We start from the raw sequence: 260,244 nt of genomic DNA, 5'->3' as shown, positions 1-260,244 counted from the left end.
TACCAATTAATTACCTATGAGTGCCATGGTGAGAGAAGATAGCTATGTCCTGTTCATGCAAAAGCTAGTATGAAGAGGTGAGTTTTTAAATATTTCTTAAAAATTGAGAGAGTCTCAGCATTACAGATGTGGGGAGGGAGTGTTTGTGTGCTGCACAGTAGAAAGCCTGATCACCAAGAGTGGAGTGGCAGGATGGAGGGACAATTAAAAGTCTTGCAGAGGAGGAGTGGAGTGAGTGAGTGGGTGTGTAGTCCAGGAGAAATTCATTAAGAGAGGCTGGAGCTAAACCATGGAGTGCACTGAAGGTTACTAGGAGGGTTTTGAATTCTATTTGGTATTTTACTGGCAGCGAATGTAGTTTGTACAGGATTGGAAGGTGTGATCATATGAATTTGTGTGGGTCAGTATTTGTGCTGCAGCATTTTGGATTGAATTTTGCTGATTGATCTGATTGGGATGCCAGTGAGAATGGAGTTGCAGTAATCCAGCTGAGTTGTTACTTAGGCATGGGTTAGAGTTTCTGTTGTGGAATAGGACAAGGCGGGCCTGAGCTTTGATATGTTGTAGAAATGGAAAAAGGCAGATCTGGTGACGTGTTTGTCATGAGTGGAGTCAAGAATGACACCAAGGCTCTTCACATGAGTGAAAGGTGGGATAGGGAAACCATCAATAGAGATGGTAAAGTTTGCAGTTTTTAATAATGTGGATTTAGACCCTATTAGCATGACTTCAGATCTTAATGCTGATGTCACTTTAGTCACACACTAGCCAACTGAGCAGTCTTTGTGACTGAAGCCCCTGCCATCCATGTCCCAATAATGAACCCTCTTTCAAAGTATCTTAGAGCTTTTCCTCTTGCAATCTCGATCAAAATCGAGGTCAAATGGGCCATGCAACAGAGACTTATAGGATGGTAATTGCATAATTGTATCATGCAGTACCCATTAAAATTATTTTAAATGTTTTTTCTGTACTTATTGTTTAGCAAAGCCTGCTCAATGCACATGATTGAACAATTTTAAAAAAAGTTTTTGCCCCTGTAGCTCCATAAAAAATCTATTACCACATGGCTATCACCATTCCAGTAAAACTATTAAAATAATTCACCATACCTTATTTTTTATTACCTTTATTATTGTTAATAAAATAAAATGTAAGATAAACATTCATTAATTATATTCACAAATATAATTTCCTGAATATTGTTACAAAATGAAACAAATCATTCATTTTCATTGGATGTAGGAATAGTAATTAGATTATCAAGCAAAATAGCAGCGTACAGTTCTACAAATAACCAAATAGCCGCACACAGGTGGATAAGCACAGAATTTAAAATTCCGTAAATGTAACGTGCAGCATCAGCTGTCAGGGTTATAGCCGCTCGTCTAAAATTACGTAGCAAGAGCAACACTTACTCTGGTAGAAAATGAAAACCCGGCAGCCGAAAACCGGAAGTCGTTTTGCGGAGTAGGTTAAAGGACTGCCATTCTCCATGAAGCTCGCAAACTCCAGTGGTTACTCGAGGTATTGCAGTTTAGTAAGCCTTCGGTGCCGAAAACCAACATTTCATTAAAAACTACGAATTTATACCCTCGCCAAATTAAATTATTTTGAACAGTACTTTTAAATTTATTCACTTTTAAATTCTACTCTTCAGCCACCAATTTTTCCTCTGAGTTCCACAGAAGAAGATATAAGATTTATTTCATTCCAATTTGGTCCGCATGGTTTTACGTCACATATGGCAAGCCCTTTTAGCATTTAATAGCCTGTCTGGATTCACATTGCAGACATCTATAATTCATTTATACCTGGACAAAACGCTAATTTAAGATATCTCAAATTACATTTTGACTAGTAAGACTGAAGTTACTTTCGCCATTCTGTCGTATGGAACGTCCAATTAAAGATAAACGATTTAGTTTTGACTATCCAAAACGTAAATTCCAGTTATGCCTGTTGAAATCACGACTAGTCCTAACTTAAATTCGAGATATCGCCACATTAGTTCTGACTAGTCATAATTTCAATTAAAGATATATTAAATTCCCAAAGCCTTCCAGAACCGTCAGTAAATGTAGAATTTATTATCAATGATTTTCTGGTTAATTTGCTAGTTCCACCTATTCTTTGTAATGAGACAGGAATATGATAATTTCACACTGCTGTTGGTAACCAGAATGATCAGTGTAAAATCATACTTTTTATAGAAAGAGAACAATTTTCAATCTGTGTAGATTCATACACTTGGTTAGAGTTGAAATAACACTGAAGATTGTAAGCCAGTAGAAAGGATGACACAATAGAGATGCTGCATGTGCACTAAGGGACTTCTTAATGGAAGCCTGCTGTAATTAAGATGTGTTCCCATGATCGTTACAAGCAGATGTGCTGAGTTCCCTTCTCATTTCCCCTTTCTTTGTTTCCTGCCATTCACTCTTAGCTACTGTGGTGTGTGAATTTCCTCAAGTCTTTGTGATTTGATACACTCCCAGTTTGTTGTGGATTACTTAATTTCCATAAATAGGGTGTTAAAGAAGATTTACATCACAATGTTATTTCCCCATACAGGGATGGATTATTTGACTGTGTCAGTCCATCTCTGAACCTCTTCATACATTTCAAGATACAAAATTGCTCAGTGTTTTATGTGATCACTTGTGTGTTGAAAGATGATTGTGTGTATGTTGTATGTGTTTTAACAGAGGTAATGCAAAGTGAAACAAAATATATATCAAAGTGTGTACTCATATAAAATACTCACAGAAGGTACAGGGAAATGCACAAGCCTTATATTTCGAAAACAAACTGGTTGTGATAACCAGGGGAAACACAGACGTGACAACATTTGCTGCACCAAATACAAAAAACAAAAACAGCTGTGGGCAAGGAGCAACTTCAACACATGGACACTGGTGATTTCAACGTTTCAACGCTTTAAACAGGACGTAGACACCAAGCCACCCATGTAATATTTTATACCATTTGCAGAATTCACATTTATGTTGGTCTGCGAACATCTCGGCTAGTTTGGCCAGCAGGGATGTGTACACAATGAGGATTTTTATTTTCTCATTTTACATCATTCAGTTCATGTGGTGGAAAATCGCCACTCCCTGTTTAGGGCTGTAAGCCAGGGCCTCTTTATTACATGCAGCACATAAAAGATGCTCTACACGTAGGAGTGCAAAACATTTCTTGGGGAGGGAGGCAATACAGGTTTTTTTAATGGTATTACTTCATATCTGAAAAAAATCCCCCCAAGTTTGGATAGTAGAAAAACAAAGAATGTTATAGACTGTTCAAGGGCAGGCAGAGCACTATTGTTTCATTGTCAGGAAAAAACACAACTTATTCACATGTCTAAAGTCACGCACACCCCAGTTCATATGAAGAACCGTGCTTTTTCTATTCTTCTTTCAGTTTTCAGTAGGTTATGCAACCAACAAAAGAATATATTCATATTAACTTCTATATTCTTAATTGTTACAAACCAAAAAATGGTCTGGAGGATGTGGGCCATAACATAAGGTAAAAAAAGTGTGTGAAGTGGTTACATCTGGCAGGGGAACAGAAAAACAGGACATTAGCAAAAAATGCAGGTTATTTACAGAAAGAAAATACTGGTGCTGAATTGGTGTTACTAAGTGTTAGTAACTATTTAAAAGTGTACACACAACAATCAAAGACACACAGAAAAGAGGAAAAGGAATGAGAGTGGTACCAAAGAAATGAACTAAGGAAAACAAAATGCAGCTTCTGGTTGGCTGGCTGTAAGAAGCTCTTGTGTAGAAGTAATAGTGACAAACCAATGAGAGGGGGAACTGCATAGAAGGATAGTGAGAGGGGAGTGGAACCAAGTAAAAGGCCATACCTAAGAGCAAAATGGTGCATGGACGTAACAATAATGATCAGAACACGCTACCCAGCGAACTTTAGTGCCGTTTTCCATTAATGTGACATAAATAAGTTTGTTGTGCTGTCGCACACGGTTTTAATTTGCTATTTCAGGATAATGGTACACGACAAAAACTGGAAGCTTTGTTTCATTGTTGTCAATCATTGTGAAAAGCTGGTGTAAGTGTTGCTATGGTATTATTTGTAAATTTCTTGGTTGGCAGCACTTGGCCTATGTTCAATCTGAACACTGTCACAGAGCCAAAAATAGGCCCGACAAAGCCTGACAAATGCAAATACCTGACAAAGCATACCTTTCAGCCCCACTGAGATCGGATGCAGACCTCTAAAGACAAGTAAGCCAGTTTCAGGGTCAGCCATACATGCCAAAGCCATAGCCCTACTTCCATCACGTTTCATAGATGCTGTGGTATGCTTTGGAACATGAGAAGTTCCTCTTTCCTCTTTCTATCAGGTTAATACTTGCCTTATCTGTCCATAAGTTTTTTTTATGTACTTTTTAGCAAAGTCTATTCTTCTGTTCTTGGGGCTTACCAGTGGTTTGCATTTTGTGATGATCTCTCCGAGGTTTTGTTGGTGTAGGACGGTGTAGGATGGAGTGTGGCACAGTGGGTAAGGAACTGGGCTTGTAACCGAAAGGTCGTAGGTTCGATTCCCGGGTAAGGACACTGCTGTTGTACCCTTGAGCAAGGTACTTAACCTGCATTGCTTCAGTATATATCCAGCTGTATAAATGGATACAATGTAAAGTGCTATGTAAAAAAGTTGTGTAAGTCGCTCTGGATAAGAGCGTCTGCTAAATGCCTGTAATGTAATGCAATAGTCTTTTCTTTATGGTAGTAGTCTTTGACATACAGTAACTATGATGACATCCATCATGGAGAGTGTTTTTTATCTGTTCGACAGTTGAAAAGGGGTTTTTCTTCACAAATGAAAATATTCTTTGGTCATTCATCACTGTGGTCTTTCATGGTCTACCAGGTAATTTGCTATTGCTCTACCAGTTAACCAGTCCATTCTTACTTCTTAACAATGTATCAAACAGTTGATTTTGACACACCCAATCTTTTGGCTAGTCAGTTTATTCAAATTTCTTTTGAATAAACTGACTAGCTGAAAGATGAACTGCTTCACTGGTCCTCTTTTTTGGTCCTGAAATTGAGAGACAACATGTGTACTTCGTGACCGTTTATTAGGTACAGTTGAGGCCAAAAGTTTGCATACAGTACACCTAGGCTAAAGATATTCAAACTCAGTTTTTCACAACTCCACACATTTCATGTTACCATACATTTCTTTTCACAGGTCAATTAGGGCATCTACTTTGTTCACATGGTAATTGGTAACATTGGTAATTTTAAAACAATCGATTAGAAACAGATTTATTTCAGCTTTAATTAATTATATCAGAATTCCAGTGGGTCAGAAATTTATATACACCAAGTTGACTGTCTCTTTAAATTGCTGACATTCACCAATGTTTTCTTATTTGGGATTTGTGCTTAGGTAAGAACAGAATGTATGCACACTCAAGAGCACACTTGAGTGCTGACATGTTTGTGCAAAATAATTGGTTATTGCATTTTCTTCAGTTCTACAGATGTATAATATTATAGGATTTAAATTACAATAATATTTTTATCATTTATATTTTTTAGCCATTATTATTAACTGCTATTGTGATGACTTTTGACCGTATATATGCCTAATTCTTCAGTTAACAGTGTACATCAGAAAGCTGATTAATACCACTTTGGATGCAAATTATTTGCAACCAAAGCAAATTCAAGTCATTGTTTGTCATTCAACAAAATAACAAATAAAAGCTACAGAGCAATGGTAAACTGAATTGTCCGTAATTTCATTGTTTCAGTCTCTTAAATTACAATGTTGTTCTTGAAACAAGAGAAGAAAAATAAAACAGGAGAAAATGAATTCAATGCAAATACCTGTAACGCACAATTGTTTAAATGATAATGGGATTACTGTTCACCAAGTAGTATAGTTTTTAAAATACAAATTAATTGAAAATTAGTTCTAAATTTAACCATGGGCAGCAATTTTGGAGACACGGACAATAACACCATATATGGTGTATTTATTATTTGTGTTCAATGCAACAAATTTATTTATTTATTTTTGTGAACTGCACGTGTCTGAAATCAACGTGGATGAAGTAGGATATACAGAGCTGTGAATTTAGATTATCTTTTCTGTATGGATAGCCCTTAGTCTCTTGGAAAACCTGGTCAGCAGCAGGTTTATGCAGTATGCAACCTTAGTATCGTCTGGGTGGTGTTTAAAGCAAGCTGCAATCAAGATTAGCATGGGACTATATCTGGGAAATAAGAAAAATCTTGAAAATCCTGAGCTATTCCCCAACTTGAAGGCACAGTGCAGTTGACCCATTGCTGAATGTCACTTACTGAAGCTCACTAACGGAGACAGACAGACACGTAACAGATTAGTTGCTGAACATCCCAAAACTATACGCTCAAAAATGACAACAGAAAGAAAACACCGCCCATGGTGAGCTTCACAAAGCTGGTACTAATGGCACGGCCTGTACTGTATTTCAAAACAGGCTGTATCCAAGGATAATGCGCAAAGATACATAACCAGGCATAATAAGGTTTATTCATTCTAAAAAGTTTTCAGTGACAACTTCTCCATTCTGCAGTCATGTAAACAATGCAAAATTCCGCTGCTCGTTATTACAATGCAATTTACAATAATTTCCCCTTTTCAGCCAATTTCCTGTTAAAGGTAACTTCATCATTGCGATGGAAACATATACCGCAACGGCCAGCAAGACTGAGGGTTTGTGTAGTGGTGGCTTTTCACTGGGGGAATGTGGAAGGAAGGGAAAAAACAGAAGTGCATATGTTCTGCATTGTCCTGCTCATAAGAAACTGCCTATAAATGAAACTGGATAAAGGTGATGTGGACTACAGTGCAGTGAACTCAGACCTCACAATGGATGCCAAGGTGCTGTACAGTTTGTTTCACATTTTACATTAATTTATTGCATTTATTTGCATTGACCATGAACTAGCTTGTTATAGGTAATAGGGTTGAATTGCTACAGTATGTATGTATGCATGTATGTAGTACACACACACATACAAACACGTGTGTGTGTATGTGGTCCATTTTCTTTTCATTTTAATCTTGTTTCAGTACAATGACTAAAATGTTTTTTCCATCCATTTGTCCAGGTTAATTCAGTCAATGGAGGTGTTTCCATACTTCATAAGGTTGTACAGGGGAAACATCACTATGAAGTGGATCGTGTGGTTAAAATAGATCATGTGGCTGAACCTTATCTAAGGTAATCCAAAAGTATGGATGCGTTCAGAAATACCAAAACTGCCTAATCTTATTATTTAAAGTAATAATCTCGAAGATTTTCATTAAAATAAATGGCTTTTAAGTCACTATCTATCGCTGCATTGGGTAACACAATGGTGATTGAGCCTATTTTTATACGAATTTATACTATTGTTATTATAATAATAATAATCAATAACATGATTAAAAAACTTGGTGTCTGTGGCGACATTCCCGGGAAAAAATCACAAGTGGCGCACAGTTAGTGACGCATTTTTCATCAGTGGTTGGTCTGCCAGAGAGGGTAGGCGGAACTAACGCAACAGGCTCGCTCTTCAACTCACTTGTGTGTGAACGGCGTACTGTTTTTTCCGGTGTCTGCTTGGGGAGTTATGGAACCCTAAAAAGTTTTTGTGTAACATGAGAGATCATATTATTTGTTGATGTAGATTTCGTATTACATTTAATGACAATGTAACTTTACTAAATTACATAGCTATTTGCACAGCTAACGCTAGCTACCGGACCATGTCAAGAAAGACAACATTAGTTTAGACAATGTTGCGCACAGTATCCATCTCTCATATCAGGTAACGTTGCGTTAGCTAGCTAGCTAATGTAATTAACACAATCTAATGTTGGCTAACAATTAGAAAAAAGCACTAGCTAACGCTACCGACCGGTACCGACCTCGCAAACCATCTCTCGAATGCAATGCTACCTTGTTGCAACGTTGCAGTGTAGCTAACTTAAGGCTAGTTCAGATCAATGATTCGCAACGAGACTGGGTGCAACTTGCAAAATTCCAAGACGTCTGATTGTAAACGTTCTAAAACTGCACTTGCCTCAGGGCAGGCAACAGCTCTGCTACTAGCCAGTTCACACCGCTGCAATTTTCTCTGCAACATTCTAAAACTGTTTTGCCTCGTTGCGAATCATTGATCTGAACTGGCCTTAACGTGACCGTTATTTACATTGCCATCGAGTTCATCAACGTATTATAATGATTGGAATAAAGCCAGGGTATGTGGAGCAGAGCCGGGTCTGATTTCTGAAGACGTCATGCAGGAGAAAACTAAATAAAAGAATACGGCAGTATGGATTAGCATTATTATTTTATTACGCTTCCTCATATGTTCCTTCAGCCTTTATACCCTTTTTGATGAAATCTCCTTTGTTTTTGTTTTATTCTTCTTCTTCTGATTGCTAACACCCAACTCAGCTTTATTCTCAAACAGTTTAGCTAGCAAAACCAGAAACACCAGGTTTAACATTTTGCAAGGCAGTTGTTTCAAAAATACCGCACAACAATCATTCACGGAAAAGACTGCTTATTGTGCACGAGATACATAATTGCACAAGCCACAGCGAATCCCACAAATTCTTCTCTGCAGGGTAAAGATGTTCATACCAGGCAAAAGGTGGATAAAGAACGTTTGCAGAAATTGATCATCACTAATTCTACCCCAGGTTTGCTACAGCATTTTAACCCGGCTCGGCAGTGTAAAGACATCTTGAGTTAGCCTAATGTTAGACAATGAATGAGTATGTACATAACGTTACTTTTATAACAACCGTTTTTTATTCAGTAAATAGTAAGTGTTATAGTTAGCGTGCCAACTGACTGACGTCACACAGGCGACACTGGTTGGATCCGGTTGGATCTATGGGAAGTGAGGTCCAAGAACACACCTGCAATTACCGCTTCTCGCCATTGGCACCGCCATAGAGAACGAAACTGAAATCTTCGAGATTGTCACTTTAAAAATAGGGGTGGACACCAGGGGTTACTTTGCCAGTTTGGTTACAGGAATTATGATATGCACATAATATTTTTTTTCTGATTGGTGCAGGTTTATATTCATTTGCAGTATTTAAAAGGAAAGAATCATCTTCATCTTAGAAATGATATGCAGTCATTATCTAAATATTTTGGATGAAAATTATGAAATATTCATATTATAGATAATGGGGATTGGTGTGCCTTTATGCTCTCCCAGAAACAGAGATAAACTGCTGAAGATCAATGGACAAGACTTGGAGAATCTGAGTCCAGAAACTTTTGCAGAGCTGCTGACAAAAGGTTCACCAATGTTGGTGAGTGTGTTTTAGGTTACTATTATTAGTTAAATGATAAAGGAATTTACAGGAATAAATAATAAAGACATGTTTTTCTTGATTTGGTTGGATCTTCGCCAGTTCTCTGCCGGGTGCTGACTTGGGCCAGAATCGGTGCAGATCCAGCCTGGAGTCACAGGCTTTCTGGGTAGATACAACTGTATACAAATGCCTTATAAACACAAAAAGTGGATCTCAGATGAGAAAAATGAAAACGAGCCAGGAGAGAAGGTAGTCAAGTTTCCAGAGTTGGATGACTTTTTACAAAAGCATTTGTCAAACCTGCAACATAACCATGTAAAACAGGAACAACAGAGCATGGTTCAAATGAATGAATCATTTTTAAGGAGAGACTGAATGGCTATAAGATACTTTCTGCGTGATTTTGTAAATGTAGGCTTGTCGGATGCCCTTCAAAAGTGTCATTAGATAAAGTGCTTTTCAAGGGGATTGGTGTTAGATTTATGATGTTGCCAGCCTGTTAGCTATAGTTTGAATTGACCATCGCCGTGTGTCTCAACAATTGTTTTTTTTATTATATATTTGTAGCTAGCTAGTTAAGCAGCAGTACTACAGAGTAAACCTTGATCGTAAAATTTCTGATATGGATAACTGTAATCCACATGTGTTTCTTAAAGGAATAGTTCACAATTTTAGACCCAGGCTCACTGAGCTACTCGCCATGAATTATGTGATGAATTGAGGGGCTAACTCGTGCATGCATAGCTCACTGTTTGCCCTTAGCTTTGTTAGCCAAATAACCCTGATTTAATGGTTGAGAACCTGACAGCTATTTAACAGTTTAAAAACAAACTTTATATGTTTTTTTTTTTTTTTTTTGCTTACATGAATACGTATATTGTAATCCAAGGTGCCAGCATACCCAAAACAAAAAGCAACAGTATTTTAGTTAGTTTTAGACCACCTTTGGACCTTTCATGTAAAATACAGACATCATAATGTCCTGTGTTCCGAAAATGCAGTATTCCATGGGCTAACATGGGCATGCTATCATAGATTGGAGATATTCATTACGCATTCCCATGTGGCTTTTGAGATTTTGAGGAGTGCAGCAATGTCAAGGTGGTAACTGGTGGATTTTATTGTAAGGTATTTCTTTTTATTTAGCAAGTTAGAATGGGTTAACTTTGTGCAGGTTATGGCTGTAGCAATACTTGCTACCTAGCTAGCCAGCAGGCAAACTCGTAGCCCAGTGATGAGCTGGAAAATATGCAAATTAATAATACATGTATTGTAGGCTTACTTAGCCTAGCCTACTATAAGTGAGCCACTGTGTCCAATTTTGGTCTGATGTGCTATGTAGAGAGTGTGACATGTCATTTTTCAATTTGCATTGAAATTAAGTGCTTTCTCTTTGAATCTCACAATGCTACCAATGGCTGTGTAAATATTATTAATGAATTGATTGAAAACAACACAAATGTCAGGCCAATATCTGCATAGAACATTTTTTTGAAAGTTCAATTTTTTACATTTTTTAAGGTTAGACTGATGAAATAGAATTCAGCCATGCATATTCACTACCAATTAATAATGGAAATTGGTACAATTTGACTGGGGCTATCAGCAGTTACTTGACGCCTTCTCATCAAAATATTGTCCTCTAATTAGACAAATGTATTGGACGTATTTGAAAGTACTGTAATTGCAAATGCTTCCAATACATGTAATTTAAATACTCAGTATTTGTAAATGCTGTATTTCAAATATTTTCCTTTAAAAAAAGCAGTCTGGTACTGATGTTTTGTTGTAATTGTGTTCCTTGGATTTGAACAGTCGGCTGCCTTATTATTATTTTATTTTCCAGTCATTTAATTCAGCATTTTAGCTTCTCCTTTTCTTTTTTTTTCTACAGCTTCAACTGCGTATCTCTCAACTTTGACCTGTAATTGTCTTGTTTATTTTTCTTCCTGGTGGAACTTTGAGCAGGGCCTGATAGCGACACAGGATGATTTGGCATTTGGTGTCCATTTTCAGTTATTCCGAAAGCATTTAGTTAGATCCACATCTGAATTACATCAAAAACAGCCTGTTGTTTCATCTTTTTGTAGTATCTTGCTGAAATATTTCCCTATTATTTTTTTCATCTTCATTGATGCAAATTCTTTGTTGAAACATTAACATGTTCTCTTGGAGTGCTCTTTATTGCACCAAAATTTTAATCAACACATTTAAATAATGCTTTGTACACAAAAGAATGAAATATTATCTTTTATTTAATTATTTATAAAATCATATTTTTAGCATTCAAATGATCACTGTCATTGGTGGACTTTGGTTTCATGAATACTATACTCATATTATCATATAGAAGAATACAATATATTGTATATTTCAAGTAACATATTGTACATTTCATATTTCACCAGTAAACTAATACCATGTCTTGAAAATATTACCAGAGCAGCCTAATGTTGTATTTACATTAATGGGCAAGTATAATTTTCTTTGCATAGGATAAACTGTAATGTGTGAGAGGGATTAATGCTCCATTGACCTACAGACAGTGCACCAATCCAGTCAGGACACTCCTCAGGAGAAATGTGAGGTACAGCAAGGAATGTATCCCTTCAGCAAGGAGGAGACTGTCATGCACCTGAGCCTGGAGATGAGGCAGGAGGAGGAGCTGGAGGAGGAGCATGAGGAGAAGGGAGGGGAAAATGACAGGAGGCATCCCAATGGCAAGAAGGAGCGCCCCGAGGAAGGCAACGAGTCCCACTCGAGTGAACTGGATGGCATACTGCTGGTTTCCATGACGAACACCAGCATTTCCATCATAGAAGGACGAGGCTGTACTGCTGAGAGCCCCTGTCATGACTGCGGTGGAACAGAGTGCAACTTCAGTGATGTAGTGGTGGTGGCCCAATCCACCAAATTGACTTTGGGTAAGGCCTGATTCTTTCTGAAAGTAATGTAAACTTGCACACACTGTTATTTAACCATGTGGCAATTATCATTTTGGCCCATACATTCTGATAAAGACTTTGTCTCTGGCATATGTTGACTCTGCACCTACAGTATGTTTATTCTCAGCACTCCACAGATCACTCCTTAAGATCCTGTTTACAGCAGGGTTGAAGCAGCCTATTTGTGGAAGGCAGTATCTGTTTCTCAGTCTCATGCCAAATTCTGCTCTTTGTTATTTAATTGGTCAAATTCACTGTGATTTAATCTATGAGTGAACAACCATTGGTGTATCCTGCTTTAATTAGATTTTTGTTGAGGTTATGTAAGGGATAATCCTCTGCTTCATGTTGGGTGGTTCTTTGCCTCAGCATTATGCATTAAAACCCATATAAACACATACCCTGTCATGGATTATCCTGTTTATATCATAGCCTCTTGACAAAAATATTTAATAAAAGTGTTCACTTATTTTTGATGAATGTTTCACATTCAAAATGAAAGATTTTCAAGAGACTTAGAGAGGTGCTGTTTCCCTGCACAGACATGAGGTTCAGACTAATATATGGAAAACAACCACTGCTATCCCATAATAAACATTAGTTTATAATGCAATGGAAACTTTATGATTCTTGCAAATAACCCAAATAAATCACAGTTCAGTAATTCTAATGCTTCCTCATGCATTTGACATCACATGTCCAAATACTGAAGTGAGTATGTAATACTGTTCTGCAAAAAACAGCTCTCACTTTTGCCAGAGACAAGAACTTGTCTTCTTGTCTTCTGCATAGGGGTCAGTTCCACAAATGACTTTTTCTGTGGGCTAAAGTTTTTATCTGATTTGTCTCCTTGTACAAACACGCCAGGAATATCAACCTCCCATACACTGTAACCTCTATTTTACCTTAATCATTTAAATCAGTGGTTCCTGAACTATGGCCCAGGGACCACTGGGGGGTTATGGATGTGAAGGGTTCAGGTAGGTGACATTCAAATTAAACATTGTGCACTTTATATGCACATCACAAGCGACAGTGTACATGCATTTGTTTTGATGTTAATAATTATGTTAATATTTGAAATCCATATTTTTTTTTTATTTTAAGCTACCTTTTAAGAAGCGGTGGATCACAAAAAAATTTTATTATGCAGTGGGTCATAGGTGCGTAGGTCTGTGAACCACTGCTTTAAATAAACCACAGCTCAAAGGCATATTCATAATATCATTGGCAATCCTGCCTTGTGACATACCCATTTTAAGTATCCACTACCTGAAGGTGATGTCATTCTTATTTTGTCATGATGTGAAGTTTTGCATTGTTTGTTTGAAACTCAATGAGTTACTGTCAATTAATACCAATAAATGTGCAAATTTTAGCATAGAAGGTTGCTCTCTTTTTTTATTTAAAAACTGTTCTACACCGTTGAAAGCTTTCTTTCTACCATCATTTCCCTGGCTGATTATGGAAAATGTATAAAATGGTCTTTATGTTTCAATTATCATTTAATTTTCTTTGTGTGTCTTTCTCTTATTTTTTTCAGTGTCCAGAGAAATTGCTAATTTCCTTCAAGAGAGAGTACGGGATAGCATTCTCATTCGAGGTTTAGTGCATGACATGTACATCAACAACAGAGACAAGACAGCAGCCATGTCAAGTCCACCCAGCTCCGATGCAGGTCTGTGACTAAGAATACCTAAAAACGGGACATGGGATAATTATGTGCTTCTAGGGTTTTTTGCATTTTAAAAAAATATTTGCATATTGCATGTGTGAATAAAAATGAGGCAAAATAGAAATGTCAAAAAGGTCCTTACATTGTAGTAGCAATAATTAAGATAAAACATTCATTCAATACATCCATTCAGTGCATGTATGTTATCTCTGTTTGTAAAATGAATGCCACCGATAATTCCTTTCTAGTGAGACGCTGCTCATCAGAAAAAATCCGTATTCCTGAAATCTCTTTTTTTGTCAGAAATTTCGATCTATTTCTACAAATCTGATTCTGTGGGTGGGGAGTATCCGGGTTGTCCCGTTGTGTTGAATTTCACTCGCACAGACAACTTCCTCAAATGCAACAAGCAGGATGACAAAGCTGTACTTAGTATAGAGGTAAGTTCACAGAGTCACTCTAATGTTTTGAATGACTTTGTTATCTGGTTATCTGGTTATCTGGTTATTTTAGTTGCCTACTGTCCACCCAGCCAATAGAGGGCATTGGAGTGTTGTTCTGGGGTGGTAAGGGGTAGAAAGGAAATTTTGCTATGTTGGTCTATGGAGCACGAAACGATGGTGGAAATTAAGCTTAATTAAAAATGCACACCACTTGCGTTATGAAATACAGTCACAAATAATCTTCCTCAAACTTGAAGATGTAAACTTGATGGCTGTCTGTTCACCTTGTGCTCGCTGTCTCAAACTTCAACAAAGCAAAATATCCACTGTAAAATCACCCCTGACAGAATCATTTTTAGTATGTTGAATGTATATAAACACCATTAGCGCTGATATGCTGTAACACCATCAGAGTTGAGTTTAACACAATACATTTTTCTGTGTACTATTGTCCATAAATTACCCAGATAAAGACCTCCATTCAAACATCCGAAAATGAGCACATACAAGAACCTGAAAAGGCTGCATGGTCAGTGATGCTTGTGTAGTCATTTTCTTCCTTGTGCTGTTGTTTCATCCAACTTTACCCGCAGAGTTGTGATAAGAGGAAGCTGAAACATATCATTCGCGGAGACAAAGAAACCTGGCCTTTTGTTTTCTACATGAAAGCCAACAGAGACAACACACGCCGATTTGAATCTGCTAACTGTCGAGGATGGTTTATACACTCCCAGAATGAAAATGTTGGAGTGAAATGCCAAGAGTCAAAAGATGAGACATTCCTCTTTATAATCCAAAAAAAATTATTTTAGTTAGGGAGAGGACTGTCCACACAAAATGTTAAAATGTTAAAAAATAAAAATAATTGGGCATGATTATTGTGGCAAATAATGCAGCCTTAATAATACACGGTCAATCTGTGTGATGTTCATTATCACGTTCCAAATGAATTTGTGTGTGCTCTGTTCCAAACTGTGTCCAAACTGTGAATTATCTATTTGATGATGAATCTTCTCTGAAAGTGCACATCTGCAAATTTGTCTGTGTGATTTGTGCATATGCCACACATAGTAAAATTGTCAGACAGTTTTACTGCCTATAAGCAACTTGAATTTGCGTTACGATTAAATGCAAATATCACCTTTTTTTGCAAGCGTAATTCACAGTTTAGTGATGACCACATTGAATTGTGAAACTGTGAAGAAAAAATAAAACAATTGCATTTATTTTTAAGAGAAATATAAGAACAGATGTTTTACGGATTACTGTAATAATTACTCTTTCATATATTTTCATGTTTGCAAAAAATCTGTATTCAATAACACTGGAATGTAATATATTTTGATGTTTATGGGGGGTTATGGGTCAAGCTACTTTTACTATGTTGTCATATTGTAGTTTTAACAATTTTTTTCTGTTTAAATTTTACCTGGCATAGATATTAAACACAAATTAAAAGATCTCATATATATAATAGAAAAAGTCAATAAAATGGATTTATAGATAACTGAATGTAAACTATAGAAATGTATCATTCATTTGTTGTTTTACACCCTTCTCTTCAGGTAGTTACAGAATTGCATTTATGTTCTCTTTTTCTGGCATATCCATTTTCATGAGTTATTGCTAGAAAATGAAATAAGCTTCAGAAATATTTTCTGTTTTGACTGTATACTTATATGTGGTGAAAAGGCAACCAGACTGACATTTCAAATGCTGTATGCATTTATTAAATGCATTTTTTTGCAATCCAAAAAATGAATCTTTGATGAGACTTTAATTTTAACTGTGAAATCCGTATGATAGATAAAATTATTTCACAGCAATCTCATAATTTCAAAATTACTTTAACTCATCTTAAAAAAAAAAAATTGTCAAAAAATGTTTCAGTCAATATCAGGTTTCAAATGCAGGCAATGTTTTCAGTTTGAAGGAGTTACAACAGGATGGAGATTAGGACCGCCCTCTACAGTATATGTCCAGCTCTCTCTCGCTGTTTGTAAAAGAGAGGCTAAACAATTAGATTAATTTCACAAATATCACATTTCTACTGTTGCCACACAAACAAAATTACCTCAAAGCTAAAAAACATAGACATAAGCACTATGTGCTTTCTACCAGCCGCAACATTAAAACCACCTGCCTAATATTGTGTAGGTCCCCCTCGTGCCGCCAAAACAGATCATAATATATTCATATATTAATTACCAATTTCAGAACTTTTAACTTTTGTAATAGTTTAACCAAATAGAATGTAACCCCCACAAGTCCAGGGCTTATTTTATGATGGACTACACCACTCTCATATTTGGGGGAGAGACCCACTAACTGAGACTGATAATAGTGTGGCTCAGGATATGAACAGTTCCCCACTACAGAGCATCCAACTGAATTAATTGATACAAAGACTAAATATAAAAATAGATGCACTTATAACTGTTTATTTATTTATTTATTTATTTATTTATTTATTTATTTATTTATTTATATTAAGCTTAAAAAGTAGATGGCAACCACCAGTACAAACGGATTATAGCCAAATTAACCTGGGACAGGACAATGAGTTGGGACAGAAGACAATAAATCAAAACAATAAACCAAAATAAATAAGGTGGAAGCCGTCAGCTGTGGGATGGACTGTTCCAAAAGGGACTCAATGTGTTTCATGCAGCAAGGTGAGGTAAACAGTATGTAATAAAACCCATAGTACTAAAAAAGTGGAACTCAATATTTCACTACACATCCAAACATGGGTCACAATGAGTTATTCACAACACACTATAAGGTGAGTCAGAATGTCACCCCACAGCCACCCCCAAAGACCCAGACCTCTGAATAAACTTTGACTCCAGGTGAAAAGATACCCACTACGTATTTATATGGAGGTGGTTTAACATGAAACATAAGCTCCATATGGGGTAGCAGCAGCCGTACTGCCATCAGTTGGAAAAGCAGTATTTACACACAAAAATTCCTGAAACAAAAGACAAAGAGATGCTCAGCTGTATGCCTTGCATCAAAAAAAATTCTGAAGAAACAAGTCCCACAGAACCACACAGGCACGGAGCTGTTTACGTCTGGGCACCCCAAAATTTCTCCTGCTCATGGGCCACGGTACTGAGAGGCTAAAATTAAAACCCATCGTCAGTTGTACAGTGCTCACCCGGTGGTTGCTGCACATAATTAAAAACATAAGCTCACCCTTCACCTTCTACTTGTAGTAATCTTCACATCACTGAACAGATCGCTGCCAGGTTGCACTTGACTAGGGGAATGCTAAAATATAAATCAATATGTGTGTTGTTGTACTGATACAGGTTTTAATCTGGTCCATTTAAATGTACATTGGCTGAACTGTTTGACAACCAGCAACATGCCGCACATTGGATTTGCAATTAAACAATGAATATGAGGGTAATGTGCAGACTGTCAGCTTTAATTTTAATTTGACGGTATTTACATCCACAGTGGTTGCACCGTGTAGGAATTATTGCCCCTTTTAGTCATAGTTCCCCCCTTTTTAGGGGACCAAAAGTATTGCACAACTGACTGCAAAGTATATACAGGCTACCCACATGGGCAGCTTTGAATAATTAATATGGAAGCTTGGTCTACAGTTGAGTCTGAAACATTCAAATTTGGTGCATCTAATGAATATGCATGAAGCTGTGTAACAATGACAGTACTGCATCTAATGATATTCTGTCCTTGGGCATGCCTCTCCAGAATATTCATGAACAGTAATGTAGCATTAGGAACCCCTGAGAGAGACCAGAATCTCTTATAGTCAGGCAGTAGAGAGGATGGAACTACTGCAGAAGCTGACCATTTGGTGTCTCTATAGTTTTGTATTTTTTATTTCCTGTGTATAGACTAAGAGCAGGCCAAGCCCAGTTAGCCTCCAGTTCATCAAAGGCTGCAAAACCTCTCCTCCTCGTGTTTCAAAGAGACAGGGGATTATCTGGATTAAAACTTTTATTAATTCATTTTCATGGTTGCCTAAATTCACAAAGCACAAACAGATTTGGTTACACTTCCAATGATCAGCTGCTTTGTATCAGTCAAAAACCCATCTAGCCTGCCACTGTAAAATATTTTATTTGAATTTGAAGTTTGATTGGTACAGCCGAAATGGAATATTGTATAGAAGTGCTGTATTGTAGTGTTCTTGGGTGAAGATGTGATTGTCTGATAATTAAAATGTATCTAGAGGGCACCAATGAGTTGCGTGTTCTTCTCTGATCTTTATAAAATTTTAAGATTGCTCATTTTATCTATTACATTCCTGGTCATAAAGCAAGCTTGGTACATTTTTTTTAAATGCACAGAAACATTTTAATGTAAATTCAAATACAGCAGACTTTATCTGACTAGTAAGGATCACACAATGTACTCCGTCGGGAATTGATTTAGCACTATCACTAAACAACTTTCTGTGTATATGTAAGCATCTACTGCTAGGCTTCTGCAGATACCGAACTGGTCTACTGTGAGGGGAAACAGTATTTCTATTTTCCACATAATATGAACTGAGTCTTTAGTATTATTTCATTTGTGTGAAACAAGAAAAATGCAACCTAGCTCTTTGTGTGCTGTACCAAAGCCGTAATAATAACACCAGGATAACCATGGTCTCTAGGAACCATCAAGGCAAGAGGAAAGTGACTGTTGGCCTCAACATGTAAAACTAAATGTTATGTGATTCTGAGACACATTATGCCCACAGCATAAAAATGGTGTGGTGACAGTTCAGGACATTTTGTTATTTTTTGCAGTGCTAATGCATTATATATTCATTTTACTTTCTCTAACAAATTTTTATTTCCAGTTATATGAAATATGAAATAGAACCTCAAACATTTTGATCAGTTTTAATTATTTTTAAAATATCTTGGCTTATCTTATCTTGGCTTGGAATTCCTTGTGTGAACAAAATTGTCGAAGGAAAGACGCACTTATCGCACCACTTCTCAGACTGGCATATCACAGCGCGGTGACTGCAGGCAGTTTCCTTAACCCTCCTAATAGGTTCAAATTAACTAACAACTTTCATGCTTGGGGTCAATTTGACCCCAGCAATATAAACCTGCAGAAAATGATTGTAGCTGAAAGTGTTACCCAAGTTTCTCTCAGCTACTTTAGGCCTTTCTACTGACCATCTTAATAGCCAAGTAAATAAAACATGACTCCCCCCATCCTCCCCTTATACGTCAAGTATTGATTTTATATGACTATGTCAGGGTGGGCGCGGGAATGGACCCAAGCGCAGAGTGCGGGGAAAAACGCAAAACTCCAAAATCGGTAGAACAAAAGACTCTACTCAAATGCAGGGAAAAGGGAACAGAAAGCCTCGCAGGGCGGCTATAACAAACAAAGAAAAAACTCCAAAAAGCGGGGAACGAGAAAAATACAAAAAACCGAAAACACGTAAAGAACAGGGGCAGAAACACTCAGGCAGAAACTCGGTCGGAACCACGATTACACAAACTAACAAACTCCAAAAGCAGACCACAAGCAGGCAGGCAGGCAAGCACACGGGCAACGGGCAACGGGCAACGGGCAACGGGCAACGGGCAACGGGCAACGGGCAACGGGCAACGGACGGGCAACGGGCAACGGGCAACGGGCAACAGGCTACAGGCAACGGGCAACGGGCAGGCAACAGGCAAGGAGCATAAGGCAAGGATCCAGCACCTGAGTCAGGGAGAAGGGAGACTTAAATAGACACGACGCAGACGAGACACAGGAGGTCACAATGAACAATCAGGCCACAGAGAGGGAAGGGAACGTGAGACAATCAGCAACTAATAATAGGGTAATTGAAAACAATAAAACAATTAAACAAGACAAAGCAGAGGTGCCGCCATCTGGCGGCCCAACCAGGAATAACAGGGGGGAAGACACAGAACCCTGACAGACTATTGCGAAATATGCAAATGACTGTACAATCTCATTCATTGACCTAAAATGGAAAACAAAGTATGTTTTGGTGTTTGCAGGGCTTTATGTTTGTATTAAGTGCTCATTAAAAAAAAAAAAAACATTTGGAAAGAAACACACCTATTATTATCAAGCATAGTAACATTTTATGTTCGGGGTCAATTTGACCCGAGGAAAAAATATTAAAAATGTCAAACATTTCAAATGTTTAGGTTCAGAAACATCAAAAAGTAATATATGACAGTTATTCAATAATGAAGAAACACCAATAAAAAGTAAATTAATCACCAGAATTGAGTTTTGATAAAAAATGAACATAACAGCTCAACTAGGTACCCGTGGGTATTAATTCTTCATTTAGACGAGATAGGTGCAAGTTTGTCATGCTCCTGTCGACCCTGCCTTGTTTCCCTGTCATCAAAGCGTATAATGTGGGAGAAAACATGAAATGTCTCCAGAGACATTGTGGCTGGAAAAATTGCCCTACCAGTGTTAGCATTCCAAAGGCTTGCTGTTGCTTCACCTTTTGACTTGTACACACCTGCCAAAATAAGCAACCCAATATGGGATTGCTAGTGGGTCACATCCAGCTCTTTCCAATTGTCACCATACACACGTCTCCCCTCTAAGTTTGTCATCTCAAGAATATCCTTTTGCATTGATGGTGTTATGAAGAGTTCAAATGCAGACTTTATGTTTTGTACATGACTGCTAGCATATCTGGTGGGGCCTGGAACCACTTTGATGACCTTAGCAGCACTAAGTCTACCCTGTCTTTCAACTGGGGATCCAGACCATAGTATTTCTCCATTTTTGGAAGTGAACATGTCAGTTCTTGGTGGTTGAGAGATGACAGGGGGGTTTCTTGGGGGTTGAGAGATGACAGGAGGGTTTCTTGGTGGTTGAGAGATGACAGGAGGGTCTTTTGGTGGTTGAGAGATGAGAGGACAGTTTATTGGTGGTTGAGAAAAAAAAGGAGGGCCAGAATGTGGTATCTCAAAGGCTTCATTCTCATCATCAGAGGAGGATGCCACATAGTCAGGGTCCTCCTCTACATTATCCTCAGTCTCAGACATATCCTCATCTAAATCACTTTCACCCTTCAAGATCTGTGACAGAACCTCAGTGGCAGAAAATATATAGGCCTCTGTCTGATGGTCATTTTAAAAATCTTTAGTTGAGGCACAAATGCAAAGAGAAATGGTTTAGAGCGCTGTGTGTGCAGCCCTTATTATAAGTTTGCCTCGCCCCCATGTTGCGAGAATGATCAGAGATCTTGTGGGAACTATGTTTTCTCCTCACACACATGTACACACACGCATGCTCTCTCTCTCTCTCTCTCTCTCTCTCTCTCTCTCTCACACCCACACACACACACACACACACACACAAACTAATGTGAGAGTGCCCTCAGCCAACACAACAAAAACAAGAGATCAAAATGATGGTCTTATATAACAATAGAGCTTGGGGTCAAAATGACCCCAACAACACCGATGTGTATAACGTGTACAGGACATTGAAAATAATTTTTTCATGTTTGCCATGTTTTCCCCATAAAGTTAGAAAAAGTCATTAAATATCTAGCTGAAAAAAGTATGGTAACCATATTTTTAGAGTCAGTAAACATTGAATGGGGTCAAATTGACCCAAACGTAATAGGATGGTTAAAGGAAATGGAAACGTGTCATTCACTCATAGCATTCCATGCTTTGACAGCTTGACGATGTGTAACACCCGGATGACTGGCCTGCAGAACAGAACATTTACTGAGATAAACAACTAAATCAAATGTCATTCTTATGTCACAACTTATGGCAAGGAGGACATCTTGTGTATCAGCTTTACATTACTGCAGGTCATCATAGTGGAAAAAAACATATTTAGTCAACGAGAGCTTTTTCATCAAAGTAAAGCACAACTAGGGGAACAGCCTGGCTGAGCTATGCATGAGCCGTGTTTGCGGTCATTAATCACGTCCTGTCTGGGCTTCAGTTCCTCTATGGGAAGTACACATCCACAACCTAACCCCTGTTGCTGACAGCTATCATTTGGTGCCATCTCTTCTGCTCCAACTGTCAGCATGTCACACGCACAGCTGTATTGCCCCAAATTGCTACACGCTTGATCACATATCACCAACCTGCAGGCTAGCCTCAACTCAAGGCCGGCCATTTTGAAGAAGAAAACAGTTCAGTGGCAACCATGTTAACATATGCCCTACTACTTTTCTGGTCATTTTCACACTCATATTGGACTGGCTCTTCCCAAATTTCTTGCTTTTTGAAGAAAGAATTTTAAAAAATGCATTTTGGGCCATAAGGATCAAACCTATCACTTCTGTTTTGTAGCTGATTCAAATTTGCATGTAAACAATACCCTTTTGTGCTGCTCTGTTTAATCCCAGGTTTAATCACATTTATCCCTTTCTATGACTCATTCATGAGTCTTGTTTCAAATTCTAGTATCAATGAATTTGGATACCAGAACATGATACCCCTGACCAATGCATTCAGCACTGTCATGGTTGTACAGGACACATCCAAAGCAGATTGCATATTTCTTTAGTATGTGGCCAATCCTTCACCATGAGAACTGGGAAGGCACTTTTCTGCTTTTTAGTTGTTTATTTTATCAGAAAAGAGAGAGGTAAAAATGATGTGATGGTGTGTATAAATATATTTTCTTACCATGAGATCTGCCATTCATCAAAGAGCTGTTTGCAGCAGTAGATCTTGGCCTTGCTGCATTATCTATAGCCTAAGTCTCTTTTCTTGAAATAGAAGTCAAGGTAGTCTTGGTGTAAGGTGCAGGATAAATAAAACTTGTATACTTATTTATGCAAATGATCACTATTTTTTGCCTAAAACAGTCAATAATGTGGTGCCTTGTTTATTTATTCTCTGATAGTTTCCTCGTACGAGTTCTCTTATTCGTGACCTTATTTTCATTGTATTATTAAAATATGGTCACTAATACAATTAATAACATCATTATTTAATTTGAAATTAACATCCCGGTAATCGGTGTAGATGTGAAAAAGAAAGTTTTTAGAGAAGACTTTTGACTTGAGTTAACCCCTTCATGCAATCCCTCTAGTGATCTCTGTCTCTAAGATTTTATAATATTGCGGTTTTATACGTTTTTTTTTTAATTGAGTGTCTTTAAATAAGTTAGTGGTATTTTATAATGAGGATATTTCACATTGTAACATAAGAATTCGTTGGTAGCTTAGTCGGTAGCTCAGTCGTGTTTGTGTTTCATGCTGTCACGGTTTTGACGGGTTGGACCCAAGCGCAAAGTAAAAAAAGAGACTCAAATGTAAATGAATCAAAGACTTTACTTATTACAAAAAAAACAAACAAACGGGAACAAACAAAAGGCCACGAGGGGCAATAACAAATGAAAACTAAAAAAAAAACCAGGAAACACGTAAAGGAACTCAAAACACTCAAAGGGTAGCAGACACAGGGAACAGAAACAGGGCAGAACACAGGCAGGTTCAAAAGCAGTTAGGAACACAGTCAGAAACAAAAAATAATGCATACAAGTCAGGAACAAACACAAAGAACCAGCACCCGAGTCAAGGAGAAAAAGAACTTAAATAGACTGAAAACCAACATGACACAGGAGGGCACAATTAACAATCAAACCAGGACAGGGTGGGAACAACGAGACACAATCAGAAACAATAATAAAATAATTGAAAGCAATAATACAATAAACAGGGGAACCAGCAGGACACAAAACCGAAGTGCCGCCATCTGGCGGCCCAACAAGGAAAAACAGAGACAGAAACACAGAACCATGACGCATGCATTGGAACTGTCGTGAAGCTGGAACATCGCCAAAACATGTTAAACAGTTGAATATTGTTTTAATGTCGTTCCATCCCCATACAAGAAAACATTACATACTGTAGAGTACAGAAAAACATACAAGAGTTAATCATTTCACATTTTCAATGTTCTTCACTGTTTTTGCATTTTTAAAAATCTGATATCAATGTTTCATTTTAAACATCATAAGAGGCAAATTTATATGCTTTATAGTAGACAGAAAGCATTTTATTCATTTTTGGAGAGATTTTGTATATGTTTCTAGACCCCTAGATATTTTAGACCCCTGTACTGATGGAGAGCTTGTAATTCCCCACTTGAAAATTAGGCAAAACAGTTACATTACATTTATTTGGCAGACACTTTTATCCAAAGCGACATACAAAAGTGCATTTCATGGTCATGGACAACTACAAAACACAGGTTCAATAAGATACAATACTTATTTTGTACAGCTATTTCTAGCCAAGACTTCTAACAAATCACTGCACAACAGATCACATTTACACTGTATGCTCCCTAATTGAGCAACGTTACCCAACACACACAAAAAAATGTTTTAATGGGCTTAGAAATGCATTCTATTTGGCATCAAGGATAATTCTACCAAGTTATTGAAAGTGGTCCAGGGGGTCTCTGCATAAATGCGGCATAAAAATTGTCAACAAAAGAATACATTTCTTCTCAGGAGGATGGGGTGACATATGGTTGCAACTTAAGCCGAACTCTACTCAATATCTATATTAATGAATTCACAAACATAATATGAACATATGCAGTGCCTGGTCCTATTCAATGCAACTCAAAGATCAGGTGGCTGTTGTATGCAGATGAGCTTGTTCTGCTATCCCCCACTGAACAGGGTATACAGCAAAGGCTATATCTGCTAAAACAGTTGTGCCAGCCCTGGGCCCTGGCAGTAAACCCAAATATACAGTAACTATAATTATGACTAAAACACATACAAATCTCTTTGAAGCTATAATTTAACCAATTGTTCAATTGCAGTGATGTGTGGGGTCCAGTCATCAGTCAGGACTTCAGCAAATGGGACATCTGATTGAAACATCCAACTCAAACCCTGCATGCAGAATTCTTAAACATATCTTAAAGGTACATGAAACACTACAGACAGTGCATGCAGGGCAGACTTAGGCCAATACACCCTCAAAAAGGATGTGATAATATCCACCACACTTTTTGTGTTACTACTTTTGTGTGACTTTCAACACATTTTGTGTCAAAATCAACTTGTTATCCTTAACTATACATAAGGTGTGTTAAAATGAGACTATGTGTTTTTTAACATTATGTTTTGAGTGTACCCGTCATGTATCAAAATACAAAAAAGGGCAATGAAATTTTAGAAGCAATTAGTAGTGACCCCCGTTCACATGAATACAAAGCCCTAAAATAGTTGATCAAAGAAAACAGCTGGTCCTGAACCTTTATTCTCTATGCATAAACATATACTAACAACTCACTGACTCAGGATTAGAACTAAAACCTAATTAGAATCAACACAATAACAACACAACTGAATCAAAATGATCAAACTATCTGACCACCATCACTGACATAAAACTGAGAACTGTCTTAATGAGGTAGATTCAGTCAGCACCACTTTGCCATACAGACTAGTAGGCAGAAAAAATCATTGCTGCCAGAGGAAAGAAGATTGTGTCAGCAATGTAAAGACAATAAAATTGAAGCATTTCCATTCATCTATCATGTGGTCTTCTTTCCTAAGCTATTCTGTAATTGGTGGTAGAATGTCAATTTGCAAAATGCTGACATGCTGACAGCATGCTACCAGGGACCAATGTGTTCTTGCTAGTTGGAAATACCTAAAAGTAAAATGCAAATGTACACAAGACCAGCAGTATGGTTAGCCCATTTGCAAATGTTATGCATATGAGCGAATGTGCCAAATTTGAACAAATTCACAATAAATTTGCAGATAAGCCATCCTAGCCATACTCTGAACAATGAACAATGCCCCAAATCCTTACTAACCCCTCCAGGTTGCATGTCAACTTATAATAAGCATGTTCTACTCTTATCGAGAGCACAGCCTCAGCGTATCTGTCAGAGAGAGGAGAAGAGAGAGAGGAGAGAGGGAGAAGGGCAGAGGAGGGAGGGAGGGAGGGGGTAGACAGAACACTGCATGTTACAATGACCTGGTTTTGGAAGAGGAGTTCAGGGCATCCTTGACACCTTTTGCAGCTTGACACCTAACCAAAACGCTGGACATGCATGTGTTTATTGTTCTTCACATTGTTTGCATCCCCATAAAACTGCAAGAACACTGCAGCTTTGTTGGCTGTATTATTGCTTTTACAGACATTAATAAAGCTTGTGCTGCAAGACTTATTTGTGGCAACCATAATTTACACCTTATGGGGAATCCCAGTCCCATGGAACATCTGCATAATGACCTGAAGATTTAATAAATGTGTGCCAGGGCAGGAAAGAGATTAGTATGAGCTTTTGGTTCTTAGTTCAAATGCGTTAGTTTTGCCCAAATTTAATCTAGGAGACAAGATGCGTCATATTTCTGAGCAGTTCTCTGCATAACATTTGCAAATGGTTTAACCATACTGCTGGTCTTGTGTACATTTGCATTTTACTTTTAGGTATTTCCAGCTAGCAAGAACACATTGGTCCCTGGTAGCATGCTGTCAGCATGTCAGCATTTTGCAAATTGACATTCTACCACCAATTACAGAATAGCTTAGGAAAGAAGACCACATGATAGATGAATGATCCTGCAGCTTGTGGACTTCTACACATTGTTTCAGTGTTTTTAATGAACAGTGGACATGATGTCATTGTTCCTAGAAAACCTTCAGTGCATTGAATGTTTTGTTTACAGGTTAGCTAGCTAACTGATACAGATACCCTGTGAAGAATTTTCAGGCAGTGTTATACATAAAAATATCTATTTAATCAACATTGGGGCCATGCTTAACATATCCACAGCTTCTTTGCATTAGCTGGCTTGACAAAACCTTACTACTACAATTGGGGTTAGCCGGTGCCATGGATAACCATGATACCAACACAGGCTTTGTTAATGAAGCACTGTACACATTTTGCTAAATGTGGTGGCTTCTGGTACCAATATTTGCTTATATTTATTCAGTGTTTTAATGGGATTGTGTATGGTAATTAGGTTTTTTAAAATGTATTTTAAAATTCCCATATTAGGGCCTTTAAAATGCATGTGAAGTAAATCTAACTTTTTTTTAAGTGGTTTGTTGACGTCTCACTTTCTCCCATCACGCTCAGCTCAGCTCTTGAAGCACATAATGGCCTTTGCAAATGTTCAAGCAAGACCATGAAAGCATAAATAATGCAACCAATATAGACCGGTAATTTCAATTGGGGGCCAACTTCATCATCATTATTTTGTGGGACTCTATAAGTACTCTTGTCACCTGAGAAGGTAGGCCTTTAATCTCTCGTGTCACATTAACATCTGACCATATAGATCAGCTAAGTATTAATTAAATTAGGTTATCTACTGCTTCCAAACAGGCCACTCTACATGACTGTGAAAAAGTATTTCCCCCTGCCTGGTTTCCTTTGTTGCATATTTGTCACACAGAATAGTTTCAGATTATTTCGATACACATTGGACCACCTTTAGCAGCAATAACTGCAACCAAACACTTCCTATAATTTAATATTAGTCTTTCTATCACTGTGGAAGAATTTTAGCCTACTCTTCTGTATTTAAGGTCCTGCCACAGCATCTCATAAAGGTTCAGGTCAGGACTTTGAATAGGTCACTCCAGAACTTTCATTATGTTTCTTTTCAGCCATTTCAATGTGGGCTTTTGTGTGTTGGATCATTGTCTTGTTGCATAACCAAATTATGCTTCAGCTCATGGACAGATGACTGGACATTCTCCTTAAGACTTTTCTGGTACATGGCAAAATTCCTGGTTTCTTCAGTAATGGCCGAGCATCTAGGTCCCAAGGCACCAAAGCATCCCCACACCATCACACTACTACCACCATGTTTGACTGTTAGTTAGGAACATCATCCCAAAAGGTTTGGGGACCATCCAGGTGCTTCCTTTTTCTGCAAATGTGACACAAGCAATGATGTTTCTCTTGGTTAGCTGTGGTTCTCGCCTTGCTACTCTCCCATAAATCGCATTTTTACTCAGTCTCTTTCTTATTGTGGAGTCATGAACACCTACCTTTGCTGAGGCTAGAGAGGCCTGCAGTTCTTTGGATGTTCTTCTGCGATCTTTTGTGACTTCCTGGATGAGTTCTTGCTGTGCCCTTGAAGAAATTTTGGTAGGCTGGCCACTCCTGGAAACCACTGTCCCAAGTGTTCTTCATTTAGAGATAATGGCTCTTGTTGTGGTTTGTTGGAGTCCCAGGCTGCATCCGAATAGTCAAAAAAATTACGTCCTATGTCTTTTCCTAACCACTTTTCCTTGACCTTGATGGAAAACGTCATGAGGTTAAGGAAATATGTGAAGGAGAATTCATAAGGACTTAGGATAAGACAACCACGGTGCTAAGAGAATCCAACTGCACTTACACTAGGCTACGTAATTATGTGACGGCAGATGTTATTGACGTGCGTCTGCCGTGGTAAAACTACAATACTACTAAAACTACTACTAAAAGCGCATCTTAGATACTTCGCCCAGTGCGTTCTTACCGTGTTGTTTCATGCAGGCTATATAAACGTGGACAACCCGGTGAAAAATATTACTTCATTACCAAGGTTGAAATTGAAATAAAGAAGGAATATAGGCTACCAGTCACAAAAATGAAACATAATGGTTGTCACGTGGAGAATGGTTGCTCACACTTACCCTCCTGTCCACTCATATTTATCAACATGAATCCCAATTAGTATGATTGTATGAAAAGAATTCATTAAATTTAATGCAAGATAGGCATAACATGTTAGGCCTACAAATTTACTACTGTACATATCATCATTCAAGTTTCAAACATGTTGAATTGAAAACATAATTTGGCTAAAAACGTCTCATCCCTTTTTCTTGAAACACAGTGTTATGGTTAATATGCTGATTGTGATCTGAATATAAGCCTATGCATATAATAGCTTAAGAACCACCACACAACTCAGGCATGTTGATCGTTTGTTTTCGTGAACGGCCGAATGGTGCTTCGCTTTAAATGTTGCTGTCACAAGGAATTGTGGGATGGCATTATCTCCTTTCCTTTCGTAAAGGACAGTCCAGTGTGCCCTATGCTAAAGGAGATAAGATAGGAAGCATTGAAGCACCTTTCCTTAGCATTTAGAGAATTCGACCAGTTCTTATCATGGCTGACACTTAGAGACTTCCGGGTCATTTCACTCAGTTAGGAACCTTTCTAAGCAAAAAATACTATTCGCACGCAGCCCCAGAGCCTTAAAAATGGCTTTGTAACCTTTTCCAGATTGATATACTTACACAGCTTTTTTTTCTTATCTCATCTCTGATGGAAAGGTTCAATATAAGTGTGGTTTAAATTTAACAGTGTTGGTTGCAGTCAAGCCTGGCTGTGTTCAATCAGTTTAATCTAATTATCCATTAAATGTGGTTAATTGGTTGATTGAGTTACTAAGGGGGCAATTACTTTTTCACATGGGCAATATGGGTATTTGATAACTTAAATATGTAGTGAGGTTTAACTGTTCAACATCCAATCAGACTTCTGGTACGTCAGTAGAGCCCAAATTATAGAAATAATACATACGCAACAACGGTTTGTAAATAAAGGATATACATTTATTGGTTATGATAATGTATTTGTAAATGGGCTATTTGAAAACAATAAATTGTATAATATAATGATTTATATTATGCGATTCTAATAAGAGGAAATTATAATTTTGCGATGGCTGAACATAAGAGGTTGACTGTACTACCATTTAACAAAGTGTTATTGGTTAGTGACATGCTACTCTGTTACGTGGTTAATTTATTATATCAGTCTCATAAAATAAAGTTATAATAACATAAAACTACAAGGTCAAGGAATTTGCTATTCCCGACCAACATAAGCACAACAAACAGCAGTAAAATAACCTAATCAGGTTTTTCTAATATTACGCTATACTATAGCTTGATGTCAGTATTGAATAAAATGCGTTTCTGTGTTAAATAGAATGCGTTTCAATACTTAACGGTGATATTAAGAGAGGCCAGTCCGGGTCCGTGGCAGGTGTGCAGAGACTTGGGCGCTTCTTCTGTGAAGTGGGTGTCGCAACGGGTTCCAGTCAAGATGACGGATGTGCACAGATCTTTCACTTGGGCCTGGTCGCAAGGGAGATATTGAGGGAAAGTATGTAGATTTGTGTTCCTCAAGCAGCTGTAGATGGGAAATAAACTGGCTTGGTTTATTTCACAGACGGTGGCAGGTCAACTCAGGCAGGTCTCCAGCGAGGTACGAGTTTGGAAGCACGGCAAAGTCCGACAGTGTACTTAAGGAGATGCGCGTCTGGTCGTTTAGGCCAGAAATTCTCAAACTCGGTCCTGGGGGACCCCTGTGTTTGTTGGTTTTCATTTCAACCTCAACAGCAATCCCGGAATTTTACCAAGCTGTTAAGCTTTCTTAATTAGGTGCTCTTCATGTTTTAGAGCTGGGGTTCCAGAAAGGCCCAGTGTGGGTCCACTACTAATCAATCACTAGAGTCATTGCTAAGCACCTTGATTAGTAGAATCAGGATCAGGTGTGTGCACCCACAACTGGCCCTTTCTGTTGAAGACTGGGGACCCCAGCTCTAAAACATGAAAAGCACCTAATTAAGAAAAATGAACAGCTTGTTAAAATTCTGGGATTGCTGTTGAGGTTGGAATGAAAACCAGCATACACAGGGGTCCCCAGGACCGAGTTTGAGAACCACTGGTTTAGGCAATGCATTACCTCAGAGAAAAGTTAAGTTTTTTGATTAATTCTATGCTCAAAAGTCACTGATGCGACGGAACCCCACGTGTGAGCTCTGTAATGTGATTGGTTTATTATTTTGGCCTCACAAACATTTGATTGGCTTGTGGAATTGGAGCAGTCAATCGAACTTGGATAGATATGCCTTTGATAACTGCATTAATGTTTAAGCTTGTTAAATCGGGCTCCCCATTCCACCAAAAAGGGGGTGTTCCTTGCCTCAAGCTGATGCTTAATTGAACAAGCAGGGAGTTTATCGCAGGGTTACATCATTTTTTAAAAATTATGTATTTTGTGTTTTGTGATTACTCCCTTTGTCTAATATTACATTTTGTCAAAAGATTGGGAAAGCACCCGTTATGACAAATCTGGACAAATAAAGAAAATCAGGGAGGGGGCCAGTACTTATTCATGGCAACGTATGTGATTACTGCTTGTTGTCCTTGAAATTGACACCACAGGGTTAGAACATATCTCAGAAGCAACAAAATGCCGACTGTCTGTGCTATTGGAAGCTCAACATGTGGATGGGATCACATCTCATGTGCTAGCATATCACTTTGAACGGTCATTATGCTTTAACTTGCTAAAGCTCATTCACTCACAGATGTTTTGTCAAGCTGATGTGATTGGTGACAAACTGGGAGCAAAGCAGGTGACACTTTTGAAAGTATGCATGCTTAGCTATTACTCATTGTCTAATAATCTTTTGTCAAAGATTGAGCAATGCACTGTTCTGACAAGGACTCATGGCAATTGGCATCAGGGGTGCCATGACTATTACTATTGGCACATGATGATTACATGCTTTGTTTTCCTTATGGGGGGTACACACACAGTTAGAACATCATCCTCAGAAGCAACCAAATTAGCCACTGTCTGCTCCTTTAGAAGTAACATGAGAATACGGACACTGTCCTGTGCTATGGGCAAACACGGTTTTTGCATTTCTTGGCCTGTATATTCTCAGCAGCATGTTTGTGTCAGAGGGCTGTGTGGCGTGACTGGATGCCCAAAGTAGGTGACATTTGGAGGATGCAGCTCAAGGCAACTGCATTAGCATCTTACATGTGTTTTGTTCATAGGCCTCCTCAGCCCATAGGCTATAATTGGCACAGCGTGCATTGTTCTCTTTCGCCACCAAAAAATAGAAAAGGACCATGTCAGGAAAACATTAAACAAGCAAATGCAATACAAGGTGAAAGTAGGAAGCAGATATCAATCAGAGACCTATCATATTTTCTATTAATTAACAAGTATTTACAAACAGCACTTCGCTATAATAGCATCTAAAAAAGGAATTATAAAAATGCATGAATTTCTTTCACACTGTTGCAGGTGTGATTTTGTAGGTGCGATGGATGCAATGTTTGATTAAAGACAGAGGTGTGGTGATTGGCTCATTAGACAGACACATTCCAGGGCTTTGTTCAAGAGGATGTCTGGGTCTGGGAGAATGTACCACTCAGTTAAACTGTAGTGATATCTCCCCTCTCACCCCAGCTAACTGTGCCTTGAGAGGGTCCAGCCAAATTCTCCAACTCCTGGGGACCTGGATCACTGTGGCCACGAGTACAGAATCAATATTATTTTATTCCAGCAGAGATGCACGCCCCCCTCTATTATGACCATGAAAAAAGAATGGAGAAAAGTCTGTGCAGCCGGTAAAATCACGAGTACTGCATTATGATCTCTATATGGGCCTGTAAATATACTACAGCAGTGTTACATGGTGACAGTAGCAAAAACACACAGCACTGCTTTTTCATGTGCGGTTGTTTCTCTTTAACAAAATGAATCAAGATCGAAGAACTACTTCATATAATGTGCTATCAAATGTCCCCAACATGAAACAGTGCTTCATATTTAATAATCACATCTTTTAATAATGACTGCTATTCTCTAATCCCCCAACTCCGGTTCATGAGCAGGAGAATTTATTGAAGAATAGTTGTGGATCACATGGTCAGGCACGCGCACACTTCTCTGCCAGCTTTTCGTAAGCAAGCACCAATATCTCGGGTTCATTCTCAGTTCAGCTTATTTCTGCCAGACTAAGCTATTTCACTAAAGATAATCTTCAAGGATACAAATATCAAGACGAAAAATTCTCCTGGGTATAAATTTCCTGCACAGCTATTTGTTAGCATGCTTATTTGCATTTATGTGCATCTGATTATTATAATTACTGATTCTATTGTAATATTACCCCCCCCCCCCCGACTATGAATACCTAAAGTAGACTAATGCAGTGAGTGCTGTTTAAGTGCATGAAACACCCAAACATTTACGTTTTTACTTTGGGTGATTCTTTCTTGCCTGTATTTCATTCATACAAAGTGTCTCCCGTCCTGGAGAATGTGCAGATATAGCATCTACATATAACATGTGTGTGTGTGTGTGTGTACATATGTGTGTGCGCTAGTGTGTGTGTGTGTGTGTGTGTGTGTGTTTGTGTGTGTGTATGCATTGAAGGTCTTGGAAGGTAAGAGTAGAGTTCCCTCTAGAGGCTCTGTCCAACCTCCATCCAGAGTGTGCATTGCACTCACATGCCTCTTCACACTCATGCTTCACAATAACCGTGGATGAACATCTCGTTACTACAACTGTCACTTTCATGGGCCAATGGCATGCATAGTGTGGCACTATGGATTTATTACTACCTTTGGTTTCAACCTGGTTGGTCTTTGCATTCATTTTTTTTAATGCTTTATACTGTTTTGTGTACATTTACAATGCAATTTAATTTCAGTCCTCCAAGAATTGGTTTTCAGAATCGATGAACCTCAAGACAAAGATGGTCTTGATAGTGGAAAGCACATATCCTGTATATCTCATTAAGGTTGATCAGTGTAAGTATGGATTCTCCCATTGCTCTTGATTTCTCACTGCTGATCGAGTTAAGCATGACAAGTCCTAGGTTTTGTGCTTTTCGAGCTGTGTGCTTTACAGAAACCCTCAAGAGATCTATCTAAAAATAAATCCAAAAAATGACAAAAGAAGATGTTCTATATTTTTAGACTCCCCCAATTGCTTCCTTTGGCTACAGACATGCATTTTAACCACGGACAGGAGAATCGTGTCATTTGTCTGGTCTGAGATCAGGAGCACCTGGTTACCTTGGTGAAGGAAGACGGGACAGGATTCAAGCAGGCAAGACACATCCATTCAAGGCCCTCTTCCTGGCACAGTACAGGCCCAGACCTGTTTTATCCCCATGTCTACCCCTGCAGTAATCACCAGCCAACTGTCTGAGTCTAATTACCATTCACTCACCCAGGCACTCATCTCTGAGCTCTAATTCTATAGATAACAAGGTAGCCTTGCGTATTTATAAAATTAGACGGTTTAGTAAGGGGAGTCCTGATTGAAATATAAATACCCCCTGAACAGTGTGTGGTTTGGTTTCTTGATGACAGCTGCACAGGGTGGGCGACAGTGTGTCTCAGATATGGCACATTTAAACATGGAAGGTTTTTGTTCACTCTATGAAGTAAACAAAATTATAACAGGATGGTGGAATTTGGCATGTAACCATATTTTAGAAAACGATCTGTGGAGTCAAGATTCTTGCAATTAAAAAGTGCCCTAGTACTATATTTTAGCAATGTTGAATTTTGTCTCAGCCTGTCCATTGGAGAATATGGCAAACACTATTCTCCACTGTTCTCATTGTAAACCCCAAAACCCCATAACACAAGGAAACTCTTGAGCTTGAGGCAGCTGTGTATTCACCTATTCTATTTGTCACACAATTTGCAATTCCTGGGAATAAAACCATCTACTATGTTGTCAAAAGATAGTCAGGTCAGAAATTCTAATTGAAGTTGGTATATTATCCACTAGATGGAGCTCTTGAATCTCAAACAACTGAATAAAAACAATCTAATTCTCACAGCAAAATCATGTATATTTCTGAAAATGTAAACTATGCAACTAAATGTAATTTCCCCAAGGTTTATATGTGTAAGCAACCAAGCTGGTTCACATTCAGTAGATGTTGCATTGGCATCATAAATGAATGTATTTATGATAATTATTTACATTACAGGCATTTAGCAGACGCTCTTATCCAGAGCGACTTACATTGCATCCATTTATACAGCTGGATATATACAGGTTAAATACCTTGCTCAAAGGTAGTGTCCTACTCAGGAATCAAACCTATGACCTTTCAGTTACAAGCCCACTTCCTTATCCACTACGCTACACTGCCGCGCTTCACTATTTTTTTCATAACAATTACCAAATTCAATATTTACGTACTGAAACTTTTTCACAAGGTGTTTTACATTGGCTGCCTTTGATATAAGCATATATTTGATATTGTATATGAAAATAGCATTTTTGTATGTGTTCACCGTACATTTTCAAAGCAATGGGTTTTGGAAGTTACCAGTTCCCCTTCCAAAACATACAAACCAGTGTCATGTGATATTGGGCCATCCAAAAGGAATGTATCTCTTTCATTGTCTTCCCACTTATCCCAATAACAAATAATGAACAGGGGATTGAGATACAGGAGCAACTTCTCACCTTACATTTAATCCCTTTCAACTTCAAACTCTACTGGCTGTGTAACGAGCACATGCTGAATACAGAGCTGTGGCATTTTTTGTGGACTGCATCTCAGAAAGGTTTCGATTGATTTTTCACTTTACTCCTAATTTCTGGTTTGACAATTTGCCACTTTGCAGAATTCTACATTTGTAAGCAATATCTTATTGTCCGTGTATGGTTTTTAGGGGAGCATTCCACAACAAAACTGTTATGTTCTCTCATACTTAAAACAAGTACAAATAGACACTGATTTCCTCATTTTTGCTCGCCTCATCGAGAAATGTTAATTTTCATCACACAAATTGAGTTTCTGAGGCAAGGCATTGTATAATTAGTAATCCGGTTTTTCAAGTTTTCAATCCTGTATATTGCATTTGAGGCAGTTTACAGTTTAAAAAAAATATATATGTAAACAAAAAATAATGAAATAACAAGTGATCGCTTGTTCCCTAAACAGCACTGTTGGCTTGTAAGTATATTTGATTATACAGTAGTATGAGGCGATAATGTTCATAAGCTTCCTATACTTATATAGAGGGCTGGATTGATAGGGATACTGAGGGACAAAGGCAATTTATTGGTGAAGTTATATCTTAGTGATGAGTTCTGAGATCAGAAATATTCCCATTGCTTCTGCAGCATAATTAGATACAGTATGTTTGGCTCTCTTCCTCACATGGCTTATACTGTAAATAAAGCCATATTGCCTGAGAGTCAGTTTGAATCAAACATGCCAGTTATGTTTTTTTTTTTAGAAATGGTTGATGGCTGAATTGAATCTTTTTTACATAATGTGCTCATACACTAAATATAATTTCTGAATTTTGATAGACAATAGATTAACGTTATGAGTAAATCCAAGTTAACTGTAGTGCAATAGAATGAGATGAATGAATAAATGTCTGAACCAATAAACCAACAAACTAATGAATAAATGAATGTATGATGTCATGCTCAGTACTGGAAGTGGAGTGGATCAGGAATTAGGGCGACCAGATTGGGGGTGGGGGGTGCAGTAACAGCCCAAGAAAAACCTATAAAAATGTATAAGTCCCGATAAGGTGCTGTGGTCCATTCTGACCTACTTTGCGCAGTGGTCTTGCTGATGCAACAGGGGTAAACAAAATTCTTTGCCCAAATGAGCAGTATGACCAGCCCCAGTCCAGTCCACACACAAACCACTGAATGACACGATCACCTGACCTTTCATTAACCCCTCTTGGTTGAAAGCTTCACTATGCAACTGTTGCAGTTCTGATGCAGACACTGGTAAAACCGCAGGAAGAGCTTTAGACTACCCTGTCACCCCTGCCAATTCTTCCCGCGTCAGCTGGGATTTAGCGAACCCCTCATTCAGCGGATGTGAACGCAGATGCACACCGGCGCTCTGTTAGCCAGCGAAGGCACGCTTACGCAGAAACATGTTCAGTATGAAATCAGAAATCAGTGTTTTCGACCCTCTTGGCCTCAGAAATTCTATAAGGGGCAATTAACACTCAGGAATTTTCTTTCATTCAAAACAGGTGGCAAAGTTAAAGGCTCGGAGGTAGATTACAAAAGGTTTTTTTTGGGGGGGGGGGGGGGGGTTCTTCTGCAAAATGGTCAATTACCCCCATTCTCTTTCAGCATTCTTAAGACATAGGCCCAATATCTGTGAGATGAAAGTTGAGGTGTGCACAGCCTACCTTTAAGGCTATACAGAGTCTATTAATTCACTTTTTCACACATCCCCGTGTTATTTCAGTTACTGAGCTATTTTTATTTTCAAAGAAGACCATTTGGCAACATAAATAACCACTGAGTGAATTTTATGGACAAATAGGAAATATTTACGATATGAGACGATTATCAACACACGGTTTTAAATAGCCGTAAAACCAGTTCGATTTCCTTTTCAGCGCTGACTGATCGTGTTTAGACAGAATGCTTGTGTATATGCCTATTAAGCGTAAAATATTTGTCAGTGTTTTCCAGATATTTCTGTAAGCATATTGCTCTGCAACTTGTTTTTGACAACCACACGAACAATGCGTTTTTACTGACTCCATGCGGTTACTTGGGAGAATCGCTGCCATTCCAGATCCCAGGATGTGCGTTTGGAGTTTCTCTCCGGGTTTTGCAGAAATCTTTTTCAAACGCACCTCTCTTAGAAGCATTGAAAAAATAGCAACGATGGGCAACTGATGATCAGAGGACCAGCGAAGATCCAGCTCCGAAGGAAGGCTGCGCTACTCTCTATCTGTGTGTGATCTTAACCGTAAGAGAGGGAAAGGATGGAGAATTTTAAGCTGTTTTGGGGAAATTTGGATTGAGGGGGACAAGAACCTATGCGATTGTGCTCTTGGATCTGACTATTTTTGGGGACCTATTTTGACTTGCAAAATGCCATTCGCCAAAAGGATCGTCGAACCTCAGTTACTGTGCAGGCACGCGATTCCGAATGATGAGGGCTTGCTTTTTGAGGATCTGTGTTCAATCAACAATGTGGCTCTTTCTCGGACCTTGCGGCAGCTCTCCGACCTGGCCAAGCACGCCTGCTCGCTGTTTCAGGAGCTGGAGAACGAGATAATCTCCACGAACCAGCGGGTTTGGGTTCTGCAGAACAAAATAGGCAGAATTCAGCAGACCGCCAGCGGACTAGATCCTAAACAGGAGGCAGTGCGTGAGTACCTGATTTACAGAATAGCCTACGTCAGTCTGTTCAGTGATGTTCATTAAACCTACAAGTACAACCATTCTCATACAGTAGGTATGGTTCTGGAATTTGAAAAAAATTCAATCACCCAGAATGGTCTTGCGGTGAATGGTTGTTGCTGTACATGGGGGCCACACGTCTGAATGTATCTCCTCCACCACCGTGCCCTCGCGTATACGGGTTGATGAAATTACAAGTCAGCAAGTCAATTCCGGTTGTAGGCTACAGCAGGCTACCTTACTGACTCTTAATGTAAAAATCAAGTCATGGTATTTGGTTGTGTACTAGAGTAGCCTAATGTGAAAGCTTTTGATATTTTGGATGGAGGGGTGTATCCTGCGTGTGCAGCGGTGAAGGCGCCGGCATCTTCATCAGCATCTCTGAGCTTATCGATGTGGGGAGAACAGCTATCGGTGCAGGTGAAGAACGCTGTTCGCAGATTCGAATTCATGGCAATATTTGTCATTGGCTGACCGTTTCTTCTCTGCGATGGTGCAACCCACTTCACCGAAACCACATATTATTATTATTATTATTATTATTATTATTGGAATTTACGTTCTTTTCAATTAATTAATACTTTTTTAAAAACAAAGATTAAATGTGGTCTCTCAAAACGAGGCTGATGACTACGGTGATGCAAATCTCAGTCATTCATAGTTTGATGAAAAGATGGATATGAGACACATTTATAAAGGCCAGGGCTGAGATATATCCCCATGCTACCCAGCTGAACGAGTGATCTTAGTGTATGCCTCCCTTCCGACATATAACCCGAAAAAACTGTCTGACATAGCACATCATGACATTGTCGAAAGAAATGTAATAGACAGGCTGCACACTGTTTTAATTGCTATCTTTCAATCGGCATGATATGTAAACAAGTATGCTATCCTTTGCCTGCGACGCCTGTCATTGCTATGCCGATGAACCGAACCCCGCTTGAAAACAGGCTAGAAACTGTGAACACGTTAGGGTAGCCTGATATGATCAGTGTAATAAACGGGCAGAAGGACAGGTTAAAACTGAAATGCTGTGCCTAAGAAATAATGGGTATGTATTTATGGTATCCAATGGAAATGTATGAAATTTAGCAAGATTTAAATACAAATGTGAATGACCACATTTTGACTTGGTATGACTACACTGCTTAACATCCTGGAGAAAATATACTTCCCATACTCACAGCTATAAGACTGATTCAGATATATCGTTGTGAAATGGAAACGCCACACGTGCTAGTGAGTAAGAAAACTGACACCATTTTTAAAAGGGATTTCAGATACCTCTCTCTCTCTCTCTCTCTCTCTCTCTCTCTCTCTCTCTCTCTCTGACATTCAGTAATGTTGTGGTAATATTAGTCCTGGTTTTCTTACACTAAAAACAGATGTCCTGATACAGATGTGCTTCATCAATTTGCATTTGTAGAAATCAGAAGCTGTGCAGATGTTGGTATAATGTTAGACACAGACTCGCTGCAGTCTGGGCTGAATTGCATGGGAATATAAGGCTGCAGTCTGTGCCTGAACCAGTGAGGGTGGATTTGCATTTTTGTTTTTTATTTAACTGAGATGAGATTCATATTTTACTATAATAATTTTGGTGAAATGTAATTGTACGTGGCAAGTAATTATATTTAACTTCTAAAATTCAATTCCACATACAGTAACTCTTCAGTTGCATGTGAACTAAATCAATAAACTGCCTTGACTGAAAATGTTAAGCCAGGTTGGCAGCCTAATGCCTAATGCATGTTGAGATGTGCCCTTGCAAATCTATATGGCATAATTTCCTTCATTTAGGATTCTTCCAATTAGGAAGCCCATCAGTAGATGTATGCCTAGCTGGTGTTCCTTATTGGCTGTTTGTCTGCCTGAAGTGACTTACTGACAGTGTGTCTACATGAGATTTTCCTAGTCGCTGTTTGTCATCCCTTTTTCCCCCTGAAGGCTTTCTCTAAGTGAAGTTCCTCATTGGCTGTGTGTCTCTCTCATGCTCCTCATTGGCTCTGTCTACTTCAGGTCTCTTATTGGCTGTATGTCTCCCTGAGGTTTCTTGTTGACTGTGTATTCCTTGCATTCTGCCTCTCCAAGGACACAGAGGGGAAGTGGTGCTGAAATTGTCTGTGTCAGGTTATCCTAGCAAAGTGCTCCACACAGCCACAGGCCTGAGAATGGCAGTGACACAAATACATCTGATATGGTCAGTGCTGGGGGTGAACACACAAGCAGGTAGGACAGTTTTGAGGGTGCTAATGGCTGGAAAGTTCAAGTTACAGGCTTAGGAAGGCTGGTTTTCCATAACCATAGTTTGTCATGGAGCAGCAGCAATCACCAACCATGTCATTGTCAAATGGGATGTGCTGTTTCCTGTCCTTCTCAGAAATGGTCTTGATGATTTCCCCTGGTTTCTCAGTATGCAGATGGAGTCTCATTTGCTGTCTGTCTTGATGGTTATAGATGCCCAACCTACCTTCCTGTTTTGGTCAAGGCTATGCTTCCTTAGAGGCTAGACAGGTATGGATTTTCCCTACAGTTGAAATTGTGCTATGCTTTTAGGGAAGGCAAATCCTCAAGACAGAATTCTTCACGGATCAGCTGAACCCTTAACAGCCCAGTTTGTTCTCACCTTTAAGTGCTTTGGTCTGAAAATGCTCATAGTGAACACTGCCAAATGTGATGCTGGTCGAATCTAACCCAAACTATATCCAAACACAATTCAGATCTGATTTGGCCAAATCCAATTCTTGTTCAGACCACCATTAAATGTGACACATCCAGAATATCAAACAAACAAATACATTACTTATTTCCCTGAATATTTTTGCCCCAAATACAACATTATTATTACAATGCCATACAATACGTCTTGAAGAAATAATTTGTATACATGTTGTGAAATATATCACTGTATTTAATGACTATGTTCTTGGAAGCGTCTTGTGTACCCTGTAAACAAAACCACTTGAAAAGATTATTAAAAATTCCCGGTTAACTTGTGGTTCAAATTCTGCAGCTGTTGAGAACCCCTGACAGTCAGAAGTTTCCACAAAAGATCCCTCATCTGATAATTGTCCTCAATTGTATTTTTGAATGAGTGTTTTCTAAAGTGTATCTAGACAATAGCACACTAATCTGAATGAGAAGTAGTGTAAATGTAACTTTGGTGACCCCCTGTAGTGATTGGGGGTAGAGGGATGGGGGTCTTTTTTTTACAAGGGGATAGCAAATCATCCTGAAGATGACCATCACTGATAGAGAGAGCAGAGCTATTGGTGTCCTGCTGTGGAATGGTGACTCTGCAGGGTTAGGAGTGGTTCAGCCTTTCAATGGCAGAAGACATTAAGATGTCCGGAATGACTTGTCCATATGAAATGGAATATACTGCAATGAACAATATATTTGTGGGTTTATAAATATAAAATTATGAATTTGTTTTATAGCAGTGCATTTTAAAAATACAAATATTTCAATGTTGGAAACTTGAAATAATTTGTATATATGTATTGTGAAGTGTTGCAGTATCTTTTCTGATCTTGATAACACATTTATGTTAAATTCAATTTCATTTGTTTAGCACTTTTTACAGAGAACTGTCACAAAGACACTTTTACAGAGTAGCAAGACATGGGGCAGAGCCAAAAGAGCAAACAGTGCAAACACCAGGCCTGAACCCCCAAATAGCATATGTTCATATATTTCTTTTATTCCTTTTCTGTAAAGGCACATGCATGCCTTGTGCATAAGGTGTACATACTAATAGCATTAATTCCCTCACAAAATTAGCATTTCATGGATTTGTTCTCATGCATAAGGTTTTATTGCTCAGGTCCTCCAAATAAATCACTGTGTGATGTGTCTCATATGTTAGGAGTATACATGCACTGAAACAGTAATGGGTTTCGTAAAATCAATTGATTCAGATTAAAATACCTTTCCATCCAGGCGTTGTACCTCCTGATATTTACGGTTATAAAACAGTTACAGGTCCAACAGATTTACTACCGGTTTATTCCCTGCAGAGATGTGTTTATACTCCAAATCTCACTCATGCCAAGCAGGACGCTGACACAATTAGGTCAAATGTTGTACACTCAATTACAAAGTCTCCCGACAGCCAGGCTGTCGGGAAAGGCGTGGTATCTTTGAGAGTTTCAGTTTCGCTGTGCTTTTACTATGACAAACCATGTGAGGCTCATCAACAACACACCATTTCTCACTGTGGAGTTTGAATTTTGGGTCGGTTTATACAGTACTGTTTTTGTTCCCATTTAAAGAAATGCCGTTATGCACACAGAGTGAGGCGCTGCAGCCTCTCCTGCCCTTGTGATGGCCCGTGTGCGTTTCCTAGTTCCACTGAAATGTTTCTTGGATTAGCTCCAGAGATTTTATTGTTCTTTTTTAAGGTCTCGGCTCTTCCTTAGATTGATGCTATTCTGTGAATGTTGTTTGAAGTGTATCCCAGAATGTGGGGTCTGGGAGTAGCCAAAAAGCAGGTGAAGCAGAGGAGTCTGTGTGTGATGGAATATATGGGTGACTTTTAAATGACTGGAAAGCAGTTAAGTGCATTGGGGCATTTGGATTACCATCACAGAGAGAGTGCAGTGAGCAATCTCAAATCAAGTGGCACCAGGGCCAGGCCCATGCTGGGTCATTGGTTTATAAAAAAAGGTCAAGGCTTAATTCCCTATAGATTTTATGCCTTTTAAATACTTGTGTAAAAATCTGTCTCTTCTTTCCAGCATTTGTGGAAGCTCACAACACAACCAATGATAAACTTTTATTCATTAAGCCTAAAACTCCATCAGTTACTCACCACTCTATGAGAGAAAAAAGGCTGCATTTTCGTAGTTTTTTTCTGTTTGGATCCTGCACGTGAAAGGCACGTTATTATATTTTTTGATCAGTATAGATCCATAATGTTTGCCACTAATGTATTTAATTTGGTATACATTTAGCTGAAATTGAATAAATAGAAACATTTCTTAATTTCATTTTGTTGGGTTGAATTAGAATAAAACTCAATAATAAAAAAATAACACTTTGAGCATGCTTCAAACTGATTGGTAACCACATCAAAGTGAGCTGATTGGTTAAAATCAGAGTGCATGTTAGCTTAACTTGCTGATACAATGTGGATTGCCTGAGGTGTTTTGCGAAGCCCTAAAATGTAACGACCATGGCTGCCCCCGAAAGTAAGGCATCCATAGTTACTCCTTAAATGGAAATGAGCATGAGCATGTCCCCCCTAAGCTTCAGAACACACCCTTCCTTCGGGGGGGGGGAGGGCTGTCAAGGTTCCCAGTCCACTCTGTTTAGACAGGTCTCTTCCTCTGACACACCATTAACCGCAAAACCCAGACCACTGCTTGACCTGTCCCACCCCGAGTCCTACCCAATGCCAGTGGGACCGGAGCGCTTTGTGCCAGTTTATTTTGGTTTGACATGTACCCCTGGTTTTTACTAATCAATCTGTGGCCCTTCTTCGCAAGGAGGCTAGAATTACCCTCATGGGTCATTGCTCAAGTGGAAAACAGCTTTTTGAAGGAACTAATTCTATGCACTTCCTTTGTAGCAATGGAATATACTGAAAATGTACAAATATAAAGTATATTATCAAGATATTGCAGGACATGAAATATAGGGGCAAATGATAACAAATTCTGGGCTGTAAAATATATTTGTCCTTGTTCAAAAGTCTACATATTTACAGTATAGCAGTATATTCCATTTCCGTGAGGGTACTTCTGGGTGGTGCAAATTAATCCATCATCCTTTTAGGGATGAGAGAGTGTAGCGCTACCCAGAGTTACTATGATTGATTGCTTTAGGTGAAAAAAATAAACATTTTGAGGAAAGTTATCCCATACCTTTCCCATTCTGACTGCATGTGGCTGCCAGCATACCTGCCCCTGCCAGGCCAGACACCCAGGCCATAGAGGACCCAGGAGAAAAAAGCACATTTAGAAATGTATGGAAAGTGAAATATTTACATTCTAGGCATTTAGCAGACACTTTTATTCACAGCAACTGCAACCTCTAGTTCAAGTCTAGTTCACTTACCATTATACTACACTGTCACCTCAACAGGTCCTGAGTGCAACCACCCACCCAATCACCCCCCACCGCTCCTTCCTTCCTCCCCACCTCCACTTTTGACTTGGGGGATGGCATTGTTTCCCCTCTGCATGCTCTTTCAACCACAGCTCTTTTCAAGCAAGCAAGGTGTACCGCACGCCCACAGGCAGGCACAGTGGAGATTAACAGCGCTATAGTATGCTGACCGGTAATGACCGGATACTCCAAATTGTGTTGGGAATTGGATGTACTCAGCCCATGCTGGGTGCCAAGTTTATAAAAAACGAAAAAAGAAAGAATGCTTAGTTATGAAAATGGCATGATGCATCACACAACATCAAATATGCCAGGTACCATGTTTGTCCCTAAAAAATGTCTCCTAAAATTTCTCCTATGTGCGTGTAAAGTTTGTGAAAAGTGAAACATGATTTGTTTTAAGCCTTTCCAGATATTCATTGTGACTACCCAAATTGTATAACCTCTTGAATCTGTAGCGTGCAAGGGGAACTCATTCGTTTTAAATGGAGTTTCTGTGTGTCTGGCAATAGACGGACGAGGTGTGATATCTGGTAGGGAGACTGACGGTGTTTCAGGGTCATGTCTGAGGCTTGGACTGGGACTGGGTTCCAGCACAGCAGGTGCAGTGTGGCTGTTGCATTATGGACAGTAGGGGGGAAAGAATGTGAAATATCTGCCTAGGAGCTTCTTTGCCATTGCTGCGGTGTGCTGCATGTTGAGTATCCCTTATGGAAACGGAATACACAAAACATATATTGCAATTTTAATATATTAAGATATTTTAAAAATAACACTTCACAATAAAAGGGCAAATATCAAAATGATTGCCATTTTCAGATATTGAAATATATTTTTGAAATACACATCACACATTTCCCTAAGGTGAGCCGTATGGAGCGACATAGCTCAGGAGGTAAGAGCGGTTGTCTGGCAGTCGGAGGGTTGCTGGTTCGATCCCCGCTCTGGGCGTGTCAAAGTGTCCCTGAGCAAGACACTGAACCCCTGACTGCTCTGGTGAATGAGAGGCATCAATTGTAAAGCGCTTTGGATAAAAGCGCTATATAAATGCAGTCCATTTACCATCCTTTGTGAAAAATTAGAGAGTTGTATCATAACATTGCTGTTACATTTTAAATATTATTTTAGCATGTGTTGCTTTGAGTCCTTCTTAAAGGTAGTGATGGGATATTACAGTTTCAGGGAGCTCGTATTAGGTCCCTCTACAATGAGCTGTCCGTCACTGTCTTGTTTGAACCAGTAAAAACACTTTGCTCCCCCACAGGAAAACACAATGATTGGCTCAAATCAGTGCGTCACTGATATAGCAGCCCTGCCCATTTCTGAGCCCATGCAACCTCTGCCTCACATCATTACAATAAACCTGCCCTTCTTCAGCCATTCTGTGGCGTGCAATCTCATGGAAACTCAGCATAAGGAAGTTCTTGAAGTCAGGAGACTTGTTCCCAGGAGAGTGGTCGTAAGCATCCTCTGTGTGGAGATTGTGATGAGACCAGAGCTGAGTGACACTAATGGTCTCTGTACTGTATAATCGCAGGAAGGAGCAGGGCGCGGTGGGGCCTTTTTTTCCCACAGAGATGATCTCACATGTAGAAGTCTGTAGGAATGTGAGTCCCTGCAATTATTTTGGAAACAGGCGCTTACCTTTACTTGGGGGGCGGGGTTTCATTTTCAAGAAAGTAGAAATGTGCGGTGTGTGCTTTACCTGAGGGAGGCGTGCCTGTGATCTTCGACCCCCGTGCATGGACGAGCTGGTCCGCCCGAGGAGATTAGTACAGCTGCCACTCGTCGTCCTGAAGAACAGTGGGCCCGTGGCACATGGTAGCCATTACAGGTGTCTAATTAGGAGGGAGGATTTGATGTATGCATGTTCTCTAGGGCGGCTGGCTTTGCTTCCGCAGCTTTGGTTATGAGGTGGAGAAGTTTTACACGTTTGTGCTGAGATTGATGTCATCAATTTTAAAATCAGACCTTTCATACTGCTGTTCTTTCATGACCACAAATCTATAGTTATAAACAGCCCCTCTAAGTTGGATGTTTATTAATGCAGGTTTAGTTATTGCTTTTGCAAATTCTTGGGAATGAAATATGGACCAGTTTTTAAATATGACATTGTCTGTCACTACATTATATTTTGCGGATTGCAGTTTTTTTCACACTGGCAAATTCATATTCTGTTTGTATCTATATCATTTTAGTTACAGTTAGTTTCGTTATTATACCCGGAAGAGAGAAGCATCTTTCTGTAGGAGTAAGAGAATAACCTTTATCCTGTGAAACTGGAATAATGTGTTCTAATATAGTCCTGGCTGGTTTTTAACTTGATGTTGTTTGCTGGCATAAGCTTGGTAAATCCATCTCTCAAATAGAACAATGATTATGTTTTTACTGTGAAATAATGAATAATTTATAGTCAGTCTAATTAATTCAGTGGTACTGTTATTAACCTGTTATTTTGTACGTAACTCAAGATTCTAAATACATAATGTATAAAGTGCGTTTAATTTTGAAATTATAAGTGCCTATCAGAGGGTCATGTGTGCATTTGTTTTCCTGAATTGTGCATATTAAAACAATGTGGAAATGGAATTTAGCCACACTTGTTGTTTTTTCATCATGATATGAATTTTTAACTGCTTGTAAAAAAGAGAATAATGTTTTCAATGAATTCTCCATCTTGAGAGAGACTGAAAATTAATATTATTGTTTGCTTTCCATGTTTTTATGGTCATGGGATGGTTTTTTTATGGTATGGGATTTTTAAAAATATCAATCTTCTCTCTTTGTCTACCCGTCTCTTGTTCTCCGTCCACGTGTTTCTTCATCTCTCTCCTTTTTTCTCTCTCTCTCCTTTCCCTCCCCTCTGTGTCTCTGTTTCTCCTTCACTCTCTCTCACTGGCTCTCCCTCTCTCTCACTAGCTCTCCTTCTCTCTGTTTCTCCCCCCTGTCTCTGAGGATGAACCTGTATTGGATGCTGTTGTGCTTGTGTGAAGTCTGCATAGTAACAGTGGTCAAGGGAGGCACAGCCTAGCCTTCTGCATGGTTCCTCTGTGCTAAATTTCCCCCCGGTCTATAAGCCCCTGGAGCAAAAATGGGTGTCGTGTTCATCTCTCCTCTTTATCAGTGACTTTGAGGCAAGGCGGTGAGATGGCAGAAGGGTAGCGTTGCTAATCGGATCGTTGTAATGATGCACACGTGGGTACCTATGGAACAGAAATATGAATGCTGCGGACGGTCTGAGTCTGATTGTTTCTCTCCTCCGTGTAGCACTATGTCTTTCTTTTTCTTGCTCTTTTTTCTCTGTTGCAGTCTTCCTCCCTGCAGCGTGCTTATACAGCAGTTAGTAATGAGAACCTCAGAAAGTCTGTGAGCCACACCCTACAGTGCTCCAGAGTGATGAAACACACAATAACCTACGTTGGTGGGGGGGTGGGGGGATATTGGAGAGAGAGAGAGGGGGGGGGGGAGGAGATGGTGTGTGTGTGTTCTCATATAGCAGCAGACACATCAGATGAATCCCTGTTGTTTAATCCTGTTTGACTGATGCTAGGTTTTGAGTTGTGACGCTCTCTTAAATGGGAATATTCTTGCTGGCATGAGCACTGGTAATAAAGAGTCTGTGTTTGTCCTGCATGTTTGTTTATTGGCAGGTTGAGTTTGCAAGGCTCTGTGCTCCATCGCACCAGTTTGTGTTTCCAAACTATACAGTATACAGCACAATAATTAGCAGTGTCTGATTTTTAGGGGTCTGAAGCTGGGATATTGTAGTCATTGTAATGTGCACCTTAAACTTTATAATTAATTTTTCTGTAGAGCACTTTTCTAGCCACAGGTTCAAAGTGCTTCGTAAGAGCTCAATCAAATGTAATAACGCAGTACACATAATAAAACTACACATAGAAAAGAGGACATTGAAATAAATAATGTACATTTTGAAAAGCTGAAAATTTAAAAACTACATCAATAAAAATAAAAATAAGGAAATAATCATGCATTTCACAAATACCAGTTGTGATTTGTGTGTTAATTAATTGTTAAAAAGTGGTTAGTTAGAGTCCATCATTCAGGATGGCAAACATCCTTCATGGTAAAACATCACTGTCGTTATTTTACTTTTGTGCAAATATTAACTACGGAGAGCCAATGAACTCAGATGTCTGCATGTGACATTGTGCTAATCCAGCTATTACGGGAGGTGAGATGATGGCATTAAAACAAATACACCATACCAAAATTATCTCCTTTATAGGTTTGCTGGTTTTCTATGATAGTGTTTGATATACAGTATCAACAACTAGAATTACTACATGTACAAAACATTTCTATGCTGCAGTCTGCATTATGTCAGGGGATTTTAAATTCTGTATAAAATGAATGTATACGCCTTTATTTAACTTATTTAACACAGCTTATCTCTGTTGAGATAATTTTATCATGTGCATCTCTATTGTCGTTCAAAGGCTGTTCAGGGCTGCAGCTATGAATTCTTAGGCCTGGGATAAAATATATTAGAAGGGCGTCCCCCAGATTTTTAAAATTTATTTTTGTTTACACCCCATATCCCGGGACCCCTTCGGGCCTGCCAGCCCCCACCACCCCCCACCCCCCACGCCCCTCGCCCCCCATCTGCAGTCGTGCCTGCATTTGTGAGAGATGTTTAAGGCTTGTGTCAAGGCATTGTCTGCATGTCTGCCAAAACATGTGCATTTTCTGGGGTCCAATCAGAAGTAAGGCTTAAAGGAATGGTCCAATCAGAGGTGAGGCTCGACGGTGTTCCACAGGGCAGGATCTGTGCATATGGTGCATATGCTGCACACCAGTCCTGAAAAGACCGCCTGATGCAACACACAGAGATTAACCCAATTTTAGAACACATGTTGTTATAATCTGTCACTCTCTCTCTCTCTCTCTCTCTCTCTCTCTCACACACACACACATGCACAAGCACACACACGCACAACACAAACTTGCACTGGGGTGAGTGGGTATGCATTGATGAAGAGTTGCCCCTAATTATAGAGCCATTTCAGGGACGACCCACTCTCATCCTCACCCCCCCCCCCCCCCCTTAGTCCCCACCTCCATTGCCCAACTTTCAAAACAATACTTACAATGTACAGAACAATGATCTCAGGCAGGGATGATGATCGGATTTTTGTTTTGGAGTGAGACCTCTGGAGTGTAGGGGTGCCGATTATCCTTCAGAGCTTCTCTCCCGCACTGGAGCTGCTTGTGCTATGCCTGAAACAATTGGGAAGGCCACCACACCTTATTTTTATTTGGCTGGTTCCTCTCACTTCCAATTCATGTGGTTTCCAGTGAGCTGTTCAGTCAGGTCAAAAGAAGTCCAGAAAGCCAGTGAAATTACATTTGGAAAACCACAAAATGCCTACACCCCTAGGAGCAGTGAGCCACGCTCTCCACACATGCTTTGGAAATGGGCCCAGTGGTTGGAATAATTAGGGAGAGTGGCAAAGGTGGTGTGTGGAATAGCGGGTGGGAATGTGTGTGCTTGTTTGTAAAAGGGATGGGGTGGAAAAGAAAGTTTGGGTTGTCTTGCTGATGAATGGCTAAGCTAAGAAGAGAAGACGTGTGTGAGCCATTTGAGTTCCAGTGGGAACTGCAGGCAACGGAAAGCAAGTGCATTCACATGCAGTTGTATTTCTGCTCAGGGCTGTGGAGAGGCATGTCTGGACCAGTGAACCACAGTGCAGCCACTAATGAATCTGTGTCCCTTGAAGATATGGCTATGACACACCTGGACTTATAATGTACATATATAATGGAATTGTGTTCCAAATCCTTTGTGAGAAGCCTATTAGAGTCCCATTGCAGGCTTTTAAGAAAGTTAGAAATTGTACATTTTTGTAGATAGCGGAACCTGATAATAAGCATGGTGACAATTATTCGGTATGTCCTATGGATGTCCTTCATCAATTTTCTTGACTGGAATTAGCAGTTTCTGTGTCTGAACTCTTCTAATTTAAGACATCATTGCTACTGTATATCTGGAACTTTGGGTCTAGGAAACCTCTACTTCTTGTTTGTTCAAAGGTTAGATGAGAGGTCTTTGAGCACAGGATTGTTGATGCAAAGGTTAAATTCTGTTTTTGTAAAACCACTGAGAGCCTTGATTAAGGCACGAATGGTTAAGGCTCCATGCTGTGGCGCATGGATGATTGAACCCGGACCGTGCCAGTGCCGACTGTGACTGGTAGCTCCATAGGGTGATGCACAATTGCCGATTGCATCACCCAGGGTATGGGAGGTTTGTTTGGATAGGGGTCCACATTTCACCGCTCTGTAGCAACTCCAGGTGGTTGATGTGAGCTTAGCTGTAGTATGCAATGTGAAAACAACTGGCAACACCATGTGTTTTGGAGTACAACTGCAGTTGTCTACTCTCTCCAGGACCAGCAGCCCAGGCTTAGATGGCCCAACCTCACATTATTCCCCCCAAAAAGGAAAAAAGCAGGACCCCTACCATGAAGACTACTCAGGGCCTATGTTCTTAGAGCACCAGACCTAAACTGATCTAGGATCAAGTTAGGCTTTTAGCTCATAATGGATAAGGCTCAGATATGGACAGAGGAAGTTTTATGCTAAGTTAGTGGTCCTGCTATGAGATGCCTAATGAATATGGGCCCAGGTCTGCATTCTCCCAGGGTTTGTTTACTTGCACTCATTTATCATGGGAAATCTCCATCGAGACGTAGAACCAAGATGGCTACCAACTTAATCATTTCGTCAATCCGTTTAAGGCAAGAAGTGGGACTGTCATCAACCACTCTAGCCTTTGCTTTTGTTCCCTCTGTTGGAGTCTATTAAATCCACATAAATGCCAGACCATATCCCGCAAGTCTTTGCAAGGCTTAGAATGTCCTCTAAATTTTGGTCAGAGCTGCATATGTCAAAATAGACAACAGTCGATTTACTATACCACAATGAGAGAGAAAATGCATGAAATACTTTATTAATGAATAAAAATGCACTAGCCTTTGATGTGCTGGGTTCCAATTTAATTAAATGACTATTTCACATGACAGTTTATACACAAAATCTTGGTAGCCTGCAAACAACCTTTTCCTATATTTAGCAGCTAAATACTGCCTCCATGGTTAGTCTTTATAATCATCACTGTGTTGTAGAACTCCTGATGTTCCACTCTTTAGAAGTGGGAAGACTTAGGAAGTGCTCACTCGTGGGATGTCTGTGTTCCCTTGTCTGAGGTATTTGTTCTGAATGGTGGGATAAAGGGAAGCATGTGACATTGAATGGATTAGAGCAGGGGCCTTAACCTAGGATAAAGCTAGTTAATGAAGGAGAAAGAAATAATTGACCTTGCGGGGATGCAAGACCCCTGGAAGCTGGTTTCAGATCAGACATAATGGAGGTTCCTGGTGGTCGCTTGGAGAAAGCAATAAAAGAATCCATTAGCCTCCCTGACTGGTCTCTAGGAGGGCTTTATTGGTCTTCCTTTCAAGACTAGTTTTATTTACTGACTGCAGTATATTGCTGGTTTTCCAGAAGAAGAGACTTGATCTTCAGTTAGCTATTGCTTGGAGTGGTTTGCAGTGGTACATCTGCTGATTGCTCACCTGTTTTTTCACAGTGCTGTTTTAAACTAGTTATGTTATGTAACACACCTGAAAAATTTGTTTTCTTTGTGTTGATTTTATCCTGATTGTCAGGCCATTATTTTACCAAGTCACCTGGCAGTTCTTTCTTTGGTTACACCCAAGCCCAGGAATGTAAAACCCAAAGCTTGATTTTATATAAATGCTTGTTATGAAGAAGACCATGAGCAGGTCTACCATACTACCATCTAATTTCCTCCAAAAAAATCACTGTTATGGCTTCACATCAAAGATTTTCTTCCTGTTTGGTGCCCATCAGCAGAGGCCTTTTGACTCCCACAAATTTCAGTGCTAAAATGGGAAGTATATAAAAACCTGTGATTATATGCTCTCTTCTTTCTCTATGCTATTATTAAATCCTTTACCTTTCAGCTTCAAATATCTTTGCACGCCCAGAACCTCCCCCCACCCACCTCCACCACCACACCTTTTTTAATGTCTTATTCAGTCTTTCAGTTTAGTGACTAGATTGATTTTCTTGGAGAGCTCAGCATCTTCTTTATTTGGATCTTGGATCACAGAGCAGGAGGTCAAGATAGTTGCATGGCTGAGAGGAGTCAGGTTTAATGGAGTTTGGAGCTCTAAAACCCTTTTCCACCCGGCCTTGTGAGTTCTTGCCCAGTCCACCTGCAGTAAGTCTACCCAGTACCTCAGCTCCCCTCTGACAAATCCCTAATTCATGAGATCTTATAATTAACTTTACCTCTACACTCTTATCTTCTCTAAAACCATTTACTTTGCCCGTGGAGTTTACAGAAATGACATTACATGGGATGAAAAAATGACTTTTTCCACCGAAAAAACCTGATGCATGCATATGAATCCTTGGAAAACAACTGGTAGGGGTGACATATTCTGACATGGTCAAAACATTCTTGCTGAGAATTTCCATCTCCATTTGTGCCATTCCAAGGAGTGCCATTAAACATGAGCATTGCAATCATTGACTGTTATCAACCTGGATGGCTGTGAGAGGACTGATCAGTTAAAGAGTTCACAATTTAGGCAGGCAGACTGAGACACTGGTGGATGTGAGGAAGTTCAGGGTTTCTCATTGTAGTGGCCTCCCATGTAGTTGGCAGGAAACTATTTTTATGCCTCCGGCCATTACGTTTTCGAGTTGTCCGTCTGTCCGTCCGTCCCAATTCTCGTGAACGCGATGTCTCAGGAACGCCTTGAGGGAATTTCTTCAAATTTGGCACAAACGTCCACTTGGACTCAAGGATGAACTAATTACATTTTGGTGGTCAAAGGTCAAGGTCACTGTAACCTCACAAAACACGTTGTTTTACCCAAGAATTAATACGCTAATTATGACAAAGTTTCACACAAATGTTTAATAGGATAAAATGATAAAGTGATGACATTTTATATCCAAACTGGCTACTGGTTGGCGGAGGCATACAACTGCGAGGCGGTATTTCTAGTTTTAAGTGAGTTATAATTCCAGCTTCCTCAGAAGGATTGTGGTAGGAATCTGTGCAGAAGACATTATGGAAAAAAAATTCACAGCAAAAAGACAAGAGTGATGTGGGAAGGAATGAGTGAATTGTTCCAGAGTGAATTATAAAAAAGAGGTAAAAGGAAAAAAGGAAACAAATAAGCAGTATGCGATGAGGTAGTCTGCTTTTGTGCTGTTTTGACAAAGAAATGGACAAGTTAAAATATAATGTAACTGTATCACTCCCTGTTGTGATTAAAAATATATGTCTTAAAGACAAAAGTGACAACACAATGTAGCATTTTATCACCCCACTCCTTCTCCAGCTGTGCGAGTCCTCCAGCCAGATAGTGTACACAGTCTGTGGACATCAGGTGTGGCCAGGTTTGGTTTTCTGGTTCACTTCAGGTTTACTTCATCTCCTTATTATCCACCAATGCTTTCATTCCAGCAGTCTTCCATTGCTCTGCCAAGACCATTGACCAATGATTTTCATTCTTCTGATTCTGCTGATCCTCATCTTGACTACTTCACCTTCATCTGTACTGTCTGCTAGTGGACTGCTGCAGTGCCAATTCACAATATACTGGTGGGCAGGTGGCAAGTGGGTGCTCAGGGTTTGCTGGCTGGGACATTGACTTTATGAAGCACGTAAGTGTTCTACTTTCATAATGCTAGCCTGTGAGGTGGCTCTGTGACTGTGACCCACATCCCAAAAGGAGGAGAAGATGCAAGGAGAACAGAAGCACCTGCAACATATACAACTAAAATATTCACCAGCTAGTTTTTATACAGCATCCAGGCCAGTATAACATTCCTAAGCTTTGACGGAAGTTTAGAAAATTCCCCCAAATGCAGGAAGTTTTTAAAGTGAGTACATGATTTGTTCGGTCAGAATTATGCGTACCTTAGCTCCTAACTCCACCTGCACTGAACTGTCACATTCTGCATACCTGAACCCAGCAGGAATACACTCTGTCCATCTTCTGGGAGAGTTCACGTGAACTCTCTGTACCTTCATTCGATCCAACGGTATAACCCGAATTGCTTCTGAAAATTATAAAAGTAAGATAAGAAGATCTATTAAATGTAACTAAATGTGCCATCTCAAATACTTGTATGGGAGTCAATTAAAGATGGGGACTTTGGGGAAAATCTGGCAGTTTGGCGGCCGCCCCTCAGAAGCCAGTTGTTGTCACCCTTGATGTTAGGTTCTGCTTAACCTCCTTGCCTCACAAACATAGGCCAAATACCCACACTTTTCAGATTATGTAGTTTTGAAAAGAAGCCATGCTGTGAAAAACATAATTTGCCTAAGCCTGTGTAGCTGACAGATTCCTGCTTCTTAACGGTGTGCCCTACTTTCTCCTTTACAGTCAGTCTTCTTCTACAGTACTTTTAATGTTTAATGCACTTTGATTTTCACAGCAAGACCCGTACGTCCAAGTAATGCGCTGCGAGATGGGGGAGGTGGGGGGCTAGTAACCAAATTCTCCTTACTGCCGTACTTTTTAAATGCTACACGGTGAGCAGGTGGAAGGGTGCAGTTATAATTGACTTTCGGACAGGAGGATCTGTAATGTTGGCCATGCTGCTAAACTTTAATTCTTTTATTTGTGATGTTGCATTTTGTTTCTTTCATTCATGATTTAGCATTATGTTTAATGCTGGCCTTCCACTAGATGATATTTTAAGCGATTTCTTAGGAGTCATGGTAAATCTTTCCAGTTTTACCTCAGTCGATGCGCGCCCCCCGTCACAATTCACGATTTGTGTGAGATTGTATTGAGACTGCTCTGGCTGAGTTTGTGACAGTCTTTTTCTCGTCTTTACTGTTATGACAAAATCAAACATGTTTAATATTGCCTTGAGTCGTTAGCCTTAGTTCAAAAGGTTTGTGATGGTCAACGACACAATTTATAATTATACACTACCAACAGCCAATAGGTGCGTTGTCTTTAGCACTGTCCAGGCGGCATTTATATTGCAGGACAGCATCGGTAATGTACCTATTTGTATCATTGCACATCAGCGATTTCAATGGCCGATCTGCACAAAAACGCCTTTGCCTTTATTACTAGGTGTGTTCTTCCTGAAATTAAAAAAAAAAAAAACTGAACACACACATCCATAACATTATAATGAAACAAAATAAGTTTTTATGAGACATGCTGAACAATACAAATACTCTCCACAAAGCCAGAAATGGGACATATTATAAAAATGTACCCAAAATGGTTGTAATTCACATCAAATATTGGCATGTTGGCCCAGACAGTAATAGAATTATCATAGAATCTTGGAGTTTTTCTTTTTTGGAATCTCAGTAGGTTTTTCAGCTGGAATTATTCTTTGCGTGCCCAGTAAAATTCACTGACATGGTTGTTCCAGATGTGAATTACACTGGTGAAAATTACAGCATCTGACCTCCCCTAATTAAACTAATCCAGTCCGGACAGGGCTTTTGTCTGGCATCAGCACAAGGGTAGCGAGTTTCCGACAGGAAGAGGAGGACTAGGATTAAAAATCTCAAAAATAATCCTGTTGGAATCTTATAAATGTGTGAAACTGCAAGATTCCCAGTCTTTGCAGTATCTTAAGATGTGTGGACCTCTAGGACTGAAAACCCACGATTTAGGACAGATTGTTGTTAAATGTGAAAGTGCGTAAAATTTTACTTAGAAGTCATCTAGAAGTCGTATGGGAGGCATTAGAGTTCAATTAATTCTGAGAACTTCACTGTGTATGCTGTTACTCACAATGCCCTATTTTCCTACTCATGTTTTCACAGCTGTAAGACCAGACATGGCTGTGTACACTTACACTTTTGATTTACGCACAGTTTGCCAGGATGTTCAATGTTATGAAGATTACCAGATTGCAGGAACACCAGACTGCATCACTGTGTGCCTAATTGTTTGGACACTGCTTTCCATCTCTGTTACTTGGCAGGAGAGACACTGCTTCCTCTTCTGTCTTTGCTCTTCTTCCTGATTCTTCTCTATTAGCATCAGACTGGTTCTGGCCTCAAGCCTGTCCTCTGAACTGATGTAGTGAACAGAATTTATACTGCTGGTTTGTAGGCCTGTTTCTTCATAATTGTCAGTGATTTTGAAATCTATTAGCCAGTTCTGAACTGGGAGGGTTTCAGTCTCCGGCCACACAATATACCCAGTGGCATGCACTGCACATCTTTCCATTTCTGTGAAATTACTAGCTGCAAGCATCTGTATGAACATGAGACAGTGAAACAGCGGTCATTCATACCCTGGTAGTTTGACCGCGCTTAGCAGTAGAAGGTGTTTGACCCCACGAGCTAGTGGTCTCCTTCTGATGCCTTGCCCAGCCGTCGGCTCTCCTGGGCCAACCAGCAACCAGAGACTGATTTAGGAATCCAATCCCAGAGAAATCCTGGATTTCCTCCAGTTTTGGACAGGCTCCCACCACCTGCAGTTGTCTTACACAACCTGATCAGGGCTTTGCTTTTTTCATGTTACTGCTGTTGGAACTGGAGGCAGGGAGGGAAGAAGGGGGAGGGGGGTGTGTGAGGCTCGCTCTGCAGACGGGATATTTGTGCTCATCGGCAGTACACAAGATGACATTTAAGAATCCTCTGGGAGAACCGCAATGACGCGTCAGTTTAATGACTCCTGCAGGCTGCCAAAACCACACCGGACTTCTGAGCCCACCTGCTGAGCTCCAGCAAGCAAACATCCTATAGGAGCTAACCTGGCGAAGTACAGCGGCACATACAGCTGGGGCATCTGCTTAAAATTCTTTCTCAAATTTTCTATATAGCAGACCCCCTTATCCGGAGCAAAAGCTGTGAAAGAGTGAAAGAACCCTGCGTTTATATAAACTCCCTCACAGAAACGCCTTAAATAAATGGAATATACTGCAATATATTGAAATAAAATAAAATTAAGACGTTACAACTTGCTTTCAGATATTGCAGCATGTAGATAAATAGATCCTCATTGTTGTTCTGTAGATTATTATTTAGATTATTTAACTTTGTACAGTTTTAACAGTTTCTCAAATTTATGAATAGCTTCCCATACATATTTAATACATAGAGTAATGCCATTGAGAATATTTTGCTGTGAAATATATTGTTCATTATGCATTACTTGGATTCAATATAAACAAGGAGAAGATAATTTCATTTATCACAGATGCCACCCAACACCCCTCCCCCTCTGTGGTTCAGATCCTGCTGATGTCATAGGCCAGAAATTCTGGGATGGCTGTAAAGGCTGTGGATCTGCGCCGGCAGGATAGAGGTCTTTTTGTTGTGCCAGCGGTGCCTGATGAGGCGTCTCCTGTCTCCACGGCCAGCGTCAGGCCCCCCGATTGTTCAGACAGTGAGGGAAGATGGGATATGGCAGTCTCTGCCTTCAGAAGCAAATAACTCATAACTCAGCCATCTCCTGTGCTGGCCTTTACTATGGAAGACTCAGGTTTGTAACATAAGTCTCTGGCACTATATGACAGTACATAACATCCCTGTTTCGTCCTTGCCCACACCCCTTAATACATTTTCAGAACATGCTTCACATTGGAATGTTTTGGTCAACAGCAGCAACCTAGAACATTCAAGGTTAAGAAGACTGAGCTGTGTACTGGGTGGAACTCTTTTTGACCAGACTCTCAGAGAATTCTTGCTCCTGAGCAGAATGTTCTTTAACAACATACGTCATAGCAAAAAGACGCGGTAGACTATGTAAGATTTACAACGCTCGTTTTTAGCAGGTTTTTAGACAATGGCTCTCAGTTCTTTCCTCAAAGATCGTGTCACCGAACCATCGGCTTTCATCTTAAACACAGCCCTAGTTTCTCTCATTAGAATGGCTTTGTATATTTTCAATTTCTCTTCTGAGAGTAGAAGATGAAAGTCTTGGCCCTGGCTGTGATGTCAGCATGATCAAAGTATTGCACAGTACTATGCAGTCAAGTACATAAATCAACCAATCCGCATTTGATTTATCAGGCTGTTCTGTGAGGAAAGAACATGTCCGTTTACTGCGTCATTATCATTGAATGTGTAAATTAACTGGAGCTTGAAATAAGTGTTAAGTTTTCTAGGCAGTGACGGTATGTATTTGAAAAATGAACCAGACTAATTCTCCTGGTTAATTTATTCAGCCAAACACTCCCCCCCTCCCTCCCCCGAAGTTCTCATAGCACCACCTTTTAAATTTTAAATGCATTTCTTCAGTCTTGGCAGTGTATATTGACAATGCAATTCATTACTGGTTGAAGCAGTTACCCCCAAAGTGCTATATGTTTTTAAGCGCAATTCCTGTGTGCAGCCAAAATGTTGTTTTTTTCTGGTCTGATATGATTTTTATGCTCAAAATATTATGAGACAGTTACATTGCTGCAGTTGATATCCCCAGGCTTGCCTGGGCTGAAGTGCCAAGGTCAGTGTGCCAGCGACTTAAGGTCCTTCCATCTGTCTGTCTGTCCCTCAGCTTCTTCCTCTGTCTCATATTTTAAAGCCCTTATGCACCTTGTCTTATTCTAATTCAGCCTTGCACTTACCTCGCCCACAGCCTCAGTTGTGGGGAGAGTGCGTCCCAAAGCAGACGGCATGGTAAAAAACAGCTCGCAATAAAAAATGCATGACTGCTTCTCCACTGCACTTCACTGCAGTGATCTCAGTCGTTAGGCAGTTCATGGTTTGCTGATTTTCATGTAATTCTTTTTTGCTAATTATTAACTGAATGTCATGATTCCTCGTTCTGTGATATGCCGTTGACTACAACTTGTGCTGTGTTTTTGTATATAGTACCTGTCTGGGAGGGGGGGGGGATATAAAAAATAATCCGACTGATAGACTGACTTACTCCCCTGTAGGTCCACAGGCTGAAACAAACAGTCCCACAGCACAGTAGACAACCTTAGGCACGCCTTCCATCAGAATATTTTATATGTAATGTAATATGAGTATGTAATACTTCTTTGTGTGATTGGGTACCTGGGTATTCGATTATCACAACTGCCAGAATCCCTCCCACCAATTGCTTCTGGGTCTGGCAGCAGTGTAGTATAATAATTAGGGCACTGGCCTTGAAACATATATTCTGAGGTGGGCTACTGTTATTGTACTCTTCAGCAAAGCAAGGTTACCTGAAATCTGAATTGCTTTAGTATATATCCAGCTGTATGTATTGATTGTTTGTAAATAAATAAAAGGGCATTTTAAAAGAAAAGGAAGCTGCGTATGTCAATCTGGATTAGGTCATCTGCTAAAGCCTCCAATCTTTTGCAAAGTACCAGATTTATTATCCTGTAAATATTTTAATTTGCAGTGTGTGGTGTATCCTTTACTATCCACAATGCAGGTAAATAAACCAGAGATGGTCTAAAATTGTGGTGTGGTCAATTGTCTGTAACAAATATAGGACTGTGATGATGTCATCTGCAGACTTTCAGTTCAGTCAAGAGGGTGGCGTTGGTGTTTTCAGATGCTAGGCCCCCCTTTTGCTACCCACGCAGTCATATCATTCGTACCAAAGAATGGTTGGGTGTGTGTTCTGCATCTGCTACACCAGCTGTTTTGGAGTTTGTGGAGTTTTGTGGCAGTTACCACCAAACCAGTATACATAATAAGTTCCTGAATTTTACCCTTTGACATTTAAGTAGACTTACAAATTTAAAGCAGATTTTTTTCTGCTCTTGGTTTTGGACCTCTGCTGAGACTCAATGTCCTTAATATTCAAGAGAATGAAGGGACACTCAGCAGGAAAGGATTTTGTTTCCTTACTGAGAGTCACACGAATCTGGCCGTTGTCAGCAGAAACCACCCCTGACATCCTAGGAAAATCCAGTAAAACACAATTGCAATCATAACAATGGAGAGAATTTTTCAGTGTGTCAGTTATGTGGAAGCTTTAGCAGATGTAGCCATTAAAGTATGTAGCCAGGGCAAAGGGACCCATAAAATGGCCCGCTAGCGGCCTGCCGTCAGTACAGCTGTCAATCCATTGGCATTTTGCAAATTGACTCTGTAGCTGTTCACTAATTGACAGTTGAGGCAAAGCAGGCAAGGTAAGGATCAACCATTAAAAGAATGTAAAATACAGACTGCAGTACTGATTTGCCAAACACTGGCTTGCCGACAGTGGTCTGACAGGTGCTTGCATGGTAGGAAAGGTTAACTACTGTACAGTGCCTTACTTACGATTCAAACCTAAAATCAAAGTCCAGTACTTAATTACTGGTGCCAAGTTGAAAGTCATCAAATTATTTTGCTGAATCAGTATGGATGCTTTTTCTGGTAAATCTGTCAGACCTGTTTTTTATATCCACATCCAAATATTTTACTGTTTGTCTGAATTGAATTGTCATAAATCCAGTACACAATGTGAACAATTTCATCGCAGTTCAGTTGAGTTGAATTTTGAGCTTTTCATGTTATTTTTAAAAGCCATATCAAATTGTCTAATAAGTATGCAGATGACAGTAGATTAAGTCCACAATATAAACAATTTCATGGACCTGGTTTCCTTTTTTCATCATGTTGAACCAGTTCTGTGGGCGCTGTTTGTTTGGTTAAATAGTGCTTTTTTTGATGACTTTCAGTTGTTTTAGGCTCTTAGAGAGAGTTTGTGGTCAATAAGCCTCCATAGCAGTCTGTATGTTTTTAAGGGGATTACCCTCAAATGAGATGAGAAGTCAGTGTGGTTTCCGTGCGAGGGAGTCGCGGCGGACTGGCGCATGTTTCCTGTGGAGGAGCCCGGGATCTGGGCTAGCTTTTTTCCCAGGCAACCAACCATTGTGCAACAGAGAAGAGATCAAAGTGGATAAGGATAGGGCAGGAAAAAAACCCTTTTGCCGCATCCAGATTATTAAGTCATTAAGAGTACAGCAGTGTGATCAGATGTGGTGGCAAATTCACTGTGGGAGCTTTCCTGGAAAAGGAATTCTTTTGAAAATTGTATATGATTGCAAATGTTATAATGGTTCAAAAAGAAAGAGGGAATAAGAGAGGAAAGGTAACTGGCATAGAGGCACTGCTTGTTTTGTAGACAATAAGAAGTCCAGCAGTCATGTTGATGTGGTTTCATTTCAAGGAACCATCGGTAGGAGAACCTCCCCTCCCACGTCCAACTTGATCTCAACACTTTAAGCTAATGGCGTCTTCAGCGAATAGGAAATTGTATTCTGGAGTTTTCCAATATTGAAAGAAGACGACTTACAGCTTAGTAGTCCTAGATTTGAACTGCAATATCCTCAATATATGTACATGTCATTATAGCAATTGCCTATTATAAGTTAACCAAATCTGTCAGAATAGGAAACCTGCTGTATGTGAAATACATTAAAATGTCACCTTCTCTGTGCTACTCCCTCTGAGCCCTACTCTGAGAGGAAGAGTGAGAAAACTGAATATTTATTGATGTCAAACAGTAATTAAACACCCAACCTTCAGGAGACACACTGGATAGTCAGAATAATCAGGAGTTCCTTTCACAGGCAAGCTGATACAGAGTTGAGTCGGAGGAAGACCTTTAACATAAGGCTTTAACATACCGTCTATGGGCGAGCGAGGCGTCGCTGGATAGCAATGAAACGCAGACCCCTAGCTGACTGAACCTTGGGCAATGCAATTGTCACTGTGCATCACTCTATGGTTGGAACTGCCATTGTCCAGATTTGATCCGAGACCTTATCCACGCACCACAGCATCGTGTCTTAACCATGTGAGCTACCCAGCAGCCCCCGAATCAGTAGGTCTTAAATGTGAATTAATGCATGCAGTGCCCTCCAAAAGTATGGTAACTGCAGAGTGAAATTTGTTTTTTTTGTTATATATTTAAGGCATTTGGATTTGAGATCAAAAGATGAATGAGCTAAAAGTACAATCAGCTTATTTCATGGTATTTACATGCATATGTTTTACCATTTTACTGAAACAGATGTTTTTGTGTTGGGCCCCCCATTTCCAGCTGTGCAAAAGTAAGTTAATGGATGACTGACAAGTGTTAACTGTTGTCCCGGTGTTTCTTTTTGCATGGATTGTTCACACATAAGAGTAGTGAGTGTCTAGTCTTGGTTTTAGTTTTAGTTTTAATCTGTGGAGATTGCATTTGGAGTCAGAGCATACACCATCATGAAGGCCAGAGGACTAACTATGGCTGTAAAGCAACTAATCTGTAAACTGAGAGAAGAGAAATGTTCATTAAGAAGAATACCACAGGAACTGGGTATATCAAGCACAGAGTTTCATGCCCATCCTAGGTTGGGAAATGCCCAAACAGCATTTCACGTTCGACTGTCAAGGTAAAAAGTGAGTTTTTGCTTCCGGAAACTAAGCCCTATTTTCCCACTCTATCGTACTGTTCAGAAAATAAATTATTAGGTGACTTTTACAGTTTGATGATGGAATCCTGTTTGCTTTGATCTCCATTGATACCACAGCCAAGAATGCATTCCAGGAAGATGAAGGCAAAATGAAAGCCTGTCTCTTTTGTCATTTTGACTCTTAAGCTGGCTGTATAATTTGTGCGGAATTTATCTTTGGCTAGTTTGTACTACCTAAATGACCCAAAATGATGCATTTGCAGAGAAAGCAAACCTTTGTTTCGACCGCCGCTGTGTGCACAGCTGCACAGGGATATAGGCCTACAAAGTGTACAAGACCAAAAAACTCATGATAGAAGGGTGTCCTAAATTATTTTTGTCTAAAATACGAGATGTCTCAGCTAATACAGGGCAGTTTGTAACCTTATTGCTTGTCCCAGGTTCCACAACTGTAATCTCTTCCTCCAATGATGAAGGAACACCCAGCAGAGCTGGCCTAACCTGTGTGCATCAAAAACGTCAGGATAGGCCTTTTTCATTGGTTTTCTAGTGTTGCAGTAGGCTTATTGGTTGATATACTGTATAGATCTATCTGTGTGCCCGTGTTCCCGTGTTTCATGAATGATTCACTTCACCATGCACCAGTCAGTCTACAAGTGGCTTCTGCTGCATACTGGGGATAATCAGGGGTGTGGTTATTTTGGGTTACCAATGAAGCATGTCCTCCCATGCAGATCTGTGGTAGTGTGCTTTCAACAGCACAGTTAGACCTCCCCTATGTAGAAGGTACTCATGGCCATTATTGTCCCTCAAGAGCTTCTTTCCCTGAAGTTTGTCTGTGCTTCTTCTGGCAAACGTCTCACTCTGTGTGCGTCCCGTGAGCAGTCAGAAAGGTGTTTACCAACAATTTCCACTTCCTCCTCCTGTGAGCTTCTGCACCATTGCCAGACCTATAAACGGGCCCAGTGCTAAGTTGTGTGCACATGTGAATTTGTGTGTGTGTGTGTGTGTGTGTGTGTGTGTTCACGTGTATGTGCATGCATGAGTGTGTCCGTGTGTGTGTTTGTGTGTGTGTTTGCATGTATGTGCATGCATGAGTGTGTACGTGTGTGTGTGTGTGTGTGCATGTATTCACATTTGTTTCATCATTATGTGAAGCAGTAACAGCTTTTCTGTGTACTTTCTGCTTGTGCCAAACCTGCAGTACTTCTTGGCCAGACATCCCAGAATTATTTTGTAATTGTTACACTCCACCCTTGCAGCAGTCCAATCTCCCAGAGGTGAGGAAAAAGGGGGCAAAATTCTGCAATTCATATTTTTGTTTAAAAAGGAGAAACATTTCAGTAAAGTGGAGTGCTTGCTATCGTCTTTACCTGTGTACATTTTCATTGCTCCCACTATTTATACGTGCAGAATGTTCAGGAATATATAAATGTGTTCATTTGTAGCAGTTCCTTCTCTGGATTCGATTGTCGTGACCTGTACTATACAAGGTGATGTGCTTCCAGAAGGGTATGAAGTTGATAGAAGATACTTTTTTCTTCCTTTTATCCAACTTTCTCAAATTCAGGATTTCACAGTAATTGTCCTCTCTAAAAGCAGAAGGGCCTGATACCAGTGAGGCCTAGAGGTCAGCCAAGCAGCCTCTTTCCTTTGGCATGTTTTGTTAGGAGACCTTTCCAGAAAAAAATTGAGACGCAACAGACCCTTGCGTCTCAATTTTAAAACATTCACCAAATCCAAATATAGCTGCAATGCTATTGTGCTCCTCAGTAATTATTCACACAGTCTTGTGAAAATCTAATGGATTTTTTTTTCTTTTTTTCAAAGCATAGCTATCACAGTTTATAAATGTTTGTAATATGACCTGTAACCAAACAAATGTTTCCACCCAAGCTGAAAACTGCGGCCCAGCCAAGGTGGCTGTTTAGATTTGTAACAACCATGAAAAAAATTGGCACCACCAGGATCTGTGACTATGGCACAACGGCTTCACACATATGATGCATAATGCTCCGCACAATTTCACAGTTTTGGGGAAACCCCGCCTCTCACTCCCCCATTGCTGTCAGGAAAACAGAGCTGTTTGTTTATGTTTAACTGCTAATGTTTTTTTTGTTTTTTTTTCAAAAGGCGAGGGTGGGTGGGGTGGGGGGTGGGGGGGGGGGGGGGGGGGGTGGAAGCTGTGGCTGGGATGACAAATGGAAAATTGACTAGTCTGGACCATGTGCGTGAATAGCAGGCACGAATGATGTGTGGAAAAAAAAACAAGCTTTCGTGCAAAAAGCTGAGGCTCGTTATGTTATGCAATAATTCCCCCCTTACTGAAGAATTTGTTTTCCTGTCATTACCTGGCGCCTCCAGCGTACCATCACAAAAGAAACCGAAAAACATGCACGACTTTCCCAAATCATGGCTCTGTTCCATGGTCAGCGGTCATCAGTTCCCAGCTCCAGTGGCATTAGATTTCTTAAAGTGGCAGGCCTGAGCAAGCAGATCAGCTTAGGTTTCCCCCAATCAACATATCCAGTAAAAACCCACATCAATCTCTCAGGTGAGAGAGGTTTACAATAACAGTCGAAACATTCTGAATTCGGTGAGTGGGAGTGGGGGTGGCGGGGTCGGTTAAGGGGTAACAATTCATTCTGCATTTAAGCTGCATTTTGATTGTTTTTTTGAATAACAATTAAAAAATTGATCACAGTTAAAGATATTCCATTGATGGCAGGAAGGATGCGTGTCCTTTTTCCATTGTTCTTTTTTCAAGATCCAGCAGTTAAACACTTGTGTTACACATAAGGTTTTAACATGAAAAGGCTTTTCTCACACAAAAAAAGCATTTTGGGGGTATTATCTGTTATCTGTGGAAACCATTGATAACAACACATAAAATTGGCGTATTTGTGAAATGAGGAACTGAAATGCATAATATACATTTAAAAAATATTTTGGAAAATATGCCTAAGTTTGTCAGTTTTGTTTCACTGGGATATATATACTGAAATAATTAACACATAATAGTATATATATATATATATATATATATAGGCATGTATTGAAAATGTATTTGTAGTGCCTCCATTCAAATGTACTAACCAATGTGTCACAATGTATTGACATTGACACAGTATATGACAGCAGTATTTCATGCCATAAGGGAATGGGGGAGGAATAATTTTATAGGAAATGGCATGCTGACCATGACAACAATGGAACAAGATCAGGGTCATCTGCTGCTGGGGGGTGGGGCTATTCCAGGCTTACACCGCCCCCCCCCATGGAGGAGGTGTCTGGTGAAAGTGGCCATAGGCAAACAGGGACACGGAGACTGGGGATCATAACAAGGGCAACAGCTCCCATCCCATTCAACCTAAAGTCACCAGTCCCTGATTATCAAAGACCAATGATGCGGAAGAGTCCATGGCTTTGAGTTTGTCTCTGATTGATTATGCCAGAATGCTGTATGATATGGTCATGTGGCAGCTTTTAAAAATGGATTTTCAAAGATGTCTTTTCATTTTAGTTTTACTCTGGAATGAAAGTATGCATGGGATCTGAGAATGCACTTATCATGTGGACTTTCGGATGAAGGTTACAGCTAGATGATATCAGGTTAACCCGTAATTGAAAGTGTGTATGCACTCTTTAGCCGGGGACCCAAACATCCTGAGCCATCTGTAGACCTGCAGATGGCCCAGCAGGGCCACCAAGCCAATGTTAAATGCATCATCTTTGAGGACAGCTCAAGGGGGATTATACATGTCTGATCTCTTGGAGGTTTAAGCCTGCGACCCTGCAGGGTACATTGTTGCTGCTTTTTTGTGAACCTGACCTGTATATGATAGGACTCTTCAGATCAGCAGATATAAACCATGTGACCAATTGTCCATACTGTGATTTGGTCTTGAACTAAATCCTAAAATGATATGGCTCCCAAAATGAAAATTTGCATTCTGTCATATTTATCAATGGGCACTCATGCATTTTGTGCATATGCAATACTATTGCAGGTATTTGAGGGCTTATGGGTAGGGTTGTGTGACAGGATTCTCTAAGGATTTGTACCTTAGATGGGCAGAACTTGTCAACCGATGTGTGATACATAGCAAGAGAGGTGGGGGCTGAAAAACACTGGAAATAATAGTGTTACTTTATTTTTGAACTCAATGGAAAGCACTTATTTGCATGGAGACCCTACATATAGTGTAATTGCTATTGATCTCTTTTTTTTACACAGACTAAACCATCCAATCAACTCTGAGAAAGGAGATTTCTCTCTTGTTCGCTTTTGGACTTTGAGTAAATAATTATTTGAATAAATAAGTAAAAAAGGTTTGCTATCAGAACCGGGGAGAGTAGGTAGGGTTTGGATCCCTCAAACAATTTGTCTTGTCGACCTACAAGGCTGACGTCGAGTCATGACGGAACCACTTTTCTACCTGTGATAGCTCAGTGTTTTGTACTCATCAAAAAGTTCATTTCTGCCCCACTGATCAAGGTCATATGGACCTCCATGACGTTGATTAGACATCTAACCAATGGCAAAATATTTGGCGGGGAGGAAGAAATGTAACGGTGGAGACGGAAATTCATCACAAACTAGTGGTCAAAATTCAATCAGTTATTCAGACCGGTCATTCCTATTGCCTGACCCGGACCACAGATCGGCCCCGTAACCAACAAATAATTTGAAAACTGGTCATTCTGCTCCAAAACCAGGTATCGGGCAGTCCTAATACTAATGTTGGAGCTCACCCGCGTTGCACCTTGTTTCGCCAATGCTGCCAGAATTTTGGTTGGGGTGTTTATGAAAATCACACTCCAGTACATTTGTCCGCTCACACTCACACTCTCCCATCTCCTGTTCACTTTTTATTGGCATCTTGTGATTTACAAATTAAGTAGACTGTAAATAACTTAACATGAATTTGTTTTATAGCATTCGGGCATCGCATTGGGCATTACAGTGACTATTGAGGAAAGATTTTTTTAATGATCTTCTTACACTGCAACACTGACAGAAAAGTGGTGATTTGCTCAGGGAGTGCTGATTTTAGCTATTCCCATCAACTGCAAATAGAAACAAATTTTATGCGCAACATTGTGTAACAGTGTTACTGGAAAAACTTGCATGTAGGCGAGAATGTTGCGAATATCAGAGAAATTAACTCCCTGTTCATTCCCTTCCCAGAAATTGTTGCCGGGGATTTCTGCCAAGTGTGAAATAGCCCCAAGGGCTTTCGGGTTGCACACACAGGTTGCAATTGCAAATCCTTAATTCTGGTACTTCTAGCATTTATGCGTATCCACATATATATTTGCCAGGCCAGTTGTTTTAGTGAATCTCATGTTTGCGTCATGAAGTGCCTTAGTCTAATATACATCTGCTATAGGCTACTGTATATATACAGACTTGCCCTGAGGCAAGGCTATATTGTCTCAAATCACTTGTGTAAATTTGCCTTGTCTCAACGATCACATAATTTAATTACATGCTATATAAAGGTGGATTATTTGAAAGAGGTCAAAAACAAGTGAGCAATGGGAATGGATGCTGTCTTGTGGTATAGCTATTAGAGCACTAGAGTTGACTATCCTTGAGTAATGTATTCTAACAAGTAGCTGGGATAAATACGGAAATATTCCACCTGAACAAATGGGTACAGGCTGTACACGCCTGCACTCAATATGAGTCACCTGGAAGTGTGTGTGTGCGTGTGTGTGTGTGTGCATGCGTGTGTGTGTGTGTGTGTGTGTGTGTGTTTATTTATTTGTTTGCTAAGCAAATGAATAATGTAAAAAACATTTAAAAGATGATATCCATTTAGGATAAACAACCAAGGAGCAGTGAGTGAATAATAATGCTCATTAGAGCAGATATTCTGTGTTTTATTTAATTATGACAATGCAAATTTGATGCAAATTAGACCAATTTCATTTTGGGTCTGTGAAAGCTCAGGCAGGACCGGTGATGCTGCGTGATTAGCCGTCTCTGTCAATATCGATCCTTTCACTCTGTGGGGTTTCTCTTCCTGCTCCTCTCCTTCTCAGGACCTACCATTAAATCGGGGAGGGGTGGGGGGGAGGTTTGTTCATTTTCCTTGGGTTGATGAGCACGCTGACGTGCCTAGTACCGACAGCTCGGAGATGTGCTCCCGGGCCTCGTGTGAGTGCAGCTGCTCCGCTGGACATTGCGATGGAGAGAGGGGGTGATGCGCATGCTCTGGCTGCACCAGCCCCTGTGACGCAGATACCAACAGTCTTACACTGCCAATCAGGCCGGCTGTGTCCTCACACAATTGGGGGGTTGGGATGTGAGGGCCTTTAGGGTAAGATACTGAAGATTCTATCACAGTCCCATATGTGAAGAAATCTCTTGCTGCCTTAGCAGTGCCTCCTATCCTTATGTTGGGTTTGGTAAACATTTTCTCCCATGAAGTCTCAGTGAAAAATGTAGGTAATTTATTGAAAACAAGCAAAATAAAAAGGACGAACAAAACCTCTCACTGAAGCTTAAACTATTGGAAGTCATTTGAATCTTAATTCAGTGCATATATATAGCATAAAAACAGACATTTTATACATTATTCATTTCCTGCCAGAATTAAACAAAACAAAAGATTATTTCCATGTAATTGCAATTATATAATTCAACAATTAAACTGCATTGTGTTTCCCTGGAATCTGCTTGATGGGTCTCATGGAATAAGCCAATTAGAGTGTGTCCTTCAAGATGGGGTGCTCAGATGCATGATTATTAAATCTAAAATGTGATGTGACAATCATAAATAATTTGAATATACTGTACATTTGGTAGGGATGAAGCTGGTACAGGAAAAGACCCACAATTTCTCACTGTGGTTTCTGTCATTTTTTAACTGTGGTCATTGATGTTTTATTATTAATGAAGGCAAGTCAAGTGTGACAAGTGTGATCTGAGGAAAAGGGTTGGGTCATGGGTGGAGTTAGTTAGGGCTCTTGCCAACCCCCATGACCTCATCAACCCATCCTGCCCCCCGTAATCTGACAGATCAACAAAAAAAGTCCAGCAGATACTGCAGATGAATACCTCCTTTTTTTAAGTTTCAAATTCTTTATCCTTGTGCTAGATTAGATAGTTGATATGCTGAGGCCCTTATTAAAGCCCTTGATATTCAAAATAATAATCATTATTGTAGTCAGTACTTAAGTGTTAAGCTATTAAAGACTTTTCATGCTATGGTGCTCCAAAATGCCTAAGGGCAGTACCCTTTTTAAGTGTTTCAGGAAATCTAAGCAGGATTAAGAGAATAATACAGATACAGCATGCTTTTTAAGTTTCTGTGAGTCACTTCCACTTGGAACCTTCATCATACAGTAAAGTTACAGTTCATTAAGTGGTTTACTGGGACATCTGTGCCAATGATGAGCTTCTGTTTTTAAGACAAAGACGGTTTTGTTATAGTCCTGGCCTAGATTTAGATAATAAAACGTTGGGTTTATTTATAGGCCTAGGCCTCTGTCATTGCTTCCTGTCTGTGGGCCCAAACTGTAGATATTAGCCTCCCACAGTCAACAGTCTGGATCTCTCCACATGACAGTGATGGAGGAGGCTACTGTAGACTTGGCATTATGACATGCTTTTTTCCCATGACTGGGCATGCAAACTGTACAGATAACACATTCTGTGTGCATGCTTGAACTGAATAATTGACATACTTTGGGTCATCAGCAAATATGTTTGGATTAAGCAAAGCCAGAAAATTGTGAGTTGAGCCTTTTTGGTACTTCCTGATTTTCAGTGCATATAACAGACTCATTTAATATGTAGATGCTTACCTGCTTGACTGTTTATCAAGACACTAAGCAGCAGGTTTGATTTTGCTAAGTCTGGCTTGTGATAGATTTGAATTAGCATTTTGGATTGAATGACAATTGTTATTTGCTTCCTGAACTCTGGCATTCAAAGGTATTGGTTATGTTATCGTGCATTGATTTAGCTGGCTTCATCATGCAATATATGGACCAGCGGATGTGTTTTAATACTTGCACAGCGTGTTAGACAGCATTTGTTCTGGCTGTGTAGCATTCCATCTGAAGCGGGCTGCTGAAACAGCGCTCAAAAAGCATTGTGTTCCCTCATAAAGTAACGTATGGAAGACCTCGTAATAAGGATATATTAGACCTTCCCGTGCATGATGATATTGGTAATCAATTGCGGAGCAGAGGGGGCAAACCCCGAGCGGGATGAACGTAAAGGATATTGAAGGGAAGAAGCTCTTCTCATCGCACACTTTGGAAATCTGACAAGTTAACCTTCTGTTCAGCGCGCTCTCCTCGCTGCTGTGGATGGTCTTCGGAGCCGTTCGCCGCAGGGTGTAAATATGTTGTATCACTTATTTAGTTACTCTGCTGACAGCTCCCACCCTCTCAAGTCTGGCAAGAAGCAAAAGAAGGAAGTCACCCCCACCAAAACACCCCCTCCCCCCACCAAGGCACCTGCAATTGTTTAGTAGAGTTCTACACATCATCGCCATTTGCGCATGATCTTATTTTAAAGTCATATCTGCTTCATATAAAGCCTGAAGCTACAAGAGGCCCACATACTTAAAATGAAATGTGATTCTGTTGTGCCAGTTGAAGGCTAACCCATCAATTACGGCGTAGATATACCAATGTAAATGTACAGCTTCTGTGCATTTTGTACAGTTTGTCATATAATTGTTTCTATGCGTTTTGAGGTAATATTGTAAGTATTACAGAAGTGGATTCTCCTGACTTTACGTCTGCTGAAAATGAACAGGCCAGTGTAATTCAAGGAAGGATGTTGAAGAATGAACCATGTAATACACTTGTGTATTAAAATCTATGTAACGATGTGCATTAGAATGTAGATTTATTTTAAGTTTACAATGCAGTCTAAAAAATTACCCATATGCTGGAGAAACTATAAATTCAGCAAAGGAGTATGGTTGTTATGTTGGAGAACATATTCATACAATAATGAATGCAATGGTTATAAATACTTTAAACACAATGGGCCTCATTCACGAAACATGCGTACAATCATATTTGATTGTAAACCGTGTGTGAAAACCTTTCCGCAAACAATTCAGCATTCATCATTTTTTTTCTTATCTGTATTTGTTCATGGCTGTTTCCTTATACTAATCACATGAACAGGATTATGCATAAAATTTACAAACAGTCAGCGTTCATCATCTCATACACCTGGGATGTGCACAAAAACAAAGGTCTGCACATGAATCCGTTATTGGTTTTTCATAGGAACATTTTTTAAAACAGATGTAAGAATAATTTAAGAAAGGTTTTGTGAATGAGGCCCAATGACATGATTTTTTTTTCTATCAATAAACCTTTCATGGTGTCAGAAATATGACTGTGCATAAGAATTCTCATTTTGATTCATGCTAGTTGAGTCTAGTTTCAGTTGTAACAGCAAATTAAACTGTGCTTGGTAACTTGGTGCTGCACATTAATAAGTAATGCTACACATTTGGTCTTGAGAAGGTAACCAAGCTCTCTGTGGAGCCCACCGCAGAGTTCCATCAATAAATGATAAAGAAACAAACAGCTCACTGTGTGAAAGAGCCAGCAACATGGGAAACACACATCATCACTGCAACAACTGGTCTGCAATCAGCCTGCTCACTCTGACATATTTTGAGTCATAAATAGAACTTTAATACTCAATAAAAATCATATACTTTATCTGAATGTACCATATACTGTTTATTCCAACTTCACTGCAATCCGCAGCGCATTTTCAGCTGATAGGGCCACACCAATGGGCGAGTTACAGAATGCCATTGTTGCATATTTGGTTTGGAACCTATTCAAAGAAATTCAGAGCTTTAATTACAAATTACCAAAACAACAACAACAACACAAAGAAAAAAACTCGAGTCGTTGCTAGGAGTCACAGTGGTGGGCTAAAATAGAAGGGGGCTAATGAACACTTGTTGTTGGAGTGTCCGTAGGTTTACGGTGACGCTGAGCCCATTTAAGTTGTGACTCTGGTCTGTAAATCTTAGGAGATCAGAAGGCCTGAGTGTTGCAGCTTGTCTGTGATCTGTCTGTGGTGCAGTAAGAAAACATCCCCTGCCCATGCCACCAAGCAGTTAGCTTTAGCATGTGTCAACCCTTTTCTTAGTCTCGTTCTGTACTGCTGCACAGATTCATGGAGGCGCTGAAGGAAAATCATTATTCTGTTAAGTGGGAGACACTAATGGGTTTATTGCTGGTTTTACTGCTGCAGTGCTTGTTTATGTTCTTTGCAGAAAAGGAGATAGGGGATTGCTCTGTATCTGGCCTGTAGAATGGTGGATCTTGCAACTTGCCAAACTGAGTAGTGATTTGGAATCCTGGTATTTAAATATAAATTTATTTGGGTTTAACAGTTTCTGATTTTACAGCACTCTGGTTTTTAATCTCTGGTGGTGTCAAATCACCCAGGGTATGGGAGTATTTTGCATGACACATTTCTATTTAAAAACATGTCAGTTTTGCCCCATAATTAGCTTGAGGCCTATGCTGTATCTATGTGAATTCTAACTGGAAACTAGATTGGGCTTTTGACTGAATACTTTGTGGGGGTTGGTACTATAAATAATTTTGACAAATAAGTAGACACTTGATTCCATAGTTGGGAGTTGTTTGATTGGGCCGTATTTTTATGAGAAAGCAGCAGTCAACGTTTTTATATAAATGCTGTCTGAATTGCTGATGGCTTTGCCTCCGGTCTCTCATTAAGGAGATATATGCAGGGGAAGCACAAGATTTTGCTAAGCTTGTTGGGTTACTGTGGCTTTTTTGGTTTGCTTGCTTGCCATTTATACAAATGTATTGTCTTTGTGTAACCATTACATTAATCTTCACTGCACTGTATTTTGTATAAACACAGAAGCTGTAAATAAAGCAAGGCATGAACAGCCAGGAGATGGTTATCAAAGATCATTTTGGTGGTGAAATTAAATCTTAACAAAAAGGAGAAGGCACATGCCAAAATATGACAGTAGACTTTTGGACAGGGCTTTTTTAGTGGTTTTGCAGTTATTTTGCTGTCAGTCAGTCAGGACAGAAGCAAATGATCTTGTTTGTGTGATTATTACTTTTCCTTGTGTTTGTGCTGAGAGTTATATTGCTGTTGGGGTCATAGTTGAGAGGTAGATCGCCTGTCAGTTTATATAGTCTATTTACTCTTTTTTCTCTCTCTCACTCTCTCTTTTTCTCTCACACTCTCACCCGCTCTCTCTCTCTCTGTCCTTCTCTCTCCCTCTCCCTCTCTCTCTCACTCACACACACTCTCCCTCTCTCTCTCTCTCTCTCTCAGAGCACATGGCTTGTGTTGGTCACGGGCTTCAGTGACAGGCCAGAGGTGGGAGGGGGAGGTCCTGGGAGCACTGAGGAGGGCTGTTTGTTTGAGTGATGGGTGGGAGGATGGGTTTGGGAGGGTGCTGCCGGGTGTCTCATACCAGGCCTCCTCGTGAGAAAATCCAGGCCCTACATAATGCCACTAAAAACGTAAAGGGGTCCGGTTTTCATGGGGTCACTGCAGTGACAAGTGTGACCAATTAATACAGCAAGGGCAAAATCCTGTCTCCATCTTGCTCATATGTACTTGTGCGTGTACGTGCAATCGAGCATGCATGCATGTGTGTGCATTCATGAATGCAAGGACCAAGTAATCATATAGATTGATGTAAATTTCAAAGTGACAAAAAGGGAGACAAATCTGCTGTCAGTGTGATTGTTTTTCCCCTCAAAGGCTTTGATGTCGTATTTTATGTTCCTAGTTTTCCTTTTTGGACACGAGCCTGTCAAATCGCTAATTCCTTTTAGATTTTTTATCCTTTTGAAAACAAACTGCATCATCCCCACCAAGGTGGTGGTGACTCATATCCACAAACAGTAAGACGCGTGTGTCCAGCACCACAAAACAAATGAGGAGTCAGTCAATGGTTGGCTTTGCTCCAGCCCGGCTAGATGGTGAGCGAAACACTGGATCTTGCGCACTAGTTTGCAGTGCCATAAATGACACATTTAGCTTTCAGCTGACACACATTTTGAAAATAATGAATCTTGGAGTGAAACCCGCTACAACAACTAGGGTCGTCCGCAATAGGTGGTGTGTATGTCAGAGATATTCAGGAAATCATTCAAAAACACACAGGCACCATTCTGCGCATTTCCTGTAAGCTGAAATCAGCCCTAGGAAATCTCTACCCACAAACATATTGTTTAAGTGCATGTAGTTTAGTAACTTTGGACAAAATACAACATTTTTCATCTGCAGTTATAACCTTTTATCAGTCTTTTTTAATCCAAACAGTATCGCTCACTGTTCCAGCTCAACTCCTCGCTCGCTTTCTGGGTTGAGTGCGCCAATTTCACCGAGATCTTATTCTCCGCCCGAGATAGAAGTGCTGACACCAGATTGGACAGGGCCCTTGGAGACACTGTTAAGGAGCATGCACGTTCTCCCTGGCCAGTAGCATGTCCTTCAGCTGCCTGGCCCTGCTACCCCTCCATTTCTCCCTCCCGTCCCTCTCTCTCCCATGACCCTGCCATTCCTCTCTCCTCTCTGTGCTGCCTGACGCCCAGGTGTTCCGGGCCAGGCCATACAGAGCCAGACACTCACCCCTCACCATTCTTCTGCATTATGACTTTTCGCTCTCAAATCCATAGTTAACAGTTTTTTGGGTGATCTGCTGTGCACCAGGTCCATCTTCAACACATTTGGCAACAATCTGCCACATCCGCATCATTCACATGCTTTGCTTTACTTGTGTTTTTACCATGGAAATTGCAATTAATGCAATGTATATATGTATATATGTGAGTAATGTGAATCTGGGTGTGTATATATGTATACACGAACACATGCACACGCACACAAACACACACACACACAAACACACACACACACATATATATATATATATATATATATATATATATATATATATATATTTAAATACATACATACATACATACATAATGGAAAAGCTCATAGTAACACATGATCCAGGATTTCCCAGTTTCAAATCTTGGGTAAACATTACCCTTATATCTTGAAGCAACTTGGTGGAATCGCTAAAATAACATTGTTTGCAATCAGATCCTTAGATATGTGCTTACTTAAGACAGCTTTAGAGGGTTAGGAAAGGAATCAGGCCCCAGTGAGAGTCTGGGTAAAATATGTTGTTCTGTTATGTCCGCACTTTGCCAAAAACCTTCAGGTGAGACTTTGTTCTATAAACAAACATTTCCTGGAATTTTCCAAGACATTTGAATTATAGGGTTTCTGCATGATGTAAGGCAAGATATAATTATAGCAAATATTTTTCTTACAGCTATATATTTTCTAATTTATTAGAAAACCCGCTTTGCTTTTTAAATGCTTATATGCTAGGAATGCAGTTAAGAGATGTAAATATTAGTCATTACCCTTTTTCTAAAAAAAAATAAAAAGTGAAACTTTATGTAAAAAATCTCAGAAAGTCTGTGCCTTCTGCACCTATGGCAGAGCTCATATTGGGCTCTTTATAATGAGCCATAAGCAGTCCATATTTTTATGTGTTCAGCTGCTCAATACTAACTTAAATCCTAGGCTACATTATGAGAAAGGCTGCACCATCATAACTCTGTGCCCCATGTCTTACTCAACACAGTTTGATTTCGATTATGGGCTTGTGGTGTGTGATAAATGAAGTGTTCGGAGTGATGTCACCAACCCATAAATGAACAGGATGTGATTACTATTACAGAATTCTCTGTCGGTGCACGGGAATGAAGCTGCCAGGCTTGCCCTTCGCTCACTCTCTTTTTCTCCTGTCCCTCTCTTTCTCTGTCTCTCTGTCCTCTTCTTGTTCTCTTTCTTTCTTTGTTCTTGCTCTTTCTTTCTCACTGTCTCTTCACTGTCTCACTGTCTGTCTCTCTCTCTCTATCACTTTCTCACTCTCTTACACACACACACCCTGACCAATGTCTTCTTTCTTCCCCCTCTCTTACCTTCCCCCTCTTCTCTTCTTTTCTTTCCCTTCCTCTCCCTTTCTCTCCTTCTATCTTTTTTATTCTATCACATAATTTCTCTCATACACTCTTTGTCTCATACACATCCTGGGCCATGTTTTTTCTCTCTCTTTTTGTCTTCTTCTCTCCCTCCCTCTCATCTCTCTCCCTGCCTCTCACTAACCCTGCTGTGATGTCATACGCTGTGGAGCCAGGCTAACCACACTTCATTTCCACCAACTGTTCCCACGACATTTTTGATTGTGGTTTTGGCCTTGCATAAAGAAAACAAAACATTGCACTATATGCAGAAAGAGACTCAGGCAGCACTATGTGCAGTCAAGCTAACACGCCCACAGCCAGGGATGCAGGGATATTTTCCAGAGAGTCCTGCACACTGCCTTTCTTGGTGCATCTCTGTTTGGTTTTACCCAAGTCGTGACTCGGTTAAACGCATTGCCTAATGGGATGGAACTCCCACCAGGGGTTGGTAAGATTGAGGATGGACACATTTTAGTGACAGGGTGACTTATCTTATTGCATGCCCTCAATAAAGAAATGTGTTGTACTTAAGGAATCTTTAATTCAACCAATACACCGAACACATTTTTCCCCTTTAAATGCATTATTGGCTTCAATAGGCACATCAATTCCAAAAACACCACTGTTCCAGAACACTGGGCACACATGCACCATTCAGAGGGGAAACCGACAAAACAGCACTGCAGAAAGTATTTATCACGCACCAATCAGCTGATAGAACATTCTAGCACTTCTGCCTTGTTCTTGCACACCAGTGATTGATAAGAAACAAAGCACAGTGCTGGTCAACAGCATTAGGAGAAATATTAGACTTCGTAAAAAGAAAAAGTCTGAAAGTTTCTAGGAGTGTTCCCTTTGACTGCTTGTGTGAGCTGGTGTAGGAGCAGCAGAAGTGAGATCAGCATATTTGACTTTGGCCCTGGCTCTGCTGCTCACCTCCCAGCCAGCCCTGAAAATGGTCCTCGGCCCATCTTCGACGTGGCTGTCAGGTGCTCTCAAAATCTCACCTTAGAGGCTGGTACATCTTACACCTGAAAGCAAACTCAGTATCATTGAGGAGCCTTATAGCCAAGGGTGAAACTGCAGGGTCTGCTGTGGAGATATTGCATCCCAGAATCTTAAGCCTCTTCCACCGCAAATGTTCTGCTCTTTCTTAAACCACTATCTGCTATTTGACTACCAAAGTATCTGCCCCCTTTCTGATTTCCTCTATTATTGCATATTCGTCACACTGATTGGTTTCAGATCTTTAGACAAAATGTAATATTAGACAAAGGGAGCCTGAATAATCTCACATTTTTTAAATTATCGTTTAATTTATTTAATGAAAAAAGTTATCAAACACTCATGCTTTTTCATGGCACTACGCACAGATCACATCTGTTTGCTGTGATAATTAATATAATGTATGTCATTTCTGTATCACCAAATTTCAGTGATATCGCTCCATTAAAAAATGAGAGGTGTATTTGAATGTTACATATAGCTTTGGATTGAAAGCTGGTTGTTCTGAGAAATATTTGTCATAGATTTTGTGAAAATATGTTAAGACTTTACTCTTGTTTTTCCCATGACCTGGAGCCATACTATTCTGTGTCACCCTTCTTGTGTAAAACTTCTGAAGCTAGGTAGGTCTGAACTAGTACTTGGTGAACACTTGAATGGAAAACTTGTGTTGACTAACTTTCTGCTGAAAGAGGTGTTGGTGGGACTCTTCCCTCTGGACAAAAAATCCAATGATTTATGGGGGTATCACTGTGATCATTACAGATAGCCTACATGTTTTGAAAGAGTACTAGTATTAACACTGGTGTCCTGGTAAAATTTCCCCAAAGCTCTCGACATCTGGTCACCTACTCATCCGTTACATCTGACTGGCTATCCCAGTAGTGGGTAGTTCCTACCCACATTGATTGCCCACATTGTCACTGTGTAAGTGAATTGAGCTCTCCGTTATAATAAAGGTAAAATAATAAATTAATGATATTACGTCGAAGGTTATTTTGTGTTTGAACAATTTCCTACACAACTGGACAAACTTTGGCATGACTTACAACATTACTGCTCAGTTCTTCGGGAGTGAACAGCTTGTACCGCTTGAGAACTGAGTAGGAAAGAAGATATTTGTGAATCGATGCTATATCACTGATCTGCAGGAATAGCCTCTGTACTCTACAAACTGTTTTTTAGTAACTTCATGCATATTTTCTTGCTGTGTACTACAAACCCCCAAATGCCATTAAAGATCTGGTCATCAGTATCTAAAATATCCCTTTTACTGGTCTAATGCATGTAGTTCACTAATACCAACACAATGATGAGCTGTGATTTCATTCATCTTCATCCATCTTAAAAGGGTGATGCTAGATTTTTCAGCCTCTAAATCATGCCAACAATTTTTTTTTAAATGAGTTAATTTTCAGTTAATATCAAGTGTAACTTTGATTTGATTCTATCTCTGTCAAGTCAGTACAACCTGCAACATTTTTTGTGCATGTTACGCCCTTTAGCCAATCTGCAGGGCTGGTGATAAGGGAAGGCTGGATGAAAACTGTGGTCTGGATTACATCAGATTCTGGACTGATATCGTCCACCAACAAGTCTGCTGCTGAAGCCGGGTTGTTGCCAGGCAAGCTGGCCTCTGCTGCCAGCTCAGATTTAAATTACACTGGTTGGTGGGTGAGCTACTTTAAAGATTTAGCATTGTTAAATGGTCTGCCACATGTAGAAGGCTGCATGATGGTAGCTGTACAGGACCTCCCTGCTTTCGTTTGAATGATACACTCTTCATTTAGGTGAAATCAAAGCAAAATGTGTTACAGGATATATTTTTTCTTTTTTCTTTTTCAACCAGAAAAACAATGTGATTTACTGATAATATTCCTGGATTTGCACCCCAAGGGTCTGGCATTCTGGCGGGAGTTCTAGTCAACATCAGGATGGAGGGCAGGACAGGGCAGGGCAAGGGGTAGTGTGGCTGAGGTGGGTGGAGGCGGAGGGGTGGGTGTGGTTTAGGAGCGGTGGATCAGGGGGTGGGAGTGGGAGGGAGGGGGTCAGTGGTGATGAGTGTATTGTTTTCTGGGTTAATTTGGAATGCTTCTATGGAGATTGATTGGTTAATAAGTAGGAGAGCTGTAATGTCTAATGAGCAGACTGAAGAGTGAGAACAATGAAATCATTTTGCTTGGCTTCACCATAGTGTTTGAATGCTTGATTGCCCCTGCTAGGCCTGCAATTCCCAGCCTCCTGCCCAGACTGAGACAGCAGAAGAGAGCAGAGGGCTGGAGGAGCAGGAGGGGGAATAGTAAACAGTAAGCTCACCCAATCTGTGCAGTCTGGTGCAGTCTGGGGAGAACACTAGCACAGAAACAATGCAAAGCCTGCCCATTGGCTGAAAGACAACACGCTTTTATCCTATCACAGTAGGCCTATGTTATGTCCAGGAAGTGTCTGCATAGAAAACACATGCAGATGTTCAATTATTGTCCATTATTATGCTCAAACTTGTCCATTTTCCAATTCTGGTGATGTAATTTAAATGCCTCGTTGCACAAGATTAAATTAGCACAAATTAAATTTACACGACGATGTCTTTCGTTTCATAATGGATAGTTGAAGTGCCAAATAAAATAACAAAAAAAAATGGCAATGCATCTGAGAATTTTCAATCTCTGTGTCCTTCAGATCAAATTCTGTTCTCTTCAACACAATAATACAGTCAGGATGCATCAACAGTAAACAATGAGTCAGCCTGAAGCAAGCGTGTGCTGTAATGGTGGCAGGAACGTAAAGTCATGTGTTAAAACAATGTCATCTTATAGCGGAATACTGGCGCCCCAGATTCCTGATGACAATGGAGCGTACAACAGCTGTGACATGAGGGAGCAGCAGGGCATCATGGGTCAGGGAGGAAGGGGAAGTACAGGCTGCTATGACAACAGTAGGCATGGCAAGATGCAGGACATTCTGGAAACAACAAGCATGTACGGCAACAGCCTGAGACAGAAAAGGTTCTGCAAAGACAAGGGATTGGACAGGCTAATGTCCTCTTCTCCAGTCGAATGCACTTGCTGTTGTGGGCCTAAAATTCTGCTTCTCCAAAAACCAGATGCATGTGTGTGGTGTGTATGCGTGTGCATCCCTGTGCCCAAAATAATCTTATCGATTGAGATAAATTTCAAAGTTACGAAAGGAGACAAATCTTTTAAGGACATATTTTGGGACCTTCTTCTCCTGTGCTCTAGCTCTGTAACTCCCTGCCAGAATTTTATCTGAAAAAGATGGGCAATGCCACCCTGAGTGTTGTCACTCTGATCAGGATGGGCTGTGGCATGGTTGAGCACTCTCTCCTTGGAGAGGTTTTAAGAGTAAATGAACTTCTACTGAAGGTTGAGAGTGCTCCCTGCACTCCCAACTGCAATAAAAAAAACTATGTGATTTGAATGACCTTCCATTCTGTGGTGGAGAGTGGACCCCACTCCCTTCTCACACAGGCGGCTCCATCGCCTCACCACTCTGAAGCAGCCAGGCAGAGTCAATGGCAACAAGCACGGAGGCCTGGGGATCTGGGTTCTGACCTCTTCACTTCTGGATATGCTGGAAGATATGTTCCATTCCGGTCGAGCAATCAGTTTTTATTTTCTTGTGATTTGTAGATCTTAGTGATTTGGACTTTGTCCAGTATACAGAGAAGTGTGAGTGAAATACATCTCCCAATACATATTCCATGTCCCCTCATCCTGCCCAGTCTGCAATTATACAGAATAAACTGAACAGCATCAAGTCACTTCACCCAATAGGACTCCTTTCACTAGCATGGGTCCTGAACTGAGTGTTTGTGAGTGGATAACAACTACAAAAATACACACAAGAATACAAACATCTGAAATAGCAGAGAGGTGTCAAACAGAGCACTGAATAAGGATGAGTCCACACTTTGCAGTTATTCAACAGCGTGATTATTTTCACCAAATAAGTAATATTTCAAGCCGTTGTGGCTTCAAGCCATTGTGGCAAAATCCTGCATAATTTTGTGATGGTTACTGTTCTTGCTCTACGTTGGGTCAAACTTGGTCAGGGAAGGAGCTATTGCTAAGGCTAAAATGGTGAGACAATAATCCGAACAAGCTGAACAATCTGAACAATAATGTAGGAAGGAATGGTTTCCATGGTGGACATTTCTTTAACCAAGGATAAACCTACTGGGTAGTCTTCTGTACTGTTTGACTATTCCTCCATATAGAATCATACAGAATCCTTTGGTCTGCACTTGCAGAATGCCCTCTTCAAATGAAACCACAAATTTTCAAATGGTTCAAGTCAGGACACTGTGATGACAACAGTAATTTTGTGGTCAGTTAATAAGTTATTGGTTGATTTTGAAGTATGTGTGGGATCATTGTTTCGTGAATCAATCAGTTTGCAGCCAAGTACTTCTTGAGGGGTGGGGGAGACTAGGTTTTGGCCCAAAATAGGTTGGTTCTTGAAGTAGGTCATGATTTGATTGACCTTAACGAGACTCCAAGGACCCGTAGATGTGAAACAACTCAATAACAAAAAAGATCCACCACCTTATTTCACCATGGGTATGGCACATTTCAGTACTGGAACTTTGATTGTAATTGAATGTTAAGGTCAGATGAGACCAACATTTTGCAGTAGGTTTGGTTGCTTATCTGTAACCCTAACCGTATGCTAATGCTTGGTGAACATTTTTTTTGGTCATTATCAAGGGTGCCAATAATTTTGCAACTGTAACTGGACACAAGTGTTGTCCAGCAAATATTTTCAATGTCCATGGTGTTCAGAGCTGCAAATTATAAGCAGAAGTGCAAAAATCCTGCTGGATTTGGCTGGTCACCAAATGGTTTTCGTAAGTTAATTATTTGGCCATACTTGGTCACCACAAGCCCGGCCCACGAGGAATAATCTGTATTTCTCATTTGCGTGAGGAGTGATGTCATCGGGTTGGCCCCTGGACTGCGCAGGTCTGAGCTCCCCAGGTGTTTTCTGAGAAACTTTGCATTTACAGGAAACTTGAAACTAGCGGGGAGGAAGAACTCATTATTACGGGAAAAATGGCTGAAAGCCCTGTTCTGCCTTTCATTCATTATCAATGGATATCCACACTGGCTTTCAAACTTTTCCCCAATTTATGTAAATCTTGTTACAGTTATTTAGATTTTCAAATCACACTGTTATGGCATTAATACACGTATACGTAATTAAACTGTAGTTTATTTTTTTAAATGCTTTTTCAGCATATTCTGTGAATCTGATGAAACAGTATAAATCAGGTGATAACCACTCAATTAAGACCTGTCCAAATACAAATAACGAATTGAAGGTGAACACCCCCATTTTGCCTTTGAGGAATGAATCTCTTTTCTCCCTTAGGGCCTTTTATGGGCCACATCACGTCAAAAGCAGATGGGGAGGGTGGGACTTCAAAGCCCCCCCTATAATAGGTACTGGGTAGTGCCAGGTAAACTTAGGAAAGTGCCAGTTTACTGATTTATTTCATTCTGCCTCCTCCCCCACCCCTTTTAAAGTTGAAAGAACAGCCCAGTTTCCCCCTCCTAGCACACCCTGTTTTCAGTGAGTTCACCTCATGCTTTTCAAGTACCAGTTTCATTGCTATAGCAGCATTATGTTTTGATTGCATTAGTTTGTGTAGAGTAAATCATATCATACCAGGCCTTTGCTGTCATAAAAAAATAATAAGTCAACAATGCCTGTAAATTGGAGCATACCTTTGCTGCTGAAGGTAATGGTTAAGGGAGTGCTGGCGCTGTGGTGGTGGGGTGGGGGGAGTAGTGGTGCTGCCAGACACCAGTCACCTCCTGAATGGATATTTAGAGGAGCAGGAGGAGAGAGGCAGATAACTAGTGCCTGCAGGACACTCCCACAGGAACATTGATCAGAACACCATCATACCCACATCACTGAGGACTGCTGTGTTCATCACTCTCTCTGTCCCTTTGTCTCTCTGAATCTCTGAATTCATGTTTGGACATTTTATTTGCATGACAATTGAAATTGTGTTTCTAAAGCATTAAGACATTAAGATATACAGATGGCATTAACAGCAACCCCCCCACACCGCCCAAGCAAGGAGAAGAGCAAAAAACATGAACAACCCCCCACTTTGTCTGTTCGTCTCACTCTCTCTTGTCCTCTCACTCTCGCTCTTTTTCTATCCATCCATTGGAATTCTTTTTTTTGTGCGTGTGTGTGTGTGTGTGTGTGTGTGTGCGTATGTTTGGGTGTGTGTGTGTGTGTGTTGGCATCATCATTGTTGGTATAATATGCAAGTGAATTGAGTACTGGTTACTGTAAACAAATGCTGTGGGATTTGCCTCACAGTCTTTACCTAAATATGGGTATATGGTTTCAAGACTGATATTTAAGACTGATATTTTCTTTACCGTTTATTCTCTGGAAGCAGCACTCCCACATGCACAAGACATGCCCATGCACTTTTCTCAGTGCCCTCTTGCTTGCTTGAAGACCTGGAGTGCTAAGATAATGTTACTCGCTGCCATGGTAGTGCTACCTGACCGTGAATGCTCCAAGCTTGATAGCCTTGATGTTTGCCCTGTTGTTACATGTTTACTTAGTAAAATTACCTGCTGCTAGTGTTGTCATCATTTGCGACAAAGTGCTTGCAGCTGTAAAATCATATGAAATCTGTATGCTCTGGATGCTTTCAACCATATTAAGCTAGCTGGATTTAACCCACTTTTTTACCTACCCCCACTCCTCCAAAAATAAATGAATAATAAATACAAATGAAAAAAGCTGTCAGGTTGAGGGGGATCTATATGTATATTCAGTAGACATAAATAGTATCTAGTGGGAAGAAATGGTGACATTTTGCTAAGCAGAGGTTAAACCCTAGTGTTAGGATTAAGGGAGAGTTGTCACTTTTTACTCATGTACGTGTGTTCTTTGTTTTATCCTGTGACCATAGACAGGAGATTAACCATTAGGAAGCTGAACCGCTATTGGTCCTGTCTAAGAGACAGTGTTTGCAGTGTCCAATCAAAAATAGGGTTTGAGAGAGATTTTTAACCATGTGTGTCCCAAGCAGGCAGGGATCATTGTTGGAACTGCTCATAGTTGGAGCAAGGAACACACACACATGCACACACACATGCACACATACACACACACACGCATACACACAAACACACACACACAAAGGGAGTGAATAGAACAGAGGGAAACTTGTGTGGTCTGTCACCCTCTGTCACCGTTATCTTTATTTAAAGCTGTGTTACCACAGTACTGGCCTTGTTTTTCCCTTAACAGTGTCCTTAAGCTTTTTGTTTTTAAGGCTTTGTGTGCTTATAAATAGTATATGTGTGTGAGAGAAGGGCTTGTGGGAAGCAGGTGGACATTGCTGGTTTCTAGAATCTACTCTTCCTGGCCTGAGGGGGCCTCTCTGAATCGCCCCATAGATGAGTGGGGTACATATTATTCAGTGTTTCTTGTTTCCCATTCATTTGTGCCTATCATAAGTCACTCTACGACAGTGACTGCAGGCTGGAACATTTAAAGGGAGTGAGGGGAGGAGTCTGGGGAGACAAGTGCCTTCTGTAAAGTCACATTAGATGGATTTTTTCCAGTAGCTTTCTGATAACTAGAGCACTGATTGGTTCCAAAGAATGGGTGGGAATAATGGGGGAAAAAATCACTCCTCGGAAAATAATGAGTGGATGTTTAAGATGAAAAACACCTTATGAGTCAATTCTTTGGGTGTGTGAACAGTGGCACTGAATACTGCGAGTTTCAAATTAGATCAGTTTTAGTTCTTCTGTCAGTAACCCCTACTTGCCCAGCTTGCTTCTGTGTCTGCTTTGGCCCAGGGTAAAACTAATTTTGATGGAGTATATTTTACATTGACAGAGTACTTTTTATACTTTTTATCCATTGTGGACTGAGTTTCAGACATCAGGTTGGAGTGTGTAGAACAGCTACCAGAAAACAACAGTGGAGGAGAGAACACTGAGTCTCTCTCTCTCTCTCTCTCTCTCTCTCTCTCTCTCTCTCTCTCTCTCTCTCTCTCCCTGCATGTCTTTCGGATGGCCCCACACAGCTGGTTTATGTTGGGTCCTGAATGGAGGGATGGAGAGTACACTGAGGGAACTCTTCCAAGTTTCCCTCAAATGACATAATAATTCAGGAGTGGGAGAGGCATGTTTATCTACATAAGGTAAAAGTGTTTTCAGTTGAAGCCGTAGGTCAATCAGAAGATAACAGAAAACAGAAACAAACCCAGAGTATATGCTCCAGGCGCACCTTGAGATGCAGACTTTTTTTCAGCCATCTGTTGACTTCTGTTGGCCTGCAGAGCACACGGCACATTAACAGTACGGTAGTAACTCTGTTCTCTTCCTCTTCCGTGATTTTGATTTGTTTATTGATATTGATCTATTTTTTGGTTTCCATTGTCCACAAATCATCCATAACTCCTGCATAAAAACAACCTGAAGTTTAATCACTTAAGCACCATGTAGTAATATAAGATGAAAACACAAGTCTCCTCTGAAATATTATTTCTGAAATAAAAAATAAACTACACTACTCCTAAACAATTTTTTAAGTCCTGGAATGTTATATTTCCACAAAATATTTCATTCACTTATTCAGTTAGAATTCCACAGTTTCCATCCAGTTATATTTCCTGTGAATGATGCTGCTCTTGTGGCATTTTGTTTTAATGGTTAAACCTGTGCTGTCAGGTTGTTTTTATGTTCGTTTTATGGATGTTTCAGGGAAGGAGAACAAAAAAGATATTTGGTTCTGGAGCAATATTTACAGTAATCCCCACCATAATATATATTGCATTAGGACAACAAAGCTGCACTCCCAATAAATAGGTCACTGTATGATGGTAATGGCAGCTTGGGGATGTAGAAACGTCTTACAGGAGTGTTTGGTTTGGCTAACAGCCCACTGTATGACAAAACATGGCTTCTACTGTACTACACAGCTAAAGACATGTCAGTCTTGGGGATATGAAGTAGTGTGCCTTCCATAGCTTGATGACAGGGCATTAACTCTGCAAACAAAAGAAAGGAAACGTCAAACCCGCAAAGCAACACTATCCCAATGAGAATAAAAACTTCGGGACATTCCATGCTCTTGCCCTATAAAGCACAATGAGTGCAGTGACTGAAGAAACCTTGTCTGCCGTCTGCCGCCCCCTGTGACTTTTTGGCTGAGCCTCAGGGAGAACAAGGAGATCATAGGGGCCATATTGGGAAAGCGTGGGACCAACCAGGTGCAACCAGCCACACCCCAAACCCCAATAACTGACATGATTAGGCAAATTTTCGCTGCACTGTGGAAATCCATCCCACTGGGCATAGGGGAGCGCATGGTGCAATGTCAGATTCGATGTCATATCAGAATTTTTAATTCCACAAAGTTTGAAGACAAATTTGAACAAGGCTTTAATGAATGCCACATGTGAATGCTACATTTTTTGGGGTGCATTATGGAAGCATTGCTTGTCCTGATCGAGCAAAACCACGTAAAAATTATGAATAGGAAACAAGGTAATATCTACGCTCTAATCAAAAGCAGATTTTCTTGGTTCTGTTTTCCAGTGCCGTCTTCCAGTCTCTCTGTTAGAGAGGCAGGGGAGAGGCAGAACATGCGTGTAGAAATAAAAAGAAAAACATTTATCATGATGTTTGGTTTAGCTATATTTGTTTTAGTGTAAACACTGGCTAAAATTCAATGTATCACAGTACTGTACCAAACAACAAGCATAAAACAAAGAATCTTAACCTTTAGATGCATGGCTTGCCAATCATGAACATTTACGCACATAGGGTCACGAGTGACTCCAAGCAGAAAACCTGTCCTTTTCCTTTATTAATGTTATGATATGTACTTAAATATCTAACTCAATGCTCAAGGTAAGTTTAAAATTAAAATAAGACAGCCTACTAAAAATGATACGCATAATACTTTGTATGAACAATACAGAACAAAATATGAAAATACAATTTAAGTCAATGCATCTGATCTAACCAGTGAAGTAGTCTACATGAACTTATTATGATACCAAATCAGCAATATGAGTATGATCATGAACACAGCTGTAATTAGTCTAGCAGTTGTCAACGTAATTGTCACACAGGGCTTACACATTTCATACATGTGTGATATGTGTGACTGATAAACTGTGCACAGTAGATCAATTCCTGACAGTAACAAGGTAGGAATCAAAAGTTCCACAACAATTTCCACCAGAAATTACTGGGTAAATTACACATGGTGACCCTAAAACACCATTATATCAAAATGCAAGAAAGGTAATCACAAAATTAAAATTGCTGTGCAGAACATTATTGTTGTGGAATATATTATTTACAGGTGGTCAAATGCATTTTTGATATATGCATTTTTAATATAAACAAGATAGGAATTAATGATTTGAAAAGAATTCTCATTGGAATGAATTTGGGTCAAAAAAGACCCCACAATTGTAAACTAAGGGTCATAACTAAAACACAATTATCACAAAAGGCATTCTTTATTTTATTTTATTTTTTAAATAGAAATTTTAAAAAATCATCACACACTTCAAATCGGTGATTGTTCAATTGAATTGCATTCTATTTTATTTGTATAGCGCTTTTTACAGAGAACTGTCACAAAGACACTTTACAGAGTAGCAAGGCAAGAGACAGAGCAAACAGAACAAACACCAGGCCTGAAGCCCCAAATCGCAAGTTCATAAGGTAAAAAAATCCCAGTGGGGAGAAAACCCTCAAACGGTGGCAAGAAAAAAGTCCCCAATGGGAAGAAATCTTGAGAGGAACCAGGCTATGGAGGGAGAGCCCATCCTCCACTGGCCAGCCTGGTGTAAAGTAGCAGTAGAATGGAATAACAAGGGTTAAGCAGTGCTCTGGGTCAGAAATGACCGCACCCGTGCAGCTAAGGGTTAATGACTTTACAGGTCTCCCGGAGGCTGCTTGCCTTCCTTTCTCACGAGGGCCAGCATTCTGGCCTCATTTGACGTGGTCCAGTTGGGTTTCGGGTTGGATGGGTGCTCTTCAGTATAGGCAAAGACAAAATCCTGAAACAAGCCCTGGATAACTGACCTTGAAGTGACAATTTCACCCCCAGTAAACCCTGCAGGGACAGGTCACTGCACAGGCACAACTCTGTTTTTATGCTCTCTGGCGGGTATTTCACGAAGCTGGCTGAGAAAATCCGGGTTTCCTATAATAAAGTTGACTTGAAATGGCCAGGTTACATAGCCTGGATCAGTTCTGTTTCACAAAGCCAGAGGGCAGCTCAAGAGATAAAGCTAATTCAAGCCTCATGAAAGTTTCGGGCAATGAAGTTGCATGTACATTCATGGACTATTGAAACAGCCCGAGTTAGAGAATGTCGATTGAAACATTCAATCATAGTAAAATGGCAAAATTACATGCAGAGTCGTTTACAGCAGAAGAGCAAGAACTCAATATGGAGTTTTATAAAGATTACAAGTCTATAATTACGAAAAAGGCAATACCACAGTAATTAATCAAGCAAGGGATGCAGCCTGGGAATCGATTGCTGAATGCATAAATGCATAAGGGTCCTATTGTGCAGTCAGTGCTGTGTGCTTTGCACCTCCTCAATTTAAAAAATGCATTTTAATCATATTTTTGTTGTTTATTTAGGAGCAAATACAGTAAGTCAAGCTTGAACCACATTAGCCTGCTCGCGCCCAGGCTAGCTTGAATGCATATGTTGCCTTAGCGACATAACTGGCATCGGTTCAAGCTTGCTTTGTGAAATGGAGCTATCCAATAACCTTTCCAGACTAACTGAAATAAGCCTGTTTTACAGCTTAATCGTGCTTCATGATATGCCCCCCAGGTGCCCCCTCCTGCATCATTACAGCAGTGGCAGAGCTCTCAGAATCAGAGGCTTTCATGTTGTATTGCTAGGCTGTGTATGTGCGTGTGTGTGTGTGATGTTTTCCACTATCCGACATCCCTGTTCGGAAAATAATTCTGAATTGTTGGTTCTCCAGTTCCTGTTCCACGGTCTCAAGGGATGCATTTTGGGCAGGTGCTTTAGTGCTTTAAAAACAATATTGTTTTTTCCTCTGTCTGTTTTTTTGCTGCATATTTGAGATTTGTCTGAGCAAAACAACCATAGGAGCTGCACTCTCACCCATGTTCCATGACAGAGGGCATACATGTTCCCCTGTATCCCTGTACAAAGTTGCCTGATCTAAACAATCTCTGTGCAAACAAGGTATTATAACAACCGTTACCGACCAAATGGCAATTATTTGCTGACTCCGCTTTTGTGCTGTGATGTGGTCACGTGTTTTGAGACATATTTCTGCAACTGTCAAGAGATGGAGACAGCAGAGGCTGTGACTGGAGCTTGTGAAATCTTCAGCTGAACCGATGGCAGTTTTCATTTTGTGTGAAACGCAGGCTGGCAGCGTGTGGAGATCTGCCTGGGAATGGCTGATGAGGTGCTTCACATATAATGCACTGAGGGGGAGCTGATCTTAATATTGTAGTTTGAACTTTTTTAGAGGAACCTGAAGTCAAGGATTTGTTTGGTAGGTCTTGAGATTTCTTATTTGTGTTATTATTTTCTTGTTTTTTCTTTCTTTCTATGTGGTTTCGTTGCAGTGGCACCACTGTTTAATGTTTGTGAATGTCAGAAACATGTTTTATGAATGAATCACAACATTCCCTCTCTCACCTTCTCAGACACTTTGTGGCCACTGCTGGGGCCTTATACAAACAAGGGAGGGTATTCAAGCCTCTCAAGCCATGGCGATGTTTCACATGTGCTTCAAAAAAAAGTTAAAAAAGCTAACTGGACGAAAATAAAATTTTAGAGAGGGAACACCACAGCACTGGCTCCTAAAACCCTAAAGGAATACTGTGGGAACTGGAGTTCACAAAGGCTTCTCAGGCTGAATGAGGCGGTGACTGCTCAATGTGTGTGTGTGTGTGTGTGCATGCACTTGTGTGTATGTGTGTGTTTGTGTTTGTTTTTCACAGGTATTTAATGTAATCCTCTTTCCATTCTTCAGTGATAGCATGAGTGCTAAAGCCCAGAACAATTGGACACACCCTAATTTTTGTACCCTTTCATACACTCAGTTTTCCTTTAAAAGGCCCTGGATAAATAGTGTGTGACAGTAGCTGTATAATAATGCATTGCAGCAGCAGCAGCAGCAGCATACTGGATACACGGTTCATGTTTTGAGTTATATTTTGTCCTGGCACATATGAATGTATATAATTCCTACTCTCAAAAGTATTTGCTTCAGTTTTCACCTGAAGTGATATGCGGTACAGGGTCGATGGCTATATGACACAAAGTGTCTTTAGATAAAGATGCCCCTTGAGAAGGATGCAGCAGACATTTGAGGCAGTGGCAGTCAAAGCCAGTTAGTTGACTGCAATTTTCTACAGCTATAATTCATTACATACAATTGTAAAAAAAAAAATTTTTTTTTAAAAGGACATTTCTTTATGCATTTATGCTTTCAAGTTTTTTTTCTTCCTTCATTCCTCCAGTCTGTTTCTGCCGTGGGGGAAATTTCCTTTAGCAGGAAGAATGGTGACTTACATTCTCTGGGGCTCTGAGCAGTGTAGAGCCCCCTCACGCTAATGCTACATGGTAGCGTGCCTCACCCAGCACTGCGCCACTGGCTGCTCTGCCTCAGTCTCTGCCACAGAGTAACAACAGGAGCCGTCATCACAGAGGCACTGCTGCTGCACTTCAATGGCTGCAGGGGTGAGAGAGAGAGAGAAAGAGGGGGTGGAGAGAGAGAGAGGCAGGGAGAAATAGGGAGGAAGTAAAAGGACAGAGGTGGATCCATCTTTTCCTTTCTATTTCAGCGATTAGCATCCTGGAAGGCCTTTTTCTGCAGGCCAGTGGTGTTTTTAAAGAAGGGATTGATGGTGTTGAGATTGACATTTGCAGTCATGTGCTGGCGGGTCAGGTTCGGGGGAAAGAGGATTTGAGTACCTGCAAATAACGGTCTCACTTAAAAAATGAAATCTCTTTTCAGAAGTCAGGGCCAATAATATTACTGTTTGATGTTGTAATCTTTAAGTTGTTTCCATAGAAACCTCTGGAGGTTATGGTTGAATGGATGACTGGTACATTGTTTTTCTCCTGGCCTTATTTCTGTAATCTCTGAATTTAAGGAACTTGAATGAATTTTTCCCCCCAATTTTTTCCATTTTCTATTGACACAGAATGCAGTCTATATATTTCCTTTCAAAATGTTGCTTAAGTGCCATAAATGTAGATGTAAATCATAGAACAACAGAAATTGTAAATATTGTGCATTGGACTGTATAGTTCTGTTAGAGACACAGCAGTGTTAATTCATCTCTGATAGAATGGATTTTACTCTGGTATAAGCTCTGCTAGAGGTAAAATAAGACTGAACATTTTGCTGTGTACTTCCAGCCATGTCGAAGGAAAAGGGATGAGTTGTCCTTTGGCGATAGTGTAATGACAGACATGAAAGCAGGCCCCAGGTTGCAGATATAAGAGTGTATTGTTATTCTTGCTTCTGCTCACTCTGAGTAAAACAGGACAGCCAGTCAGAAGAGATGAGGCTCATTGAGCTCAGCCAAATCATCCTTTAAAATAATAAAAAGGCTGTACATTTCTCTCTCTCTCTCTCTCTCTCTCTCTCTCTCTCTTTCTGTCTCTCTGTCTCTCTCTCTCCTTTTATCACATGTACACGCACATGCACGCTACCTCTGTCTTTCTGTCTTTTGTTGCACAGTACACTCAGAAAAGAGACTTACTGGGTATTTCCCTATTTTCCATTTTGAGTATATGCCATTGGTTTCTTGGTTAGCTCAGAAATGCTATGTTTTTATAGCGGCTTCTGAAATGCGATGTTAGTGCAGTGGCTTTTGTCTCACCAAGGCTTATTAGTGGAATCTCTGTGCCAAAGACATGCATGTGAGGTTCCCTCAAAGTGAAACCTTCACTGGGAGTGGAGATGATGTGCAAAAGGTCAACAGAGCTATTTTTTCATATGACCATAAAATGAATTATGGCTCTCAATCAAAACAAAGTTCGGAGACTCTCCACATGCAGCTTGGTTGAGAGGTTAATTTATAGTTGATGCACAGAATAGAGGCTTATGTAAACCCATCCATGCTTCCGTTTCCACATTGAGTACATCTTCCTTAAACTTAATTTATGATGGCATTTTAATGCACATAGCATATGCATAGCATTCAAACCCTTATTTGGTTTAACACCAAGTGGTCATGGCCGAGCAGCATATCATTTGGGAGGGTGGTGAAAGAGCTCCTTGTGGCATCATTGTGTGAAGCCATAAAGTTTGCATTAATTCTATGCTTTTACTCTTTTTAGTGCCGCTGCTTGTCATGGATTGCAGGTCAGAAAGGCAGAAAACATAGTAATGGTTCTGGTCAGAATGGCTGAACATTGCCTTGTGAGCATAGGCACTTAAGAGCATAGAGTTCCATATGCTTCCACCCTCTGTCCAGTCCTCACACTCCAGTGGTTAATAATAAAAACATGCATTTAGCCAGTGGGTGGTTCATTCAGTGTAGACGCTGTTCCAGAGTGTGAATGGGCCCCACAGCTTGGTGTTGTGCCCAGGCTGTGCCCCTGTACTGACTGTGGCTGCTGCATCTTTTCACTCTCCAGTCCACTTGTTACGCTTGGACTGACAGTCAGTCAGATGAAGACACTGTGTGAGCCCAGCTGACCTGCGGGTGTCACCGTGAGTGAGTGGACACAGTCAGCCTCTCCAGATCATTGCCACAGTCCCTGGGTGGTGTTATGGCCGATTGTGCATTACCCCGTTGTCCCGCGTGTCACTGTCTGCACAGGCGCAGTTCAGGTTCAATACCAGATTATGGGGCCCATCCACACACTGGAACAGGATGTGCCACCCAGCTGCCCCTGATGCATTATATTGCATTACAGTTATTTAGCAGATGCTTTTATCAAAAGTGACGTACAAAAGTGCATATCAAGGTCATTGGAACAACTACAAAACACAGGTTCGATAAGGTACAATACTCATTTTATGATGCGTATATTTAATATGAAAACGTATAATTCCAAAGGCACTAAAATTATAATATTTTAGTTTAGAGTGAATAAATTATTATTTTATCACCAAGGTGAAAAAAGATACTATATTTATTTTAATATTGTGTTTTTGGTTTTATGATGTCCACAGGAACTGATTTTTTCTCCTCGTCTTTTTCATGTCTTCCTCTGGACCTGTGCTATCATTTGGACCCCAAAACATGATACCCATACTGCAGGTAAGTACACTCTATTTTATTGGGCACTCATGGGTCTGACAGTTGGTTTTGCTCCCCGAACTAATTTTTAAATAATTTGCTGTGTGCTTTGAGAATACGTTTGCCTGTCCTTTTTTCAGAGTTGTCATTGACTTCCGTGTAGTCGGCTAGCTGTTGAAGGGTAAAACTGAATGCAATTCTCTGCGTGCAGTGTTATTGTGGAAGAGTGTTTCCGTGTGGGAGGAAACATTACAGCTGTGGAATCGTCTGCCAGACCCAACAATATGGTTTTATCTTCCGATTTGAGAGAAGCCAGACAGTGATTCATGCGGTTTGTGTGGTGTTTGTCCTTCACCTGAGAAGCTCTCACAGTGCCGACATTTATTATTAGGCCTATTAAGTAGGTTGCAAATTTTGTGTTTTTAAAAATTATTTCTGTGTTTATTTGCTCAGGTTTATTGGCAGGAACATTTAGAGGGTTAAGTAGGATAACCTGTGAATTTAACTGGGTAGCAGAATCATACCATGAGTTGCTTAATCTCGTGCTCATTGTCAAACTGTAGCTGGAAACTCGATTGCGGGGATTGATGTAATATTTAGCGGCTGTGCTGCTAGTATATTGTATTTCATGCTCCACACCGCTGCTCCAGGGTACTGAACATAGTTTGTGTAAAATCCGTTGTGGGTTCTGCAGCATTGTCTGGTGATTTACTGCAGTGAACATATTATTACGTATTCGCGCAGTGAGGGGAGGCTGTGAACACATTCACGTCTGTTTCTTTAGCCGGAGGACCGCTCCCCTTATTGCAGAGACGGAGCTTCGAGTTCGGGTCATACGTGATGACTGCGAGCGGCGGGTGTTTCGTTCAGATCCGTGCCCGTTTTCCGTATCTGGTTGCCTGGCGCCACTCCCCACGCTCCGTTCGCCGCGAGCCGCCGGAGAGACTGCGACGCGCATCTCGACGACGGAGCGGGAGCGCCGCGCGAGATTTCCCTCCTTTCCCCCCCCCTCCTCCTCTCGCTCCTCCCGGACGGGGAGGATGAGTCCCTGAATCCGCTCCTCGCGCTCGCTGGAGGAACAGCAGTGAGCCGCACGGCCCCAGTTTCCATGGAGACAACCGAGTTAAAAATAACACCGGCAGTGGCTTTCTTGTGCTATTCCCTGACACATGCTCCGAGTGTACGTCACACGACCCCGCCCCCAACCAGCCCCGCCCCTACACTTACACACAGCCTGCACATACTGCCCCCCCCCCTACACTTACACACAGGCTGCACATACTGCCCCTACACTTACACGCGCACATACCCCCTACACTTACACACAGGCTGCACATACTGCCCCACCCCCTACACTTACACACAGGCTGCACATACTGCCCCACCCCTACACTTACACACAGGCTGCACATACTGCCCCCCACCCCTACACTTACACACAGGCTGCACATACTGCCCCCCCCTACACTTACACACAGGCTGCACATACTGCCCCACCCCTAACTTACACACAGGCTGCACATACTGCCCCCACCCCTACACTTACACACAGGCTGCACATACGCCCCCCACCCCTACACTTACACACAGGCTGCACATACAGCCCCCCCCTACACTTACACACAGGCTGCACATACTGCCCCACCCCTACACTTACACACAGGCTGCACATACTGCCCCCCCCTACACTTACACACAGGCTGCACATACTGCCCCACCCCTACACTTACACACAGGCTGCACATACTGCCCCCCACCCCTACACTTACACACAGGCTGCACATACTGCCCCACCCCTACACTTACACACAGGCTGCACATACTGCCCCACCCCTACACTTACACACAGGCTGCACATACTGCCCCCCCCACCCCTACACTTACACACAGGCTGCACATACTGCCCCACCCCTACACTTACACACAGGCTGCACATACTGCCCCCCCCCTACACTTACACACAGGCTGCACATACTGCCCTCCCCTACACTTACACACAGGCTGCACATACTGCCCCACCCCTACACTTACACACAGGCTGCACATACTGCCCCACCCCTACACTTACACACAGGCTGCACATACTGCCCCACCCCTACACTTACACACAGGCTGCACATACTGCCCCACCCCTACACTTACACACAGGCTGCACATACTGCCCCACCCCTACACTTACACACAGGCTGCACATACTGCCCCCCCACCTCCAACCAGCACCCCACCCCTACACTTACACACAGGCTGCACATACAGCCCCCCCCCTACACTTACACACAGGCTGCACATACTGCCCCCCCCCCACCCCCAACCAGCCCCACCCCTACACTTACACACAGGCTGCACATACTGCCCCCCACCCCCACCCGCACCCCACCACCCCTCCGCGATGTAATGCCAGATGACGTCTCAAGGTATAATAATCAGAAAGGAAAACACCAGGAAGATCTCCCCTCCTCACCCTTTGGGTTCTGCAGTCTCTGTCTCCTGAATGAGGCAGTGTTTCTGCCAGTTGCAGTGCCACCGATCCCAGAGACAAAACAGCCAGGCCCAACCAAATAAAGCACAAACTAATAAAACTGTGCTGTGTTTCTGTCTGCCATCTGGTCCAATTTAAGAGATTTGTTTGCCCCTTGTTCAGGCCACAGTGTGTTTATACCCACCTGAATTTTGATAGCTATAAGGATTTCTCTGTGGAGTTTATTTTTGAACCATGGAAAAGCTATGAATTATGGGACATAGAAAGGCACATTTTTAGTGTAGCCTATATGCACATATGTAATCTAATCTCTTGATTGATTTCAATTTCATTTTTACTTTTTTTTTTGCTTCTCATGACCTAAATATGTACCATAAAATCACAAATCTATAGGCTTAGGTTTTGGCCCTCTGGCTAGTGTCCACTCAAATCCAGCCATCCAAGGCAGGGTCATGGGAAGTGGTTTGGCTGTCTTGCTCTCCTGCATTGCTGGATTTAGACCAGGTGGAGTTTTTAGTTTTAGAGCAGAGGTCGAGTTATATTACCTCTTTGTATTTGGTGAGTTACCTTTCCAAACTCATTCTAACCCCCCAAAAAATATTTATTTAAAAAAAATATTTTTTCAAAATACGTTTCAAAATGACCTCTAAGTGTCAGGTTAATGCTGTCTTGAAAGTGGCTTTCATTGGTGCTTTTCAAGTAGCTCACTAGAGTCTCAAAGGAGGTAAGCTAAGGTTAGTCCCACAACCACCCCCTTGGTACCCTTCTTGACAATAAAGTCCTCAGAGGTTCATGAATGCATTTTACTATATAGCCTGTGGTACAATGAGCTTTCATCTCAGCTGTTCAACTATCGCACTATTCAGAGAATTTGAAATTCCATTTTCCACATATTTGTCCCATATTTCATCAATACAAAAGTGAGAGAGGAAATCATATGTTGGCACTTCTGCATGCTCACTTTATTTCTGAAAATAAGTGTGCAAATTTTAAATCAGAACTTTGGCTGTTTCCATGGATTTTAAGGGGTTACACTGGTTCTGCTGCATGCTGTATAGAGTCAAACCTCAACATTATCACATTTCTTTCAAAAACAGAAATAACAAGATTAATTTATCTGATATCCTCTTTGGAAAAGAATCGGATGTGGATAATTTACGCAGATGAAGAATAAAGCGTTAGAGGCAGAGATCGCATCACATCTGAGTCTGCTACAGAGAGAGTGCTGTGCTGATAAGAACACATCAAAGAGACAGGAAGGGGCGGGGCTACAGGTGTCTGCCTGGAATTCTGGAGTGTTTTGTCTGTCTCTTTGGCAGCTAGCAATGTTTTGTAGGATGTGTGTGTGTGCGTGCGTGCGTGCGTGCCTGCATGTGTGCATGCGTGCCATGCACATGAATGTGTGTGTCTGTGTGCGTATGTCTATGTGCGTGTGTGTGTGTGGAGAGAGAGTGAGAAAAACAGAGAGTGGAAGAGTGTGCTTCTCCAAATCCGGTGCTTTTTTATTTCATCTTAGCTTCATTACCTGTTTTAGACATATCATTTTCTGAATGCCACTGGAAATCTGCATAACTGATTTTTTGTAACGTTTATTTTTAATTAAGCGTTAGAAAAAATGTGTGCATCTTGCATACAGATACCTGTGGTTTGCAAGGTCTGTGGCTGATTCCTTCCTGCTAAGTATATGAAGCAGTTTGCATGTTGGCACAACCTAATCTCCTTATCACTTTCCATGTTGATATCTACAGGCTATTTACTCTCTCCCCCTGTGTCTTCATGCTTCTCCCCATAGACATGTGCCACTTCCTGTGTAGACAAATCTTAGACAAATCTAAAGCTATGTCAAACAGTCTTTGACTTAAACATTTTGACCATTTGCACCTTCAGAATCAAGTAGGCCAATCAAGGCCAATTTTGGGACATGCCTGATGACACATATATTGTGTGTGTATTGTCATTCAATCAAAAACCCATGTAAAATCACACTATAGCCTAATAGAGAGGACATTCGAAGCACTGAAAATGCTTGCATAAGTCAGGTAGAACATTACTGTACAGCCATCAGGTGGCCTGAATATTCTTTGTGGCATGTTGTGCGTCATGGATGTCTGGAACACACTATAATGGGAGCACATTATAGGACTTTAGAAGGCATGGTGGTGAACTGCAGGTCCAATTAATGAACTGAAATAACCCACACCAGCAGCATGGCCAAAGAAGAATCAGCTGGCAGGAGCGCTGCTACCTATAGCCTGGTAAACAGACTGGAGGGTGTGTTTGATTGCATAAAGTCCAAAAGTTACTTATTTGGCATTTAAAATTACTTAATGCTTTGCAACATTTCAGCATGGTCATGGGGATTCATTGTGCTTGAGGTTTTTTAACATCTGGATACTTTTCGAAAAATAAATACAAATTTACATAAATCACCATTTTAACAAAATTATCCTTTTCTTTATTTACTTTTTAATACTGTCAGATTTACAGTTAAACCCTTTGGCAGTTAAATCCTTTCTGATTCACATTTTACTCCATAACGGAACAAATGAATCTGAGAAAGTAAAGTTTAATTAAGAAATAAACCTTAAAAAATCAGTAACAACTACAAATTTGCACGCATACACATTAATTCAACAGTTTTAATGGGCTGGCACATGAACAGGTCTTTTTCCTCAGAGGTAAATCTGTCTTTTAGAAGTCTTGCTAAATCCACCGTTATATTAGCAATCCGCCAAGGTGGCTTTAATAGAAGACAGAAGGAACAGAAGATGACAGTCTTCATGCTTCTCCCCATAGACATGTGCCACTTCCTGTGTAGACAAATCTTAGACAAATCTAAAGCTATGTCAAACAGTCTTTGATTTAAACATTTTGACCATTTGCACCTTCAGAATCAAGTAGGCCAATCAAGGCCAATTTTGGGACATGCCTGATGACACGTATATTGTATGTGAATTGTCATCCAATCAAAAACTCATGTAAAAGCACACTATAGCCTAATAGAGAGGACATTCGAAGCACTGAAAATGCTTGCATAAGTCAGGTAGAACATTACAGTACAGCCATCGGGTGGCCTGAATATTCTTTGTGGCATGTTGTGCATCATGGATGTCTGGAACACACTATAATGGGAGCACATTATAGGACTTTAGAAGGCATGGTGGTGAACTGCAGGTCCAATTAATGAACTGAAATAACCCACACCAGCAGCATGGCCACAGAAGAATCAGCTGGCAGGAGCGCTGCTACCTATAGCCTGGTAAACAGACTGGAGGGTGTGTTTGATTGCATAAAGTCCAAAAGTTACTTATTTGGCATTTAAAATTACCTTAATGCATTGCAACATTTTTCAAACATGGTCCTGGGGATTCATTGTGCTTGAGGTTTTTTTTAAACATCTGGATACGTTTCAAAAAAAATAATACAAATTTTACATTAAATCACCATTTTAACAAAAATTTTATCCTGTTCTTTATTCGTTACATTTTTTTAATTACAGTGTCCAGATTTACAGTTAAAACCCTTCTGGCAGTTAAATCCCTTCTGATTTCACATTTTACTCCATAACGGAACAAAATGAATCTGAAGAAAGTAAAAGTTTAATTAAGAAAAATAAACCTTGAAAAAAATCAGTAACAACTACAAATTTGCACGACATTACACAATTAATTCAGACAGTTTTAATGGGCTGGCACATGAACAGGTCTTTTTCCTCAGAGGTAAATCTGTCTTTTCAAAGTCTTGCTGAATCCACTGTTATATTAGCAATCCGCTAAGGTGGCTTTAATAGAAGACAGAAGGAACAGAAGATGACTGATTGGTCTGATTGGTCTATCACGTTACGCCCAAGACACATCTATTAATTAATTAAGCCTCCAAGTCCAGCCCTTTAGAACCTTGCGCCCTACTTTGCGCTTGCTTTCCGTCGTCAAACTAGCAAAAGTGGGTCTGGCCACACCCTAAATGCACTGCGTTGCGCTTTAGACTATGCGTTAAGACTGTTAAAATAGAGGCCTTTGATTGCTGGAGGCAGTAGTGTTGTCCGCTGTGCCACTAAATGTGCAGTATTTCAAAAAAAGTGAGGCTATCCTCTAGTGCCCTGTCTTTCATGTTTTTGCCAAGGCACTGATTGGTCTGGATGCATGGTGCTGTGTTGTAAAAGTGCTGGAAACTGCACTGTGTCCTCTGTGTAGCTGATCCCTCTTTTGTGCCTTCTGAATGAGTGGTGGGTTACCTTCCTGGCTGCTCTTCCTGCCAGCGCCAATTTGTGTTGAGCCAGCTGGATGGATGATAGGATGCCATTGTGTTTTATGTGTGTGCATTGCATCACCTCCACTCTCAGGGGTTACTAGGGGGCCACACCCCCACTCCTCCATCCCCCACCTCACGTAGCTTGGCCACTCACTGCCTGTCATAGCTTAGCACTGACCAGGGGAGGGCACTCAAGGTCCTTAGAATCTGAGAGTGATGATCTAGGATCAGGTTTCCTATGTCCATATCCTGATCTTATGCATCATGAGTTAAAAGACAAAACTGATTCTAGATCAGCACTCAAAGAGACTGTGAGTATGGGCTGTGGACTTAGAACTTTCAAACTTTTATAAGTGCTTCATATCTTTATCACAACCTCAATGCAATGATATGCACACAGTGTTCTTGGACAGAAAAAAAAACAGAATTCCCTTGTGATCAGCAAACAAACACAGGACATGATTTCTGACAGATACGCCCTGGTGCATTTATATTTATGCTGTCCTTTTTTGACTTCTGTCAAGAAAATAGCCTCCATTTAGGAGAAAGAGGGAAGGGGGTGAGAAACAGCAAAGTATTTATTTATTTATTTATTTATTCATTCATTCATTCATTCATTCATTCAACCTGTTGATTTAGCTGTACTAGAATGACAAGCTGACATATCTTTTGTAGAAGTCAAGCAGAGCCCTCGCCTTGGCTGCGTTCAGGTCTTGTTTCACAAAGCCTGGACGTTTTTTCCCTTTGTTCTCTTACTCTATTCATCCTCTGGATGATGTGTCATTGGTGCAGGATGAAGGATGGGGGTCCTGCCGGTTGGACAGATGTGTCCCATGTCTGCAGCCTTTCACGACCCGGAAACCACGAAAAAGCTCACAATACTCCGCCAAGACAGTTATAACAGCTAGCGTGCTATTAGTTGACTTTGGCAGGGGTTTTAGATGTGAAACAGGTCAAGAGGGGGGTTTCACCAGACTATATTTGCTCCTTTTTCAGTCTTTATGACAGTCTGTCTTATACCTTAAGTCTACAGAGCAAGTTTAAATTTTCTGTTCTTTTGTGGTTTGCCCTTTTGTCTTAGAGTTAGACTTGTGCAGGTCATGAGGCTCAATGGGTTATAAATAAGACATCTCCACTCTCAGCTCTCCACTCGGCCAATTAAATGACTACGTTTATACTATTTATTAGAAGGTCATAAAAAGAGATTTAAGCCGTTTGGCTTTTATTCACTATGAAGGACTATCCAAGTAATGCTTTGGTAGAGATTTCTGCCTGGGCCAGTGCAGACAGAAGTATAGATGATTTATCTTCAAAATAATAATCAAAATCATAAGTTGAAATGATACATCAAACTTAATCAAACAAAAATATCATGTGCTGCCAATCACATGCCGGTTTTGGATATGATGATGGTACTGTGGCAGATCCAGAGGTTGGCAGGTTGTGTACCCCAGTGTGTGCAAAAGATTGCAAGATTCGGAGCAAAAATTGCTGTTCCCTTTATTATTTGGAGTTCCAGTGGGTACACAAAAAATGCTAACAGAAAAAAGGCCTTTAAAGAGAAAAACTTAGCTCCCTTATTAGAGCCTACCCACTACAGCTCTTGCAGTCCCTCCCAGGTTTCCGTATGCCCGGGCAGCTAGTCTGCTTACCGGTTCCAATAAATAAAATAACAGCAACAAAGTTTGCTGTCAAAAAGATTCAAATGAAGAAAATAAGCAAATAAAAACAACCTGATCCTTCAAAACAGTATTTTACAACCCTGTTTCTAGAGATCTACTGTCCTGTAGGTTTTTATTCCAACCCTAACAAAGCATGTCTCATTCAACAGCTGGAGATCTTGTTGAGCTGCTAATTAGTAGAATCAGGTCTGCCAAACGGTTCAAATGAAAACCTGCAGGATGGTAGACCTCCAGAAACAGAGTTGGGAGCCACTGCTCCAAACATCTCTATGGTCTCATTATGATCTCAATACAAATTAATGAATACATTTTAAAAATGAATAAATAATGCTCAACAGAGAGGTCAAACCAGCAGCTGAAAGGAATGAAATTGTCTTGTCAGATCACCCTCATGGTTTTAATAGAAATGGCATTTGTGGGACAGTCAGACATGAGAACTGGGAAGGGAGGGTGCTAAATCATCTACATTTGGACAGTCACTATTGTCTCCATGGATAATGTTGTCCCTGTCATACATGGACGGTCCCGCAGGGGGTGCTGGGAGTGTGATGTCACAGAGCTGCCATGAGGGAGTAGCGTGGGCGGTGTTCTCGTCTGCGGACGGCCCCCAGCGTTTCCTCTCGGGCCCTTTTCACTTCTCCGCTGTGCTTCTGTATGGAACTAAATCTCCATTCTATTTGTCGCACATTTTTTAAAAATGTGTGCGTAAAAAAATCATTGTAAAGATTAAATAAAAAATAATACATAGCATAATTTAAACCCTACCTGCACAGAGGGAATCACCTCCCCTATGGACTACACCATAGGTCTCACCCAGGTTATTCATCGTTTTTAACGATGTGACAGATGCCCGTGGTATGCTTAATTAATTATTATTAGAAATAATTTTTAAGTCACATTAAAACGTCTTTAAGACAAGCAACTGTGATGCATTTCTTACCCCATCTTCAATGAGAAATGGATTTCCCAGGTAATACGGTATTGTTTGTCCCATATTCCATCAATGGAGAGTCTTAACAGTTATCACATCTGCAAAATTATTAAATTGCATATCTGATCTATCACCATACAAACAGATTCATAATGCACTTGATGATCAAACTGGCAATCTATTTAATGAGGGCACGGTTATGGGTGACAAAAGTGTATTATGAGATATCTATTGAGTGTCTTGTTACATCTTTTTAAGATGCACAATGTGAAGGCAGCGAATGGATAGAATTTTACCATTTTCCACACTTGGTCAATACCCAGTATGAATAAAGGAAAGGATTACGTGTTTGTCAGAATTCTTGACAGTTATTGTTATAATAGCAGAATTCATGTCTTAATCCATGATGGAAGGATCATCCTCTGTCAGAGGGAAACCAATTGTGTGTGTGTGTGTGTGTGTGTGTGTGTGTGTGCACGTGTGTGTGTGTGTTTGTAGTTTATGGATCATCCATATCAGAAGCGGGACTTTTTAGCTGATTTTTATAGCACACCAATATCTAGTTTAAACACTAAATGCAAAAAGAAAAGGATATTTCATCATTACCTTAATTTGAGTGGCCAGGCTAGAGAATTACATTGTTCACAGTGCATGTGCACATATAAAGTTAACATCAGTTTCCTCCAGTACTTTATAAGAGTGAATGTGGGGTTGAGTGAGGTCAAACATACTTCCATGTTGAACGCAGTAGACCTCTAGTACATTATTTCACACTGGCAGTCTCCTTGTAACAGTCTTGCAGTATTTATTATCTTTCTGTGACATCAGGGAACAAAAAAATCATTGCAAGGAACAAAGTCTTGGCAAAGTAACAGATGCAATGAAAGATTAATCTCTTTTGCTGTTATTTTTGTGTTGTCCTTGGCTGTGTTCACAGGAGCGGAAGCATGTCACTAGCATTTTTTTTTTTCACAGGACGTATCCAAAGAAATTTCATTTGTACTTTTAAGTGTGTGACTGTATATGTTTATGTTGTTTTCACAGAACAAAAGACTAACAGAATTAACAGTCTAATTAACGGTCTTTGGGTTTTGAGTTGTTGTTGGCCTATATTTTCAGACTGGCAAAAATAGCCCAAGCACACAAAGTGCAAGCCTCCTGAATTCTTAATGAGTTTTCTTAAGCTAATGCTGCTTTGAAATCTGCATGTATTCTTGTGTGTATGTTTTGGCAGGGCAGAGGGAAGTTTTCTCCTGGTTAGTAAAGAGACAGACACTGTTCTGTCTGTTAAGCTTCTTGCTTGAATTCCTTTGTGTCACTCATTTTTATAGCCCCTCCCAGGGGCCCTGTCTTGTAAGTGCCTCACTTAGAATTGGTTGAAGAACAGAGGTGTAGGAGGAACAAAGAAGCAAGGGTCAAAGGTTGCAGAGACTCATTTGTGAAGCTAATAGCTCAGGTGTGCCTGAGAAGTGCGGGAGAGGGCTGTGTGATTCATCGGACACTACTGCTTCAGGAGTGGCTGGTCTCGACGCTTCCTGCTTCTCAGCCGGGCATGCAGACTTCAAAGGCCTTGCATGAGCAGGGACCTGCGCCAGACTCTGCACGAGACCCATTCGATCTGAGCATGGCCGGCTGCGTCCTCAGAGCCAGAAACTGATGGGGAAAAGGGGGGAAGATGGGGCATAAAGGGTTTCTGAAAGGGGTCTGAGAAGGTGTATGCTGTATATTAATCCCTGCAATGGACTTAAAAAGTGTGTGTGTGTGTGTGCGTGTGTGTGTGGAGGTGTTATTTTTAAGGATATTTTTAGGGATGCAAACCTTTTGCCCTTTTTCTTTGCTTTGTTTGGCTTTCTCTGTGCATTGCAAGTTTGTTAAAAAAAGATCACTTGATGCTTTTGCTTGTTTCAAAAGAAAGGTTTGACATGTTTTGTAGTCAGTCATGGATAGTGAAATAACATTGCATGCAGTATAGATAGGTATTACTCCTACCTTGAACATAGGCTTCTGTTTTTATTTTATAGTGTTGTGACTGCATCAGACTTTTTATCCCATGTAGCAAGTCCCATGTAAGTCCCATGTCCCACTTAAGTTTGATTTTAGTGAAGGTTATCTTTGTCTATAAGTCAACTGCCACTAAATGCCACTAAAGTGTAAGTATTGTAGATCATAGAAGGAAAAATGACGTTTATTCCGGTGCATAACTAAGCAGAATTCTTGAGTGGTGCAATTTGATTGGGTGATAGAGATGAGAGAATTCACTCTCCAAGTTTACTCTTTCATTTATTTGTTTTCATATATTTATTCATTTATTTATATGTTACAATTGTGAAATTTTTATATGCCATTTACCAGCACTGGTCACAGAGAAGGGCAGTAATGGATAGTAAATAACCTAGGTTTATTTTACCTCCTAGATTTCAAGCGGGTAATTAGCTGAACTCCTCTAAATGGCATTTACAAACTTAACACAGCTTCATCGTAATGAACGGGGTGGGGCTGTTTTTCAGATCAACCTGTATCTATTTCACTTCTTTATGAACATCCATCAAACATTAATAATAGCAGTATTATTATTTTCCTTGTATGGCTGCACAGCCATTCCACCATTCTGAAGATTACAGGCAAACGGGTTTTCCCAGCTTATTCTGTTTCGACCAGTTTCTCCTTAAGCATCATCCCAGGTGTATCAAGCACAGACATTTTCAAAGCGTTCCCATCTCTGTGAGAATGAAGTCATTCTCAGAAGTTTAAAACAAAATACTGTTTGTGGTATAGCTGACCTACCAAATGAGCACCTATTGGATTGTACAAATGGACTCTGCAGCAGTAGTGTCAACCATTTACCAACTGTTTTGCATTCTCTTAACAGTTAAATCTCTTCTTGACTGCCTAACCTTGACCGCGCTGGTGACCACTGTAGTTGCATTGTAGTTGTGTAAAAAAGTGTCGGTTTGACAGCAGGGTGCTAGAGGGCCATTGTATGCTTGCTGACTGCTAAACTCCCTTTGAGTTTAGGACCACATGCCACAAATAGAATGTGATTCAGAAGCTGAGCTGATTAAATACCTTCCCCTCTCTACCAGCCACCATCCATTCGTTTGGAATTGTGCTGACTCCTTCAGGTGCCAGCAAACAACAGAGCTGGCAGGTGCACGGTGCCAGGTACAAGGCCAGTTTTCTTTAAATGCCCCCCTTGAATTTAAAAAGTGGCTGGTGTGGGGAGAGCTCTGGGTGCGAGTTGACTGTAGCAGTGGCTCACTGTCGAGCGCAGGCCCTGCTGTGGGCCACCTTTTTCCCCAGCAGGCTCCATCGACCTGGACCACTTCCTGCCGTCAATAGGGGCTCCACCACCTGCATGGATCCTACATGGTGGAGGAGCCAGGGTGAAAGGACCAACATTGCACCAATAAGCTTAATAAGGCTGTTACATGACGTTAGACTACATTTATTTGACACATTTATCTAGAAGGGCTTACAGTCTTTGAGAACATATGTGAATTCACCAGAACTATTTGAGCAACAGTGCCAGACCTGGTTAACAACATTTCCAGATGAGAGAGTGTATATGCAGCAATAGTGTGCATTGTTAAAGCACTAAAGCACTTTGCCCACACAAAGCCATGACACAAATTGTCCACATTGAGCTTAAGGCTGTTGAATTATCCAGCTAATAAGGTTATGGTCAATTTTATTTAAATGTAGGAAATCCTATCCATTTCCAGAATTATGACTGAATGTGAATGAAACTGACCCTAAATCTGATAGATAAAACCATTGACGCTAGCGTGTGATGCTAGCAAGCAAGCTGTCTCTTAATGTTAGGGGATACATTGCTAGTTTGGTAGTGTACAGGCTCGCTCACACCTTTGGACGTTGAGTTGGCAGCAGAGCACGCTGTACAGCACACACACTTCTCATGATCTCTTTTGGTTTTGGTACTAGGATGAATCAACCACATTTTAGCCTTTATAAGAATACCTACTGTGTAAATCAGGGGCCCCTAGATAGTCCCTTTTGTTACAAATTTAGGTGGTAATTTACTGAATGTGTCAAAGGTTGACTGCTGGCTGAATGTATTCCAATAGAGATTTTGAGGCTGAACATAATACTTCTTGGTAAGTTGAGAACCATTAACATAGACAGTTCAAAACTATTTACAATTTTCTAATTGGTTGAAACACTGAAATTTAATATCTTAAATATATAAGTATATAAGTCCTTAATTGGTATTTGATTCCTGTGTTCATTTTGGTTCCCTTTTCTGAAACCAGAACAAAAAATAGGTGTGCTCTCATGTGTTCAGAACAAGACAATCCAAATAATGTTTTTGATTTTATAAGTTGATTGTTTTGTTTCCATCTTGAACAGAAATTGGTGATGAAAGGAATTGGTCTTTTAAATCCCATATTTCCATAATAATGAGACGATCTGAAATTAGAACATGGAGAGGAACGACAGTTGTGGGCCTATTAGGGGGGTGGGGGTGGGGGGGTTGTCATTTAATTAACACTGTGCCTAAAAGTCTCTCTCCGTGGTTTTTAGCATCTCATGTTGAGTGTGTAGTATACTGTACCTGATTACGATTTGTGCTTTGATACCTGTGATGCAGTACTCACAAATATGAAGAGTAGTGTATTTTCAAGGCCTGTCAAAGTATACATTAGGAGTTTGACCTATTTTTACCTACATGGGGATTGGATGGAACTACAGATTAATACTGACAAAGATAAATCTTTTCTTTCTGTGGCTCTGTAAGCAACAATAATATGTACTATTTTTAATACCATGCACCTACAAATTATGCCATCCCCAATTTTTGTCTACCCCTCAATTAAACATTTGTGGCGCCAAGCCTGGCTGCTGGATGAGAATGTGCTGGTGCACCCAGTCTGCTGCCCTGCCGATGATCCCCACAAAGCCCTCAGTCAACAGGACATTCCGCTTGGTTCAGTACTTTTCACCTTGGCCTGCGACACACAACTGGGAGCCAACCAGAAAAACAGCACTCCTAGGGCGCAGACCCAGGGCCCAAGACAAACCGCTCTCTTCTGAGTAGAGCCTGTCCTGGGCCCTGGTATCTTCCGGAACCATGTCTTCTTATGTTTGGCTGCTCCCTTATAATTCAGTTAATTTAATTGGGGCATCAGCAGGAGTGATTGTCATGAACCAGTGCCTATATCCTGTCTACATCTGTCCTTTACTTGGAGTCATGCTTAAAATAACATTTTTTTATAGTTTTTTCTTTTTAAACAGTTCAGTGAAATTTACTAGTTGAACTGTGCTTACAAAAACGAATGTGTGCGTTTGTTTGTTACTGAATGTTAAGGGCAGATGATCAAATCCATGAACTGGTGCCTGCCACCTTCCGTTCCATGAAAATATTGTTTTAATTGTGCATCTATGAATATGTAAATATTCTGTTTTAAATATTAGTCCCTGATGAAATATATTTGCTGTACATTCAATACTTTATTAATATCCTGCTGAGACACTGTAAGCTTTTTTGGCCCAAGCTATCCAACACCAGGGGGCAGCGTTTCTAAGGTTTTAGGGAAATGGGGGAACCAGGCATGTTAGAGAAACAGATACTGTAGATGTTTGTACCATTTGAACATTTGAACATTTTCCTTAGTCACATATTGTTACTGTTTGACTGCAAAAGCAGAAGATAGAATACTTAGCTCATGCCTCTTATTGCGGAATTGTTCCCTGTGCACCAGCAGCACTTGTGTTCAAATTTTACTAAATAGGCTAATTTGTTTCCGTTGTTGCCCAAGTGTAGACACTAGCCACATCCTTGTCCCGGAAAAGACTGTTTGTGCCGTACTCTTCAACCTTGTAAGTGTAAAATATTTCGAAATCAACTGCCAGCCTGCTGCTGGGAGTCTGCACCCGCAATCACAGGCAGCTGAGAAAACAACCCTCTTTTGAACCCTACCCAAAGGACCCCTGCTCCTGGAGCTCTGCACGGTCTGCTGGCTTTAGTTTTTATTTCAAAATCAGAAACTTCAGGCCCCAGAAACCAGGCAAGGTGACCTAACTATGTAACCACCTGCCTTAATTGATCAATTGAGTGCTGAATAACGAAGAAAACCAGCTCTTCCTGCAGCTCTCCAGAACCAGCAGTTGCAGACCTCTTCCTTGTGTAGGGTCTCCAGTAATGAGGGGCAGGGGAAACCAGCACGCAAACACCTATCACACCGCCACCCGTGCCAGCGGTTGGCCTGCCAGCGTTTTCCAAATCCGCACTACAACGGTCCACTGGTGTCGGGACCATTCACCAACTATTTTGCATTGTTTTAACTGCTGGTTCTCATCTTGACTGCCTCAGCTCACCTGTCTGCTAAAGCATGGCTGCAGTGCAGATTTGCAGGACATTGGCTGAGTGGACTGCAGGCCACTATTGGGCCAGTGTATTCTTTCTTACTGGGGACGTACCAGTCCTGCACCCCCCTCAGCCGGGGCCCACACTGCGACAGCAGGGTTCCCCTCCGGCGCTCTGGCTCCATCCGTGTCTGAAGCAGCATGTCTCTGCGCTCCCACGGCACCCTGCTCACACACAGGCAGACGGTTTGGAGGTCTAGGCTCCAGAATGTGCGATGGGAAGCAATCAATGTGTCATTGGACAATTATTTAATTCAGTAACGCAAACAAGCAGTGTGTGGGTGGGCTCACTGCATCTCCTGGCTCGGCACTGAGTGTACTGTGTGTGTGTGTGTGTGTGTGTGTACTGTATACTGTGCGCATGTGTGTGTGTCTGTGTGTGTGTGTGTGTGTGTGTGTACTGTATACTGTGTGCATGTGTGTGTGTGCTGTGTACGTGTGTGTGTGTGTACTGTGTATGTGTGTGTACTGTGTGTGTGTGTGTCTGTGTGCGTGTGCACGTGTGTGTGTGTACTGTGTACTGCGTGCGTGTGTGTGTGTGTCTCTGCGTGTGTGTGTTCTGTGTATGTGTGTGAGTGCGTGTGTGTGTGTGTGTGTGTGCATGTGTGTTTCTTGGAAACAGGGTGTGATGTGTTCCAGCAAGTCCCACCAGACAGGCACACCTGCAACGCAGTAGTCTTAACACAGTGAAATGTTTAGTGTTAAATCAATTATTTTACACTCAAAGGCTACTTTTCATCCCACTTGTATTCTGTTAGAGATTAGTTAACACTGGACATTTTGCTGTGTATAAAGCAGAAAACTGCTCACTCTGGAGTACCCTGGCTAGCTTGTAAATTATTGCAGCATAGCACTGTACTGTATGTCAGTTCGGGTGCTAAAAGGTGTTCTTCTAGAGGTCTGTACTGCTCCTTTCCCTGAAGTCCACCTGTCCAAGTGTGTGGTTCACCTTGTGTCTTATGCCTGATGGGTCTCCACCTCACATAGTTTCTCCAACAATTACTTTTCTGATCACCTCCTGGGCCTTGCCCCAGTGCTAGATAAGAATCAGATGAGAGGTATATTTGAAAAGATCCTATTTGATCTCTAGGGGAGCGCTGTCCATTTTTAGGACAGTATGAGCGGTCAGTACAGTCAGGTGACTGCACAGTGGCTAAATAAAGATAAAGCAGCCCCAGAAAACACAGTCTCTGTCAGTGTCTTTTTCCCCTCAGAACTGAGTCTGCAGTTAGTCAGCTGGAGTGAAAAACAGTGAATGACATGTGTTTTCATGAATAAATAATGACAGGTGATTAAACGCCATGAAGAAGTATCCTAAATGTTTAATTATAGCTCAGCGGGCCTTTATTTCCATACCTGGAGGGCGCAGGAAACAGCAGCGGCGTCAAAAAAGGCTCGTTCCTCAAGTAGACAGCGCCCGCGTCTTCCCGACAGGCCCCTGGGCTTGCCCCACCCCGCCCTGCCCCACCCCCTCTACTCCACCTCTGAGATCATAGAGCCCTGCTGGGCACTTCCTGCTCTGCTTTGATGCGAGCTGGGAAGCAGAACCAGGAGAGGGCTGAAAGATAGAGGGGACAGTGGAACAGCTGGTCCAGGAGTAGAGTTTGACACTTTACTTTGATCACCCACTTTTAATGGCTTTCGACAATATATCACTCTGAATAATATGCATTGATTAAAACATTTGTACATCATAGCCAATATATGTATGTTCCCCACATTTGGGACAAATATGTTTTTGTTGCACAAATGTGGAGAGTATGGGGGTTTTAAACTCTTAGTGTTCTAGTAAAGTAATGTGTTTCTGATGTTGTCTTTCTATATTCTAAACATTTTCCCCTCCCACCCTGGTCCCGTTGTTTCTTCATTCAGTAAAAGCCACTGCAGTGCCATGGCTGGCAGTCTGCCCTGCCATCCTTCCCTCTGAGAGACGCTTCCTCCATCACACTCCTCTTTTATTATTCATTTTCCTTATTCACCATGTCAAATTTAACGACCCTTAGGTCTACAGCTTATAGCACTGCAACTGCTGAAATTTACATGACAAAAATGTATGTACCCTATATATGGAGTATGAAGAACCATATATTCAAATGTTTCATTCCATGTATTACAATGCAGTGTATTGCTCTATATGTGCCAATGCATTTGTGGTGTGTAAGTTGGTTGGGTGGTCAGTGGGTTCAGTGTACCCAATGCAGGGTCTGTGATTGGTGTAACTGCAATGTGTGTGGAATGCTAAAAGGAAACTTCACTTTCATTCAATGTTACTGCATTTTATTGTTAAAAAAACTTGTATTTTTCAAAGTTATGGTTGTCTAGATGTCTCACTTACTCGCATCTGAAACATGCCTAGAGTGCCATTCCCTTTAAAGCGAAGGTTCTGCAGTGGAAATGTAGCTGAGATTAATATGAGAGAATGGTGCATAAAGCAAGGACAGGCATTCAGGGACTCCAGGGCAAAGCCCTGCCTCCTTTAAAGAGCTGAAAAACAGTCGATCCTGGCAATGTTTTTAAAATATATTGTACCATGTTCAATGAATGCAGTCCAGATGAGGAGGGGGAAAAACGTAAGATACTAAAAAAAAGAGGATTTGAAAAAGCAAATAGGGCTGACAAGGAAGTGTGACAGCATCTGCCCTACACCGAAAGCGGTTTATCTCGATGTGTTTAGCGAACACGCTGCATTATCAGGAGGCAGGGCGGTGCCTCGCCCTCTGTGAGGTGAACGATCCTGTCATGCCGTTTCTCCCAAGAAATGCCCTCCGCTCGGCGCTCTGCCCGTACCGAGACGCTTCTGGCTGCGCTGCGCGACGAGAACATTTTTAGCAAAACGTCGGCGAACAGCACAGCGCCGGCTGAAAATGAATCATTTCTGTGCACTGCAGACTCTGACGTACAGGGACATCATTACCCACGGTTCACCTTCTTTTAAAAAAACAGCAAGAGGGAGAGGAGAGGGAGGGAGAGAAGGATACGCAGAGAGAGATAGAGGAGGCTGCGCTTCGCATGAATAAACCCAGCGCCGAATAATCAGCGGCTGTGGATTCTGTAATGACCCTGCCGCAATCCTGTCTGGGGCGCTTAGAACAAACTATTCGCTAGCCACGCACAGAGGTGGAAAGCGGTTAGCCAACCCCGCAACAGCAACCAGCCCATATCCCTGCGATACAGGAAGTGGATCTCTGCGAGACAGGAAACGGCTCAGTGAGGGACCAGCCTACTTGTTTCTTGATCTGTCCCTATGCTGCAGGAATTCTTTTTGTGTGTCTAGGAGATAGGAGATACCCAGAATTAATTTGTCAGATTAATTCTGGGTAAATTACTGAAGTGTGCTTTACTACAAGGTATGCAGTCAGGAAAGCTACTGGTCAATAATGAACTGAACTTTCAGTATACAGAGGGTATATACTCTCATATATAATATTGTATATCATATATAACGTATTGTAAGGTGATATATTAGAAGTCTTTTGTCTTCTGGGTAATTCTGCTGAGCTAAGAGAACCAGAGGCAGCTACTTTCATATAATCATCTAAAGCTCCCACGTTCTCTCATATACACACGCTCACATATGCAGTACACACGTTCAGCCAGATACACACTTATATGAGCGCACGCAGTCAAGCACAAGTTTCCTCTTGGCTGTTGCGAAGACAAGGGAATCATTGTCACCTGACCTGTCCTGGCAGCGCCCCAGAAGAAGCCCCGAGTTGTTAATGGCATCTCGCAGCGCCCCGTACTGCCAGCACGTGCGCCTTGCCACTCTGTCTCTGGCTATTTTTCCTGGCCTAGTTAAAAGTTCACCCACTGGAGAGCAGCCGCAATGCCAAGGTCACCATCTGAGAGGGCAGCAGATTAGTGGGGATTAAGAGGAAAGCATCGGCGTCGCTCTGTACTCACAGGCTCCAGGGCCCTGTGCACCACGGTTCCCTGATCAGACCTCTAAAAGGGGACTTTTTGTTAGTAATCTGTGACATTGTGCGGTGACATCACTGCCGCTTTCCGGGGGGTAGTGAAAGAATCCCTTTCTTCACGTGCAGACAGTCCACACAGTCTGGCAGCCTTAATCCCCAGCAATACGGATGATTATTTTGGAAGACGCTATGTTTATTTGGAAATCGAGCTTTGGCACTGACGAAGTTCATCAATTCTACATCCTCGATTACTGAGCCGAGGATGAACATGACACACATCCTCGTTTACTGAACACGACATACTTTAATTTAACCATACTTGCCCAAAACACTAAGTCTGCAGCTGATCCGAAGGGAGATTGTCCAACAGTAAATAAAACGACGCAGTGGCGTGCCCTACACCAAGCAATATCACATATTACACCCCTGTGAATGACTGTAAGCTTAGGGTTGTAACTAGGCAGCTGTTTCGTAGGTGACTTAGGTGCATTAACTGTCTTAACTACTGCTTGTATTTTTTCCATAGACTGCGTTGTTGCCGTTCTCGTTGTGTTAGTGTTAATCAGTTTAACCTACAGGGTCCAAGTTGAACTATGCGGTTGTTCCCTGCACTTGGACCGGTACTTCCTCTAGGGTTTTCGTCATACTTGTTCCTGGTTATGGTTATACACTTTGTTGTACGTCGCTCTGGATAAAAGCGTCTGCCAAATGCCTGTAATGTAATGTAATGTAATATTGTTTATCTGTGGAGAACTTTCAGTTTCAATGCTGATGTCTGGCTCGTGCACGGTTTCTAGCTAACACTATTTATTAAATAAATGTTACAGATTCTTGCAATTTCATGTCTCCATAAAGCTGGGCCTGAGATTGTCTTCATTTAGAGATCATGGTTTGGATTACACTCCTGTTACTGCGGACACCATTTTGCGTGAAATAATAGCAATTAGATGAATATGGCGAGAACATTGTTGCTTCCTGGTAGGTCTGGAACAATGCCAGTGTGCATGTATTCATCCATCTGGCTCAGTCTGGGACGGTCCTGCCCTGGTGTGTGTAATCCGATCTGTCCACGGTGCCGGGGCGGGGTCATGCGGGGTATTTCTGCGGTGGGCCTGTTAGGAGAGACTTAGCTCCGCTGACAGACCGGGGTGTGCTGCAGAGTGCAGGCCCAGAACGGGGCAGGTGCACCTCAGTTTGGCTGAGTCTACCTGGCTGGTTGATTGCTGGTTAAGTGCTTCTGTTAAAAAAAGGGATCTTGGGAGTCAAGTTGCCAAAACTGAAGCCCTAGGTGTACCCTCGTCTTGACAAGCTCCCACAGACTCCCAGCTGGTATAGGGCCTGACAGGAGGGTTTTTTTTTCCGAACTGTTCTTAGCATGTCCTCCATCTCTGTTAGCATGGAAAAGGAAAATACTGCAATATATTGTAAATATGTTGACTTTTTGAATATATTTTTTAAATGAATTTATCTTTTGAAGTTAAAATCTCTTTATCTCTGGCCAGAAAGTTGCAGCCCACAATGATAAATACATGTAATGATGTATTTCAATGTATTTATAAAGATAGTTTTATTTCAGTACATTTTCAGTATATGCCACTTCCTTAAGGGGACACTGGGTGGAGCTATGTGACCTTAGAGAAGTGTGAAATTGGGGGTGGTGGCAGGGTAGGGCAATGTACGGTAACAAGGTGGGTGGAGTAGTGATTCTCATGTACAATGGCCTCCAAAAGTATTGGCACTTTTGATAAAGCTGACTGAAAGTATTTATAGTTATTTAAATTTTATTTCCAAAAAGATAGCTATCAAAATTATTAGGACCCCTGTTTTCAGTACTTTTTGCACCCTCTCTTTGCAAAGATAACACTGCTGTTTTGTCATCTGTTGTGATCTATAAGACTGGTGAACATACTGGGAGATCATTGACCATTGTTCCGTACAGAATCTTCTTCTGGTCTGCACTTGTGGACAGCCCTTTTTAATTCAAATCTAATATGGGAACTGTTCAAGGCTGGAGACTATGATATACATGTACAATAGTTGTTTTGTGTTCAGTTAACTGTTCAGTTCTTGGTAAATTATTTTGATTCCCTATTGGGGGGGGGGTGTTACTAGTAACAGAAAATATATATTTCTTTGCCAGCTTAACGTGAATGTGGGCATGGCTGCTTTACCAAAGTATATCTTTTATTAGCCAATCCAGGCCCAGGGTGGGGGACGGGAGAGTGCCATGACGAATCTCACCATCTACCCTGCCAGGAAACATGCAATGACCACTAACTGGCCAGTAGCAGCCTGGAACTGGCACTGCAGCAGTCCACTAAAGACAGTTAGGTGAGATCAGCTATCAACAGAACTCAGAATACCTGGTACTGTGCTACTAGCAGACCACTCTAGCGCCAATGCCGGTGCTTGCTTGCTGGTTAGAGTCAAAGTTAGAGAAAAAAATAAAGAAACTGGAGGAATTTGTGTGCTAGGGTTTCATTCAGTGCTGCATGACTAATTCTCTGAGCTTTGATTGTAATCAATAAGCCAAATCTCTGCACAAATAATACCATCTCAGCACAGACACATACCAATGTTAGGAAGTGCTCTTAATTAGAACTATAGCCTCTGTCCTGAGATCATGGAAATCTCTGCTTCTTCTTTCTCCTCATAAATCCCACAAAACTTACCTTTTTGTGTTCTACTGTTAATCAGCTGACAATGAATGACAAATACTAAATTATAATGTAAATATAATATACATGTATTTTTCAGGTCCTGTCAACACTTAATATATTTTATATTCAGCCAGGGGGTACATCAATCTGTATAATAAGAAGGTAAACCATGGATAATGTTACATATTAAATGCTGCACATTTATGCTTTAACTGAAGCATTAATATCATGATAGCAGGAGGTTTCAGGATTGTCTTGTAGTGTGATCATATTTGTGATCTGTATATTTGAATTTACACTGACTAATGTGAGTGTTTAACTATGGCACACACACACACACACACACACACACACAAACACACGAGTCCCAGGCAAACAATGGGAAGGTTAAAGCACACGTTTGGTTTCAGCAGCACGGATAAGCACTACTACACGCTGTAGGTCCCCCACCGGCCCCTAAAGAGATTAGAGGAGGCCCAAGTCAGAGCAGGACCGAACCATCTGCACCCAGGCAGCAGGGGAGGGGGTTTGTGTGACGGCTGGGGGGAGGGGGAGAGGAGGTGGTGTGAGGTGAGGGGGGCGGGAGAGAAAGCAGGCCTTGCAGATGTTGCTGCAAAGCAGTCTCAGTCAGACTGGCTGCAGGGTTCAGAGCGGCAGAGGGGTGTGGGCAGAGAGAATTAGGGAACCTCGGGCCGCTGCACTGGCGAGGATGAGACAGGTGGAGGTGGAGGGACGGGGATCTGCGCTGTGAGGCGAGCCGTTCTCCTCCCCTCCCCAGGCAGGGAGACCCTTCCACAGCCATGGCTCTGGGGTGCTGCGTCCCATGGAGATCCCAAGGTACAGTCCTACCCCTGACCCCTGGTTTCTCTTACAGGCTAAAGGGGCAAGGATTTCTAACTTTCCACTTAGGCTAATGAAGGATTGTGTTGCATTGCCCAATTTTGTCTCTGACTGTTTCATTTTTGGGCAGACATTTTGTGCATGCTATACATGTTGTGCGTCAAATTTTCTTCAGTGTGTTCCTGGTAGAGGTTTTGGTGGATGTGGATTAGTGTGCATTTGTATCTGTAGTCCGTGTGCTGACTTGTGTGTCAAACTTTTTCATTTTTATATTTTTTGTTTTTTTCTTGATAACCGTGCAAATGTACCCATACGTTCGATAAAACATTGCTCAATACCTGCTTAGCATTGTTTGTTTGAGTTGATTTCATGGCTGACCCTCTTGTAAAAGGATTATTGGAGTGGTCATCATCTGGTCATCGGGTTAGCGTTGTGTTGATTATGCAGGCTGGGAGTGCTGTGGCAGTTTGGAAATGGATAGAACACAGAACCTGTAGATCTCTCATTTGACTCTGATTTTGGGGCACAAATTGCCTGCCAAAAATAGCAAAGAAAATCATACCGGTGGAGCTGAGTTATGTTTTTCATGACTCAGTCTCTCCAGATATGGTTTTGTTTTGATCATTTTACCTCTATCACTGCCTGTTTTGTTGCTAACATTCAAAATTTTTAGCATGAAATGTGAAAATGAATCCAACATTTTTTTTTCAGGTCATTTGTCACTTCAGCATCATTATCACAATTTTAATTAGTCTCGACAAATGGTGTTTTTTTTGGTGCATGAGTGAGGCTACAGAGAGGCAATGTTCTGTTAACCATATTTTGTATTATCTGAAGTAATGGCCAGAATTTCTTATCATCCCTCATTAGATATCTTCCTAAATGTGCTGAAAATTTCAGATGTGTGTCTGAGCAGAGCTCTGATCCAGCACTGAGCATTTTTATCCTTATTTCTGAGGGAAGCATTTGAGGGAGATGCCAACTTGGGGGAAGCTAATCCTTCTTTGGAAATTGTCCCCTAGATGAACTGTCGCTTTTTTATCGGTGTGTGGGAGATAAAAGTAATCTGTCTGAGGCACCAAACATTTGGGAGGTCACGCAAGAGGTGAGGTGTGCCACTGTGGTTTAACACTCTGTGAGAGGAGAAGCTCCCTGTTATCTTTTTCCTCCCTAATTTTGGGAACAAATCAGTAGAACTCACTGTTGATTTGTTATTTTTTCAGATGTTTTGTTTTGTTTTGTTTTTGCTGTGTTTTTATATGGTTGTGGGGGGGGGGGGGGCGTAAATCACTCCATCCCTGATGTGTTTTATCAACAGTATGTTGCAACCCTCTTTTACCAGTCAGCATTGTACTGAACACATGAGGAGAAAACAATGAAATTGCCAGTGTTATTTCAACCCCATTAAACAGAATTTATATGGGGTTGAAAGGGAAAGAATGCACTCTGTCAGAGTAAAATATATTCTGTCCGTCTTGCTTTAAGATAGAATATTTTAAGTACTGGGAACCAGTAACAAGTTAACACCATTATTTCCCTTGTTTGCACGGCAGTGTGAGAATGCATTTAGAGTAGTGTAACGTAACTGTAATGTAACTCAGACTTTCCTGGCCTTCCGGTTCTCTCACACCCTTCTTCTGTGCAGTCCACGGGGGCTGGAGGGGTTGCCAAGGGACTCTGCCTTTGGTTCACAGTGTAGTGCTGCACTGCTCTGTCTGGAAGTGCCACAGGTGGCTGTGGCCAGAATCCCACCCCCAGGGAGAGGTACGATTGGCTGAAGAATCTCCAAGAAGGGTTATCTGTGGAATGGCAGGGTTATCCAGGTGTGTTTGAGAAACAGAAACCACTGTGGTCTGCCAGTGCTAGCTGATCATGAAGTGAGTAACTCCAGCACCGTGACTACGAGGCTCAGCCGGTGGACTGAGGGGTGGACGGCGTGTCTCTGCTCTCCTGCACTGAAGGAGGATGTCGTAGTAATGGCGCTGCCCCTATGAATACACTTGCTATTCCAAACTGGGATAAAAATGTAAAAGATAATTTGTGGTGAAAAATGTTTAAAACCTACGGCCTGGTGCTGGCCAAACTCAGAGCGTACAGTTGTCATCGCATGTCAAGAATTTTGATAGCTTGGAGCACACGTTGAATTGCATTGTGAGGCAGACAGGAACGCATCTTTAGGTGTGTCAACCCATCAGGTGTGGAACTAGGTCAAATCTCCTCAGAGAAATTAAGACATACACTGAAGATTAATTGAAGGTTTGTTCCCAGGCAAAAGTCAGAGAAATGTGTTTTTGGTTTTGCCCGTCCAGGTTAAGATAACATTTGACACATTTGATGCTGTGATTATTCAATTATTTGTATTGTTCTGAGGAGATAAAGTTGGCATGCCTTTTTTGATCCCTTGCACTTGCCTTTTCACAGAATGCATCTGCATGTTTGCACCTTTGGTTGAGTAAATAATGACAAATTTAAATCTTTTATGTGTTATTTCTCTCAAGATTACATTTACCTACCGTTAGGACTTGGTGACAACTAGTTGAGGGTCAATTATACCCGAACTTGTAAGACTATAGTATTGATTTGAATGAGGGGGTACTTTCTTTATCCTATCAGTGCACTATATGATGACAATATTGGCCATTTAAAGGACTGTAGATCTGTTGAGCTGCAGGATTGGAGGCGGGGCTGTACGCCTGTATTCTCTGCAGGGGGCTGTCCCTCCCATGGGCTTCATGCACTTGAGTGGGCTGGGGAAGGGGCTGTCCGTGTCATTGGGGGGGGGGTCACCAGGCCCCAGCACTTAGCTGGGGGGAGAAACAGTTCGCATCTCTGCAGGGGGGCTCCTGGTGCTCAGCCAGTCAGAGACGACACTCTGGCCCCACAACCCTCCACGATCCCCCACTCTAACCCCAAGGGGTCAATTCTCTGCATGGTAGAGATCTCTTGTCCCAGCCAAAAAAACACTCTGGCTTTTATCTTCCCAGGGACTCTAATGAATAAATTATAGATAACATTATTTATTTCATTTTGTGGTTTGCAAACAAAATGTTTCACATATGCACACATTTACAATATAATATAAAGGAATAAATAAAATAGAGAAATAATATAATATAGGTTGAAAGAAATACCAAACAGAGTCACCTAAACAAGTCTATGCAGCTTTCCCGCTTGCTAATTCACAGCCAACATTCCTCCATTTTGAAGTGGACCTTGTGCCACAGGGTTAAGTGACTTTGTTCCAGGAAGCTGGCAGATATGGAAAGGTGTGTTGCATTACTCTCCCAGTAAACGTGATTCTGTAGCTTCTTTCCACCGATTCATTTATAAGCACCTTCCAGTAATCCCCTTAGCTGGGAGGATCTGCAGAACAAATCACTGGTCTTTGGCGTATGTAGGTTAGTCCTGCTTTACCTTTGACAGAGTTGAGTTAACAGGTATGGTGCCCTGATAGTTGGATGTGAAATGCGGCCTTTTCACACCACAACACTGACTCATTAACACACACATTTCAGTACATCTAGATGATTATAAATATTGGACGATTAAAAGGAGCTTCTGTCAGTTTTCTAGGGAAACGTTGTCATTGCTTATTATCATTGTGTGCAGTAAAAACATGCTCTGAGTTTGTTTGCCCTAAGCTGCTAATTCCTTGTGCAGACAGTCTCACCCTGCTGCCGGTATCTTCTCTCCGCTCTAAGTCGAGCTGACATGTGTCCAGGACCACTCTGCCAAAATGGCAGGGGCTTTGACTCAGTCCCAGCCTGCACCCCAGTGCCACTGTCTGTTGTCTGTGCCCACTATCCAAGAGGTCACAGTGAATGCAGTAGCAGTAGGACAGCAGTAATGTTCATCATCATCATCATCATCATAAAAATAATAATAATAATAATAATAATAGTACAGTCACCATTGTTGTTTTGCAGGTCTCACATCTGTACTATGATACTGATTTCATTGTAGCTGTATTTATGTTGTGTGATAGATTTATGGCCATGTTAAATGTGCCCTCTGTGCATTGCTGGTAAATGTTTAAATATTATTATTATTATTATTATTATTTGTGTAAAATCCATGGTGTCCAAAGTGGAACGTGCATGAGGCTGCAGAGTGAAGTCCTTCCATGGCTCCCTCCGGCTGTTTTGATTGTCCTGTGCCTTGTCAGCCTGCATCTATCATCAGCCGGCCACTGAATGGCTCTTGGTACAGTCTGTGTAAACAGAAAAAAACCATTGGTCATCCCAAGGTAGTTATGGAGATGAAATTGGCAGTTACAGCTGGCTAAGTAAACGTAGCAAACAGATTTAAAATTTTCTTCAACATTCACCAATATTAATTTTTAAAACTATGTAAAGAAGTTGAATGTGAAGTAGCATTGAAGATGCCTGCTATGATTTGTACATTTCCTTTTTATTTATCCTCAGTATAGTTCACAAATAAGTCATTATATATTACTGCTTCTTAAGTTTCCATTCAATTATTATTATTATTATTATTATTATTATTATTATTATATTCAGCATGGTGCAAAATCTTTCTAAAGCTGCAAACATGTTTGATTCAACGAGCTATATCAACCTATGTATATTTGTTTCTGTTCTGTCAGAAATGAATAGAAATACAATACGGTCTCATTGCATAATAAATGATTGTGCATATCTTGCACATTGTAAAGTCGGAGTGGTCAACAGATTACACTGGCTGATGTTAATTGCGTATTGTTGCAGAAAGGGACTTAAATCTTTTTCATTCTGTCCAAGCTTTCATAATGACAATGTTTTAAAAATGCTTAAACTGCAATACATTGGAAGTAAATAATAAATAAATGTACAGATTATCACCACAAGGGGTGTGCGGCTTCATTGCTGGAGTCATACCCGAGTGCCTGTATCTGTGAGAGTTTAATTAAGAGTTGTGAGAGAAAGAGAGAGAGAGAGAGAGAGAGAGAGAGCTCTGGCATGGTGTGGCTCTGCCTGCCATTTTTGCAGATGGATAATGCCATTTGATCTACCGTGATGTTATCCTTTCCGGCCTGGCTTTTGATCTTTCTCCAACTCGTGTTCAACACCTGTACTCACAGCTGCTGTCTTCATTACTGGGGCTGGGGCATGTGGTCATAGGCACCCCCCCACTGCACTCCCACAAATCACCATCTCCCTATTTTATTTAGGTAATTATTTATCAGTTTTGCCCTTAAAGAATAAGAATGAGATTTTTGTTATTTTAAAGATGCTCTTAGAATATGACTTTACTCAACAAAATGAATGTTTTTAAACTGTATGTACTGCTAGCCTCTCTGGCTTCTGTGGCTGAATATGTGTTGCCATTTCAACAGAGCCTGTCAAGGGTTAATTTCTCCTTATACTCGTTGGGGCCCTAGTCACTGAATGGATCATCCTGTGAATGTTGTTTACTGTTATTCTAGGTAGGTCTTGCAGACATCTTGTGAAAACGCCATCAAAACCGTTAGCTATGGCTGCTAATAGCCTGGCAATAGAACCACTTCATGTTTATAAACAAATGAGGATGCTCCCGCAACCCTGGGGCAAAAAGCATATCACCTGGGTAGGCTATCAGAATACAGCGGACTTGATCATCAACATTTTAATGTACTAAATTCATCTTGTGTTTCAGTTTTTTTATTTAACTTTCATCTTTGCAAAGCCATAGGATATATAATAGTATGAATGACAAAGCAATAGCAACTACACTTTACTGCATCATTATTCACCAATTTACGTTCTTCAATATACCATATCTGGTTAATCGTTAATCGTTACTGAAAATCAGTAAGAAACGTTCAAAAGTTCATTTGAAATCAGTAGCCTACATACAAAGTACTGGGGGAATATGCAGGGGAAATGAACACTGAATTCATTGTTTTTGTTTGCTGAATTCACATACAAATTGATTATTTCCAGGGCTAAAGGGTCCTGATGTGTAGTAAGGCCATTGTGACTGCAGTCCCACTCAGTGTGTATGTGTGTGTAAGTGTGTGTGTGTTAGTGGGGTCAGTGGGAGTGTAGAGGACATACGAGTCAGTAGGTCTGGTGGGGCTCTGTTGATGATTCTGGGCCATATGGTAGAGCAAGTAAGAGTAACTGTCTCCTAGACACTGTTTTGAGGACATTACAACAGACAAGTGTCAGACATGACAGGTCAACTGCAATCATTGACCAATATTGTTTTGGTAGCTTTTGTTCTGGCAGCAAAAGTGAAAAAAAAAAGCTTTTACAGATGTATCAGAGTTAAAAAATACTCTTTCATAATTGACTTCTACACATTCAGTGAAAATCAACTCTGAGAGAGTAGTTTTAATGCTAATAGAATAGATATGGTCTCTTTTGATGCTTTAAAATGTTTTAGACTTGATTTAACACTGAGAATTCTACTGTCCAGCAGCAGGAGGGTAGGGGTGGGAGGAGCCGGTGGATGAAAGGTCATGGTATATGAGTTCCCCGCCTCCCCACACTTGGCACACCACATGTGGAAGCAGAAAGAGAGAGCGGTCTGGATCCACAACAAAGGAAAGCATAATATGCCTGTAGAGTGAGGAAGACAGCAAAATGTGTAAAATCAAACTCTGGGAAAGTACTTTCAACTCTAATGGAGCAGGTTTGGTCCCAATTGGACTCATATAAACTCATATAAATTTGATTTCAATCTCTTGAGTTTTTCTAGGCAGACCTGTGGTCTGCACTTCCAGGAGGGGGGTAAGACAAGACCTTGTAGCCCATGCAGGCATTCCAGTTCAGGGGACAAATGGGATTCACTTATCCAGAGTTTCAGGAATGGTGCCACTCAGCAAAACATTGCATACCAGCTACTTTCCCATCAGTGGTCCGTCATTGGCACGGCTGCCAGTATTTTACAGATCAGCACTACATTGTGGCTGTCATTGTGAAACAGTCAAGATGAGGATCATCTGTTAAGAAAAGGCAAGGTAGTTGGTGAATTGTCCTTCTTCTAGCATATCACTGTAGTACTTATATGCAATCCTACAGAAGACAACTGTCAAAAGTATTATCACAGTAGTTATGATAGCCTTGTTGGAAGGGTAACTATTTACTTACTGTACTTGACGGTGGAATGTACAGGATTTTTGGCTACCCGCCAGATGTAGATTTCAGAGTTGTGTTCATTATTGGTTCTCTAATACAGATTCAACATGAAGTGGGTTTGTTACGAGGTAATGGTTGAATTGAACCGTTCTTCTTTGCACAAAGTTCTGTGGTATTTTCTTACAAACCAGTTCATGGTTTGGAAACAAACAGCTATTATATCATGTAATTAGCAGAGCGGTATCAGATCATGAATCCAGCCTGACAGTATGTTTGAATGCAGCATAGTCCAAGTCAGTGCTTTGTGTGCGTGTGTGTGTGTGTGTGTGTGTGTGTGTTTGCTTAGAAAAGCTTGCAGAGAAAACATACCCAGAGTTAAATACAAACAGTACAGCCCTTGAAACTAAGATGTTAGTCTCGGATTGATGGATAACAAATATAGAGATAATATTCAGTGTCTGTTCATTCTATTTACTGTTGGCTCCCTTAATAATAAAATAGTAAGTAGTAAGTAATGTGTGTGTTGTGTGTGTGAGAGTGTGTGTGAGAGTGTGTGTGTGTGTGTGTGTGGTAATATGCATTCGTAGGCTTGTTGGCTTTCCTTTTCACTTGTCAGACATTTTGGGCTTTGGGAGAAGCACCTACCTGCCGTCACCTTTCGTGCGTTGTGACAAGGAATTAAGAATTGTTAGTTCACTTTGCAAATTTAAAAAAATGTTTAAAAATAATGTGGTAAACAAATATAAAACTGAGGTATGAGCATTATTGTGTATGAAACATTTGGAACTTTTATTTTTGTTTCTGTTTTGCTTTGTTTTTGTATAGCCTAAACCTAGTAGTGAAAGGGTTGCCTATTAGAATATGTTATGTAAAAAGGGTAGGTATAATAAGCTAAAGCTTCAGCCTACACCTTTTCGGTCAATATTTTTGTTTTCCTTTTAATTTAATGCCTTATTGTTATTTATTTATTTCTATGTGCATTCTTTTTAGAAAATTGTTAATAAGGACCTAAATAAATTACTACTACTACTACTACTACCTTTCGTGCCTGGAATTCAGAGTGTGGGTTGTGAGAATAGAAATTTTGGGCCAACGTTATCATGGTGAGAAAGGAACTTGATGCACAAGTGGAAAGATTGCAGGCTCCAATATCTGGTCAGACACGCTGTTTCCTGGAACAATGCACTTTACCTGAGGTGTTTTGATTTGCACCCAGACATACTGTATAAATGTATGTGCATGTGAGCTATGCGAAGGAAATAAATAATGTAGAGTAAGCAGTGTCTGTGTGGCTGAGATGGCCCACATTTCTGCTACACCACATGCTGCACATGCACATCAGAACCACTGTGCTCTTTTGAAATCCTGACCCAGATTTCACAGCCCTAATACTTTTGACTACTAATGACTTGTGTGTCTGTAAGAGAGAGGAGCAGCGGCAGCCCTAACTCTGCATTAGTGCTCTGTGTGGGTGCACCTCGCTATCAGAATAAGCCAGACAGTGCTGCTGGGCTGATCAGCACCAGTACAGGTGGCACTAGATAGCATGGAAACATCCGTAAAACGTGTGTGTGTGTGTGTGTGTGTGTGTGCGCGCGTGCGTGCGTGCACATATGCATGCACAGAGGTGCTAGTGGATTAGAGACTGGAGGGGAAGGGTATGAGCAGACATCGCTAGATGAATACCAATCAGTGTTTTCTGCAGTAGAGGGATGGCCATGCTGTCTGTGCCAGAGCTCTCTCCAGACTGCGGACTTCTACAGCTAAACCTTTAGCACTAGCGTGTGTCTATTGTGTGTCTAAAAAATGCTTTTCATTCATATTTTTTGGCAGGTAGTATACTGCAGATATTTGACTGTCAGGATTTTTAAAAGGTGCTCTCTGGGATCTGATTACCTATTGTAACCTGAGCTTCCATATATTTTGGTGGGGGGACCAAGCTTGCAATAACTGTAGAGGCATAGATCAAACAGACTCATACAGATCAAACAGAGGTTGGGGGGAGAGGTGTGATGGGAGAGGCTATGTTTAGTTGCTTAAGGGGGGGGGGGGGTGAGACATTAAAGTCCTGTGATACCATCTAAGGTGACATTCTGGCTCTCCTCTTACCTGTGATGGGGAGGTCACTCCTTGCTGTGGTCAGGACCCAGTTGATGAATGGCACAGGTATCAGGTAGCACCAGGCTTATTGTCTCACCGTTGTGTGATGGCCTCTGCATTGTCTTGCTAATGTGCTGTGTGTGATCCTGAGTATTTGATTTCCAAAAGCTAAGCTGCGCTATTTTGCTCTCAAATGCATTCAAAGGCAAAAACATGAAAAGACTGGCCTATGTGTTGCTAATTATGAGAGACCATAATCAATGTACCAGACACAGGCTTACACACCCCAGACCAACATAATATGTTGCACTACATATAATTTTGTGTATGTTTTCACACAGTACATTGCAGCTCAGAGTGCTTGGGACCTTTGGGACAAAAGCAAGGCACATGATAAAGAAGTTAATACAGGTACCATGAACACAAGAGAAGCTAAACTTGGAACAATTAGAACAACCAGAAAGAAAGACACAAATAGACATAAAGCTACATATAATTAAAAGAGGGTTTTTATAAAAAATACATTTTAAAAAGGGTTGAAGATATAGACATAGCTGTTCTAATTCCATCTGGGAGATCTCATAGAAGTATCTGTACTGTATAGCCGCGTTTCCACCGCAGGAACTATACCCCGGAACTAGGAACCTTTTGAGGAACTCAGTGCGTTTCCACCGCAGGAACTAGGGTCTAAATTTAGTTCTGGGGGCTTTGTTTTACCCCCCAAAACGTTCCTGCTCGAGGGGTAGTACTTTCCGAAAGTACAGGAACCTTTTGGGTGGAGCTTGCAGCGCTGAACATTTCTGATTGGTCGAGTACTCGTAGCATTTGTGTTGTATTTATTTTCCGCCATTACCCGCCATGTTTGAAAATATGCAGCGGCAAACCAATTTATTTTCATAATAACTTCAAATCAAACTTGTATGTTATGCGGCGCAGTAGCCTACTTTTGGTTATAACCTGTCAACGTCTTGGAATTATAACGTGTGCTCTTCTGTTCTTTTCTTGCTTTAGTATTCGTTTTATAAAATGCTAAGCATTCGTGCTGGGACAGCATATTACGTAGGCTACCAAAACATTCAAACGGATTAATTCGGTTGCTGAATATTTTCTTCCGGATTTTCTTTGTTAGCCCGTTGTAATTGACTCAAAACGTTTGATACAGTTATGTGAGGTATGCGGTAGTTCTGCATAATTAACATTGGTGATACAGTACAAGCAAACTGGAAATCACCTTCCGCACTTTTTATCCGGGTAAAATAACAGGTTAATTCTAGTAATCTTCGCTTTAGCTTTTTCAGACTGCCGTAATTTTACTCAATTTTACTGCCATTTTTCAATTCCACGAAAAGACCAGGAAGACTATGGACTCATTTATGGTGCATGGTTCGCATCTGGAGGGCACACTTCGCTGCTCGGCTAGCAGTAACTTCGAAGGAAAGCAAACGGTGGCTGTACCACTACTAATTTACATTTTCACGCAAGTCCGAGTTTTCGTTCTATTCTTGTCATTTTGCGATTAGCCTATATGGAACTGACAACGAGAAAGTAATAAAACAGCAAATTGTTTACAACGTGTGCATGTTTTCTGCTGTTAATGAATGTGTTTGAGAGGATATATGAAAATCAATAAATACAAAAGTAACCATATATAGTCATTGTTGGTAACCCGTTGTATATAAGTGGAATAAACCCCTCCGGGCTGTCCCGGTTATTAGAAAATAATGTAGGCTACTTCGGTGGTAGTATGGGGTTACAGAAAAAATCATATGACAGATGGACCGACGACAACGTCAGTGGGCTAATTTGCCTAATCTTCGCGGTACTTTAGACCCCGGTGGAAACGCAGACAACCATTGGCTGAAGGAACCTTTTAGTTCCTGGTAAAGTAGTTCCTGGGACTGAAAGTTCCGGGTAATTTTGGTGGAAACGCGGCTTATGATGTCTTTTAGTTTTTTAGATGGTCTCTAATTACACACTCCATGTTTATGTCAGTCACATCATTCTGCATAGAACATGACAGCATTTTTAGAGGCATTTTACAGCATTGCACACATACAGCAGCCATCACTTTAAAAAGGAAGGTTGTGGTACTGTACGAATCCAGAGGCTAACCTTGCTTTTCATGTCTATTCTGCTTGCCACATGACAGCCCCTGACCCACAAAAAGAAGCTGAACATTTTCACAGCCTTCATTCACCTCCTGAATAAGGACACAGAACCTGTTGGGTGACCACATTTATAGAAGCCCCCCACCCCCTGTTAAGATGCAAGTAGTACAAAAAATGTATCCTTCATTCTAGGCTGGTAATTATGGTTTGACAAAGATCTGAAAATTCACTGTAAATTAAATTTGAAGGGTTGCCTGGATACAGATTACTTTGGGTTATTGGAGGGAAGGATTGCACATTGAATGCTAATGGACCGGTGCTGGTTTGCACAAATAGATAGGGAGAAAGAGAAAGGGAGGAGAGAGATGGTGTGAGGTTATGTATATCGGTAAGGGAGGGCTACCAATTTGTCTTTCTTTCGGAGGTGGGTGTTGTTATAAATGTCACTATGTGCTTTATTGCTTTAGCTACACAAGTTGTCTTGTCATGCAAATGAGGTACATTTGAATTTGAATTTAAATTTGAATTTGACCAAAAAGGAGAGACGCCTTCATCTTCCGCTCTCAATAGTCAGGTAATGAAGGCGTCTTTACTCTGTCGCTTTTATTTGTGTTACCTCAGAACCGTGATGAACGCGCCTCCTTCTACAAACGTCTTTATGTGACACACTCAAACCAGAGTGGGTTTGTGAGGTAAAGATTATGCATTGATAACATTTGAGCATTTATTCCTGAAACCCCCACGGTAAGCTCAATATGCCATGCCATTAAGTGGCTTTTGTGAATGGCTTAGAAACTGAAGATGGTGTGCCATGTTTAAGATTCATCGCTGTGGCATTATTGCCTGTTTACAACCTCCCTCTGGTTCCCACCATTTTTCTTCTCCAGTACCACTCTGTGTTCTGCATTTTACAGTTGTATTTTTGTACAAAATATATAGCAATGTCACACCTATAACCCCATTTCTACAGTCAACTGTCGAGAGTGGTGATATAAGGGACTGGTTATTACTGCTTGGGGAGGGCCTTTGCAATATTGGCTTCATGATTGTATTTTGTGTTTCCCTGTATCCTCCAAAGCCGTATCAGGGGGATCCTGTGTAGTATTTGCAGGAACAAACAGCCTTCTGTGTATAACTGTGAGCAATAACAGAGTAAACAAGCTCTGTCAACTGAATGAGCCAATGCTGGCTCTTGCAGTGTACTTTCTCTTTCTTGCTTTCTCTCTCTCTCTCTCTGCTCATTTAGTCTTTCTTTCTCTCTCTCTCTCTCTCTCTCTCTCTCTATATATATATATATATATATATATAGTGGGCTTCGTAATGTTTGGGACAAATACTTTTTTTCTTCTTGATTTGGCTCTATAATCCACAATTTTAGATTTCTAATCAAACAACTCACATGTGGTTTAAGCTCACATTCTCAGAATTTATTTAAGGGTGTTTCTATACACTTTTGTTTCACCATGTAGAAATTGCAGCACTTTTTAGATGTAGCTTCTCTATTTCAGGACACCATAATGTTTGGTACATATTAATTTTATGTAAGTGAAAGTAGCCATGTTTGGAACTGTGATGCCCATGCTTTGCATGCGAAGACTGTGAACCAAAGACATCAAGTGCTGAGTATCCCCTCTGGTGATGCTCTGCCAGGCCTGTGCTGCAGCCATCTTCAGTTCCTGCTTGATTCGAAGTTTTCTTTTCAGCATAAGAAATGCATTTTCGGTTGGATTCATATTGGGTGAATGACTTGGCCAGTCGAGAATTTTCCAGTTTTTAGCTTCAAAAAACTCCTTTGTTGCTTTAGCAGTATGTTTGGACTCATTGTCTTGCTGCAGGATTAAGCACTGACCAATGAGTTTGGAGGCATTTGCTTGATCTTGAGCAGATAAGATGCTTTTGTACACTTCAGAATTAATTCAGAATTCAAGACATGTGAGCCAGTACCTGTTCCAGCCATACATCCCCACACCATAAACCATAACCTCTGTAGTTTTGTTCATGAATTATTCTGCTGGCAGTTGTCACTGACATATCCACGCCTGCCTCCTGAAGACTCTTTCTGATCTGTCAGAGAGGTGCTTGGGGCTTTTTCTTCATTATGGTGAGAATTCTTTGGTCATCAGCTGTCAAGGTCTTCCTTGGTCTACCGGCCCTATGTGATTACTGAGCTCACCAGTGCTTGCTTTCTTGTTAATGATGTTCATTTTGGCAAGCCTATAGTTTGCCCAATGTCTCTGACTTTTTTCTTATTTCTCAGCCTGATAATGGCTTCTTAGACTTTCATTGGCATATTTCGGTCCTCATGTTGACAAATCAAACGTCTAGAATCAAGACTAGATACCTGCACTAAGGAAGAAATTAGAGACTCCTGACCAATCAGAAACCCCCATGAAGCCATTTGTCCCAAACATTATGGATGCCCCGAAATGGGGAGACTATGTACATATAAGACTATGTAAAAAGAGAGGTCATTTCTACGTGGTGAAAACAAAATGTATAAGAATACCCTTAAATGAAAGTTGAGAATATGCACTTTTACCACAGAGCCAACATTATGATGCTCACTGTATACTTTTTTTAGTGTTATAAATAATGGAATGTATTACTGAGAAAAAATATGCCATCCCTTGCCATATTAAAATATATTTGGATTGTCTCAATACATTCAAATGTAGTGTTCAGTTTGGATTTCAATGTATAATGTATGACCATATATTTTTTGGATACATGTCAATATATTTTTGCTGGATAAGGGTACACTGCTATATGGTTGTAGTCTTGTCTTCTCTACAGCCCCTCCCTGTCCCAGGGCTATGAGTGTCTCTGCCTGGGTTAGCAGACATCCCATTGCAGGGGAAATGGAGCAGAAGCCTGTTTTTTAAATCCTGCTGATAGGGGGTGGGGCACAACTCGCCCCATCAGAAACACAGCTGGGGCTGATGATGCGTTCTGCAGGAGAGGCACATGGCAAGCCAGGCCCTGCCCCTGCCCTTCTGGTCATTAGACCCTCTGTAACAGAATACATGTGTTTATACTGGCTTCACTGTAACTCCCCCATTAGGAAGATGCTTTATAATCTCAAAGTGAAAAATTAAGCAAAAAATCTATTCTGGTGGAGTACTTCTAACTCAAATAGAGTACATGTGGTTGGCCTTGTATGGACTCATATAAAGTGTGTGAGAGTTTGAATTTTGCCATACACTTTCTCTAAAATATTGAGGAGCATGAGGGAAATTGTATGCTGAGCACATTATCTGCAGACACGTTTATGGTTCTTGATATTCAGGTGCTGCTGAAAGTGTCATCTAATGTAATTAATACCAGTCAGGAGTGGGTCATGTGTTGGGACATTTCAATGAGTTTGTTTCAACAAATTAGTCAGTTGTTTCGCCAACAACTTCTGACATGTTATGTAATTGGAGCCATAAATTTGTTTTTACACTTATACATAAATTCAGCTTGTCTGGAGGTCCCTAACGACACATGGAATCTCTTTTTTCCTCACGGTTATCAGCCTTATCCACGGGGTGTTAAAGGAAACGGCCAACCTCCATCTTTGGTCCTAATTTTGAAAGTGGTAACCTTATGTGAAAGTGTTGACAGAAATCCCAGCGTGATGCTAATGTGTGGTGCGAATTTATTGTTCTTTGTTGCATAGCTATGCAAGAATTTCTGTTTTGTTATGTGATACCACAAATAACACAAACCATGTTGGGTCCTTTATACTTTTCATAAATATGTTTCGTGATGGTCACGGCATGATCTTGGCTTGAAACATGAAATACCGAGGTTCAAAAAAGGAAACAGTTTCAAACAAACTGCATAGAAAGTAAGTAAATGAATAAAGGAAGTTGAACACACAAGGCTGTGCATGCAGTGTGGAGTGTTAATTAGTTCTTTTGTAATTTGCTTATTATGCACGCATGCAGCACATTGGTTATTCCCGAGCAAACATAGAGCGGTCCATTGTCAGCAGCACAGCTGTTGATCCGCCTCCAGTTTGCAAATCACCACTACTGATCAGCTATTAAGCAAAGGCAAAATAGCTGGTAAATGGTGCTGCCACTAGTGGACTGCCGTAAAATATTGTCCTGCCTATAGCTGCTTCTGATGGCAGCTCGATTAGTGCTTGTTGCTGGGGGCTGTAATTCTCCCGTAGCTGCTGGATTTGTGATAACATGGCCACCCTTGCCTTTCCTCTTTTTTTGCAGCTGTGTCTAACTTGGATGCAGAGAGCAAGCTGACAGGGCACTACCAGTCGCCATGGCACCTGCAACGCAATGTGTTCCACCCCTCCACCCGGCCGCCGTGTGTGGAGGAGCTGCACCGGCACGCCAAGCAGAACCTGCGGGCGCTGCACCAAGGTGAGGCTTAGCACCCCTGATAATCAATCAACCAATCAATCCATCAACCAATCAACCGATCAATCCATCAACCAATCAAGCAATCAATCCATCAACCAAGCAACCAATTCATCCAAATCAGTCAATCAGTTATTTAGTCACTTGATCACTTAATCAACCAATCAGTGACAGCTTTCAACACTCTACATCATCCTGAAATTTTTTTTTGTAAAAAATTTTTTTTGTACGTCGCTTTGGATAAAAGCGTCTGCCAAATGAATGTAATGTAAATTTGCACCGCTATCACCTCATAGCACGGCAACACCCACCACGAACTGCACTGTAACTGCACAACACCCAACATGAGCATCACTAACCTGAAAGCACAGCTATCCTTCCCTCCCCTTCCTCGATGATATCACTGTTGCAACACGCACCACTGTCACCGCCTGCAACACCCTACAACAACACCCCACTGCTCACACTCACGCCCTCCAATCCTGTCCTTCACCATCCAACCCTGGACTCAGCGCCTCCGGACAGAAATGGAACACATGCTTGTAGTTCAGATGCATGCGTACACACACTCACACCAATCCAGCAGCATCCACAGCCTCTGGCATTATTTACATTACACATCATCATCGGCAAAAATGAAAGCATTAAAAAATATCTATCTGTTTTTACAACTATCACTGTCATCAATCTTTAGTTATCATTTTTTTTACATGCCTGCATACTACAGTACTGTTATGGACAGAAAGAAGTTTCATTGTGTCACATCTACAGACAGAACCTTATTGTTTAAATCTCTGACCTTCAGAATTTTTTATATCATGTACGAATCAAATTAATGCTTCATCTAACCTTGATATTCATTGATACATTTGTGTAATGAATCGGAATAAAGTTATCCACAAACTGTAGGATATGATGATACAGTATATTTCTTTATTGCAACACATAAGGGAAATGGTACCTCCTCTTTCAAATATTTCATTATATAACTAGTTTTTTTCCTTAGTACTTACACCGGGTGTATATACTATATGGTGAAATTACTCCAACCAATGACTGCAAGTGATTTCTGGTAAATTGTACCTTCTCATTCAAGTGCTCCCCATATGACCCTTGAGGTTGTAATTTTTTTGGTAAATTTAAAGCAAGCACTGACCCCTAGTGTACAAACAGTCAAATTGCTTCAGCGTATGGCTGAAGTTGAGGTAGGGCTCCTAAAGTGGGGCTCTGCAGCTGATGAGGCAAGGGTTGTGTAAAGCTGGTCTTCAGTCCTAGTCTAGAAAGCCACAGAGCCTATTGTTTTTTATATTCACCTTAAGAACAGCAACAAATTTAGGCCCAAGGAATCAGGTGCGGCAAGTTCAAAGGGTTTTCAACTGGCCCAGACAGTTTTGTGTGACGTAGCGCATTGAGTTACTTTAAGTGAATTTTCCTGCTTTTGACCAGCAATCATTCCACTATACCAGCCATTGTAAAGCTAGTAAGTCATCAGACACTCCTGTAAATGTCTAAAATATCCTTCATTGTGCACAGATGCTGTCTGGGCCAGTTGAAAACATACACTGAAATTGAAATAATATCTAAACATCCCTGGAAATGAACTATCGCTTTATGTGTGTAAGAAACTAAAATAATGAATAAATGAAGTGCTGAGTTAAATAAAAACAAAACAGCAGCCCCTGGTGGCCATCTAGAGCCAGCTAGTGAGAACCACTGATGCATATATATCATTTCCTATCTCCGTCTCTGGAAACTGTCTCCCTCCCGTAAAAGATAATAACATCAAATTGTCCAGAAGGCCATTGTTTGCTTTTGCTTTCCCTTACAGGAAAAATACATTTATAATAGAATATATTTTTGAGATTGCAACACCTTACTGTATATGGGTAAATATAAAACTTGTTAGCATGTTCAGGTATTGCAATATATATACAATACATGGCCAAAAGTATGTGGACGTCTGACATACAGTATCATCCAAAATTATGGGCATTTATATGGAGTACGTCAACTCTGGTGCAGGGATTTGCTTCCATTCAGCAAGAAGAGCATTAGTGAGGTTGGGCACTGATTGGGCAATCTGGCCTGGCTCACAGTTGGCTTTCCAATTGATCCCAAAGATGTTGGATGGGGTTGAGGTCAGGGCTCAGTGCAGGTCAGTCAAGTTGTTCCACACCGTTCTCAGCAAAACAATTTCTATATGCACCTCACTCTGTGCCCGGGGGCATTGTCATGCTGAAATAGGAAAGGGCCTTCCCCAAACTGTTGGGAAGCACAGAATTGTCTGGAATGTGACTGTATGCTGTAGCATTAAGATTTGCCTTCACTGGAACTAAGGGGCCTAACCAAAACCATGGAAAATAGCCCCAGACCAAGGGGTTCAGGTACTTGTGGTCATGTAGTGTATTTTTAAAAATCCATTGCTATGAAATATATTTCATGATATTTTCCAAAACGTCCACATATTTTCAATTATGCAGTATGTTTCAGTGTATTTCCATAAGGCTTGTCCCTCAGACATCTACGCTCTTTGTTGACAGATCAACAGCAACAGCGTCAGCGGACCAGCAGTCGCGAGCGCAGGGTGACCATCTCCATTTCAGTGGCACCCCCGATGCCCACATTCCCCTCACCCCGCACCCTGAGGCGACATGAGCAGAGGGGTCGACACCTTCGAACGGTAAACCCCATTTTATACCGCCCCATGGAAAGAGACAGGTGCATGGCATGGAATGTCAAAGCTTACTGCAGTTATTCTTACCGCATGTTCACATTAAAAACACTTCTGAGTTCCACGGGTGGACTGGTAGACTTTTCACAGACAACATTCCAGCCCTTCCTGATGCATTATCTGAAATAGGCACATGTGGAGCAGTGTTCTACTGTTTATCGCTGCTGAGGCTGCTATTGCAATCGAGCCCGCTGAGCTGGGCAAAGTACTAGGGTGACAGGCATTTTTCAGATATTCCCACGATAGTGAATGGTAAGTTTCACATTGATAAGTGGAAAAAAATATTTTTTCCCTGTATCAAATGTATTATTGTATTGTTTGTGTATCATTTGTGAACACATGGCTACCTTCTTTTTGGTTGTCAAAACTAGAATCACGTTTGATTCCACAATTGGAACTAGAACAGGGCATAAACCCACAAATTTGATGTTCTGGCTGATTGTGCACTATTGTTTTTTGTTTGGCTGTGCCACCTTCTAAAGAAAAATAGGATAAAATCAGCCCTATAATGAAGGTAGCCAATCAGGACTTCCCAAGAACAAAGATCAGTAAAACTAATAGAGTATTGTGCCTACATCCAAAGAACTCCGTAACATCTTTATTTCTGTCAATGTTACACTCCCTTTTACGGTCCTAATCCCAGTTCCATCAGGTTCTAATTCCAAGAGTAAAAAAGGGGGTTGTGTGCCCAGCTGCATCCCTGTACTTACTGTGTACTTATTGGATGGTTTGCTTGTTTGTTAACATACAGCAGGAGAGACCAGGGAGAGAAATAGAATATCAACAAATGCAAAGAAAGGTAATTTATTTGAATACTTGTGTTCCATTTTGTGTATCTTTAATGCGTTTGGTTGTTTATATTTTTTACTGTCATTGTCTTGCATTTGAAAAATAGTTGTAAATTGAACATTTAAGATGAAGGCTAGTCCAATCCCAATTTTCATGACAGAGGAATGCTTGCATAAAGCCCACAGAACACACCAGGGCTCGATGAATATAAAATGATTTTTGAGAAATCAAAGGTCTATCATCTCTGGCTTCGCCTGTGTATTAGGGTAAGGTGGATCCAGAGCTGGACCCTGCCTTTCTGTGTTTCTCTTACCATCTGTACCACATCAGCAGGGATGATAAATTAGAATATGACACTCGCTGCCTTGTGGCATCAGCGTACCTGTGGAAAATTAAGAGGAGCTCCACCTACATGGTATACATTGGTAGCAACCAGTAAAACACCAATAATGTCTAATGTTGGACACTTTTTTTGCCAATATTTCTAGGTGCCTATTCTTCCTGTGGGTATCCAGAAAGTAGCAACCACAAATCGCCATCTGGTTTGTTCTATTGGTTGATACCAATCTACTCCATCATAGTTGTAGCTTCTCTCTGTTTTCTACCAGTGAGATGATGTCACAACTGTTTCTGTCCTATTATTCCTGCATGATCCCTGCATGATTGTGTCCTGTTGTCAGGCCACAAGGTCAATAGACAACTGCATCAGAGTAAAGCAAGCAGTCCATTATCTCTTACCTCTGAATATGTTTTGTGTTAAATAGAACAAAATGGCTGAGATGCGGGACTGAACATGGTAATGACTGTCAGTCACAGAACAGAAATGAATGAATGCCTCTCCATCGTCCACTCGTCCTGTTCTTCATGTCCGGCTGTTTCTAGTTTCTGGTCATGTTGTGTTTAATTTGATCGAGGGAATCAGTATTGGTCAACTGTCCACAAGAGGGTATCAGTATTTTCCTTAGTAGTGGCAGTGTTGTATAATGGGTAAGGAACTGGTTTTGTAACCTTAAGGTCACGGGTTTGATTCCCGGGTAGGTTACTGCTTGTGTACCCTTGAGCAAGGTACTTGATCTGCGTTGCTTCAGTGTATATCCAGCTGTATAAATGGATACAATGTAAATGCTATGTAAACGTTGTGTAAGTCGCTCTGGATAAGAGCGTTTGCTAAATGCCTGTAATGTAGTAAGGTATCTTTTTTGGGAAATCAAAGTTTTATGGTATCCCAATTCAGTATGGAAACTAAAAAAACTGAATAAGATATTTGACAGTTATGGTGCATATCAGGGCATCAGCCACAAATAATGATAATTGATTTCATTGATCATTTATCTATAATTAAATAATGGATCTTCGATTAATACAAATGTCAGTTATGGATGGGTTGCTAACAATCTGTTTATTGGTAAATTTTTTAACCCTTTTGTAACCCTTTTTGTCTATATGTTTTATTTGAATATATCATAAGAAAAAGATGAAAAATAATAACGAACATCAGTTCCAAATAATACATATCAATAATCTACTGCATGACCTTGTTTCATTTTATATTTTCACAGATAAACATGGTTTATGCTCCCATGTCTTTATTATAGTGATAGATTTTTGATATAAATCACATAAATCACTTTATCTCAGATGATTGACACTTTCATTGTCAAATATAATCTAGCAGAGGTAAATGGCATCCATTACCATATATATATGTATATATATATATATATATATATATATATAGTTTAAATTGATTGGATATGAGATAAAGATAATATATATGTATATATATATATATATATATATATATATATATACTTACTGAGTATTTTCGCATAAATTTTATTTCAGTATTGGTTTAAAATCCCAATAATGTCATGGGTATATTTTACCCAGGCTAACAGTTTCACCAGTGCTAATAAGTAAACAAACATCAAGGGTTAATGTTTGATAGATTGAATGTTAATGCTTGGCACAGATACAATAATGAAGGTTGCTGGACCGTAACATCAGTAAATGTATTTTGTAAGAAGCAGCTTGTGGAAGTGAACGACTGGTATTTCTACCAGTTTCTATTTAGAGGATTCTTACACAAACTCCATTATCCTGTGCATGCTCTATGCAGAATCTGTTATGAAATTGATTTTCTTAACATACAACAAAAATGTCTCTAACTTTGGGACAAAGAAGGTTTTTCAAATTGTTGACCTTGTTTTCTTTTCTTTTTTTATCACCATTGTTTTGTATTAAATTGCCTCCCTAAGGAGAGGCCAATGAGAGAGTCAGACATCCAAAAAACACAGAGAAAGGTAACTGTAATATTTAAAATCACCCAATGCAATAATTTGATCATTGTATGACCATTTCAATTAAAACATTATTGCATGGTGGAGGGAAATTATGTATGCTGACAAGTGAAGTAATGCTTGTCTGTCATTCCACCAGGACATGACACTTATTCCCCAGTGTCTCACAGACATGTTTATGTTTGCCTATGGTTTTTGTTAACTTTTTATATTTGGATGACATGCATCCATTTTTCATTGCTACCTTAATTGATGGTTTATGACAAATTGTGTCCGACAAGATGTCATTTACAAGTGTAATTGTTCATGTGTTATGCGTAACAGATGGTTCCACCTGTTTGTAATGACTATGCACGCGGAAGACATTTTAAACAGTGGCCTATATCTGGCCTCTCCCAGTAGAGAGACATTGCTTTCCATTGTTGACTTATTGTAGCACTTCACTGTGGACATGATTCAGTCCTTTCTCTTTTTTCCTTCTGATGGTGTGTATTCCTCCTCCTCATGCTGCAGGAGAGATCTGTAAGGGATGCTGAGTTTCAGCAAATACAGAGAAAGGTAAATGGAGTTGACCAGTATGTGAAATGGCGTGTGGCTTAACCCAGCACTGTTTTGTGAAGTCATCGCCTTCGCATTTTTTCTTAATCTTTTTAGTTTATTTTTATTTTTTTTGCTAAAATACTGCCGCTGCTGTTGTTGCTCAATGTTACGATAATATTTCATCTTTGCTGCAGCTAAGAGATACATTCAGTGCTGTGTCGTTATCTGTCGCTGGAGCACAGCTGCGTGGGACATGCTTAGATTTGAGCAGGGGTGAAAGCGCTGCTCCTCTTGGCAAGCCCCCAAGGACAGGGTTTAGAGCAGGGGCTGGTAAAAGTGTCCAGGTGAACGTGCAGTTTTCCTTTATTTTGCCTAGACTTCACCAATTTTGGTTTGTACCTGAAACAACCTGCGTTGTGTGTTTATGTGTTTGTGCGTTTGTTGGCTTTGCTGTGAATTGTGGTTGTCAGTGTTTTGTTTGTCTCCCAAACCTTAAATTATATGCAAAGTAAAAATAAAAGTCTCCGTTTAAGAAATACAAAAAGGGAAATGGGCCAAACCACTAGGAACTGAAGACGGGGGTCGACCACTCCAGTCTCTCCTGTCCTTCTAACTCTATGTTTACCCTTCCAGCTCTGCCTCCTGAGACTTTCAGCATTTTCTTCTGTACAGATCATCGATGACTCTTTTTTTTTTCAGGACAATTGTACTCATTCAAAGGGAGATCATTTGCAGGGTGTAATTTAAGTGCTATTTTTGCACAAGGGCTACTTGACAAGCTCTGGTCAAAACACCCTGTACTATCAACAAAGGTTCCACTGCACACTCTTTCTCTCTGCCCTGCCCTCTTGTCTCGTTACCAAAGATACAGGTGCCTGGCTGAAATCACTTTTCTGTTTGGAGTCGGGTTTTAATTTGAGCCATCATTCATGATTTTATTTTCATTATTCGATTCATCATTTGTTTTTTGTTTGTTTTGCCTTTTGTGTTTATAGTTTGAGAGAAACCGCTCCTCCTCCCCCACTGAATGTTGCTACTATACCCCCTGGAGCAGAAAGGTATTTGCCCCCACCCCCTGAGTTGGCTCTGCATGGTGACTGTTGATCTCTTCCTTCTCTTGGCAGAGTTTCACTTTTTAATCCTCTTTTATCCCTTGTGCTGTCTTCAAACTTTTTTTTTCTGTCTTCAGTCTCTTTCAGATACGCCTTTGTCCCACCTTTCTCCCCCCACTGTGGCCTTCTTTGCTTCTTTGCTGCATTCTGGGCACTACAACGTGGTCTTTACAAAATGGATAATTCTAAACACTGAGCTAAAAACAGCTGCTACAGACTGTGAGGTTATGAAATTATTAAGCTATAAACTGTATAGATTACTCCTTTGTTAAATAATTACTCAGTGTAAGCACTGAGAAACTTTTTGCAAACGTTTATGATATACAAGAACATGAAGCAGGACAATTTCCCCAACCAGATGCCATATACCTTGATCTATAGAAATAACCAATACAGGTATAGCAAAGGTCAGAGACGTGATTTGGTACATTAACCTCTTCTATTCCTATTTCACAGAACTTTAGATTTTAGCACACAGTGAACCACAGTTCACAAGTCAGTCTTGCACAGACAGGAGTCAGAGCAAGACACTTCAAATACATGCAATGACTGTTGGGCTCCTGATGAATCAGCAGGTGTGATTGGTGCATAATGAGACTGATTGAATCCTAACCATACCTGAGTAACGATAGAAACTACCATGCATCATCTTCCAGGTCATGGCACTTGTATGGTGGTCCTCTTTTGATTCAAACCATGTGGCACATCAATGCACTAAAACCAGCCTTAATCAGGATGAGCCACCCAGCAGCCCCGTGGTACAGTATTTTTGACTAGCCAAGAGAAACACCTTTATGTTTCCTATGTTGCGCCAAGCAAGAGTAGTTCAGAGGCATGTAAAATAGTGTAATAAAATTGTGATTGAATCATTTAAATGCCTCTCTAATTAGAATATTATTTTTTTACAGTTTGCATTTGACTGCATGTAATCAATGAACATATGTGGGCAGGAATGGCAAATAAAAGGTCCTCTTGATAGTCAGATTAGCCTTCACACCATAATCCCATCTGTCAGTCCTCTTCTGTTCTTCATCAAAACAGTTGTTTTGTTTATTTCTGTTGCCTCATTTTCTCCAATTTCTGTCTCACAAATAATACGGATTTTAAACAGATGGAAGATCAGGAAGGGGATTTAAACAAACTCCTTCAAAGAAATGGTTTATCCCTCCTTATTGCTAGAGATATGACACCTTCACACAGCAAACAGAAATGATTATTGCTCCGATTATCAGGGATATTTTGTTAGCTGTACATACAGTATTTGATATAACGTATGTATTTTGTGTGCATATTTACTATATATGTATATACTGAACAGTACATATTTCATGGAGGCCAAAGCTGTCATACTAATAGGCTCTATGAGTTAATGCAGAGCATTGTGGTTGACCATGAACTCTCATGTATATATCTCTGACAGTAGGCAGCCAAAAACATTGTTTTTCTTGCTTAGTTTACCCAAGAGAGCCTTCTAGCTCCCCAGGCTGCTCCGCAGCCATGCAGACTTTATGAATGACATTCTTCTACACTCTGCCTACTCTCTCATTCTGAGATGCCTCTCTTTTTTCAAATGAAAACAGCTCCTGGCAGTAAGCCAGTGACTAAAACCAAAATGCCAGCTTTGGCTTTCTTATTGCCTCCCACCCACCCCACCCGCCCCTTCCTCCTTCCCTCCCTCCATCCCTCACTCTCTCTCTTTCTCTCCTCTGTCCCACCTCTCTCTCTTCTCTCTCTTCCAGCTCTCTCCCTTTGCCCTCTGCTTAAATCAGTGTGCCGTTATTATTCCAAACACGAATCAGCTGAAAATTCACTGTAGCTGATTTGTTTCTTGTGTTTGGTTTTTATTTTTTACATCAGTGTAAGTTTTTTTTTTTTTCATTTGTAAAGTTTCCTGGGAAACAGGATTCTTTTGTGGCCGGTGTTTTGTCAGGGTTTCAGTCGTCTTTACTGGATAACAGAGCACAAAAGCTATAGGGCCAGCTGTAAATCAGAGCTCAGTTCACGCTAGGAAACTACTTGCACTGGTCCATGCATTTCCATGCATTTCTTTATTGATAGAAAAAGGTAAGTGCATATTTTTATGAAATTAACTTATTGCTGGATTGGGAGTTGTTGGACATTCATATGTGTGGACAAAGAGGCATGATTTGAAGCTGGTAAAATTGTTGCATTGAAGCTTTAATGAACTTGGGATGTAAAAGAATTTGAAACACAAGGAAAATACGAGTTCCTTACAAAAGTGTATCATAAAAAGAAGTGACAGAAAGGCTATTACACACCTTCATTCCTGATGTGCTAGCACGTGAATGCTAATACTGCGGAGCCCTTTCTCAACAAATGCTTGTGATATTTGTAATCATGTGTGCTTGCTAAAGTTCTGTTACTTGTCATATGATTACTTATTGACATTTTACAAAGAGGTAGTAAATGATACTGTACTATGAATGATACTGTACATTTTATCAGTAATGTCACTATAACAGCTCCCTGCAAAACACTGCAGGTATTCCAGCTGTGTGTGTGTGTGTGTGTGTGTGTCACTGGTCCTTATGAGGATTTTCATTTGTTTAAGTAGACTTTCAAGTATTAAATTAGGATATTTCGTAGCTGTTTTGTGTAGGAAATCTGTGTATGAAGTTCAGATTCCTTCTGTTGAAGATGTAAATTTGAGGTGGGTCAGTAGCACACATAATTGTATCTAAAATTACTTTCAATTGTAACCTGAAAATTTTGCAATTCATTACTGTTATCATAGCTCTCTGCACCAGGGCATTGGAAATGTGCTAGATCTAGTACCTTCATGTTTGTACATGAAAAATAATACAAAAAATAAAATGAGAGAACTGATGTTGTGAGCTTAGGGAACATGATGTGATTAAATTCAGTGTTGGATCCCTTCTGTATCATAATTCTGACTCTGCTAAAAACTGCCTCTTTCTGTGTCTCTTGCTAATGTTTTGCTTTTCTAATCTGATTTTTTGACCCTCAAAGCCTCTTACCATCTCTTCTTTCACTTTCTCTGGAATTCTGTGATTTACTGTATGAGAATGTTATAAAGTTTTGTGAATGTGCTGTTCATGTGGGGGAAAGCCAGTTTCAGGGTAATGGAACTCCAGGGTAATGTGGATTGCGTTTTCTTAATTTTTGGTCATTTTAAGGCCCACCTAGCAGAAATATAAATACATGTGTTTAATATGATGAACTAACCACTTTACTGACCTCATGCTATAGATATAGAAATGGATTCATTCCCATGAGGATTTAATTGTGCCATTTCATTCCATTTTTAATATAATACATATTAAGAGTGGGATATTAAGAGTTTGATGTTCTGTAGTTGTTTTATGCTATTTGTTTCCATTGTTGCTTGGTTGCTAATGCACATCTGCACCACTGACACCATTAACTGCATTAATTTAACAGCACTAATATCCATCTGTTCCAGGCTGCTCCTCCCACAGACCCTGAAATGGATGTGGTGGTTCTAGGTCACAGGCCTAAGTGCCCTGTTCCTAATATCCCCTCCACTCTGGACAAGCAGACTAACTGGTCAAAAGCACTGCCTCTCCCCACCCCAGAGGAGAGACTGAAAACCGAGTCCCAAGTGATCTCCTCGTGCATTATTCCCATTAACGTCACCGGTAAATCACCTGCTTTCCTATTCCTACTTGTCTCTGAGTTTGTCTTGCTATTATTAATATTAAAGAAAAACTCCTGTCAAAAAATATAACTATATATGGTGCAACTAATTTTGACATGACTGGAAGGTCTTTCTCTGGCACTTTGAGTTCAGATTGCATTCCCGCTCACAGGTGAAGATGAGCACTGGTGTCCTTTTGGCTGTCAGAAAATGTATGTAACTACAAAGTTTATGTTGCCCCTGGCATGAAAGGGATTTTTCCCTGAAAAATAGCTTTTCCGTGAGATAAAGCATTCTTTTGTATCTTTTGGACTTCATTACATAGTAATAATCATTTATTAGTCCAGGCTTGGACTGTGTTATCGGTACTGAGCCTGTATTATTCCGTCCCTTATGGAAATGGGGTATATTGCAGCAATATTTTGTGCATGCATATGTGAAAAATATAATGATTAAATACATTTTACAGCAATGTATTTTCAAAAAAATATATCGCAGTTTCTCAAAGTCGAACTGGAGTGTGGCAGTACCTTTCCTGATCATGATGCACGCACACACACACGTATCAAACAGAATATCGCTATATATATCTTATATATAGTACACAAGCTATATACTGCTATATATTACATTTCCATAAGGGAACTTTCAGATGTGATTAGCAGTCTAGCGAACGAAAGGTGCATTGCGAAAGGTCTTTCACTTGTGGATCATGAGTGTCTTATGCCACCGTAACAAAGCTTATTAGATTTCTACACATTGACCGGAGTTCTCCTTTAAGCAAAAAAAAAAAGCACACACAAAAAAACAAAACAAAGCTTTCTCTGTAAGTGTGTTGAACTTGCTATGTGTTGTTTTCAGAGGAGGTCTCCGTCGTTGCCTCTCCTCCTGCGATTTCAGCATTCCTCAGTGAGCCATCTTTTACATGTCCATTTGCTGTGCCCACGTCCCTCGTGTTGCCACGTTTCACGGTTTTTTTTCACACAATTGTGTCCGTGAGGGAGGAATGGAGAGAGTCACTTTTTCAGACTGAGCCCCCCTCCCCCTGCTGCCCCCACCTTCACCGCCGTGTCTGTTAATTTAAGCATGGCATTTCTCTGGCAATGCTGATCTCAAACAGTAGTAGGCACTGTGCTGATGTGTAAGCTTCATTAATCTGCAATTATGATAGCGCACACTGGGATTGGTCAGTAAATTAGAATGCTTCCTGTCCTTCGAAAAACCAGCTTTGAAGTATATGTCGTTAGTACAACACCCATGCAAGATGCTAACAAATTCTGAGGGCTACTACATAGGTGCTATACTGTATACAAGCGTGACTTCTTGCTGTCTAGTCCAGCGATCACATACCATATGAAACCATATGATAATGCACAAGCCATGGTTTGTGAATCAATGACATCGCGCATTGTCCAAATTGATTCGTGCATGCTAGGGATCACAGAAAAGAAAGAAAATGGCTCGCAAATGTCAATGAGTCAAATTAGTTTTATTTAGAATTTTTTGTGAGAAGATTTCATGTTTTATTTACCTTCAGCTGCATTGAGTCAAAGGAAATTTTGCTGTTTCTCATTCGGTGGAGGCTGAGGCTGAGTCAGAGACAGTTTAGACAAAATTGCACATTGTAAGCAGAGTACGGTAATTGCTGTGGTGCTGAAAAGCACAGTCTGTAATCACATGATAGTCATGAAGCGTAGTGAGGGGGAAAAACATCATGACAGAAAAGCGCTGGAACTGTAGTGTAAGCTGTCAGACTACAGAGCTCACGGTCAGCAACTTAGGCTGATATCAGGTAGGATTATAGAGAAATGATTTAATTACATCTTTGGTTTTGTTAGTTTTATCAACTTGCATGACATTGACCACATATGAATGTTTCCAGTTTCTGTGGTTCTTTTAATTTTTTTGTATATTTGAGATTATACTCCCTCCTAAGTGTCTGTTTTATCAGTCTCTCGTATTCCCACTATAGAGAAATCTGTATTATTGCTCAATAAGGAATGTGAATGATGGCCATAATTTGTTCATTTGCACAATCACACATTGAGCTGTTGGAATGCTATCTCGTTTTGTTAAATGAATGCAAAAAACGTGTGTGAAGAAATAAAAAAATGTCAGCATTCAAGAATACCCAGCCATTAAAGGCACCAAGTTTTGGTCAGGGGAAGTAATGTGTGATCTAATTGGGAGTTAGAGCGAACCCCCAGGAAAAGCATGAATGTAATCGACAGAGGATGCGTTTGCAGGCGTACAAGGGTTCCTCACACGCGCTATCTGCTTCACAGGGGTCGGATTTGACAGAGAGGCTAGTGTCCGCTGCTCACTTGTGCATTCTCAGTCGGTGCTTCAGAGGCGGAGGAAGCTGAGGAGACGGAAGACCATCTCGGGCATACCCAGACGAGTGCAGCAAGATTTAGGTGGGTGCTCCTTGTTTTTTCCTTCATCGCATCTTAAATCAGGAAGGATTTTTTTTTGCATTCCAGCAGAGCACTGTCCATATGTTTCACCTTGCTCTATCCCTTGTTTTGATATAGTAGAATTGTATTGCACAAAGTATTTGCTTTAAAATATTGAAAATTCTATTTATTTTCAGTAACAGCAACCCCTGGCAATCCAGGAAATTAATAATAATTTTTTTAATAATGATTATTTAAAAATAATGTGCTTAAAATGTTTGGGTTTTTTTTGACTGAATGGACTGGTAAGAATATCTAAGAGAGTATCCAACCATGAGTCTCTGAGCTGCTGATTGGTATTCATGGATATTTAAGGCTACATACCATAGACTTAAATTTTTTAACTTAGTTGTAATGAATTAAAAATGTATTTGTGAAATTGGTCATATACCAAATACCCATGGATGATCAATGTGATACTGAAAGATGTAGCACACAGCCACCTGTTCTAGGTGCTACCTATGTCCAGTAATCCAGTAGTTGATTCAACCTGTTATAATTAGCCATCATTCTTGTGCCATCTGGGTTATATAAATATATTAACTACTTAGAATGAGTTACATTTTTTCCCTCTCATATGTCATCAAACTGTATTCACTCTATTGTTAGTGGAGTATTTTACACATGTAATGCATATTTATCATTTTATGGGAACTGTGAAGCTCTTGCTGATGGACCTGTCAAAATAAACCTGATAGAAGTAGCTGCAGTACAAAGCTGAAATTGCCTCAATTTATGTATTTTGTATAGTGGTGGAAAGTGCAGTACATTTGATCAAAAATGGATGTGCTGGGACAATGCTGGATGGCTCATCCTGTAAAGGCGCTGTTTGAGTGAGTGGATGTATTGAATCTTGACTGTGCCTGTGCCTACAGTGCCCAATAGCAGCGTAGGGTGATACATAGGGCTCTATCTTACACCTGGCGCAAAGCGGCGCCAAGCGAAACGCAAGTGTCTTTGCTAGTTTCAGACCGACGCTGTTGTCATTTTCCCGTCCAACGGCCACGTGGTTTAAATAGCAGGCGTACTTGTGCACATCTGAGCGCCCATGGGCTGTTGGTCTTAAAATGAGGTGTGGTCAGGCGCATTGTTGGCGCATTGCTATCTTGAGGCAGCGGAAAGCGATTGCGCAATTGACCAACAAAAACCTGATCTTAAGTCAATGGCACAGTATTTTACTGTTATTTTAAGGGCACATTATTAAGATAGTAATATGCGCCTACATAGGCGGGTGCACAACGTGCAATATTTAAAAAAAAATACTTGTCATGATGGTTAGTTATAATATTTATTAGAACTATTTGGCAAATCCGCCATTATAATAGCAATCCGACAAAGTGCAAGCTCACCTGGCTTTTAAAGGGAATGGGATTATTTCATTATTATTTCATGTTACGCCCAAAACACACCTATGATTAATTAAGAGACTGAGTTCAACCCCTTTGAACCATGCGCCTTACTTTGCGCTCAGATTGTCCGCCATTAAACTAGCAAAAGTGGATTTGGACACGCCCTAAATGCACTTGCGCCATGGGCTTTAGACCGTGCGCTTAGATCTTTAAAATATAGCCCATAGGGTGTGAGAAGTGTCCCCCAGGGATAGGGAAGGATCTGTCAGCTGGTATCCACTTCTCATGGCTGTACAGCAATCTCTGCTGGTCAATTTGGTGGTATGCTTGCTAAACCTGAACATGAAGTGTTTTCCTCCAACTCCTGTCTATGTAGGCTTGGCTTGTGCACTGCAATGTGACAAGACATATCTGGTGACATCAAGTGCTTTGTTAGGGAGTGTGTGCTTGTCTGCGCTGTCTTAGTTGTGGCTAATTGGAGACGGCATCATGAACATGTCTACATAGGACTGGGCATTGCAAACTGAGGAAGAATGTTGGGAAAATACTGAAAAGGAGAATTAACATTGATTTATTGTAAGAGAAAATTAATTGTGAGGACACATTTCAAAGTATCTCAGCATGAGATATGAGTGTTAGACACACTATAGCCAATCCATTACAGAAATTGAATATATTCAGAATATATTGAATAAAATTTACTAAATATATAATACTGAAAAATACATTGCTATGAAATAGGTTAGTCATTGTATTTTCCAAAAAGTCCAAATATTTACAGTATTTCATTTCCATTAGGGTTGGAAGTTCCTCAGTTGCTAAAGGTGAAGTGGTTAACCTGCACTTGTTCTATCCCCTCAGACTCTGATGAATCCCCGGTGGCAAGAGAACGAACCGTGATCGTGCACGCCAACCCCAACTTCTCCATCTGCCACGAAGAGCTCTCTCTCAGTGGCCGCCTGAACACTAAGGACTCGGGTTGCCAGACAGAGGACTTCCTGTTCACCGCACCCTCCCGAAGGCGGATTCGAGCTCAGAGAGGCCAGGGTATCCCCACCTCCTTATCCCACTCCACTGGCAACATCACCTCCCTGCCAGACAGCTCAGACGCCATGTTTACAGCCGCAGTGGGAAGTCGCCTGCGTTCCCGAAGTCTGCCCCGTGAGGGCGGCCGGCTTGTCGATGAAGACCATGATGACAGCGATGATGACGATGATGACGATGAAGAGCTCTCTCCCTATGAGGCGGAGGAGTTCCTGCCAGGTCCTGGAGAGCTGATCCTGAAAGACGAGGAAGAAAGCACAGATGACCAGGCCATACCAGAGTGCCAGCTGATTGGCCTCAAGTGCAAGCAGACCTCTGACCACACATGGATTGAGAGGGGAAGGTCCCGGCTTCCACGGAAAATGGATATGGGGAGTTGTGAGATCTCCTCCAGCTCAGACACCTTCAGTAGCCCCATCCACTCTGTCTCCACCACAGGAGTGCTAGGCACTCAAATTGACCACAAGGAAGACCACCAATCCTCCAGTGGGAACTGGAGTGGCAGCAGCTCCACATGCCCCTCCCAGACGTCAGAGACCATACCCCCAGCCGCCTCACCACCCCTGACTGGATCCTCCCACTGTGATTCAGAGCTGTCCCTCAATGCAGCTCCCAGTGCTGGTGATGACACCTCCGGCTTCATAAGCGACCCTTACCAAATTGACCGTCCCCAGGTTCGAGGCCACAGGGCCAGCTCCTTCACCTCCACAGTAACTGACTTGCTGGATGACCCCAGCAACAGCACAGCAAGTGATGGCGAGTGGAACTACCTGCACCATGAGCATGACAAGTCCTGCCACCAGGACTTCAGTCCACCACGGTCCAGAGGAGACAAAGGTGGTCTGGAGTGCCCCAGCTTCACAAGTGTGGCCACATATGAGAGCTTTGCGGACAAACCGTCATCCGAGAAGGCGGACTCCAGTTCACACTACTCCATAGACACGGAAGGTTATTATACCTCCATGCACTTTGATTGTGGTCTCAAAGGTAGCAGTAGCTACATATATAACTATGCAGCCATGGGCCCTAATGGTGGCCAGGGCGTTAATGTTGCATCTAGCTTGGGTGAATACCATCAGCCAGACTACAGAGATCACAGGACACTGGGAAGACACTGTCTTTCCTTAAAGAAACCAAAGGTGAAGCCAGACCCACCAAAACGCAGTTCTTCACTGAGGAAAATTAGCAGTGGTGCAAATGTTCCTGACAAGAATGAACCAAAGATAAACAGTGGGCAGCACCTGCCATTGTCTTCCAGGGAAATGAAGCTTGAGCTAGACTTAGCCGGCCCTCCAGGCCAGTTGGACAGCCTCACTTTAGGTGAGGAGCCTGTGGAAGCCTGGAGCGTAGAGAATGCTGGTGAGATGACTGACTCCCACCTGTTTGGCTCCACAGACACACACTCCTTTAAGGACGAGGGTGCCGTACAGTCCGACTATGCAGACCTCTGGCTTCTCAATGACTTGAAGTCCAGTGACCCATACCGGTCATTGTCCAACTCCAGCACTGCTACGGGTACAACTGTCATTGAATGCATTAAATCACCAGAGAGCTTAGAATCACAGAACTCTCAGTCAGGATCCAGAGCCACCACTCCTTCCCTTCCTTCTGTGGAAAGTGAGTTCAAGCTGGCCTCCCCCGAAAAGCTAGCAGGCTTGGCATCGCCCTCCAGTGGCTACTCTAGCCAATCAGAGACACCAACATCTTCCTTCCCTTCCGCATTCTTCCCTGGGCCCTTATCCCCCACCAGTGGCAAGAGAAAGCCCAAAGTTCCTGAGAGAAAGTCCTCTCTCTCTTCCCTACAACAGCAGCAGCAGTTCTCCTCCAGGGATGGAGGCACCTCATCTAAGAGAGACCTTGAGCTACCAATTATACCTCCAACCCATCTTGACCTAAGTGCTCTTCACAATGTTATCAGCAAGCCTTCGGCCCACAGGACACAGCTGCACATTCTCCATCAGAATAAGCAGAAGGCAGCTGCAGCTGCTGCTGCTGCAGCTGAGGCCAGGGCAGCAGCTGTAGCCTCTGCTGCTCATCAAGAGGCAACCATGGCTATCACGCCCTCTGTGCTTCGCTCAGTCCAGCTACGATCTGTAAGCAAGCTCAGTGAAGGCTGCCAGGCCCGAGCCAACCAAGAAGCTGTTGCCAGGCCCAAGTGTCCCACCGTGACAGTCATCGCAGCAGCCCCTGACCACAGGTCACCAGAGTCCAGGAAGCCCACAACCCACAAACCCGCTACCGATCACCCTTCTCAGGAGTATCGCGAATCACTGTATACCCCAGGCGATGGACCCATTGCAAGGGATGTAGCCTATAATGAGCACACAAGGTACAGGCAGGAGAGACACACCTCAGGGCCACTCTGGTCTATGACTGCATTCAGAACCCCCCTGGATCCAATGTCCATGGAGGATGATCACCCTAGGAGGCCGCCAGCCTATGTGATGAGGAATGAGACCCTAAGCAGCCAGGAGCCCAGGAGGACATCTGACACCCCGGCCCGCCCCAAAGAGGACATGGAACATGAGCTGAAGAGCACGTTGAAGGCCCCGTTTCTACGTGGTGACAGCCTGGAGAAAGAGCAGAACCAACTTACAACGATTGAGCCGGGTGGTGAGATTCTCTTGTTGTGTATGACAAAGACGGGTTCTCCCCCTGATCTGAGTGATGCTGCAGCAAGAAGGCTCGAGTTTGGTGCAAGCGGCAGCCTTGACAAAGTGCCTGTAACTATGTGTCAATCAGAAACATTGCAAGCTTACACAATCAGTGATGCGGGTAGCAGAGAGGAGGAATATGATCCATCAGGTGTTCCTACCAGAAGTGCCTCACAGGACTGCAGGGAAGAGGGATCGACACCAGACACAGAGGATTACTTCAGCAAAGGTGAAGCCCCTGATTCATTTCAAAGCCCACATTTTTTCTTTTATTTTTATTCCCACCATCATTCCTACCCAAATCCAGCCCTGGTTTTCTTTTCTCCCGGTTAATTAGTGCTACTGATTGGCCAGACTGTTTTCACACCTGACTCCCAGGCAAAGGGAGGGTGGAAAACCAGCAGTCCTCAGCCCTCGAGGACCGTGAGTTGCTGATCCCTGTTTTAGATTGACAGGGAATTTAGTTTAAGGGGCAGAGGAGGGAAATGTGTCCTTCTTTTGTTCTTCTTCCCGGTGTTATGGATACAGGAACATAAACAAATCATAGGTAGAGAGCATTTTCCACATTTCCCTCAGCTACATCACCTCACTACAGGAATACTTTACCCTCCATCCCCCCCTTCCACCATCTCCCCACCCCCATTTTGGACTCTGGTTGACTATTGTCAAGAGCCAGGCATATCAAGTAATAAGTGGGCTTCTGTTCATCAAGCAGCCACTTTGAGCATATTGGGGGAGAATCAGGGCTATTAGACATGTGACTTATAGATTGCTTATATACCCTAACAGAGATAAGAAAGTTGTGTCTGAGCTAAGTGGCTAATTCCCCAGGAACAAACGTCTGTTAAGGAAATAAAAAAATGAGGTGTAATCATTATTCTTTTCCCTCCAGAGTCTACTCCCAGCGACAACCCACTTTCTCCTTTGAGTGATGAAACAAAACCAGAAGACGACAGTGTTTTTCTGTCACCCAATAAACTACGAACAACTGAGGATCTGTTTGCTATGATTCACAGGTGAGTTTGCTTCACTGCAGTGCCTTGACTCACTGTGAGTGTCTCCCTCAAAACATCCCCAGCAAGCAAGGACCTACTGGGTCGCCGTTGGGAACAGCTGTCCTCTCACCAGCATTTTACAAACTGGCACTACACCAATCTGCTAGCCGCAGGATCATTCCCCTAATATCTCCCCTTCTCTTAACAGCTGATTCTCATCTCAGCTGCCTTACCTCGCCTGTGCACTAGTAGTCAGCTGTAGTGCCAATTTGCAAAGCACTGGTCAATAGTCACCTGAACCAATGGCAGACTACTAGTGGGACAATATATGCTTGCTAGCTCGGTTGCATCCTCTGCTAAAAATAGCAGAGGAAAGCTCTCTATTATCCATTTAAATGTATTCTCCCTTCCTCTGCTATTTTTATCAGAGGAAGGGAGAATATGTTTAAATAGATAATCACCCCAAACCTATTTCTGATCTTTTCTGTTTAAGGGAAAAAAACGTAAGCTTTTGATTCAGTTTTTACTTCTGTGTAATAATGTTGCACTGTAGCACTTTTTGCACACTTCACATTAACTAATTTTGATTAGAAATGTGTTTTACATCAAATGCAATATGCAATTAAAGCAAAGTGATCAGATTGATTTTAACTATTTAACTGATTTTAAAAGCAAGTTGTTTTTAAGCGATGTGCAGAGCATGGAGGTAACGCAGTCAGTCAAGTAAAATATTGAGCTTATATTGGTTGATCCTCTTGCGGATTGCCAAGCTCATATCATGTATTTTATATCTCACCCCTATATCTTGCACATCATTCACCAATGTATTTGAATAAACATTTTGAAATTGAATCAGTCAGGGATCTCATACTCCAGTCCTGGAGGGCCACAGTGCTGGATTTCCGTGTGTTTAACCACATTTTAAGTCACCATTTGGCTAAAGAGTTGTTTCTGCAGCAGGAATTGACATCTGGCAAAATGGAAACTACATAAACATGTACACACAGTGGCCCTCCAGGAATGGAGTTTAACCAGCAAATACTGCAGCTTTCCAGGACTGGAGTCAAACCTGGAAATACTGCAGCTTTCCAGAACTGGAGTTAAATCAACAGACAACTCAGTCCACCAGGACTGGAGATTGAGATTCCTGTAATAAATGTAAAAAAGGAAAGTAGTACACTAACATAGACTACATCACTGCAGATCAAAAAGGAAAGTGCTTGGCCGTAAAGATTCAGGAGAGCTGAGCGTAAGGAACCGGCTGAGCACTACTTCGGGAGGTACCCCAGCCAGCACCCCGGTGACCACTCCAAGCACCCCCACAACCCCGGGGACCCCGACCAGCTCACAGAAAGCCCCAGGACCCATCTACAGGAGTGCCAAGAAATCCAGCACCTCCAATGAGGAATTCAAACTGCTACTGCTGAAAAAGGGAAGCCGGACCGACTCTAGCTATCGCATGTCAGCCACAGAGATCCTGAAGAGCCCCATCACGCCGAAGTCCTTGGGGGACCTGGGGGCTGATGAGGCCCGGCTGCCAGAGGAGCTGCTGTGCCCCCTTCAGCAGTCCCCCTCGGGGGCCGAGCAGCTCCCCAGCCCCTTCCCCAAGGCCAATACTGAGGGCTTCTCCCCAAAATCTTTCCCCATGTCCGCCTCCTCGCGACAGGGCCGGTCCCGGATCCCGCCAGCGGCTAACAGCAGCCGCTATAGCACACGCAGCCGCCTCTACACGGCGCCCATGCAGGCCATCTCCGAGGGGGAGACTGAGAACTCAGACGGCAGTCCGCATGATGACCGTTCCTCACAGAGCTCCACCTAGACACTCAGCCATGCCCCTAGCACCCAGCCATGCCCTGTGCCCACCTCCCCTGGCCCTACCTCCTAAATGCCCAACCCCACCCCTGAATACCCCCTCCTCAGCACCACCTCCTACACGGCCCCATCCTTGAACTTATTGGCCCCTTCTCCAAAACATCCCACTGACCGATCTCCAGCCATGCCCCTCCCAGCCCACCCCCTGAACACACCATGGTCCCATGCTCTAAATACTTTCCCCTGTTTCCTACAAACATATTTCACAAAAAAAGAACAGAACAAAACTCAACATAACACAATGAGCTCATGGATTTTTGAGAGGTGTATCACTGGAACTTTTTGAGTATATACAATATTCCACAGACAAGAAACAAAAAAATAAAAAAAAACATGGTGAGTTTGTGGACATTTTTCTAACAAGAGTAAAACTTTTAACACATATACCAGAAAATAAGAAAAAGACAAGATAACCTGTCTTACTACACTAGTTATAGGAACTGTCATTACATATTTTTTTCTTTGTGGATATTAAGGCTATAGGCCTCTTCTGTTAGGGGAACACAAATTAATCATCCTCTCATATTTTCATTGTGAAATTAATATGTTTTAAAAATGTCAGGAAAGCCAGAAGATTGGGATCCATATTCATAAGAAATCTTTGCACATGTTTAAAACTGTAAGCTTATACATATTTTGTGTATCATGACAGATATCACACATTACATCAGCAGCAGGACCTTGTTCTGTAACCTTTGCGGAGTATGTGCGATATAAATGTACAACTTAGCCTTGCTATGCTGTACATCAATTCACAGGAATGAAATATACACAGTATATTGTTAGTGCATGCTTATGCAGAGCACAGGAGTGCAGGACGTGACACAAGAAGGGAGACATTTTTGTGAAAATGTACAACACCTGTCTATGGCAGGCACACTTGGGACAATCTTAACCGTGGCCTTTCTGTAGAGGTCTTAGCAAACAGGGGATTTGATAATCTTTACCACGTACAGGTATTTTTTGATCTTGTCACTGATGACTAATGCTCATTTTTGACAAGAGAGTATTGAGTACATTTGGCTAAAAGTTGAAATGGGTAGCTTTTTACAACAAAAAAACTACAATTTCTTTGCACTCAATCTTAATTCTCCAAGACTACCCCTCTATAAGGATCTTTAAAATGTAATTATCAATAGTATATACAGATAGAGTGAATATCAAGATACACATGTATAATACATGTGTATATATTATGTATGCACACCTTCTAAATGGCATATGCTCACGAGATAGCAAAACAACTGTCCTTGGCACATGACTATGAAGCCTTGTAAAGCCTTAAGGGCTGCAATCAGTCAGTAGTTTAGTGATATAGGAGACAGAACCCCAACAAATGCTGTCATTCTACTTTCACAGACAAAGTGAGTCTTCTGTTTTAGTTTAAAAAAAAAAAATTATATATAAATAGAATAATATGCAGCTTATAATTTTTTTGCTGATATTTCAACCATGTGTCTATAGAGTCAGGTGAAATCTCTGTTTTCTTATGCAGAGGCCAGCAATGCTGATTTTAATGTTACATGCCTCGACATAACTTCAATTCTTAAGGGGGTGGGGGGGGGGGGACTACAGAGCAAAGAGTTGACCCAATGTATTCTGTGAATACCTTTGCAATCATATCTATTCATTTCGAGCTAGTGGTTTTCACTTTCAGGTTTAATAGCATTCAGAATGGGTGTTATTTAGGAGAATAGAAAACACTCAGAGAACTCAAACTGATTTGCAAACTGAACTGACACTGTGCATGCTAGGAGAGGAGGGGAAAAAACTGTGAAACCACTAGATCTTAACATTCATTGTGTCCATTGCTGGAGAGTAGCATGCTCTAGCCAAAAGCGGCAGAGTATTCATTTTCCATTCTGTTTTACGAGCCTTTTCATCAACAGCATGCAATAAAAAAAAACTATGGAATTTTGAAAAGGAAATGTCAGATAAAAAGAGATGCTATTATTGGGAAGGATATCATGTTTTAAAATCACTTGAATTTGTACTGTTAGTATGTTCAATAGCTGTATAAAAAGTTCTAACTTTTTTTTAAATGACTGTAAAATAGAGAGTGGGTTTAGTGAATTAACTGGACAATCTTTTTGTGGAATATTACTGGAAGATGGAGGAAGCAGGAGGTGAGCAGGGGGAAAGGACTGAGTCTGACTGGTTTAAAGTAATGATAAGGGAAGTCTAGGAAAAAGGTGTGGCTGAGAGTAAGCCCAAAATAGAATGACCTGGAACAGGAGAACCATGGAAAAAATACATATTTTATAGATTGTTTTGAATTGTGTGAATAGGGAGTGTAAAAAGGGGAAAATGGAAAGTGCTGTGGTGAAGCAAAAGATAAATTGCGTCTTGGTGCGACTCCTGTACTGGCTTCCACAGGTACTGCTTTCAACTATCCATGGTAAAAGCATTATTCTGAATCTATTCTCAGTTGAAATGTGAGGAGAGAATCATCTACCGTAGTATTTCTTGTTGTCTTTTTTGGGATAATGCATGATGTTCTTTAGGAATATTTATGGCTAATATTGAAATGCCATATAGGTTCAGACTGAAGTTTGAAGACATTTTAACGTTTTGTTGTTTTTCTGTTTTTGGTAACTGTGATATCTAGGGTCTTAACTGTGGTGAAGCAAAATTGGTAGGTTCTAATACAGCACCAATGATGCTTTAGAGAAAGAGAATCAGGAAGAAAATATGATTTTCTAAAAGCAAAATGACATGTCAAGACATCAGCTACTGTTAATTACTTATGCCTCTGGACTTATTTCTGTTTTAGCTAAACTGATAAATTCTGGAATTTGACCTGTACATTTTTTCTGCTGATTCCTTTTTATGGATTTTTTCTTTATTTTACAAAGGCCTAATTATAAGATTTCAGTTTGTGCAATTTTGAGACTTCATTCATATGGTCTTCAACATTTGGCTTATAGCTATAGGTCTACTAAATATAGAAATTCTTTATATGAGATTACAAGATTAAGAAAAATAAATTTAAAATATTTTTAATGACAAGATATTTTATCCAGAGACTTATTTTGTTTATGAAGATTATCTAGAAAGAAAGATAATAAAGCTTTATTTACACTGACGCTGGTTTGACCGCTTTCGTATCGCAGACCCTACCAGTGGAATAAGTGAAAGGAACAGACAGATTGGGAACACTGAGGGGAACATTGTGAATCTACTGTCTTTGACATATAAGCTACCATGTGTAAAACTGAACTCTTTTAACCCTAGAGGTGCTCTGAATATCTGGCACGGTCACATTTCACCCTGCTGCCATTCGGGATCAATAATGGCTGCTCGCACATGCTCATGGGTCTTTTTAGAGCACAGCGGAGTTCTTTGGAATTCTAGAAAAAATGCCACATTTAAGAGGTGCACATTTAAACTCATCTGCTCACAAACATTATGAAATTACAGTATCAATGTAGCCATATTTGTTGTTATGAATCGTTGTTAAAAAGCCGCTGCAGTAGCTATGTCCATTAGTAACATTTAAACTGTTAACCTTATTCAGGCCTTACAAACAACATTTAAAAATAGGGAAAACACATGTGGGTGCTTCCCTTTGACTATATATTTCAGTCAAATATCTTTGCCACAACATTGAGCAAAGTATTCTTTTAATAAAATAAAACTTGAGTTAGCACTGAGAAAAAACATCTTCATTTTAAGGACTGTTTTTAACTGCCATCTTTTAACAGGGTACACAAAGATTCTGTGAACTATCATTCCAGCATTAAAGCAAATTATACCTTGCACTGATAAAGTGGAGTTTGTGAAGTTCTCTCCTATTTCTTGCTGTACCTGAAGTTATTTATGGAGGTTTTCCTTTACGACTGTTTCAGTTTCCATTTTTCTGATTCCACATGCATGAAGAAAACAGGCTGGGGATGGGCAGGACAGTTCATACTTTTTGCCAAAGGGTTTCTGACATGTACAGGTATACTCATCAAAAGGTTTTGGGTTAATGAATAAAGTAAAACTATGACATAAAGACAAAAAGGTTACAGTGTAACTGTTTTCGATACTAGATGCATTTCATTCAGGCTGAAAGCTACAATGGATGAATACAATACATGGATTTGCATCGGTTTTGTATTTTTGTACAAATTTGTAAATATGATCTTTTTAAATTGTTGCAAAGATGTTCCTTTTGTAAAATGATGTTTTCAAAGTTTACATTAATTCCAAGCCTTTGTATATTTTTGAGCTGTGCAACACTTTAAGTCTTGTATTTATTTTTTAGTAAACATTGTGAAAATTCCATTGTAAATCTCTGAACCATCTGCCAGTTCGTCTGGCTGCTTAGTAATTGTGCATAGAAACAGCCAATAAATGTGACTGCATTGAAAAATATTAATGATTAACTGTGTCATATGTCTAAAACAACAGTAGTGCTATGCAATAACTTTCAAGGAAGTTTATGTCACTCTTTTGAATTGAACTGAAATTTTGTGGAAGAATTTCAGGCTGACTATGATTCAAAGAGAGATGGTAAATATTTTTATACCTTGATTCCCTTAAAAAACAATACAAAAAAAAAAAACTTTAATGAACATCCAGTCATAGCGTCTTTTTGTATTATCCTCAACTCATCTGAAGATTTGGTATTGGTCTGTTGGAAAATTTTTCATGCTATATATGTAAGCAACATGGAAATTTACATTTTAACGAATCAGTGGTGCGCAGATTTACTGTGGCTGCGAATCAGGCATGAACTTCCCGATTCAGAAACATAGGCCATGTCAGACCTGCAGCTCAAGTAATTAGAGGTGGCATACGTTATATCAAAAGGAAATGTGTACACTACAATTAAGCATTTTCATCATGTTTCATCATGACATAAATCACTTGTGGCATGGAAAAAAGTTTTTGCATCTTTAAAGGATATTCTCTTTGGATTTTGTGCAAATACCGTGTTCATTTGTCCTTTTAGCAAATTGCTCACTGTGGAAGTAGCTTCATGTCATGATCGGAGTGGGCTATGCACGATGGTGGGTGCACTCGCGTAGGGATTGATTCACGGGTAGAAAACAAATACAGTGGTAGATAAGAAGAGCGAGTAAGATACTGGGGGATACCAAGTCATTCATCAAGAACAAATGTGTACGCCATTATTTATCCCTTCATTAAAATTTTCACACACAGGAAAATGTTTGATACCAAGGCTATACAAAAATATAATAATGATCATGGTACTTCAAATTTCAGACAAGCAAAGATTCACACCTTTGACAGGGCAATAGAGCTTTTATCTTGAATGTTACAGCCAGATGTAGCTTTGCTCTAGAGGAAAAACATCACAAAAAAAATGTATTTCTGATGTCCTGTTTCGTACTGTACCTGAAATCATAGATACAATCTCGATCCTGATTGGATGGGGATGGAACAGTGAGTGCAAACATGGAACCACTGGTCTCTATCCACCAGTAGATGGAGCTAGAGAGCCATTGCATGCCTGGACCAGACGGAAATTACTGTGCCAATAAAGCTGGTTTGTTATTTTTAGATGATGTTTAAATGCAAAAAAAGTATCAAATTGTTAAAATCACAGCAAAATCAGTCTAATTAAATAATTTCTTTAGCCTTATATTCCAAGCCAAATATGTATGATTATGCCATGACATCTGTAGTGACTGGTCGTTCCACAATTTTCTTTACCATTTCAACTACCGGCTTGGTGGGGCAGCATGCCCCATACCGAAACAGCACTGCAAGTTTGGGACTTTGCAGGGTTTCCCATAGAAATAACCACAATGACCACAGACTCTCAACCTTAAGAACTTAATCTTAAGAACATTAACGTCTGTATCTTTCTGACCTCATGTAAGCACCCAGAATTCAGATACTTCACTTCACACGTCCACACAATAGAGCCCCAAACTTGGGTTATTTTGTGTTTTGTCCTTTTTCGTTTTGTCATCACAAATGCTCCAGTCCCACAATCAATAATTCTCCCCAGTGGAAATTTTGCTACGTCTTCTGCCAATAACAACATCTGATCAAATTAGTCTGATCTGAGTAGCCAGTTTCAAGATAATGTTCAATGCAAATGTTTCAGAAAAGTCAAAATATGTATTTCATGATGGCAGATTTATTTATTTGCTTAAGGTAACAACAAACAAATTGACCACTGTGGTGTTTCTAGTGTTAACTCATTTTAACTAGGCTACTGTAGCAACCTTGCAAATGCATCCTTTTAAAATTAATGTTAGCTCGACCTATACTGTAGATCATCTACCAACATACAAACAATTAATAGGTTTATTGTGTATAGAAGAACCCATTAAAACACTTACAGGTGATTCGTTTAAAAAATATGACAAGCTTTCATTTTGTAATTCATTTGTAATTCACAGTAAAGGAAAAATGATTGAATCCATGCCTATGTATTTCTTTGAGCTGGAATGTATGTGTGTTTGTATTTGATGTGACACAATGTTTAAATAACCTAATTCTCTTCAGATTATAATATAAAAAAACACAGGGCAGCGTTACCTGAAATAATTGAGGAAACATTGGATAGCATTGTTTGGCCTCATTTTAATATAAATACTTTCAACGGTAGGCCTAGATTTTGCGGGTTTAATTAATTATTTATAGACAGTGCTTTGTAAGTTTGAGTAAGCCTTATTTAATTGTTTAAAATTGTTGAGATTTTAAATACCAGAGTTACATTCAAAACTAAGCTATTAGGTCTACCTGGAATATATCAAGTGCTTATTTTTGTGGTAGTGGTAGCTTATTTCAGGGAAAGAAATCTGCCTAGACACAACCAACGACGTCATCTGGCATAGTAATATTGAGCAACATATAATTCTAGAGACACTTTTTGAATTTTAGATGCTTGCTCTTATGGCCTGCAAGTTCCTATGCATTGCATGCATTATATATGAATACTTGGCAGGATTGTTGCACCTGACACCACCAGTGTAAAATAGCAATAGAAGGGAAATTTCAGACCTGGATTGATGTTACAAATATTCCAGTGTGAAATTATATCAAAATTTATATGAAAAAATTAAAGATGGCCAATTTTCAATATTTAAATACATTTTCACAATATATTTGAAATGTATTTAAATATATGATATACAAATGAGCACGGGTCATCACCATGGCAATAAATAAATGAACCATTTTCATTTCCAAACATGGAAAATACTACTAGGTACTACAATAGGTAGGCTACTAGATGGAAAATTTGAATAGCTTCAACATCTATTCAAAAATTCTATCTTGTTAGCATTACATAGCTAGCAATCAGTTCAGTATTATTTTTAAAAGGTAATTTTTCAAATATTTTATTTTATAATAAAAATATAGACTGTTGCTGCTATAACACTGAAATTAAAGAACCATTAATACACCCCAAAATATATCACAGAAGAGTGAAGGTGGGTGAGTTCACATCACTTGCAATATCATTGGTCCTGTAAATTGAATGGGGAATGTTAGAGACGTTGCCAATAGATGGCGACATTTTACTGCAATTTCTCAAGTTAAAATACTCCGTTTTTAACAGAAGTTCATATGAAACAATAGGCCAAATTATACTCCTGCTTAAAATGATCCAATGTCTATTTTCAAGTATGTGTTGAAAATAGCGATTCAAATTCAAAAAAATTCAAAGAAACATTGAAGACATTCTACTTTAAATGTTAGTGTTGGTTTTAATATTTGTAATATTTCCGTTTGATTTGTAACGCTAATTGAGCAAATCTGACAGGAATTATTTTGCACCTTAATCAGTTTCATATTTACATGTTTCATTATACAGAGACGCAGAAACTATTTGATGCGCTATTAGTATATTATATATTGAAAATCCATTTAGCATTCCCTCCTGGTCTGGCTGCTGTTTCTCTGTGTCTCGGTAATTAGCTGGCTCCTGACACAGAGATTAGTGTCTATTGCTCCATCTGTCGTCTCCTCTGTGTATCTGATACAGGCAGGCCAGAGGAATCTTCAGGCTCCTAAATGGAAGGATGTTGGCTGAAATAGATCAGATTATGGTCAATCTGTGTCTGGCTCATCCATCGGGGCTCAGCCCAGCGATTGGCTGACAGCCCACCTCCGGCAGTGTGGCTGCACTTCAGAAAGTGACCAGTCTTGGTTGGTCTTTCTGCATGAACAGCCACCTGTTTCTAGACCATATAAGACAAAAGCTGCATCTATATGATTATTATTGTTATCATTATTATTATTATTATTATTATTATTATTATTATTATCATTATTATTATTATTGTTGTTGTTGTTGTTGTCATTATTATCATCATCATCATTATTAATATTATTATTATTATGTTTCTGTCATTGTTGTCAGGCATGGATACAACAGCCTCACTTGCACTCTAAGGCTTCAACAAGATTGGCCACTACTGTATGACATGTTTCCAGTGTGCAGAAGATATAGAATAGATGATATAGAAGATATACAGTGAGCTCCATAATGTTTGGGACAAAGACATATTTTATATATGAAGGGTAGTTTTATACACTTTGATTTCACTATCCAGGAATTAGAGTACCTTTTATACATAGTCCCCCCCCCCCCCCCCACCACACCAACCCCCATTTCAAGGTACCATATTGTTTGGGACATATTAATGTTATGTAAATGAAATTAGTCATGTTTAGAGTTTCCTCTGCATGCAACGACTGCATAGACATTACCCAGTACTGAGTATTTTCTCTGGTGGTAATCTGCCTGGCCTGTACTGCAGCCAATTAGATTCACTTCAGGTAAATGACTTGGCCAGTCAATAATTCATCCGTTTTGGCTTTTAAAAACTCCTTTTTGCATTAGCAGTATATTTGGGATCAATGTCTTGCTGCAGGATGGGTTTGGAGGCATTTGATTGAACTTGAGCAGGTAAGATGCTTCTGTACAGAATTTGTTCTGATGCTGCTATGAGGAGTTACATCATCGATGCTGACAAGTCAGCCAGTATCTCTGGCAGCCACACATGTCCAAACCATAACACCCCGACTATCATGTTTCACAGATGAGGGGGAGTGCTTTGGATCTTGGGCAGTTCCTTTTCTTTCACTCTGATACAAATGAATCTTGGTCTCCAAAAGACCTTTTTCCGGCTCTCTTGTGTATTTCTTAGCAAACTGTAACCTGGCCATCCTGTTTATTCAGCTAATCAGTGGTTTGCATCTTGCAGTGTAGCCTCTGTAGGTCTGTACGTGAAGTCTTCTGCAGACAGTGTTGGAGGGTTTATCTTCTTTATGATGAGAATTCTTTGGTCATCGACTGTAGATGTCTTCCTTGGCCTTCTAGGTCCTTTGCAGTTACTAAGCTCACCAGTGCTCTTTCTTCTTAATCATGTACAAACAGTTGATTTTGGTAATACTAAGGTTGGGCCAATGTCTGTAATTGTTATTTTTCTTTTTATTTCTCAGTCTCATCATGACTTCCTTGACTTCATTGGCACAACTCTGGTCCTCATGTTGATGAACACCACTAACAAACTCCAAAGATCAAAAGCCTAGACTCAAGACACGATACTGAATGCTCTCTTATACCTGCTCTAAGAAGGCAATTAAACACATTTGACGCATCAGAAACACATGTGAAGCCATCTGTCCCGAACATTATGGTGTCCTGAAATAGGAAATTTATGTATAAAACATGATGTAATTTCTACATAGTGAACCCAAAATGTATAAAAAATACCCTTTAATAAAAGCTGAGAGTTTACGCTTCAACCACATGTGACTTATAAATGGAAAACTGGAGAGTACAAACATTCTGTAACTCACTGTAGACATTCTCAGGCAGGAATACTCATTCCTGCAGACAGAGACAAAGCAGAGGACCTGCTGAACTCTATTTCCCAGCAGACTCAAAATGACACGTGCGAGCTGTACACTATCATTTATGAAAAGTTATGAATAAGTTCATACAAAGAATGATTGTTAACAGGCTGAGAGGAGGCTACAGAGGGAACAGCAATGACAAATGATAATCATGCTTGTCTATTTGCTCTGCACTGTCAATCTTTATAATTGCTGTTATTGAATAATTTTCTGTCTGTATGGAGCTGCCTTCCTGGCCAGGTGTCATTTGCAAAGAGACTGAGTGGGACTGCCTGATTAAATAAAAGGCTAAATAAAAATTACAAAAGAATTAAAGGACTCTGGTTCAGTCTGTGCAGGAGTGCATGGTCACATGTCCCATGATGTCACTTCCCTGGTTTGGGGAGGAGCGTGGCCTCAGCTGGGCTACATACAGGCCCTCCCCCCCACCCCCGATTCCTCCTGTTCTTCGTCTTCGTTCACTCAGGCTTTTCACTTGCGCGCGGAGGCCGAGATCAGCGACGGACGCGGCAGGGGTGGATGGCTGTGAGCGACAGGGCTTGGTCATACACCAGCCCAACCCGACCAACAGACGTACGGCAGCCCACTGAAAGCCAGCACCCATCGGACCGCCGTCTGCCCCAGCTGTCGGCCCGCCAGCGCACCGCGTTCGGCACTGCAGCGGTCCGCTGGTCACCGCGAAACGGCCAGAATGAGGATCAGCCGTTACGTGAACGCAGATCAGCCGGTGGACCGTCCTGCCTCTGCCGCACCATTGTTCTGCCAGTATGCAGGTTTGGCAGACTGACAGCTGGCACCAACGGCAGTCCCGTAGGTCCTTGCTTTCTGGGAAGGAAGTTCTTTCCCTTTCTCTGCGTTCCCCCAAAATCTGATTAGTCAAGAGATATCAGTAAGTGATGCCTGTCGGGTGACTGTTCAGGTGCAACCCCTTTGGCCACAAGATCACTGGTGCTATAGTTATCCCTATGTTTCATTTATTCCTCACATGAATATATATCTCAATATGTGTGTGATGCATTTATTTAATGCAAATGCTCTGTTAATAGTTAAATGCTTCAGTAAAGGGATTAACTCAGATTTGCTCTGTCAAATAATTCACATCACTCAGCAGTACAGCAGACTGCCCGATCACTGAAGGTCTGCACAAATCCTGCACTGTTTTGAGAGTTTGTCATTTGAATAGAGGTGTGAGAGAGATTGTAGCATGCATTAAACTAGTTCATTATTAACAAGTCACACTAACACACTATGCCATTTAAATAGAAACATTCTGAGTTTTCCCTACTGTTCAGTTCAATACAAAATCTGAAAACCACAGAAAGCAAATTATTTTTTATTAATCAGCACTACTAAATATGTTTAGAGAGTAAATGTGCAGTATTCTTTTGTTACTTAAAAAAAAAAATTATATCTGTCATATTCTGGCAATGGTTACCAAAAGGGCCTAGGAGTATCAAGCTTTACATTCTATGGAAGAACGTCTTATGGTGTGCATTTGTATTTTTGCTCAGAAGCCACCAAAGTTTTGTTTAGACTAACTTTGTGAAGAGTCATTATTCGAATTTCAGAGCCTGAGCTGTAATCTTATCACCTAGTATTAGGTCTGTGAAGGACCGGGAGGAACCCAGGGTGAGATAGTGCTGGCAGCGACCCGAGTAAAACGCCACAGAGTCAGTAATGCAGTTCTCTGGCTATTTCATCATGAGCTCAGGACAGCCAGAACACAGGACTCTACTCAGGATGCTAATCGACTCAAAGATTACATAAGTTACAGGGGGTTTTTAAAGTCTGTAAACTGATAATATTTGAATTCTGTTTTCTGTTTGGTCAGGACGGCATTGGTCAATATTGTGGCAATTGTTTACATGTGAGGTTGCTAGGCAATTATGCCTAGTCCTCTGTTTACATTTTTAGATTTAAAACATTTCATTAGGTGTTGAAAATGAACCTTTGTCTTCTTCACCAGCTAGCTGTATCTGTTACTTCTTGTACTTCCCTCTCCAATCTGTTCAAGGCCTGAAGGGGTTCAATATAGGACACAGAAACAACCTGGGAACAAAGGCCCCTTTAATGAGCAATGGAAAAGAGTGAGAGAGGAGATATGGAACAAGGAAGGAAATTGCACAACAATACAATTAGCACAATAAAATGAGGCACTCTTTAGGTGCAGCATATTAGTAACGTCAGTGATCAATAAAAAACAAAGTGAATATGTTATAGCATGCAGGTGTGTGTGTGTGTGTGTGTGTGTGTGCGCGTAGAAGATGGTAAGTAACTTTTTTCTCTCCTTTTCCAGTGCCTGTGTGTGAAGGAATGTGTGGAATATGTTGGTCACAGACACCATCTCACACCACAGTCCAACACCTCTCCTGCCAGACACCGAACCGCAGTGGGAAGTTAAACAGCATAAACTGTGTATTTAAGTTCAAGCATACAGCATCGCATGCCCCTTTCCAAATTACTTTCGTGAGAATATTGATGCGTGCCATTCACACAGACTTGCGTACAATACGATGCTTAATGCAAGTGGTGTGGATACACATTAGAAAACACAATGATTAGTCCTAGTGAGCATGCAGGGGAGACAGGAGTCATAGCATTACAGTCATAAGGAAAAGCAAATCCCTGCAGATGGCATCCAGCATTGATTTCGCCAGCCTTCCTGTTTTGAGGAGAACTCTTTAGAGGTTACTGGCATCCTGAAAATGTTTTACACGTAGCACACCTATAGGATACATTACAAAACACTTTGAAATTTGGTTTGGGAAAGCAGAAGTAATTTAATGAGTTGACAAAGCCCAAAACTTTCATTGACAGATTGGATTGGAATATAGCTTATGTTGTATTGTTTATTTTTTTTTAATAGACCACGTCTAATGATTGGAGAAATCAAGGGTGAGTAAAAGAAAGACGTATAAGCACGAAGGATTTCAATATCATCTCCTGTACAGTGAATGACTAGTAAGATGTGGTTTTAACCTGATGTTAAGAGAAATAAGATTCTGTTTTCTTGCTATAAAAACATCTTACCTGACTGAGATCATATCACCAAGAGTGGAACTAATATTTTAGATGTTTTACTCCTCTTGATCCTAGTTTTGTTTCACACACTTTTCACTTGGGCTGTTTTTATAAAACCCAGCGGAGAGACACAACAGGCTTTTTATTCATAATGGGTTTTATTTATTTATTTATGAGCACTTATTTTGCCCATTTTTTTTTTGGACAATAACGTTTTATTCCTCTTGACAGTTTCCTAAAGTATGATATCAGCCATGGTGGGTGGAGGGGGCCTTCATCTTGGTGAATGGGAAGTATTGAAAGAATGGGGGTGGTTGAAGGCTCAGAGGGGGATTAAAAAGAGGGCATTGATAATTGATTTACTCTGACTGGGATTTGGAAAGGGGTGGCTGGGATTCGGGCAGCCGCCTGTCCTCCTCCTCCTCTGAGGGTTAGAGGCCGTGTCCGGGGGGTCAGTCCCGCTGTGTCACAGGGGCGCCCCAGAACAATGTACTTTTCACTGACCACAGGCTGGTGCAGAGACAAGACCATCGGCTACCAAACAGTTCAATACATTCCTGATCCTTTCCTGCTTCTCACCAAGCCTAACAAACATTCATTTTAAAGGATACTTTCCCTGGCACAGCAGTTATTTTGCCACACTGGTTGTCACCTGAGGTCACACATGAACTTCCTCATTCTGTGACATCAAAATGGACACAGTCCAGATGAAATTGCTCAGTGATATGAAGTTCCTTTTCAAGCACCCATAGTCTTAAAAATGTGTGTGTGTGTGAGGTGACACATGAGATGGCAAGATGAATAACCACGGGGTGAAGTTAAAGCCCTGTTTTTAGTGTGAATGCCTTCGGTATGCGCATAATGTCATGTTTTATGGGGATGTTCTGTTGAAACTGTTAGAGGCTATGCGTATTGCATGATAAAAAAATGAAGTGTGAACATAACATCATGGTACCTTATGATGACCAAACAACAAAAACTCAACATCGCCATTAGAAACCCAATCAGTGTGGAATCTGGTGCAACCCTTAACCAGTAAGTTGACCAGGTTTCAAGATATGTTTTGTATGGTTAAGTAATTGGTATGTGTTCTATGCACTGAAGATCATTTGACCAAGAGCTCTGCACATTCTGCATTTTTACACTTTTTAACATCAAAATAAAAGCATTACCTTGCATCAGCCTATTTGAAGCTTCATTCTGAAATTCTATTTTGAAGGGTGGGGCCCAGGAAATAAGATCATTTCTGGTTTCTGGTTTCTTCCCCCACCCTGCACTAGTACACATACAATTATTTTGTTTTTCATGTTTGTCTTTCTATCTTGCTCAGTTTTGTTTTGTGCAAATATGAACAAATAATTTAATAAAAACAATGCTTCAAAAATATTTTTAATTGTGAGAATGGGATGTACCGGGTGTCCCTGCGACTGAGAGTGTTCAGGGAAATAAGCAAAACAAAAAAAAACATTTCATTAATGTCTCCATAAGCAGCTGGTACATAAATGAGAGAGGCATGGGGTTGTGTAGAACGGGCAGGGTGGGGGATCGTTGGATCAGATTATCTGCCCGGATCCTCTTTATCTAATCAGAGGCTGTGATGCAACAGCAGCAGGAGCGTCTCGTGTAATGGTTCTGGGCTCCCATGCTGTAGAGAACATCCCTCTGGTTGAGGGCGGAGGGGATGAGCCTCAAAAACTGGATTCGCAGCACGCTGCCAGTGGCACAGCACGGACAACACGCACGGCCTCACTGAGCGCGTGCGTGCAAACGAGGGCAGGCTGTGCGGCTCCCTTTGTGCAACGCATCAGCGGCTGCCTGTCTGTGAGCAGAAGCTGGAGGGCAGCGGTATCTGTGGAGGGGGGCGGCCTGCTGCTAGAGACGGCCTCAGAAACACACAGAGGCCACTGAGCCTTGCGTGACGTCTGAATTCATTTTTGATGAGAGGAAGCTGACCTAAATTCAATTTCACCATCCTTTGGCTACACAGACCACAGACCATAGGGGCAAACCAGACATCTCTCTCGCTCTCTCTCTCTCTCTCTCTCTCTCTCTCTCTCACACACACACACACACACACACACATGCATGCACATACACAATGTGATCTAGATCTATTTCTCTTTCTTTTCGTTTTTCTGCAGTGTCAGTGCTGCCACTGTAAGCTTGATGTGTACTGGGGATGCTCAGGATATTATATATAAACCCTTTGCGATTTGCCATATACATATTTTCAAAGACAAAGGGATATCATATATATGAAAATCGGTTTACTCTATGTATCTTGCCATGACTGGATATTCACTTCTGGGGGTGGGGCCACACAGCCTATATAAAACTGTTTTTTGAAGAAATGGAGATAAAGCAAGTTTTGCTGTAAAATGTGGTTAGGTGTTTTTTGTCAGGTGCAGTGTGATTTTTATAACTGTTCAAAATTATTTTGCTTTGGTCGACATTTTTCTACATTTTTTTTTTTTAATCATTATTTATTATTATGTTTGTGTTTGTTCATTGTTCATTTATTTTTTGCACTTCTGCATTGGGAAATGTGGCACACACAAATTGTGGAAATGTTTTTCCAAAGCAAATAAAGAACTTGATTTTTTCACCTGATCTCAAGTCTGGACATTGCTCTTTATATTTGAACAGGTTCTGACCCCTTCACAAAGCACCTTATCTGGTGACACCTCTCCACACAAACACACATTCGTTACTCACACACGCTCTCTCTTTTGCTCTCTTCCTCTTTTTATCTATTGGAAAGCATTCATTGGTCTTCGCAAGGCTGCCTGGGATTAAGAATAATTATCATACTGCAAACATGCAAACAAATGTCACCCCCCACCATTTTAGTTGGGAAAAATTAGAGGTGGAGAATCCTCTTGTGATCCACATCAATTAAAATGCAAAGTCCCCTGCCCCTGTTATGTTCCTCTGTTTCTTCTCGTTAAGGAATGGCTTATAGAGCTTCAATCACCCACGCTTATTAATTTCCATTTAAGCAAACAGGGCATGGAGAATTTCAGAAGACAGGCCATCCCAGGCACCTGGAATTTATTCCTAGATCACTCCGGTCACCTAGCCTGATACTACAGCACGGTTTCAATGGGGAGCGCGTGCAAGGTTATTTACTAGCTGTCACTCGGTAATGATCAAACTCATCAGTAGTTGAACAGGGAAACAGAGGGGCAGGATAGAAGAGACACATGGTTGTTGTGCCAGCATTTAAAGCTGTTTATACGGGTAAAGGCATCGTTTTTCATAGCGACAGTAAATCTGATTCTGCTTGTGAGACAGTGAATTGACGCAGAAGGTCAGCTTTAAAGGTGAAATAAAAGACGTTAAAGGGAGGGTTGTTCTGATGCAACAAACAGCGATTTTGGCTGCATTACTCTAAATGTCATATGAATCCACCCACAAACTGTAACAGCAGAATCCAGAGACAATAAAGCAATTCTGGTTCTCCTTTGGCAGTTATGTAACTGAAAGTGAACATAAAATCAATAAATGACCCGGCGGGAAGATCTTTATCAGCTAAACGGGTGTGCTTTATTTTTCTCAATGTAGTAAGCGTTTCATTTCCTAAATCCTCTTCTCGTTTAACTGAATTTTTAAAAAAAAACGCATAGAGAACATTTTCATCTTCATTAACGATGAAAACCAGCGATGTTTTGGATATTAATCTTGTCACCCCCATCATACATTAAAAATAAATTAAAAAAAAAAAAAAAAACTATTACAGAAGGACAGATTGCCGGGAAGAGATACAAAACAGCGGAGGCGAGCGGAGCAGTGGCGGTGCCACGAGGGGTGCGTGGCTCATTAAAGTTTATTAAGTGTCGTCTCAGCAGAACAATGGGGAGACCGGGGCCTGGGGCTGGGCCTGGGGCTGCCTGGCAGTGATAGGGACTCCCTCCGGGCCCCTCCTCATCCAAGCATGTCACCACCAGGCACCGGCTCTCGCCACTCGGCTGCGCACAATGCGAGACGCGGCAGCCGCGCGCGCGGCCTCCTCGTCCGTCCTGACACTCCCCTACCATCACAGCCGTCGCCATGGCAGCACTGCCACCCATGAAAGTTCCTTTATTCGCGAGCCGGAAAAGAAGCCCTTGACTGATGCCATCAATTGGACCTCACTCGTGGTGGGGGCGGGTGGTGGCGTATTAATCCAAATATAAAAAATGTATTATTTGCATTTTCAAGCCTTTTTTTCCACGAAAAAAATATTAACGTTGTTTCTGATGTTTATCAAGTGTTTATCAAGTGTTTTGTCTGAAGAGTAGCGTGTAGGAACAGGTTTAAAATGCACTGAAAAGATCATAATGAAGACGGTGATAAAGAATACAGAGAAAACAGGATAAGGTAGACTAGAGTAGGCTATAGTGAAAACTGGCTACTTGTGCCTCTAACAGCAGTTTGCTTCTATCCTTCTAAAAGTAGTAGGCAGCAAATAATTTTTAAAAGATTTTTGTTGCAGCGCATGATGAATTAGGTGGTCGCTGGAAATATCAAAACAATTCATATGTTTTTTAAATAATATTATGAGCATTTTTTCAGATAGCAATATTTTTTATTTTATTTTTTAATTTTTTGTTTAAAGCATGTTAGGATAGAGGACTTTGGTCCAACCAGTTTTGTTCAAATTATGTCAATTTTTTCTGAATTGTTTTCATGTTGGACAAGTCTTGCATAAATGACACCAGATAACTGGAAACATGGTTTTGCTGACTCACTTCCAGAAATGCATACAGATTAGGTGTGATACACAATACTTGGTACACCAGCAAATAAAATAAACAAGTCATTTTCAATCAGCTGAGTTCATTGGAGTGATATCTTCTTACATTTGGCAGAGGTCAACAAGACTGTATCTGCCTGTGTTCTGTTATTAGCCAAAGCCCTACCCTTGTTTTAATGGAATGTATAATGAGTTGAAATTTGTTAAATAGAGTTGATTTTCTTCAGTATTAATCATCTAGCCTCATGTACCAGATGCGTATGTGGTCCCAAAAGCATCACACGTTGCTTTGGTATTTATGTAGCTATTCACTTCTCCTGCCAAAAAGCCATCCCTTCTGCTCAACAAAGAGCATTCCCCACAAGGAATGCCAATTGCATTTGGGGGCCTTCTGGAAAAAAATGTGATGCCTGAAATGCCTTTTAAAATAATATATATTGTATTAATATGAGTAAATCTAACAATAATTCGTTAAAGTGATATATTTTTTACATTTATATTCAAGCCATAAAAAATATTTTTTACTTTACTAAAACATGCAATAATAATAATAATAATAATAATAATAATAATGGTGATGTTGATGATAATGTTTATTATTATTATTATTATTATTATTATTATTATTATTATATGTTAATAACGGGTTTTTTATAGGACAATGTTATATCATTCAGCCTGCACATACAGACGCACATACAGTCTGCTACAGGTTTTGTTCTTGTGTTACTATTTGTTTAATAGGAATAGGTAAAACGCGAAATCGTGTCGGACCTGAGGGATCCAATGCTGTTAGCGAGCAATTGCATGGCACGCTGTCCCATCTTGGTACATAAAATATATATTTTTTTAACCAACATGCATTATTGAGGTGGAAATACGAAGTGAATGATGTTTATAAGATGATGTGAATGTTCAAATATATATAGAATACTTAATTACTTTTTTTTAACAGATTCCTAAATACGAGAGAAAAACGCTATATATAGATTTTGGTAAGTAGGATGTGTGACAGGCAGCGTTGACCAGAGGTTTACCTCTGTAGCGCGCACGCACGCACCACGGATCGGGGGGTAGGGTCTACAGGCTCGGGCTGGGACGCTGCGCGCGCAGCCTGCTGTCACAGGACTCCAGCCTTCTGTGGTGATAGCCGAGTTTCGAGCTTTCATCATTGGGACGATGGTGATTTAACAGTGGCAAATATAAACCACGGCTGTTGTTTTATGGCAGTCGGCTGTCCGTTTTTTACCTTTCACGGGGACTAGTCCTTTTGAGAGAAGTATATTTTACGGGTGATTATCGGAGCTGCAAATACTGCAGGAGTACGACTCGACTGAAAAAAGAGAATTATGGTGCTGGGTGGATCGCTAGCACAGGAAAAGACACAAATGATGCGTATTAAAGGCACCCTGTCTTACATGATATTGCATTGTTCTGGCACCGGATTATAATATTACGGTAAGAGATGTTTTCCTCTTAACATATAGCTAACAGGCACGTAAAATGTAGATATTGTTGCGAAAATATCGACAATTGCAATTCTTGTTATGCTGTCAATTGCTACGAGACTCTTTCAAATGAAGCATAAATCGAAATTTTATATTTACCCGATGGGGGACCAAATGCCAGCGCCTTGCACAAGATCATTTATACGTTTCGCTATTGTAGCAGTTTAGTAGTCTTGAAAATAAATAAAGCGATGATGCATTTTATTAAGCAACGCATATTTAAAGGGTAAGGTGGTGATACAGGTGCGTTGACAAGCCTCGTGTGCATTAAGGGAAGGCGCCCTTAAAGAGACAGAGGGTCAATTTCCCCATCAATATTACTGTAATGTGCATTGTACTCGGCTTTACGATTGATGTAGCTAAAGATATGCTTTCTGCGGGTGTGAACACGCTACTTGTCCTTATATAGCTATAGCCTAGAAAAGACAGATATGCTCAAATACAGTGTACAATGCAATGTTAATTTAGATTGAACATTACATTTATTTCTGTTAAAATCTCATAGTTATCGCTGGGATAGAACCAGACGCAGAATTACTGCTGTATGTTTTCACCTTCTGCGTAAGGGGGCGGTGAACTTCTACGTCGTTTCTGTTATATTCTGGGTCAACAATGTTGCCAAACAGCTGCAGTATTGTGAGGTAATAGAAGAGGTCCCTCGAGCTGGTTTGGGATACAATGAGATGCATGTGCTATGTAAAAGGATAGGCTACACTGTGTTTCTGTCTCCGGAGGCGTTAGTTAATAAGGCAATTACTGGCGCATCTAACCGCCGGGTTAGGCGGTGGCATAACTGAATTCGGGAGTATACTGTACATTGAATCGTTCGATATCTTGCAGTCCCAAAAAGGGAAACCTACTGTGTTACATCGGCTATGCCTGTTTGTGTTGTCTAGAAGCTGTGCTTCTGAAGAGGACAAAACGCAGTCGTGGTCTGCCGTCACACATGTTTACAGAAGACAGTATACTTCCCAGACAATTAAAAACGTGTTATGCTATTATTTCATGGTCCATATTTACTCGACATTAGATGGTACGGGGCCACCATTGGCTTCTCTACTCAGTTTTAATTAAGTGAACCTTCTCTTTTTTGCTGTCTTGAAAATTCAATATAATACATCCTTCGTCCTGTACTCCGAACAGCTACTTGCTGCTGACCACATGTTCGTTACCTTGGGGCATTTTTGTATTGTTTCCATTGCCACTCGCCTTCTGACAATCAGAGAATAACTATGGCCTACGATAACTATGTTTGTGCGTGTGTGCATTTTGTCACATAAAGATAAATACTTTTTTTTTTTTTTTTTAGAAAATGCAAGACTTACTATATTTTAATCTTGAGACTGACATAAGAAAGTACACATATCACTCAACATACTATCTGCATCCTTATGGTTATGTTTATCCCCTCAAGAGTACAAATGGCTCTTGATTACCTCTGTGAATGTGTTGGTTATGTCGGTATCATCAAACATGAATCATACAGAATAAGGGATTATGCGTGACCGTATTTCCGTGTGACAGTAGGCCATTTACTGTGCCTTGTTTTGGTCTACAGCAGTGAACTAACAAACCCGAAAGGGAAAAAAATCTGTTCTGTCAGTATGAGATAAATTCTTCTCTTCTCAGTGTAGAAGTCGTTAGGGCCTTCCCCCAACATGGGACAGAACAGTAAACAAACTGGTTTATCATAGCAAATCATCCTTGTGAGTCCTTCAGAGGCTGCAGTCATGTCATAAAAGCAAATCACATGGTATTCTCTCCCTGTTTGAACAGAAATAAGAGAGCATTATCAGTGTTTGACCTAACCCCTTAGGCAAATGTGTAACATTTACACCGAAGAAGCTCACTGCGTAATTCACATTACAGTTGGTGCACTGGGTCATTGTTCATATGATATAATGGTATTCGTTATATGGTCTTGATTGTACTCTACATTACAGGCATTTAGCAGACGCTCTTATCCAGAGCGACTTACACAACTTTTATGTCGTATTTACATTGCATCCATTTATACATATTTACCAGAAGTAGAGGTTTCACTGAAGATGATCAACCTCCCAGTGCTTTACTTACTTTGCTTAGTCATTCATTTACTGTCACGTATGGGTTTATGTGCATATTAAAGCTCTTCGCTGCGTATGGTTTTGGCTCTATGAGCACTCATAACCGAATGGCTTAAAAAGGTCACGGGCGTCAGTAATGTGTGTTGACATGTCAAGTGTGCAAGATTTAACGACATACTAACCGACATCACAGTATAAGCATGATTCATTCTAATGCGCACACACAGACACACAAAGCATACATGTCTTCCTCCCCATCAGCTCTCTCTCTCTCTCTCTCCCTCTCTCACTCTCTCTCCCTCTCCCTCTCGCAAACACACACATGCACACTCACATATTGATTTAAGATGGTTTCATTGGCTTTGGTGGTTTTGTTAACAGTGAAAGCTTTTTAAGTGGCTTCTCTAAGCGAGTTAAAGTAAGTCAAGCGTTGCTTTGACCATCAAACGCCAATCTCACAAGGTTAGCACATACATTAGCCTCTTAACACAAGTGCTTTTGTTGTCATCAAAGTGATGAACTGCTGAAGCTGTTGTGGTGCAGTGTATTCACTTCACAGGAGTTGAAGGGAGTTTGTATTGTGGTTGTGACAAGATTTTGTCTGTTGTGAGTCAATTGCAGTTCCAGTGTCTTAAATTAAGATTTCGTCAGCACAAAAAAAATGCTAATGCTGCAATATTTTAATGAATACCATCTCAGGATAGATTCAGATTTCATTTGATGATTTGTAGTTAATTGATTTTAGGCACTCTTCAGTGGAACACCTTCCAGTCACCACCGCAAATGTTTGTGCTTGGCAACAAAAAAAAGGGAACCCCGAAAACCAATGACACTTGCTTGATGTGCCATTTAGCTCTATATATGCAGTGAAGCATTTTACAGTGCACATCTCAATCTTTCCTTTCTATTTCTTTGTATTATTATTTTCTCATCGGTTTGAAATGGGGATTAAGGATTGCTGCATGGGACACTTCCCTTCAGGGAGATGAAGGGAAAAGTAAAATGCAAAAATAATTGCCAGACCTGCAGACCAAGTAAATGTTTAAATACTTTACAGACTATTAAGAAATTTGTTTTATTCAGTATTCAGAACAGAATGTTTCTTTTACACAAGGGGTTCGTAGCCCTGGAGAGCCATGAGGTCTGCTGGTCTTTTGGTTTTACCTTATTATTAGCAACCAGTTCAGATGCAAGTATGCATGTGAGGTCAGTGTAATGCACTGCTACAATCGATCAGTGAGGTACTGAGTAACAACAGAAAGCAGCAAACCCTATGGCTCTCCAGAAACAACGTTTCAGACCTCTGTTTTATACAGTTCTACATTTTGGTTAGTAACATAACTTGTACTTAATTTGCAGAATCTGATTGCTTTCCAATTTTAATGCTTTACATATATAATTATTTGATTTGATCCCGTTCTGGTCTCTACTGCATAGGGTTAGCATTTCTGTGTTGGTGCCAATGGTAAATGCCTGTGCCAGGTTTACCCCTGCCCTGGTTGATTTGCCCCCCTGCGCTCATCACCAGCCTAAAGAACAGTGCCCTCATGGACCTTCACGTTCAGAGGTGTCCACAACGTTATGTTTGCGTTGGTCAGCTCTCCAGTAAAAAACTGCAATTTTTGAACATCAGTACCTCCATGGCCTCAGTACCAATCTCAACAAATTGTTCAAATTGATTTGTCCATAGTAGGTGCCCTGTACAGTATATTGGAAATTGTGGATATTAAAGCTGGAGGTAATGGACATACAGATTTTGAAATTTTATTAAGCATATTTCATTTCTAACATGCCCATGTGTCTGATTTCACCAGTGTCTGGTGATGTCTATTGTTACAGACTTCAGGCAGGATTTTGCAACCAAGTACTAAATTTGACTATATTTCAGATAATGTTAATTTGTCCCATTACCCCTATGTATGGAAAGGGCTGTTATTCCTACACAGATCATCTGATGTGGATGTAAATATCATCCAAAAAAAAAGCAGTCCGCACTTCAACCTCATATACACTTACAATCCAACATGATAGAGCACAGAGCCAAAACAACAAAAATTGTGTCACTTCACAGTGGAAACATTTATATGGTAGTCACTACTCTGAAGAGTATGAATTAGGCTCTTAGAGTGAAGGTTTGAATGGTGGTGAGTATATGTGGTTTGAAGTACAGTAGACATATACAGGGCTGTAGCCGTTTTCAAAGCTCTGTGCTGATACACCTTGATGGAGAGCAGGCTGATGTCAGCATTAGGGCTGATCAATTTAATTTTCTGTCTTTTGAGGCTTTTGGAAAATGCAAACATTTCACTTAAAATGGAGTTTTTTGTAATTAATAGCCATATTTCTCCCGCCATAAGGGTGGCAGTAAATAATCCTAATGAATGGTGATGGGCCGGGTTGTAATGATAACGGATGTAAGCGGGCTGTTATGGATAGAGGGTTCTCGTGTTTCTGCTGCATGCAGGCTCATATTACCTCATATTTAATTAAAGCGCTGTTGATCTGGCAGTTATTTATATCTGTAGCCTCCTCCCTTGTGCTCCACACAGTGGGGGGGAGGGGGGGGGGTGGTGGATTGGTGTGCTGAGGGCCAGGGGGTGAGGGGCGGGGAGCGACAGGGGATCAGACAGAATCCGCAAAAGTTAATGGGGTCAGGGTCATTTCATAAATTGCAGCACAATTAAACAGATGTCTTTTTTGACACTGTTATTTAGAGTGTTAAGGCTTTGGATTACACAATTCTGTCCCCCCCCCCACCTCTTCCCAAACCCACCCTGTGTTGCTTGCCTTGGCTGTGGATTGTAGTTTACTCCCCAGTTGTAAGGGGTAGAGGTAGCCACCCAAGCGTTCCAGACCACTAGAGTAATGAGGGAAATAACCCCCAGCCTGCTCCCATCGCTAGGCCTGGATGGATGTGGGGTTCCAGATTCCCATCGAGAACTGAGGCCAGCTCCCTACTAACAAACATTTCGCTCTGATAAGATGAGTGTACCTCAGAGACGGATTAAACACAAGGGGGCGGGGCAGGGCTCAGGCAGGGGGCAGATCTGATTGGTTCAGCTGGGGGAAAAGGTAGTGGTCAGGGAAGAAGAGGCCTTAATAGAGGATCACGGAATAGGGGATACAGACTTAAGCGGGAAACCTGAAGGTGATTGTTGGGAGGTGTCGGTAGGGAGTGCTCATGCGATCTGATCCTGAATGACGCTAATGGCAGGGTCAGGGTCCAGAGAGAGAGCAGGGGTCTCGAAGCGTCTGAACAGAGACCAGGGAGTTGAAGCGTGACTGCACTTGGGCTGGGAACTTCTCTTTTTCACACATTTGCCCTGCTTCCAGAGACTTCCAGAGGCATGTGATCCACCCCCTCCCAAAAGTGAAAGCAGCTGAATGTGAAGCAGAATTCACTGAACCGGAGAGGACAATCGTAAACTTGTGAAGGTGAAGCCAGCTAAGGGGACAGAGTTCAGTCCTTAGTTTTCAGTGTTTTATGTTTAATATCCAATTTTTAAAAAATGTCCTCCAAGTCTGCAAACAGCCCATTGTTTTTGTAGACAGTCCTGTTGGTGTGACCTCCCATAATTTTGGGAGAGGGGGCAGACTAGACTTGTGCATGCCTGCAAGCCATTGTTGGCTGGACCGCAACAGCATGGCCAGCCCTACAAACGCGAATGTCTGTGACTGACTGAGTGAGTGACTGAGTGAGTGATGAAGTTACACCATTGGTCGGCCGGATGACGTGTGTTAGGTCCAGCCATATAGGTTTTAACCTGGTCTTGTTTCTTGTGACCCGGCAGCCCACTTCCTGTGCAGCTGGAGTGGGTACAGTGCACCCGCCCGATCCACCCCTCATCCGCTCTTGATCAAGGATTCACTCTCGCATAATGAAACAGAAGGAACACTTAATTGTATTACATCGCATTAATTTCATAGATGCTTTTATGCAGAGCTACTGACAATGATAGAGCACAGTGCGTCCACCTGAGTTACATATGCAGTAGTGTCAGAGTCATCCATCTAGCCTCATCGACAATACGCTAAAATAAACTATGTGCAATAATGACAAATGCCATAATGTATTTCACCTCAGCCTGACCTCAGCTGGTGCTTTGAGAAGATGCTTCAGCGGTTGGAGTTAGGTGCAGCAGGGCTATCGTCATATCTGATTTTATTTGCACTCAGTGAGTTTCACAAATGAATCGGGCTCAGCCTGCTCCGGATCAGGGCATGCCAGCAACAGCTGTGGCCAGGAATCCCACCGGGTGACGTGTACTATGCCATACCGTCACCCCGAGAGAGAGGGTTTCCACTGGCATGGCAACCCCCGTCTCCTCTCTCCTCCGGCCAGTCTGACTCCTGCCATCTGCTTTCCCCAGCTGCAACAGCTGCGTAGTTCTCTGACACAGAGAAAGCGGTCAGGTGACAGGTTCTAGAGGATGAACGGGCTTGTGTGTAAATAACAGGAAGTCATTTTTTGGCCCGCTGTTGTCATGCTGTTGTTTTGGCCCGCTGTTGCTGTTGTCCTTAGGTTACTATTTTTTGTCATCCTGAATCTGAATTGATGGAAGATATGGTGGAGATGGAATAGGGTGTGATTGGACATTCCAATTTGGGGAGAACAACGGGAGGGAAAAGTGCGAAGAATCAGGGTGTAGCTGACCATGTCGCTGTGGTGTGAAGTTTTATTCCTTTTTTAATTGACTTGTAGAGTGTCGACAAATGCTGGTCTGATGTCGTAGTCGCCTATGTCACTGCACAAGGTGATGTATGGTTTCTCATGCCATTTTCGAAGACAGCACATTAATCACAGTATCTGCGTTATAGCTGGTTTGTATATGTGTGTGTAACACATGCATGAATGTGCGCACGCGTGTGTCTGCATGCGCTTCTGTCTTTAAGCGTGTATGTATCCCTGTGTGTGTGTGTGTGTGTGTGTGTGTGTGTGTGGGTCTGTGCATGCACACGTGTGTCTACACTCATGATCTCATTGCACATTTATTCCTGGGGTGCAGGCACCTTCCACTCACAGACGCTATAAATACAGGCTGCTGGATTGACTGCTGGTAGGAAGCCAGGGAAAAGTACAAAGGCTGCACTCTATAAATACACATGCTTTTTTACTGGATTCTCATACGATGTGTGTAAACTGGCCCTACTATGGGCCTGCAGCTCAGGTCCAGTGGAGAAGATCAGCCATGAGTTCTTTCCTCCCAAAAAAAAAAAAAAAAATCCACATCTAATGGTTCACAGCCGTGCAGCGTGGGCTCAGTCGTGCTGCAGAGCAGTGTAGCTGCGTAGGACTGGTGCAGCACAAGCAGGCAGTGGGCCTGCTTATTTGTGCAACTGCTTAGCCACATGGATGCCATTATGTTCAAAAAAAGAAGTGGTGTAATAAAGTCCTCAATGGCTTGGGCAGGAGGCATTCCATTCGGCTGTTGAAATGCCATACGTGACTCCTGAAGCCTCTGATTATGCGGACGGCTCCTCCTCCTGACACGTAGCATTTCTTGTGTGTGCATTAATTAATGCCCACGTTCATTCATTCATTCCTGACATATTGCCCACACATGCGCTGCAGCCTGTTTACAAATGATTCTGTTACCTGTCACCCCCACTATTGATCTCAAGTTTCCAAAAGCCGAATGTGACAAATTGCTGAACGGGGAGGGGGCTTCAAGATTAATTGTTAAGAGGGGAGGGGGATTAATTTCTGTTTAACAACAGCTTAGTGACTGAAATGTGTGAGGTTTCTGGACCTAAGATGTGCGAGTGTGAGACTGGTCCACAATGCGTGACTCTCACGCCTGATGTGTGAGATTTAAGCTTTGTATCTCACATCAATACGTTCTGGCAGCAGAGGGAAGGGCAGCTACTGGGACAGCATATGGTGACACGGAGAGAGAGAGAGAGAGAGAGAGAGGGAGAGAGGGAGGGAGGGAGAGAGAGCTGAGGGGCAGGAGGCCATACAACCACACAGCTACTCCCAAATGAGGTACTCCCAGGTACAAAATGGCTGCCGACATAACCAGTGAAAACCATGGAGTTATATTGGTCCTGTGTTGTCATGACAACAGTGGCCAGACTCTACAAAAAAGAATAAAGAAATGGGGCCCTGTATTTTGTCTTCTACTTTAGTAGTAATATTTCATGGTCTGGTAACTTAATAACATACTGTTTACATTCAGGTGAACCTGGACTTTGTCTCTGAATGTTTACTGCAGGCTTTCATTAATAATTGTTATGGCAAGTAAAAAGATACTTCAAAAGTGGGGGGGGGGGGGTTGAATGTTCTCAGCAAGCCGTCTTCTGTCTTCTCCCATTGTAGAGGCACTGTGAGATAGCTCTCTTAGCCCACACTGAGATCTCCTCTTCCACCTCATATGGAGTTGATCAGTTTATAGGTGGTCCATCCACAGGCAAACGTTTCTTCTGATCCTGACAGTCCAGTGATTCACTGCTCCGTCTGTAGTTCTCATATCATCTGTTCAGTCTGTATTTATGATCATTCTTGGTGGTGGGTTTAAAGGCAGTTGGATCCTGAAACCAACCACATATTCTTCACCCAGACCTATTTCAGACTATAGGACTGATACGAGTTAGTAACCATTTGATGTCAGATACTACATTGGATCATTTTCATTTTACCTGTTTTTTGAGTTTTTCTACCATTAAACTGAAAAGTATTGTGGGTACCAAACCTAGGGGACACAGAACTGCCTTGCTATGATAAAACTGAATAGGCTACACTATGATTTCTGAATCACTGGACCTATAAAATAGGAAAATCAGTTGGTAACAGCAGTTCATGTTTACATACAGTAGCATTAAGCCCCTACATTTCTAAGCCTGTTGTCAACATAATTCGCTATGTAGTAATCTTTCAGATATACTGTAAATGCACTTTGTTTTTTTATGTTGTTGCAATGCATTTTGAGGGATTGCTGTTTTTTGACTGTCAAGTTTCTGCTGGAGTATAGCTTGTTTCTGTTTAGAATAATTTCTCTCCAGAGTATTTGACTTGCTGCATTGCTTTCCAGTTCAGGCTTAGAATTTAGGCTTTTTTTTGATGGGTTCTTGGCAGGCCATTTCATAGATCTTGGACTAATAAAAGTTAGACATGTGGTACCAGTGATATTACAAGCATGTGCTTGGTTTTTAAACTGATACTTAAATTTGTGTTTAATTATTTATTACATCATTTGCAGGTCATGCCGTTCTTGGCAAAAAAGCTCACAACACCAGTGATGAAACCAAGCGCATGTTTGTTAAATAATTCCTTTGTGAAATGGGTCTTTTAGTTTCAACTGCACATGTCTGAAAGATGTCTGTCTCAGGCTCCAACCACAGTGGGTTCAAATATTGCGGTAAGAAAATATTCCTAACCTTGGGTCTGTCAGTGAGATTGTGGGGGAAATCTCAGTTCAGATTAGATAAATAAGCAAATGATAATTGTGGTACATCTTAAACAGCACTGAGGTCACTTAGAGTTTGACTATTCTTTTTTCCAAACTCCATGGCCACAGCCAAGGTTTAAAGACGCATTCAGACTGAAATGCAGTCACGTTATTAAAGCGTGAAAGAATGGATCCTTACCAACAAGTCAATCAAACGGGAAGCATGACTCATCCTCGGTCTTCTCAAAGACACCCGCATGAAAAAGCCTTCTCAGAGCAGTCACGTGTCATATCACCCTCACATCACCTCGCTGTCGCATACATTAACACATTACGTTGGGAGGCCTCCATACAAATGTGAACTGAAAACATAAAACCCCCACAAATCTCATTGGTGGTAATCAAAGGGGTGGGCTACAGTCTGGGTGATTGATCTCATTTTTATAATTTTCTTATTGTTCCACGTAAGCAGGGCCCTCAAATGGAAAGTGTTATCATGGGGACTGGCACACAGTTTGAGGTCACAGCAGAGTGGACAGGGGTAAACTTCACAGGACCCTTATCAGTGTTTCTCTCCTTGTGTTTCTGTGTCAAGGTGACATGTGCTTACAGATAGTGCAAGCAGCTGTCACATATTGGGTCAGAGATTTTTATTCTTCTAAAGGAAAATAGGAATCCCACCTGGAAGGAAATGACAGAAAATGCATTGCCTGTGTTTAGATGGGTAAATCTGATTAGCTTCTGCAGTTGCATGAGGCTAATGGCTCCACTATAATTAGTTTTCTTGGCTGACAATGTTGTATTATTATTATTATTATTATTATTATTATTATTATTATTATTATTATTTTATCTATAGATGTTTTTCATTTCAAAGTGCTTTGCAGTTGAGGTGGTAAACATCTCAACCACCAATGTGTAGCACCCTCTTAGGTAACACTTGTCAAAGTAATTATGGAAATGTTGGTTTCTTCACAAAATAGACTGCCAAACAACATCTCAGAAGTGATCCTTCCTATGCACTTTAATATGTCATGTAACAGCATTGCCCATTTCAGTAAATAAGGATAGTACAGTGACAAGGATGAGAAGATTTGCATGAAAGTGACATCACTACTGTATGTGCTGGCTGCTGGAACTTACCCAATTCTGTTGAAAAAAAGCCTAGTTTTGCAGTGACACTAGTGGTTCTGAATGGTTCTGAATCCAAAGGAACTCAGCAGAAATGTTTTTCCTTTAGTCAAAACATAATTTGGCGGAGAAGGAAGAAACATTTCTTGGCTCAAATCTTTCAGCTTTGTTTACTGACCTTCATAATAAAATTGAGGCTATTATGTTTAGTGTGGCGTCAGTGTGTTTGGTCTTCCACTGTTTTCATATGAGAGTATCATTAGTCAGTCTCTGCCAAAGAAAGAATTTGTTTATTTGCTGCCAGAAACATAATGGGATAAAGCCTGCAAGCTCACAGTTTTACTAGAGTTATTTTAGTCACAGCTTTCAGTTGGGGTGCAGGTACTGTTGAGCACTGTGTTTGTTTCTGTGATCACGCTCACAAGCACAATCACGACGCATTACTGCACTATAAAAGAGACATGAGTGAATATTTCATGGGCCCCATGGGGGATCTGCAGGAAGATTTATTGAGCATCATAAATGAGTGTAGTCCAGGCCTGTGAATTTGTCCTTGAAGAAGTGTCTTTCATTGAACCAGAGTGGGAGTGATCATATAATAAAAATGCAACTTTCTATCTTTCTATCTTCACCGCAATGATCATAAGATATGCTTTTATATAATTTTGTACGCGTCTTTGTATGGTAAGTGTCTTGTGCAGGAGTGGTGACTCCAGACTTAGCTAAATTGCTTTTATGTGAAATTGATTTTACCCTCTTTTCCCATTTTTATTATTTTCCTCAATTTATTTGGATTTTGAATGTATTATTATTTATAATATTAAATAAGGATATATGTATTATATCCTTTTATTTATTTTTTATTTCACAGTGAAGCCCTTTCCAGGGATTGTTTCCTTGCATTAAAGGTGCTCAATAAATTCATTGTGTTCATTGTGCCTTGATCAAGGGTAAACCAGCAGTTCCCCATCTGGAACTGGAACCTACAACCTCTGAGTTACAAACTCAGTTCTGTACACTGCTGGCCATAACTACACCACTGAATCCTTCACTTTTACTGTTGACTATAATTTGAGTATAGGTTAGTTACTAATTATTACCCCAATCCCTTCCTTTTTTCTTCATTTTCATAGGACCTGTAGCTGCAGTCATTACTCAAGAGATCCAAAACCTGGGAGCCATGAGATCCTCAGCTTTGGTCAGCAGCTGAAGCGGATTTCTTTTGAGAGAGAGGAATTTTTTGTTTGTAAGAAAAGGGAAAAAAATCACCATGGATGGCCTGCAGAAGGACAGCCAGCCTGGCATGCCGTTGGACATGGTGAGTGGCCATAGCGCGGGCAGCGGTGGCGGGGAGGCCGACGGCGGGAGCGGTAAGCTGGAGAACGGCATGACCCAGCTGATCACGGCCGAGGCCTGGAACATCAACTCCAGCGGGCTGATGAAGAAGGCCCTCTCCCCTATGGTGGCCGTCCCGGCCCCCTCGGTGGTCAGCCCCAGTGCCGAGTCCCCTGGAGGGGTGGCCCTGAAGGTGGCCGCCACTGTCCTGCAGCCCATCTGTCTCGGGGACAGCCCGGTGGTGCTCCCCATCCACCTCCAAATGGCCGGGAGCACCGCCCCCCAGGTCAACCAGGCGGCCAGTTCTCCCTACCTCATGACCAGCCAGGGTCCTGTCTCCCTGCCTCTGGTCTTGGAGCAGCAGGTGTTCCAGCACCTCAACTCCCCCGTTCTCCCGCCTGGTGCCCAGTGTCCCACCATATCCCTCCAGAACAATGTCCTGTGCCACAACTCCTCTCTCTCATTCAGCCAGCCCTCACCTTTGGATCAAAAGCCCATGGGGCAGGCGCAGGAGCCTGGGGTCCTGCCCCTCTTCCAAAACCCAGGGCTGGCTGCCATTTTGCAGGACATGTTCCCATCCCAGAACAACTTGGGCTCCTCCCCTTGTCACCCCACTGCCCCTCCCCCGGCTGACCCTTTCTCTTCCTCCACGTTCTTCCCGCAGCCCCCTCTCCCCCATCCATATAGTTCCCTGCTGTCTCCCCTGGTTCCTCCTGCCACCCTGTTGGTCCCATACCCCGTCATTGTGCCCCTGCCCGTTCCTCTACCCATCCCCATCCCAGTCCCCATCCCCATCCCACCTAACGCAGAATCCAAGTGTTTTTCCGACCCTCCCAGGCCAGTTTGCACTTTGAGCAAAAGCACCCAGACTAACAGCAAGGAGATCCCCAGTCCCTTGCAGAACTACAGCAGGGAAATGGCTCTACTGGTGCCCCAATTGGACTCGGCGTCCTGCATTCCTATCACCAGTGGAGAAGTTCTGGACCTATCTATGAAGTCCCCACCATTTCAGACCAAGCAGGAAGTCCCAGTTCAGCAAGACAGTGTCCTTGACTTGTCAGTGGCCAGTGTGAGGAAACCGTGCATCCAGTCATATGCAAGCAGAGATGTGGGGGTTGAGCTGGACCACGCCTGTCGCTCGGGTGAAGAGACAGCACATGCTGCCTTATCTCTGGAGGTCCTGCGTCCCATCGAGCATGCCCAGAAGCTGGACTCCAAGATTCTGAATGGCCTGGCATCCCTGGAGTTCAGCCGGCAGCACAAGTGGGTAATGGACGGGGGTGGAGGAGGGGGTGGAGGTGGAAGGTCTGGCTGTGAGCCCAAGTGTGGTGGGGGCAGCAACTTTGAGATCGTCAGCACCTCCCAGACAGCCAAGGTCATCGTCTCGGTCAAGGATGCTGTCCCAGCCATCTTCTGCGGGAAGATCAAGGGGCTGTCCGGTGTCTCTACCAAAAACTTCTCCATCAAACAGGATGCCAACCAGCAGGCTGTGTTGCAGCAGTGCTTTGAACGGAAGGCCCAGGCCGACCCTCGCGACCCCAATGACCCCCTCAAAAAGACACCCAAAAACAGAGCCATAAAGTTAAAAAAGGTCAACTCCCAAGAGATACACATCCTCCCCATCAAGAAACAACGACTTGCTGCGTTTTTCCCCAGAAAGTAAAACTCTGTGTATATGCTCAAATTCAAATGACGGTCGGGCTTGTCCTAACGATGGTCTCCTGTAGAAATGGACAAGGCCACATTATGTGCTGTTTTCCGCAAACAGTTAAGGGCAAGTGATACAGCCTTGGTTGCCTTTGCAAGTACTTCATCAGTCAAGTCCACAGAAAGCAGCTTTGTTTCACAGAGTAACAACAATTTGGTAGGGGGAAAGGACATATAGTACCATAGCCAAAATGCCCATGGGGTGATCTACTTCAGAGGTTTTGGAATGCTTCTTTAGCCACATCATGAATATGCATTTGTTTTGACCCAGTAAGTAATGTGCTCTTATAGACTTTTCCCTCATTTACCATCAAGTTTTGTGTCACTGATGGTTTGCATTTCTAGCCTTAAAATGTATATCTTATACATTTAAAATCCCATTCCACCTCATTATATATATATATATACTATATATTAACTGTTTTGGGGGAAATAATCACAGTTAAGTCATGAGTCAGAAATCATCAGGGGGTCACTTTGAACATCAGCATTAGATCTAAACATTCTGTGTTGATTATGAAATTTGATATAGGGTACTAACTTTCACTTCCTAATCTGATATCAGTTTACTGGCAATCGGCATTTCAGTGATTTACTCAACCAGTGCATATTTCTGATGCAGAACTTGGATTGATGACAGCTTGGCACAAACAAAGCTGTGTTTTCTTTACTTATAATGAATGCTTGGCACGCCAGCCATGATATCATCAAAGCACAATATTAATCAGCTTGTAATGGGAGAAAATAGATGAACACCCCACATCTCTCCCACATTAAATTTTAAATCAAATGACCACCAAGGGCTATTTTAAGGAAAAGGGTCAGATTTGAAAAGGTCTGATGAGCAACTTGATTCAGCCTTGACAGAATGTCAGTCTGTTTTTATTTTTTTGCATTATTCACTGGAGACAAAATGTAATGCATATCACTATGCTTTTTTTTCAAGAACCACCTTTCATTAAACTCAGAGCATATACGTGATGCTTAGACATGTACATAAGTCATCATTAAATAGATTCATTTCCACTTTTGGGAAGTGCTGCCCCATTCACAGCGAGTTTTATTTGAAAAAAGAATTACTTTCAGTGTCTAGACTTGACTCTGCATGTTGTCTTTCACAAAGCCCAGAAATAATCCAAAATGTACCTTCTGTTTGTGTGTATGTGAGCTCGAAATGGCAAGTTCTGTTAACTTCTATGTTATTGTTTTAAGTATTTTTACCTGTTCATGTTTGTGGTCAGAATTGTAATGTATATGTAAGTGCTATTGGGTTGAAGTAGATGCTCTTAATCTTAGCAATTTAGTCAGATATCTTAATTGATTTGTTTTTCTCCACCTTTTGAGATGATCTTTTACCAATTTTGTTATTTGTTTTTTATGGTGAAATCATATTGCTCTGTAAAGATGTGAAGACATGCTACTGCATATAGGCTATATGAATACGTTTGGTAGGAACTGAGTTTTGCAAATAGCAGGGGCAAAATGTGAACTCTATGAAACTAGTGTTGGGGTTGATGAGAAGAATATGATGTGTTCTACTTTAGAATAGTAATTTAATTTCACAGATTGATTGGTTACTTTTTATTGCTGTAATTTATTTTGTTGTACAGTGCAATTGCACAAGCTTTTTCGAATGAAAATAAAATCAATTTACTGTTGAGTGCAATACCAGCTGCTACTTCTCCAAATATTTTATAATGTACTGACATTGGTCAGACAGTTTAGAAGGAACATTCAGATTGTAGACTAGATATGGAAATGTTGACCAGTTGTTTTTTTTAATTTTTTATAAAAATTCACAGACACAAATGTGCATGTTCACACATAACATGAACACTCTTAAACATATGCAGACATGCATTTGCATCCATGCACACACACACACCTTTGGTATGAAGGATCCCTTCCCTTGTATGTGTGGACTTTTCCCTCAGTGCTGTTGCGTTAGATAAAAGTCGTATGTTGGCTTTAAGCCCTGTAGGCTTGTAAAGTGTGTGTGGGGGCAGGGGGGTTGAGAGGCTGTGTGGAGGGGGTTTGGTTGGGGACACATTTTCCTCTTTGCACTGTCAGTTGAGATTGCTGTTAAAACAGCTGGGTCTCTTTGAAAACAAAGAGGTATTCAAGTGTCATGTGACACTAATTCAATCTGACCAGTTTAATATGTTGGAAACTATGTGCAACTTTGAAAATATATCATTTTTTAGGTCAGAAAAACAGTGCAGGACCTCAAGGGTCATGTCACAATTAGTTGTTCTAGAGTGCAGTAACAAAACAGAGCAGCAGCATTCATACGTACAGGCCATTGGCTTATAGAAAAAAAGCAGTACACCCTTGTCCCTATGGACAATCATATAGATATATTTTTACAAGTGGTTGTATGTTTTCAGCATGATCAAATTAAAGAAGGGCCCCATTCTAATGTATTTACTTGGTACTAGACCTAGTTTTGGATTGAAATGGACCTTGAAGAGGATCCAGCTATCAATGTATTTATGTGTTTGTGATGTTTCAACAACTATCCTATAAATTATCCTTATCTTACAATAAAATACTGTCTTGAATGTCTTCTACACAGTGAATTATTATACATTAACATTAGTGGCATATCTTAAAAGTATTAAACTGCATTGACAGTTCTTTCTCACTTTTGCTTTTACTAAGAAAGACTGTACAATCGTGTAAGTACATGCCAGACTGTTAAAGACTGCAATGATTGTAAGTCATAGTCGCAATTTTCAGTGGAGAGCAATTTATGTTTAACCCATTAAATTTCAAGCTAGAATCATTGCTACTTATTGTCATGTGAAAAAATATTTTGTATACATTGGTATTTAAATTCCTGGATGAAGATTTTATACTGTGAGCCATATAATGGTCCACATTTTTTAAACAATGCAGCTGGGTGAATTACATGAATGAAAATAAAAAAAGGTTCTCCTATTTTGCTTAAGCCTGATTATTTACTGTATCAACTCAAAGTACATAACCAGAGCTTGGAGATTATGGTTGTGTGGCATAATTTATTATAAGAATAAATGGCAATAACTAGCATGTTTGTCTCAAGAGACACTCATATGAAGGCAACTGTCAGTAACAACATCTTGTAACATTATGAATTTATGTTGTTAATTTATTCAAATTTGGTCTAGTGTTGTATTGTATAGTAAAGTAGATTGGAAAACTCATATGAAAGAGCAGAACTGCAGTTTATATTTACATGGTGCTCGTAAATGGAAGGTTGTACTCGAGCCAGGTATATAAGCTGGATTTCTTCCGGGTATATTTGCCTGGACAAATGAAAAATGTGTAAACGAAGCACTTTAAATTGCAGAAAATAACCGTCTGCCAAGCAAACAAGTAAATAAAGACATTATGCAGCTGCAAGTAGTAACTGAACAGAGGCCGCAAGCACAATGCAATTAGTATTGATGGTTTGACTAGTGATGTGAAATATGGGAGCAGGTGCTAATCCAAGCCATTTGTCTTACAATTGGAACAGAAATTATGGAAATTGTCTAACTTATCTGCAATGATCTGTAATTTAAAAAAGAATCCTTATCTGTAATTGGCTTGGTCCTTAGCCACCATATGGTTTTTACGTCAAGCAAGAAAATCTTATGAGTAAGCTGGATAAAGGACACACCAGACTGTATATTTCATAAAATTAGTGGGAGTTTGTAATAAGAGGCACTTCAATGGGTGGTTGGAGTCAGATGTTTAAGCACATCTTAAATTAAGGCCACTGGACAGAATTGTATTTTCTGTACAGGTTTCCTGATTACTTTTACATATAATAACGGGGATAAAATTAGCCTTCACAAAATCAAACTGCCTCAAATGGACAGCCATTAACACAATTTTTGGGAATAGAACATTTCAATTATTTTTTGGGCTTAGAACTAAATCATTTGGAATAGTTCTGCCAGTATTTATTGAGAATGCACCAAATTTTAAAGAAAACCTCCACTGTATATATTCAAAAATACAAATAAATCCATTCAAAATGTGAAGAGTAAATGAAGAATATACCTTTGGTTCCTGTTTCAAAATTTATTACTTTTTTGTTATTTGGTTTTTTTTTTAATCCTGTGGGGCCTTTGACCATTAGCAGAATGGAGCATCATTTGGTATCATTGGGTGCTGTTTTTGTTTGCCAATTTGTATGACAGGACTCCCTGGAAGAACAGATATTGTATCTCAGTTGGAATTTCCTGGTTCAATAAAGTATAAATAAAAATAAAATAAAATTAATGTATTTGCATTCAACTGAATGTCTTGGTTTCAAATCTGAATAATGACTTAAACCATACCCACCTACACCAAGAACAGTAACTGCCCCTTCAAAAAGAGTATGGAGACAGGGAGCCAGAAATCCCACAGTGCATTGCCCCAATTGCTTTCTAAAAGGCCACAGCCATTCTTGATGGCAATAACCAAAAAAGGTAAGCAATTCTGAAACAGGAATGAAATGCCAGATACCCTTAATTTATTATCCTCTACATTTTTGTTCATGTTTTTGACTTCCAGTGGAGGTTCCCTTTAATTCACGCAGTTGTCTTATGTCCGTGCTTCAAATGTGCCAATATCGATCTGCCGTTTCATTCTTCTCTCATACAGTTATTATGTGAACACTATAAATGAAAGGTGAAATATAATAGGCTGCCAAACATTTGTCTTTCTGGCAAACAATTTGGGTTGTTTGGGGTGTATAGACAATGCACTACGCTCTACATTGCTGCCAATTTCCATACAACAACAATGAACAGTCTAGAATGTATGGCCTTGTAAGCATTCCCTTAATCTGAGTATCTCATGGCATGTAAACTTAGAAATTTCAACCATCCTGACATAGGGCAGTTTTGGAACAGGTAAGGTGCATTTAATCATATATTCAGTAATGGGCTCAAATTACAGTTACAGAATAGACCCATTTCTCAATACCAACGAATGAGATTTACTCATTTGCATACTATGCACAGAACTTTTACTAATCTCATTTACAGAAGGCATGTTATTTCATCTAAAAAAAGTTTCATATCCAAAACATCAGTAAAAGACTTGCTGCTCCCAGGTGAAAAGGAGTGTGAGAAGGAGAATATAAGGTGATGGTTTTTTTAAACATACTACATTTTCAAAAAGGTGGAAAACTTCTAGACCGAGCCAATACGAATACGAATGCGTGCAAGGGAAGGGGAACACATAGCATAGCGACCTAGGTTTACACATAATTGCTGTGTAAACTATAATTAGTAGTTTACACAATAATAATACAAAAATTTGTTGTTGCCAATAGTAATGACTGGGGCCATGCATGAAATGGCTTCCAACAGTCCTAATCAGTGCATCACACTCCTGCTGACTGGTCAAGTCTTTTTTGCAAATTGACTTTTTTCCCCAAATTTACCCACTGCAAAAGTGTACAAAATCATTTTGTGTAATGGTTCATTAATGTCACTTGTCACTTTTTTCTCTTTTTAAAAAAGAAAACCATCAGAAAAGACAGGGCTAAATCTCAGGGGTCCTTCAAAAACATCAGTAATAAATCTTGTCACTATACCTCATGCATGGCAAAAACAAGCGCAAAAGGTCCTGCATATTTGGAACCAGTGTGCACAGCACCGCCATGTGGCCATGCTGCACCACTCATGGGGCTACTGCTATGGGCGGCAAAATCTCAATGTTGCATTGATTTTTACTGAAGTGCTTTTTTTTTTGTTTTTTTTTAACACAAGCCAATAAAAACACAGTATGATATAGTATGCAAGGCACAGCAGGAGTCTGAATGCATATTAAGAGTGTGCAGGTGTGATTCTGAGTGCAATTGAGTGCATATTTGTAGACTATAGTCTTAAGTCAGCCAGTTGAAATTTAACATGTGTCAAAACAGACAAATTACCAATGCACTATAGATATGTTGGTGAAGAATGCAAGTGTGCATAATGCATAAATTATAAATAGACAAAACTCATTACATTCTCATTATTGCTGCCTTTATAAATAAAAAAGAACAAACAATGTCTTTTTTTTTTGTTTTTTATAGAAATACAGGATGTAAATGGAGGTAAAATATTTCCATTGCTTTGACAAACATTTCAGAGGTGTATGTATGCATATGCCTATTATACAAGTGTTTCTTCAAGTTCTTGCGAGATAATTGAGAAATAGTTTAAAAGCACTATGTATACATTGTGTTTGTCTAACTTATGGCACGAGAGACAGAGAGAGAGAGAGGGGGACAGAGAGAGAAGAGAGAGAGAGAGAGACAGAGAGAGGGGGGGACAGAGGAAGAGAGAGAGAGAGAGAGAAAGAGAGACAGAGGGAGGAAGAATGAAAATGAAAGGTAACATCCTCACAAAAGGGTGAACAGAGTATAGTCAAACTTAAGTGTCATCACTTTAAACAAAAAATGCTACTTTACAAAAAAATTCTGTCCTACAAAACAAAAACATAGACTAAGTAAACCTGAGGAATATCAGTTAACGCATAGCAATTTCCGTCAAGTACTTTTGAGGAATATCTTGTTTCAAACTAAAAGCACTGAAATATCAAAGGCAGTCAGAAAAACAATCTACATCCCCCCACCCCCTCCCCAAAATGAAATTATCCAAATTTCTATTTTTCATATATGATTGGTTTTACATATTTCCCAACAAAAAATGTACACTCCTGTCCCTGATATGTATGATTAAAATAAAATATCGAATCACAATAATCAGAAATTATAATAATAATAATAATAATTAGACATTATACCATGACAGGATCTGGAGATATGGGGAATTCCTCATTGTGCTAAGAAATAGAAACCTCACTTTAAACAGGTCAAATGTTTAGATGTGTTAAATGGGAAAAGTTGTGCTCAATACATTTTCGTGGAAAACTGGAGTTCTGTTCCTCAGTAGACATAATGCACTGGCAGAACTATTTTACAAACCTTTTTTTATCCAATATAAATGTGAACTTCAAAATTCCTTGAAATTCCCATGACTCCGTTTGGTGATATTTAATGACATTTTTGCACTTTAGCAAAAAAAAAAAGGGGGATGATTGTAAAGCAGACAAAAATATATATTTCTAAGTACTCCAAATCGTTCTGCATTATACAGGGGACCGTAGTGGATCGACAAGTCCTGCACGTTATCTTGAGTGAGAAGGGGGCAGGCAGGCCCCCATACATCCCCGACAACGTGCACGTGTAGTATGCGTCTCCCCACCCCCAACCCCAGTGTTCCAAAGGATGGCCAGCAGCCCTAGGGAGGTGACCACAGACTGTAGAAAAAAATAGTAGTGACACTTGTGCTCTCTGTGATTTTATCCACATCGTCACCCGGTGCACTGACAGTACTAGGGTAATTTCATTTTCAGAACAATTCAATCAACTCAAAATGCATGTGAATGCATCATATATCTACACAGGTAGGTGGGGGGTGCCACCTGCTTAAAAGCAGCAGACATTTGCTGGCTTAAAGCTTACAGAAAATGTAAAACCATAAAACTAAACCACAAACACAGGGTGAAAGGTGTGGTTTACTGACAAAAAGCTTCAACGCATGCAATGAACAACGAAATTAGATTTAACAACCTGAGCTTTCTAAAAAACACGTAATTTAAAACAACAACGGCAATAAATAATGACAGGTCCCGCTGAATTCACCCCACAACCTCAGCGGAATTTCCATGTGACCAAACAGAGAAATGACGAATATAAAATAAAGTTAAAAGGCGTGCGTTTCCTTTCTCTTCGTCTCAGAAAAGCCCCAAAACGCGCACGCGACACACTCATCCTGTTTGATAAAGGCCACAAACCGTCAAAAGACAAATACGCTAAACAAAAACGGATGTTTAAATCTTAATGAAACGGAGTCCGAACATTCAAATCAAAAGTATTGGAGGCGTTTGGAAAACGTATCGAGGAGACGTGCTTTGCACGAAGCAAAGCTGGGATGGTGTATGGGTTCGGGGTTTAATCATCGGTATGTCTATTTTGAAATCATAAACAGCGGGGTGAAAACACACTTCTGTCAACTTGTCATTTAATCATGAAGCCCTGTACCACATATCTTACCACAGACCCTACGCGAATGCAAAAAAATTAAAACAATAATAATAAAAAATCATATTGTTTATCCCATTTTTACAGGCTACATACAAAACTCTGGTTAAAAAAACATTTTCTATGTTTTTGTACATGTGTATAAAGTATGTATCATTCTACAATATGTGACCTGTCACTTTTTTTTTTGACAAAAGCACGTTGTTCCAGTCATAGTCCAATACAACACATTAGACAGAACAAAAAAAAGTCTGTTATCCTAAAAAGTTCATTACTGTAGAAATGTACCACAATCATTACTCCGGGTAAGGCATCCCATCAGTAAAACAAGGAGGCTGGAAGATGGGTCGAAAAATCATCCTCTCCCAATGCACGTTGGCGCGGCTGACAGGACATCTCGAGTTCAACAGCTTTCGCCGTCCACAAGAGTTTAAACCAGCAGTGTAAATAAGCTCTCTCAGACACTCATTTGTAGTTGAAGACTATCCGGTAGTCTGGAAAAACTAATGAAATTATCTGCGGACTCTTTTTGTTTTTTAGCCTTTATATTAAAATCTTATTCCACTGTAAATAAGCATTATTTCAATTGTTAAAAAAGAAAGAAAAAACAAAGACAAAAAAAAAAAACAGAAATGTTGATTAAAATTAGCCCCTGCGGCTTACTGGAATAATACTCTAAGAGGACAAAACAATCTTCATCTTTGGGGCTTCAATCTGCACATGAAGCAAACATTGTTTTATTTTTAGTTATTTTTGTGGAAAAAAATCACAGAAGTCCATGTGCACGCACAGCACGAATATGCAGTGTAAACAGTAGACAGATTATCCTTTGGGATTCAGCTGAGTCAACTACGTTACTCTGAAAACTTCCTTTTGCTCGCTGATGAGGTACTGTGGTCTCTGCAGTATATAAATAGGAGTCTCTATGAACATTATTAGCAAAGGGGGCGGAGCACATGTTTGTCGTCCATGGGAACCTCTGACCAATGAAATCTCCCCCTCGTGGAGTCGTAGACTGAAAGGGTTTCACAGAGGGGCTCCAGCGGAGGTTGGCGCAGTCCTGGTCTCCGCCCCATTTGTGGCCCAGGGTGGGTGTGTGCTGGGGCCAGGGCAGGGCAAAGTTGGCATGGTCAGTTTGCTACTGTTTGCCCTGTTTGAGCCTCTCGATGTGGTAGCAGAGCTTGAGGGCGGGGCCGAGCTTCAGGCCCATGTACTTCATGATCATGTCACTGCGTAGCAACATCAGTGCCTTCCCATCAATCTCCTGCACAGACAATGACATCACGTCACTCAGAGCCCCACCCATAAAACCACCCCAATAGTTAGATATCACAACACTAACAGCACTCAATAAACTGTGGTCAGTCCGTAAACATAGACCATTAAATGTTCAAACATGGAAGACTATTATTAGTAAAGCATGCAGTTAAAATCTGAGGATTTTTTTTCCCCTAACAAAACATGCAGAATAACTGAAGAAACAATTTCAGGCTTTTTTCTACATAAAAACGGCCATATCACTGTCTTCAAATATACAGACAGGAAGAAATTATAACTGCAGGCAGGCATTTCTTTCCAGATTCATAACAAACAGTGTAATTTTCTGCATTACCTCCTTGTAAACAACTACTCTGACTTTAATTTTGGGTTTAATAGCACGGGAAAACGGTTGAAACTGTAAAATTAAGGTCAAATTTTCCCCAAAGAAAAAAAGATTTTTAAAGGGCAGGGCAGCATGGCTTTGAGGCTCTGTGTTCTGAGTTTCGACAGAGGGTTGATTCTGAGGGGGGGGGGGGGGGGTTGGGGGGGGTTTATAAGACAGGCTGGAGGCAGCCTGACGCGTTGCAGACGGTGCTTTTATTCGCGGCACGAGCCGCGATGCTCCCCAGGAGCAGCAGGCCTGTCTCAGGAAGAAGGAAGGCGGCCTGTCGGCTCAAATCTAAACACAGGGGACACAGGCAGGCCTGCGGCCGGCGATGTACACAAACCAGAGGAAGCACACACACCAGAGGAAGAACAACATGGCTACCTTCACTTCCCCTGCATTCGTGTCAAGCGGAAATCCTGTCTTTTTTATTTACGAACAAACTTCTTTTTTAATCTTTTAAGGTGTAAGCTGACAAATGTGAGATTAGACTGTTCTTAACTGAACATTCTAATGCTGATGTAACGATCACTACCGGTAATTGAAAGCAATGGAGTTCTAGGAAAACATTGAAGGAAAACATTCCAAAAAACATACTCTTCAAAAGGTTAACACACGTTGCGTTTTGTCATGCAGCTCTGTGTCCTGTAAATGTCCAAATACTAAAACGTTGAAGTTGGTTCAACTCTCCAAGTGACCAAACATGAATGCCTTCATTGTCCGCAGTGAGGATATAGTTTTCACAGCTCAAGCAGACATTAAACAGGCCGCAGAGGTCATATAGCTTTTATTGGTAAATGAAAAAAATAACATATTTTAGAAATATGAGGATTTTTGCTCAACACTACATAACACTGTCCACACATGCCCAACACAGACTGTTCACATACGAAGGACCTTCAGCTGAAGGAATTAAGGGGAGGCACCAGAGGTGAAAAGGGTGATTTTGGTCAATTTGAGATCAATTTTAGGGTATTATGGTATTTAGCTTCTACAACTACTGTAGTTGCTGAAACAATGATCATAAACTTCAAATAGTTAATTTAGATGTTTTTATACCAGTAGCTTCGTGTCTACCAAGCACAAAATTAGCTTTAACAGCCATTTTCACTAAATAACATATTTCCTTTATTTTTTGGCATATATACAGGGTTTTAAAAAATAATTCAAGGATAAAACCAAATTTGGAAAAATCCCTCTGTAAATTAGCAGCTATTGAGTTATTCATCACATTGAAACTCAAAAATTAACTCCGACTTAATCCACTGAGAAAAAAGTGTTTCAAATAATATGCAAATTTGGGCTTTTTTGATTATGCATGAGATAATTTGCATGTTTCTAAAGAAATAAATGGTAGGTATAATACAAGAAATGTTTGAATTTGTGTCCACATTCAAAATATAAATGTAATTTTGATTGGAGGAATGGAATTTTTTTCCTTCTATTCTCCAGTGGTCTGTGATTCCATTATCGTCAGAACAGGTGGGGGCTGGGGACTGGGAGACACAGACAAAGACTGAGAGGGAGAGGAAGACAGCAGAGGTTCACCCTGCAGTGGAGAGAGAGGAAGGTCCAGTTTTCGGTGGGCGAGAGAGGGTGGAGGTGAATGAGAGCTGGGTGGGGTTAGTGGAGATGGAGACGGAATTCATGCTACTGAGCTTATAGGACAGGCTGCATACGGTGGTCGGTGTAGAGAGGATTTCAAAGAGTCAACGCAGGGCAGCAAACTGGTGTTGCAGCACTCTGTATGAGTTACAATTTTCAACCTGAATGCACTGCTGGCCACATCCAATCAGTGATGTCATTACAGGTATTTTGCCTCAGCTGTCGATGGAAAAATGCCTGATTTGATCTCACTGACCACAGGGAGTGCTGTAACAGCAGGGCTCTGCCCTATCTTGGCTTACTCTTTAAGGTGCTGAGTTTAAGGGACCGGCTCTTTTGGGGGGTCAATTTGAGACAGGGGAGAGAAGGGCAAACTCACGTGTTTTCGGAAAAGTTCGGCATGGGGTCCCAGAGCCAGGGGGTCGGCCTCCCGGACAAACTGCATCACCTCCTCGATGGACCAGGTGGAAGGGCTCTTACTGGGGCCCCTGGGGGCCTCTCTGTCCGCAGCCTGTAGGTCGGGGCCTGTAGTGGAGCTGGCTGCTGCAAGGGACCAAAAACAGTCACTGAGTACCATACAGTATCCCAAAAAACCACTGAACACTGTGTGGTACCCTTTTAACCCATTTAAAATATAAAAGGTTCAGATCAAGAAATCCCATTTTCTTTGTGGAGAATTCAAAAAGGGCTCCACATTTTTTATTATTATCACAAATACCCCAGTATGTTGGCATAAAAAATGAACACGAATGGCTTGTGTTACTGTCACTTCACTTGAACACAAACACAGATGCAGACAGAAGAGCGGTGGCAGAGAAACATCCACCACTAAGTGGCACTGTTTCATAGTGTTAAAACAGCACATTGTACGTCTGGCTAAATCATAGCAGAACACATATAATCGTTTTTAAATGGGAGGCAGAATTAATTGCATGATATGCAGGGCTCTCCTAGAGTCATCATTACTAAAATATCACATTTTAATTAAAAAAACAGGAAGTCAGTAGTACTGACTGTGTGCTTAATCCACACCAAACAAATCATAATTATTCCAATGCCCTTCCTGAAAAATGCTATTGAGGTCCATTTTAACTAATCTCTGCAATATAAAATAAGCTTGCCGTAGGAGGGAAGGCAAGCAAGATATAAAGTGCCACATACACACAAAGGCCAACACCTCACCCTCAGGACAACTCAATCCAAATGCAACAGTTAGAGCTGTACAAAAGGACAACTAAAATGAGTGTGCCTTGAACACTGCAACCTTACATGTGTTCTCATGGCCGGCAGCAAGAATGAAAATTTCTTTTTGTTCCGAACATAAGGCCTATCTGTTCAATAACACTGGTATTATTCCATGCAACATTTCAGATTGACTGACACACACACACAAACACACACGTACACACACAACCGCATGCTCACGATCATGCACACACACACACACACACACACACACACACACACGCACGCACACACAAACACACACACACACAAACGCATGATCAGGATCACACACACACACACACACACATGCAGACACACACGCGCACGCACACAGACACATACACACACACGTGTACGGTGTGCAATCGCGGTGCAAAGGGTGGAGGCTCTTACACTGCCTACCTTCCACTCGTCTGTTCAGGCGGGTGGAGGCCAGCTCGGGGGGGTTGGAAGCCAGGCGGTGCAGCGGCGGAGGGTGGCTGGGGTAGTAGGGGGTCCCAGCCTGGGCGCGGTACTCCGACGAGCTCCGCAGCGTCGGGGGGCGGGGCGTCATGGAGTTGGAGGCGGAGTCCATGGACTCCTCTGAGAAGCGCTGCTCCTTCAGCACGCCGTTTTCCTCGTGGGGAAGCGTCCCCGCTGGGGAAGGGACACGCCCAGGGCACAGTCAGCCATGCTCCTACGCCCTCAGTGTTACTGGGCAACTCCATCGGAGTTACTGACCAACTCTATCAGTGTCATTCACCACTCAATCAGTCACTGACTAACTCGCACAGAGTCACCGACTAACTCACACAGAGTCACTGACTGACTCACAGAGTCACTGACTAAAGCGGGCAGCATACTTCTTGCGGAAACGAAGTTCGGCAAGGTCGTAAGAACACAATGACGTGATTGCGGAGAAAACAAACAAACGCATTTCCTTTCCGAAGTTCTTTCGGCACTTCTTGCACCTCCAAGATTTTCTACCTAGCCGAAATCACCGCAGTTGACCTCAATGCGAACATTGTGTGTGACCGGTCAGAAATTCACGGTAGGCGTGATCTATTTTGTTTTATTTCCGCAAGCTGATTCCCCGTCTCCATGGAGACCACACTGCCAGCAACGTTACAATAATTACATATATACATAATACAATAATATTGATACTTTTGTTGCTACGTGCGGTTGCGAAACCGCATCGAGTATAAAACAATTTCGTCCGCAGAGAACTTCTTCGGTTTCGGCAAGCCAAAAAAAAATTCAACTTCTTTTGAAGTATGCTGCCCGCTTAACTCGTACAGTGTTACTGACTAACTCTATCAGCGTCATTCACCACTCTATCAGTCACTGACTAACTCCATCAGTGTCACTGACTGACTCGTACAGTGTTACAACTTGCACAGTTAATGGCTTACACTCACAGTGTTAACTGAACCACACTCATTGTTAACATCTCACACAACCAACTAATACTCAGTCTTGCCAACTCATACTCAGTGTTATCAACTCATACTCACAGTGTTATCAACTCACACACACAGTTACCAACTCATACTCAGTGTTATCAACTCATACTCACAGTGTTATCAACTCATACTCACAGTGTTATCAACTCATACTCACAGTGTTATCAACTCACACCAGTTCATACTCAACCACAGTGTTATCAACTCACACAGTGTTATCAACTCACACACACAGTGTTATCAACTCACACAGTGTTATCAACTCACACACACAGTGTTATCAACTCATACAGTGTTATCATCTCACACACACCGTGTTATCATCTCACACACACAGTGTTATCAACTCACACACACACACAGTGTTATCAACTCATACAGTGTTATCATCTCACACACACAGTGTTATCAACTCATACAGTGTTATCATCTCACACACAGTGTTATCAACTCACACACACACAGTGTTATCAACTCATACAGTGTTATCATCTCACACACACAGTGTTATCAACTCACACACACACACAGTGTTATCAACTCATACAGTGTGATCAACTCACACACACAGCATTATCAACTCACACTCAGTGTCATCGACTCACACACACAGTGTTATCAACTCACACAGTGTTATCAACTCACACACACAGTGTTATCAACTCACACAGTGTTATCAACTCACACACAGTGTTATCAACTCACACAGTGTTATCAACTCATACAGTGTTATCATCTCACACACAGTGTTATCATCTCACACACACAGTGTTATCAACTCACACAGTGTTATCAACTCACACACACAGTTACCAACTCATACTCAGTGTTATCAACTCATACACAGTGTTATAAACTCAGTGTTATCAACTCACACACAGTGTTATCAACTCATACTCACAGTGTTATCAACTCACACACAGTGTTATCAACTCACACACAGTGTTATCAACTCACACACAGTGTTATCACTACGGTTTCATCTCACAACAGTGTTATCAACTCAACACACACAGTGTTATCACCAACCAACACAGTGTTATCATCATACGTGTATCATCTCAACCACAGTGTTATCAACTCATACAGTGTTATCATCTCACACACAGTGTTATCAACTCACACACACACAGTGTTATCAACTCATACAGTGTTATCATCTCACACACAGTGTTATAACTCAACAGTTTATCATCTCACACACAGTGTTTACTCACACAAACAGTTATAACATACAGTGTGTATATCTACACACACAGTGTTACTAACTCAAGTGGTATCATCACACCACAGTGTTATCACCTACCACAGTGTTACTTGTTCACATTGTGTTAAACTCATTTACACAGTGTTACCGGCTTAAAGTCATAGTGTTAGACCAAAACTTACAGCGTTACTGGTTTATGGTTACTATCTCAAACTCACAGACACACTCACAGGGTTAAGACAAACAGCAGAATATGTATAAAACCACCCATTTACCAGTCTAAAAGTTTACCACCCTCTGATGAACAGATTAAACCCCTACCATAGTTTGTAATGTAACAGAAGGTTACATTAACCAATGCTGAGTTTCGTAATCCACAATTCTACATTTTGCAGTAGCTGGCATGGTTGACTACGAAGGGAACACAGTGGCAATGCAACACATTATCTTGAGAATGCAGAACAATTCCATCTGTGTTCACTTTGGGCCCGGTCCTGGATTGCGATACGCGCGCTTGGCTCAAATTTCCACACGAGCAAAGCGCTTTTTTTTCCCTGGCACGTCCTGGCTTGAGTGACTGCGGGGCTATGATGGATGTACGCTTAGGGAGGAGCCATTTTGAAAAGAAGCTGCGTCCTATCGCGTCACGCGCTAACCGAATCCTGCCCTGCGGCTCTGTGCTTTTCATCTAGCCCCATTTATGATGCATTTTCTCCTATGAGAAGCTGAATAAATAGGCCAGATCTATCTGCCAGCATATGGAATTACAGCTCATTGGGGTCCCCCCCCCCCCGATGATGAAACCTATCCAACCATTATTCAAGCCATCAGATGGCAATGCACACTTCAGTGTTCAAATGACTAATATGAAGTCAAGCTAAAACAAGCACTTAAACCCAACCTGCAGTCAAGTTACTTGGCTACAGTACTTACAGCTCTTCTGCAGCTTTCACCTCAGTCCCATTCCTTGTCGTGATTATTTTGCTTACAACACCAGTAACCAAGCATGTACGGTGAAAAATATTGTTGCATAGCAACTGAAAAGGGTGGGTTGGGTGTAAGGCTTAATTCTATCAAATGAACTGAACTTACTCAATTTCAACTGAAAAATGTATATATTCATAACAAAGACAACATCTTTTGACTTTGCATGTGAATTGTATGACTGGCCACTCAAATTTGAGCTGGAAACTGGTGAACGCTGCTTATTTTAGTAAAGTTTCCGTATACTAGATGTCCAAATTAATACGCAGTTTGGAAGATGTGTATTTGCGCATGTCTGGGTCTGTGGTTTCTTACATGCAGCAGTTTTCATTTGCTGAAGTTTCGCAAATCTGCAATATGAAATAAAAGCCCTTTAATTGTATATTCTTCCTTACTATTGCCTTGCAGCGCTGGATAACAAGTTTCTATGAAAGAAAAAGCAATGTATGGGGACCCATTTTCCATATGTTAATGAGCTCATTTCATTTATCCGGTAGATCTCAACAACGAGCACCTAAGCATGCGCCTAAATCTGATGTGCGTAAATGCTGCATAGCTGGGAATGTATATAAAGTGCTTCAGTTCCACAAGTCAGGACCAGGACCTGTAGCATCATCTGCCAACGACCACCAATAATCCTGTAAATCTACAATCAGTGGTACAAGTGTCATATACATAAATGTGCCAGACTTCAACTGCTACACTCTACAACCAGGAGAGGACTGAGTTTCAGAACAAGGGCGTGTTCCTCTGTTAGCAGTTCTAATGGTGAATATTGATGCAGCCAGAAAATCTCTCTTCAGAAACGCTTTCACGCACTCCATCAGACTTATGTATACACCCCACAGCATCACAGAACAGGCATAATAACTGAGAAATTTGATTCATACTTTCTTTATAAATGAAATCTGGATGAAAGAAATCATTTTTAAATTCATATGAATGCACACAGTGTATGAAATGGCAGCCCACCATATTCACTGAACATGCGAAAACAGTCCTTCAGTGGTGTAAAACAGACCATTAAGATAAACAATTCATCAACGTGATTCTGTGCATCCTGTGATTCTCTTAAACCCGTCACAGCACATAGGGAATCATAAATGAAGGCGGGCTGTGAATTTTGAGACGGCGAGAATCACGAGTGGCAGGTCATCAATGAGCCGGGCGAGCCTTAATTAATAAGCGATGAGGATAATCCAATTAAGAGAACAGCCACATTAGCAAGAGTGCTTCGGTCATCCGGAATGTTCCGAGGGCACTGGGAGGAAGTCGATGGGAAGACCCTTTACTGCTGCAGAGCTATCGAACAGAACCAGCAGCACGACGCGCTCATTTAGCGGAGTGCTCAGTGAATCACTGCACCCCTGCCCCAGTGCACTGTGGGTAGAGTGTGGACTCGGGGCGGGGTACCTTCTGAGGGGTGTGCCTCTGTGCGCAGGAGTTTTGGGGACAGGGGAGCTGTGTAAGGAGGAGTCTCCCTCGGAAAGCGCTTGGTCCCGCGGTTTATAGACAAGGCTTCTGATGTCTCCTCTTTTACTGTTGTGAGAAAAACAATCATGAAACAACAACTGGCATAAGATACTGCCCGTGGAGTTCCATCAAATGTGTGTGTGTGTGTGTGTGTATGAATTGTTTTTTCCAAACGCTTCTTGAACCTGGACTATAATTTGACTCTTTCAGTTACTGTAATGGAGAAATGAATCTGATTCAAGGTATGAATAATGACAAATCCAAGCGTGTATAATTATCTTTGTACACCACATGCATACAGACTCAGTGTGTGTATCTAAATGGCCAAACACGCATGTGCACGCGCAAGCTTGCATGCCAGCACACACAGGCCTGCACACACATACTTACACATACACAGACTCTGACTTGCGGGGACGCACAAACTCTTACTCATACGCAAAAACTTGTGTGCACACACACAAACATACTCACAAATGCAAGAGCACAAACAGACACCCACATACACAAACATGAGCATGTGCGCGCACACACACACAAGCGCGTACACACGCGCACTCACATGCGCACACACTAGCGTGTACACACGCACACAAACACTCACGCACACTAGTGTGTACACACGCACACACAAACACAAACACTCACGCACACTAGTGTGTACACACGCACACACAAACACAAACACTCACGCACACTAGCGTGTACACAAGCACACACAAACACTCAAGCACACTAGCGTGTACACACGCACGCACACACTCACGCGCACACAAACACTCACGCACACTAGCGTGTACACACGCACACACAAACACAAACACTCACGCACACTAGCGTGTACATGCACACACAAACACAAACACTCACACACACTAGCGAGTACACACGCGCACACAAACACAAACACTCACGCACACTAGCGAGTACACACGCACACACAAACATAAACACTCACGCACACTAGCGTGTACACACGCACGCGCACACTCAAGCGCACACAAACACACTCACGCACACTAGCAAGTACATACATGCGCACACACACACACACAAACACTCACGCGCACTAGCGTCTACACGCGTGCACACTCACGCACACTAGCGTGTACGCACACACAAACACAAACACTCACGCACACTAGCGAGTACACACATGCACACACACACACACACACAAACACTCACGCACACTAGCGTCTACACGCGCGCACACTCACGCACACTAGCGTGCACGCACACACACTCTGTACGCAGTGCCGTACCTGACTTGCTCCTGTCGTAGGCGGTGTGTCCGGCTGCCATGTAGGGGCTGAAGGGCTGGCTGCTGAACAGGTTGTCACACTGCAGGTGGTGGCACAGAGTCTCCAGGAAGCGCAGCACGAAGGAGGCGCTCTTGGCCGAGGGCAGCTGCACAAAGTGGGTGCCCCCTTCTGAGCGCACTGCCACAGGGAACATGAGACTGCCATTAACCCCACAGGCCTGTCACGCACGCACACATGCACCCACACGCACGCACACACACACACACACACACACACGCACGCACGCACACACGCACACACGACTACCATTAACCCCCACAGGCCTGTCACGCACGTACACATGCACCCACACGCACACACACACGCACGCACACATGCATACACGCACGCACGCACACATGCATACACGCACGCACGCACACACACACGCACGCACACACGCATACACGCACGCACGCATACACACACGCACACAAGACTACCATTAACCCCCACAGGCCTGTCACGCACGCACACATTCACCCACACGCACACACACACGCACGCACACACGCATACACACACACACACAAGACTGCCATTAACCCCCACAGGCCTGTCACGCACGCACACATGCACCCACACGCACACACACGCACGCACGCATACACACACACACACAAGACTGCCATTAACCCCCACAGGCCTGTCACGCACGCACACATGCACCCACACGCACACACACACGCACGCACACACGCATACACACACAAGACTGCCATTAACCCCCACAGGCCTGTCACGCACGCACACATGCACCCACACGCACACACACACGCACGCACACACGCATACACGCACGCACGCATACACACATACACACACGCACACAAGACTACCATTAACCCCCACAGACCTCAGTCACACACGCAAGCACACACGCACACAAACACACACACACACACGAGACTACCATTAACCCCCACAGACCTCAGTCACACACGCAAGCACACACGCACACAAACACACACACACACACACACGACTACCATTAACCCCCACAGGCCTGTCACGCACGCACACATGCACCCACACGCACACACACACACACGCACGCACGCACGCACGCGTACACACACACACACGCACACACACACACACACACGCACGCACACACGCACGCACGCATACACACACGCACACAAGACTGCCATTAACCCCCACAGGCCTGTCACGCACGCACACATGCACCTACACGCACACACACACGCACGCACACACGCATACACGCACACATGCACCCACACGCACACACACACACACACACGCACGCACACACGCACGCACGCATACACACACGCACACAAGACTGCCATTAACCCCCACAGGCCTATCACGCACGCACACATGCACCTACACGCACACACACACGCACACACACACGCATGCACACACACATACACGCACGCACACATGCACCCACACGCACACACACACACACACACACACACGCGCATACATGCACACACACATACACGCACGCACACATCACCCACACGCACACACACACACACACACACACGCATGCACACACACATACACGCACGCACACATGCACACGCACATGCATAGACACACACGCATGCACACACACATACACGCATGCACACATGCACACGCACACACACACACACACACACACGCACGCACGCACACGCATGCACACACACACGCACGCACGCACACACACACACCACGCACGCACACAGGCATACACGCACTCACGCACACACACACACACACACACACACACACACACGCACGCACACACGCATACACGCACGCACGCATACACACACACGAGACTACCATTAACCCCCACAGACCTCAGTCACACACGCAAGCACACACGCACACAAACACACACACACACACACAAGACTACCATTAACCCCCACAGACCTCAGTCACACACGCAAGCACACACACACACAAACACACACACACACACGCACAAGACTACCATTAACCCCCACAGGCCTCAGTCACACACACACACACACACACACACACACACACACGCAAGCACACACGCATACAAACACACACACACACAAGACTACCATTAACCCCCACAGGCCTCAGTCACACACGCAAGCACACACGCACACAAACACACACGACTACCATTAACCCCCACAGGCCTCAGTCACACACAAACACACACACACACACACACACACACACACACACACACGAGACTACCATTAACCCCCACAGACCTCAGTCACACAACACACGCACATGCACGCACATACGCACACACATACATGCACACACACATGCACAGAGGTACACACACACCGCACGCACACGCACAGGGGTACACACACACACGTATGTATGCACACACACACACACACACTCATACATGCAGAAGTAGACACACACGCACATACACACTCTCTCAACACGCATGCATAAAGGCACACTCGCACATGTACAGCGGCATACACACACACACACACAAACACACACACACATAGAGGCACGCAATCACACACACACATGCGCCCACACACATGCAGACACCCAATCAAACAAACAAACGCAGACACACACTCCGACTTCCAATCCGGCCGTTTTATTTGAATGTATTTTGCCTTTCTCTGCGTTTCATGCTGATGGTGCGTGTCAGCCTGGGTAAACCCCTCCCCCCTCGGCCGCCCCGCATACACGGGCCGGCAGGAGAAGCAGATGTCCCGGCGGGGCCTGGAGCCCCCTCCCCCCCCGGGGACAGCCCCAATCAGGCGCTCCAAAACCAGGTTATGTGCGAGTGTCACTCCTCATTACGCCGAGACGGATGACATCAGCGCCGGACCCCCTGCGCTCAGCCCCTCTGGCTCCGCCCCCAGCATTAGCGCACGCTCCCGCCCAGGCCTTCCCCCCAGCCCGCCAATTCAGCTCGGAATGAGACACCTCTACCGCCACGCCAAGCGTGTCCATCACAGACGGATTTCTATGAATATCTAAAGCGCAGGGCCATCGCGCTTTCGTCTCATTTTCTTCCTGCATTTTCACTCGGGGGGAGGGATCCCCGCAACCCCATGATGCCCCCCGCCAACACAGGACAGCTGCACCCCCAAAAAAGTAATAATAATATAAATTGTGAATAATTTATTATTTATAATATGAATTATGATCTATATTTGTAAGCTCACGATCCTGCAAGAATCTGCTCAAAACGTTTCACACAAATACGGAAAAGAACAAAAGCAAAAATAAAATTAAAGCGGCAATAATAATCCAAAATTATTATCAAATAAAAAGAGGCGACATAAAAGCAAACTTAAAAATAAAAAAAAAAGATTATAAAATAAAAGATTAATAATCAGGCCACCCCCCACAAAAACACCACCCTCCTCACGTTCCCCATGTCGACCCCCTGTTCCAGCGCGCACCTTTAATGACCTCCCCGCCGTCGGACTCCGACTGCAGGAAGTTGAAGAGGATCTTGGGCTGGAAGGCGCAGTCCACGCAGGCCTGCACGGCCTGCTGCAGGACCAGGTTGACCGGGCCCGGCCCGAAGTGGTCCGGGAGCTGCTGCATCTGCTTCCTGTCCAGGTGGGGGCCGCAGTTCCCGTGCTTGTTCACGTACACGCACACTGCACACGGGCACACAGACGCACACGTCAGGTGACACTGCAGAACAATGGCTTACGAGACTTAAATCTGGACCATGAATCCAAATCCAGCCCTGGTTTTCTCCTCAGCCAGGTAATTAACTGAAGAGTCAGTGCTACTGACTGGCCAAACTGTATTTAGACTGGACTCTGAGGTAAAGGGAGGGTGGAAAACCTGCGGTTCCTGGACCTCGAGGGGCGTGATTTGAGTAAAAGGGCTTTAGAGTATGAGAGCCAAACCCAAGTCCTACAGCACAGGTGTCAAACTCCAGACCTGGAGGGCTACAGTGTCTGCAGGTTTAACTCCAGACCTGGAGGGCCGAAGTGTCTGCAGGTTTAACTCCAGTCCTGGAGGGCCGCAGTGTCTGCAGGTTTAACTCCAGTCCTGGAGGGCCGCAGTGTCTGCAGGTTTAACTCCAGTCCTGGAGGGCCCCAGTGTCTGCAGGTTTAACTCCAGTCCTGGAGGGCCGCAGTGTCTGCAGGTTTAACTCCAGTCCTGGAGGGCCCCAGTGTCTGCAGGTTTAACTCCAGTCCTGGAGGGCCGCAGTGTCTGCAGGTTTAACTCCAGTCCTGGAGGGCCGCAGTGTCTGCAGGTTTAACTCCAGTCCTGGAGGGCCGCAGTGTCTGCAGGTTTAACTCCAGTCCTGGAGGGCCGCAGTGTCTGCAGGTTTAACTCCAGTCCTGGAGGGCCGCAGTGTCTGCAGGTTTAACTCCAGTCCTGGAGGGCCGCAGTGTCTGCAGGTTTAACTCCAGTCCTGGAGGGCCGCAGTGTCTGCAGGTTTAACTCCAGTCCTGGAGGGCCGCAGTGTCTGCAGGTTTAACTCCAGACCTGGAGGGCCACAGTGTCCGCAGGTTTAACTCCAGTCCTGGAGGGCCCAGTGTCTGAGGTTTAATCAGCCTGGAGGCCGCAGTGTCTGCAGGTTTAACTCCAGTCCTGGAGGGCCGCAGTGTCTGCAGGTTTAACTCCAGTCCTGGAGGGCCGCAGTGTCTGCAGGTTTAACTCCAGTCCTGGAGGGCCGCATTGTCTGCAGGTTTAACTCCAGACCTGGAGGTCCGCATTGTCTGCAGGTTTAACTCCAGTCCTGGAGGGCCGCAGTGTCTGCAGGTTTAACTCCAGTCCTGGAGGGCCGCAGTGTCAGTAGGTTCTTGCGGTCTCCTTTCATTCAGCAGCCATTTTAGGACTTGGTAACAAGCTGTGTGAACTATTTGAACTCTTCCAATCAGTGACAGACATTAAACACCTAAATGCTAAAGTACACCAAGAACCAGCAGGACGCCGCAGCCCTCAGCTACCCCTGCGCTAAAGAACCACAGGGCTAAACAAACAGAGCAGCAGAGACAGCGGAAAGGCACAGCAGCGTAGCACTGTTTTTAAAACTAAACGAACGCCTGGGTGTTCAGGCAGACGAGGTCATGCGGTTCAGGAGGTCTGCACACAAATTCTGTGAAATTAGCATTCAAACAGCGAGAAGTGTGGCAATTTTCCTAAACCGTTCAAACGATCGGATATTACTCAAACTTGCAATAACAGCAATGTTATTGCACAGAAGTAGGCAGCGGATAGTATTACATTATGAAGAACCTTCAGCAATGTACCCTAATTAAGGAAACCAACTGTCATTTCCCTCTTTTTCATTTATTTTAACAACAAAATAAGACAACTCATTTTCCCTTTTTCATTAGCATTCTGTGCAACATAGCTCAGGCAACATAGCTCAGGAGGCAAGACCGATTGTCTGGCAGTCGGAGGGTTGCCGGTTCAAACCCCGTCCTGGGCGTGTTGAAGTGTCCTTGAGCAAGACACCTAACCCCTAACTGCTCTGGCGAATGAGAGGCATCAATTGTAAAGCGCTTTGGATAAAAGCGCTATATAAATGCAGTCCATCCATTTACCATTCATTCAGTGTTCTTTTTATTTCAGAATTCTAAAATGAATTTTATTTTCAACAGTGCTATATTCCAAATTAAATGACCATATGTCCTCAGTGCACATCTGTATTGGATTGTGTCGCTCAGAATTCCTGCATACCGACACTGGGTACAGCGCATCTTTGGCTCCCTCTCAGTACTAAATTAGCACATCTTCCCTTCGTGTTTTTATTTAGAGCCGTTTATTTTTAAATCCGTGTATTCAAAAATTCTACAAATAAACATGATGGGATTTTTCATCTGAGGAGAGCCTTTCATGGTTGCCCACACCGAATAAGGCATAATAATACATATTTACATGGCTCCAAGTTGTGGCTATGCTAATCTGTGAAGCTAGATGTAGCCCAGTGATCCTCAATCTTATCCAGAAAGGGCCGATGTGGGTGCAGGCTTTTGTTCCAACCAAGCAATATCACACCCGATTCTACTAATCAAGGTCCTTAGCAAAGACTCGAGTGTTTGATTAGTAGAATCAGGTGTGTTACTGCTTGGTTGGTACAAAAACCTGAACCTGAACACCGGCCCTTTCTGGATAAGATTCAGGACCCCTGCTATAGCCTACAAAATGCCCCTGGTATTAGATGGTACCTAGTGAACTGTAGAGAAGGCAGAGTCACTGCGATGCTGAAATGGGTGCTATGATGCCTCAGCCTCTCTTCACTATCTAACAGTAGAGAAGGCAGAGTCACTGCGATGCTGAAATGGGTGCTATGATGCCTCAGCCTCTCTTCACTATCTAACAGTAGAGAAGGCAGTCATCATGCTAATCTGTGAGCTAGATTAGCCTCAGTGATTCTTCACATCTAACAGTAAAGGGCGGGGGGTCACTTGTCCCGCAAGCATATCAGTGTCTCAGCTATCAAGTTCTACAGAGAGATGGAGGTTCTGGTATGCTAGAATAGGGTTGCTATGATGTCACCTCCTTCACTGACCTATACATGAAGGACAGCACTGCAAGCTGACAATGGCCTGGTATGAGTGGTACCTTCATAACGTAGAGAAGCGCAGAGTCACTGCGATGCTGAAATGGGTGTTATGATGCCTCAGGCTCCTTCACAATCTAACAGTAGAGAAGGCAGAGTCACTGCGATGCTGAAATGGGTGCTATGATGCCTCAGCCTCTCTTCACTATCTAACAGTAGAGAAGGCAGAAGGCAGTAGAGAGTTTTTCCGGTGATGCGTGAATATTCCTTTGCTTCACAGAAAGCACACAGCTGCCCTGGTGACTCATGGGGGAGAGGACAAGCCCTTTGGTGGCTGGAATGGGCAGGCATGCCCTGTGTTTCGATATGATTCTGCAGCATCAGCTCAGCTAGATTCATCTCTGGAAATTCACAGAACCGGAATTTCTCCATCTTACGCACACAGCCCAGCAAATGTGCAGTTACCCACTTGCGTCACGGTCCGACTCACAGCACCACCTATTTGGTGGAACGTGATACTGTCATTGGTGGTCCCATAAGGCTGCAGAAGCACTAAATCCACTAACAAATTATACTCATTATAAAAAGGAAAATGTTTCCATGTTCATTCCACGGTTTTACGGTCTTAATCCCAAATTAACCACAGTTCCTCATTAGGTGTTAGAGGGCATGTTTTCAGAGTCCGGACAGGAGCGGGGGTGTAAGATTATGGGTTTTAAAAGGTCAAAGCAGCGCACCCACGCCAGAGTCCAGGCACGATCAAAGAGGGTAAAGCCTTCTCCCGGCTAATGATGCTAACGCTAGGGTATTTCTGTGGGGTGCTGTGGCATGTGCCAGGTCAACAGAGACCCAGGACCATTAGGAGAAACAGTCTCTGAACTGTGAAGATCATCGCTTGCTGGTTCCTCCTAAGATTCTTTTAATGAGGTATCACATTCGGCAATTCATGCATAAACTGTCACTTTTTTTCCCTAGCCTTTTACTGTCATTTTACACATGCTTTGTCTTTCAACTATGAAGCACTTTGTGCTGCAACCCATGTATGAAAAGGTTCTGTACAAATACATTTATTCTTATTATTGTTACAAATGCGTATTCAAAGGCAAGATAGCACAATTTATGTCAAATCACGCTGTGTAGTGAACTAAAATGTTTTGAAGATTAACCGTACGATCCTTACCTTCTCAAAAGGATTAACCAGGCAGCTAATGGTTATTCACAGCCACAGTTCAAATAGAAAATGCGTTCTCTTACACAGTGCTTTGACTGCACGTTAATTGTGTTCTAAGATCTAGGGCGGGCCTTGCCAACACAGGACCTGGAGAGAAGCAGGGTCTCCTAGTTCTTGTTTTCACCTCAAAATCAGCAATCAGTTCAGACCAAAGAAGCCAGGAGGGATGAGTTAAGTGGTAGGTAACTGGCTCATTGGTCAGGAGAGCAGTCTTTGGCCACTGCTCCAGGAGGCCGATAAGTGGAGCGGTGCTTTACCTGTGGACATGACTGCGGGGTTGGCGTTAAGGTGGCTGGGCCCATCCTTTGGTACCTGAACGCCGGCCAGTCTGGACTCCGGAGCCGCGGCCGGGGAGCCAGCCGAGGACGAGCTCTGGACCACTCGAGGCTTCCTCTGAAACACAAAGTCCCGCCCACTGTCAGGGCTCCGCCCACAGCACACCCCACCAGGGTACCAAAGAACCCCACCACCCACAGTGACGGCTTGGCCCAACCCACAGCTCCACCTGAGGCACGAGAAACCTGCCCAACATTATTAATAGCCCTGCCCCAATCTATCTAGTTAAATACAAAGCCCTGCCTGTCACTGCTATACCCAGTCCTGGGGCACTAAAGACCTTCTCAACAGTACAGCCACGCCCACCCCGCCCCACTCCCCCCCCCCCCCCTCCTGCTTTGGACTGAAGTGCAAACCTCACATTCCAAGAGCCTGCCAGGGACCAAGTGACTGAGAGATAACATATAATCCATCCACATCAGCAGATAACGGTTCGTTTCTTGTAATGTTATTGAAAGCAAATCCTAATACGCATGAAAGTGTCACATTGAAAGTGTAACAGTGTAACAATAGACAAACTAAGTGGAAGTAATTGACCTTAATGCCTCACAGTATCGTTAATGAAAACACTTTGCACATGCGTCACATGACTAGGGAGAACCATTGAGGCCGTAACATTGCTGGCTAAAATCCTGCAAGTACTTCACGCATGTCTCTGTTTATGCATGTAATCACTACATTTATTCATGGTTCATCCCATTCTTATCTGGCCGCACTGCGATTATTGAAAATGGGCCTTTCAAGATTTAGCCGACCGCAGATAGCCTAAACAGATCCTTATTCAGTGAAGACATGTGACTATTATAGTTATTCATGATGGTTATTTCCTGATGTACTCAACAAAAACACTATGTCATTTTTAAAATTCACTGATGCTGATAGATCTATGCTCATAGATCTATCTGACAATAATTTACTGAACTAATTAACATTTTACTGAGCATACCGGCACCTGTGTAGCCTATATTATTTCCAGTATCACGCAAATCGGCCAAAGGCTCAGGCCAAAACATTCCTGAGATTTTTTGAGTTTTTTTGTGTTTGTTTCATTAACTTGTCAATAAATGATCACAAAGTGAATCCACTTGGAGCACAGACCCATCTCTCTTTATCTTGTACCATTTTTCAATTATACATACTGACCAAACCGATGTGTACAGCTGGAAGAGCGCATCGGGTCTCTTTAAAAATGGAGACAGTGCGTCTGTCACATGCCAAAAAATTTGAAAAGGCTGCGTGTGGGGATATCCATCTCTGGAATTACAAATATTTTTTGTGCTGATGAGGTGCCTCACTGAAGCCAGCACACCAGGGTACCGCCAGGTTATGAACATTTTTCTCAGAGGCGAAATGGGGGACCTGCAGGTGGAGCATTCTATGGACTGGCCATGTCTCTAAAAACAGACTGCGCTTCGGTGACCAGCTACACAGGGTTAGCGTCGGGGCTAATCATCTCTGGGATGACCCGCATCTGGGAGGAGAGAAACGGGGGAGGGCGAGGTACCTTGCTGCCCGGTTTGGGCCCCCTCTTCCTGTGGGGCCGGGGGGCGACCTGCGCGGCGGAGGCGGCGGCGGCGCCCTGCGCCGTGCCGTTCTGCGCGGAGGCCGCCGCCGCGGCTGCAGCGGCCGCCTCGGCCGCCGCCTTCAGCATGGCGATGGTCTCGCTCTTGGGCCGCCGCCCCCGCACCCCCTTCCTGACGGGCAGCGGGGGCAGGGGGGCGCTCAGCCTGTACGGCGACTGCATCGAGCGCCTGGTGGGCTTCGCCGGCGACGAGGAAGATGAAGGTGGCGGAGGAGGAGGAGACTGGAGGCTCTTTGGAAGGGTCACTGCAACAAAGCAAGGGGGTGGAGGAGTCAGATCATGGAGCCGTCAATGTGCAAACCCATGATGCACCGTTTTTTATACATTCAGCCACTGGTGTCCATTTTACTCTCTAAATCATTATTTACTTTGTTTAATTCTAAAGGGAAAAATCACCACACTTCAGCAAAAGCATAACGATATCACAATTACGTTGTGCCCAGAAAAACCAGTCATCTAATTTGACACTGTAATGCAATTCCCATTAAGCGTTTCAGAAATATCTCACACACATCACAAACAAAGACTTGCAATGAACTATGGGAGCTACAATTTCGTGATCTTTTGGCTCTGTACTCCAGCACATTGGATTTGAAATTAAATGATGACTATGAGGTTGAAGTGCAGACTGTCAGCTTTAATTTGACGGCATTCACATCCATATCGGGTGATCTGTGTAAGAGTTACAGCCCTTTTTATACATAGTTTCCCCATTTTAGAGAATCAAAAGTAATAGGACAATTGGCTGCATGACTGTTTCTTGGCCAGCTATGTGTTGTTGCATCATTCATGTACAAGTAAGCTAGAGAAAGGTCTGGTGTTGATTCTAGGTGTGGCTAGGGTATGAACTTAACACCTGCCACCAACCAAATTCTGCTACAAACTGCAGCTGCTATGATTTTCTACTCAATCAGGCAACCAAATTCTTAGGCAACCGAACAGGCAGTGTTATACTGTAAAAGGTACTGTAGCTAATAAAATGCTGAAAATGGCCTGTGATTTTTAGAATCCACTAGCCGCTCTGGCTAGTAGGTGAAAAAGTTCATTTCATGCCCTGGGTCATCGGGAGTCTGCTGCTGTTGTCTCCCAACATGAGGACCAAATAAGTCTCAATGCTAGTAAAGCAGATCAGCATAAGGCTGACAAATCAGAATAAATCAATCCGAGACATAGCAAAAACATTGGATAAGTGTTACCCCTTTTCAACTGCAAGGCAGCAAGGCAGATCAAAAACAGTCTCACGGACACAGGCATACATGCGTATCAGACTACCATGAAGATAAGACTACACCAGCATAACCTCAGAGGGTTCACTACAAGATGCAAACCAGTGTTAAGCCTCAAGAAGAACAGAATGGCCAGGTTAGAGTTTGCTAAAAAAAAAAGAAAAAAAAAAAGTACATTGAAAACTGTAGAGTTGTGGAACAAAGTCTTTTGGAGAGATGAGTATTAACTAGTACCAAAGTGATGGAAAGACAAAGAAATGAACTGCTCATGACCCAAAACACCCCTGTTATGGCTCGGGCAAGACGAAGTGTACAGAAACATCCATCTGCTCACATCCAGCCAAATGCCACAAAACTCATTGGACAGTATTTCACCTTGCAGCAGGGACAATGATCCCAACAACTGAAATGTTCCTGATTGGCCGAGACTTGAATACAACTGAATGCGTTCAGAGTGTTTCACTTGCTGAGAACAAGCCTGAAGGCAAAAAGCCCCTGAAACAAACAGGAACTGAAGACAGCTGCAGTACAGGCCTGGCACAGCGTAACTACAGAAGATATCGAGTGTCTGGTAATGTCTGAGGGTCATACAGACAAAAAGGATTTGCAACCAAGTACTAAATGATGACTTTATTTAACATTATATTATTTTGTCCAATTACTTTTGGTCCTCTAAAATGGGGGACTATGCATAAAAAGGGCTGTGATGCTTATAAGGATAAAGGTTAAAGGATCACTCAATATAGATGTAATTACCCTTCAATAAAGCTGAGAGCTTGCACTTTAACCTCATATTCATTGTTTCATTTCAAATCCATGGGCTGGGGTACAAAGCCAAAACAACAAAAATTTTGTCACTGTCCAAATACTAATGTATTTATTGTTTTTTTTGTTTAATTATTATTCCTGTCCACCTGTGTCATTCAGAGCTTTCCACCTGTAAATATACAGAGCCTGAATATTCCTCCTTTATTGCTAATTACACAAAAACATGAATGAAACACACTGCTGTTCATAATAAATTCAAACAATAATGTGGATGGGCTCTACAAAGCACAAAGAAGCCTCATAATATCTATAGCACGTCCACTGACAGTATCCAAACGATGTCAATGTCATTTACATATATTATTTTTGGTTCTCGTACTGTATCTGCGAGCCAGGAATCTCAGCTTTGCTAGGAAATTCTCTTTATGTAGTGGGGATGTTGCCTCCTGATTTTAAAATGATGAATTTCATTCACAAGAATATATTTCAATAAAATCGCAGGGTGCAAAGAACCAATGAACCAGCCAAGGGGTCTTGAACCAGATACTACTGCAAGTACCTACTCACATCTTTCAAGTACTGTTTTTATACACACACACACACACACACACACACGTGTACGCACATACTCACACACACACACACACACACTTTCACACAAACCCACACACATACACACACACACACAAACACATATACACAGCTGCTATAATATGCATTACAAAATAAAGAAGCAGTCTACATGTTCTGAACATGGAAAGATCAAAAAGAAACACACATGAAAAAATAACTTTGATCTTCCCCTCTTTGAATCATACCGGCTCAAGGACCCTCATGCCTTCGCTTTCATTATTCTCCCCCCCCCCCCCCTTTCCCGACTGAAAAATTCTAATTTGCCGTATCTGAAGTGTCATATTTCAGCTCCCTGCATTATGGCTATGTAACAGGGGCCTGGCTGAAATGCAATCCTTCTTAAAACAAACATCTCCAGGCAGGAGGAGGTCAGCCGAAATGGAGCCCTGAGAAGTGTGTGTGTGCGCGAACGCTGGGGGGGGGGGGAGGGGGTCCTTGTGCCCCCCTGGTTTGATGACCCTTTTGTCTAAATGCCCCTCCCCCAGCACTTGACGGGCCTGTTTCCAGGTCTGGGTCCTGAATCCTGCGGGACCCTCCACAGCGGCCTGTGTCCCATCACCATCCACCCTACCCGCACCTCCAGCAAGTCTATTAACATAATATACACACTGGACACACACTCAATCTGGACACACAATCTACAGCACTAACCTCCTGCACAAAGTTTATTAACATAGCATACACAGCACACAAACCCACCACCTACAGTACCTTACTAACCTCCTACACAAAGTCTGTTAACATACACAGCACACAAACCCACCACCTACAGTACCTTACTAACCTCCTACACAAAGTCTGTTAACATACACAGCACACAAACTCAACACCTACAGCACCTCACTACACAAAGTCTGTTAACTCAACATACACTCAACATCTACAGGACCTCACTAACCTCCTGCACAAAGTCTGTTAACTCAACATACACAGCACACAAACCCACCACCTACAGTACCTTACTAACCTCCTACACAAAGTCTGTTAACTCAACACACACTCAACATCTACAGCACTTCACTAACCTCCTGCACAAAGTCTGTTAACTCAACATACACAGCACACAAACCCACCACCTACAGTACCTTACTAACCTCCTACACAAAGTCTGTTAACTCAACACACACTCAACATCTACAGCACTTCACTAACCTCCTGCACAAAGTCTGTTAACTCAACATACACAGCACACAAACTCAACACCTACAGCACCTCACTAACCTCCTGCACAAAGTCTGTTAACTCAACATACACAGCCCACAAACTCACTTTCCATAAGAGCCTACTCACACCTCCAATACAGACATCATTGTTATTCACATACAACTGCTGTTTAAATGTTAATTTACTTGCAGTTTAGCAAGTGACAAGTGGTTTTCAAACAACAGTTTAAGGCAAAATGTATAATTTTACAGAAACATTCAATTATAACGATATACTTAGTGAACATCACATTTATACCACCAAAATAAGGACAAATAATTTTTAAGGCAAACAAGTAAAGGTGAGTCCTTAAGTAACAAAAAATAAGTGCAAATAAACAATTATCTGAAAAAAAAACATTGTTTATTTGGGTAGGCTATAAACATCCAGGGATTTTATAACTGAATAACAAATATAATCATTCACTCCCAGAAACACAGGCTGGGGAGGCCATATTTCTGCATAATATACTAGACTATATATATTATTTCTGGTAGGATCAACTTACTACTAAATTTTTTTTTTTTTTAATGCCAGCATTAATCTTACCCAAAAGTAAACATACACATAACCATAAAGCGTACTCAGACAAATGAACAGGTGCAGTGTTAACATACTGGCGTGACCGCTTCTATAAAGCCGTACGCAATATGACTTAAAAACGCCTTCTAAAATAGCGGTAACCCCCCTTACGATAAAGACCGGGGCATCTTTCTGTGCGTTTTCCTGCCTCCGCCTCCTCCGCCTGCCGCGTCTCACTCCCGGCGGCTGTGAGTGACAGACGGAGAGGCTCGCCTATCTCCGATTCGCAGCGCTGACCCATCAGCGGAGGTGCAAAATGGCACTCTGAGAAAGCATTGTGGAAGCCACACAAAGCGACGGCTCCGGCGCTAGCCTACGTCTCTCTTTGTTAACGCATACGCGCATTTCAAATTTGATCAGATAAACATCTAGTGTTTCAATGGAAGTGAAAGGCTGAGAGGCCGAGCGCATTATGGGGGGGGAGAGGGGAAGGGAAAATGCGCCTTTGGAAGCACGCAGACCGACTCTCCAGGGCAGTCTGAAGGACTGGAACCCCCCCCCCGCCAAAGCTGTCTAATTGGAAGGAGCACAGAAACAAGGCCAGAATAGTGCTGTTACAGTGTGGAGAGAGCTCGATCAGTACACACACACACACACTCGCAGATACACAAAACCACACACAGACACACATACATATAGACACATGTATACAAAAAAAAAACACACACAAGGAAGCAAATGCACACACAGTCACACACACACAGATAAAAAGCGTAAGAGCCAGAATATGGCTGTGGCACCCCCCAACTCCCAACTCCAATCTTTTTAACCCCCCCTCCCCAATTCCCTCTCCCCTCATTTCCCCTCTTGGGCCTTAGGAAGGAGAATTCCGTCTGAGACAGCCAGATTCTTTTTTTTTATTATTTAAAAAAAGAGAAACTGTGGGACCAAGCACACATTTCCATAAAATACCTCCTCCTGCCATATTACCCAGGCATATGGTGCTGATCAGGACGACTTCATTTCCATGTGACCCAGTGACCCGAAGGATGAGAGCACAGTGTGTGTGCGCGTGCGTGTGTGTGTGTGTGTGTGAATGTGAGCCACAGGCTCTGAAGTGTGTCTCTGCTGGGGGGGGGGGGGGAAGGGGGGATTAACGCTCACAGTTCATTAGGCTCCGTCCCACAATATTTACATTTCCCCCCAGACCCGGGCCCTGCTAGCTCTGGTTCTGAGCGACCCGGGACGCACAGCAAATCAGAACCACATGGCCCAAAACCGAGCTCCGGGGAAGCGTCCAGGGTGGAACGGGACGGGATCAGGGGAAACTGGGAAACGTAGTCACAATGCCCGCGGGTACTGGGATAAAGCAATACCATCTGTGGGTGTATAAAATATCAAAATATCCATTACACCTCAACAACACAACCAACGTAACACAGAGGCAGGGTTCCACAGTGGAGCCTCATTTCTTCCCAGCTTTTTTTCTTTTTTGCGACTTCAGACTCTACTTCGTCAAAGCGTGTGAAATATAAGGCATGATATTTTTAACGTATATGGGTGCTAAAAGCTGTAAATTCTTTTTTGCCAAAAAGCTGCAAAGACTCAACGAAAAGCCATGTAAACACCAAATTAATGAAGTCGTCGCTATAAAGTTTTGTAAACCAAAGGCAATATCGCACAAGAGCTATGAAAACATTGATACAACTCAAACCTCTCATGAAAAGTGCTTCAGCAATAACAACACAGAAACAAGACCCCCCCCCCCGCTCCAAATAATCAAAGCTCATCTACCTCGCTCACTGGACTGTGTTATGTTTTCCATAATCAGATCCACGGAATGGAGGAGCCTTTACGTGCGCCAAGTTTCCCAAATTTCACAGAATTTCCACTAATATCACCCCCCACCGACCCCACCGAAGCCACAGCAAATCCAACAGGCAGGCGGTTCTGCCGAGACGCAGGCTAAGCAGCGCTAAACATTCACAGCCGCGCTTCGAGCGACGCAAAACAAACCGCTCCCCGGCCGACTGCCTTACCGCGGTCGGAAACGCACGGGCGCACGCGGACGCAGCGGCGACTCGGACAAAGAGCCGGCTCCTCGCGAGGGCGTCTCGGGCGGGCGGTCACAGGTGAGGCAGCGAGCCGCACTTCGCCGCCGCCGCCGCCGCACGCCAGAGTCAGGACCCGAGACTAAACAAAAGCCGGAGGGGGGGGAAGGGGAAGGGGAAGGGGAAGGGGGGTGGTTGGAGGAACGGAGGAAACTCACCAAGCAGACAAAAGGGGTTTTTTTTAAAATGGAAGCGGCTCCGGTTGCGATTCAGACCCCCCCCCTTGCCGTTCCCGGGCCCGTTTAGCCACCCACCCCCCCGAGTCCGAGCCGGTACGATCCGAGCCGGCGTCAGGAACCTGTGGGAGCTGCTGCTGCTGCTGCTGCTGGCTCCCCCTGCGAGACCGAGTGGCTTTCTGCAGCTCGGACCGACCCACAACAAAGCCCACGCTGCCGGAGCGGGCGGGCGAGAGAGAGAGAGAGAGAGAGAGAGAGAGAGGGGGGAGAGAGAGGGAGAGGGAGGCGGGCGCAGGCTGATTTGCATTAGAGCAAGGGAGGGAGAGTGGGAGGGGGAACCGAGAGGGGGAGTGAAGGGGAGGGGGGAGGTGGTTTGGCTGGAGCTCATATGCATATTATCAGCGGGCCGTATTGACAGTGCCCATCAGTCACCTGCTCTCTTTGGCCCCTCCCAAAGCTTTCTGGGAGGAGGGGGGGTGGGGCCAAAAGGTTAAAATGGATCAGAGGACCCTGCTCGGGGAGGGGGTTGGGATGTGTGGGGGGGGGGGGGGGGGGGGGCTCCTGTTGGCTGCATTAGCGGGCCCTGACGGTCCCGTAGGAGGGGGTCTTGCGGTAACCCAAGCCTATTCAAAAGTCCCCAGAGGGCCAGCGCTGAAAGGCAGCCTCAAAAACACAGGAAACAGTAGCGCATAACAGCATTACCCGGCCTGAAAAAGTATGCCAGGAGTCCCCCCCCCCCCCTCCCCTTCTTAATCTTAATAATGAAACGGGAGGCAAACAAAGCAGGCCTAATCCTGAGCAGCGGCAACCTCAAAGCCCTTCCCCGTCGTTACCGCACTTTCCCCAGGAGAAATTATCCTCCTCTTATTTGAATATTCAGTTTTTCCCTTTTCCAAAATGCAATTTACAACTCCCACCTCCCCCCCCCCACCCAGCACATACGCACAGAAACGCAGACGCAAACACAAACACCACCAAAACCATTCATTTGTGATTGGATCTTCAGAAGGATATAGAAGTTTTTTCATTTTTAAATTTTATCTTTACTAATGTGGAAAAAATAAACGCAATATTGTTTGTTCCTGGTGCATTTTGGTCTTGGTGACAAGGAATTGGCACAAGGGGAAATAAAAGAATGAAGTAGAAACACACCGTTTGATGCCACAATAATGATGAACCCATAACAATAACATGCATTGCTTACAGAAAATAATAAACAATTTGTAATTTCAATACAAATCATTAAGAAATAATATTTATTAATTATTTATTAACTTTTATGTCCCTGAATAGAAACATGCAGCTACCACAAAAGCAAAAATAAAGTAATACAAATACATATTACCCACCCTTCAAAAAAGAAAATTCCTTTTAATTTTGACCAACTTGTTCAAACAGAAAGGCATATTCAGATCCATTTGGTAAATTAACAAAGCCAGAAAATACTGTAAGTGTGGCCTTATGCTAACTTGCATTAATGCTGCAGTCCACTCCATCATTGTTCACTCTCTCTCTATTGCTCTCTCTCTCCCTACACATGTAAATGGTAAATGGTAAATGGACTGCATTTATATAGCGCTTTTATCCAAAGCGCTTTACAATTGATGCCTCTCATTCGCCAGAGCATTTTTAGGTAGGTGTCTGCTCAAGGACACTTGACATGCCCAGGCGGGTTGAACGAACTGATGCCAGACATGGTCACTCCTGAGCTATGTCGCCATAGCTCAGGAGGTAAGACGATGTCTGGCAGTCGAGCACACACATGCACACTATATATAAATATACATATATATATATATATATATCCTATTACACATTAATTTTAGAAAGTAGTCTTGTATAAAGAATGAATAAATGTAAAATCCAAACCCCGAAAACTTTCAAAAAACAGTACAAGTGATACAGAGTCCATTCCAGACCGTTTTAAAATTTCAAACCTCAATATCACCGGGCTTTAGAAATCTCAGTGCATGAAAAAGACCACACATAAAGCCAACACTTCTTAAAATGCTTGCAGTTGTGAATTCCTGCTCAGACAAATTAGCATCTCCACTGTAGCTCAGCACAGGGAGCCTTAGCTCAAAGGAACAGGCCATGTATTGGTAAGCCATCGCTTCATTAATCGCCGGTTCATACCTGTGACCGAAATAGAGCCTGAACCCCAGGGGAAGGACAGAACGAATCTGTCCGCCCAAACCAGTCTGTGAAATGACAAACGGTCATAACTGAGGTGATGAACTTAACCATGTCCAGGTTACAGGGTGGCGAAGGGGGTCAAGCCAAAGGAATCGTAAATTAAAAGATTTACGTTTCCCTCCCGAAACCCTCCCAGACAACCCCAGTTCCACCACCGTGCGAGTGAGCGTGCGTGCGAGAGTGTGTGTGCGCACGCGTGTGAGTGTGTGTGCGCGTGTGTGTGTGTGAGCATGCGCGTGCGAGTGCATGTGTGCATGTGCACGAGTGTGTGTGAGTGTGTGCGTGTGTGTTCTTGTGAGGACCAGCAGGCGTCTCTCCTCACTCAACAGGGCTGAGATGTGCAGCATAAACAATAGAGCACAGGGACCGGAGCTCTGGGGAGCTCTGGGGAGCTCTGGGGAGCGCTGGGGAGCGCTGGGGAGCTCTGGGGAGCACTGGGGAGCTCTGTCTCCACTCGGGCCCCTGGGCTGCCTCATTAGGGGAGTCATATCGGCTAATTAGAGGGCAGCTGACGTTCTTTAAACGACTCTGATGCAGCCGATTCATTTTGGCTCCATCTACCAGAGGACTTTTTTTGGGAATAGGGGGCATGTGTGTACCCCCTCCCCGACCCCTCCCCTGCCTGCCCCCCCCCCCCCCCCCCCATCTCCACTCCAGGGGAAGAGGTCTTTCAGCACGTCTCAAGACGACCTCCTTACTCCACAAGCCCACATGTTCCATTTCAAAAGAGCACAGATGCTACTTACCAGGAGCCCATTAAAACCTGCGTCCATCGCCAGCACAGAAATCATCGAATGAAGGCTTAAATGAGACGGTGTTTCACTCACTTTCAAAGTTCGGCCGGGGTAACGTGCTGGTCAGTGGGTTATTACTGCTATAAAAATGCCCGAAACACACCACAAACCTAAATCAAACCTAAAAAGCTAAACTTAAAAAAACAGCTTTTCAGCTGTGAGTATTTCTGTACATCAATTCATACTTTGCACTTGTAAGTTTGCGAATATTCCCCAGGCATTTCCTTGCACGTGTAGAAAAAAAGTGAAGAAAGAGCCATCGTCAGGTCCACAGGACAGAACCAAAAACAGGGGACCGCTTCAGTCGGCTTGGTCTGTGTAAAACAGTTAGCAATGAATCGGGGAAAACTCTGCGAGCATTTAAACTGTGCATTCAGCGCTGTTCTTTAACCCTAGGCAAAGCGAACAGAAAGACTCACTGTCAATTCCCACAATAAAACAAAAAACGGCAAACCACTGCAAAACAAGCAAGATAAAAACCAGGGCGACGGGAAAGCATTCTGTGGGGTCGCAAACAGTTTCGCAGACAGCGACTGAATGCGAGGAATTTGTAGCGTTCTTCAATCGCGGGACGGAGAGCGCTGGAAGACGGGGGGGGGGGGGTAATTAAAGCCCTTCCTCTGCGGAAGAAAGCAAACATTCGCTAACAACTGAAATGCCGCGTGGAGGAAGACGAATCCCCGCGTCACCCAGTACCCTCCGACGCCCGGCGTTCGGGGACAATGAACACAGGAAGCGGTCTGTAAACACACCAAACGCACCGTTGGCCCGGAGGGACGCGACCAATGGGAACCCTCAGAAACACGCACATATACCGTCCCCCATCCAGTCTGGGTCTGTTTACCCAAGTCATATCACTTATACTTCCAGGGACTTCGGTCACTTTCAAACCAACGTCCCCACACCCTTACTAAACATTACATTTACATCGCATTTATTTGGCATACGCTTTTATCCAGGGCGACGTACAATAAGTGCAGACCGAAGGTCTTTGGAACAACCACGAAACACTAAAGCAGAAGGGATTACATTCAAAAGAGAACAGCCCTTTCTTTCAACAAACCAGGGGTGTACTTCAGAGACAACAAAAAACAATGTGTGTGTAAGTGCATTTCATTAGTTGTATGTTTTATAATATAATCCCACAGGAAGGGAATGTTGCACGCAACCCTGAAAGGCACCTACTTTTCTCTGAAAGCCAAACTAAATGTCTGCACATATTTTTTGTATATGGGTCAAATATGTAAAGGCAGTCTGGTTATTTTCAAATGCATGGTTGAATATATACACCCAAGAACACAAACAACAGCAACAGCAACAACATCAAACGGATTTCAATGGGAAATAAGATTACATGTGTTAAATTACAGGGGAATACTGAAATCACCCCGGGCACTTTCCAGACAGCTGAACACAAGCAAAGACAAAAGGTGTGCTATCCTGCATTTAAATCCAACACATTTACTCAGCAAGCACACAGATTTTAGTGATCGCTCTACTAACACAAGAACACAACTTCAACTAAAAAAAACCCTCCTCACTGTTTTTTTTTCTTTTCTTTTTTTTACATTTTTTATCTTCAAGCTCAAAAAAAATACAATAATGTAATGGAGGATACTTTCACAACAAAATAAGACTTCTTTCCATTCGACTACATAATTATCATCGTGAAAAATTCATTTAAATTGAGTAACTGCTTTCTTTGTGGGGGTAATGGAGGGGGGGAAAAAAATCCAAATCCAAACATAAATGAGAAAAAACCAAGAGGGACGTGACAATCAACAGGGCTGGGCGAGGGGAGCAGCTCCATAATGGGTGAGTGGCGCGTGGGTCAACATCGCGCTCAGTCCTGGTCTTTGTTTGCTCGAGAGGGGAGTTAACATATGTGCACGCATTTCTGTGTGGGTGGGTCTCACAGAAGGCGGGGGGAAATTAGTTACAAAAAAAACACAGCCAGAATAATTGCCACCATCTTATTTCAAGAAAGAAAAAAAAAAAAGAAGACCTTGAATCAATGGTCTTGGTTTGGTTTAATGGTGTTAAACCAATTTCAGAGCGCACGCATACATACAAAAAAAAAAGTAGATATGCAAACGGCTCTAATTCGGATTGTGTTTGCGCGGATTGTGAGAGCCTTTTCAAAAAAAAGGAGTTCTGTGGCTCTGGCAGGGTACTCGATAAGAGCAGGGAACTAAAGAGAAAGGATACGTTTAGAAAATGGACCAAAATTATTTTCATCAGCTTATCCCCCAAGTCTAAGGAAAATTCAAGAGATTTCCCTTAAACCTATTAAGGCCTAACAATTTCACAGCACGGAAACGGATACAAATAGCTTGTCTGAAATCATTGGGTTAGATTATCACATTAGAGCTTATAGAGGTCTTATTAGCCCCCTTGCACAGAATAACCTGAGGGAGTGTGAGGCAGTGTGCTTTTGTGTTTGTGTGTGGGTTGGATATACGAGTGTGAGTGTCGACCCCTATCACGAGACACAAAAGAGAAGGGTCTAGAAAAGCTGAGACTGATATTTTGCACATCAAACTAACCAAGACTAGCACAGTTAGGCCACATTCGTCAAATCTGCTTCCTGCAAAAACCACTACTGCACAAATTATGGAGAAAAAAAAGACTAAATAATAATTTTTTTTTTTTTTAAACCTGAATGGCCAATTGTAATTTAAAATTAAACCTAAAAAGCCCGAAAAAAAGCACTGTATTATCAAATCTGAAAACTTAAAAAACTACAAATGGAGCCTTTAACCTCGTCTGTTGAAATTTCAGAGAGTTAACGACTACGCTAACGATGGTCGTTTGAATGCAATGCGGTCGTTTGCAGCATCCCACAAACGGCATCTCTGCTGGTAAACACGCCGCCCCCCTCACCGGAACCCCCCCCGAAAAGGCTGACAGGGGCTCCTTCTAATCAGCCGGACCCGGGGAAAAGGCCTGGCCTCTCCAGCGGCCCCCAGGTAGGCGTCCTGAAGGAGAATTCATATTTTTGAACCCGGGTCACGCGTGAGCGGGTCGTGACCTGGTACGGAGCCGCTTCGGGTTCCCCCCCTTTCAGGCAGCACGCCCCGGGGCACTTCCAGCGCACCGTGGAATGCGCCGGAAAGCAAGTGCCCGTCACACGGCTCTGGAGCGTCTGCCCGTGCTAAATTCATTCACATTCCATTACAAACCACTCACTCACCAGCAAAAACAAAAAAAAAAAACAAAAGCAGCTACAGGCCACTCAAAGTTAGAGATAAAGCTATAGCTAAAGTTACGGTTAAACTGAAGTATTTTTGTCGCAACAAAATTGTTTCCCCCGTACACAATAAACAAAACGTTACTCTCATACAGAAAGCATACACTCTGTAGGCCTTTATGAAAAGAAATCATACAAAAAAGCTGTCTGCTTACCAAATTATCGATATCAAACTGATACAAAGTTATAGCTAAACACTCAGTGACACGTTTTATAGAAACAAAAAAAAAGCAATGCTACCCAAGACTTTTCACATTCAGTCAAGGAAACTGGCCCAGTGTTTCACTTTGCCATCTCATCTCTCGTTTGGTTTGTTGGGGGGCCTCACATGGTTAAACTGACAAGTTCTCCAGTCGCTTGCCATACGCCACTGACATTTATATTTAAATACAAATGAATCATACAAATAATCAGTGCTTAAAACAGAAGAGTCAAGTTCGGAACAAATAGTGCGAAACCCCTTATGGCAGCAGAATAAACGATAAGCATATGGCCGTGTTGCCGCATACAGAGTACCTAACACGTTTCAACTTGTTTTTGTAGGCAAATGGCGGGCCTAGATGGGCTGAATGGCCCATACTCATCACTAAGTATTCTTATGTAAATGTATGGCAGACTCACAGAAAACAAATCCTTTAAAGAAATATATTAAGCGACTTGCTCATGTGAATGAGCTGCTTATTAATATTTGACTGACTGCCATTTTGTACAAGCCTGTGTGGAGACAACATTGGTACAGAGCTCTAACATTGCGTATCTTATTATAGGAAATACACAAAATCACTGACAAATCACAAACTGTTAAACTGGATTTGTGGATGGTGAAGTTACTTCCCATTTATACTGGCTTCCAATGGACTCAGAGCTGAGAGGCCAAGAGTTTGTGGGGAAAGAAAAAAGGATTTTTCTCAAAAAAAAAAAAAAAAAGCTTTTCTCAAAAAATAACACGCAGATGGCAAAGTTACTTAATTTATTTCAATTACTTAGCCATCATGTTACTGATTTTTTACCAAGCTGGCTGCAATTTCACTGAAATAAAAAGGTTGCACATCTAGAATGTTTATTTCCTCACAACATAAAAATAATGTGATTGAAAATGGCAAAGTTCTGCTACTACGGCACACAAACATCCCAGTGTCAGTCAAAGCTGTCGCTGATAGTGATCTCTCAGACCGTACCAGGCCGGGCTGTGACCAGGTCTTGGGTTCGAGTGGGATAATCGTGGCTTCTGTAATTTGCCAGTTCGCACTACTCTTTGTTTACAACCTGGGACAGAAACCAGACAACTCCTGTCTGACACATTTACAAAACACTGCAATGCACCACACGTGAGATTTTATCATTTTGACGATTTCAAAAAATCTTAATCTATTGCATTTTTAGGAGTCACCATAATTTAAGTTTACAATCCTCTTCTAACAAAGGAGGCTTTGTTATAAAATAAACTGATCTAATCCACTTCCACAGATATATGAAGTGTTCTCATAGGTGTTCACATTTATTTGTTGTTGCAATTAATACCACACCATAGTGAGATGCATAACTGCAAGCTCAATTTGTTACATTTGCTATGTCCGTCAATTATGCTGCACACAAAGGAACTGAGAAGGGATTGGGAGGGCTCAGAAACGAGCTCTGTCGCCCTCTGCTGGACGGGACTCACCGCTGTTGCCGGGCGGCTGCAGACTGTGCTTGGTGACGGAGCACCAGCCCACGGGGAAGATGTCCCGAGACTCGTATTTGCACCAGTAGTCGAAGGCGCCCCTCCAGCCGTCGAACATGACGAAGATCTCGTCGCCCCGGACCTCCCCGATGGTGGCGGGGCAGATCAGGTAGGGGTTCTTCTTGTCCACGGCCTCCAGCTTCATGCCCGGCTTGAAGCCGTTCTGCGGGGGCCTGGCGGGCTCCTGCACGAGAGCACAGGAGAGGCATCGCCATGAGACGCTGCACTGGAACAATGCATCACGTCCCAGTCCTTACACCTATCGCTCATGCACATGGAAACACTTTGAACCACTTTGTTCCAGTCTATTGCTAAATGGAGCGCAGCATCAATGTGCAATCAATCAATTATGTATGTATGCCTGTATGTACGCATGTAGACTACATGACCAAAAGTATGTGGACACCCAAACATCACACCCATATGTGGCTTGTGGAACATTCCATTCCAAAACCATTAATATGGAATAGGTTGCCCCTTTGCTGCTCCACTCTTCTGGGAAGGCCTTATACTAGATATTGAAAAATGGCTGCCGGGATTTGCTTCCATTCAGCCACAAGAGCCTTAGGGAGGTTGGGCACTGGAGTTGGGCGATATGGCCTGGCTCTCAATCAGCATTCAAATTCATCCCAAAGGTGTTGGATGGGGTTGATGTCAGGGCTCTGTGCAGGCCAGTCAAGTGCTTCCATACCAAAGCGCTATATAAATGCAGTCCAGTCCATTTACACCAAATGGCAAGCCATTTCTTTATGGTCCTTGCTTTGTGCATGCATTGTCATGCTGAAATAGAAAAGGGCCTTCCCCAAACTGTTGCCACAAAGTTGGAAGCACACAATTCTCCAGAATGTTACTGTATACCGTAGCTCTAAGAGTTCCCTTCACTGCAACTAAGGGGCCTAGCCCAAACCATGAGAAACAGCCCCAGACCATTATTCCTCCTCCACCAGTTGGCACTATGCATTTGGGCAGGTAGCTTTCTCCTGGCATTCACCATATCCATGTTCGTCCATCACACTGCCAGATAGTGAAGTGTGATTCATCGCTCCAGAGAAAGCATTTCCACTGCTCCAGAGTCCAATGGTGATGTGCTTTACACCACACCAGCCAACACTTGCCATTGTGAATGGTGCTCTTAGGCTTGTGTATGCTGCTCGGCCATGGAAACCCTAGGTGACTTAGGTGCATTAACTGTCTTAACTACTGCTTGTATTTTTTCCTTAGACTGCGTTGTTGCCGTTCTCGTTGTGTTAGTGTTAATCAGTTTAACCTTCAGGGTCCAAGTTGAACTATGCGGTTGTTCCCTGCACTTGGACCGGTACTTCACTCTAGGGGTTTCGTCATACTTGTTCCTGGTTATGGTTATACACTTTGTTGTACGTCGCTCTGGATAAGAGCGTCTGCCAAATGCCTGTAATATAATGTAATGTAACCCATTTCATAAAGCTCCCGATGAACAGTTCTTGTGCTGACGTTGCTTCCAGAGGCAGCCTGGCACTCAGTAGCGAGTGTTACAACCGAGGACAGGCCAAGGACAGATTTTTACACACTTCAGCACTCGGGAGTCCCATTCTGTGACCTTGTGTGGCCTACCGATTCACGGCTGAGCTGTTGTTGCTCCTAGACGTTTCCACAATAACAGCACTTACAGTTGACTGGGGCAGCTCTAGCAGGGCAGAAATATGATGAACTGACCTGTTGGAAAGGTGGCATCCTATGACAGTGCCACGTTGAGAGTCGCTGAGCTCTTCAGTACGACCTATTCTACTGCCAGTGTTAGTCAATGGAGATCGCATGGCTGAATGCTTGATTTTATGCACCTGTTAGCAATGAGTGTGGCTGAAGTAGCCAAACTCACTAATCAGAAGGGGTGTCCACATTGCCATGTAGTCTATGTATGCGTATGTATATGTACGTGTACATATGTATGTGTGCATGTATGTATGTACGTATGTATGCATACATTATTAATACTACAGCAGATTTTTGTTTTCTACTGGCATGCAAACCACATGATCAAAATTTTTTTTGTATGTAATGCACATTAGAACTCGTATTTCAAGTGGCGACATTTACCTTTTTAAACGCTGTTCCAGGAGCCATTTCGGCTCCACTGAGGGTCCTCAAGAGGAACATGGGCCACGAGGATGCATTCATCCTGAACCCTACAGAGAAAACACACCCATCACATCTACCTCTCTTCACAGCTGTCACAATGAAACATACAAAAGGAGGGTTACACAACACAAGTACTATATGTCATAAAATGGAACCCAAGAAAAGCGCCAACTCTCAGTACTATACTGTTACGGGGACGGCACTACCAACTCAGAATTTAGTGGATAACCTGACATGGAAGCAGTAACAATCTCGGGGATTGTACCCCCTTATACCCCCTTTCACACTCACACCATATCCCAAAACAGTAAACCAACAAGATTTCATACATCATTTACAAAAGTCAGTAAACAAAAACTTCACACTTAAATTATAATACAAAAAAGTGAAATTTCATTTTAGCATTATTTCTGTAAAAAAATGTATACAAAGAAGTGTTCTTTCAGTAAATCCCACACAAATTCCACATTCTGTAAAAGCAAAGATTAGTTTAGCCTGCCCCCCAGCCACCCTGCCCTAATGGTCCTCGTTTCCCATGATTCCACAGTGCAGCTCCCCGTTTCCCATGATGCTGTGGGGCAGCCCCTCACCCAGCGGCGGCTGCAGCATGTCCCCGTTCTTCTCGCAGGTGCCGATCGGCTGGATATCGGCCGAGTCCACCAGCCGCCAGAAGTCGTTGGTGTTGTCGCTGCCGTCCAGCCGTAGGCGGAGCCGCGTGCCCATCAGGCCCATCACCGTGGCGATGCAGACGGAGGTGGAGTTTCGCGGGTCGCGAGCCTCCAGCTTCATGTTCATTTTGAAGTCATTGGTAGGCGGCACCCTGGACTGGAGTGACAGACAAAGAGGGGGCGGGGTCACTTGGGGACAAAGAGCTGGCATGAGCTAAGCATCAGCTGACCGAAAAGAGGAAACAAGCAAGCAGAATGCAAGGGTAAAAATAAATGACCTGTTCGAGAGGAGAAGGAAAAACAGAAAGGGACACAGAGAGAAAAAGGTGCTGAGAGTGGCAAAGAGACAGCAAGAAGAAACAAAAACAAAAAGATAAAAAGAGAGGTCGAGAGAGTGATACACAGACAAAAAGAAAGAGAAAGTTGTCCTCCCAAATGAGTCACAGTAGTGACACGACCTCTGAACTCTGATGATGAAACATACCTGTCTGAAGCAACTTGGAGGGGCAGGTGTGGAAGATGTTTCCTTCAGATATTCCTCCCAACTGAATGTCTCTTTAAAATAAAATCGGTGAGGGTGAGGATGCCTTTTATATTTGCACACTTAAATAAAGAATGAAAATAAAGAACTAAAGCCAATTTTCATATTTAGCAGATATTTGATTAGAATGCCTTTCCACTGACATTCTACAGGCAGGCATAAGAGCATTAAAATATGACCCGTACATTAATGTACAATGGTGCCTGGTGCACTTACAATTTCACGACAGTGGGGCAATATGCAATGTCCTTTTCTCAACAGCAGAGGGCACTCAAAGTCAATGTTCCAGAAGAAATCACCAAACAAGTTTAGCCCTGTCAGTTTAACCTTTGGATAAAAGTTCGAAATTTTTATGATCACGTGATATACTCATCAAAATTAAGTAATTAATGAATAAGGTACCTTTATTTTGAGGAGGACCAGTTGCTGAGCTACTCCTGCCAGGTTTCTCTTTTTTATTGTCTTTCGGGTCTAGAAAGAGCAGAGCACAAAAGATACTCAAGCACACCCAATAGCACACATCAGTTCTTGAAATGAAGTGAAAAATCTGACACTAGCTGAATTATACTCAGTTATACCCATAAACTGCAACAAAAGTATCAAAGGAAAACTCCAGCCTAAAACACCATGTCATTGTTAGAATGCGCATATTTGTGATATACAGCGCAAGCCGGGTCCTATTTTCCCCTTTTGTGCAGTATTTGTTTTTCTCAGTTAAACTCGAGTTCTGTAGACAGGAGGTCATGCGGTGATGTTGCCACAGCAGGCAGGAAGGAGTTTAATACGACTGTGTGTCTTCAAATCACGACGGTAAGTATCAGATATTCATTTCAGCCCATTAGGGAAAACAAGTCAGGGGTTTTGCCTTGAATCTCTGCAAATCACCTTTCTTTACTATTCCTACTGAGAGAAATCAATCAATTATCAAGAGGACATACTGTACATACACATTTATAAGTTAACCCAAAACAATATTGTTTTTTAAGTTAAGGCCACTTAATTGGTTTACCTCAATTAACTTAAAATTCCTTTGATTTATGGGGTTAAAACAACTCCGGTTTTAGCGTTTCTAACTTAAGTATCAAGAGTCATGTTTCCATGAATCATTCAACTCGCACCAAGCCTACTTCATCTATTCAAAGAGCTGAGTTGAACTTATTCAAATGTCAAGGCTCACAAAATTCACTTCAATTTCATGACATCAGCGGTCATTATTTAAATTGCGCTGAGTAACCGGACGATATTTGAGTAAACGGAACTTAACACAAGCTGTCCCGACACTTGCAGATTTGCGTGCGTGCCGTCCTGAGATCTGCGAGGATGGCAGTTATGATTTACGGCGCAGAGGAAGGGAAGCAGTTGAGCTGCAGAAGCCGAAAGCGCCTGGTTACCTTTCACCGCAGTTCTGCCCATCTTGGCCGCCGGCTGGGGTGGCACCTGCGCCGGGTGATCAGGTGACGGGCAGGAGGGCGGTCACTCCCCCACGCTGGGGTCCCGTAGGCGCAGGGAGAAGCCGCGACTCGCGGTCAGACAGACTGCACCTCTGCAGAGAGAGAGAGAGAGAGAGAGAGAGAGACTGTGTCAACAGTGCAGTGACTGAACTAAGGGATAACATACACAGGGCCTTCTACGTCATAAAACAACTCATTTCTGTACAGACTCAAATTTGAATTTGGCTTAAAATCTTTGAAGCTATAATTGAATCAATCACTCTGCCAGTGAGGAGTGGGGTCCACACATCAGTCAAAAATTTGGCAAATGGCAAAAACCTCCAAGTGAAATCCTGCATGTAGAATTCCGTAAACACACCTTAAAAGTACATAGAAACACAACTGGGCAGAATTAGACCAATGCCCATTACTTTTCAAGATACAAACAAGCCTAGGCAAGCAGAGTTCAGCCGGAATGGGGATAAAGCCTGTGGGGAGCACTGTCTGTCAGAACTGGAACCTCTGACCCACAACTTTTTGTATGTGAAACGAGGGTCCAGTACCATTTATGAACAAAAACTGATAACATGAATAAGAAGTGATATAATTTTGACTTTAAAGTGGGAGTATCTTCATTTAAAGTCAAAATTATATCACTTTTTATTTATATTTTTTAATCAATTAAAAAAAGTCTATGAATCAAAGGTATGGTGATCGCCCTACCTTGACCTGGCTTCACTATTAAATGGACATTAGCTAAGTAGCTAGATGGCCACCGGTAAGCTTTCAGCACATCAGTAAATGTTAGCTGCTTGTAACTAGCCACTGATCTATAAAATATGTGGCGACATAGCTCAGGAAGTAAGAGCGGTTGTCTGGCAGTCGGAGGGGTGCCGGTTCGATCCCCCGCCCTGGGCGTGTCAAAGTGTCCCTGAGCAAGACACCTAACCCCTAATTGCTCCCAACGAGCTGATTGGTACCTTACATGGCAGCCTTTCACCGTTGGTGTGTGTGTGTGTGTGTGTGTGTGTGTGTGTGATTGGGTCAATGAGAGGCATCAATTGTAAAGCACTTTGGATAAAAGCGCTATATAAATGCAGTCCATTTACCAAAATAGAATCTATTTAGCTAGCAAGTGCTTTGAACTTATCCAACAAATATACAATTAACATAATACTTACAAGCTATCTACCTACAACATGAACACCATTTCACATCCACAGTTGCGCTGTTTTTCTGTCCTTCAAAATGATCATACTCGCCAGCTGTCACTAGTCGTTTAAGACTAATAGCACCGCTGACTGTATGCCACTGCCACACGGACACATTTCAACAGTGGATTAATACCGCCACCTACTGCAGAACAATGGGGAGTCAGCCAGCCCCTCAGGAAGAGACATTCACTGGCCCTCAGGATCCAGCGAAGAGGACATTCAAATTTTGGAAGCACGTAAAACATATTGACCCCCACTCAGATCAATGCACAGCCCTGTAATACTAAGAGTTGACCAAAGAAAACAACCCCCTCTCAGCTCGCCCTGAGCCTTAGTTCTTTACGCACAGACACATACCAACACCTCCATGGCTCAGAATCAGAACAAAACAGCTACAAACTGAACTAGAATCAACAAATTGCAACACAAATGAAACAAAGTACAAGCCCAGCGCTTACTGGGAACCTCAAACAAAATCACAAAGGGAAATCTAATTTTATCAGGCCAAAAAAAAGGCAGCACACTGGACCAAACTATCCGTCTACCATGACTGACAACATACTGAGAACCACCGTGGCGAGGTACAGACTCAGCGAGCTTTGCCTAGCCATAAAGACCAGCAAGCACAAAAAAAAATCCTGGATTCCAGAAAAAAAAGACAATAAAACTGAAATAGAAAAACACTTCCTGATTGAATGTGCCAACAATAAAAGTCCCCGCACCTGATGCGGATGAGCTACCCTTCTTACGAAAGGGAAAACACAAACTGCTGCGCACCAGTACAATTTGTGTCCTCTTGCCGTCCTCTGAGGGACACACATATATGCACAAACATACGACCTTGCGGCAAATAGTTGTCATTTTGCTACAAAAGCACTTTAGTGCAAATCGTGAGAGAAAAGAGAGACAGAAAAAGAGAGACAGAGAGGCAGAGGCGGGGAGGGATGAGAGATGTATGCGTGAGTTCTCACCAGCCGCACACTCACGAAATGCTGTCCCCAGGATTGATTACAGCCTGCTGAACTAAAGCGACCCTTGATGTAAAAAATGAAAAAATAGCTTTACTGAATCAGATTTCTCCCCTTCCCACACTCCGCCCGTCTCTGGCCTTCTCTCTCCACTGCCCGCACACAAGACTCACTACAGCTGCACATCGCAGCTTCTCCTCTGTCATTTCTAAGGGTAAAAAGCTTTCTGTGCTTTTGCATGTTTCTGATGTGCCACTTTGACTGTGTAGATCCAGACCAGAGCTTAGTCCCACTCCAGCACGATGTTCACCTCACGCAGTGACGCGACACTGTGGCAGAATTCACCGGTGGCGTGACACATTACAGGAGGGTCCTTGAACATATTCCAACACTCTGCCGAGCTTACCCTAGAGGAGGAAGACGACACTTTGTGACATGTTTTAAGGATTGTACCCGCTGCCCTGCTGGGGGGGAACAAGGCCATGCAACCCTTTGCTAAGTGTCTAAGAAACAGCACGACGTGCTCCCATCAGACACCTTCCACGTTCCAGCTCCAGGTTTCCACGGAGCTTGCGCCAGCCACTCGCCCCGATCGATCCGGGGTAGGACTTACGCCCGGTTTCCCCCGGCCCAGGCACTCAGGAGGGCCGAGAGCGCCGCTCGGTCTCGTCGTTCTGTGTTCTGATCGCGGGGCGGAGCCAGCGCAGGATGGGCGGCTACGCATCAGCACGCCGCTCCGCCTTCCAGCTGTTTTCCGTGAAGTAACGGCACCTCGCCCGTCTCTGCACACCGCACTAAATCACCAGGAGACAGCGCAGCACGGTCTGCCCCGCAGCCCCGCCCCCCTCTACAGGATAAACATGGAGGTCTACAGGTTCCCTGCACAGTGGCCAATTCCCATTAGCTAGTCCCCGGTGAGAGAGAAACATTTTAAAAATGGCTTGTCTTTCGGCAAATTTCAAGAATAGACCAGCATAGAAATTAAGTTTCTTTTGCAACACCGTGTGGTAGCTTGCCTTTGGTTTCACAATGACATTTAAGAAAAACAAATTAACAATCATCAACAGACATGTAGCACCAGGAGAATTCCCTGGTCAGGATATTACCATCAGCCGTGCGAAGTAACAGTGTATGATTACATACTGATTTTAAAAATTGTAAAATACATCCAGAAATAAAAGTACATAAACATTATACAAGCTATAATACATTTAGTATATGCTGATTGCAGGAACAAAAGATTTTTTAAAAACATTTCTAGTTGACCGGGGAATTCCAGTGATTTAGCATTTTACGCTGTTCTAATTAGTTATGCCCAAACGTGATCATCAACTATCAACAAGAAGCCCCCACCCCACAAAAAGTAAAGCGGAAGTTTTTCTTAATGATTCACTATTTAATATATTCATAAAAAGTACTAACTCTACACAACACTCTCTGAGTAGGCATAACGCAAGTTATAAGACACGCTCTGCTTCTTCATATCTCAATCGACGAGACTCTTCTGAAGCCACCCTCAACCCTTTTCCAGGGTGAAAGAGTTCATATCCAACACCCTGTGCAAACCACATGGTGCCCTTTTTTTCTTGCAAGAGTATATTTGTTTCTCTCATTGTAACAGGAACTGGATGGATGTTTACATTTCTGATGGAATGTTCCACGTTCTCCTGAAAAAAGAAAACACGACTCTCCAAACATTCTGGGCACGGTGACTGTGTAAACTCCTCTAACGGAACACGACAGGCTAAATTATAGCAAAAAGAACACTGAACCTAGAGGAAATGTCTGTGCACAACTATCATATTCGACAGAAAATGTAGACTAAGTAATGTCAAAACTGCACAGCAATAAAACATCAAATTTGTTCGCAAATTATGACTATAATAACAATGTCCATTAATTTTAACATTTCAGTGACTCAGAGAGGACACTTACAGAGTAGTCTGTAATTACGCTACAGCTTAGGATAAATATTTGCACGTTCCTGCAGGTAGAAGTTCTGCAACTCCGTCCTATGTTGCACGTTTTGCAGCAAGCTGCTTGCTTTAGCCTAGTTGTAACGCTAAAATGTTCTCCACTCGGCTCCACAACACTGAGGTTTCTCTTGACCACTTCCCTCAGACTTTTGAGGCATGGTTTAAGTTATCCTCATGCTGGAAAGTTTTTTTGTTTTTTTTTCCAGCCAAGCCTGAATCGGATTTTTGAGCCATAAATTTCATGGTATATATCTGTATTAATCTCCCCCTTGAATTTTGGCACGGACACTGTAACAGGAATTCAAGATTTAAATCAACCCCAAAGAGAAACAGGGCAGCCCCTGTCCTTCACAAAGGGAGAGACATTCTTGTCACGGTGATTTTCAAAAACAATTGCAGATGAGCACGTCAAAGCTCATTTCTGAACCACAAAAAAATGGTATTAAGGATAGAAAAAGATCTGACCAATCGGTACTACAGTAGCCAATGATTTTTGATCACCAGCTTTTGAAAACTCCATTTCCATTTTCCTTCAGAACAGGAATACCGCTGCCAAGTTGGAGAGCCGAGCAGAGGAATTCCGAATTGTGGACTCTTCCGGAAAGGGGCTGGGCCCCCCAGGTCTGCTTCTGCTGCATTCTGGGTGGGGTCTTCCTGTTGCAATTCTTTGCATTTTAACTCAGGAAAGGTCATATTTGGAGGTGTCGTAACCCCGCGACTCAGAATCCCAGACTTCCTTTATGACCTTTAACCTTTGGCGGTGTTTAGCCTTAAACCATTTGAATAATTTATTTTATGGTATACTGAGGTAAGAAGCTCGAGTCCTCTTCCTCACAAGGTAGAGATTATTCCAGTATTTTCTGGATTACAAACACTAAAGTCAAAACTAAATGGATCAGCATCACGTGATTTTTTTAACAGCAATTACCCAAAGTAGAGGTCAGTTTAACCATTAATACAAGTTTCTAAAGCTCCAGTAATGTTCTAGATGACAGAAATCTAACACAGGCCTACATTTAGAGGACTTAATTTTGAGTTCATTATAAAAGCTGTGCTTTTTAAAAGAGAAAAGTAGTATGCCGTAATTATTGGAGCATATGCGATTACATTAGTACTATATTTGACCCATTTGACCCAAGGTGTAAGATCACCAATACGCGATTAGAATGTTCTTAACTGAATATTCTAATGTTGAAGTAACAACACTTGGGAGAATAAAAACAAACAAACAAAAAAAAAATCCAAATAACATAGGCTACTCTTCAAAGGGTTAAGAATAAAAAGTGATCCTAAGTGGACTGGTCAATAATGCTGCTTCTCTCTTCCTCTGGCCAGAACTATGCCGGTATGCTGATCCTCAGCAAAGAGAGCAGTCACGCGACTCAGCTATAGAATGGCCCGACCGTACCAAGAGGCTCGTGGAATAAGCCAAGAGGGCTGGAAACCTCAGACAGGGTGAGACCCTTCACTTTACTCATGAAACACCATGATACCTGTTTGCATCTGTCAACTTAGTCCATCGATTATCTCAAGTCCGATAAAGTGAGACGCTTAGTCCAGATGGCTGCCTCCCATACATAATTTAGCTACCCGCGGGCGCCTGCTTTCACTGTCAACAGACTAGCACGTTACATAACGAAAGCAATGTTGCACACATAGGGCAATGAACTGCATCTGTGATACGGCAACACTACAACACAAAATTAGCAATGTTTTCAACTTCAGAACTAGCCATCCACCATTAACAGACAATATGAATTGTATTTAAATGTGAAATGTCATTATTGATATACAAATGTCACAATTATTATTACTGCAAACCAGATTGACTTTTGAATTATGAAATGCAGAAATGCACTTTTATAACACGTTACATTAGAGATTAGTTGGATGGGCAAACGTTGTTAAACTGCAAAAGTATCTTCAGTAGCTTCTCAAACTGTCAAAATGCTAGCAACACATTTTGTCATGTACAACAATTCATATTCTTTACCATTCCATGTCAATCTGTTATTTATAAAAAACAATAGCTACAACAGTTGGAAAGCATTACAACACTACTTGCACAAGATACAAACACACGTAATTCAACTTCTTCTATGCATGCAGCTAGCAAGCTAGCAGAATGCTAGTAAGAAGTTAACCACCTATAAGGTGCACCCGTTTCATCTTTCTCTAACCTGAAAACAGAACATTGCCGGCCTTTCCACCCAACATTTTAAAGTGAACAAGCAGTTTACATCCTTTTCACTGAGCAAACCGTTCTACAACAGGCTGTTATAATACTGTAGCCAGCTATGTCTTCCTCTGACACTTCCCTTGTCTGCGTGTGTCAGTCAGTATTTCATAAAACAACCACTGTGCTGTGATCTACGCTGAAAAGTGTGATGAACTGAAAAGACACAAAGTTTAGAAAGCTAAACAAAGCAAAGGACGCAATAAGGAAATTAATTATTGATCAGGTTGATATGCAATCATCTTCTGGTTTAGTGTAGACAATCAATTACAACAACTTCCCAATCACGACAGGATATTTAGTGTCAGTGTGCATTATTTTAACATTAGGAACTAATGGATGAAAAGCAAATAGCAATTGGCAGAGTCCAGATATGCCATCAGCAAACTGATCAGTCACTGGCACCAGTAGTGTCCAAATCTGTTTATTTCTAGTAGCCTACATCATGTTTGTTACAAAGTATCATTTGCATAACTACACCTGGAGGCCAGTCTAGAGCATGTACTCCGAAGCAAAGGGATAATGAAAATAATATTTACATTTTTTCTTTTTTTTTTTTTTTTTGCAATTCCTGCAATTTAATATGTCTGCCGTTACGAGGGGCCCAGAGAGCCGGGGAGAAAGGTGAAGCGCTCGTCATAAATATGTTTTGGGGGATTAAAAGACGTGCTCTTTGAACCAGGCTCGATATCGCAGGCAGGGCTGTAATTTACTGACCCTCCATGGCGGAGCGGCGTGAACGATCGAAGCCGGTCCAGCACGCCGGGACCTAATCGCAGCCCATTTAGACACACGACCGCAGACGTGCAGTCGGAGAGCGGGGCGACACAAGTTTTTCATTATTTCTCCCCCTCGTCCATATATTAGTCCATAACCCCACATTTCGAGATTTAAAAGTCTTCATAAAACAGAGGTAAGAGCAGTCTAAGCGTACGTTCACATTGGTACAATGAGTGCACCCCATTTTCCACGAGATCTGCTCGATTGCCTTTTAAGGCATCAGCGAATGATCTCTTGGGGTAAATTCAGTTTCTCAGTTTTTTTTTAAAATCCCTATGGAAAATGTCCATTCTGAAACACTGTGTGGAAACTTTTCAATGGTGTTATAGAAAAATGAAAAATCGACTAGGCTTGGGGTAGGCCTCTGCGAAGACCTCCACCACAGACACTTCCTCCTAGAGTCAAAGGTTTCAGGCGGCGGTTCAAGCAAATGTAACCGCACCTCCTGTGAGCAGACCGACACGGTGCTCTTCATTCAGGGAAAGTGAGGGGGGGTATGTGTCATCTGCCTCCTCAGTTCTTACCAAAATAATCAGGCAGAACTAGAATTGCAGTCATTTCTCCCTCATTTGTGAGAAACACTCACAATGTCACCTCCCTTTTCTAAACATGTGAATGCACACACCCCCACATTCTCTCACATACGAAAATATGAATGGCAGACTTTTGTCTCAATGCCCTCCCACAACCACAGCCAACTACTTCCATTATTATTTTTTTTTTTTAAAGTCCAGAAAACAGTGAAGAACTTCTGCTGGAGTGGCTCTTTAAACCCTTAAAGCCCAATAGCCATGAAATGGTTAGATGCTGGCATCCAACAATGTGTCTTAAATTATTGCTTTTATCAGTCAGTGATTCAAGGTGCAGTGCTATAACCCATATACTGTTGTAAAGCTTACACTCTTCGCATGGCGATGCAGTAAAACCACTAGAAATAACAAAAGAAACAACTAGTGCTGAAATTGACACCGCAGGTAGATGATTACAATATTTTATAATCCAGACAATGTCCATAACAAGACAAATGGCTGCTAATCCTTCTCGATTGAGATTTACATAAACAAATTACCAGCTGAGCCAAAACAAATGCATCCACTCTTTGTAGGCCTACATAGGTTAGGACAAGTTGATGCATTATTTTCCATTGAGCTGATTGGCTTTTCAGGAGCACCTGCAATTAGCAGTTCTGTATAAGTAAATACAATTTCAAATGTGAAAAGTGCCATTTTCCAAATAAGCAAATTCTTACCTTTCATGCAGAGAGAAAATAAATAATCTCAACCAGACATTTGAGTGCTGAGTGAATCATCCAAAAACGACTCCTACATGAACAAATCAGCCCACTCTATGATCTACCCATTGTGACTTGAGCCCCTGCTGGAAATCCCGTTATATATCACTATAGCCAGTGCTGTCCACGGTGTTGATGGTTATCATGTCAAACTTGGATTGAATGTCAACCTTAACACAGCCTATGAGTTTAGGCCTACGCATTTTAACAATAGCTACTGCCATATTTTGGGAAAAACAAAGTGCGACAATGATAAAGATTCTTGTCCTTGTCAGTTCTTGAAATTAGATGTTTGACGACCCCTGTCAACAGCTGTGATGCCCACCTTCCCCCATTAAATAACATCAGTGACAACAGGGGTGCATCAAAAACCCAAACCTCGCTGTGTACAACATATTGTACCAAGACTAATTTTAAAGAAATAAAAATGGGCACATGGCAACCATGTTTTATTTTAGCAATGCAATTTGAGCATGCTCTATTTCTAGAGTGTTCTGTTAAACGCAAAAAAAGTATGCTGCTCATTTATTTTTAAACTTCAAGCAATTTTTACTTTTGGTACAGTTGAGTATGTTATTTCAATTGTATCCCACTGCAACGCATGAGATCTAGCAATCAATTAAATGAATTAGCATTTTAAAACTGATTTATTTCCTTTTTCAACAACTCTGCTGTGACTGCTCCATGACTTCTGTCAGTATTTTCCATGACAAACAACTTATCAGTACAAACAACCCTACCAATCAGTAATCTGTAGCACTACCCCATTAGAATTCACCAGAAATTATCATTTCAGTTTTTCCAAAATCCCCCCTAGTGGGTTTCATTTCTCAGGGTCTATGCATTTCAACCCCTTCAATATGAAAGTTACGCCCTTGCGATAATTCATTATGCAATGATGTAGGCTAGACTCTTACCATTAACCTACACAGTTTTTGCCTGTATGCGCAGGCTGAACTGAGAAATAAATTCTGAAAAACCATTCATGTTGTCACAAGGTGCAAGTAACACCAGTGATAAGAAACGGTGCAAGAATTCTTTGAGCGAATGTATAAAAATAATTGAAAAACATTAATGTGTAATTTTTGTATATTAAGTTAAAATGTTAATATTGTACCCTAAGTTTTGAGTGACAAAAATGAAATGCATTTCAAGACATAGGCTACTGCGATTCAAAATACCACTGTTTCTGTAGAATGACCCCTTGCAATATGTTAATCCATCATTGTATGCTATATTGTATGCACAATTCTGGCACATAGCTATAACGGGCAACCCTTCAATAAATATTTAAATTGTTCCAATTTTAAATTTTTGCCACGCCTTTCATTTTTTATAACCTACATCTCAATGTATTGTGGTGGTCTCTTGAAGACTCTTGACAGAGCTTTGACAGGCACCTTCAAAGTCACCATCTAGGCCCTATTTTGAGTCACCAAAAACCCAGACTTCCCGTGAAATTTTTGTTGTAAGCTTTGATAACTAGCGGTGTTCAGAACAGGTAGGCTAATTGTTATTATTATTATTACTATTATTACTATTATTATTATTATTTAATACAAGGCTTAGCCACAAAGAGGGACTTTGATAGAAGTCTGATAGAATTAGCTTCAGAAAGTGGAAGATGGCTGGGAAAAAACCATGTTCACAGTGCTCCAATTTGGAGAGGTTTGGTGCCATTTGGAGAGGATTTGCCTTTGGTAAAACACGTCAAATTTTACTGCTTTGTTCAATAGACTCAAACCTTTTTTTCCAGGTGTTGGTGAGATCTTGAGGCACGATTGGAAAAATCTGGTTTCGTATAGTATCAGAAGTAGGCCTACATGTAATCACTACAGAATAAAGAAAACTGATTTTTTGATTTCTTTGGTTTTTTTTTTACAGAATAAATAGGCCTATGTCTTGTAACTTGCTGAGTGAGCATCCCATGGGATCAGGTCTGATTTGGTCATTTTTGTGCAAATGTGCTCTTTATTTCAAGCTTAGAATCATGTCTGTACTTCATGTAGTTTTAGAGATAATGGTCTTTTCTAGGGTGAGGGGATTCTGACAAGGAATGATTAAACTAGGACTGATATTTCTGATGACAAGCTTTTCCTGCATCTCAACATGGCAGTTAGTGGATTGGCATGATTGCAACAAACAAGACAACTAAACAATTTCACTTGAAGCAACATCAAAAAATAAAGTGGTTAATACTTATGGTCAATTAACTGATGACTGTTTTCCAATGAAGACATTTATAACTGTATGCCTTATTGATGAAAATATATTTAAATATAAATAAATTACTTAACAGTAACTATGTTTGTAATTGATGGAAAAAGCTCTTTATTCCTAAGAACAAGTGGACAAGACTGTGCTCCTGGGATTTTGGCATCAACAATAAAGGTGTCCAAAATATTTGATGGATATCTCACACTCCAGTGCTTTCATAATCAGTCAGGTTACAATGGCACTACCACCATCCTCCTCCCTCCCTCTCTGCTTACCTCCATCCATCCATCCATCCATCCCCTGCCCCCATCTCTCCCTCTCTCCCTCCCCCCCCAGATTGAGCCATGGGTTCCATTGAGAGTAGAGCCATAAAGATTCCAAGCCACAGTAAAAGCCCATTAAGCCCTTTGCATGTGGGGCAGCCTGCAGCCTGGAGATGAAAAGGATTCCAGCTCTCCTCATTAAGGGACGACTCGCGCAGTCCTCTGGCCCCGCCCCGTTTGGGAGGGGCCCTGCGTCCTGCCCGGGCAGGAAGCCCTTTGGAAAAGCCTGCTTTATGACCTGCGAGGAAGCACTGGCGGGCATGCGAGGACTCCACACCCCCCTTTCCCTTCAGCCACGTGAAAGGGAGGAGACGCAATAAAAACTCCATTTCCCTTGGTGTCAGAAAAAGAATTCCTGCCACTTAACTCTATATTTCACTCATATTAATTTCTCACCACAGTCATTCTTAATGATGAACTGCATGTCTGCCATTCCCTGCTGCCGAAGTGGTATACGATCAGAGCAGGTAAATCCGTACACTGTACACCCCACAGGCCAGCCTACACCCCAGATAAGAGAGCCTGAGTGTACGGTAAGGACGAGGCCTCAGACCGAGGAAAGGCCTGAATCGAGGCAAGAAAGTGGCCTATGAAAGAGCTCTCCGCGTGACAGGTGACCCATTTCACTCCAAAAACAAACACGTAAAAAGGGGTCAGGGGAGAAAGCAGGGCTCACAAAGGCCCAAACGCGTTAAACAAACAGAGTGTCAAAAAGGCAGGAGAGAGGGATGAGGAGGAGGAGGAGTAGAGAGAAAGAAAACGGGGTGAACCAGGCACGCCGGGTGGAGTGGGGGGCCCGCTGGTGCTCTTTTGGGAATGTTTATAGTACGTGAGGCTGGAGAGGTCCATGGAAGCCGCGAGATGGGGGGAGGGCACACGCCAGGCCTTCACACGGCGCTAGTTCTTCTCCAGGCAGTCGGCACAATGACAGTCCTAGATGGGCTGAATGGTCTGTTCTCTGTATCAAACGTCCTTTTGTTCTCGTGTCCTTATTCCACATCGCAACCTTCTCGGATTTCACTCGAAGTCAGTACAAACAATTTTGCTGTTATAAGGAACAAGTAGCCTATTAACCAAAGAAAGCATAGTGAGCTCCATAATGTTTGGGTTTTTTTTTTTATTTGGCTTTGTACTCCACAATTTTAGATTTGTAACCAAACAATTCAAATATGCTTAAAGTCCAGATTCTCAAGCTTTTATGAAAAGGTATTTTTACACATTTGTGGTTTCACTATTTCACTATGTAGAAATTACAGAACTTTTTATACGTAGTCCCTCCATTTCAGGGCAACACAATGTTTGGGAAAAATGACTTCACAGGTAGTTTCTGATCAGTCAGGTGTGCTCAAATGCTTCATTAATGCAGGTATAAGAGAGTTTTCAGGATCTAGTCTTGATTCTAGGCTTTTTATTGCCTTTGGAGACTGTTATTGGTGTCAACATAAGGGCCAGTGTCAAGGCAGCCATTATGAGGCTGAGAAATAAGAAAAAAGAGCCAGAAACAAAAGGCAAACTTGCCTAAACTAACAATTTGAAACATAGCCTAATTAAGAAGAAAGAGAGCACTGGTGAGCTCAGTAATCACAAAGGGCCTGGTAGGACAAGGAAATCCTCTACAGTCAATGACTAAATAATTCTCACCATAATCAAGAAATAAAAACCCAAACACCTGTCCAACAGATCAAACACAGTCTTCAGGAGGGAGGCATGGGTGTGTCAGTGACTACCGTCCACAGAAGACTTCAGGAACAGAAAAACAGACAGGCTTTTATGAATTTTATGAAAAACTGAAAAAAAAAATCTTCTCATAAACCGCAAGTCTGATTGACAAAAAAATTGGTAAGTGGCATGTCTGTACTGGTCCCTAACAAGGTTAAGTTCCTACATCAAAAAACAACCATGCAACATGCAAATTAATCAGTACCATAAATAACAAAATATGCAAATGAGACTGTCAGTCATTGTTATGCGAATCATCCTCAAACTTGCTATGGCTCAACACAGAGCGATAGCATCGATGTGTACCAAGTCTGACCTGATAAAAACACACAATCGGGGAAAAACAAACGTGGCTGCCACAAGTGATTGAATATTCTGCCTTTTCTGTAATATTTAAATACACTTTTACACATCTTCATTCATGTCCATTATAAAAGGACCCTTATGATTATTACCATTATTATTATAAATAACAACAACAACAACAACTACAATAATAATAATAATAATAATAATAATAATAATAATAATAATAATGACAACGGTGACAAACTGGAACTCTGACTGTGGCAGTGCAGGTTCTAGCCAGGTGCCTTGCCCCACAAGGCAGTGTCCAGGGTTGAAGGTGCTTAGCAGGCAGGGTTTGTCCCACCTCATCATGCATTAGCACGCCTGCACCAGCTGCACAAGAAGCTCATCCTTAAGTGCAGCGGCTGCGCAGCTCGGAGTGAAAGCAAGAAGCAGTTGGATGCATGCGCTTCAGAGGACACGCACACTAGACTGCTTTTCTCCCAAATCAGATAAGAGGACGGTGCATGAATAGGAAGGGCCGACAAATAGCCTTGGACATTCCAAACCACTTGTCCACTTTTTCAATTACACTGTAGGTTCAAATAGCGCCATCTAATTTAGTTAATATTCTCTATCCAGGAAAACCACAGATGTCCACCACACAGAAATGAATGGAATAGTCACTGAGCTGCTCAGTGTCACTACAAGCAAACTAGAAGCATAAAATTTCAGACATGCAAATAAATTCAGATATAAAATTACTAAATCACATAAAGACCATGTATGAGCCTCTCCATATCAGTGACAGTGTTAAATGCAGTGAAATATCCGCCAGTCACATGAACTTGAATTAAGATTGTTAAGGGGTGGGCTGGGCAGTGGGGTGTGTGGGGTCTTGGGATGGGAGCACAAATCCCCCTCATCCCTGTGCTGAGGTCTGTGGGTTTTTCTGTGTGGGGAGGTGGGGGACGTGAGCTGAGATGGCACTGGCGTGGCTCTGTAATTGAAACCACATTGCCTCTCAAGCTACAGAAACACAGAATGAGTAAGTAGAGACATCCAACCCCACGCCCCACAAAAAATGGCAACGTCCTAGCATCGACATCACCGGCAGAATCTGTCCCCTTCCCATCTCTTACGGAAACTGAATATACACAAAAAGTATATTGATAAATATACTTCAGATTGGTATATATTGTAAAACATACTGCTATATCTAAAAGCACCAATAATGTATATTTACTTGAAAGTGTTGCAATAACTTCTCTGACCTTGAGGAAATATTTTACTTCAGTACACTGGATTTCCGCAAAGGATGTTTAAAGTCCAGTAAGACAACAGCCACTCTTTAAATCCTTACAAGAGCACCTGCAGGTTAAAGAATGCTTCCTCGGACTAATTTCAGAAATGATTTAGCCAAACTTTAAAAATATTTCACAGACGCTTTACTGCTAAGGGATCAGTAATTCAGTCCTTGGCCAAGGAGTTATGAGAAAATGACCCATCACAGAATGTGACCTCCATACATCTGCTTGGCTTGCATTTTAAAAACAGAATTTTCAGTGTTTTTACAGTGTGCTGCAATCAAGGAAATTTGCCTGTGGATTTCTTCTTTTCTCTGGCCTGGTCCTTTTTGGCCAGTTACTTCCAGCTTTTTCTATGTTTCGGGGTACCGTTTGGGGAAATAAACAGGACAAACAGCGCAGAAAGGGGCCTGGCTGTTCGCGGCACAGAAACGAATTCACGCAGCTCCAGACAGGAAGCGAGAGAGCGCGGACGTGTAGCCTGACTGGCGGCGGCGGCGGCGGCGGTGTCGTCCGGGCGAGGGGCGCCCGACGGCTCTCGGCCGCGGGAGGAATAATGCGCTCCTTGTGCTGGTGTGAGGAACGCACGCGGGCCCCGCTATCGTCTGTCTGCGCGTCTGTCCGCACGTCTGTCCGCAAACAGAGGGTAACAGCAAGCCACTGTAATCTCCGGCGGAAAGATTCGAAGCCCTCCCCCGTTGCAGAGTGCGGTCGAGCAGCAGCACTGAATGGGGTCCATGGCGCTGGGCAGCTGGCACTTTGGGAAGGTCCTTTAACTCCCTACTGCATTATGAGACTGATTACAGGGCCCAGGGCTGCCGTGGGGCCGCCCTGCTGGAGCCTGTCTCCCACACAAGCCGCCCCGTCCCCTTTGGAGCTGCTTCAGGGGCAGAGAGCTGGAAAGCTCACCCAGGGAAGAGGCCAGGGCCCTGTGACGCGGGAGACCAATTAAGCCCTCACACACAATCATCCACTCTACATGTTACATGCAAGCTGATGAACACCCGCATTCACACACCCCCAGCCCTCCACCGTGCCCCAACCCCCCTCATGGAAGTGAGATAGACAGCCATATACTGCAAATATGAGGACTTTCCTGAATATATATATATATATATATACATACATATTTCTTTTATAGGCATTGTGAAATGTAACATTTTTTGTGCAGTGTTGCAATATCTCGATTAGGCCTATATTCCTTTTATTTAAATGTATTTTCAGTTGGCTTATATTCTATTGCCATCATGTCACAGCAGAGGACCCCATTTCCTTCTGCACTCTGACGGTTGAACTCCGCAGGGCCGGAACCGAGTGCATTCTGGAGAGGGGCGTGCGAGTGACCGGGTCAAACGAGCAGTGCGTCTAGACCGGCGAGGAGGAGCGCGACCCCCCCCCGAAATTCCTCGCCGAGGCACCAAAGGTGGAGGTCACAAGCAGAGCAGCGGGACAAAAGCATTCTGTACGCAAGGGCCCGCCCTTTAAACATGCCTTCGGGAGCCCAGAGCAAACACGGGCCTCAGCGAATCGCAGGAGGCCACAGAGCGCCCAGTGGCATCTCATTAAAAACACCACAGCCTTTGAAAACTGTCCGTGCACACAAACTGCAACTTCAGAAGACCTCACTGAAAACTCAGCGAGCAGCATTTTCTGTACCACCTGTGGGAATCTTCCCTCTAGCTAACCGAAGCTCAGTCCCCCCCCCCCCCAAAATCTGGTGCGAGGCTCTTTGAGGAGGTGCGAAAAGAGAAATTAAACAGAGGGTGAAAGGGTTTACTCCTCCCCCCCTCTTACGGCGAGCTGACTTTATCTCAGTTCAAGGTCTTGGTCCACCGTGCCAAGAGATGCAGACTGCAAATTGTTTTCTCGCAGGAATAAAATCCATCTGGTAATTAGGCTATACAGTAAGCACAGGCAGGAATACAGAACAACCATCGCTCTGACCTCTCACCTCAAAGGGAAATAATGGCAAGCTTAATTCACAAAAGGTACCCCCACCATTCTGTATCATAAAACACATCCCTCTGAAATCTTAATCCTACAGCATTTATTCAAGAGCTACAGAACAAATACAATTGTCATTTCTATTACATTTCCTTAAGTTCATTAAAAAGGCAGTCAGTCTAACCTCCACGGATGTTTCACTGATTAAGCTTCAGTCGTTCTGTCTACGGCCCGAGTTGTGGAAGAAAGGCTCGCTCCACAACAATAACCCCTCTGAAGAACGGTCTGATTTTGCCAGTCTTGCCGATTTTACGGCCGAATCATCAGTTTTTAATTTATGGCGTCCTGTAACTTAACCGAACCGTGCGGCGATTTCCTCTGCGACGTCCGACGTGGGCTCGGGGCACAGAGCTCCCTTTCACTGCGCGGTCGATGTGTCAGCAGAGTGCATTACACTCACAGCTGGAGCAGGAAGGCTACGGGGCACCCCATCGACCGGAGCAACCCTTCTCGCACAACGAGAAGGACAAAACGTGGCCAGCTCGGGCCCTCCCTCATTGGCTGGAGCTACGGCCAGTTACGTGCTGCTGTGCAGGACCGCGAGCCACCGTCTGCAGCGACACGGTCAGAATTCCGACCCGGACCGCGGGGCTCGCCAAACCGCCACGCTGCGTTTTAACAGGATGAGCCACACGGCAACACCTCTCGTTTTTGTTGTCCTGAAGAGAGAGTTCACCCAGGAAATGATTGAATGCAACGTGCAGACAGGTTTACAACCTGTTTCCTGTAGAGTAACAAACTGTGACTGTGACAGTTGTAGGTTGCCGTCGTCGTGCGACACCCGGCAGCTTTCCGCGAGCAGGGCGACGGAGAAGTGAAAAGCGAGTGAATTTCGCCACTCCGCCGGCGGTAACAGACGGTGAAATACACGGGGCCGCACCTCAGCCGCGAGCGAGGGCAGGTGTGGAGGCGTCTGGGTGGGCGGGGCGGGCGACTGACGGCATCTTCCCAAACTGCTGCAGCAGTGCGGGGGAGGCCCGGCGCCTGGGGGGGACAACTGGGGAAGGTGTCCCGGGCCCAGTCTGGGGGAGGGGGGGCAGGAGAGAGAGTGATCCTCACTCATAAATGTTGGCCATTGATTGGGGGCATGGGCCCGTAGAAATAATTCTGTCCAGGGCCCAGGCGTCATGCACGCCGGCCCTGCGGAGGTTAGCGTCAGCTGCGCTCAGCAAACCGCGCGTTCCATTGCCCGTCCAGCCTTGCAGAGGAGTCACACCCCCTCCCATACTACCCAGAAGATAAAAGTTCCACAGACCTCGAAAATCTCAACTATTCTCCAAAAGAAAATAAATAAGAAGGCCCAACTCAAACATTTTCCAAAACCCTACTCCTATTGGTCTCAAGGCCCCTCAAACAGTGCCCCATAGCAGGGAAGGGCAGAGGCGAGGCATTAAAAAACCAAAGGAAATTCTCGAAGAGACAAAGCACACCTCACAGTCAGTTCTTTTTTTACATACAACACATTCATGCAACTAATGTGTACAGATCCATTCATACAGCTGATATTTACAGATCCATTCATACAGCTGATATTTACAGATCCATTCATACAGCTGATATTTACAGATCCATTCATACAGCTGATATTTACAGATCCATTTATGCAGCTGATATTTACAGATCCATCCATACAGCTGATATTTACAGATGCATTCATGCAGCTGATATTTACAGATCCATTCATACAGCTGATATTTACAGATCCATTCATACAGCTGATATTTACAGATCCATTCATACAGCTGATATTTACAGATCCATTCATACAGCTGATATTTACAGATCCATTTATGCAGCTGATATTTACAGATCCATCCATACAGCTGATATTTACAGATGCATTCATGCAGCTGATATTTACAGATCCATTCATACAGCTGATATTTACAGATCCATTCATACAGCTGATATTTACAGATACATTTATGCAGCTGATATTTACAGATCCATTCATACAGCTGATATTTACAGATCCATTCGTGCAGCTGATATTTACAGACCCATTCATGCAGCTGATATTTACAGATCCATTCATACAGCTGATATTTACAGATCCATTCATACAGCTGATATTTACAGATCCATTCATGCAGCTGATATTTACAGATCCATTCATACAGCTGATATTTACAGATCCATTCATGCAGCTGATATTTACAGATCCATTCATGCAGCTGATATTTACAGATCCATTCATACAGCTGATATTTACAGATACATTTATGCAGCTGATATTTACAGATGCATTCATGCAGCTGATATTTACAGATCCATTTATACAGCTGATATTTACAGATCCATTTATGCAGCTGATATTTACAGATCCATTCATACAGCTGATATTTACAGATGCATTCATGCAGCTGATATTTACAGATCCATTTATGCAGCTGATATTTACAGATGCATTCACGCAGCTGATATTTACAGATCCATTCATGCAGCTGATATTTACAGATCCATTCATACAGCTGATATTTACAGATCCATTCATACAGCTGATATTTACAGATGCATTCATGCAGCTGATATTTACAGATCCATTCATGCAGCTGATATTTACAGATCCATTCATACAGCTGATATTTACAGATGCATTCATGCAGCTGATATTTACAGATCCATTCATACAGCTGATATTTACAGATGCATTCATGAAGCTGATATTTACAGATCCATTCATACAGCTGATATTTACAGATCCATTCATACAGCTGATATTTACAGATCCATTCGTGCAGCCGAACTACCTTGCTTAAGTGCATAACGGCAGCAGCCCACCTGGGAACGGAACCTGAAACCTGAGTAATGAGCCCAGTTCCCTAGCCACGCGCTACACTGCCACCACAACTCCCAATGATAAGAGAGGGAGCTGCTAGCCAACGTCCGAGTCATCACTGGTCTGACATCGGGCAAGCAGAGCGGCGACAGCCAGGGACCCGCCCCTGAGGAGGACGCCCCAGGCCACGGAAATACAGCAAATTCCGTCAGTCCCAGCGGAGACCTGGGAATTAAGAAGCCCCCACTTCAGGGAGTTTGGGAGGAAGCATAGGGGAGCAGAAAGGTGAGAAAAGTGACTCATTCAAAAAAACCTCCCAAATCCCAAACCTCCCACTTCTCTCACTTCATACAATAAAGGCTCTGAGGAAGAGTAACATCCTCCAATCAGCATGGCACGTTTCTGTCAGAGAGTAGCACAGCAAACAGCAAACAGATTTCCTGTAAGCAAATTAAATTCTGACTCAAATCCCTGCTTCGAAAAATACGAATTTGGGCAAAGAAATCGAACTGCCACGCAACAAATTATGGGATGAGGCATCAGGTCTGTTGTCCGTAGTACCACAGAACAAACAAAAGTTGCACAAAATGAAATGTGCTGCAAGGTTCCGATTCTGTTTTTCGTTTTTTATTTTAGAAATATATATAATGCACTACAAATGGTGATTTTTTTTTACAAGAAAATAAGCAAAACAAACTTTATGGGCTGAGCTAGCCTAATTTTTTTCATTGTGAAACAATAATGAAAAAAAATATGGGACAGATTGTGGAGGGAAAATGGATTCTTCTTTATCGGAGATACAGGCAAGAGATGCTGAAATCCCCCTCCAACAGCAGAAATTGGTCTGAAATTACAACATTGGCAGTAGGCTACAGGGCCAATGAGGAATATGCACTGGGCTAACACACCAAATACTAAAATGTTCTGTGCGGCTGCTCGGAACAGAACCTGCGGCATAGCATCTCAAATGGGCGGGTACGTACATTATACGATTTTCCCTCTGGTTAAGACATCGGAAGTTTGGATGCCCTTTCACACTCATTCCCCATTTGTGAAAGGAAGGGATCGATTCATCCAATGAGCTAAAGCCAACAGCACTGCTTCCTGGACTCAAACCGGCCTGGTTCCACTGGCTATCTAAACAAGAAGGAATCCACACCCTCCAACCTAGCCTTAGCCTGCAGTATTGATCATCATTAGGTCAACCAAATCACACAACAAATCACACAAAAAGCTTGAGTGTCTCCTCCTCCAGGCATAGGTGTACACCTGAAGTTTCACTGAAGAAATGCAAAAGTACTCCCAGGAACATACTTTCACTCACTAAAGATCTCTCCGACCTCTCTCATCACTTAAAAACAATTAAAATTATCTGGAAAAACTTCTTGTATCAATGGCCAGTTAGGGCATGGTAATGTTTTCATTGTTTGCAGATTAGGTGAGAAACTTGTGAAGTCACACTCCATTGAAAGGAATAGGGAGTGCCATCTCCAGAGTTAACTTTCTGGCTTTTCAAAGAAACACTGATGAAGGTGAAAGGTCTTTACTCTCCAAACATTTTACCAGACAAAGACTGATGCAATACTTCCTGTTGTAAAATTGGTATACACATTCTTTTGGTGTTAATAATATAGAGGAATATTCCCATGCAATATTAATATGGTCTCTCACCAAAATAAACAAGAAAAACCCATTTCATGAATGAAAATATCTATTTACAACCTAATGAGTTCAGTCCGTCTTCAAAAATGTCATAAATACGTGTATGAAATCATAAATTTTTTTAAAAAATTAAAAAATACTGTAATTGCAAAGTAATTATAATAACTAAATAACGTCGTTGCATTATGTAACATGTTTTATAAAACTGTACTTAATATATGCGCCTAATCGTAAGATACTAACCATGCTATAAATTAAAACACATTATCCTGATTACAGAATTTAATATTCGGAATGACAAAAACATACATAAGGCGAAACAAATTACGGATGTTGGCCTCCTCTTGCTGTTATTACTGCCTGACGTAATGACACAAAACAGCAGTTCTTCGTACACTAAGTCTGTAACTTCAAAAGAGTTAAATAGGTCCACATAGCGTCGCTATTCATTTGTTAACGCGATGATGAAACGTGATTTAAAAACATCGAACTACGCTGAGCATACAATACGACTCAACGCGCCTTATATTGTAAAGGCTAATATTACACACAGCATAAAAAGACCCCTTGTGTAGGCTACTGACCGCAGGAGGCGTGTCTCCTCTAACGCTGCGTGACAGAATGTAAAACAATTATTTCCCAGAAGTAGGCGTACAAAGACGATTTTTAGGAAAACATATATTTATTTAAAAATCAAAGGACTTCCGACCAATTTTGCATACAACTGTCAGTGTATAAATCAATTATTTTTAAAAGTAACGCAAAATGTAGCTTGCAACACATCGCTATTTGTTATCTGTAGCCTACAATCGCGTATTTGTAACATATTTATTCAACCGAAAAATACATAATAAAGCTTAAATTAACACGCATAATGATACCACGGAGACCTTATTAACAGAATACTGACGGGACGGCACGCAAGAAACCTTCTAACACCACAGACGTGGGAAAAGCTAACAAGCTAACAGCTTCCCATTTGTCTGGCGCATTCTCTTACGGTGTTTTTATTCCTGTTTCGATCAATATAAATGCCATCGTCTCGCTATAAGCAAGCTAAACAATATTAGCATCTAAACATAAAATAACTGAGCTTTTCGTGAATATTTGTACAAGGTGGTTATGACGGAAGATGATAGGCGGTAAACACCAGGACAGCTCAATGTGTACTATAGTTTGGGGAATAACGCAGCCCGTGAAAATACCAAGCGATCGGAATAAACTGTGGACAACTACCCTGCTTTTTAGAACAGTGACTTCTGGCTGTCTTTAATCGGCCCAAGCTACCAGTCCAGAAAGTAACATTTAAACTTTTCACGAAGACGGGACGATTATAGTAATAACCAAAACCGAGTTAACTTACCAATTATTCTTGAAAATCGCAGCAGGTTTCAATACTTTTCCTTGGTACTAGGCCGCCATGTTCTGTGCACATCCGCGCATGTCCAGCAGCAACCAACTTGAATTTCATGTAGGTATTTTTTCCATTAGCCTACTGGGGGAGATACTGCCAGCCTACAGTATATTTTTGTTTCCCTTGACTGTTCAGATGTTACGTCAGTTAATTACGCATATTGTTTTCCAAACACAGGCGTATGAATGCATATTTGCAGATTACTGGTCCGTTCTTGCAGTAATCAATAATCTATTTTATTATGTAATTGTGAACTATTAAGGTAAAATGTTCACCATTATAAATAAATAAGCAATATAGCTTCCGCAAGTAATAAGGTAGGCTACTTGTAGTGTGTTGTGGCATTAATTTTTTTAAAATCTCATTTCACCCACGTCTTGTGGTTTATGAAACCACGCGTTGTGTGTGTGATGGTATCTCATGTGGTCAACAAATAAAAATGCATAGGCCCATAAAGAGATGCTACAGTTTAGCATTTTAAATGTTGACCTATATTAGGCTATTATATTGCTGCCTTTTTGAAGTCTGCTCCCTTGCTCCACAAAAATGTTGACGCGCGTATAAAGCAGTAGATACTGTAAAGCACTTTACCTTTCTTGCATTTTAATACATAAAGCAAAAGAGAGGATGTGAGTGCATGATGATTGACCTGATATTAAAAGTCTTAGGCTACTGCCAGGAAGTGAGCTGCACATTTGATGAAATGATGAAATTGCTTGTTTTAATGTTGTTATTATAAAAATGAATGCAGATAGAGCTTGCCTCCAGTTCCAAACATATACTGTACATCTGTATTTTTTCTTAATCAAGAACTGGGATTTTCTTTAGTAAGACTATATATATATTTTTTTTTAAACTTACTTTTGGGACTTTCACGTATTTCACATATAAGTACACCAACATTTTTTATTTATTGCATGCAGTTGTTTCACGTTGTCCAAGAAAAACCAATCTCAATAACTTAAAAACACCTTTACAGGACATGGTTCTAATTCACTCTTTCTCATACTTTCTGTTGTTGTGGATAAAAAGCACTTTAGACCATGTCAGATATGTTGTAATTTACAATTTATCTGTTAATTATTTAATTTATTTTCAATATGTATTTTAATACCCCCTTCATTATCTAAAATCTTGCTAAGTGGAGCTTTGACACAAGTCCATTTTGAGTTTGGGTTTTTCATGAATAAAAGACTCACCACAAAACTATAAACATTTGTATGGGCATTATAAGCACAAGCGTAAGTCAAAGTAAACAGGAAGAACAACTTCTGGAAATAATCCTAATTCTGAAATAAAATGATAAACAACTGTACTGAAAACAATGGAAAATATAACAGACCTATAAAATAAATTAATGAATTCAAACAGGTTGTAAATATAGTGCATGTTATGAGGTACACATAAAATGTGTAAAGGTGAAAGTAACATTAATAAAGAGCATCAATGCACAAATAATGCAGTTACAAGTTAAAGGTAGTCTCTACATTAAACCTAGATTTCTGGTAACTGTCTGATTACTTTGCAACCTCGTGAATTGTATTTAAGCAGTATTTGCCAAGTGTTGGATACACCAGTAATAAACCTCTTGGGTATTATAAAACAGAAATAGTCTTCCATCACTGGAATATTGGGGTCATTCATATAAATTGGTTCAACTGGACAACATGTTAAACTATGATTAACTGTTAAATTTCAGTGGCATTGTGATACAAAAGGAGCCCATAACAGAAGTAATGGGATAATTCCTATAATTTTATTGTTGAACAGGACATGTCCTGTTTACAGTGATATTGGTTTATAAGTAATGTGTTGTTAATATTATAAGTCAATCATGATTCAACCTGCAACAGTTATTTTGTCTTTGTTTAAGCAGTTCTAATCTTGTGCCACTTTCTGTCTCATACCACTGTAAGTTATCATAATTCACTCTATTTAAGTCACTAATCAGACTTGTGTGAAGAACATTTTGTACATTTGTATCAGGCTGGAACTGATATACCCATTGAGCTAATTAGGCTTTGAGGCCCAAGGCAGAGGAAGTCTATTATTCTTTCTGAGATTTTTATTTCACTGCTGTTTTCCCTCTACACTAAAACTATGTCACAGGCATCACTGATTTGGATGAAGTGAGCTTTGAATATGGGGGATGGGCGAGTAACAGTGCACAAGCAGCTGAACTTATTTGTTACACCTAAAAGATAGTCGTATAACAAAGGCCAAAGGGGACCAGTGTGATATATTGCATCCATCACTGTACCCTGTTGTCTTTTTTATGTGGCAATGTTGGCGTATCCTATTTTATCCTGTTTTTCTGGCATACAAGACCCTTGACAGCATGTATTAATTCCACTCAGATTTGACATACTCACTGGTCATAGTGCTTAGATATGTCATAAATGCCTCTTATTGTCACCACAGGTTAAAGGTTATACGAAGTGTCACTGCCAGTACATTTTCATTCTCAAGGAATCCTCTCAGGCACAAGGGTGGGTGAGAAAGTGCTTGTGGACCTGGGGGGAGGGGGGACTATCATGGATGTGACGCATGGATTTCCATTTTTTCCAACTGCATTTGGAGCCCCTCCAGATGGACGGCCTTAGGCGACCGCCCTTGTCACCTATACCTACAACCAGCCCTGCTGAATAATGGGATAAGGCCAAATACAAGTAAATTAAAATTGGTTGGGGTCGGTGAAAATATTGGCTGTAGTCGATAGTTTTCTTTTTGGGTAGGCTTTTTATTTATTTATTTATTTTAATTTTTTTTTTTTTTTTTTACCAGCAACATTCATACACACAACCTAAAAACTACCACACCACAACATCTGCCTTATTTGTAAATCACTATTGGTTCAGTCACACAGAATAGCAGCCATGTTACAGAGTATTTTCGTAACCTTCAGCATTCAAATATTACTTTCAAA

At 41.7% G+C, this 260,244-nt stretch overlaps 4 protein-coding genes across 17 annotated transcripts; 3 read left to right on the top strand and 1 right to left on the bottom strand.

The window, feature by feature from the left end:
* Window positions 1-1,507: 1,507 nt before the first annotated feature.
* On the top strand, window positions 1,508-15,309 carry il1fma (interleukin-1 family member A). Of its 2 annotated transcripts, XM_064327097.1 has the most exons (7): window positions 1,508-6,909; window positions 7,140-7,252; window positions 9,252-9,348; window positions 11,894-12,275; window positions 13,840-13,974; window positions 14,275-14,411; window positions 15,008-15,309. In XM_064327097.1, exons 1-7 carry the CDS (start codon window positions 6,844-6,846, stop codon window positions 15,224-15,226), a joined length of 1,149 nt encoding a protein of 382 aa, XP_064183167.1. In that variant the 5' UTR covers window positions 1,508-6,843; the 3' UTR covers window positions 15,227-15,309. The 2 variants fall into 2 exon arrangements, with proteins under 2 accessions (XP_064183167.1, XP_064183168.1); XM_064327098.1 differs by lacking the exon at window positions 7,140-7,252 and having other exon boundaries at window positions 3,078-6,909.
* A 22,533-nt stretch (window positions 15,310-37,842) lies between these two features.
* Window positions 37,843-158,851, top strand: LOC135250601 (actin remodeling regulator NHS-like). Of its 9 annotated transcripts, none has more exons than XM_064327087.1 (12): window positions 37,843-38,342; window positions 132,861-133,013; window positions 135,551-135,690; window positions 136,493-136,540; window positions 138,789-138,833; window positions 139,344-139,388; window positions 143,928-144,123; window positions 144,984-145,031; window positions 146,408-146,539; window positions 148,789-151,854; window positions 152,518-152,641; window positions 153,824-158,851. In XM_064327087.1, exons 1-12 carry the CDS (start codon window positions 38,063-38,065, stop codon window positions 154,437-154,439), a joined length of 4,893 nt encoding a protein of 1,630 aa, XP_064183157.1. In that variant the 5' UTR covers window positions 37,843-38,062; the 3' UTR covers window positions 154,440-158,851. The 9 variants fall into 9 exon arrangements, with proteins under 9 accessions (XP_064183157.1, XP_064183166.1, XP_064183165.1 ...); XM_064327096.1 differs by lacking the exon at window positions 153,824-158,851 and adding an exon at window positions 153,581-153,812; XM_064327095.1 differs by lacking the exon at window positions 153,824-158,851 and adding an exon at window positions 153,578-153,812.
* Window positions 158,852-173,190: 14,339 nt separating this feature from the next.
* On the top strand, window positions 173,191-188,883 carry si:ch211-161f7.2 (retinoic acid-induced protein 2). The gene is made up of 2 exons (XM_064327086.1): window positions 173,191-173,540; window positions 185,309-188,883. Exon 2 carries the CDS (start codon window positions 185,446-185,448, stop codon window positions 187,171-187,173), a length of 1,728 nt encoding a protein of 575 aa, XP_064183156.1. The 5' UTR covers window positions 173,191-173,540; window positions 185,309-185,445; the 3' UTR covers window positions 187,174-188,883.
* A 4,307-nt stretch (window positions 188,884-193,190) lies between these two features.
* Window positions 193,191-257,418, bottom strand: scml2 (Scm polycomb group protein like 2). 5 transcript variants are annotated; one of them, XM_064327081.1, is made up of 15 exons: window positions 257,268-257,418; window positions 235,102-235,253; window positions 234,113-234,181; window positions 233,654-233,724; window positions 233,092-233,326; window positions 232,460-232,548; window positions 230,327-230,570; window positions 215,707-216,029; window positions 214,124-214,259; window positions 209,562-209,765; window positions 206,122-206,298; window positions 204,797-204,922; window positions 200,141-200,383; window positions 198,900-199,063; window positions 193,191-196,534 (listed from the first exon to the last, which is right to left on the bottom strand). In XM_064327081.1, exons 2-15 carry the CDS (start codon window positions 235,121-235,123, stop codon window positions 196,409-196,411), a joined length of 2,229 nt encoding a protein of 742 aa, XP_064183151.1. In that variant the 5' UTR covers window positions 235,124-235,253; window positions 257,268-257,418; the 3' UTR covers window positions 193,191-196,408. The 5 variants fall into 5 exon arrangements, with proteins under 5 accessions (XP_064183151.1, XP_064183152.1, XP_064183153.1 ...); XM_064327082.1 differs by having other exon boundaries at window positions 198,900-199,060; XM_064327083.1 differs by having other exon boundaries at window positions 200,150-200,383.
* Window positions 257,419-260,244: the final 2,826 nt, after the last annotated feature.

The sequence above is a fragment of the Anguilla rostrata genome, chromosome 3 (assembly GCF_018555375.3).
Source record: "Anguilla rostrata isolate EN2019 chromosome 3, ASM1855537v3, whole genome shotgun sequence".
NCBI lineage: Eukaryota > Metazoa > Chordata > Actinopteri > Anguilliformes > Anguillidae > Anguilla > Anguilla rostrata.
Note: the sequence above shows the minus strand (reverse complement) of the source record. Positions and strands in the feature narration are given on the sequence as shown.

Coding starts and splice junctions, on each gene's coding strand:
- il1fma (XM_064327097.1), top strand. CDS start 6,844: ATGAAACTGGATAAAGGTGATGTGGACTACAGTGCAGTGAACTCAGAC. Junction 12,276..13,839: donor ATCCACCAAATTGACTTTGG/GTAAGGCCTGAT, acceptor TATTTTTTTCAG/TGTCCAGAGAAATTGCTAAT. Junction 14,412..15,007: donor AAGCTGTACTTAGTATAGAG/GTAAGTTCACAG, acceptor CTTTACCCGCAG/AGTTGTGATAAGAGGAAGCT.
- LOC135250601 (XM_064327087.1), top strand. CDS start 38,063: ATGCCATTCGCCAAAAGGATCGTCGAACCTCAGTTACTGTGCAGGCAC. Junction 144,124..144,983: donor TATTCCCATTAACGTCACCG/GTAAATCACCTG, acceptor TGTTGTTTTCAG/AGGAGGTCTCCGTCGTTGCC. Junction 152,642..153,823: donor CTGTTTGCTATGATTCACAG/GTGAGTTTGCTT, acceptor ACATCACTGCAG/ATCAAAAAGGAAAGTGCTTG.
- si:ch211-161f7.2 (XM_064327086.1), top strand. CDS start 185,446: ATGGATGGCCTGCAGAAGGACAGCCAGCCTGGCATGCCGTTGGACATG.
- scml2 (XM_064327081.1), bottom strand. CDS start 235,123: ATGGGCAGAACTGCGGTGAAAG. Junction 233,725..234,112: donor TGGTCCTCCTCAAAATAAAG/GTACCTTATTCA, acceptor TTTATTTTAAAG/AGACATTCAGTTGGGAGGAA. Junction 196,535..198,899: donor CCGAACTTTTCCGAAAACAC/GTGAGTTTGCCC, acceptor TTGTCTGTGCAG/GAGATTGATGGGAAGGCACT.